The sequence below is a fragment of the Epinephelus lanceolatus genome, chromosome 24 (genome assembly GCF_041903045.1).
Source record: "Epinephelus lanceolatus isolate andai-2023 chromosome 24, ASM4190304v1, whole genome shotgun sequence".
In the NCBI taxonomy this organism is placed as follows: Eukaryota; Metazoa; Chordata; class Actinopteri; order Perciformes; family Serranidae; genus Epinephelus; species Epinephelus lanceolatus.
Window position 1 is genome coordinate 16,002,365 of NC_135757.1, and position 219,027 is coordinate 16,221,391.

General features: G+C 41.1%; 5 protein-coding genes across 7 annotated transcripts; 3 read left to right on the top strand and 2 right to left on the bottom strand.

The window, feature by feature from the left end:
* Nucleotides 1-25,331: 25,331 nt before the first annotated feature.
* On the top strand, nt 25,332-33,814 carry pln2 (phospholamban 2). The gene is made up of 2 exons (XM_033623386.2): nt 25,332-25,689; nt 31,726-33,814. The coding sequence occupies exon 2, from the start codon at nt 31,976-31,978 to the stop codon at nt 32,135-32,137; it is 162 nt and encodes a 53-aa protein (XP_033479277.1). The 5' UTR covers nt 25,332-25,689; nt 31,726-31,975; the 3' UTR covers nt 32,138-33,814.
* Nucleotides 33,815-40,814: 7,000 nt separating this feature from the next.
* fam184aa (family with sequence similarity 184 member Aa) lies at nt 40,815-108,649 on the bottom strand. Of its 3 annotated transcripts, XM_078165997.1 has the most exons (24): nt 108,285-108,649; nt 93,317-93,394; nt 89,843-89,977; nt 89,406-89,504; nt 86,546-86,752; nt 85,933-86,106; nt 85,621-85,782; nt 84,446-84,581; nt 81,534-81,715; nt 81,259-81,444; nt 75,020-75,142; nt 73,824-73,985; nt 68,818-68,939; nt 68,347-68,497; nt 60,471-60,585; nt 60,050-60,147; nt 55,611-55,764; nt 54,645-54,772; nt 54,315-54,499; nt 51,245-51,391; nt 50,902-51,019; nt 49,317-49,451; nt 48,040-48,144; nt 40,815-40,873 (listed from the first exon to the last, which is right to left on the bottom strand). In XM_078165997.1, the coding sequence occupies exons 1-24, from the start codon at nt 108,447-108,449 to the stop codon at nt 40,865-40,867; spliced, it is 3,276 nt and encodes a 1,091-aa protein (XP_078022123.1). In that variant the 5' UTR covers nt 108,450-108,649; the 3' UTR covers nt 40,815-40,864. The 3 variants fall into 3 exon arrangements, with proteins under 3 accessions (XP_078022123.1, XP_033480277.1, XP_078022124.1); XM_033624386.2 differs by lacking the exon at nt 49,317-49,451; XM_078165998.1 differs by lacking the exon at nt 86,546-86,752 and having other exon boundaries at nt 108,285-108,641.
* A 7,084-nt stretch (nt 108,650-115,733) lies between these two features.
* On the top strand, nt 115,734-151,293 carry LOC117254755 (voltage-gated delayed rectifier potassium channel KCNH8-like). The gene is made up of 15 exons (XM_033623152.2): nt 115,734-116,168; nt 128,359-128,592; nt 128,744-128,875; nt 129,193-129,338; nt 130,457-130,715; nt 132,333-132,490; nt 134,891-135,098; nt 136,326-136,694; nt 136,914-137,113; nt 137,850-138,099; nt 144,241-144,455; nt 148,418-148,692; nt 149,228-149,337; nt 149,481-149,533; nt 150,408-151,293. Exons 1-15 carry the CDS (start codon nt 116,093-116,095, stop codon nt 151,101-151,103), a joined length of 3,381 nt encoding a protein of 1,126 aa, XP_033479043.2. The 5' UTR covers nt 115,734-116,092; the 3' UTR covers nt 151,104-151,293.
* A 442-nt stretch (nt 151,294-151,735) lies between these two features.
* On the bottom strand, nt 151,736-152,899 carry LOC117255947 (gamma-crystallin S-like). The gene is made up of 3 exons (XM_078165522.1): nt 152,891-152,899; nt 152,368-152,622; nt 151,736-152,008 (listed from the first exon to the last, which is right to left on the bottom strand). The coding sequence occupies exons 1-3, from the start codon at nt 152,897-152,899 to the stop codon at nt 151,736-151,738; spliced, it is 537 nt and encodes a 178-aa protein (XP_078021648.1).
* A 4,172-nt stretch (nt 152,900-157,071) lies between these two features.
* On the top strand, nt 157,072-191,177 carry LOC117254994 (DNA-binding protein SATB2-like). Its single transcript, XM_033623523.2, has 12 exons — nt 157,072-157,247; nt 168,237-168,473; nt 171,099-171,284; nt 176,814-176,940; nt 177,217-177,340; nt 179,090-179,192; nt 182,234-182,284; nt 182,592-183,124; nt 183,221-183,433; nt 184,014-184,166; nt 185,706-185,897; nt 187,464-191,177. Exons 2-12 carry the CDS (start codon nt 168,281-168,283, stop codon nt 188,097-188,099), a joined length of 2,511 nt encoding a protein of 836 aa, XP_033479414.1. The 5' UTR covers nt 157,072-157,247; nt 168,237-168,280; the 3' UTR covers nt 188,100-191,177.
* The last annotated feature ends 27,850 nt before the right edge of the window (nt 191,178-219,027 follow it).

A 219,027-nucleotide genomic window follows, 5' to 3' on the forward strand; every position in this document is an offset into this window, starting at 1 on the left:
TTCTGAGCAGAATGTGGCTGAGCTTCCTGGATCCAAAAAGGCTTAGGTTTTTATGATGTGATTTCCCTTTGCACTTTTAACCTTCACAGGGAGGATGGATAACACACACTGGTCCTGACTGGCCCCTGTATGTCCACATGTTTTGGGAGAAGTTGGCTGGTTAGATGTTTCCAATGGTTCCAGTGCTGGTTGCCTTTTAATATGAAGCACAGTGGGATGGGTCTGATTACATGTTTCACATGTCAAGCGCCTCTCACACTCACGGCTCATGTGTCCAACACATAAGCATGCAAAGCAAACCCCCTTTCCTCTCAGAAACTGATTTTTTTCCTTGTGCTTCTTTCCCTTGAACTGTCTGCACTCCTCCAAAGAGTGGCTACTAGCACAGCAAAGGCATTCAGCTCTCTCAGCCTTCCCTGAGTCTGATGTTGGTGGCTCTTTAACTCCTTCAGACACTTCCATAGATGTTACTGTGGTGGCAACAACATTTCCCTTTATTCTGTTCCCGGGTTGTGATTTAAACCCCGGTGATGGTCTTTATCCCAGCAACACCAGATATTGGATCCTGTATCTCACCAAACAGAGGGTCAGAAAGAATGCTGACACGACGCTCGATAAACATGACCAGATCAGTGAAGCGAGCTCTTTTGTTGGTGTTCTCCATTATGTCATGAGCTATGGTTCTCCATTGCTCCCTCATTTTGAATGACAGCTTTGACATAATGGCTCTCATATTTACTGGCATATCCAGTTCCTGCATGTACTGGAGCTCCTCCATTGCATTGCAGCATCCACGCAAGAACAAGGAGTAGGCTTGGAGTGCTTTGATGTCCTCAGATTGTATTGTTTGCCAGGCTAAAGCCTTTTCCATATAAGCACTTGCGATTTTATATTGATTTCCAAAGTGTTTCTGAATAAGTTCCTTTGCCACTGTGTAGCCATGCTCAGGAGCCATATGCTGGCAGCTACGCACCAATTCACATGGCTGTCCTCTGGTGAACTGTTCTAGATAATACAGACAATCAGCTTTACCTGCCTTTTCCTCCACTCCTTCCTCAAAGGCTCTAATGAATGCCCTGTATTGGAGAGGGTCGCCTTCAAATGTGGGAATATCTCGTGGTGGCAGTGACATCAGATGCTGCTGCTGCACCAGAGCTGTTGTTATTTCATTCTGCCTGTGCATGATGATAAGTATGTCTCCAGGCGGATTGAGACTGCTTTGATGATGGTAAGTAGGTTGAACAGTTGTTGATTGTTGTTAAAAATGCTGTGATGTTTCCAAATTGTTGTTTTCTTGTTGCTGTTCATTGGGGCTGCATTGATGCCTTGAAGCAGCTTTAACCCACTGCTCAGTTTCCTTGGGTCGCACATCCTTTGATATGGTTCTGTTGGGTGGTAATGACCATTTTGTCAAATCATCTTGTGTTGATTTCCATGTTTCAGGCTTGTACTCCTCCGCCATAGGATTTAATACAGTGACAGTTTCCCGTTTTTTTGTCTTCTTTTCCAAATAGTAATTCATGCCATTGTTGGATCCACGAGAAGCACTTCTGCAATTTGAAGCCTGTAATACTGCCAACTTAGCAGTGGACGCAGCTATTTCAGCTTCCAGATCAAACTGCTCTCTTTTCCTCCTCAGCTGCTCTTCCTGCTCCTCCAAAGCATGCCTTTGCTTTAAAGCTGCAGCACGCGCAACAGTGCGGCCCTTTCTGCCGCAGCCTTTATGGCTGCAGAGGATGTGGTACTTGACCTACCACTGTTATGGCTCCTATGACTTGAGCGTTTATCATCATTTGAAACACTGTCATTAGGATCAATGTCATCCACAACATTACCATTTTCATTTCTTTCATCACATGAAATCCACATTTTTGCATCTGCAATACACTCATTAGGCAACATTTTTGCTTCAAACCATGTTTCATGTTTTTCCTTCAATCAATTCTCCAAAGGCATCCTGTACCAGTGTTTTCTCATGCTTTAACATTAAACCTTGTATTGATTTCCTTATGTTAGCTGCTTTGTTTAACTTAGCTTTTCTATCAGACTGCAACCTGTCCAATTCATTGGCAAGCGCTTTTGCAGTGAGTTTGACCACTTGTTTTTGAGTCTTTGTTTCAACACCGCTAGTCACACTACTAGGTTTACTAGCAGTTCGCACATTAGTCCCGCTAACGCTAATTAAGTCCGACACCGCATCGCGCGTCTCCATGGTGAATAGTCAGTCAATGAGCAGTTCACAGTAATGAATAATCAACGCAAAGTCAATTGTCCCCCCGCTTCGGCAACCAATGCATTGGGTTTATGCCCAGTTATGTGTGCACACAATTAAATGGCCATGGGTGTAGCGCTACACATACCTCCATGCGTTGGGTGCCGTACGGTGATCAGATGATACGTGGTCCCGTGGTGCGGCGATCCGGAGATCCGGGGTTCGGTGGTCCGATGCTCCACAGCCGGCTCAGCATTAGCACCGTAGCTCCAGCGTCGACATCCACCTCTGATGCAGACGTTTCTACTACCGCTTCTAGCAGCTACACTTGTCCACAGCGATCACTCCGCTGCGTTCCAAACGTGCCGAAATGTCCACAACGAAGTTCAAACTGATGCAAGGTTTTTGACTATTATTAAAGGAGCTAAGTCTTACACTAGCTACTGAGATGCTTGACCCAGAGTAACCTGGTTGACGCGCCCCGCTAACTTACTGGTTTCTCACCCTAACGTTAGTGTTCTTGATGCTCAGTAAAAGAGTCCGGACGCTGGTCTTCTGGTGCATTATAATTCGGATTTATTGACAACCCAAACAAAGAAAACGCCGGCAGTTAGCACAGCGGTCAAAAACCTTTTGCCCTTCCGGGTCAAACACCTGGTGATCATAGTGAGGTCACATCCTAAAATACCTGAACTCACCAGGTGACGGTACAGTGCCCCCCAATGCCCACACAGTGAGTTACACAGTTAAACGCAAAACCTCCCAATCACATATTTGGCTCCTATAGCAGGGTAACTCGTGGTCCCTAAAGTCTCCAAAAGTAGATCGGGAGCCAGAGCCTTCAGCTATCAGGCTCCTCTCCTGTGGAATCATCTTCCTGTTGCGGTCTGGGAGGCAGACACCGTCTCCACATTTAAGACTAGACTTAAGACTTTCCTCTTTGATAAAGCTTATAGTTAGGGCTGGCTCAGGCTTGCCTTGTACCAGCCCCTAGTTAGGCTGACTTAGGCCTAGTCTGCCTGAGAACCCCCTATAATACACCGGGCACCTTCTCTCCTTCTCTGTCTCTCTCTGTCTCTCTCTCTCTCTCTCACTCTCGTGTCCTATTACTGCATCTTGCTAACTCGGCCATTCTGGATGTCACTAACTCGGCTTCTTCTCCGGAGCCTTTGTGCTCCACTGTCTCTCAGGTTAACTCGTATTGCAGCGGTGCCTGGATAGTGTGACGTGTGTGGTTGTGCTGCTGCCGTGGTCCTGCCAGATGCCTCCTGCTGCTGCTATCATTAGTCATACTTTTACTGTTATTATACACATATGATTATTGTCACACATGCATACTATCAGATATTAATATATTATTATTAATTATAATATTATTACTTTCATTAATATTGTTGTAAGCTACTGTCATTACCGTCTGTCCTGCATCTCTCTCTGTCTCTGTCTCTCTCTCTTTCTGTCTCATTGTGTCATACGGATTACTGTTAATTTATTATGTTGATCTGTTCTGTACGACATCTATTGCACGTCTGTCCGTCCTGGAAGAGGATCCCTCCTCAGTTGCTGAGGTTTCTACCGGATTTTTTCCCCCGTTAAAGGGTTTTTTTTGGGTGAGTTTTTCCTGATCAGCTGTGAGGGTCATAAGGACAGAGGGATGTCGTATGCTGTAAAGCCCTGTGAGGCAAATTGTGATTTGTGATATTGGGCTTTATAAATAAAATTGATTGATTGACTGATTGATTGATCAGGATGATGGTATGTGGGGACTGTACAACAGTGTGGCTCACTGATGTGTTTTTAATTCTATGGCAGAGGAATGAGATATATGAGGCTCTAGATAAACGCAATACTTGCTAATAGGATCAATTCATTGTTGGTTTTAATGGTTTAATGGGATTCATTATTAAATATATAAAGATATAACCAGATTTATCCTTTAATTTAAGTGTTTCTTTGCTGATAAGCAATCACTCAAAGCTCAAGTGCCCATCACAGATGAGAAATATCATAAACCCCTTTAACTACCTCTTCAAGGCGGGGATTTCACGTGGATATGATGCAGCCTTGTCTTTCTAAATCAATCAATCAATCAATCAATCAATTTTATAAGCCCAATATCACAAATCACAATTTGCCTCACAGGGCTTTACAGCATACGACATCCCTCTGTCCTTATGACCCTCGCAACGGATAAGGAAAAACTCCCCCAAAAAAACCTTTAACGGGGGGGAAAAAAACGGTAGAAACCTCAGGAAGAGCAACTGAGGAGGGATCCCTCTTCCAGGATGGACAGACATGCAATAGATGTCGTACAGAACAGATCAGCATAATAAATTAACAGTAATCCGCATGACACAATGAGAGAGAGGGAGAGAGAGAGAGAGAGAGAGAGAGAGAGAGATGCAGGAAATGACAGTAGCTTACAACAACATTATTTAAAGTAATAATATTATAGTTATAGTTCTGGCTACTGTGGTACAATATGTTGAAAGTATGTATTAATATCTGGCAGTATACATGTGTGACAATAGTCATAAGTGTATAATAACAGTAGAAGTATGACTAATGACTAATGATGGCAGCAGCAGCAGGAGGCATCTGGCAGGACCACGGCAGCAGCACAACCACACACGTCACGCTGTCCAGGCACCGCTGCGATATGAGTTAATTTGAGAGACAGTGGAGCACAAAGGCTCCGGAGAAGAAGCCGAGTTAGTGACATCCAGAATAGTTAGCAAGATGCAGAAATAGAATACGAGAGAGAGAGAGAGAGAGAGAGAGAGAGAGAGAAGGAGAGAAGGTGCCCGGTGTATTATAGGTGGGTCCTCCGGCAGACTAGGCCTAAGTCAGCCTAAATAGATAGAAGAAAGATAGATAATAGAAGGTACAATAGCTAAAAGGAGGGACAGAGCCGTCTCGCGTCTGAGCTGGAAGCGGAGGTAGTAACAGTGCTGAAAAGATGTCTGTATAAACAGGACAGCCAGCAGGAGGGGATCATGGGTAGCACAGTTGGACAACATTTTGTGTACGACCCACCGCGAGAGATATAACAAGCAGCTACTAGCAGTTAGCAGCTAACTCAAAGAAGAACATTGGCTGAAAATGTCTGCAACTGGGTAAAACAATGAGCTCCAGGAGCTCCTTACCCTCTAAGCAGAGGATGAGATCAGCTACCACATATCAGGGACAGTAAATGATTCTTACTGCCATGTTAATGCCATTGTTAATGTTTAGAAAGCACTGCCTATGTCTTTGCTTTATGTGACACTAGAGGTCAACACTATGGTGTTACATGTCACGCCTGTCACAACTCTTGATTCCGCGATGCTGACATGCCATGTAAAATCACACATGGGAGCGGCATGATGCCACTGTTGGCAGCATAAAGAAGAGACTTCATTGCAGCGCTATGGTGCAATTTCTGTGTTTATATATGTACATGACAATATTTACACAAAATATTTCATTTATCATGATAAGCTAAGCTTTACATTGCTTGCTTCTAGATGTTAGGTCTACAAAATTTTAAATGAAATATAAATTACAATTAAAGGGTCCTACCAAGTCAAATTATAGTCACACTCGCCGAAGGCTGTCCTCACTTTCCGTTTCTCAGGTGTGTCTCAAATTACACGAAAAGCCCAGGTGGGCTGTGGATCCATTTAACCGCTAGTGCTAGACTACTTCAAGACAGCATCTTCTTGTCTTCCTTATTTTGTAAGCATATCACAAGCTGCGTTCTTGATTTTATAAAAGCTTTCAATGCATCTCCAACTATTTCAGCACATTCGTATTCATTGACAACAAAACTATTACAAGAGCAGCGATCAGGCTGAAATGTGGGTCAGGATTTGAGCTTGTGTAGGAACAGAACTGTACATGAGTTTTAGGTGTGATAAAAGACTTTGGAGGGTTCTCAAGAGACATTAAATGTAGAGTGGTGCAATATACAAACAGTAAAATGGCCACTGAAATATCACTTCTCTTTTTGTGAGAGAAACTAAGTGAAGCTGCTGTCACTCAGACCAAAAGTGATATCTGTTACACATCAGTGTGTCAGACAATTTCTTTAAATGTTTCACATCCTCCTGCAGCTTTATTCTTTTGGTTTCGGATTTGAACCTTGAACTTACATTTGCATGCCTGTGTACATGCATCTGTACAGTATATGTGCATGTATGTCAATCAATCAATCAATCAATCAATCAATCAATCAAATCTTTATTGTCATTTTGCTTGTAAAAACAAAACGAAAGGGCATTTGTCCAGGATCACTTAATTTGGCAACACACGCTGGATAAAACAGAATTAAAAAAAGACTGAATAAAAACTAAAACAGTGAATAAATATGAAAGACAGAATAAATATAAAGTGCAAATTAGCCACTGAGAGGGTAGCAGCTGGAAGAGGGCGTTTAGAGGGTGGGAAGAGTCGGGGCAATGGTGGCTTGGTGGGTAAAGCGGGCACCCCATGTGCGGGGCTGGTGCTGCAGCGGCCCGGGTTCAATTCCAGCCTGTGGCCCTTTGCTGCATGTCACCCACCCTCTCTTTCTCCCCCCTCACACTTACCTGTCCTGTCTATTACAGGCAAAATGCCCAAAAACAATATCTTTAGAGGGTGGGAAGAGTCTCTCACAATGTTCCGAGCCCTGTTCCTGCAATGCTTCAGGAATATCTCCCATACTGAGGGGAGTGACGCTCCAATCACCCTCTCTGCAGATCTTACAACCCTCTGCAGGACTTTTTTGTCAGCCTCACTGCAGCCTGCAAACCATGTGGAGATGCCATAGGTCAGCACACTCTCTACTGCACCTCTGTAAAATGTGGTCTTTTCCTTGGTTTTGTCCACATTTAGCACCAAGTTGCTGTCATTGCACCAGCGTTCCAACAGCTCAACCTCCTCCCTGTACCTGGCTTCATCATTCTTACTGATGAGACCCACAACTGTCGTGTCATCGGCAAACTTCACGATCAGATCACTGATGGGTTCTGCCATTGGCCGACTATTAGGAATAACACACAGGAGACATCATTTTCCAAATTGGGCCCCTTGTCCACATACCTGGACTTTCTTGACACATTTTTTGGGCCAGAAATTTCTCTCTCTGCTCCTTTAATTGCCTTGTTGTGTCTGCACCCAGGCTTTTCTTGCTTGAGCCCCTAATTTTTGGTGATGCATTGGTGTCAGACTGCAGTTTGCTATACATCTTTACATTAGCAGTACATGTGCATTCTGCACATCTGACCCCAAGACTGGACCACACCATTTTCACAATAGTGGGGGGGTGGGGTATCAGATGTGTTTTAATGCTAACAATAAATTTATTTATCACGTAAATACAAATAACTTGCATTGTTTGTAACATAAGTCGGTAAATTGTTGTATTTGAACATTACATACATTTAGGGATCAACCATTCCCTTCCTTAGGGCCATTTGTACTAATTGACCGCCCCTGATGGTGGGCCTGCGTCTTACTGCTGCTAATACATATGAAAGGCGTTCAACTGGTGAAACACAGTGTCTTTTATTGTGTAGCTGTGACAAGAAATGCCTTCAAAATGTGGTCATTTTGGTTTAAATACTGTAGGAATGAATGGAACAAGCAGGTGACAGCTCTTTTATGATGCCGTTTGTGGGCACACAGCATAGCATCAGATCACGGTGGAAAGAGGCCAATTACTGACTACTGTTTAATATTTATCAATTTTCCCCGTTTAATCCACGCAACATATTATGTAGAAGTGCATATTGAAACCCTACAAATAAAATTAAAGACAAAAACCTACCCTGATGGTTTTGTTCCTCCTCTGTCATTTTCTGTAGGTTTGTTTATTAGATGTTACTATCATCACTATATACGATAACACCACTGTGTTGTTATTTTATCAGCTCAGTTATTTCCCTTATTAAGATATATTCATGTGATGGGCGTTGAGCAGAGTGGGCAACTCACAGATAGGGGTGTGAATAACAACCACAACAGACCACAACACTTCCTCCGCCAATTACAAGAAATGCTGTGGGTGCTTTCTGTGCTATAAATGTGATCTTTAAAAATGTTTACAGTGTTTTATTAACACTGCATTAATAGATTTTTTTGCAACAGAATAAGCTATAAACACAGCAATCTTACTATCACTGAATAGTGAATGTGTTAGCAACAAAAAGCACCCTGAGTTGGTAAACAGTGACACTCTTAACTGCAATTGTCCACCGGGTGGCACCCTTACACAGCACTGCAAGTGAATGCAGCTCAAAATACTACTACAAACACCAACCACTCTTCAACTACTATGAATGTAATGGTGCATGAAATGTCTTAATGTCCAAATACAAATATGTCAGCTGAGTAAAATTATGTGACTTCTGTGAAAGAATAATTTCTATTTTTGTATTACATACACGATGGAAAAGTTCAACAGCACTAAAGAAGCTCTAACTGATGTGTTTAGAGACATTACGTTAACAGCATCAGGAATTAATGACCAATATTGAGCTTGTGTGTCTATTAAAAATACCTGTCGGTTACTATAGTTTCTGGTTCTTCTGTTGCTGTGTTTGGCACCATGGGGATTTCCTTTGGTCTATATTTAGGTCACAAATTATACCTTAAATACTCAAAAACTAAAGAGTTCTACAAGTAAAATAAAGTAAGTGAAGTCTAAGGTACAATAAATTGTGCCATTTATGAATCTGAGTGTTGGAGATATCCGCCGTAGAGATGTCTGCCTTCTCTCCAATATAATGGAACTAGATGGCACTTCGTCTATGGTGCTCACTGGATGTCTATAGATATAACTAAGGTGAATTAAAGACTTTTTTATACCACCTTATATGAAATTTAAGACCAAACCTGCAATGAAAATACATATTTTATATATATATTTTAAGACTTTTAAGGACCTATAGACACCAAAAGTGCCCAAAAAGTACTTCAGAAAAACTCAACAGCAATGTCTCTTACCAGAAATCACTACAAACAAACACCTGCCAACCGTATGACTGCGTTCATTGACTTATGGACAAGAGGCTCGACGTTAACATTAATGGCATCCTCCTCGGCAGAGCTGTAACGTTAGCTAGCTCAGAGGTGCCAGAGGAGCAGTCAGTAGATGGCAAAACAATCTCGACTGATAAAGTGCAATACAGGTAAAAGGAAAAGTATGAATGTTTGATTTGGGGTGAACTGTCCCTTTAACATTTGTCTTGTCAGCTTCTCTACATTTTTTTTTCACTTTTATACATCATTCCATTATTATTTAACACAGTTACAAATATTATCAAGATTGAAATTCTTGTAAACTGTTATTTTTTTTATGATACAAAGTCATACTTATTAAATATGAATTTAATCTCTGCGATGTGCATCTGTAGAAACTGCATATTAAAGGACGATGATCTTTAAAAACATATGAAGGAATTTAAAAGCATGACTTTAAGATCAGCCTCACAACCCATGATTGTCAAGTGGAATATTCTTGTATTTTTCATTTCTTAGTTAGGAGAACAGACAAAGCTGCTTTATTTATAAATCAGACAAACGGGGGTTCAGATGAAAGCAGCTTCTGGTTGGATTTGGTCCCAGCTCAGTTTGAGAACACTGCCTCTATAAACTTAATAGACCAGGATGTGAAACTTTTAAAACGTGATTTATGGCATCTGCGCTTTATATGACAACATGTAAAAAGGGGGAAACAAGAAGTAATGGGTCCAGATCAGATGCTGTGATGGAGCGAGTTCATGGTGGGACAGGCTGACTGCTTGTGTTCCTGTGAGGGACACAGATGACCCTCTTCTGTTAAATGGGCCTTTATAAATAGAGCAGTTATTTTTCCACTGCTCTGATCCAACTTGTCTGTACATCAGACGCAAACCATTTAGATACCTCCTCCATGTTAACCTCAACAACCAATCACAGCCATTCAGATGACTTCATCATTATATCAGAATGCTTTAAATAACTGAAGTCAATCAGATATTTGAGCTGGACTGCGTCAAGCCAAATGTTTCTCACTCTTGAGAAGTGTTGTGATGAGCAGAGTGGCTGTCCTTCAACTAGATAACATTTAAACTGTTGCTCAAAGACTCTTCAGACAGATACTGAACTGTCCAGGCTCCAGAGGTTCTGTCATGCAGATGAAGCTGACATGTGATCTGACATTGTTTTAATGTAACGTAAGACTAGGAATACAAATTGGTCATCAACGGAAAACAAGAGCAATTTGAAATTCTTTTATTCAACAAACAGGCTTCAATTTACTTGTTAAACCATGACTTCAAAGTTAACATAAAAAACAGGAAACTGACAGTGTGGTAAGACGCAGCACTCACACGCAATCACAGCAGCAGCTAACCTCCAACACCAAGCTATCAACAGTCCCAACACACTCGCATCTAGGGGTGGGAATCTTTGGGCACCTCACGATTCAATAACAATTACGATTCAGGGGCTACGATTCGATTATAAAACGATTATTGATGCATCTTCAATTTATGTATATTAATGCACTTTTTCACAACACACATTTCGTTTTTGTCTCACTGAATAAGCATTCAACACTTGCAATTTTTAAAAACAGTGCATTTGTAATAAGAAACAGTTGAATTCATTTCCATTATATTTTATTAAACATATAAATGGAAATGCGTGCAAACTGGAAAGTTACAACTTCGTTGTACAGTACCAAAGGTAACAACAGGTATCTTAAATCACAAGATAAAATGCGCAGTTAACTTAGAGTAACAAATGATTCGGTGGCGACAGACGTCCACGCATCACATGTAACTGCGTTCCTACCTGCCTTCAACAGCGAGGCCATGACTTCTGTTTTGGTTTGATGGTAGAGTGTCGGGATGGCCGTGTCGGTGAAATAGCATCGGGATGGGATGGTGTAGCTGGGCTCCAATGTATGCAGCAGTGCTTGAAATCCCTGATTTTCCACGACGGAATAAGGACGCAAATCCTTGGCAATAAATGCCGCGATGGCCTTCGTAATTCGCTTGGCCTTTTCCAATGAGGGTGGCAGCTTTCTAATTGCTTCCTCGATTGTTCTCTGGTCGGTAGCGCCACTAGTTGCCGCAGCAACAGCCTGCCGTCTCCCTGACTCCTCCGTCAGGTGGAATCGAGTTACATGGCTTCTCATGTTTGTTGTGTTGCCAAAGTATTTCATTTTAGCACGACACAGCTTACATATAACGTGGCTCTTGTCCAGTTCGCTTCCACTGCCAACATTGTAGAAGCCGAAGTATTTCCACATGTCTGCTTTTAAATTAGAAGGAGCTGTTCGGATCTCAAGGTGAGGTGGGTGGCGGTCAGCCATGTTTGTTTTCCTCTGTGCGCGCGTTGGCGTGTCCGCTCCAGGTGCGCATCCCAAAGTGTCCCGGAGATGACGCGTACCGCGCTTCTTAGTTCCGCATCATTTAGAACCTTCTGTATTACTCTAATTAATCGAAATTTGGACGTTTGTGAATCGATTCATATTCGTCCACATCCGAATCGCGATGCATCTAAGAATCGGAAATTTCCCCCACCCCTACCCGCATCTACTCGACTCTGTGGTTAAAACCTTTAATAACTATAAGGTAACGTCAGCCATGTGATGTTAAAACTTAACCCTGTCACTGTATATGTGTGTGTGTGTGTGTGTGTGTGTGTGTGTGTGTGTGCAGGCGGACTCTTACAGACTGTTCAATTTCCACTTTTCTTTTTTTACAGTGTAAAGTTAACTATGAGATCACTTGTAGGAAGGCGTGACCCTAAGACATACCTTCTAATAATGAAACCACATACCAAATATCTAATACACTTTTTAGTCAAATGTTAAACAGTGCTTAAAAGTAAACGCTTTGAGATCTCTTTGACACATTTTCCCTAAACTAGTCTTTCTGAATTCACATCCCATCCGGTGTGGGAATTTTATATCACAGGTTCAGCTCAGGGGCCTATTGAAAGAAGCATTAGCAAGCTAGCACGCTAACTATGGGTTGGGGAGAAATTCCATATGGCTGCAATTGCATGAAAACACTAAAGAACTCATTTTAATCCACAACAGTAGTAAAAGAAAGTGTGATGTAGTGTGGTGTTTGTACATATGTAAAAACAATTCATTTTACTCTCCACATTAATTCATTATATCAGATTTGGCACTGAAAAAAAGTTTCAGGTGGTTTCTAACAAAATGCAGGTAGCTGTTGTTGACCTGCACTGTTGCATTTTATTTACACTGACATGTTTTCACAGGAGTCCCAGCGGAGAACAGTTCAGGCCAGCCTGTTGTACTCTCAAAGCCGCCTTTGTGAATCTTTTTATAGACTGGATGTGATGACACAATATTGATGACACAATGGAAAGAATGCCCACTGTGCTCTAATGACGGACAGTGATAAGAACATTTAGTTATGCATTTAGTAGCCTGCACTATCTACATTGTACCTCCTGTAATCCTCTGTGGACGTCACAGCACAAACAGGGTTACTGTTCACTGACGCTCTGTTCAGTCATACTCCATTTTATTTATTATAGATTATTTGGGTTCAGAGCAGTGTTGATAGAACATGTTAAGTTACAGCCGGACATATTTTATATAGTTTGTTGGCGTCTTATTGATACTCAGGTGAGAAGATCAACATTAATTTTGTATCTGTGTCCAGTACAGCTAGTTCCTCAGGCATCTTAGGAGCAGGGAGAAAAATTATATTCAAAGCCTTTAGTCTGGCACATTAATGGTTAAAAATACCGACCTCACACAGGGTCTTCCATCAGAGGGACGATTATATAAATAAACTGATATCTCATGCTGCACAATATAAATAATCCACTAGAGTTGAACAGTATTCAATCACATGAAGAAGACATCTTATCATTTAGGCATTTTTTATCATTTGGACTGCATTTTGGCATATCCACATTATATCCTAATGGTGGACGAATTTTAGAAAGTCTTGACTTCAAGAATACCCAGCCTAATGGCCAGAAAAAAATGTTGGCAATGTATGTTTCTTAAAACAACACATACATGTACCTTATTATGTAGCAGATACATTGAAACTTAATATTTGAAAAATGCTGTGGTTTATGTGTGGTTAGGTTTAGGCAGGAAAAGACCCACGTATGTGGGCTAAAAAGCCGCAGGAAACACATTGACGGGCCCTTAAAAAACACCCAGCTAAAAAGTCACAGGCAAAACTGTGACTGATCCTTGTAAAATGAAATGAGAGTCATTCAAATCGGATCCAAACCACATTTGGAGGTGCTTTGAAATGCAAATCCAATTGGATCTCTACAGATATGTCTCAGTCCAGACACTCTGGCCACTGAAATCAGATTTCAAAGTGTTTTTTATGACATAAAACAACATCAAATCAATAGTCACAGATATGCTGATCCGAATCCATGCTGCTGTCAGCAGAGCACTATGGAGGACAACATGGAGAACAACAGTCCATGGACAGACGCTTGTTTGGAATTCAAAATGATGGACCTCTTCCATGTAGCGCTACGTAGCTACTAACGGCTACGGTGTGACCACAGCAACCTATGCAGATAGGCTGGTGATGTCTGTGCATGCTAATACGACCTGATCACTTGCAAATAACAACGCAGACAGACTGTCTTCAAGATCTGATTTGAGAAAAATTTGATTTGCCTCCAGTCTGAATTGGGGGCTAAAACATGAAGCAAATACTAAAGTGCCAAAAACTGCAGTTCCTCTAATGGCCACTTGAGGCTGGATCCAAAAGCAAGTCGATCCCCATAGACCCCAATGTTTAAAAGCCCAACTTTGCCGCAGAAATAAACATGTTACATCCCACCTGAGGCTTAAAGTCACATATAATCAATGGCGGGACCGCTTTGAGTGACAGGTTGTCTGTGTGGGGTCACTACAGTCTTTGAGTCAGATCCACCCCTCACTCCTCCACAGCTCCACCCTCTCATCCAAATTCAAAAAAATCCAAGAAGGTGACAGCCAGAATGCCGAACATGAGGCTTCAGAACAGGAGTTCACAAACCAATGGGTGATGTCAAAGCAACAGCCATTATTTTATACAGTCTAAGGAGGGCACACAGTATGACGTCAGGTCATGGCTGCTCACCACACAATGGACAAAGGCTTTGATTTCTTCAGTATCTCAAGACTTCAAAATGGGAGTCCACGACCCAATGGGAGATGTCACAGTGGTTTTGTCCAACATTTTATAAAGTAAAAAAGATACAAATAAGATATCAAAATGATAAAAACTGCAGCTTCTTCATTCGGTAGTCATGACGAGAAATATTTATAAATATAAAATAAAAATAGCCAGTAGATAATTACTTTTTTAAAAATCATTTCCAATCCCTATAAAGCCAAATGGATTTTTGTTTTTTACAAATGTCAGTGTGATTTGACATGTCTTCTTGTTTTTGGCAGTGACTCTATAAGTTAGGCTTTCATTTGCTTGGCAGGAGACAGACAGTAACGCTAATGGAAAGCTAATATTAGGAGATGAGTTTTGAGATGCAGTAAAACACTCATCAGTGTTTGTTGAAGGATAAATGGAGCAGAGACTGACAACTAAGACAGGAAGTCTGGAATGTCCCACTGCTGCTTTTAATTTTTGTTTACATGCAATCTAGTCCAAAAAACAGTTCTCATCCATCACTACTGGACTACTGGATATTTTTCTGCTTGCAGCAAGTAAAAACAATTTTGCGTCACTTCTCTTCAGCTCATATAGACTAGAGAATCATGATGCAGTTTAAGTATATTGTCCAAAACCAAAATTGATACAGTAACTGTAGCTCTTATCTGACAGTAGATAGGCTCCAGTTGATTTGGGTTTCTATTTTTGGAGGACTGGTAAGTGTGTCCAAAAATCCAGTGCACTGCATTTGTGTTATTTTTAGGGCCTGAGTGTCCCAAGGCATTCCAAATTTGAGTGATTGTTGTCGGGTATCTCTGGGGAATGCCGTTGTTTGGAGGCGCTGGATTTGAGTGATTATTTCGGAGGCGTGACAGGGGAGGACGGCGATCAGGTGCTGCGGATTTGCAAGGCTTTATTTCGGGAGGCACGGGTGCATTTGCTTTATGTGGTTTTATTGAAGAAGTATGATGCACATGCTTGGATTAGCGTTACAACAGTAGCCTTCTGTGGTTACTTGCAGCTATTGTGCTACATAAGTAGACTGGGTTTGAAGTCACTTGAAATTCATCAGGTGTGTTGGATTTGAAATGGCCGGAGGATGCCAACTATTGTGTCTGTTGGATTTGTGGTGTTTAATTTTTAGTAGGTTGGGTGTGTTTGATTTATTTTGATTGAGCAGATGAGGTGCTCTAGCTTTGTGGTTTATTTCAGGAGATGTGAAAGGTGGATGCTTCAGACTGGGTGTGCTGCATTTTTGATGTTAGATCAGAATGACAGAGGATGGCTGGATTTGAAGTGTTTATTTTGGTGGACTGGGAGCATTAGATTTGTGTTCTCTTATATTGGGAGCACTGGCAGCTGGGGAAGTGCTCAGTTACTGGGGAGACTTGCTTTGGTTTTCTGTGGGACTCTTGATCCCTGAGGAGAAAACGCTTTATCGCTTTCTTTGCAGAGCAGCATCCCAGCAGCTGGGAGGGATGCAGTGTCTTGCTCGTAGACACCTCAGCAGGCTGGATGCATGAGTTATGGGATTAAGTCTGGATATCTGCAGGATGTGAACTATGACTTCTCAAACTAACATGCTAGCTTGCCTAAAAAAGGGTCTATTAAGGTTTGACCTGAGAAAACCTATTTATTAAATATGAAATCCTCCAAAGAACTGTATAATAAATGTAACAAATAAACATAATTGACATGAATTATTCTTTAATGCAATTCATATGAATGTGAATGATCACAACAAGATAAAAATGCCCATTCTGTGTGCAACATAGGACTCTGAAAAGTGATCACTATATTCTGTAGTTGCCCCCACTGAGTCAGCGCACAGAATGACATGCCACTGTTTTAATGGCCCAAAATTCCAAAGCTACATAAGTCCTTAAAATGTCCTGAGAGTATGTTATCCCAAATCAAATGCCTATTGCTCAAACTACCTATTCCAGTTCTCCAAAATACACACTCCCTGCACTGTTTGAGCCACTGATTCTGGTTGTTTTTACCAACCATCTACAGAGTTTCTTAGGGGCGTTTGAGCCACCAATCCCAGTTGTATTTATCAACCGTTTGAAATCGCAAGCGCCACTGATGTAAACGTGAGGCGGACTGCAGCCTGATTGGCTACGTCAGAATGCCTTACCAAAAATCTGGAGCTCCTAAAGGAAAATTCAGGGTATAGAAAGAACAAGAAAATGAAAACCTGCTGAATCGGGCTCTTTTAAAGCTACAGGTATCATATTTAACTACAGGGCCTAAGATATCCATTGGTACTAAAAATGTTATGCTAGCTTGACAAAAAGGTGGACATATAACACCACAAAGTTAGACTAAATTTTGGCAAGGGAAAAAGGAATATTGCCATTTTTGTATTAAATATTTGTGCATACTGGGGTCCCTCAACAGTCTTGCAATAAACTGGGTATGACTGTAAACTGAGAGTTGACAGCCATATACTCTTTACACTATTTCAATTCAGCACACATATGCCGAATATTCGGTTAGAAAATTAAACATTTGCCCAAATAAACACAACTTCCAGTCTGAAAACTTCCAATCTTATATCGGAATACAGACACAGAGACAAATAATTTTGCTGGTTGAAGAGATACAGACACAGATAATGACATCTCTGTACACATCTAATCAATACTGGACAGTTCTGCAAATCCCTGTCTCTCCACAGAGAACATCACCACTGACCAAAGACATGCAAAAAACCGTCCCTGCCCTGTGTGTGTCATTTGTTGATCAGTCAGACTGACATACTCCCCCAGAGGCTGTAAACACTGTCAGTCACTTCCTTCATTCCTTCAAATCCTATCAGGTCACTCATGTTGTATTTATTTTCCTGCAGTGGAACCTCCTGGTCTCTACTGAAATTTAAATAATCTACTGGATGTAAATAAAATGTCTGTGAAAACATGATGTATCCTCCACATACACAAACCTGCAGCTGATTGAATTCTCTGCACGTCTCAATTGCCGGCATTAACAATCCAAATAACTCATTAAAATGAGATCATCAGATTAAGGTGTATGTGGTCTGTGTTTCAATTGCAGTCGTCTTGTAATCACATTAGGTTCAGTGCATTAGTGTGCATGCTGATGCAGCCATCGCTGTGATAGAAACATCAGGGGATTTTATTGTAACCTGTTCGGTGACAGATTAATTATCCTTTTTTTAACAAAACCTGAGCTTGGTTTATCATTTTAAGATTTTAAAGATCTATCTACTACTCTACTACTCATCTATCTACAGATCTAATTCCTATCTACTTCCACTGTCTTTGAAAGAAGGCAAACATCTCTATGGCCGGTATCTTCAACACTCCACAACTCACACCAAAACAATCTAAACAGCACTACAGGTAAGAGGAAAAATATGTATTTGTGGTTTGTGGATGAACTGCCCCTTTAAGGTTAACTGGGTTATCCTGATTAAAAATTCAACACTGTACATCACACAGTACTTCTCAGACTACAGTTTGTCATATTTAAGGCTCTACAATTTCTATAATCTTTAATAAAACCTGTCCTTCGCTGCCTGAAGGAGCCTTTAACCCACCTGCGCTTCCAAATTAGATTTTTCTAAATTTAATCTTTGTGAAATTCTATTCACAAACACTTTAATGCCATTAGAGTGAGTTTCAGAGGAGATTTTTTGTGTCTTGGGTTGGTGCTTTGCTTCAAACGCCTGTATCAGATAAACCCTGCTCTTAGACAGAGGCCTCTGGGGAAAAGCTAGTTGTAGGCTTCTCCACATAGCTGGCTATATCTGGAGAACAGAGAGAGGAAAAGGGGGAAGAGAGAATGTGTGTGAAGCTGCCAACAGCAGCAGTAAGTCCTCCAGAGTAAACACAGCTGATGGGGTAAACCCTCCCTCCATCCCTCTTCACCCCTAAAATGCCCTTTCCTTCCCTCTCTCTCTCATCATCTATCTCTTATCCTCTACCTCTTCCTCATGTGTTACAAGCAATATATGACTACTACATCAACAAAACGACAGGGAGGGTTTAAAAGCATAATGAATGCCAGTGTTATTAGCTATAATGCCATCAGTTAATTTCTAATATTAGTTTCAGTAACAGCTCTGTGCAGGATTAAAGGAGAGGAAGCACAGGGCCTTTGTAAGCGAATATTTCCTTCACACTTCCTCCTGTAAAGTCACAGCTGACGCAGTGCCAAACATTCCTGATTTATTTACAATATACCGTGGAGTTATGTCTAGCCAAGTGTGACACAAGTAGGCATTGTTTATTTGCTCGCCTGCATAATTTGTGTGTACTCAGAGGGAATAAGACCACGTTCAGACAGATAGCAGCACTGCATTGACACAGCAGGGGTGCCAATGCAAATGCATGCAAGCGCAAAATTCCTGGTGGTTTACTTTGTTGTAAAACTCAGTATCACAGTATTTAAAAATGCTGTGTAGTTATCTGGCATCTGACAAGCCTTCAAACTCATAGATCTGTTACTCAAGTTGTCTGAATACCCAGTTAGAAAGCAGTTCTGGACCCAGCAGAGTCAGTGCCCTAGGCAAGAGCACCCCACCCCCAAAAATGTATTATTTTCTTTATTGTATTTTTCATGAACAAGAACAAGAGCTAACAAGAAATCATCACAAATAAGCAACTAAGCTAACAAACGGTATCAATAAATAACAAATACTTAAAGAATACAATATGCGCAAATTTGCCGTCTTTCGTTTTCTTTTCATACCGCAGCCATGCATGGCTTTTGCTTGTTCATCTGGTCTTACTAACACTCTCCACATACACTCCACCTTATCTGTCAATGCTCTAGCATCCTCTTACTGTGATGATCTTACTAAGGAACAAATTAAGGCCCCAATCACACAGAAAGTGTTTTCTCCTCACCTCCTTATTTCAACCTTCCTGTGTAATCAGTCTACCGTTTATTTATTTTAGTTATTTGACAGTAATTAGTAGCTAGTTCCTAAAATGTTCAGGCAGAGGGTACTTGCTGTAGCTGTGGTTGAGGGTGAGAGGCTGTCAGCAGATTGTTTGTTGGACTCAGGGAGACAGAGATCTGTGTGGGTACATGAGACACTAAAAAAGAGGGACCGCGGGGAGTACCACCAGTTGGTTCAGGAGCTTCGCCTCACGGTGGCCATTTACAGGTATCGCATATTTTAAGATGATCTGGAGCGCTGAAACGCGAAGCACGTCACAACACAAAAACAAAGAGCAAAAGGCTTCATTCTCATTAAAAACAATTACAAAAATCCGCCTCCAGCTGCTAAAATGTTCGGGGCCTTAAGTGAACTGCACTGCAAGGACCAGACGTGGTAACCCTAACAACAGCCCAACCATTAGCATTAGATCTTTAGATAATTTATTCTTAGTGTTTCATTTTTCAAAAACTGCCTCGCAGTTGTATGCCTACGCACACCCGTCAAGTTGCAGTTATAGTGCACATCCTTGTCAATGAAAACATACATGCTTCACACATATCTTCCCCACCAGCAGCACAGAAGATCTATACAATCAGCACAGTCTCAAGATGGACATCAAAGATGTCACCAATTCAATATCTAACCAAATATCTCCTCTCCTGTTCCTGATATATAATGTTAAATAATGGCCAAAAAAGTGTTAAGAATATTGTGATGTCACAGTAAAGATGACCTTTGACCTTTGGAAATAAAATGTCATATACTACTAGACTTTTTTTGTGAAATTTTGTCATGATTAGCAAGCATGAATTCTTGAGCACTGGCCAAAAACATGTTTTGTAAGGTCACAATGACCTTGACCTTTGACCTTCACCCATCAAATTCTGATCAGATAATTGTTGAGTTCTTGCGGACGTTTGTGCCAAATTTGAGGAAATCCTCAAGGCAGTCTCGAGATATCATGATTATGAGAATGAAACAAACAGGGGGGCGCTGGGTGATGCCCTTGGCGGCCGCCTATGACGTCTATAGGAAAATCTGCCAGTCAACCACAACCACAGGCCAAATCATGTCCTATAAATAACAGAATATCTTCCTTTGAGTACACTTGATTTTGCACAGTGTAAACATACCTAAACATGGCAACACTAAGGGAGGTGACTCCATTGTTAATCTTAAGATTAGAGCAGTAGAAGCTGTCATGGCGACAAGTTATTTTTATTTTATTACATTCAAATGTATCTTGTGCGTGAGTTGAATTTTGGCATGTGTGTGTGCTGCTGGAAAAAAGGTCACGCGGTCCCCAAAGTCATCAACAATAATCCTCTGGTGTCTGTGTACATCCATTACAAGTTTCATGAGAATGTGGCCAGCACAGTCAAAAATGTCACATGTGAAAAAGCCACAGCCAGTTCAAAGTAGATGTTTCTGGTTTTCATGTATGTATGTATTTCATGTATTATGTTTCATGTGTTCTGTACTAGCCTCTTTAGTAAGGAGAAAACATATTTCCTTCTCTTCTGACTGGCAGTAGAGGGATCGTCTGTTTTCTCTGGCCTACCGTGGCTTTCTGTATCAGTCAAGTTGTTTCTCTCACTCTGCATCTTCCACTCTTTCTAGTCTTAGGTCAGAGCAGTCTGGCATTTCACCATGTAAGGCTGTGGAGCTGAACCGCTCCTGGGACGAAAGAAGAAAAAAAGAAAACTGTTTTCTTGTGGAGCTTTTTTTTTATATAATTATTTTTCAGCTGGAATGAAAGCAGCGTGTTTTTGAAGACAGAGATCAAGATGATGATGATAAAAATGAATGATTATAGTCCATCAGATATACACACATAGCTCACCAATTAAGACTGACATGCCAGTGTATTTTTTTTTTTATTTATCAGGGAAGTTTGAGTCAGAGCAGTGCTCTCATTTTCAGGTTTCCCTGTACTCTAAAACATCATCTCTTACAACAGTTTGCCCCTTCAAAAACAACTACCTCCAGCAGTTCAATTAAATATAAGGTTACAGTTAAACATCTAGTATTTCTTTCCATTGGGTCTCCATCACTGGACATGTGTTGCTGCATTAGTTCATATACTTTTATGAAATGACCTCATCAGTTTGCTGAATAATCAATAACCCCTTTTATAGCATCAAAACACTAGCTTGACCCAAATTGTAAATGGTGAAAGATTTTTATTTTTTAAACAAGATCAATAGTCTACAGCCGTGCTGGTGGCTCTGTGAGGCTGAGAGTACTCAGGCACAGTGATGCTCTAAGGTGAATCCTAATGTCAGCATACTAACATGCTCACAGACCAACCCAGGCTGCCATCCGTAGAGGCCACTGGCATGGCTAAAAAGCAACCAAAGAAGCCTAAAATGTCATCCCTTTGGAGACAGTTGACCTTTCCAATCCTCTTTTTTAAAGCAGAAGCATGTCTGATGTCATTACATCAATGTTTAGTTTTAAAGCACCAACTTTAACCCTCTGGGACAATACCTTTTTCATTCTAAAGGCCAAAGTTAGGTCTGTGTGCTGATACAGAGACCTGGAAAACAGCAACTTTTAGACTAAAACTTTAAAAAGACATCTTCAGCTGATTGCTTTCCCTGTAAATAACAGGAAATATAACTGCAGGCTCCTAGCAATAATGACCTCCAGAGGGATGAATCCTAAGGGACTAAAATGTCATAAATAGAGCATTTCTATCCATCCATCCATTTTCAACTACTTGGACAAAGCCAGGACGCGGGGGCAACAGGTCAAGCAAAGCATTCCAGACGTCACTCTCCCCAGCAACGCTTTCCAGCTCCTCCTGCGGGACCCCGTGGCGTTCCCAGGCCAAATGAGATATGTAATTCCTTCAGCATGTTCTGGGTCTACCCCAGGGCCTCTCACCAGTGGGATGTGCCCCGAACACCTCCAATGAGAGACACCTAGAAGGCATCCTGATCAGGTGCCTGAACCACCTCAACTTACTCCTTACGATGTGAAGGAGCAGTGGCTCTACTCCGAGCTGACTCCGGATACCCGAGCTCCTTACCCTATCTCTACGGCTGAGCCCAGCATCCCCACGGAGAAAACTCATTTTGGTTGCTCGTATCCGTGACTTTCTTTCAGTCATCACCCATAGCCCATGACCATAGATGAGGGTTGGGACTTAGATGGACTCGTATTTTTTTTAAAAATTTTTATATACTTTATTAATCCCCGAGGGGAAATTAAATTTTTTCACTCTGTTGTCAATTACACACAGGTCCGAACACACACATGCACAAACAGGACCTATATATGCACTAAGTGAAGAGATGTCAGAGTGGGGCTGCCCATGACAGGCGATCCGAGCAGTTGAGGGGTTTGGTGCCTTGCTCAAGGGCACCTTGGCAGTGTCCAGGAGGTGAACTTGCACCTCTCCAGCTACCAGTCCACGCTCCATGTATTGGTCCGGACGGGGACTTGACAGGCAACCCTCCGGTTCTCAACCCAAGTCCCTATGGACTGAGCTACTGCTGATCACTGCAGATGCCACACCAAACAGCCCATCCATCTCACGCTCCATCACGCATTTCTATTTGTTAATGCAATTTTATTCAGTTTGGGAGATTTTTAACAGATCTTTCATTTTTTACTGTGTTTTTATATTCTATATGTAGCATAAGTTTTCTCCGTCTCAGTAGATGAGAACACATTTTCATTATTCTTAATTCACACCTCATTTGTTTATGTAACAGAGGTCTGTTTTGTTTAATACATTTCTATCTCCTCCCCCAGCTGGCCCAAAGGGAGGATCACTGTTTCATCTCATCTTTGTAAAAATACAGTTGTCATAAAAGAGGGTGATGGACATACAGTATCTGCTCACACTGAGACAATCTGACGTGTGTACCCTACAGTAGAGCAGTGCATATCAGTAACAACAAAGCTGACTGCCCAGTACATGACACACAGCCTGTTTACATGCAGATTCTCCTTTTAAGGCAGATGCAAAGCTATGTGGGCCACGGCAGGGGGGTTATTTTTACTTTTTCCGGACTTTTTTTGAAGCGCCTGTCTCTTTTGATTTCTCCAAAGTGGAGGATGCTGTCCAGTACTTCTCACACACACTTTACCAAGACCCAGAATTAGTTGTTTCGCCTCAAAATATGTTTTAACCAGTGATATCAGTTGGTGATGCAGCTTTGGAGTATGTCACAAATCATATTTCAGATGTTACTACATTCATGTTGAAGGCTGGCAGGATAACTTGCTGTACTCACATCACGTCCACTTGAATCTTGGATCATAAAAATGAGCAGATGGGAGAAGCAGGCTAGTTTTATGAAGGTCACTGTGACACAATAAACTCTCTGGTCTATTTGATCCATTTATTCTCCAACAGCAGCAGGAAACAGATTTCAGGATGTTGTTACATGAGGGGCATTAATACCAGTTTAAATAATACAAGACAAATTTAGGTAATAAGGCTATTTGGGATATAATTTTGTCAATGCTGCTTCAACAATATCAGGATCCCAAAGGATCAATTCCCAGGCTCTTTACGGGTGTGGTCATGGCCAAACTGTATATTTAGAGGCGCCATCAGCTGTTCATCAGCACCACACTGGTGCCAAGTGTCTATCAGGTTGCCAGGATAATGAAGACAATAGAGTAGTCCTGCCATGATGTTTGATTGAAGGCCAAACTGCAAGCTAGCTCTGGAATCCAAACATAGTGACCCATCCATCACATAGAGGATACTCACCGACAGAAGCAAAGGAAGTGAAGGGAAGTGGAGGAACACAAGGAGAGAAATCACTCAATTTCTCCCTGGCTGGTCACAATAATGCAGAAGTATTAGTGTCTTACTCTGGCTGTCCAAATCTGATTTGCCTGAATGCTTAGTGAGTGTGAAAATGCAACAAAAAAGATAATCTGTAAACTTTTTTTCTCCTAATGTTACACCCTTTTTAATAATAAAGAGCAAAAATGTTTTTAAATTATGTCATTAAAAAGAATACACAAGTCACAAATGTGACATTGTACCTTCCTCTGAGGCTATGATACTTGTGTGTTTCACATCCGTGTGTACTCAGTCATGCAACAGGTCTTGCTAGTTCTTTCACTTCTTGGCTGATAAAAAGACTAGGATCGCTGGACTGAAGACATCAGGTAAGATACATACTTTACATTACCCAGCTAGCTAGCCGGTGTCAGTCATGGAAGACGTGAGATGTAGTTTATTGAGAGGTTTCACACAACTAAATGATATTGCAACAAACCTACAGCAAACTGTGACTTTCTTTACTTAAAAAAATATGTTTTGTATAGACAAACATCATATGTTGTATCATATTTTTTCCAAAATAAGGTCCCATGGGGGACCCTGCAAACAGAGGGACTTCCGCTCTATGTAATCTGTCATTTAGGGTTTCTTTGTCTGGTCTCTGAAAAATAACGTGTTGTTTTATAAGTGACGTGCAACTTTAATATAAATGAGTGTCTGCCATAACACTTGGTATTAAAATCCTTCATATTTTTAACAAAGTTGAAGAGAGGAATAATTTGTAGGTGTACAAAAAAACAACACAACTAAACACTATCCAGCAAAGCTCTGATCTAATGTCATCTGAAATATGTCTATAGTCAATGTCTTGGGGTTTAGGTAAATGGCTGCAGGCTGCTGACATAAAAATTTCAAACAAACAACAATATTAGATCAGCTCAACTGTTTTCAACATGGCAGCCAGGTCACAAGCTTCCACATTTTACAGCTTAACAATACCCTAAAATATATTTCTGAAAACATTTGAGGCAAGAAATCAGCAACGCAGTGAAAGAATCTTGATTCATATTAGATCAGCGCTACCTAGTTTGGCCGCAGTTCACGAGCAGTGATTCACATGATTGACAGCTGCGTTAGAAACTCCTCTGCTTTGATTGGTTATTTTCGTTCATTCAAGCAAATGGCGTTAGAAGCAACAGGAAGAGGCAGAGTAACATGAATGTTTTTCCAGACGATCCGCTTCATGTACTACTGTTAGGATGTAGTGACAGTTTTAGAAAATGGGACAGAAAGTTTTTTTTTTTTTGTTTGTTTTTTTACAGACATATATACCAGATTAAAATAATTAGATTGTCAAAATGTAACTTTTATAATTCCAGGTTCATTTTTTAATTAGTCATGGGAACCAGGAATAACAACTTTCAGGTTTTAGGACTCAAACCCAAATTCCTGAACAAACTAAACTGGGCTGGTAGATGCTGGTTGCTGCATGTATAATTCAATAGACATGGTACGACCTTGGTTTCCCCACTCTCCTCTCCTAAAATCTTTTATAGGATGTCCTGCCTCCCTCTCTCCCTCCCTCCCACTCCCTCTCTCTCACATTGTGTTTACAGCCTTGGAGAGCGTTGCATATCTGACATTTCTCTCTCAAACTCCAACCGGCTCTGTTCTCATCTGAAAGGTAAGAACCATCATCCTCTACAGACACAGCTGCGGTTTAATTCTGATTTATTCTTATAACAGTAGATGTGGAGCTAATGATGATAATAGATTATGTGTACGAGATAATAATGCTTGTAAATGATCATAAGACGAGATTAGTCACTAAAATACATTCGGTATTGTTGTTCCTAGTGCATTAAGTAACCATGAAACAGTTTCTAACGCGACCCTAAAGGCTTCCTGAAGTTTAAGTTAGTCATTTACTTAACTAGCTGTTAGATACGCACAGTGAGACACCACTGAACTTACTGTAAGAGTAACAGCAGGTTATGTTTTGCATTAAGATACAGAGGAAACTGTATGATTCACTGCTTCTTATAAAAAGTCATTGTTCACATAGAGTAAACACAGCTCTGAACAGAGGGGCAGGAGGGGGGGATGGAAACTGGACTGAACCTCCCAGAGGGATAAACACTCATCTCCACTTCTTACATTCCCATCTAAAGCACATGATTTGATTTTAGAGCACTGAGGAGCCAAATCTGCTCCAACACCCATTTCGAAGTTTAGGGTTACAGTAGCATACGCTAACAAATGATTCTGCCCTCATAAAATCAATCTGTTCTGACAGGACAGATCAAATTGGCTCCACTGGAAGCTACACTGGGACCATGGTATTACTAGAAGCATCATTCTGGTTTAAATGTTTGAGTGTCTTGATGAGTTGCAGAGACTTTTCCATCCTAGCAACAGATTATCTGTTAACCTTTATACTTTTCTTTACTCCATATTGACCTCTGATGGAGTTATGTGCATTTTTTAACCAAAAAGCAAAATAAACCAAAGTAAAGCAAAAGCACAGTGACACTTGTTGCCCAGTAACCGGCAAATGCAGTCTAGGGCTGCAACTAGAGTAATCAATTAGTTGTTTGTAGGGGTGGGAATCACCAGAGGCTCCAAAATATGATATCATTGCAATACTTCAGTCATGATACAATATTATTCTAAAAGGTTGCGATATGCTGAGTACTGCAATAAAACATATTGCCTTTTTTTTAATCTTTTTTTCCAAACTGTCCCCAAAGGAAAACTTTGTCAACATCTATATTACATAATTAGACAAAGCTGTCAGTCTGTTCATCTCACTTTAATCATTTTATTTGCAGCAAAATGTATGTAGTGGACTGAAAAAGCAACTGACTTTATTATCCATGTAGGCTACCTAAAGTTTAATTTCTATTTGTAATATTAGGACGATACGATATTGCCACACAAGAATATCGCGACTCCCAGTTGTTTGGTCTATGAAATGGTCGAAAATGGTGAAAAAAGTCAATCAGTGATTCAAATAGCCCTCGACAGAATTTTGACTTTTTTCTGGCATTTAATTTCATAGTTGACAACTAACTGATTAATTGTTGCAGCATTAATACAGTTCAGAGAAAAAAATAAGTTAATCAATATACAAATATACAAATGAGCAAACAGTCTAGTCAGTGTTCAATAGTTACTTAAAAGTACCCATTTTTATTTCAATAAACTTTGCTGGATTTATTAACAGATGATCTAGTTGGTGAATACTTTTTCAAATACAAAGTGTTTTAATCAATCCTACAGTATCATCTTAGACCAGTCACATAAATATCTCTTATTTGGAAATGGCTGATTATGACTACCCACCAGAGCTGGGCGATACATGGAGAAAATCAAATATCAATATTTTTGACCAAATACCTTGATCTCGACATCCGATCTTGTAAAGTTGACTATTTACACAAAATTTACACAGTGGTAATCATCAGTAATGTTTATATAATGACTAAGTGGGCAAAGGCAAATCATAGAACAGCAAGAACAGTCTGGTAAGTTCAGAAAATTACATCACTTTACTGTAATGCAGCCTTTAAAACCAGGACAGACAACACTTATAATATGACAATATCCAAAATCTAAGACAATATCTATGTCAGGGTATTGACATATTATCAATAAATGACCAAGCTCTACAACATACACCTAAATTTAGACATTTATCAGCAGGTGGGCAACACTGACCATGCCCCACTTGAGTTAATAGGTCAGCATCAGCATCCATCTGTCTGACCCACATTTTTCTTCTCCATAGCTGTCGATAATTTTCTCAGATGTTGTGCCACAAGTTGCAAAAATACTGCAGCTGTTTTGTTTAAATTAAAAAAGTAAAAATACTGATTTTGATCAAATCAAACTGTCCTTAGTGTCTGTACACATGGATCTACTCACATATGAAAGTAGGGGAATGTGTATGTATGTTTGCCTTTTGCCTCAAGACAGCAGCTCCCAGTGCTGAGACACACTGATAAAACTCACACCCATGGAATGACTGGCATCTATAAGGCCACACACACACAGTTTTCCAAATGCAACCGTTTAGTTTTAGTTCACTTTAAAGATGACAACAGGAACTTTCATATCTCACTACTTGTTGACACGTCACGCCCCCTGTGTTGGTCACACTTGAGGTATTTAACTCTTGGCAATGACAGCCAACAACAGCTGATTGTGTTTATAAAAGTACAACATGGTCCTTTCAACAGAACAAGAGTCCTCTGTGCAGTAATAACCGTCTAAAAATAAAGATCACAAGAAAGACACAGAGATAGGGGAAAAAACTCCCAGTTTCAACCTAATAAAGTGTTTAGGGAGGGTTATTTGTTAAGTCAAACCCACTTTTTACCAGCCTGCCCAACTCCCCCAGTTGCTGTGACTTGTCAAGTTGCATGCTTTCATGTAAATGAAATAACGAAGATCAACCAGTCAGTGCGAGCCTGTAACAGAGCAACAGCAGTGGGTGTATTTACTGTCAACATTTCACATTCACACTCCTTTCTCTTTTGTGGAAATCAGGATTACTTGCACACTAGTCACAGAGAAAACGACAGCCCGCCATTTCACATGAAATGTTTGACAGCCGGCACTCAGCACATAATGATGTGGGCTGATGTGTACAGACGAGTGGAGAATAGCGAGGAGCACCAGTCACTCACGCAGTAATGAGCTGTAGAGGCCTGCGCACAAGATGATCACGATTTAACCCAAGGTATCAAAGGCCGTACCATAATTTCTCTCACTGAGTGGGAGCTGTTGATGAAAGCTCCATTTATGACCTGTTGTGTTGAATGATTCATGGGCCGAGAGCTTGACAGGGGCCTCGCAGTATGCCAGCGATTTGAAGATCTTACTGTTTGAGGTCCATTATGAGCTGCTGTTAGGGAATTTAAAGGCTCATCTCATATGACACTAGGGAATTGAAGATTTTTTTCATTTGTAAAGCCATCACCGCTGAGTGAGGAAATCACTGCTGAGGTTCCCTAAAGGGAAAGTTCACTCCAAAATCCTCTTACGTGTAGTGCTATTTATCAACCTATAGTTTTGGTGTGAGTTGCAGAGTGTTGGCGATATCAGATGTAGAGGTGTCTGCCTTCTTTCCAATATAATGAAACTTGTGGTGTTCATAGCACCAAAAAAATTGTTTGAAAAACTCAACAGCAATGTCTCATGACCTGGTTACTCAAGATAATCCGCAGACTTTGTTGTGAGCAGGTTCATGTAAGAACTATTTTCTTTCTACTGAACTGCTTCAGCCAAACATATCACCAGGCAGAAGCAAGAGTGCATCTACTGCTAGCTCAACTAGCACCACTGAGCTAGCTAACATTACAGCTCGGCCAAGGAGGACGCCATTAATATTTACATCTTGCACTGTCTCTAGCACAAGCCTCGTTTCCATGAGTAGATGCACTCTTCCTTCTGCATGGTGATTCGGTTGGCGGGTGTATCACTTGGCAGCTCACACAAAAACAATCAAGACTGATAAATCGCACTTTAGGTAAGAGGAGATACATGTATTTTTGATTTTGGGATGAACTGTCCCTTTAAGATGCGGTTCCTCTAATGGCCACTGGATGGTGGCAACAAAAACATGTCTTTATCTTTTGATCTGTTGTCAAAACATTGATTAGTCCAGCTCAAAAAGTTAGTGTATCATACTCAGCCACTTGTACATCTTAGCTCCAACTTTTTAGTTTTTGTTTCGTAAGCTACTTTCCCATCAAAGTTTACTTCTTTGTAACTTTTTGCTCATTGAATGAAAAAAGTTGCTACGTGTTCATGCCTTGAAGGTCTCTGACCAAAAGCTTGCTAATTAAGTAAGATTTTTGCACAGATATGAGTGTTTGGATGCTTTTTCATTTATAATTTATAGCTCCAGCACCTCAGCCAAGTCTGATACAACGTGAGCAGAACTTTCCCCCCTATCTTTTAAACTATTTGCTCATTAAAATGTAAAGTAAAGCAGAGTTTTTTCTTCCACCTGGATCATATCATAGCCCATGAATGTGTCACTTGTTTCTGCTTAAATCAATTTAATGGAAAGTCTGCTTTATATATTTAATTCAAACTTAACTGAGCTGTATTTTACCATACATGTACAGAGGCTGTGAATTCTTCAGGGCTTAGAAATCAAACCCCGAAAACCTGCTGCTGCTGCTGTTGGAGCAGACACTTCAGTCAGGTCAGAAGTTGGAGGTCTCAAAGCAGACTGACGCTCTTATGCAGTTATCCCATGGGAGATGAGGAATTGTGTGTGTGTGTTAAGGTGCTAACATGTCAAGTGATAATGGGTGACTCAGAAGCAGATTAAGGGTGGAAGAAACAAAAGTGAGATGATAAAAATAGATGTGTTGAAAAGTCTGTAGAAGGCATCAAATAGCTAAAATGGCTCCTGTTATCTGTACTGATGCAACACAGCAGCAAAGTAACAGGAAATAACAATGGAAGTGAATGGATGAAAGTGTATTACAGGCAGAGTGACAGAATAAATAGCAATCTAAAATGGACACTTAACTTTAGTGCCACCCTCAGGACAAACGGGATATCTAATGCACAGATTACCACCCTAACATCAGACATCTCCTCATAACAAGGCTCCAAGAATCCAGAGCTGTCTGCATGTTGTTCTCCCCTCCTGTATTTACTATAATAAAACAATGCACTCAGCAGGGGCCGCTAGCAGGACTTTTAATCTCGTTAAACATAGCAAAAACCTTGGCAGATCTGATGTCCACGTGGTAAGATGTCCACTGTGTGTGGGAGCCACTAATGCAAAAGCACGGTCACCTTGTCACGGTGACTTTGATCTCAGAAAAGTCCCAGATCAGATGACAAAAGGGATTTAGCAGCTTGTGGAGAGCCTGCAGCTGCACGGTGACACTCATTATTTCTGCTCACATGCTTTTTTAACGGTACTTAGTACTTTGTACTTTCATTCATTCGACATAGAGAGGAGCACATGAGACTGTTGTGACAGGAAAAAGTCTGAAAGGGTGACAATGCAACTTTTTAAAAAGAAGAAATCGCAATGTTCCAGTTAAAAATTACAAGTTTAATTCACAAGCAATAAAACACACTTGGTCTGGTGTTACTGTTAGCTTATGGTGGCTAATGTTAGCAAACTGTTGGTAGGTATAGCTACCAACACTGAACACTGAAGGAATATTAACCAGGAGAAACTGACTGCAGTGGCTGCATTGCTCTGTCTTTTGTTATTGTTTGGCAGAAAATTAGTGGGAGAAAATTACATAGTACCTTGTGAAATTTAGGCATGTAATAATCACCATTGTTGCCTTTGGATGGTAGAGCTACTTTAAAGAAAATTAATAGGTAAAAATGTCATTAGTCTAAAAGGTAAACATCCCTGATAAAAGTCTTACATCATGTGATATAGTTCCTAGTATTCTTATTGTACGATATGAATGCACTCCTTGTCAGCTACATTGTGTTGCTGCCACTCCTACTAGAGTCTGGCTTAACACATCATCAGACCTCAGCTGGCGCCTCTGAGCAGCTCTCTTATCATCACACCATGTGCTGCGATACAGAAAGGTCACACCGGATCTCAACCAGGAGAGATCACCCAGAGGAGGGTGCTATACGCAGTACTGAGGCAGAGTGAGACTCAACAGTGAACTACTGCATGTCTTCAACAACCTTTTTTTTCTGTGTGTTTCTTTTCCAGTAGCAGAAAGAAGACGAGAAGAGAAGAGGTATCTGATCTTGTTGTGTAACCAGAACTGAAGCACTTCATGCTGGACTGCTTCAAACAGCTGACCTGAGCTCATCTCCAGACAACCAGCAGCAGTCCGATTCCCTGATTCCACCTCTTCAAAGCAGCCTGACCAGCTCAGTCCGGCTCTACTCAGGCCCAGCAGCCTGATCGAACTCTCTTCTCTCATAATCCAGCCAAGATCAAGATCTAACCAGTCCCCATGGAGCGTGTTCAGCACATGACCAAGTCGGCCATCCGCCGAGCGTCTCAGATCGAGGTGAATCCACAAGCTAAGAGGAACCTGCAGGAGCTGTTCGTCAACTTCACCCTCATCCTCATCTGCCTGCTCCTCATTTACATCATCGTCTTGCTGAGCAGCTGAGGACGGCAGAGACGTCCACAGAGAGAGTCTGGCATGGCTGTGCTGTGGACGAGGGTTTGGCTGAGATATGGGCTTTACTCATACAGATCAGATTTCTAATAAAGCAATAATACCATCCCCATATATCAGCCTAACCCTGTTTGACAACAGCTGTGAAGGATCATGGCGGTCAAACAAATCCATGTGAAAACAATAATGGCCAAACACTCTCAAATTGTTCCTGTCAGAGCTGATCAGGGATCAGCTTCCCTGCCTCTGTGTCTCAAGGGAATGATCATAAGTGACCCGACTTCAACAGTTTAAACTTCACTGATACACTGTATGTATGTATATGTGCCTCCTGCTCATTCAGACCCTGCTTACATCACAATGTGATTTACAGAGGAAGCTGACTTCCTCCTTTAAAGACACACTCTTAAAAAATGTCTCTTGCTTGATTAATAACAGGTGCAATGTGTATAATACTGAGATATCAATACACCACTACTGTTCATTTTCAAATTCCCATGAGTCCTATTGCTTCCTGCAGCCCCCCAAACACCACCATCCCCAGGAGAAAAATAAACATGCTGGAAATTATTCTTTTCCCATTTGCATTTTAATTTCCTCCTCCACCTGCCACTGCCAGAGACCAAAGGCAGTAAAAACATGGCTGTAGTGTCTGTGACATCAGGTTTCTGTATTTTGAAACCTCAATGCAGCAATTGTGGCAGCCTAAAAATCCAAATTTGGCAAAAAGAAACTGGGACAGGACAGCAGCAAACACTGTGGCTGAGTGTGACAGGCTGAGGCACCTGTCAATTAAGTAAACACACTGAGCGTGAAGTCCCTTTTATTATCAGTATGACAGATGGCCAAGTGTGTTAGAATCTAGTATGACGGTAGCAGGTCTGATATGACACTCAGTGTGACCGATTATTATGTAACATATAACACTTGACATCATACTTAGAGATTATTCTAAGTACTGTGAGCCTGTAAAGTATGTTAATAAGACTGAGAGCATCTTCAACCTTCTTAGCATTTTGCTCTGAGGGGCAACATTTCACTCCTACAATCCACTATGTTAAGTATGGACTACTTTACTTGGGCCTAGAGGTCAATGTACATTTGAGTTTTAAACACACACACACACACACACACACACGCACGCACACGCGCACATGCACACACAGCTTCTGGTATACTGCAAGCCTGATATATACATATACAGTACATGCAGTTTATCAGTTGTGAAGAAGACTTCACTTTGCATGGTGTGATTTCACTTAATGACTTTTTTTGTTTATGTCATTCAGTTTTGAATTATTCCTGACTAATATGGAAATTTTTGGTGTATTACAGCACGTGCCCTGATTGTAGCAGCAAGAGTGTATAAAAACAAACTGTAAAGTCAGATTCCTAAATCTGAAGTGCATAATAAGAATGTATTATATGATCACACATATCAGGAATTTTACAACTTACCAGCCACATTTACATATAATGTATCTTCATGATATTTGCCAGGACTGAGAATGTGTTAATATAAATCACAATTACATTTGGGATTAGAAATTATTGAAAATAAATTGCACTTTTGTTCTTCTGTGTATGTTTGGAAGATTGTACCATGCACCTGACTTTTAAACTATGTAAGAAATCGCATGTCAATAAAATTAAAGTGGCTTCTCCTGCTGCAAGTGTGGGGAAATGTTTTATTAATTGCAAATCCTAATTTTATGCATTGAGATGTAAAAAAACAACAATCCAAATACAGATTACGTCGTCAAAAACAGCTTCAAAAGATAATTTGACCAGTCCTAAACTCATAGATGGTGTAGATAACTGATGGTTTGTACAATTTATATGCGATTCAAATTTGAAAATAGGAGAAAAAAATGATAATTTGAAAATAAGACAACATTCATCCTTGCGTTTAAAGACTCAGTTTTGGAGTCATACATGCTGGACATCCTTAAAGCTATTATATTCACCGTATCTGTACACAAAAGACTCACACAGTATCAGATTAAAAGTGTTCAAACATGTCCATTATCGCTTCAAATAATACAATTTTAAAGACAAATTTTGCATTGAAAATGTTCTTGAAATCTAATCTGGTTTAAGGTCAGTGACCAGCGTTGGATTATCTATGTAGCTTTTGTTTGAGGGAAGCTAGCATTATTATTGTTGTTGCATGACTGCCATCTAGTGGAGCTTTCTCTACTCTGTTCCTATTTAGATGTTACCTCTTTTAATGCGTTTCCAGACTGATAATTGGTAATTAGTGAACAATTTTCCATTTTAAAGGCTAAATTAATCACCTCTATAACATGTTTTACTAAGCTGCTATCTTTAAATTAGTAAACAACACTTAACCACACCACCATAACTACTACTACTGGCTTGACACATACTAAAAATAATTAGAAATAACCATTAGCATTGGTAACTTAGCATTAAGCTAGCTGCTAATAAATTACTGACTTACCTGGTTGCCTCAGTGGAAGAGGAGATGACAAAAAGTCCACAAAGGCTCTCCAAAACTTCTCCAGCCGTCCAAAAATGTTTAGTTTAGACATAAAAAGGGTGTTACCAAAAAAGCTAGCAACAAAAACGCCATGTTTCTTGCTTTTAACGGCGTTATGTTAGCTGCCACGCAACTTTTAGCTAGCAGCTGATTCATCAATAAACAGTTGATTTCAAGGAGACATGTGATTGGTTGATTTAATGTCAGCGTTCAAGGAATTTTTTTCACATAGCGACTGGCCAAGGTGAAATGCGATTGGTTAATTTAATACCAACTTCGACAAAAGGGAGCGCCAATCACAAAACTCTTTGGTATGTTATCTGTCTTTTTACCTAGCAACTAGCCAAGGTAGGATCCTGATAGGGCAGACACTTGTCTCATATTTGCTTAGGTTTTCTAATTTAAGACACGTTGAAATGTGTATGGAGGGTATTTGGCATTTTACATGTCGTGGTAAATTGGTTTTATCATTTAAATAAAATTATATTAAGAGGTTCTACCCTTTTCTCTTAAACTGACAACTGTAACACAGAACTTGTGAACAACTGTATTTTTATGTGGAAAAATCAATAAACAGATTGTTAAAAAAAAAAGGTTCTACCCTTTGCAATTAGATTTGTATTTAGCTAGAGGACTGATGACAAACATCAGCGTCCTCATTAATAACAGCAAACAGAGGCACAAATGTCATGCATGTGGCTGTCTGAATACACAAAAAATGCAAATTAAATTATTTAACTTTTTTGTAATGATATAAAAGTTAAACATATTTCTTGCCTTATTAATGAAGCTGTCAGTCGACCCTTTACTGTATATTGTGTCTGCAATACACAGCTGCATATAGGATGTTGTGGTTGTTCCTCACACAGACATACACACTAAAATGAACACAACAAAAAGCTTTATCTCACAATCATAATTTTACTGTTCCATAACACACAACAGAAATGATATAAATATAAATAAATATTGTTGCTATAATTGTTATATATTTTTACTTCAAAAATGGCAAGACAGACATTATCAAATGATAAGTCACAAGGGTGACATCAAATCACTTCCAACTCAAATACAAACTGCAACACATTTACTATTTCAGTTTATTTCTTGAAGTGTAAAGATGTCACAATCTTCTCTTCCAGATTTTTTGCAATTTTGGAAACACTGAGTTGAAAGTGAAATGAACAAAGCCCTGATCAGTATATCATCACATAAAAAAAACTAAACAGACAATTCATGTTTTAATAAGTTGCAGTTTCTATGGTTCACTAATGGTTGGCTGATGCCAGTGTTAAAAATAATAATAAAAAAAAATCTTCAGAAGTTTCCTCTGCCAGGTGTTGAGAAACAGTTCATTTTGAAAGATTACAACATTTCAAAAAGACTTTCATGAACCTTGGGGTAATGATGGACAAAGGTCATGTGATGGCAATGCCTGCAGTTCTTCTAATGACCACAAGAGGCTCCAAGAAATGTCTTTATGTCCTTTAAAACAACAGTACAGTCAGGTGTGGGACAGATAAACAAATGCATCAAAATCAACCAATAGTGTCTGAGCAAATACATACATTACAAACCAAATAGTGCAGAAAGAAAAAAAACATGTGAATGGGAACAATTGCATAAAAACATAAACCTAAACAGATAAAAAAAAATCATTTTTGCTATTTAATAACAGTGTTTTCACACATTTATTCATTCATAATAAACCATCTCACTTCAAGTCCCATTTAGTAGCTGTTCTGGAGCTTTCTAATCACAGGGGTTGTCACTTTTAACTTAGCAGTCAACATGGACCAGAAGTCCTTAAAGTGCTAGGAATGTGTGTAAATTTAAGCACCTGGGATTCAACAGCAACAGGGCCAAGTCCTTCTGCTGATGAAGATCATGTGATAGAATGAAAAGCTCCAGAACAGCCACTCAATGGACCTTGTGGTGAGATTGTTCTGTCACCTGCTGTTTCCAAGCAAAAGAATGAGTGTGTTTTACAATCCTGCGAACTGATTAACAGAGACATTAAAGTTTCTTGAGGTTGGCAATCGTCACAGGAAATACCTCGTCTGCTTTAATTGTTTTCAAAGTTAAAGGGTAAGTCTGGTATTTTTTAACCTGCACCCTATTTTCCAATGTTTTTGTGTCTCGGTGAGTTATGGGGGAACATTTTTGACACAATGTCAAGCATAATGAGTGGGCTGCATACTGTGTAAGTAAAGCTAGTAGTAAAGCCAGAAACTTTTTTGGTGTATACCCCAGACGAGCAACTCCATTGGAATGAATAGGCACCATTTTTTGCAGCCGGTTGCCTGGAAGGTAAAACACATTCAACACTCTCTCATTGTTAGACAGCAAAGTCCCCCACAATGTGCTTCTTGATTTAGTTTTTAGAGTACAAATATGTGAAATTACCAACAGGGAAATAAAAGGAGTAGCAGTAAAATTGGAGGTGATTGTGAGAAATTGTATTAATAAGAAAAAACTAAGAAGAACCTAAAGACTTCTGCATCGTCTGATGCAGATGTCTGAGCATAAATGTCAATATATTAACATAGTAATTTGAATAAATCTAATCTTCACAGTGAGCATGGAGGAATGAACCAACTGTGGTTCAGCGTCGGGACTACGATCCCAGAGACGACACCGTCATCTGTATTTGTCACAGGTCAGTATTTACAATTAAACAGTTTAATATGCTGTAGCAGCTTTGATGACATTTAGCCTAACTAAAGCTTCAATGTCATTACGCTGCATTCTGTCATGAGGGGACAGTCGGATATTAGGATGCCATGATAGAAGTTCAGTGTAGATCAGACTCTACAAGGGTATTAACTAATAGATTTTTTCATCTGATTGCTCATTTTCAGTTTTTCCATGACACAAAAACAGACATGTCTGCTGGAGGTTCTGTCTCAACTCTGTTTCAGGAAGTGTTTCATTTCTTTTAGTTTGACAAAACTTAAATTATACTTAATAAGTTCATCTGGAGAAATATGATGGAATGTTGCATTACTCCCAGTCAGATGAGAAGATTGGTATATAATATATATCATGTGGCTCTGGGCAAGAGGGCAATTCCAAAAATGTGGCACTGATGGTTTAAAGGGGACCTGTTATGCTTTCTTTTATTTTCTGTCATTTATATAATGCTATGAATGATCTAATTGTTTTTTCTACCTTTTGAGACAAGCCGATGTCAGCTAGTAACAGATTTCTTTATATGGTTGTCTGGTCCAGGGACACTACTGCAAGTGTTTACATTACATACACTGCTACATGTAAAGTAAGCAAGTGGGTATTTTTAGTTTGAATACTTCTTCAAAGTTGTTTTTGTGACCTATCTATGTACAGGGGCTGAATGGAAAAAACCTAACAGTCCAAAGCTGTCCAAGGGTTTAATATGTGTTGAGACTTTATCAGAGATTCAATTCTATGTAGTGGGATTTTATTGGATTGTATTATTTAGGTGCGTCTGATATTGTGTGTGATCCATACATAAAAACAATGACAGCACAAACACTTCCTGAACCACTGAGGCCTTGGTTGATTCTGTTATGGAAGACGAGCATCGATCGATGCTGTGATGTAACTGAACTGTTTGTGTTGCTGTTGAATGGACCCCGCGGGTGTCAGTTTGAGAGGAAGTAAACTCTCAAACCTCACGTCTCTCTATCCACGTATCAAGAAGTAAGAAACACAGCCTCTTACAGGCTGATGATGACCATGCAGTTTGGAAACTGTACAGGTTACTGAATGGACTTTGTGGACCTTCAGGTCATGAAAATTACGCAGCACGAGAACTATGTAAACTTTCAAGTCAAGTTAAAAAACAGACAGTACACCAAAAAACGGAGATATGAGGAATTCAAGTGAGTGACAGCAGCATTATGATAGTGTTTCTGTTTTCACATGCTCTATGGCCTGCCCCACAGGCAGAGACATGTAGCCAAAGACTTCCGTCACCGACATGAACTCCGAGCTCGTAATGAAAATAAAGCGTTTAACTAAACACTCCTTGGCATTAAGAAAAAAGTTGCAAGGAGTCAATCAACTTCTGCATGTCGCTGACAGAACTCTCCCTCTGTATGTCTCCGACTCCACTGGCATCACAAACAGACCGTAGAAAAACAGTAGCTTGTTACATTATAAATACTGGAATAATAAAAATATGAGGGGTGCTTGATTCACTTTCTCGTGGTGTTTCCCCTCCTGAGACTTCTGAGGTGTCTGGAACGGTAAATCAAGCGCCCCTCAGCTAGCTCGGAGATTTGAAAATGACTTTCAAACATATACTGTATGTACACAGTCAAAGCTCTGGGACAGCAAGCTAAAGTTAGTCTTTGTTCCTATTTTTTTGAATTTTTTTTTTGCTGGTGTCGTTATTGTGGTATACTGTAGTTCATCCTACTGTAGAGGCCAAAAAAACAACCAGAATCAACAGCTAGGTCGTTCTGTTTCCTCAATACACGTTCGAGTGTGTGTATTTACACATGGGGACACAGCATGAACGACTAAAGGCAAGTATCAAGGCAAAAATCACTTTATCCTGGCTGAACTTTCAAAGCACTTCCAGTCTGATTACAGCTTGTAAGACACATGTTAAAGTACAAAAAAGAGACAAACTCATCCTATATGTGCTGAGAACGCTTCCTCTTAATCTAAAGTATGTTAGTAGTGCCACACCTTGTACTCACTGCAACACTGTTTGTGACATCTTTGTATGAGCTGAAGAGTCCAGCTGTGGTTTCAGCCGCGGAGAGAAAAGGGGACATTATTTCAAAGAGGTGAGAAAATGTTTCTGAGCGTTTCATGCTACTGACAGAAGGCTGCGAAATCTGAGGGCAGAACTGTTGTCTCCCCCTCTGGCAGTGAGAGTAATTACACAAACACTACTGACGCATGCTTATGACATATTTCTGCAGGTGAGCTCACCGCATCTCACCCACCACCAGGAGTGCTCTGCAAGACTTTTTTCGACTTTAATCCTCTGAATGCAAAGTTCCTTTTTTTTTTATCTTGTATAGTATGCAATCCAAAAACGTTTCAGCTCAGTTCAGTACAGAGAGCTTTCCCTGGTGGTGGGGGCTTGAATGTAACATACGTTAATTTAGACGTCAAAGTCCCGCACTTCAGTTTTAAAGGATAATTCAGCTTTCCTACAACTTGGATATTATTTTAGAGGTTTTGGCCATTATTTCTCTGACTTATGACGAGACATTTTATACACAAAATTGTCAACACAAACCAAGAACTTAGCCAGATTATATAAAACCACTGTATTAAAAGTGACTCCGTTAAAAGTGACCCTGCAGTGGACAGCGGGGAAATAAAATTATTGAATCAATACCTATAAACATGATTTCTTCCCATGGCGCTGACATGAAAACTATTTTGTTTTTGTCTGCTGTCAGATACCCTGGTGAAGGCAGGTTAACCAGCTGCTGTCCATTCTGCTGCTGACAGACCGTTGAGTTGTTTATACACCTCGCTTACATCTCGTTTCCAGGGAGGATTCCCAGTAGCAGCCAAGTTGTAATACACCAGAATTATCCTTTAATACTAAAATACTTCTGCTGTCTTTTGTTATAACTATTAATGCAGCCCTCATCTTGACTGAATGACTTTAAAGGTAACAAGAGCTGCAAGTCTCTTCAGTACCTCCACACCTCCTAAATTCTACATCTAGAGTTGTGGGTCTTAGTTTATTAAAATTAATGGGTGATGAAGTCTTGTAAACCTTTAAGATTATATTTATCTCTCACCACTCTGAAGCTCATACAGATGTCATGTTTTGCACAATGCCAATGGTATAAACGTGTTTTTATCACCTCACCTCCTGCTGCCATGCACACTTTCATGATGATGCACTAACAAGCCACACTACTCACCATTCTCACCATGTATGGAAGCCCTAAGGTTTCAATCACACTGGAGTCTCAGTCCTGCACATGATTGATAGGAGCGCTGTGATTACATTTAGCGGTGGACGTTTGATATTGATGTCGCCCAAATGACTCTCAAAACCTACAGTTTGATTGCTGTCCAACTTTAGCTCGCTGTCCCATTGCCTCATTTTTAGACACTTTTTTTTTTCTTTTTTTTTTTTTTTTGCCGGTCAGAAAGAGAAGTGCTGGGCGCATAGCTCCTCTTCTCTTAGAACGTGTTCTTTGCTTTTTCCTGCTTCCGCCGCCCTCAGATCGGATGGTGTCGCGGCGTTGGCCTCAGGAAGGCTGAGGGAAGGAAGAGAAACAGGTGTGTTAGAATGATGAGAAGTAAGAGACAGAGAGATGCTCACACTGAACATACAGACGTGTACAATTAGATATACACACATTTTTAGTGGGCAAGCTTGGGAGCATGGTAGCTTGTCAGGCACCAACAGAAAATAGCAGAGGGAGATTCTCATGGGTGAAGTTATTGTGAGCAGTTCCAGTCAGGGAGATCCAGTGGAGGCTTGTTTAAGATGCCAAACAAGTGAAGGCTGGTGTGACGTCCACAATACATGACCTCAAAGGAACTTAGGCCCCATTTAAACCTGGTATTAACATGCATCTTGGGTGATTAAATCACAAATGGACAGCTCCAAGTCTGTCTGTTCACAACTGGCATTAGAATGCGTCCACATCCATCTTAAGTGACCACTTGGGATCAAATCTCACTTTCCCACTCTGTATGCAAATAAACATGCACATAATTTCCCTTTGAAAAGATAAAATGCATTATTGTTTTTAACTCGCAGGAGGCAGCAATGCCTCTTTGACCTTGGCATGTTGGCAAAATCAAAACAATACAGATGGGGTCTACTTTTGACATATTCCAGTCAAATGGGTCTCGGTAAGCTCAGGTTTCAGTGTAAAAACTGTGAAAAAAGCCAAGTTTTGTGTTCGCTGCACAGAAGAAATAAAGAATCTTGATGACTTCATGATCACAGCGTCCCACTATCATTCTTCACTGCAGAGTTGCTGGACGATTAAAGCTAGTTACCAGCTACTTTCCAGGCTAAGATAACTGAGTTAGCCTAAAGAAACCAGAGGAAACCCGAGGTCGGAAAGGTAATGTTCACACTCATGCTGGATTCCCACTACACAACATTTTTGTCTGTTCCAACAGTCACTATGTCATATTAGGCAATTGTGGAGTCATAAAATCGTGCCGTGACTTGGCAGACAGACATGACAGACTACACGTCGGTCCATGACCAATCATCCCTGGTTGTCTTTCACAATGTGTGTGATGTCATTGGATTATTCTTGTACAATTTTTGTTATTATTACTATTATGTCAGTCACTGTGTCTGTTCATGTGCCAGCCAAAATGTTGTTGTAGTAACGTAAAAAGTGCCACCAGATGGCAGGAGCTACATTTGAAGTACTGTACGCAAATATACAAGTCACTGAATCCTGTTTCACAATAAAACCTGTTTAGAAAATTGAGGGATTCTCTCCACCGAAGTTATAATGGGCTTTTAATTTTAAACAGATACAGGAAGTGTTGAGATGACGAAAATGTTCGAAATGACTGTGGTATTATATATTATATAAATACAATGGTGCCATGTTAAGTCAACCAGTGTATTAAACTAATTAAACTAATTTCCCCCGCTCTCCTTCGGACTAAAAAGTTAGCTTTTATCATTATTATTTTTCTATGCAGATGCACTTCACAACAAAATCCCACTAGTAATTTTAAATTTAGGTTAGGTTAATTATTTCTAAATAGAGCAATTCAAGTAATGTACTGTGAATACGTGTATATATATATTCATATATTGCAATATGTATTGCAAAAAAGTAAAGATCCCAATGTCAGTTTTTTCCAATATTGTGCAGCCATAGTGTACACACATTGCACATCAAGACGCATTGAGGACACATTGGGTGAATTCACACCTGTACTTCGAGCCAACGCATGTTAACACCAGGTGTAAACAGGGCCTTCGACTGTTTTACCCCGACATACAAGGACACTTCAACACATGCACAGCAGGAGCTCGGGATCAAACCACAACCAGCAAATTTTCATCCATTCATTTTCTAAACCCAGCACACATGCGGCTCTGCTTTCCAGATAGAAACAGAGGAAAAAGCGGAGCAGACGAAAACTTACAGATTAATGACCACTTGAACTATAAATGCCCATCAGGGGACTGGTGTTGGAAATTAGCTTCAGCTTTTTACACATGTACAGTATATCAACACTGCGACTGCAGCTGTTTTTCTCTGTTCTTCTATCTTACAAATTAACAAGTGAGAAAAACTTGTGCTCTCATTTCACAATAACACTAAAACTGTAAAACAAAAGACAAAAAGCAGCACTAACAAAGTGTTTTCTCCCTTTAAAAACAGCTTTTCAGAACAAACATCCAGATTTCAAACTAACTCTTTGCTTCAGCTGGTGTGTAGTTTTTCAGCAGCAGACCTCCCGGTGTTTTCTAATCGGTGCTTGCAGCACGCAGCACTCCTTCATCTCCTCTTACACTGTGTGTCCACTGCCTTTTTACTGGGAGAACAAAAGCACAAAAGCCTTATCTTAATGGCTTCACATTTGCGTCTTGCACTTTTAAGTTACTGCAGCGCTTTTAAATCACTCATTCCTTCTTGGCGTCACTCAGAGTTTGAGTTCCCATAGAGACTGATTTGTCAGTGCAAAGTTTCAGGGTTGGCTTCTTTTTATAAGCCGCTGAGGATTGAGAATATGTTTCAAAGAAGATTCTGTGTAAGATTGTGTGATAGTTCAATGATACGAAAAGGGAAAATGAGATGTTAAAGCATAATGGATCAAAAGGAGATTTTATCTTCATTATATTCCTCTGTTGACCCTGAACTAATGAAGGAAGACTGCAGCAGTCTGTGGAATGAAGAGCTTCCCATGCAACTCTATGCACATAACAGACACAGCACTTCAACCTGGAGCTTTTTGAATTTTGAATTTTTGAAAATGGTCCAGCATTGAGTGAGACCACTTTAGCCAGCAGCTGGAAACAAGTTGCAACATAACCACTCGGGGGGTGTCATTTTACATCCACTGAAAGCCACTGACAGGCTCAGATTGTCATAATAAGCCTCTGACAACAAGTCATGAAGAATGAACCCAAGCTGATATGTAAACTCATCTTCATTCATCGACTACAAACATGACGTATCATCTGAAACATGTAAGTACCTTCATGCCCATTAGCCACCACACAATCATTACTGCTTTGCTGACAGCGTCATTAACAGGCGGCTCGCTCAGTGTGTGACATACACCAGGCCTATATTAATGAAGGTTAATTGGGGGCCTCCCACCGCCCATAGAAACGGGATCAGATTCCTTAAGGAGGCTCCAGGATAAGAGAGTAACTCAAGAATCTGAGCCAAGTCCTCAATGAGTGCACGTCTCAAGCCTGTTGTAGACGGGAGGTTCCAGACGTAAGAGCCGATTTTATTAATGAAGGTTCATTAGTATGGTTTTGTATTTCTCTGTAATGTAGCACAGTGTTAACAATGTTACTGATACTATTCTTTCTCACACCTTCAACTCAAACCATTGTGTTGCCCTGCCCAAAATATATAATTTAATAACTACATTAATATCATAAACATGCAGGCGACTATTCGACTAATGGTCCTGAATGATGACTATTGGTTGACTAGGAAAATTCTTAGTCAGGGGCAGCCCTAGTTTTGTGGGGGTTGCTTTGGTTGATTTTGAATGGTGTGTGTTTTGGATGATAAAACTACTGTTTATTTAAATGGAGTCTGGAGGGTTTGGCAATGGCAAATTCAGGCTGGTTCTGGGTACATAAAAAGGATCTTAGTCTTTAACAAAAAGGTCTATCTCTGTAGGATTCTTTCCATAAGACACTTGGAAGAACAACCTGAACCTTTCAGTGGCAAAAACAAGCACTTTTAGTATACGAGCATTAACTGTGTGAACATGCCCCAAGTGGTAACACTTCAGCCTGCCAGTTGCAGCTCCCTTGCTCAATACTGGACAAGTCTCAAAAACTGTTCCCATTCGTCATTCAGACACAAAACATTGGAAAATAGAGTCCAGGTTGAAAAAAACCAAAGTTAGCCTTGAATTACAAACGTTAATTGCCTTATTATGTGTTAGCAACGAGAAAAAATACTTGAATCATTCACATGAATTTGAGGAGACACATTTAACAGTATGCTCATAAAAAGCCTCGTTTTTGTAATATATGCACTGAACTGCCAAGGTATCATCCTCGTGGTGGCAAGTGTCTGGTGAGGAAAAGAAGATGACAAAAAGTCATGTCAAAATAATTATGTCTACTCATGTCTGTCTATGTAATGGAGAACTGGCTCTGCAAGTGGCTGCCACACTTCACAGATTATCATTCCTGAAGAGCCAAACAAGATGAACGTCACATCAGAGGTGGATAACAAGCATCTGATTTTTGATAGAAGGCCAACGTCTGCCTTTTAAGAAAATAAGCTCCTTCAGGTTCTGGGGAGAGGGGTGAGGATAGGAGGGAGGGAGACTAAGAAGTGAGGTGAGAGAAACATGCAGTGGGGGCAGCAAATATCACGTAACTCCCCTCCCTGAATCAGGTGAAGTGAAAGTGAACTGAGGGGCAGCAGTGACAGTAAGACAGAGTAGTTCTCACCTCCTAAAGCTTTGTAGGCCCTGATGCTGCACCAGGGCTTCCTGAGGATGAGGAGCATGAGGAAGAGCAAGGCTTGGCATGGGATGATGTGGAGGATGAGGAGAAGGAGGAGGAAGAGGAGGATGCTGAGGAAGAGGAGAGAGAGGAAGAGGGCTGAACAGTGGCAGGGGAGGGACCTCAGGAGGGGGGGGGGGGGGGGGGGTGAGGAGGCTCAAAGTGGCCGCCTGGTTCTACCTCCTCCCCCTCCAGTCCCTCCTCTTCCTGTCCTTCATGATGCATGGTGGGACAGCTGACAGTTCTGAGGGCTGACTGGCTGCCTGTTTTTATCTATGAAAACACTTTGACCATTTTTTTCCACCAAAATTAGGGTGTATATGCAGGTGTTTTAAACGCAGGAGAACACACGTCCTTGGAATAAATGCGGAGTGTAACCTTTCCCACTAAAGACAAAAGCCAGATTTAAGTAGGTGTCAGTGTTTTTTTGTCCAGTAGGAAAGAGGCGATAGAAAGGCAGGGTTGGGGAAGATGATGCTGTGTAAGAGGAATGAATTTAGTTTGTAGCAAATGTGTTCGGTAAATGAAATGCTGTCTCTGGGAAGGAGTTTGGCTGCGGCTCCTGGAATATAAACTGTCCCCAATCCAATGAAGAAATGGAGAGAATTGCTAAAGTTAATCTGAATTCTGGTAAGAGGGCGTCTACGACCTGGCTTCCACACAGTGGGGGAATACAACACTGTAGGTGCCAGACCAATCCTGAATGGCTTTTTTAACCCTTTGAAACCTGGATTGATATCAGTTTTCTTGTGCTGCATTCAGGTGCCTTTCACAAGTATTTAAACCTTTGAAACCGGAACAAATAGGTTTGATTTTTTTTCGAAAACATAGGAAAAAATGACAATGAGCAAGACATTGGTAAAAGCTAGAAGAAATTGATTTAAAAAAAAAAAATAGGAAAAAGAACAAATGAATGTCCAGAAAACTATATATATGGTTATTATAATTATATTTCAATTTTTACCCCTTTTTCCCAGGTCATTTCCTTTCTTCTTTTATTGCTTATCTTCAGGTCATTTTCGTGGAACTTTTTCCTTTTTTTTTTTGCTCTTTTTGGGTAATTTCTAGTTAAGGTGCTCACTGCCTTCTTCCCATATTTTTGAAAGAAATCAAGCCAGTTTGCTCAAGCTTTAAAGGGTTAATGCAACCTGCAACCACACAAGGGCTGTCATTTCTTTTGACATTTGAAGCTTCCATCCCTTGAAACAAATTCCTCAGTGATTCATCAGATTAAACGAGTTTGTCTTTTTCTTTATGAAATCAGCTTACTTTAATGATGAAATGTAATTATGATGCTGTTAGACTGCTGCACGGCTTCCCTTTGTGTGCAGCAAGCAGGAGCGCAAACTGTACATCTATGGCCACAGATTATGTTTCCCTGGCATAAAAGGTCACTTTGACAAATGGACAGCAGAGTCAAACTATAACTGGCAACTATCAAACTTTCATCCATCTGTTCAACAGACCTGACGTGCCCAGTAACAGTCGCTAAACTATAACTGGACAATTGCTGTTCGGGGTCATCATGAGGTCAGTTACACAACGTGATATGAACTTCAATATATTACAGAAAACAAACAGCAGTTTTGCAATGATAGAACATTAAAAGTAGCAATAAATTCAAAATGGTAAAAAACCTGTCGCCATAAATGGGCTTAAAAAAGAGGCTCTGCTGGCGAAGGGAGGTGTGTCGCTGCCGACCACAGACACTTTCTTAATACTACCGCTAGGAGTTGCCAAACTCAGAGATGATCCTGCACATGGGGGCTTAGAAGTGTAAAGGAGGGAACCAGGGATGTGTGTGTTATCTCCCCACAGTGAGCAGCGTGAGGAGGAGGAGGAGGAGGAGGAGGAGGAGGAGGAAAGCGAGGAAGGAGAGGAGTGATGTTATGATGCTGAAATCAAGCATTATTGTTTCTGAATGACTCCCGAGATCAGACAGCAGGTATGACAGCTGTGTGCACGTAAGAAGGATGATGAGCAGCTTTGTGTGCAGAGATCAGTCTTTCATGACAAACGTCATGCGAGGCGGTGTGTAATGTTCACATGAGCAGCAGAATGGGATGATTTTGGTGCTTTGGGGGCTCGCAGTGCTCAAACAAAAAGATCAGTGCAAGGTAAGATTACATAGAGTGAAAATAATTAAACGTACCAGAAAACACAGAATAAAATCAAGCACGAGGATTACAAATATTCCTCTCTTCTCACAGTGTGTGAGCACAGCAGCTGTCCTTGTCCGTCACTGCATGGTTCTAGCTTTGCTGCGGATCAATTCCAATATAATACAGACAAATATACAATCATGACAGCGACCTTTATTACCTTCAATAATGATCAATAACCTGATTTGGCAACTGTAAACAAAGGTGGATACCAGCCAAACTGCATGCAGCAGCTGCCTGTGTGCATGTACTATTTTTATTCATGTCAAATTCTGATAAAATAATCTAAAAAAATCTAGTGCATGCATCGTGAAACACAAGTGTGGTGTTTAAGGTAGAGCAATGAGGAGCATTCAAAATAAAAACGTTACAAACCAGTGGTCACACGCAGTAGTATTTATGACACTGAGAACACAGTCCTCCCACATATTTTGTCATTTCACCTGTCTGAGAGGTTGCTGCATGAAGGCCACTCAGCTCAAAGGGGCTGATGATGTCATAAGCACCCACGTGCTCCTCTACAGCCATGCCACTCACACTGACAAGGCCGTATGAGAGCTCTCACCTTGATAAGAGGGTTGATTACTCCAACATTGGCACTGGAATTGAAGACCTTGTTGAACCCCGTCTCCCTGTTGACCAACTCCAGCTGGTAGAACTTCTTGTCGTCCTATAAAACAAGATGACGTGTTAACGTGATAATCCACCCAAGTCTTTCAAGAATCAAATTCTCATCTTCTGTACGCTTAAAATGTGGCTGCCAAATGTTTTCCGCAGTGGAAGAAAGTATCAAAATGTCCACGGGAACTTATCAAACCACTCCTGCAGCACAACCCACTACTCTCAATGTTTACAGTCATTATGTTGTAAAAAGAAAACCTAATTACATGTTTTCTTTTCCTCGTCATCACTGTTGTGATGTGAGGCATTGTGGGTTATTTCCTTGAGCAAAGTCTAAAGCGTTGAAGGGGAGGAGGGAGCACAAAAAGACAGATAGACAGCTCTTACACACGTCACATGTTATTTCTGCTGCTTGGGGTCTCTCAATGAAAACAATAGCAAAAGCAAGACAATCCCCAAAAAGGGAATGGGTTTACATGTGGTGGCCACAGACAGACTCTCTCCTTATCCTTCCTGGCTGTTTCTTCTCTAGTTTTGTGTTCTGCTAGTGTCCTTGTCACTACTGGTAGCATGAGGTGGCACCTGCAGCCCAATCAGGCTGCACAGGTAGTCCAGCTACTCCAGGATAGCACATCCATACGTGTGGTCGCAAGAAGGTTTGCTGTGTCCCCCTGCACAGGCTCAAGAGCATGGAGGAGACACCAGGAGACCAGCTGTTACACCAGGAGAGCTGGACAGGGCCGTAGAAGGGCATCAACCCAGCAGCAGGACCGATATCTGCTCCTTTTTGTGAGGAGGAACAGGAGGAGCACTGCCAGAGCCCTACAAAATGAGCTCCAGCAGGCTACTGGTGTGCATGTTTCTGACCAAACTGTCAGAAACAGACTCCATGAGGGTGACATGAGGGCCCGACGTCCTCTAGCGGGACCTGTGCTCACAGCACAGCACCATGCAGCTTCATTGGCATTCACCAGAGAACACCAGAACTGGCAGTTACACAGATGAGAGCAGGTTCACACTGAGCACATGTGACAGGTGTGAAAGAGTCTGGAGAACGTTATGCTGCCTGTGACATCATCCAGCATGACCGGTTTGGCTGTGGACCAGTGATGGTCTGGGGAGGCATATCCTGGGAGGGTCTCACAGACCTCCATGTCATAGCCAGTGGTACCTTGACTGCTGTTAGATACCAGGATGAAATCCACAGAGCGATTGTCAGACCTTACGCTGATGCAGTGGGCCCTGGGTTCCTCCTGGTGCAGCGGGCCCTGGGTTCCTCCTGGTGCAGTGGACCCTGGGTTCCTCCTGGTGCAGGACAATGCCTGGCCCCATGTGGCCATAGTGTGTAGGCAGTTCCTGGATGACAAAGGCATTGATGTCATTGACTGGCCCTCTCGTTCCCCTGACCTCAATCCAACTGAGCACCTATGGGACGTTATGTATCGGTGCATCCAACGCCGCCAAGTACCACCACAGACTGTCCAGGAGCTCACTGATGCCCTGATCCAGGTCTGGGAGGAGATCCCTCGAGATACCATCCGCTGACTCATCAGGAGCATGCCCAGACGTTGTCAGTAGTGCATAGAGGCACGTGGGGTCCATATACACTACTGAGCCACATTATGAGTTGCCGTGATAAAATTCAATTAAATTTTTTTTTCTTGATTTTTGGTGTGATTTTGAATCCAGCCCTCTGTGGGTTGATGATTTTGGTTTCTAATGACAGTTGTTTCGGCATTTTGTTCTCAACAAATGATAACACTTTACTTGAAGGTATCTACATTAAGGTGACATAACACTGTCATAACTATGACATGACACTGTCATGAACTTGTCATGAATATTATGTACATGTCATAAACGTTTATGACTGCTGTCATTAAGTGTCATTCGGTTTTGTTTGGGTTGTCAACCCACAAAGACATCTTCTGGTAATGTCACTTTGATTAATGTCAAGTTGTCATAATCAAGACAACCCAAACAATGTCAACCTGTCATTACATAAACCGCATGACAATTTATGACAGCAGTCATAAACATTTATGACATGTACATAATGTTAATGACAAGTTCATGACTATGTCACGTCATAGTTATGACAGTGTTATGTCACCCTTACGTAGATACCTTCAAGTAAAGTGTTAACCAACAAATTATATGATGTATATCAGTAAATGTTTTCAACTGGAATAAGGTGTAAGGGCGAGCATTGGAACAAGGCTTTTAACTTAAACAAATACCTGGGAAAACCTTGACAGTTTTGTGCATGAAAACTGAGACTGGAACAGTGTATTTAGTCATCGTTTTACAAAATGGTTTTAACCCTTTTAACTGGATCTCAGTGTCTTCATCATTTACACACAGACTGATAGAGACCCTGAGATGCAGTTTGCTCAGTTGCTTCACTCACTGTGCACACTGCCTCTGCTTATGAAAACAATGAGATGTGGAGGAATCTGTCAAACTGCTTTTCCCAAGTTAAAAAATGAACTTTTAAACTTAAACATTCTGCCATATTGTGGTGAAATCCTGCAGTCAACTGGAGACATTATTCACTCTGTACATAGCAGAGGGTTTCCTCTATCTTTACAGAGTGGTGAGTGTTTCCCCGCAAAAACATCTTTGATGACACTGATACTGCAGTGCACATTTACCGGAATTACTTTGTCTGCTCCGGATGATAAAATCCAGCAACAGCTGTGATGTCGGCCAGCGATATCTGTGACTGCAGTTTAAAAACATTTACCTGATTTGAGTGTTTTCGGAAATGACTTTAAGTACATCAGAGACCACCCAGTCTACTCACCACAAGCTTTTTCACCAGAGCTTCTCTCTCGGTGACCATCTCTCTGAGCTCTGCTATGACGTGCAGGTCCTCTGGCCGGCTTTCTCTGTTTCTTAACTTCTCCTCTGTCCCCTCCAACCTGGACACACAGACACGACAGACATTTTTTTAAAAAACTGTAATAGTAATAACATATTACATGTAAAATTATTTTTATAAAATAGACAAAGAAAGAAAGAAACAGACATTTGAAAGCAATGACTTTGACAAAAGAGACAACTGTGAGTCTCTGTTAACACTGTTAAACAGTGGCAGCCCAAAGCAGCAACACAACAGACTTTCATCACACATTTCTGCAACTTACAGTATTTGTAGCGCAGTGATCTTGTCTTTGAGGACCTCCTGGGCCTTGTTGAAGTCAGCCAGCATGATTTGTGTTTCTCTGTGATGGACTATACTTATCTCCCCCAGATCCCTCTCATGTCTCTTTGAAAGGTCCTGTTCGTGGGCCCTGCAGCACAGACAGGCATACATAAACCATGAGGCAACATTAGGTCATGTTATCTGTGTGGGATCCTTAAGTGCTGGGGAATATCACAACTTCACATATTAATAGTAATCACTGGTGTGTGTATTTTCACTGCACATCCTGGATAATGCTCACAAACACACTTAATTCCCTGGTACAGAGTGATGAGATTGACGCCTAATTCTTAATAAATTATAGAGGAAGACGACAAGATGTGCAGCTGCACACGTACTCAGCTGGGACCCAGAGAGCAGAGCTGGAACAAGGAATGTGGGGTGTCTTGTCATGATTAAATGAAATGGTATCCATGGCTACTGTGGGAGGAAGTAATGGAGAGGGTGCTGCTGTCACATATGGGAACTGAGTAGAATCAAGTTTCATCTAAGAAAACAATGCTGATCTGAGTAGCACAGGCTGCTATAATTTTAGTTGACTAAAAGTCTGGGTATTTTCGGCGTACTTTCGTCAAATAAAACCAAAGCTATTTTAGTTGTAGTCAGTGTAACCTGTTACCTGTAATCTTTTTTTCTTGTCATTAGATTATCTTGGAAATTTCAGTCAATCTAGTTGAGCCAAAACCAATAATTTTGTCATTTTCGTCAAACTTATTTCAGATAAGATTTATCTTGTCATTATCTGATGAGACACACAAGTTGAATCATTAAGAATGCAGCTTTGCAGAAAGTGTCTCGTCTCATTGTTTGATGGTATCAATTATAGGAATACATGCAGACAGGGAACATGTTCTGATTTGCATTTTTATTTTGAGCGAACATAATTCAACAACTGGACTGGGACCCAAAACTGTCTTTAAAACTACTGGAAGTCTACTGGAACTCCTGGAAATAAGACTCAACAATCAACTGTCTTTCTCCAGAACTGAACCTTCATGTAAGGAAGTTACTTGGAGTCCATCTGACTGTTGTTATTGTGTGCTGCAGGTATGTTGCATATTTCATCTTGTCTTTTTTCATCAACAATATTGCTTGTTGATAGTACAGTTAGTGTTGAGTGTTTAATCTGCCCCACCGGCTTGTATTATAGATATTGGCCTTCTTAATTACCAGAGAGCAGAGGGTTTCTGTAGATGGCTGACCCTCAGACTCTAGTTTTATCCAACGGCTCACCACAGGGATGTGTTCTTTCACCATTATTTTTTATAATGAATGCAGGAGCACCCAGCAGGGCAGCTGATAGATACCGCATTGCTGTCTCTTGTCCAGGGATCAGAATCAGACCATGGGAATGCTCTTTTGGGTTTTATTTCTTGGTGTGATAATACTTTCTTGGACTTAAACGTATCTAAAACTAAGGAGTGGATTATTGATTTTAGACGTAACAGAGACACAGCCAAAGAAAGCATTATTCACATTGAAACTGTGAAAAGGGTGATCTCTTACAAATATTTAGGTTCCTTTTTTGATAAACATCTTAAATTTGATGCAGATACTGTGAAGCGAAGGCAACAGAGAATTCACCTTCTCATCCTCTGCCTTTTTTTGATCAGTCCTGTGTTTTTCATTTATCTGCTGGTTTCATAGCCTCACACTGAAAGACAGAGTCTAAACAGCATTGTTAAAATCTGCTCTAAGATCACAGGAGTGACACACTAGGACTTTTTTTTTTTTTCATTTTTATTTTCTGATTTAGCTTCTAAAACTAACAAGTATTCAATATCTTTTATTCCCTCTGCTATTCGTCTTTTAAATTCTCTGTAAAAAAAAATGTCTGTTTGTTTTTTAATCTCTTTTATGGATAATCAGTCTATTAACTTTTTTTCATTTATTGATTCCTTTAAACCACTTAACTCTGTACTGTATGTTAACTTATAGTATGTGTGCAAGGTAAGCTGTTCAAACACATTGCCCCTGGTGGGACTAATGACATTTTTTGGATTCTGGATTCTGGACGTCCCTGCCATCTCATCTTAGTCATGGAAAAAAAGGTCACTGACAAACACATTTGTTAAAAGTCTGTTCTGTTAAAACACTGTTACCAAGTGACCAAAATACAGACCAAGTGGGATGCTTTACAGTGTAAAAATTAACTTGTCAGTGCTCTCTGGTTGACAAACCATGTAACAGTGACACTCGTTATTGTTGAATTACATCATAAGAAGTGCAGCATTGAGTGTTTTGGGGGCTTGACCCATACAAGGGAGCAGAGGTCAGGATATCTGTGTTGATATCTGTTTCTTGCAAGTCCCCCAGCTCTGTGGAAGTGCATTTATATCACTGGAGAACCACTGGAAAAGCATGAAATCTAAGTACAAAACTTTCACTGTGTGTTATTGGAACACATATGCATGTTGTGGTCAAATTAAAGTGGGAGAAAGAAAGACAACGTTTTAACTCCCCCTGAACTTGTATTGACACTCTTTGGTAACTGGGGATAGCTCTCGATAGCTACCAAGGGAAAACAAATGCGCTATCCTCTTCTTGTTTTGGTTGTGCAGTAGTGAATAGTGAAAATGAGGCTTATAGGGAACCAATCTAGATGCAAATGGTGTCATTATTCGATAGCTATTACATTGTGCAATCAAAATTCACTCCTTAATGAAAAGTTAGAACAAAAGTTTTGTCTATTTTCACTTCAAATGGTCACAACTCAGCTCCCAAAATGACCACTCAGAGGTGCTGTACCTACTGTGTCTTGTTTGTTCAAAGTCACAAAGTCTAAACTCATCATCACATCAGAAACATGTCATGACATAGATGAGTTTCAAAGCAAGAACACTTCCCAAGATGATGCTTTTGATTATAAACTGTTTAGATGGATATTCCCAAATGACAAGAGTGCAGGATTAATCGTCTGAAAACTGGGTCAGTCACAGTTTAGTTCTGCTCCCTTCGATAAAATACAACACATATTGACTTCCAACTATCTGCTGAATGGTGTTATGTACCTTATCTGATGGTTAGCTTCACTGCGGACCCGCAGCACCTCTTTACCCTTTATCTCCAGCTCTCTGGTCAGAGTGTCGATGGTCTCGTTCAGAGAGTGGATCTCATGGTCCAGATCAGTGATGCGGTTGTTACGAGAGCACAGCTCCGCTTGCAGGTCTGAAATACGACCCAGGAGCTCTTGTTCCTAGACAAAATACATGAGCATTGTTCAAATTAACAGAGAAAAGTAAAGAGAATAAGTTGGGAGATCTTAACTAGGTCACACATAAACACAAGAAAAGAACAAAGAAGAAAGCAGACGATACAAAGTAAAGTAGAGACACAGTTACCTGCTGGTGGCTGTGCTCCATCGCTTTCTCTAACTCTCGTTTGGCGTTAGTGTTTTCTTTGAGGTGGATCTGCTTTAGATGCTCTATGGAGGCAGCGTGGAGGTGGTTCAGCTCTGCACGGAGAGACGCTGCCAGACAGAGACACCAGAGTTTAAGAGAGATATTTAAACATGGGGTAAAAACGTCAAGCAACATCTCAGCATCATGGGTAGAAACATTAACAGGGCTCACAGCTATTGGTCAACTGGTCGATTAGTTGGGCGAAATGCTGTTGTCCGACCAAATTTTCTTTGGTCGAGACAGATGAGAGTAAGATGAAATATGACAGTTTGTGCAAGTGTTACCACTGAGAGCAGATCATAGATGTACTGTATATTTTCTTGTGAATCCTTTTCCAACAAAAGTAGAGCTTTTCATCATCTCCTTTTAAACTTACTTTTTCTTTTATTTAATCTCAAGGTCACCTTAATAAGAGAGGCAATTATTTTCTATTGCAGACTGTCTCTTTATGTCAGATATTTTAACATGACATTCAGTTTTGATTACTTGTATCCTCAGTGCAATTAAATGCAGGGAAGCCTTTTAACGACGTGACACAAAAAGTAGCGGGTAAAAGTTTTGTCTTATACCTAGTGTCATTATCCTGTCACTGATTATTATTCTTATTCTTAAATGCAATTTGCTGATTTAGTCCCATTATCACACAGTTTCTCTCACAGTCTTTTAGAATCTAAACATCTTGCAGAGGTTTGCATCGCCGCTTTGATCACGGATGGTTGTGTTTCCTTCTATTCTTTTAATAGTCAAGAGATGCAGAATGAGGTGGAATTTTTGTCATCATGACAGGAATAAGCATCAACACAGCAGGTAGCAACATCATCACCATGGGTAGAGACATCTTCTCTGGGGGTAGAGAAGTCATTGCTGTAGTTTAAAACCATGCCGTTTATATGTATTATCATTTACCCAGCTTTGCTTTCCCCTCGTCTTCCAGCTCAAATCGCAGCGTCTGCAGCTCCTGGTCCGACTGCTGTCTCAGGATGTCTAAGGTCCTCCTGTGGGCCTCCTTCAGAGCATGGACCTCCTCCCTCTGCTCCTGCTTCAGACGCTCTTCCAGAGCCTGGCAGGGGGCAGGGAAGAGAAGGAGGAGGGAGAAAGGGAGGAGAGGATTTAACCAGTTACATCAAAAATACATTTTTCCATGTGGTGACACAGTTATGAGAACCCAAAGGATGCTCTGACATATAATATTTGAGGAATAAGCGCTCGCTGAAAGAAAGAGCTGCATTTATGAAGACATGTTGTTTTAGAAAATTAAACCCAGAAGACAAAACAGGGAGAAAGAATGAACACTGCAGCTGTGTCCCAATTCCATACTAATTCCCATCAGGTTTTGAGTATGTAGTGTTTCATTAATGAAAAAAATTAATCACACTCAAAACAGTCAGTATGAAGACTTAATCCGCTTCATTATGGAGTGTGCTGTTGGACACTGTTTGTCCCACAATGCACTGCGTAACAGAGACAGAGCTCACAGCTACAAAACATTGGAGCAAATGGTGGAGTGTGGAGAGACAGCTCCGCCAAGTAATACTGAGAAGAATAAGCCATTGTCATCACAATATTCTGCTTTCTCTTTGTAAAGTTTAATTGGCAGTGTCATTCAAATGTAGCGTTTTACCTTGGCTCACCATTTTCATTCGGATGAGGCTATAATTATGATTATTCATGGAATATTCAGGTCCATGTGAAAACACTTATTGGTAATGTGCATTGATTTCCTGCAGGAAATTGATATAAAAATCGATATGAAGAACTGAGTTGGGTTTGTGAAAAGGATAAGGTAATTGTAGCCACTTCTTCTATGGAAAACAATTGTTTGGTTGCTAACTCTCTGGTGACAGAGAATCTTTAAATTTCTAAAAGTTCTTCAGTAAAAAGGGTCATTAGTCGTATAAATTATATGCAAAATATATGTAAATTATATATGCTAAAGCCTACTCCCACTGTGCACCCTTCATGAACCATATCATCAGTGGTGTAATGTTGAGGAAAAAGAGAAGCATCATTAATGCTTTTTGTCTGTGAAAAGGGAGCCTAGTCTCACTCCCACGGCATCAAAATATGCCACTTAGGCAGTGTCATCTACGACACTAGTCTGTGTGAAATGCACCAGGCTTTCCACCAACTCCAGTAAACCTATCTGTGTCATTATTAGACGCACAGAGCGACGGACGTAGTTTAAAGAGTGTGAAAGTTTACTCAAGGTGGGTGGGTTCACGAACACCGGACTTTGACCCGAGGAGACCAGCGTTTGAGACCAAGCAACAACATCTGTGATCATTTCCTAAGCATAACCAAGTAGTTTTGTTGCCTAAACCTAACTGCCAACCTCTTCCAGGGATGAGATCACATTGGGAAAGAATGCACAAATAGTTTTTGGGAGATCAGCCTAAATTAGGGCTGCAACTAATTAATATTTTCATTGTCATTTAGTCTGACAATTAGTTCCTCCAATAATGAATTTTGGACAATGTTTCCCAAAGCCCAAAATGACGCTCGAAAAATGTCCTGTTTTGTTTACTGTCACAGAGGAGCAAAGAAACCAGAAAATATTTACATTTAAGAAGCTGGAATCAACAAATTTGGATTGTTTTATCTTCTAAAAATACTCAAACTGATTAATTTATTATTGAATTAGTTGCAGGTTATTTAAACAGTTGACAACTAATCGATTAATTGTTGCAGCTTTAGCGTCGTTCTGCAAAAACCTGCCTTACTTTGTTTAGCAGGCATAAAATGACACCTACTAAACATCCTCCTTTATTTCCATAAGGGTGCATTATGGGATCCATGACCTTAAGCAGGAGGAACTGAAACAACATTAAAAGGTACCTGACACTTCCCCTCATAGACAGAGTGCTACAATCATTTTGTTCAATGGGGCAGTACAAAAAATCATCCAATGTTTCTGCCTGCAGTGTAATTATATGGGAGCTTCAACCATAAAGTCAACAATAAGCTATTACCACCCTGGCTCATTTTCAATATCACTGAGGAAGGAAATGAGTGAAATTAAAGTAGATGAACCTAATGAATAGTTTCACAGAGTCGGAGCTTTCTCAGCTTATTTAATTGCTTTATGAATCTTTAACCTCCAATTTACTCTGCAGCAGGAGGAGAAGGATCGTTAAATTAAAACTAATGCTAACAGAACAACTGAAACACGTCTGTGTATTGTGTTGGTAGTTTGTAGAGCATCACTCACAGAGTCTTACAACCGATACTTCTCTCCTACACACACACATAAAGTAATAATCAGTGTGCTACAGACTAAATTGAAAAAGGAGTCCAAATTGCAACACTGACTACTGCACTTTCCAAACTGTAAGAGGCGATCACTTCCTCTCAGGAGGGAACGACTTCAGGATAATGCTGTGGGTGGAGAGTCCCAGGACAACAAATCAAGTTACATGTCAGAGAGAATCTTCAGTGCTCATACTGAGGATCTCAGCTCGCACCAGAAACACTATTTTGGGGGCTTTTGCTGATCACAGACGGCAGGTGAAAACAGTGAAAAAATAGGTACAGCAGCAGCAGCAGCAGCAGCAGCACATTTTTGTTCTGAAAAGCACATTTTCACAGGTGTACAGGCACATATATATATATATATATATATATATATATATATATATATATATGTACACACATACATGTGAGTGCATTCTGAGCTAATTCTGCCTGAACTTTAAGGAATACTTCACCCCATGAATGACAACATATATGTATATTTATTACTTATCCCTTGTTATGTTGATTTCCTGAAATTAAAAATGTTTTTCTCGCATGCTTCCACACTAAATGAAGAATCCAAAAACTGAGAAAATTCTTGATAAATTGAGTAATTCCATTGACTCCACTGACAAAAACAGTAATTTACCTCGCTGAACACCGGAGGTGCTGGTCCACTACTGCTTTAATCATTTAGTTTGTTTGTGTTATTTTGTGACTTTGGTGTTTTAAAGGGTTAGTTTGGATTCAGCAAAGTCACACAATAACACAAACAAACTAACTGATAAGGCAGAAGTAGACCAGCAGCTCCTGTGTTGTGTGTTGAGGCAGAATTACTGTTTTTGTCAATGGAGTCTGGCTTTGAAGAGAAGTTTCACTTTCCGTTCTGTTCCTGTCAGAAAAAGCTGTCTCTCTGTTTGGGAGGTACTGAGCATATGAGGATAAAGAAGACTAAAGCCCAGTTCAGATCAAAGATTCGCTACGAGACGACAAGTACGACAAAACAGGCAACTACTTGAGATGTCCCATTCTGCAACTTTCTAAAAACCTGCAGGTTCACAGCGATGAGACTAGATGAGACGGTGTATCATCTCTCTGCCACTACTTCTGTTCTGATTTCCAGCTTTTCAGGTTTATTCTGTGGCTGAATATAATTTGTAGCTTCTTAAAATATGAATGAGGACAGTGATAGTGAGATACTGGCTACAGTTACATTTGTAGTAGTGATGAAATGGCGAAAAACAGAAACAAAACAAGTATCAGATGGACTGTATTCATGTTAATGTGCCAATTAATCAGTCAATGAGGATGTGTGTGTGAGGGGCACAAGCATATACAGTGAGCAGTAGCAGCGACCCACCGTCTGACACCGGCTCACCCTGAGGACGGAAATAGAGGGCTTGGCGGGGATGGAATGCCTGCCGCAGCAAGCAAACACGGTGTCTATTGTCATTTAGACATGACCAGAGGACTTCAGTATAGGGGGATTGGCTGTTGAAACAGGTGATGTGCTTTACATGCTAAAACCAGACGCTGGCGATTTGACTAGCAGAGTTGCAGGTGACACCATCAGCCGGCTTGAGTCGAGCTCTGACCGATCAGTTCACACCTGCAACTTTTCTCTGCAATGTTCTAAAATGGATTTGTCTCATTGCGAATCATTGGTCTGAAGTAGGCTTTAGATTATGCTGCATGAGTTGTGTGAGAGTTTGTTAACAGATATTTTAATGTAGTTTCACTGTTGTTAAACGGGGACCCTTATGACTTCAGCTTTTGACGAATGAATGTTGAATGTTTTTGGATTCACCGTGGAGGCATGCGTGCAAAGCAAAGTTTTTGTCACAAATTCAACATAACAAGGGGTGAGTAACTGATATACAAATGTTTATTTGGGGGGTATTCCTTTAAGGTGCCAGAACTTCAGCCAGTAGCGATGGTGGTTCCACCGTGCTGGGTCAAACGCGTATTTTGATTGTGGCATCTGATTTTGATTCAGTTTTATTCAAGGACTGTAGTAAACATGCCCAATCCCAAGTAAAAGATTGCACATATATTTACATTCATGCATGATGTGTGTGTGTGTGTGTGTGTGTGTGTGTGTGTGTGACTCCTACCCTTATCTGGTGTTGTCTGGCCTCCTCCATGGTGCTCAGGGCACAGCAGTGAGCCTCCTGTAATCGATGCTCTCTCCTCTGATGTTCTCTCTGCATCTCTGCAAACACGCACACAAGCATCGACATGAAATCCTCAGTCTTGTACAAACACAAAAATGCTGAAACTTGAGTGATGCATTTTTATTCCAACCCATCCTTAATTTTCTATTTAATTGCAAGACATCATCGTTTTCCATCATGCTGGAGCAACCATGACCTGATCTCGTGCCGCGTGCACGTTGCAGCTGTGGGAGAATAATCAGTGATCAGGGAGTCTTTTATCGTTCATATTAAACTGCTAACAGTAGCGATAAATATTATCAAATGTGCAGTGTGAAAAATGAAAATTTCATGGAGGAAAGCGTCATATAGACCAGCTCACCTTTCAGCTGTTGGCTCAGCAGTTCCCTCTCCTGGTTGAACTGAGACTGCAGCTGCTGGAGTGACGCCTGGGACTGAGACAACTGCAGCTCCAGGGACTGTTTCAACAGAGAGATCTGGACAGAGAAGACAAATACCAAGAGAAGCAGATATAATTAGTGGCCGTTTATACTGAAGGGCAAAGCAGTCATTGACCGTATGTAAAGAAATGGACGGAGGGACTGTAAAAGAAAATGTGGACAGGTCAGTTTGGCCCTGCACTGAGGATAAAAACAGTAATTACTGGCTTTCTTTCTGTGCAGCAATGTCACATTAAATGTCTTCTTTAGAGCAAAAATCCTTGGACATTTGAGAAACATATATCTCCAGGAAATGAACATCTTGCTCAACTTACTGCAAACATTTAATTAGGTCAACATTAAAACTATCTTTGCTTTTTCTTTGTGTTTCCTCCTGAGTCGTGTCGTCTTTAATCCTTGTATAAAGTTTTGACTTTAGTCGAGATCTTTTTGACAAGTACTTACTGGTGGTGGTATCGACACATGGATATAAGCCAAACACAGAGCTGTGGTTGGAGATTAGGCCGACAGCTTGTCAGACATCGAGCGACAGCACACACAACCAAAGGACATAAAGCCAACTAGCATAAGCCCCATCACAGCACACAAAAAACCGTTTTGTTTTGAGGAGATATTGGAACTATTAGGGGCCAGACTGACGACTCTGGCCCCTCCGCACGCCACTCTTACTCAAGCTCCGGCTGTTAAATCCCCGGCGGGATTTAGTGCTGTAGAAGTACTACATTAGTGGCTGCAAGGTAAGATGGATTTAAAATGAGAGGATGAGGAGCAGGGCTGGAATGAAGTTTATGGGGTTCAACAGTGGATATGGATTTAAAAAGACTGAGGGATGACCTCTACGGTATATCCTCACATCCTGTGTCCGCTACATGTCTGTTTAAATGGATCATTTTTACACCGACAGAAAAATAACTGGACACACAGGACTAACAAAGTGGGAATACCTTAAACAACCTGCGGTGCCTGTCTCTAACCTTGATGTTTTAATTAAACACACTCTTGTGTCGACACATGCACACAAAGCAGCCTGGGGCTACAACCCGGTAATGAAAACATCTTAATGAAAGAGTAGTCATTATAGATAAGGATTGCACACACACACTCACCCACACACACATATACAACACACTTCTTAGTGGGGCTTTAATATATTCAGTAAATAATTTCCCTTCCTCTGAAACTGTATGTGAGGTTGTCTATCAAATGCAAGAGGCTGATGTGTGGTTTGATCCGGTAATGACAGACACAGGAGTCCTAATTGTAAATGGTCTCCTGTGTGTGTGATCCCGATAGTGAAACAAGTAATTTGGTCAAAAAAAGTATCCACTGATTCACAGACGTCTCTTTTACAATGTCAGTTTGTGAGAAAAAGTCTTTTTGGGCCCAGTGGCATCAAGTGACAAACCCGGTCCATGGTATGAGCCTGGCTCTGTTCCTGGGGGCCTGGTATTTTCTTAATTTCCTCTTATTTTGCTGTGTTTGGGATGTTAGTGGGTGTATAGCCTCCAGCCAATGCCAGCGCAAAAGTGTGGTCAGGACTCATAAGTGCTATATCGTAGGCAGCTGGACTTGCTTGCGTTTCTTGAAGATGTTTCGCCTCTCATCCAAGTCTTCAAGACACGCAAGCAAATCCAGTTGCCTACGATATAGCACTTATGATTGCCATGACCTGGATGACTGAGAGTCTTCACCGACATGTGGTCAGGACTTAACAAAAACGTAGCCACCAGGTAGCAGCACGTTTAGTTTGCAGTGTAAGTACAAGCAGTGTAGGGAGGAGAGGCAGACGTGAGGAATGTATAATAACAGACAACAGGTAAAAAGAAAAAAATCTGCTGTACAAAAATGCCTCTAAAAATGATTATATTACAGCTGATAACTCGTCCATCACAGCAGAAACTTCCTGTTGTCACTTTGGCAGCTGTTAGTCTCAATCATGGATCGTATGTGAACAGAAACAGAGCTGCTCAACGCTTTAAATGTGAAGTGTCGGAGCGTATCTGAGGGGAGTGTGAGTCTCTGAGCCTCCAGTGCTGCTGGTGTTTCGCTGGAGCTGAAAGTAGGTCAATACATGGCAGAACACTTCAGTTCTACCTGAGTCCATTTGTCTTCACAACAGCCTTTTCCTGGACAGTCTCATCTATGGGAACATTTATATCATGCACATGGATGCATGCCAGTATTGAGGTATGCATGAGGTATATGCATAAGGTATGATGTGGCTATACCTGAGAAAGACTCTTTTATTATCTACTGTCCTTCGAGTTTGAGATAAAACCATGAAAAATGTTTTCCCAGCTGATGTCTCATGTTAATGTTGCCTTCACAGGAATAGTTTAACATTTTGGAGAACATGTTTTTTCTCTTTCTTGTCGAGACTTTGATGAAAATGATGTGTGTGGTATCAAACCAAGTATACACAGTGATTCTCTCTATAGCACACACTAATACACACAGGACTCAGAGGGCTGTGTCTTCATGCAGCGAAAATTACAAAAGGAGTAAAAATTTAAAAAGCACAATTCACCGAAGCCCTTTGATGAGAGGAAACACACACGCAGAGATCACAGACGCAGACAAACACACAGACATGTATGCACACACAGTGTAAGCTCCTTAGGTATTTGGTCTGTGACATTGTTTGATGTTTATTTTCAGCCACTCTGCGTGATCAGTTTAAAACGCAGCATGTTTAGTTACCAAAACTGATATAAGAAATTCAGATAGCGCTCACTACACAAGCCTTTATGAAATTATTTTTTAGTGCCACCTCCTCCTCCTCCTCCTCCTCCTCCTCCCTGTCCTGGCTAAAGCTTAAATAACCTTCTGAATTTCCTTTTTTAATGTGATAGTAAATCTATAATGTGGGGGTTTTGAACTGTTGGCACTGGGAAACTACAGGGGGAATTATTTTTTTAATTTCTGACATTTTGCAGACCAAATGATTAATCAGCTAATTAAGCCATTAATCTGCAGATAAACTGCTGTCCAACACTGCGGCCAGATCGGTGGTCCATCACAGAGCAGCACAGATACATGGACTTTGCCTCAAAACCAAAGAGGCAAGTAATTTTAGGGATGCACAGAGTGATAAATTCTGGGCCAGTAACAATATTTACAGTCAGGTCCATAATTATTTGGACAATGATACAGTTGTCATCATTTTGGCTCTGTACACCACCACAATGGGTTTTAAATGAAACAATGAATACCTGCTTAAAGTGCAGACTCTCAGCTTTCATTTAAGGCTTTTTTCAAAAATGTAGTATGAACCGTGTAGGAATGACAAGCATTTCTTCACACAGTTCCCCGACTTTAAGGGCTCATAAGTATTTGGACAAACTAACATAACCATCAATTAAACAGTCAGTTTTAATACTTGGTTGCAAATCCTTTACAGTCAATGACTGCCTCAAGTGTTGGACACATAGGCATCATCAGATGCTGGGTTTCTTCCCTGGTGATGCTCTGCCAGCCCTTTACTGCAGCCGTCTGCACTTCCTGCTTGTGTTTTGGGTGTTTTGCCCTCAGTTTTGGCTTCAGCAAGAGAAACGCATGCTCAATCGGATTCAGGTCAGATGATATGATTTGGCCATTGCACAACATTCCACTTCTTTGCCTTAAAAATGTCTTTGGTTGCTTTTGCAGTATGCTTCAGGTCATTGTCCAACTGCACTGTGAAGCATCGTCTAATGAGTTTTGAAGCATTTGGTTGAATCTGAGCAGATAATGGTGCCCCAAACACTTCAGCTTTCATCCTGCTGCTCTTCTCAGCAGTCACATCATCAATAAATACAAGAGAACCAGTTCCACTGGCAGCCATACATGGCCATGACATAACAGTACCTCCACCATGCTTCACTGATGAGGTGGTGTGCTTTGGATCATGAGCAGTTCCTTGCCTTCTGCCTTCTCTTGTCTTCCCATCATTCTGGTAGTTGATCTTTGTTTTATCTGTCCATAGTATGCTGTTCCACAACTGTACAGGCTTTTTAGATGGTTTTTGACAAACTCTAATCTGGCCTTCCATTTTTAAGGCTAACCATTGGTTTGCATCTTGTGATAAACCCTCTGTATTTATTCTAGTGAAGTCTTGTCTTGCTGACAAGAGCAGCAGGATGAAAGCTGAAGTGTTTGGGGCACCATTATCTGCTCAGATTCAACCAAATGCTTCAAAACTCATTGGACGATGTTTCACAGTACAGATGGACAATGACCTGAAGCATATTGCAAAAGCAACCAAAGACATTTTTAAGGCAAAGAAGTGGAATGTTGTGCAATGGCCAAGTCATATCATCTGACCTGAATCCAATTGAGCATGCGTTTCTCTTGCTGAAGCCAAAACTGAGGGCAAAACACCCAAAACACAAGCAGGAAGTGCAGACGGCTGCAGTAAAGGGCTGGCAGAGCATCACCAGGGAAGAAACCCAGCATCTGATGATGCCTATGTGTCCAACACTTGAGGCAGTCATTGACTGTAAAGGATTTGCAACCAAGTATTAAAACTGACTGTTTAATTGATGATTATGTTAGTTTGTCCAAATACTTATGAGCCCTTAAAGTCGGGGGACTGTGTGAAGAAATGCTTGTCATTCCTACACGGTTCATACCACATTTTTGAAAAAAGCCTTAAATGAAAGCTGAGAGTCTGCACTTTAAGCAGGTATTCACTGTTTCATTTAAAACCCACTGTGGTGGTGTACAGAGCCAAAATGATGACAACTGTATCATTGTCCAAATAATTATGGACCTGACTGTATGTTTAAAATAAAAAAAATTGGACAATTTTGATACTGATTGACATTAATTTTTTTTACTTGCCGATAGGTAAACGTACTTATGGAAAAGTATACGTCAAATAAATTTTTCCCAAAGATGGTTTCTTTCATTTAAGGTAGTTTTTATCACGCTACTACACTACTGCACCTACTGCACAGACTCTGGCTCCAAATGACATCACCTAAGCAAGATGGCAGCAAAAATATCCCGGATAATTTGGCTCCACTTCTGTAGAGTCGGGGTAAGTGGAGACATGTCCTCCATCTTTATATACATTCTGTGGCTGTATATGACATTGTCGACATCAGAGTTAACGTCTATAGTGTCCAGTATGTCAGATGTTTCTGTCAGTTTGCTGATAGGCAGGGTAGTCAACAAGGCAAATATCAGCCAACACCGATAATCTTCCTTAAATAATAATTTTCAACTTGGCCAAAACCAATAATGTTTCTCTTGTCTGACTTTGTGTCAAACAACAAACATGATGATTTCCTTCAAAGTTTCCTTTAGTTTCGTGGCGTTTTGCTTTGAGCTTCGTCTCTTACGTATCTGGGCGTTGAGGGTGTCTGAAAAGTTGTCAAGCTGGCATTGGTGGTTGCTGCCTCCAGCCTGTCAGAAACTGTTTATCTGAGGCCACTGGCGTCTTGGCAAAATGAGGACGAGCCTCTTTCAGGTTTCAGCTGTGACTCAGCTGAGCTCTGAATTACCCAGAGGCAGTATGCTCAGCGCGGACGGGTCCATGAGTATAAGTAGACAAGCGTCTGAGCTTTAAACCCAAACTCAAATGGCTCTCTGTTGCGACTGAGCTTTAATTCTAATTTCCACTTTCACTCCCATCAGAAAAATTCTCCAGTGTTTGTAGCTATGAGGAGAACTTGACTCCTTACTTCAAACACATGTTGCGCATACACACTCTTCAGATCTGCGTCTTCAGTGTGTGTATGCATGAAGTGCCTATGTACGTGTATGTACAGCTGTGTGTACGAGGAGAGACACAGGCTTTGGGGAAAAACTCATTAAAAAAACAAAAGCTGTGTTTTGCATTCTGCATCACTCTGCGGGCGAAGAAGAGAGAAATTGGACCAAAATAGCACAGGAAGCGAAGTTAAATCCTTTAGTCTTTTCAGGTCGATTTATTGTTGTTGTGGGAATTATGTGAATTGTAAAGCAGGTGAAGTGGTTGTTTATGGCATTGCTGTAAATCACGTTCACAGACACAGTCAGAAGCAGCAAAGCCTGTGAGAGCGTGTGTGTGTGTGTGTGTGTGTGTGTGTGAGATGGAGTTGTATCTCTCCTCGGACAGAGACATTTTGTGCTCCAGGCCGTCTCCAGGCCTTAACGAGCGGAGCTGTCCATCAAAGTGACTCCCAAAGTGGGTGCAGGGGGAAAGGTCAGGGTTGTGGATGTCCCCGTTTCGATCAAAGCAAGGGGCGAATCAGATTTAAACTGAATGTTTTGTGGCCCAAAATATATTTTCTTATTAGTGTTGGTATGAGCCACACTTTGCCACAGAGCAGTGGGTTACATCCCTTACAGTATGTAGTTCATTTTTGTGTATTCGTTGACACTTATGATCCAGTTGTCCTTTGATGCCTGCAGCCACTTCTGTGTGATGGCTTTCTCTACCCAAAAGTACTTTATAAAGATATTCATCCTGGGCCGTGAGCCCGTCTGGATTATGCCCAGGTATAATGTCACAAAAGAGCAATCAAATTCTATTGTAAAATTGATTTTTATTTCTTTCTTTGGCGATCTCATGCCAATATGAATGGATCTGAGGGCAGCCTCAAAATGTATGAAAGTGGGCTGCTATTGATTTACCACACTGCCTCCAGCTTTCATCCTGTCCCTGAGAACCCTGCTGTATAAATTTCAATTTCAGAGTCGCAAAATATCGCATTATGTTGGCAGTCCGAGCCTGACCCTCCCAAATATCATCCGGGTGTGTATATATGTTCTCAGGGTCATGCTGTACGTCCCCAAGTTCAATATTCTGTTAGCTCACATTAACCCTCCTATAAAACCCCAACATCACAAATATTAAAAGGCCCACATACAACAACCAGTTTTAGTGATAATATTCTTTACAGTTTTACCTTTCCATTAGACAGCCTTCTCCAACAGGGAGCTGAAGCCGTTATCTCAAAGCCACCAGAGTCCACTGACAGAAACAGCCATTTGCTGGTCTACGGCTGCCTCGATCAGTTAGTGTGTGAGGTAAAGCAGTGAAAGTGTTCCACACATAGCGTACACTTAAACTGATATTGTTTAGGTTTCGTGGGTTGTTTTGGCTGAGGCGCCTGTCCATAGCAGTATGCCGCTGAGCTTCTGTGCTGGCAGATTTGGTTTTTCAAAGATGTTCGCATGAAATAAGCACAGCAGAAATGTCAGATAGGTCAGCCCACCATGTTTATACATCTTTAAACTAGGGGTGTGCCATATCATCTCATTTCTTTTCCTGTCCTTTTCCATATGTTTTGTTTTGTAGCTGCAAGACCTGAAGATGCGTGTGGAATGACAGTGTTTTGTATGACACCTAAATAAAAATGAATGAATGAATGAATATAGTGCAGAAAGGTGTTACACCTTTATGTGTCCACTGCATAAACTGCACATGTAGCCCGGAAGGTTTAAATTCTTGATTGTATGCCATCCGCTTCAGCATTCCTGCATGCTTTTCAAGGTGAAACCCTTTTGCAGGTCTTAATTAAACCATATCCTTGGTCCATTGATTAGGTGTTAAAAATGTTTTTCAAAAGCTTTTCCTCAATAGAAGACAGAAATTCTTAAGTAAAAGCTAAATAATTACAATTGCTGTAAAAACCCAAATAAAGATATGTATACATCGCCCTCTAATACCAAATACTGTGTGTGCTCGTAACAGACTGTACACCTGCTCAGTGCCAGGTGTGTGTGATGCTACTAATTTAGCACGCACATCAAGCTGTGCTGGTCGCAGCATGACATGCGTGTGCTCCTTATGTTGTGGCTTCTGCAGTGTGGGCACGTGTGCTTTACCTGTTCCAGCAGGTCTTCCACCTTCCTCTGCCAGCCCTCTCTTGCCGCCATCATCTCCAGTTCTTTCTGCTGGGAGAGCTGAGTCAGCGCCGCCTGTTTGTCCGCTTCATACTCCTCGGTCAACTCCTCCTTTAACAGGCGCACCTCCTCCCTACGGAGAGTTTGGTCAAATTAAACCTCATTGCATTTGTGCCCGTTCTGCTTCATTTTGTCCTGCTACAGCATGTCTGTAAATATTGTATGCCTCCATAAACTTGCTTCCGCTGGTGTTCATTTCCAATTCGCTCTTATTAATATCCATGAGTGCTCTGGCAACTTGTTATGATAATAACAAGTGTGATTGTGAAGCAGAGGGGGCGAGAGATGACAGAGATGGATGAGGAAACAAATGGGTAGAGCAAAACACGAGAATGTGACACTGACAGGCTGACAGGGAGTGAAACACATATGAGGGTTGTTTTTTTTATTTACCGCAGTGCGTCTCTCCATTTCTGGTCCAAGTCGTCTGCCATCTTGTCCATCTTCTGTTTCTCTTCTGTTCTGATGGACATCACTCTGGCTTCATGCTGCTGTCTCTGCGTCTCGATCTCCTCCTGCAGACACAAACAGGTGCACAAATTTTTCATTTATTATGTCATCCAAGCAAATGTGTTCCAGTCGAGATTTTATTCTTACGTTATCTCAAAATTTCACACATTTTTTGCGTGATCAGGACTTAAGTGTGTCATTAACTCAGAATAAAATGTGTGTGCTGTATGTATTTAGAGTGCTGACTCATTAACAATAACAATGTGAAGCTACTAAAAGTACCGAAATCTTCTCAAAGTGCCGTCCCTGACCAGATGCAGCATTTCAATAGCTGAACGGTGGATGACTCATAATGCCCACCTCCACATCTATTTATAATGCCACGGCTACAGGGCTACAGGGCATTTATAATGTGCTGGTTCCGAGGCAGAAACTAACTTCACCAGGTCAGCCGTTTCCTGCTGCCGAGGAGGCTCCAGGGTTTATCTGCTGATGACTTCATTAAAGGACCTAAAAGCTCTTTTGTTCAGCTTCCTGGTAAAGTGCTCGAGTGGTTAAATCCAGACTCAAATGTTCAGGAAGTTGTATTCGAGACAACAGCTTCCATTTAAATGCATCTGAATCTGTTGGGAAAATATCCCTGATATTGTTCTCTGGCAGGGCTGCTGCACAAGTTATCTGGGGGTTTGGATATTTGGGGCCCAGTTTGGTCCATGCTGGGCTGGATCTCTCAGATAAAGTGACTAATGGTCTCATCAGTATTAAAGACAAAAAAAACCACTCAGTGGAGATGAGTCACATTTCACTGTAACTGAGCCCTGCAATTTCATCATAGTAGTATTGATTATTTCAATTTACTGTGACATGCATCTAGATTGAATCATATGAACATATCTTATATCTGAAGGCAGAAAACCTGCAGAGTGTCACACAGTATGACAGACTATAAAACAGCCTGTGGCACCTGTGAGTGATATATAATTAAATATGGCATTATTAGATTATAAGTATATTTTTTTAGTATGTGTAAGCAGCATTTTATTGTTGCAGCTGGTCAGGGTGGAGCTACTTTTAACTTTATATATAGCTAGGTAGTTTAGTCCAGTAGTTCCCAACCTGTGGGTCGGGGTCCATCCAAAGGGTCACCAGATAAATCTGAGGGGTCCCGAGAAAACAAAATTTTGCCGTACAAATTTGTATTCATATTTTGGAAATTCTTGCTCTTTATTAAGATTAACAATAATAATAATGGTAAAAAAAGTACAGTATTTCCCTCTAACTTGTTGTAGAGTGAAAGTATAGTAGCACAAAATGGAAAAACTCAAGTAAAGTACAAGTATCACTTAAGTACAACAACTGAGCTACTTTACACTGCTGCGTAATAGTGAGTGCAATAAAAAATACTGTAATTAAATGTGATATTAGGATAGTGTAATATTTTAACACAGCATGTAGTGTCATTTATTGTACTTATTTGTATCTATTGTATTCAATTAAATAACCAAATACTATTTTTTTAAACAATTAGTGCTCTTAACAGCAAAAAATAGACACCATAATATTGCTTTGTGAGGAAATAATCTGTTAAAGTTCCTCTCCAGACATTGATTAAACCCTAAAAACTCATTTCTGTTAATGCACATAAAATAAAACTACATATTTACAGGTTTTTTTCTATGAAAAAAAGTCTCTTCATGGCTTGAAAAGGCTTAGATGTAACTCTACACCTTAAACTCATATAGTACGCGCGGATATAATGAGTGTACCTGCTGAACAGACAAACCTTTGCTTGTGAACAGTAATGGATATCCTGGTTTTGGCATGACTACGTTACCAAACAGGTAATAATGTGTTGCTAATGATATGGAAAGCCCCACCCTGCAAAGATAGTTCCTTTGACGTAACGAACCATGGCTGTCTGAGGCCATACCAACACTAAGACATTTTCATTTTAAAATGGTGTTTTAAAATGAAAAGGATCTCCGTACACATGAGCATTTTAGTACCGTTTCAGGAATAATCTCTGTCCATACTAACACGCCTAAAAATGCATATCACATGGCCACTTACATATACTGGCCATGTGCGTCGCAATGTAAACAGGAAGTAAATTGCGTACTCTGTGGTTGCTTAGTTACATAAAATACAGCAGATGCCAAAAAATAAGAGCAGAGATTTCTTTCCTTGGACCAATGACAAAGTAAAACTGCTACTGAAAATAACACGAGTATAAGGTGGTCAAGGCAGCAGAAAACAGATCATTACAAAGCAAATACAGCAGCATTACAGGAACATTATCCCTCTCTGGAGGAAGCCAAGCTGAAGTTAACCACACAAGAAAGTTATGTAAGTTAGTTGGAGGGATAATGTTTTGGCTTGACACGTCATGACAAAATGGGTGTCTGCATTATTGTTTTTTAAAAGTCTCAGTTTCTGTCCATTCACACTGAAATGGAACCCCAGAGTTTTCAAACTGAAACGGGGTCAGCAGCGTTTTCAAAGGTCCATTTTAGGGGTTCGGAAGCACCAGAGTATTGTAGATGCCGGGCATATATGTGGCAAAGTTTTAAATGTAAACATATTTAGTGAGGATCTAGCCTGAATCTGCATTCGGGAGACTGCCATTGTCGATGCTTGGCCATGGCACTGAGTGCTTGGGTTGATTGTCACTGGAGGGGGCCTTTAATTTTTTATAATTTCATACTATAAACTGACAAACCTTTAGCTGAACTTTCCGAGGGTCTTTTTCTGTCTTTTTATGATGTAATAAGCGACTGAGCTATAATGGTTCCTACGCTGCTAAACAATAGCTGGTCTCAATTCAGTGTGAAGCAGGGATCAGCTGGCTCCCTGCTTGTATCTCTCCTGCAATGAGCTCAGTGAGAACACAAGTTACAATCCTGTGTTAGGCCTTTGCACACAAACCAAATCTCCTCTTTTTATAGAAGCCGGGCTCTGGTGGGAAAGCAAAGAGCACCGCTCTGCAATTTCATCTAATTATCACTCCTCATTCACTCTCTCTGTCCTCTGTCTCTTTTATTACTCATCTCTCTTTCTCTCTTTTATTAGGCATTTTGTATTCACTGATTTTATGTGCCAGTTTCCACCAGCTGTGACTTTTTCCACTCATTCATATATGAACTTCATCTTTGTGCATGTTGTTGTTGACTGAGTTACATTCAATTCATTTCAATCATTTTATTTACATTTCAACCACTTTTGCTTTTTTCTTTTATTATTTTGCATTGATTTAATTTCCCGACAACAATTAATTACATGACTAATAATAACATTAAAAGAATAGTCTCCCTTCCTGTCTCTCTCTAGACTCTTCCTTACCAGCGGGGCTCTTTTCAAACACAGGACCACTCAACTCAAAATAGCCTCATCATCATTATCTCACAGCTGGCCTTCAGTACGCACTTATTTCCCAGTTAAATCTCATTTCCTGTGTACAAAATGTTCTTCCTCTCCCCCATCTCTCCATCCTTTCTTCCCGTCTTTCTTTCTAAAGCGTCAGTTATGCTTTCCGCTCGGACGTGAGCTGACAAAGGATTGTGACGAGGAGACATTTGGATCTTTTATACTCTGAGCGGTTTCTCCTTTGCTTCAAACCAGCATTCTCTCAAACTGTAGGCGGCAGTGTATCTAAAACTGACCTCTACAGCGTGGTTCTCTGCCCATCAATGTTCACGTTGCAGGGACAGGTGAAAACCAGCTGCACGAGTGGCTGACTTGGCTACACAAACATTAAGGCCACTGAAGTTAGCGTTTACAATTTCATGTATAAGTTGATGAGCAGAGAAAGCCAATAAAACTTGAGCAGATTGTAATGAGGAGGAGGAGGAGGAGAAAGGCTTTTTGTAGAACAATGGCTGCTACAACTGTACTATATGGAGATGTGTGTGGATACAGAGTCACAGCCAGGAGTGGTGGGATTGTGACGTGATGCTTCACTGAAACAGATTTCACACAAGGACTATTTTTAAAGGTCCAGTTTGTAGGATTAAGTGGCTGAGGTTGCAGACTGCGACCAACTGGAACTTCTCCCATGTGCAAAGCATGTGGGAGAACTAAGGTGGCTGACGCAAAAACACAAAAATTTAAATGACCCTATCAGGAGCCAGTGTTTGGTTTGTCTGACTGTACTTGACACAGCAGGTTACAGACTCTCATTATATGTAGGGCCTGACCTTGATTCTTTATACAATAAAACAGGAGTGAATAAGCAGCAAAACAAAAACACAGTCTCACAAACAGGCACATCTTCAAAAGCACTGCAATGATTCATAGCCAAGGTCAGCACCGACCAGCTGGACCCCTGCAGGAACACTTTGCTCTTCCCACCGGCAGGGAACAAAAAGATTATACATATCTGAGAAATTACAGTAACACCTCCAGTTTTCTAAGCTGTGACTGAACTTTTTTGCTGATTTTTCTCGATCTAAACGTCTGAGAAGATACTCCCTCCTTTGGTTTATCAGTGTCATGAGTGACTGTCTGTAATAGTAGAGTCATTTGTAAAAGACAAGCACAATAATCTTTGTGTTTTTTGACAGAGATAAAAGTATCTTGTCTGTGTTTGTTTCCTAGAAAGAGCTGTATGATTCACAACTAATAGTAGGTAAAGTAGAGTTCAGCTGGTATGTTTCTAATTAAATAATTCCAATAAAGCTTTCGCGCTAATTGAGACATTGTTTCAGTTGAATATGCAAAAATGTGAAATTTGTCTAGAGACAAGTGTACAAATCAACCTATATGGAGATTACAGTATCCTAATATAAATAAATAATAGATGAGTCTTCCCTTGGGGTAAAAGGACGTTGATATTTTCTCGTTAATTACCGTCAAATGACGGAGTTTTATAGAATTTATGAAGCTGCAAAATAAAGCAATTCCTGTATTGACGCTCTAAATCCTCTTGGTTTCATCCTCATTATTTTCCTCACCTGTAGGTCAGTTAGCAGGTTGCTAGTCTCTCGGACCCGGGCTCTCGTAGCGTCAAGCTCTATCTTGAGCTTCTCCTGAGTTTCCCTCAGACAGCTGATCTGTGTCTTAGCTGAACTCATGTTCTGCTCCCCCTCCCTCACCAGCTCCTGGAGGTGGGACACCTGAAGAGATCAACAGAGGGGGTTATCACATCGTCATTCAAAGATTCGTTAGTTACGTCAGTCCATAGCTTCCCAATAGTTTTCCTCATGCATTCAAATCCAAACATACAAATATCAGTCGCAGTATTTAGTGTCAAAACGCTACTTTTCAAAGACCTTCAAAAATCATTTACCACGTGTCATGCTACATATAAACCCACTAGACCACCTGACGTGCTTCTTTGTGACTGAGCCAAGCCTCTGTTGGGAACTGTGTTTTATAGATTATCCAAATTAGTTATATTCCTCTAACCCAATCCCAAGCTTTTTCCTCAACGGATCCATTTTCGATCAGTGAACTGACAACCCCTGACTAAGCGACATGTTTTATGGATATTTCATATTGTCTTAAAGGCATAACAATAACAGCACAGAACATGTGAATGCAATAACTGCATGAAGTTTGTGTAAAATATATGATATTTTTAATCTAATCTAATTTTTTATACAAATCTGTATTGTGTATTTTTTATTTATTCTAAGAATCATACATTGCTAATGAGCCTCTTTACTCAACAAACTCAGTGTTTTCTTCTCTCTGATGCTTGGCCATTGCTCTAATAACTGTTTAGTTGTTTTACTTTTGTAGTGCCAGATGAGGCTGTTTCACAGAGAGTGAAGGCTCTGTGAATACAGTTTGTGTTCAGGTCTTCACTGTGCCCTTATTCTGTGAGATTTTTTTGAGTTTATATCTTAATTAATCATCAAAATCTTAAAAAAAATAATCCACAGCAGTACATTGCTTAGCTTCTGTGGTTGTACAACTGTCTGCTTCTCTAAACTCAGAGGGTGCTGATCGCCATCTACTGTTGGTAATACACTGACTATGGATAAGTACCTCATACAACCCCACTTCAAAAAATCTGAACTATCCCTTTAAGTTATAATCAATATAAGTAGCCCTACATCACTGCTTTTGTTACCAAATAATTGGCTGTTTCCCTTTGTAAAACCCAGAAAAGAAAGCAGATGGAGTCGTCCTTTAGCGACCGTACCTCCTGATTGGCCATATTGAGCTTGGCTGAGAGCTCCTCTTTCAAGTTGTCAAGCTGCTGCTGAAGACGGTCGCGCTGCTCCTCCAATGACAGACGCTTAATCTCAAACTCCTGACTCATTTTCTGGAGAGAAGGAGGAGAAAGAGAAAGAGGATGAAAGGAAAGACAAAAAGAAACTCACTCATTAGTGAGATATACTCTATAAACTTTATATTCAAATATTAAATTATTTTAATGCCTGAAAAGACAAATTACTGGTGCATGTTTACTATGACGGCCTGGCAGCTCTGTCTTTTGGTTTCTGCAGTATTTCCTAGTGAAAGTATAATCTCTAAAAAAGGAGGGGAGTTAAGAAGCCACTGTAAATCCCATTTGTGCCGTAATATGGAGTCGTGACAGTTGTTGAGTGTGAAGCATGACTACTGAATGGAGGAAGGACACGTGAGTTGTCATTTAAACTTAAAAGGCCATCTCATCCGACCAACCGGTTTCTATAATCCTTCAAACCACAGCACCAAATCCTTTCTGGGCCACTCTGAATTTCTCTCATGAAACGCTCTTTCTACTTCTTGGTTTGCTATTAATTCCCAGCACTGGTATCAACAGTGGAAAGGTTTTATGGAACACAACCATTGCTCTGTTGTGTGTGTTTAACTTGAAGCAGTTGTTTAGTACAGTACTGCTGGATGAACGGCATCCTCAGAGGCAGATTCCTGGTGGTCAGACTGAGTTCAAACTCTTTAAATTTCACTGTGATTTCCCTTTATATGCTGAACATCTGCTTAAGTAATGCTAATTTAGTAAACGCACAACATTTCTTACCCCCACATGAACAGTTCTGATCATCATGCAACCTTAAATAAATGCTAGTAGAGCTGCTTAATATGAAAATATATATACAGCACGGATAGGCCATAAAGTGTCTGCAGCAGCTGTCTCTTTAATGTGCTTATATATGATCACTGCAAATGAAGGACTGATTATAAATACTGGAATTACAAGATTTTGGCACCAACGTACTTTGATTTTTCAGATTTTTATTCACTAAATGAGCCACAAAGTGATTCCCATCCGTATTTTCTGTACAGTGTAAATTACTGACGGTGTGAAACACGGAACAATGAGAATCTTTCCGAGCTTCACCTCCCATCCTAATATGACGTGAGGAAACTATAAACAACCACCCATCTTATGTTATCCACATGGGAGCCAACTAGTAATCCTCTTTCTTTAACCCAATTACAGTAGATGTGCCTGTTACCATGCTGCCTCGAGCCTTCCAAAAGGTTCAAGGTTTAATCTATTCACCCATAAGAACATGGAGATTGCTAATCAGCCAATGCTGAAATAAAAAACACTGACAATAAAGACCCACCGATAAAAAACATAGATACAGACTTAAAGCTTTAAACTGTACTACATGATAAAAACTGCTTTGTGAGTCCTTCTCCAAGTTGTGCTTGACACGTTAAGCACTTTGAACTTACTGTATTTGTGTGATGTTTTTTTTCATGCCTTCTGCTTTGGCTTTGGCACTTGGTTGTGACCTTTTTACGAAGTCCCAACCTCCATCTGGGCACTGTGGGGGTGCACGCTCATAAACATCCGGAGTACAGAAATATAAAAAGAAAAAAGGCAGGCAGAGGGCAGAGTCTCTGCAGGTAAGTACACCACACACTTCTAGCGGGACATGTTAAGCATATTTTCGCTGTTAGACATTCTTTTCCGACGGGAAACTGAAGTTCTTAAATTGCTCTCTTCAAAGCCACCAGACTCCATTGAGAAAAACAGTGATTCAACATCGCTGAACACAGGAGTTGCTGGTTTAGTGCTGCATCAATCAGTTAATTTGGTTGTCTTATTGTGTAACTTTGGTGATTCAGTGTTTGGTGTTTAGTGTAAGGTTCATTTAGATTCAACACAGTCACACAAACAAATTATCCAATCGAGGCAGTGGTAAAGCAGCAGCTCCTGTGTCTAGCAAGCTAAAATTACTGTTTTTGTCGGTGGAGTCTGGTGGCTTTAAAGAGAGCCTAGATATGGCTTTAGTTCCCTATTGGAAAGGGCCACCTGACAGCAAGGCGAAGCGATGAAAATACTCCAAATATAGTGCACACTATAACTGATATTGATCTTTATAAGTGGTTAGAATACGTTTTGCTGCTGCTCCATCCACAGCATCATATTGCTTAGCTTCTGTCTTGGTACTCCTGCCTGCTTCTTTAACGCTAACCCTGGCTACGTACGATACTGATGTCAGAGAGTGAAGACAACAGTTAAAGACAAAGATTCCTGTGTCATAGTTTCCTCCATCTGGAAAGCAAACCCACCAGATGAATTAATTAATTAATGTACATCGACAGAAGAGCAGTCATCAGACGGGAGATTAGGAATATGACTGCAAAGCCTCTATCCTGCTGCTGTCTCATTTGGCCTTAGGTAGACTGTGGTGAATTATGAATTAATACAGCACGAGCAATTTGTAGAATTTGTCATTTTGTTGCCTCCGATTAGAAACTCGTTAATATCTTGCTGACAGACGTAAAAGTAAAAACAGATTTTAAAAACGACCAGCTCTGTCTGCATCATTGTCTCACCGTCTCTGTCTTCCTGCATCCTCTTTAATTCCTCTTTAAATGAAAACAGACATTAATCTAAAGATGACGAGGCGCAGCACCGCTCCGGCTTACATAATATTTCCTTTTTCATCATTCCCCTCTCGCGCCTCACTCCATCCGTTCTCTCCATCGCTCTTTCTTTCTTTCAATCTATAAACACACACCCACATGCTCACACACCGCTCTCACTTGGCTTGGAGGCAGGATTTAATGTCAATGAAAATCAACCAATTAGCAGTCGGCTTCAAACAGCATTGGAAGCATGAGCTCAAGGGGGGGGGGAAGAGAGAAGCGTTATGAAAGAGGAGAGATATCGGAGGAGACAGAGGGAGAACACTGAGTTCAAAATTATTTAAAACTCAAAAAGTGTGTAATCATTTCAGAGGCAGAAAATAAGCTGGAATGTTAAAGGAATGGTCTTTTGGAAACACAGTGTTGTGAGTTGCTCTGTATCATGCTGCCGTCATGCCTCTGAGCTGATTCACTCTGACTGGATGTCAACAAGCTCCAGAATGAATAGGATTCTTAATGTTCGCTGAATGCAGGTGGAGCCATGTGAGCGTGAATAAATTGGGTGTAATGTGCTGTAAGGGCTGCAAGCAGCAGAAAAACAAGCGCTCCTCCTCTTCTAGAATTGCAGGAGAAAAATAATATTGTGGCTGACCAATCGGATAATAACAGCCGCTCTTTAGTGCCGTCACCATGTGATTGGACAATGCTGGTGACGTCATCCTGCATGGACACGGACCCACGTGGGGAAATGTTGACTGACAGCAGGTGATGCAGCACTTAAATGTTCCTTATGTGTTTATTCATTTACATGTTTACATGCTTTAATGTTCAAAAAGCACTATTTTTTTCATACTATCTTTGCTGGTTGTGTATAGTCTCAGTCTTGTCTCAAGCAAACTCTGGACACGTCGCTCTCAGTCCGCAGGTTTAGTCCGCACCAGAGTTTGATTGACAGCTTTCACACCGGCCTAAACACACCGTACCAGATGGGTGAGTGCAGCAGTTCATTCAACCAAAACAGATTAGGTGTGAAAGCTGCCTCAGATGAAGTCATCAGCTGATCAAAGAAATGGTCAGCATGCTCTAATAGCTGTTCAGAATGCACACAGAGAACCACATTTTACAGAGGATATTGAATTAAGCCCCACTTTGACAGGATTACCATTACAGGGGGAGATCAGGAGTACTGTGCTCCTCTGTAATTTAACTCGTCGTTCCTAGCAGCATTAGGACATTACAGGATGCAGTCTGTAGACAGGGACATTTTGCAGGACTATCCAAAAGAGAGAACCAATATCCAACCTGTAGCTGACATCACAACAGCACCTAAAACCCATCATTTTGGTAGTTTTGTGTTGCTTTGAAGTAATTTTGTATTTCCTTGTTTTGTGTCTTTTGTATTTGTTTTGGGCTCTCTCAGGTAATTTTGTTTCTCTTTGGGGTAATTTTATATCTTTTTAGGTAGCTTTGTGCCACTGTAAAGTCATTTTGTGTCTTCTTGTTATTTTGTGTCTCTTTGTAGTTGTTTTGTGTTTCTTTGTGGTCATTTTGTGTCTCCTTGTGGTTATTTTGTGTCTCTTTGTAGTCATTTTGTGTCTCCTTATGGTCGTTTTGTGTCTTTTGGTAGTCATTTGAGTCTCTTTGAAGTTATTTTGTTTCTCTATTGGGTAATTTTGTACCTCTTTAGGTATTTTTTTAGGTAATTAGCTAATTTGTTTTTAGGTGAGTTTCTCTTCGGGGTAATTTTGTATCTTTTTAGGTAGCTTTGTGTCTCTGTGGTCAATTTGTGTCTCCTTAAGGTTGCTTTGTGTCTTTTTGTAGTCATTTGGGTCTCTTTGGGGTAATTTTGTATCTTTTTAGGTAGCTTTGTGTCATTATGGTCATTTTGTGTCTCCTTGTTATTATTTTGTGTCTCTTTGTAATTGTTTTGTGTCTCTTTGGGATTATTTTGTGCCTCCTTGTGGTTGTTTAGTGTCTTTTTTTGTCTGTTTTTTAGCCTTTTTAGTCTGGGGTAATTTTGGTTGTCTTTTTTGTTATTTTGTGTCTCTTTGTGGTTGTTTTTTGAGTGTTTCTGTAGTTGTTTAGGACTGAGATAATTTTATGGGTTTTTTTGGTCATTTTGGGTCACTTTGAAGTAATTTCTGTATCTCCTTGTGATTATTTTGTGTTTCTTTGAAGTCATTTTGTGTCTCTTTAGGGTAATTTTGTGTCTTTTTTTCTAGTTATTCAGTGCCTCCTTACAATTCCTTAGCATCTTTTTATTGTCTTTCTGTGTCTCTTTGTGGTCATTTTGAATCTCTTCCTGGTCGGTACATGTTAATTTGACATTTGACATTTTGCAAGTGAATGTTGGGGGGCCCCTGACACTTTGGGTCCTTGAGACTGGTAGGCCCATTCAGTAATTCATCCATGATTGAAGAATCAATAGCTTGATGTGAGTAAGCCCATGGCAGTATACAGAGGCTTCAAAATAAATAGACGCTAGAGACACAACAGTCCTTTCTGCTTACATCCATTTGTTGCTGGTAATGTAATGCTGTTGGGGTAAATGAATCCGGCTAAATTAATTTAAACAGTGTAATTTGATCTGATGTTGGAAAATTGGAAGGAGAGAGAAAGGAAGAAAAAGACGTGACAGAATTAAAGGCGCAAAGGAAAACACAGGGAGAGAGCGATGTTGTTTTCACGTCTTCGTCTTAATGTTGACCTAATTAAATGAGTGCAGTCAGTTGAGGGAGCTGCTCATTTCTCAGGGATACATATTTCTTAAACGACTGAGGAGAAAATTTAATTGCTGATGGTGCTGTGCTGAAAAGAGAGATACAAAACCCTGAGAGCAACACTCTGTATGTAATCACTGTTTTTATATGAAAATTGGGAATTTCAATTGTGGCCTTTTTCATGTTTTATCACCATAGGGTCTACGTTAAAGGTTAATACACGTCCGCCTTCATGAGAGGGTAAACAAACAACACAAACAATCTCCAAAACTGTTTTCCTTGCTTCATGTTAAATTGTGTCCACATATCTTAAAATAGTCAAACCACAAGAGAGCAACTCTCGCTGAGCTTGTGATTTCTTTTGCAGCGACACTGACAGGGGGTTTGACAGAAGTGTGTAAATATACGATTCAGCCATATGGTAACAAAGAGAAACAAAGCAGTCACAGTGTTTCATTCTTCGGGAATAAATTACTCTGTCACTTCTACAGCGTTTCTTCAAACCAATCTGTGGATCTGATATATGTCATCTCGAACTGCAGAAAAATCTGAACAGGGAAAAACCTTTTTCACCAATATTCTTGTCATATTGTGTAGATTAAAAATAAAAATGAATGCTTAATGAAGAGTGCATCCCATAATGCATTTAGTAATCCCCACATGGATTTCAGTAAATCATGATGTATTAATCGGTCATGTCTTGAAAGCGATGACATTGCTCACGTTGCAGACTCTGATTGGCTATTAGTTATGTCAAAGCAAAGTACGTGTCGGATTACAAAACTCTTGTATCATAAAACTGGAAAAACTCAAATTGGATCTTTTTTTCAGAATCGAAAAAGAACACAAGCACAAAAAGCTAAACACCAAATCCTGATATTGGATTTACCGCCATGAGGAGCTGCTTCTCCTCCTCTTTCTCCTGCTGTGCCTCCTCCCTCATGGACTGGTGCTTCTCCTCCAGCTCCTCCAGCGCTCTGACCTGCGCCTCCTTAAAGCGAAGCATCTCCTCCTCAGAGTGTGCTCTCAGCCTGCACAGCTCCTTCTCATACCCCTGGTGCTCCTCACGCAGAGACTGGAGAAGCAAAGGAGAATAAAAAACATTGGCTTTCTATGATTAACGATCTCAGGCTACACCTGGATTACAGGAAGGGTTCACAGTACCTGTTCTAGTTTCAGCACTTGCTGTTTGTGCTGTTCATTGGAGGTCTGACTCTGGTTGAGCAGTGCTTCTCTCTCCTCCTCCAGCCGGCTGATCTTCTCCTTCAGCCGGTTCTGCTCCTGGTCCAGGTTCCTAATGGTCGCCTCATGGGCCATCTGGGTGGCCTGCAACGAGCCAATCTGACCTGGGAACAGCCAAATCCCAAGAGGCAACACAGTCAGCAATCAGAACAACGCTGATCCATCCAACACACTGAGTCAAACCTCTAAAATTGATCTGAGCAGTTGGCTTTATTATTGCTTTACTGCTGAGGCAACAGTTTCATCAACATTTACTCCAATTGGAGCTGCCGAACAGAAGGCGAGCTTTCTGTTAATCTCCACAAATGTATCAGCTATTCAAAAGTTCCTGTGAGAAACACAGGCTGCTCATAAAACTGGTCGAGAACTGGTCCATGGGAAAAGACAGTAGTGTAGGGTGCATTCTGACTGAAACTGAGTGGGCAGACAGAGAGCAGATGTTCCAGAAAAGAAAAAGTAGGCACCAGAGAGTTTACATGATTATCATGATTAGAAAATGTTTAATCCAGAGCTTTCAAAAGCAGTCACACTTCTTTCTAAACAAACCAGTTTATATGAGGCTTTTTTCTCCAGGGGGTTCTCGTTTTGAGAACCATAAAGAACGGAGCCACTAAAAGCACCATAACCACTATCTTTGCCATTTGAAGGTCTGATTCCCATAACATATTGCACTAATTATATTTCAGCACAAACACAAACAGAAAGATTTGTAGGCCTTTTTCTGCATCTGTTACAATTAACCATATGGCAAAGTATAGATGTTGCCTTTGCACTAAGAATACAGTAGGCAGAACGATGGCAGAGAGAAAAAGAAAACAGAAATTTTCAGATGCTGAGCCACAGGTCCTGTCTGAGGAGGTGCAGAGGCAGAGTCTGGAATTTGATCATTGGAAAGTCTGGACGTGACAACACTCATAAATGCGCCTCAGTTACCAACCACTCTGAAGACTGAGATCAGGCCGATGGACGATGGCATCAATTCTGACTTATCTAACAGATGAACAATAGGCTACTGTATGGGTGAAGTGGCACACTTCTTAGCAACAAGTTTGTCCATATTTGCCACCGTTACTAATCAATACCTGTTCTTTTGTTTTGTTATAATTCATTGGTAACATTATATATATATATCACAGGTTTCAGCTGGCCGTTTTTTTTTTTGTTTTGTTCTTCTTTTACTTGAACTTGATTTTCTCAAAAATGTAAAAGGAAACAATATATAAAAGCACAGAGACCTACACAAGGTAAAAAAGACATGCCTTACCCTTGAAAAGATACGCTACTCATTTTTTTTTTTAATTCCAAAAGGTTTAGGGCTCCTTTCTGAAAAACTTCCAAAGCTGTCAGTTAAACTTAAGATTTTGTGTTTGTTTCTTGTTTTTGTTGCTTTCTGTCAGTGTGTACATAGGCATCTTTCCCCCTCTCTTTTAATATTAAGCCTGACTTTCAACTCTGTCATTTTTTGTACTATTCAGGAGATGGAGAACTGTCCTAGTGACGATATTCTGGCTGTTATCTGGATGTCATGCTCGTCATGTACATGCTTTACGTTTGATACCTGTTGTGAATATGCAGTGTGTATACCTGTTAAAATTAAATACACATATTCTTGATTGAAAAAAGACAGTAAAAAAGTAACAACTGAAATAAGCATCTGGAGGATAAACTAAAAAATATACATAGTTCAAGCCTTCTGTCCAGTAGAGAAATAAACAAAGTAAAAAATGGACCATTCATGTTTCTTCGAGAGTACACCTCAAGATTTTGGGGAGGGTGGGTATTTTATGAACACTGTCCAGTATGATCTTCCACAATTGTTCCTTTTTTATAAACTTCAGAAAGTCTCTTCTTTCATGGAGATCGACTCTTGGAATGTTTAAAGTTACAATCCCTCTTTCAGGTGATCTACGTCCTTCGAATTCGTTGCTACCAGTCTTTTAGCTGTCATGCATCTGGCTGTTAAGTTTGTCATGTTTTGACCAGATACACACACAGATCTTTGTGAATTTGACTGTGCCAGATGTATCAATATTACCTGACTTAAAGACGTGCAAATAGCACAGCAGCACCAAGCAGCTATTTGCTCGGCAGCACAGTTGCTTTGCTGGTGCTTTAAGAATTCCACAATGGTTTTTTTTTTTGTCTTATTTGTGCAAGGCACAAAAGCTGCACAGTCCTTTTGTGAACTCGCACCAGACAATGTGCACAGCTCACACATACTTCAGACCAGCATACACAAGGAGAGTGATCAGGGAGTGATCTGATAAAGTTGAGATGAAAAATATGATGAGAGATGGAATGTAATAATGAAGCATAATGAGTTGTCTGGCCCTGTCTGGCAACACGATCCATGAAATTGCACTTCCACTAAAGACTGGTGGAGCAGACAGTAGCATTGATATGCAATTAGGTAATTAACTGTGTGTCTGCAACTATTTTCTGACTGACTGCTGGAGTGGAAATCAGGCTCTTGCATGTGCTCCAAGTTTCACAATGAAACAGAATCATGTGTATGTGCAGTCTGACTTTTAGTGGTGAATCTGGGCAGTTTTAAGGTATGTGGTCTCAAGTGTTCTGTAGGTAGTCGGCTCTTTCAGAACTGTCGCAACATACAAAGAGTGAGGTGAGTCGGATGAGAGATATTTACAAAGGACTCTCTCTACAATGAGGTGGTGACTAAAATTATACCATGACATCAATAGTCATAATAGATAAAAATAAAATAAGCCCTAGGCTGATAAATAGCTGAATTCCCCTTTAACAGATGTGTAAACATCTGTACACAGCACTGTATACTATAGCAGTGAATGGCAGTTGGTAGAGGAACGTCTTACTGGCTTTGTGGAGGATTTCAGTTGCCTGCTGTTGAACTCGTTCCCTGCTGCCCTCTAGTTCATACTCAGTGTCCTTCAGCTGCATCACCCAGATCTCTCCATCCTGGATGGCCTCTTCCAGCTGCTTGTGCAGGTTCTGCAGCAAACACAGGAGCACACAGATACAGTGCTCACAATACACCACAGCAATCCAACATTCTGTATTCTAAAACCCTGTCATATCTCTCCCACTGCAGTCACATGAACCTACCCAGCTATTCAGACTCTGCAGATTTGCCTGCAGGACCATCAGTGCACACCACATTAGATTTCCCACCACACTGAGATTCTTGAAAAACCATTTTCACCCTGAGGCTTTTACTTTTGTCTTTGTTTCCTGCAACTGTTTTTCATCCGATTTAACCGACTTTCCTGCCCACATTTAACCATAGGATGACTCTCATACAGGAAAACTGTAAATTCTGACGTTGATTATTTTTATTTGGATCTTATGCTTTAAAATCTAAAGAGACCTATTATGCTTTTCCTTATTTTCTGCCATATATATAATGTCACAAATTCAGATGTTCATATAAAATGTAGCCAATATTTCAAATAAAGATGTAAAAATATGTATAAGTAATTCCAGTGAGGGAAAACCTCAGGCTCCAAACCGTTCTGAATTGTGTTTCCAACATTTTTTCTGCTCTGGCTACAAGCTGATGTCGGCTCATGCCAGATTTCTTTATATGGTCATCTGCTTCAGGCACGCTACTGCAAGTGTTTACATTACACACACCGCTAAATGTGGCTACATGCTAACATCAGTGAAGTATGTCATCTTGGTTGCAGATGTTTTTAATTTCTCCCCAGTTATGGATAATATTCCTGCTGGAACACGTTGCTTGTGAGGATTCTGGATTGATTTTGAAGATTTTGAATGCTGGTGCTATACTCGGTTCGTCATTCCCCGGCTGCAATGATCGCGAACAGACATCCATGGACGTACAGTATGAAGAGAAATGGATACAGCTCTGGAGTCGGGGCCCCGTTCATTTCTATGAAAGTTTCTTGGCCAAAAAAGTTAGACTTCTCTGGTGCAAATTACCTGGATCTTTTGCATCATTGGGCCCAAAGAGTTTGCATAGTTGTGCATTCACTCACTCATTTATTTGTCAATTAGTACACACACACACCTTGATAGTTCCCTCAGCGTTGGCCAGCGATGTCTGCAGTCTGTTGGTCCTGTCTCGGTTCTCTCTGGCCTCCTCTTGTGCTTTCTGAAGCTCACTCCGCAGCTTGGACAGAGAGCGTTGCAGCGCAGCTTCCTGAGCCTGGAACTCCTTACGAAGCTCAACCTTCACAAGAGCAGAGGATGACATAATTCGCTTTAGGACATAAAGACACCCCCGCCCCCAGGCTCTGAAACAGCTTTGATAAACCCCCTTAACACCACCTGTCCTGCACCAAACGGCAGACACAGACAGTGTTTTGTTTCTGTGTTTTACCTCAGTCCTTTTCCAGGCCAGCAGGTTCTCAGTGGTGAGCTGGTGCGTTCTCCTCATGGCCTCCAGCTCTCTCTCATAATACTCCTGAGCCTTTGCCAGCTTGGCCTCGTACTCCTCCACCAGACGGACCTTGTCCTTCGTTATCTCCTCCACCCTCTCCATCAATGCCTCCACCTACACATGGAGACAGATAAATAAAGAGCAAGTCTTTGTTTTTTGATTCAAAGCTTACACAATAAATTCAGAGAGCTTTGGGTACTGCAAATATTGTGCACATTTATCAACTTATCTGTTTGTTTTTAAAGATTCGTCTTTGGTAAATCTTTTATATTAGATACAGTTGAGAGGACAGGAAAAATGGGAATAAAACAAGGGGATGACATGCAACAAAGGTCCAGAATGTGACCACTGCAGGTTTATATTATACTCATGAGCCAACTGCACCAACAAAACAACCCTATTTTTTTCAATTTTAATGCGAAAATCACTTAATAAGCTTCCAAAACAGCAATTACCCCATCAAGTAACTTGCTGTTAAAACTCCACAAAAGCCCAGAATATCATGCTTCAATCCAAAGCACACCTATCTTCCTTCCTCTCACTCTTAGCCCACCTCTTGTCTATGCAGCTCAGCCAGTTTCTCCTGGTCTTCGGTGGAGGAGGCGCTCTGGTTCTGCTGGTTGTTGAGGAGTTCCTCCACCTCCTGGCGGTGGGTGGTCCTCAGATCTTCCAGCGCTCGCCGTTTTTCCGCCTCAAACTGGGCCTGAGCTTGGCTGAACGCCCGCAGCTTCTCCTCAAAATCCCGACGCATCTCCTCCACCTATTGAGACCACGAGACATATTCTATTCTGTTTGAGTCGTTGATGTGTTAATGCCAACTCAGGCTCAACCTGTGCCAAGCTAAATGCTCACAGCATCTCCTGAAAAATCTCTCTGAAATGATTGAGAAAGGGAAAAATGTTTAATTCTATTACTGTTTGCTATCTGTGTACTCATTTGTTATTTCTCTGAGAGCCAAACAGAATGCTTGCAGCTTCTCTAACGTGTTGAAACAACAGCAGCAATGTCCGTGTTTGCGGTTGCGTCGAAAGATCTGACAGACATGAGGTGGAAAAAATATATAAAAATGTAACATGGGATGTGATGTCATGTGATGGCTACAGACTGGTTCAGGTTTGTCAAGCTGGCGGCAGACAGTGTGAAGGTAGTGGCAGAGAGGAAGACAACACCAACGCTAACACACACCAATCCCGACATAGATGAACTGATGATGAACTGAGCTCAATCAGCCACCAGCTCATCACATCTAAACACACTTCAGGAGTTCATTTATGCGCACTGCCATCAGACTCTACAGAAGCAGGCAGAGATGACACTGGCGTATGATGGCATGATATGATACATGACATGATGTATGAAATCATATTGGACTGAGATATAGTTATCTTTTTACATTCTATATGATTTTACTTTACATTATTTTTGCAATCAATGATTGTTGCATTACTGTATAGTTATAACATCTAAAAGATGCTGATGCTTAACAGAGAACAGATCTCACAGCACTCCCAAGGTCGAACATTTTACTACATTTATGTCACAAAATCTACATTTTTAATTTAAAAGTTAATATATTTAGTGAAACAGCTGCGATTTGCCATGCATTAGGCGTAACGCTACCACAGCAGCACCATATACCAAGTTAAAGGTCCAGTGTGTAGGATTTAGGGGGACATATGGGCAGAAAGTTACTAAAGTTACACTAAAGTTTCCTTCAGTGTATAATCACCTGAAAATTAGAATAGTTTTGTTTTTGTTGCCATAGAATGAGCCTTACTGCACTGCCATATATCTACAGAAGCCCCTGAACGGACAAACAAAACACTGGCCCTAGATGGGGCCATTCCAACTTTCATATCAGCTACTTAAGTTAGCATTTCCTCCATTACAAACAACATTGGGAAAACATTATTTTTTTGATATGAAACTGCTTTACTCAGTGTGTAAACCAGTTTAAATCACTGGGTCTGTTTGTTTTAGAGAGGAAGAGACCTCTGCGGATAATATGGCTCCCTGTAAAAACAATTGCTGACCTCCAGAACATGAACACTTAGGAATTCCAACTAGGAGAAGTTTCAGCTGATTGCAATCTACAATCCTCACCACTAGATGCCACTAAATCCCCTTGAATGTTACACACTGTTCCTTTAAGAATCGCCATAAAGCCAGTGGGAACAAGTGGCATGCCATTTCTACTTTGCATTAACTTGTCTTACTTAAAGGACTTCACCCACAAAATCATCATTTGCATATCAATTACCCTGTTATGTTATATTAATAAAGACAGCTTTGTTTAGCTCTCATGCCTCCACTGTGAACGAAGAATCCAAAATGGCAAATATTACTGATGAATTGGAGTAAAAAGGGGATGTGTTAAACAACAGCAAACTTTCACACAACTTGTGCAGTATAATCCAAGTCTCATTTATCCAGTCGTATGCTCATTACCTCCCAAACACGTGCATTTTTAGTGAATCATCAACAATTAAAAACCTTTCCAATGTGAGCATGGCACCTGGGCAAGCATGTGGGTTTGAACTCTGCTCGTGCATTCAGCTGAGTTGCCAAAGCATACTTCTAATAAGTGTTTCAAACAGTAAGCTTTCCGCAAAATGCATGAGTTTGGGAAGTACTGAGCATACCACTGGATAAATGAGACTTGGATTATACTGCAGGAGTTGTGTGAGAGTCTGTAAACTGATATTTTGATATAGTTTTGCTGTTGTAAGTGTCCAAAGTTAACACCCCTCAAGAACCAAGTGTGGGTAGATTTTCCATTTGGTCAGACGGACAAATATTTGAACTAAAATACTCATGTAATATGCTGAATCTCAACCGTGTTTTGGTGTCATTTATGGGCACGCTGCTCTGCTGCTCCTCTGCTTTCAGTGTCACAGTCTGACACACAAACACACACAACAAACAAATGTATGTGACACAAAAAAGCAATGATTGATTTGGCCAGTAAAAAACATGATTGGCCAGGGGATTTTTTATCAAACATTCCCTCTGGCCTGTGAGTCAAAATTTAATTTTGGATACTTGGCTGTTAAATGTGGTCCCCTTTTACTCGAATTCATCAAGAATTGGGCAAACATTCATCATTCATCGAGCCATTTCTGGATTCTTCTTTTACTGTGGATGCATGTGAGAAAAGCAAATGATCATTTTGTGAGTGATATATTCCTTTAACTCGCAAGTGTTACACACTAGCAGTGATAAGCACAATGCATCATGACTTATACAAACTAAAGATAACAGTCTAGATAATACTTGCGTTTTATCAGCATTTAACGGGGTAACTGAATCATGATGCATCTCCATTGACCCGGTGTGTGTGTGTGTGTGTGTGTGTGTGTGTGTGTGTGTGTGTGTGTGTGCGTGTGTGTGTGTGTATCTGAGTAAACCCTTACCTCTCTGCTCATAGAAACCACTCTCTGTGTGTGCTGGGCCTCTGTGCAGAGCTGCGAATCCTCCATTCTCTGTCTGTACATCTCAAACTCTGCTAAAGCCTGGCAGTGAGAAAACATTAAAACAGCTGCATTATTTTACATCAAATTACAGCAACTGCAATAAATCACACAAATGTACAAGTGCGATTTCACGCAATCATTGCTATATTACATCACAAGATTATTAGATGCCATGCAGATGAATTCAGATTTAATTACTTCAGTTCATTAAAGGCAGCTGCAGAACTATGACATAACCCGGCATGAAGATTATGACATGTGAAGTAAACTGTCCTTATAATTTGCATGTGTGAAGCTCTGCAAACATCCACTCTGAGCAAACAGAAACACAGCCAAACTAAATGGAGCCCCTGTGGTGCCCAGCAGCCGTGAGTGACCTGTCTCTTCATGTGTTCGTGGAGTTCGACAGATTCTTCCAGACTGGCCAGCCGCCGCCTCAGGTCTGCCTCGTCTGCCATTTTGCTCTTGTACTGCATGATCTTGTCCCTGGTTTCAGTCACGATGTGTTGGACCTGAGTGGGAAGGAAAAAAAGTTAAAACAGTCGTCACGTTGAGAGCTGCAGAAATAATTTAGCACAAGAATTTGGTCTCATAAAGCTGAATGTATAGAGCCAGTTTGACAATATGACACCGAACTATTTTGTTCCGTTACAACATGTCGAGGATTTCCAAAGCCCACGTACAGAGTGGGAGGAAAATGTAGAAATAAATAAAAATAGGAGGCAGCACAACAACTGCTGTGTCCAAATGTTTTTTGGCAGGGAGAAAAAACCCACTTTAAAAATTTAACACTTGAAAGCAACACAAATTAGACTAACAACTTAGACTATGGTGCACTAAAGCCTCGCCCTGGAAGCAATACGAATGAAATTAACAAAATTTAAACCAGTTTCATATCCACTTAGGGTTTGTCCTTGAATAAACTGTCATTGGAGATCTTGGTTTTTGATCCAGCGCCAAATTTATTTTATTTCTGTAAAGCCAGTCCAAAAAAATCGACTGTATTGAATAAAACTTTTTTGGCAGCTGCGGTAGATGCAGCCTGGTGGAGGTTGAACAAGACTTACTCAAGGTAACAAACAGCACATCACATGGCTTATCACACTTCCATAATGTGTGTCACTTAAATTATAGACCGCAGATGGAGCACATACTACCAGTGACAAATTATTAATTAAAGGCTGAATGAATGACTTGTGAAGCATAATGAATGCAGATGCTTCTAATAGGGGCATAAGGAGTATGGTGATGATGTGAATCACATTCCACATAAAGTCTGGAAAAAATATTGTGAATTTCAATGGAGGATGTCAAGCTTAACCTCATGGAGAACATTTGTCAAGAGGAGTCTTAGTAGATATTTCATCACACATTGTGGCTCCAAGGAAGCCAACAACCACCACTTATCTTAGGTCAGTCCAAGAGTTAAGATTTTTGCTCCAGATTTATACAAAATTGCTTTTAATTGGGAAAAACTCAGCCTGTCTGTGCAGAATTGCATGTTCTCCCCGTGTCAGCGTGCGTTTTCTTTGGGTACTCCGGCTTCCTCCCAAAATGTTTCTGCCCCTTTTAAACTAAGTCAATAAGGCTAATACAGGCATCACAAATTGAATCAATGTGTCAGGTTGTTTCAAGTATGAGGACATAATTTTTTTTCTACAAATACTAAGAATTTCTCTACATTTACAAACTTGCATTTCTCTGGCAGAGTTTTTGACGGATGTAAAGGATGATTTACGAGCACAGGCTTACTGATAATCATTTAAAAAGCTCATAAATTGGAAAAGCTCAGAAAATAACTAATTTCAGACAAGTGGACAACTATTAGTAGCCAGGTTAACTGTAAACCGGTGCTAATGGGTGATGCTGCTCTGGTGTTTTGCAGGCTAGCAAGACTTGCAAGTTTACGGCCCATCGGCTCTCAGATCTCATGCCGTTCATATGGCATTGAAAAATTATGTCAAGCATGGACATTCTCGGCTTACTAGTTTAAAACATTCATCTCAACTCATTCTGAGCGTCTAATGACTCACCACTAACATTTTACTCCTGTCTCGTCTTGTCAACAAAAACAAAACGTTCATTGTGTCATAGTTTTTAATTATCAAAGCTCTATTTCTAGCTATCATATCTCATTTTTGTCATGGTAAAAAAGGTCTTGACTTCATTAATGAAATTAACACTGCTAGTAAAGTAACTACTATTTTGTGTTCTTTAATTACAGTGTAAAAAGCTGAAAAGATGGATCACTCTGTAAATGTATCTCATTACAGATGACTGTGTGACCTGCTGCTGCTAAGTAATCCCAAATAAAGGGGAAAAAATGTCCAAAAAAAAGGAAAGAAAGAAAGAAATGATATGAATCACATCCTCTTGTGTTTGCATTCACCAGATGTCAGATGTACACCTACAGGAGATTTAGGAGCAATGTGTTAGGCACCACCATCATCAAAACACCAAATAAGGGTTCATCTTTATCTTTTAGATGATGGTGTTCATCCATCCAGCAAAGGGTCTAAAATCCCGGAGAATCCATCTCAAGGAGCACTGGAGCTGTTCTGAAGGCTTACGGTGTGAAAACACCTCACTAACACACTTCACGGTGGTTTTTCCTTTCATTTGGCCGCCATCTGCACCCACAGTTTTAAAGTGAGTAAATCAGCTGAAAGGACAAAGCGTCACATCTGTAAACTGTGGATAACAGATGCTGGTGAGACATTAACTAATCTTTACTCTACCTTAATGGCATCACTGCCTTTACTCAAATGACACTGTATTTGTTCTGAGCAATTAAGATGAACGCTCGAAAATGAAGGTGAAGCAGACAAGTAGCATGAATAAAATGGGTCTGGGCCATCAGAGTTTGAAAATAGTACTTTAACAGAAAGTTCCACATCAGCTGCAGCCATCTTGGTTGTTTTAAAAAGCCTCAACAGCGCTCCTCTTTACTAGATAGGTTAATGATCACCGTAATGTTCCCATATTCCTGTATGTATTCATCACGCATTTTGCGTAACGCTTGAAGGCTCTACAAGTTGTTAGTCATCATCTGAAGCACGCCCCATATTAGATAAAGGGGCGACTAGATGACTGAATGTTGCTCCCCTCCCAGGTCAATACTAGGATTACTAGTCGGTTAAACCTATTATTAAGACAGCCAGAGGAAAACAGGAGGAGTAAGGATCAGTATGTGAGACTGACCAGCTGCTCTGATCATCAACGTCTCTCCCTCTGTCCCTCTTTCACGCAGATAATATGGACAGAACAACGTGCATGCGACTGTTACAAGTCCGCAGCAAATTAGTCGTTAGGAACATCCCTAGCTGTGATTGGCTCTACCCAGGCAAGGGCGGCTGGAAATCTGTCTGAAGAGGACACGGACCAGACGTTATCTGCCAGAGCAAATAAAACATGAGCCAGCAGATTCTTCTGGTTCCCAGGCTATGTGTGAGCACCTTCCCCTGAAATGTGACAAAAACAAGGGTGCATCATCCACAGTGCAGCACTGACCTGCTCCCTGCAGACAGCTAAAATACAGTCAGTCTTGACGCCAAAATTGCAGTGTGACAGCAGCGCCTCCTGTTCCTCTACTCCCACTGCAGCACACTGCCAGTCACTAAAATACTGAATGGGCCAAGAAAAATCCTCACTCATGAGAGTGTCACAAATTTCTCCACTGAAACTAATGAAAAAACAGCATTTAAAGATAAATCTCTATCTCATGACAGCCTGGCTCATTCCTGAAAGAGTGATGCTGTTTGTGTTGGGCACTAGGATGATGGAGAACGACTTTATCCCAATGTTACTGTGCTGTATATAATCATGGGTGTTGTGCTCTGCTATGTCCATACCTCATCCTCGTGGGCTTCTTTCAGAGACTCGATTTCCTCCTCGTGCTCGTCGTTCTTGGTGTTGAGAGCATAAATTACCTGGAGACAGGAAGAGAATTAGACGACAGAATGAGGATGGGATATAAAGCTCTTATTAACTGTTTCAATATCAGATCAATAGTTCCACAGTGAGGAGTAAATCTCAGTTCTGCATTCAGAGTGCAGCAAAATCAATACCAATAACATCAGGAAAGGAGAGAAATGGGTTTCGCACACTGATTAAAGACAGAAGTATCCAGAGACAGAGCTGTGTATTCACAGCAGCTGCTGTAAAATACAGTCACCTCTTTTTTCAGAAGTGTTTTGTATCTAAACTTTTCTTGAGCAATGAGTGTTTTGTAAAGAAAGCCAAGAAAAGCCTGACTTAGGTAAACCTCACAAACTGAGTCACACAAAACAAGTCACAGCAAAGAAGCCATGACGAAGGTCTTTGTATCCAAAAGCTGACAAAACAAATCTGATGCAAAGGAGATGACTGATCAGATGTTTTGACCTTTTTTATTCCCAGAAATCCCACATGGCTCTCAGATGTTGTCACCTGATACTCTGCTGGCTGCAGCACCCTCCACAAACAAGCCTAAGTGAAAACCATCTTGTCAGTCATGCTTGCTCTCTCTCTCCCTCAGATGTATAAGAAGGTTTTAAATGTGCTGCAGGTAAATGATATGCAGGAGCTTTAAAATACGCTTAAGCTTCAGCAAATTGAAGCCCCTGGTGAGCAGCTAATATTCAGTCATGGTCAGCTGAATTACAGCCCCGCTGGCATGAGAACTAGAAGCTCCACATTTTGTTCCACTTGCAGGTGATGTGAAAGGTTACGTACAGCATGTAATGGACACATACATGGTAATTATCCTCCATAAGGCTTTAGCATGTAATTACTGTTCGCCTGGAGGGGATCAAGCATCCAGTCATGTGTGGGAATAAGTGTGTGAATTAGGGCTGGGTGATATATCCTGAAAATTATATCATGATATTTTTAGGCTATATCTCAATACACGATATATATCTCGATATACTTAAATCTCCTCCGAAGGATTTTAATTAACGCTAGGACAGGGAGACAAAATCGAAAATAACAAAAAACCCTCTATGATCCAGAAAATATTAACATCATGCAATTTTTGATCAATAATCATCCATACAGTGGACATAACAATCGAGTGGATGAAAGAAACTGTAAGTTGCTAAATTTCCATCACTTTATTGTAATCCAGCCTTTAAAATGAGGGAAAAACAACATTCATGCCATATCATGATACAACGACATCCAAAATCTAAGACAATATATAGTCTCATATCTCAATAACGATATACTGTCTTCATATTGCCAAGCCCTAGTGTGAATCTATCTGTCCACTGCTATTTTTGCACAAACTACTGGACTAATCAGCCTAATACTTTTATGCCCATTTATGACTTTATGCTCAATAACCTCTTTTGATTGCGATGATTCATAATTGTTGAAAAAATCCTGTTTTATTTACTGTTTTATACCATCATAGGGATCAACAAGCTCACATAACAAAAGGCATTCACAGCAATTGGCTTGGCTAAAAACAAGAAGCCTTACTGTCTGTTACAGGCCATATTTTGCTCCTTCTTGTGGCTAAAAAACCAAGATCCATAAAAAAGTTTGGTGCCGTTTTCAACTGGAGCATCTGCAGATTAATTCCAAACCTGATAAGTTATAATCCACTGCAGTTAAGCACAATAGGAGATGAATAAACCCCCGAATTTGTTGTCTTCAGCATCATCTTGACTGTAAGGGAGCCAACAGGGACAACTGAGTGAGATTCCTGGGACCGTAAAGGGAGGTAGGGAGGGGTTTTATTGGACATTGTGTCCGAGGTGTGTCTCCATAAAGCCCGTCTACTTTAGTTACACCTTGATAATGTAACCTGCATATTGTCTCCTCTTCTTTCCACTGCTGTTATTTATACATGCTGGACACACAGCCTACCCTGCACTCCCTGTTCCCTACAAATGCCCCCAGGCACACCTGCTGCAGATCCTCGCTCTACTGAGAGCACTTTTCTGACATTTAAACACCACTAGGATCAACATCCAAGTAATAATCACAGCTGGGAACTTTTTATTATTGAAAGCTCCACTGAAAAACTAAAAGCACTGCTGTAATACATCTGTACGTCAACCACAGATAACAATTATTTACATCCTGTACATATTCATGCACTGACGTCCATTTGCCTGACTTAAGAAATGCCCTCAAAGGCAGCATGGTCACACCATGTTCACCCTGGCCATGGAGGCGCCCTGATATATCAATTGTTTCGCAAGCAGCTGACTGGCCATTCACACCAGCAGCACATTTCTCCACACCAGTCAGCAAGTGATTCTGCGCGCCTGCTCTTTTCTAATCACACGTAGAGCTCTGTCTCCATCTGCTAGTGTGAGTATGTGCTTGTGTGTGTGTGTGTGTGTGTGTGTGCATCTGCTCGATTCGCTCTCTGTTTAGACACAACTGACAAATATGTGGATGAGTAAGCATTAGATGCATATTTTAACATTTACAGGAATCAGATCATCATATATAACATATCGTTTGTAACAGATTATCAATCTTGCCAGATTCGCTCGCAGCTCACAGAAAAAACAGACCAGATGCCAGAACTATCACTGCAGATCGCAAGCCAGCCCCGGAGCTCGGGGCCATAGCAGATCCAGAGTGGACTGGCCAATTTGTCAACGTAGGTGGCGAGAGAAAGCAGGCAGCGCTCCATAGAAAATTGATGCACTTCCCGGCACTTCTGCATCCCATATGACCCTGGTGTTGTTCTCATGATATCCATGTATGTACATTAGTGTTTCTGACATACATGTCATGTCATGGTTTCGTGTAGGGCTGGCTCATAATTCAATATCATCTATCACGGGTTATTTTGGTCAATACCTTGAAGGTATAAAGTACTGATACCCAGCCCTGATGACATGTTGTCCAACTGCATCTGAAGACAAAAGCATTTAAGAGTGTCAGTCTCTCCCTCAAGAGATTCATGGTGGTCGCAGACAAAGTGACAGGACTAGTTATGTGACAGAGAAGAAAGAGAAGATTAAAACATGCCTCCGCACACCTGGCCAAGTGGGAGTGATTGTCAGACTGTCGGCTTCTGAGAAGTCACAAAAATGTGTCGCCGTCACCCCAATTCGGTTGTCAGACAGAGAGTTTCCAGCTGATAGATGACAAGCACGTTGTTTGAAGCACACTGAGGCCCTGAAGCGACCCTAATGATCACAAATGAGACCTGGTTACTGAAATTACACCCATTTTGGTTTGTGCACTTTTGCAGCTAACTGTTGCAAGACTGGAGAAAAGCTCTGCAGCACAAACACTCAATCTGAGGTCAAAAAGCGTACACGGACGATATTTGTAAAAAGGACTTGGTTTTTGTCTCCTGAAGAAGTCGTTCTGAATAAAAGATGTATCAGTGATATAATTTAAACTTTTAAAGTTTTTTTCATTTTAAAGTGCAACGACATGACTGATTTCTGCTCATTTTGCCGCCTGCTGATAATCACTACCTGCATGTTTTTATTTACCGGTACATCACCGGTGCAACCTCGACAGTATGTTTCAGCTGGCAGTGAAAGGAGCCGAGTAAGGTAGGTGTTAGCCTTCTGTTCTCCTCAAGTGTGAGCCTTTGATTCCCAGCAGTAAGCCGGCCATGGAAACGTTCCTTCAATTATACATGATTATTTTAATGACGCTGGTGTGCCTGCTGCTTTCATCTCGCTCTCCTCTCCCTCTGCTCTCATCCTTTTATCTCTCCCGCTTTTTGTTCTGTATCTGCTTCTCTCTCCGCTCTCTTTCTCTCCCCATCTCCCAGGAATAAGGAGACCTCGCATTACTGTTTGTGTCTCCATCTTAACACTAAAGCTTTCCATAAATAATCATTCACGATGCAATTTCTCTGTGTTTTAAAGTGATTCTGTTGCAAATCAGCTATAACCAGCAGTGAAAACATATTTGTTGACTGAATTATGTAGCATGATGAACAGTTCTAACATGGTTTTGTAGATTAATCAATGATGAAAATGGCAGCAGTCCAAGTGCCAACACAGTGCTTTATAATGCATCATATATATCTAAGGTGGAGACTGGGGTTGAAGTGAGGACAGAAAGGAGATAAAAATAAGATGGAATATATTTTTCTATGTGTGTTTATATGAAATTCCCACTGCCACTGTGGGAATATCAACAATATCTGTGCATAGCAACCATGGTAAGGTTAAGGAAAACAAATCCAAGACAAATTTTTGCCCAAGGACACCAAAATTAAACTTCCTACCACAGCTTTATTCTCAAAAATCAAAGCTCATAGTTGGTGCATGCTTGAATAAAACTCCTTGTTCTTAGTTTCAACCACTAATTGAAAAACTTTCACACACGATCAATGACTAAAAAGTGTTGCCTACATCTGATATGACAGATATGTTACTATTTGATTGATGATATCGTATATTTATTATACGATTGATTAACTTCAAAGCCCTTAAGCTCAGCTAATTTTGATTTTATTCCTGGGATTTGATGGAAGTTTTAATATCCCATGGTTTACTGTAATTCTTTTTCAGAGTCTTATCCACCCTGACAGCAATGATGTTCTAGAAGAAGTCCTCAGTAATTTGGATTTTCTTGGCATGAAAATGGTCAACTGGAAAACTCTGATCTGAACTTCAAGCACATTGTTATCCTTTGCATGACTGAAACCTTCACAGCAGAGATACAGGAGCTGTTGCGGATTGCAACACTACTAATTTTACATCTGATTTCAATGTGTTAAGATGCAAACATGCTGTAAAATGTGTTGCTTCCACTGCGCTGGAGCCGAATCTGTTTTAACAGACTTAATTGGCATCTGTCAACCAGACTGGTGTAACGTGACAAGCTATAAAAAGCTGATCAACATTCTCAGTAGCAGAGAAGCATCCAGCCATCATAAATATTGCAGTTTTTTTAAACAATTCTCCACCACATAGGAGAGAACATTAACAATATACAGCAGATTTTCCTCCCATTTTCATCATCCAGCTGAGCACCTGCTGAGTTAGCTACCACATGAAAGTAAGGCAGAGCATGCATGTGTCCATCCCTCGGTATGGGAACTTTTACAATAAAAGAATATGAAGGGAGTGACAGCAAATAGTTTCTTCCTCTCTTCTCTGCCGGGGGTTTCACAGGAAAGTTTTCCAGCCTGAGGCTCCAATCACACCGAGCCAGGAGGCAACACAACAGCCTGCAGCTGCTACAGCTACAGTCAATCACTCACTGAGCAGTGAGACATTTATCATGGATCTCCTTTGTGTACCACCGTCCTTCCTGCTGCTGACCTCTCTATTGGCGAGAGGAAGATGAAAACTACAGCGTGGTTCCTCTGCATCCTATGATTTCCCCCGAGCTGCTTCTTTTCACTTGGCTGATGTCAGAAAGAATTGTTAACTCATTACGGTCTGTTTCCATCTTCAGTTTGACATTGCGTCCACTCTTACTGATTTATGTGTGGGCAGGGGGATTCGATTTTCCCTAACCAATCACTAGAGACCAATGTATTCGCCTGGATCTAATGTAATTTTAAGTCCGCACTGATCCATAGCCATGTCATCATACTGATTTTGCTGAGGTTTTAAAAGTGAAGTGGAGCAAAGTAAAACAAGTCCAAATGTTGAGCCATATAAGGAAGACATGTCTGTTTAGAACTGCCTTGATAGCAGCATGTATTAGGGTTGGATACCAAACCTTTTAAGGGTGCGGACAAAATTATGTCCATACTACCGAGTATCGATTCACGATAAATCCATCGGTGCCAAATTTTGGTCCCTGGGAGTGCATCTGGATTTAGAAAAGAGGCAAAAGTGCCGCAAAGTGCCCCCAAGCCATGAAGCCAGCCACGGAGCTCTAAGATCGGCAACGAAACTTCGCTGAGCTGCAGGGTTTAACTTCAGACATGAACTAAAAACCACTGTTTTATGTCACCATGCCACATGAATCCGTCAACCTGATCTCGGTGGAGTGGGTGAATTCAAAGACCTGGACCCAGATGATCTTTTCACATGATCTAAAAGCACTTCACTGGCAGAGTGAGCTTAACAGAATAGATGTAGGGTTTGCACGCAGATCTGCAATCACATATATTTAGAAAGAAAAGGCCATTATTGGGCAGAGGTATAATTATTCAAAGTCTTTAAAATAATGATGATTCTCTCGCTGGGAATAATAAAAAAGATAAGAAAGATTAACTTTCTCACTGCATCCTTTTTATTCCTGTCAGAAAGACAGAACATTGAAACCATTGTGGCACACTAAAACATCCCACAGGAATCTCATTAAAATGTATCATTACAGTCCATTCAGCTTGAGCGCTTCCCAAGCGGTGGAGCATTGATCCAGTCCATAATCAATCAAACTGCACTGTATCTACTGTATGATGGAGGTGGACAAATGACTGGCTGCTTGCAAATTTTCATCCAAAGGCCAGTTATGAGCTGGATTTACAGTCCCAGTCCTTTTATCACCAAGATGTCAAAAACAGAGCAGCTCTGCGCAGAATAAGAGCGGAAATGACAATAGGGGGCCCAGGAGGGATGTTTCTGAGGCTAAAGGACATTTTGTTCAGTTGATCACTATTGACTCAACTACAGAATAAAGGTCATTGAAGTCTGGAGTAGAACAACTGCAGCATTTGGCTCCAACAAAGCCCTGTTGCTCTGCTCTCATCATTTTCAGAGGATTACCATCATATTCACTAATTAAAGGATTAATGGAAGTCTTATTCTCAGAGGTGCTGTAGTCTTAACGGGATCCCACGGCATTTGAGCTTTTAGTCCAGTTTTCCTTCACCACACACTCCATGAAGTGGCAACAGAGTCTCTGTTACCAATTAGCTGAAGCACACAGTGCATTTACTTTGTCCTCCCAGTCGTGATGTAAAAGCACTTTGCATCTGCTCCTTCTTTTCGTTGTTGTGCTGCTCCGATGCTCCAAGGACACTTGGCGCGCACGCTTTCCTCCCTGAGCATCACTACACCACATCACAACCTCAGTCACAAACACAGCGGGCAAGAAGAACAAGGGCACACTGAGTCTCTGTGATAGAGAAAGCACAAGTAGTGTTTTCTGTGATATTGAGAAAAGAGCAGGGTACAAACTAAGATATGGTGTAGAAAACATCTTTTGATCCAGTTAGCTCTTTAAAAACAGTATAAAAACTGTATTCCCAAACCTTCTCGCTATCAACTCATATTGACAACATTAGTCCTTCAATGTACGAAAGCCTACAGATATGAGCATTAAATGGACCAATACCGACACAACAGCGGACTGCAGGCTTCAATCTGGGTTCTTATTTTTGGAGGTTAACTGTGTGAAACTCTTGAGGGACTGCTGTGACCTCCTAGCAAGTATCCAAGCATTCATTTCAAAACAACAAGTTGACATGGCCGGAGCTTTGAGCAGAACGCCGGCTGTTATAATTTCCTCGCTACAAATGTTAGTGTCACTAAATTTAAGCTACAACTTAAACTTTTTAATATCCACTATGTGGCAATCTGCGCCAATTTCTCTGTAGCTGTGAGGACCTACTTGCTTGACAAAAATGAACTATGTGATCTCTAAGTGATCTTTGCCTTCAAATACATTGGGCTGTGACGGTTCATGCATTCGTACCAAACATCATGGTATGGAGGTCATAATCCAATGCATGCAGCCACGCTCAGAATATGTAGACTAATGCATGTAATGCAAAACCAAAGTTCACAAGTGCGACTTTTGGCAGATATTTTTAGCCATAAGCTGTTAGCAACATGCCCCGAGGTTAGCATAACAAGCAAATTGGCAACAAGTCAGTCACACCATGACATGCACAAATGAGGTGGCTGTGGCTCAGGAGGTAAAGCAGATCGTCCACTAATTGGAAGATCAGCAATTCAATCCCCAGCTCCACCAGTCTGCAAGTATCCTTAGGCAAGATAATGAAACTCTATTGGTGTGTGAGTTTATTTAACTGAGTAGAAAGTGGTGTGTGTGTGTGTGTGTGTGTGTGTGTGTGTGTGTGTGTGTGTGAATGGGTAAATGTCACAGAGAGTGTTAAGGCGCTTTGAGTGGTGAAACATTAGAAAGGCACTGTACAATGTAAGTCCATTTAACAAATGAAACAGGACTGGAGGACATGCCTGAAGGTTTCAACCCTGCTTCCCTTTGCTCCTAATTTTTTCCAGTCGCCAGAAAAAAATCTCCTACGGCCCTGATAGCATTTTCCCCACAGACCACCACTATTATAGAAAGAGACATCTGCAAAACTGCTGACAGGACACCTTGAACTGCAAACAACATCAATTATGACTCTGTCTATTACATTTTTTGATCCATGGTGGTTTAATATCTGTATAAAACTTGACTACTCATTACATTTTGGACTAAAAAGTTGTAATTTCTGGATCCAGTATCTAGATCTAATAATACATCCATGGTTCCTGGTCAGCTACAAGAGCAAAAGAGAAATAGTTGTGTCAAAGATGGGGACGATGTGCCGGCATTGCTTCACCGTTGTAGGAGATGTGAATGGAAACACATTGGACATGCCGACACACTTTTGATAGCATCACCCAGACGTGCCAATCACCAACATGATAAATGCTTGGGTGCTTTCAATGTTTTAATATGGCCAATATGGAATACATTGAAAAATCCTATTTATCAGTCTATGTATTTTAGTATTTTTAGTTTTATGGCAAAAGGTGTTTTCAGTTTTAAAGACCTGTTGTTGCCTTTTAGGTAAGTGTTCAGTGTTTTATTCCTTGGCACTCCAAGTCTGTATTCTTGAATCCATCATCCAATAAAGCCTTGCACACCTGTTCATTTCGCATTTTATTGCACTATTTGTTGCAGAAATTCACAATACGAGACAAAAATGGAAAGACACATCTGTTCCTTTCTCTCAACTGGAGTTACCTCCTATTTGGCACCACGGCTACCTGAAGGAGCTGAGCTGTCCTCCCTCACTGTCTCCACACTGTCGCTCTGTTTGTGTCTGTGTGCGCTCATCATCCCCTATCACATCCTCCTTGTCACCATCATCCACCTGTACATTACTATCTAACCTGCTGAAAGTGAGCTATCAGAGTTATGAAATGATGCTGTGCGCCCTGTACCTATCTCTTGTTGCAGATGAATGTGTCCCACAGGTTACGCCACATTTTCCTCACTGCTTCTTGGTGAAATGTTCCTTACTGTTATAATAGAAATAGTTCACCAAAGTTGCCAGTGGGCAAATGTTACCTCACTCCCCAGCAGGAGGATTTTGTCTGTCTTTGACACTGTCTGTTCAAACTAAATGAAAAGAAACATACTATTCTTTTATATTTGTTTTGTTTCTGCTGTACCAAACTCACACTGAACCTTGGCTCCTAAAGCAGGGTATGAACTTGACTTCAGTGTACCTTGACATCTCTATTCTGGCTTAGTAGACTGGGGCTTGTCAGCGCTCCCCCACAGCAAGAAAACCATTCTATGGCTTCACTGAGCTGAATTTCCTTCATAAACGCAGAGAGGTTCAGTCCAGCTGTGCAGCCACTATTATTACTAATCACTGCATTCTGTATTTTAACCGTAACCATGCATTTACAGCATAAGCTGCAAATGAAAATGACCTGGAAAATCAGTGTAGCACAACAGATTTCAGCCCTTTGTCTTCTATCAGATGGGCTAAAACAGCTGCGTAGTTGATTAAAGCTATTCAAGGCGCCCAGCAGGTGCATGCAGTAAAGGTGTCTAAAATGCCAAGATGAGGAATCTGTCCTTAGAGGTGATGGTAGCTCTGACGTCAGAAGGTTTTAGATATGTTCAGTGCTGTCGATGTGGCACTGTTCTTACCCTTCAAGATGATGTAACGGCATGAAAGGCAAAATCCAGGATGTCTTGTTTAAATCTCTGCAGCTGCAGAACGCTACACAGGCTGCATGTTATCAGAGTCTCGATCAGAACAGAGCACATCATCTACTGTACCACAGTAACAATAACTGTCTGATCCTGGAGCGCACATTTACTCTCCTCATCAGGTGTCTTTGTTGTTCGCAGGCAGGAGAGAAATAAAAGCTTCAGGGTATCAATATCAGACAGCTAGTACTCTGTTACTAGTTTGGGTTAAACCACTTTGCTACAGTTGGTTGTAAAGCTGAAACGATTAGTTGATTAACTAATTAGTTAATTACAACTGTGTTCATAATCGTAATAAAATCATGAGTTTTGCTACAGTTGTGGTGTGCTACTGTGATCGTGATCATTTGGTGTCATAAAGGAGGTCATAAAACTCAGTCAGTGCCGTCTCAGTCTGTTTCTCATCTTGATCCAATAAAATCAAACATTTTTAATATTATGGTAAGTTTTTAGTCCTGGTTCACGCAAATAGTGAAGTTCAATGATGCGAACATCGTCAACAACCAATAGCTGAGCTCTCTCTAGCACCAAACAGGAAGCAGCAAAGTGGGTAGACAGTTAACATGGAGGGGAGGCACAAGAACAAGCCTCTGTTACACAAATACAAGTTATTATTATGGATTATATTGATGCCAAATTGACAAGAGTACTGTCAACATATGACGCCTTTTATCTTGGGTTTCTAGAGATATGCATTTTTGCGGACATGTAAGTAATTTTCAATACGTCTTTTCAAAGTCTTCTGGTGTTCATGAAGCATTAAGTGATAGTAAACTGAACATCTTTGTAGTTTTAATTGTTCTGACATGACAATCAATTATTTCTTAATCAATTATGTATGGATCAAATGATTTATCAATAAATTGAGAGACTACTCTGAAAATTGATGATCAAAAAAGTTGGAGTAATGCCGGCTGGCTTTGTGCACCGTTGTTTGTTTGCAATAAAATATGAAGCCATGAGACAGAAAATCAAAGTCAGTCTTGAATAAGCTCTGCTGCAGCAGATAAACATGTTAGATGTGTTGTTTTTCTAAACATTCTGTTTAAAAAGGAGCTCCTTTTCATCATAGATTTTATTTTTTGAGTTTAATTTGTCTCTTTGTTGATGTTACAACGTAACGTGGGATGTTTTTTTGTGTGCAAGAAGGTTCTCACATGTTCTACAACTAGAAAATGTCCTATTTTCTACCTGCTCTGCCTCAAAGCACTGCTGCATGACAATTATTAAAGAAAACAATGCAGTCCTACTTCACTCTAAACAAAGCTTTCAACAACACTGAAAGTGGAATGAATTAAATACAACACAGCTTCATGGAGAGCAAGGATTTAGTTTATGAAAGAATTACCACCCCTAAAACAAACACATGGAACACATGAGCAGCGGCGCAGTGACATCTTAAAGTGTTTCCACAGAAGAGCAACACATGCGCCACATTGAGCAGGACGAGCGAGCAGAAAGGGTTAGCCTGCAGATCCCCCCACACAAGCAAAACACGGAGGCAGAAATCTGCCATAACACCTTCAATTTTTAAAAAGCAAAGACATCTGGATACACCACACAGAGAAATGCTCTTAGCTTTTCAGCAGAGCTAAAGAAAAGCTGCAGTAAAATACAGTCCAATTCCTGAAAGGACCTGAGGACTCCATTATTTAATATAGTTTCTTGACCAGGGATTTCTTTAACTTCTTCAGCCAGGGACCTAAACTTGACCACCACTGCACCACATAAGATCCTACAACAGTTGCTTTTCTTATCGATTGATGTGCAAATTATTCACACTAAGGATAGACCGATACATCGGCCGGCCGATATATCGGGCCGATATTTGAGTTTTTTACTTGTATCGGCATCGGCCGATACGCGCGTGGGTTCACGGATTTATTTTTCCTTGGCACTTTTTTTATTTGAAAATATGTGGTTAAGTTGAACAAAGCTGTTGAATCCTACTGTGTACAGTAGTTGTTGTTTTATTTATGCTTCAGCTTAAATATTTGTTTATTTTATAAAGACATTACTGGAAGATTTAAGAGCACTGAACTCTTTTTTTTATTTGAATGTATAATAATAATAATAATATTCTACCTGTTCTACCTCAACTTTCCATCTTGTTTTAGTATTTTTTACTGTTCAATAAATGTTTCTCATTTTAAACTTGAGACCTGTAATATTTTTTATAATTGTGTCATTTTTTTTTATGTAAATTGAGGGAGCAAAAGCAGTATCGGCCCCAAATATCGGCTCAAGAAAATCGGCAGTCCATAATCGGTCATTGGCTAAGGGTGATGGAAAAAAATCGGTATTGGCATCGGCCCTAAAAAATCCATACCGGTCTATCCCTAATTCACACAGTACAATTCAAAACTCATTCGCAACTGAGAAACAGCTCACATTAAAGATGATTGTACACTCTTAGAAATAAGGGTTCCATTAAAAAACATTTTCTTCCAAAGAAACCTTTTTCGAAGATGGAGTTCCTCAAGGACTACTGAAAGCATGAGTGACACAAGATTCTTGCCCTTAAATATTCAAATGTTTACTCGTGTTTCCAATAGTATTTTCAAATATAGATGCATCTGGAATCCCTTTAATTCATTTTACTTGTGTTACAAGTAAAATTACATTGCTACCTGCCTTGCGTCTCTGAGCTCTAGGCACCTGGCAAGCAGAAACCTCCCCACATCATTCACACTTTTTTCCCATTGTCCAATCCGATGATTTGAGAGACAGGCCTTCGGTGGTGGTCATGACAACAAGTTTACAGTTGGTAAACACTGAAGGAGAAACTGGTGGTAAAGGTTGCTGGATACCCAGAGCTATAAAACTTTACCCTCTGCCTGTCCATTTTAGTAACTAGTTCCTAAAGAATAAAAAAATAAAAAATAGGTAGGTAGTTTTAGCTAGCCATAATAAACAGTACGGAATGGTTAGGGTAAGGCAGGGACGGGATGGTTGCCTGGCAACAATAAAAAGGTGCAACATATTCAATTTTCTAAAAAAAAAAAAAAAAAAAAAAAAGGCAGTGCAGTGCGCCTCGCGTTTGCAACCTGCTTCTGGATATAACCCCTTACGTTGAGTTCTAGGTAGAACCCTCTGAAAGGGTTAACAATGGAAACTTAGAAACCAAAAAGGGGTCTCCTATGGACACAAGCTGAAGAACCCTGTATGATTCAGGTTGTCACTTTTATTTCTATGAGTGTACAGAGAATATTTACCTTTTTTTCCACTACTAATCACCAAAAATGTGATCAGTATGCTTGGATTACCTCGCTGTTGATTCACTAATTGATTCATCAACTACTTGTATAAGCTCATGAACCCACTGCGAACCTGTACCACACGCTACAACACCATATCCACCTATTCTGGATATTATAGAGCAACTTTTGCAGAAAAATAGCCGCTGACATTTAGGTGAGTGGCAGCTGCCCTCTCTTTCCTTTGCCTCTGACCTCAGGGCCATGTTTACACTGATTATTATCATTAATAGACTGAGCTGTATGCGGAGGAAAGATATGAGTCCAGCCACAAGCTACTTTACAATCAGTAAGGTTTTGACAATATAAAACCAAATATTAAATAATGAGTTTGACTAGTATGTGTGTGGTAAAAGGTCAGTTAATTTGTGGCTGGTAGCAGGTCCCAATCCTGTCTTCATAAATTTAAGTGATGTGGTGAATCTCTTGTTTTCATTTGGATCAATATCCGTGGTTTCCAACCATCCATTCATCCAGTTTCTACATGTGCTCATTCTGTTCAGGCTCCTGGGTACAGTGGTGATGGAGAACCTGGAGCGTTTCCCAGCATGCACTGGGCAAGAAACACCCTGAACAGATTGCCAGGTCTATCACAGTCAACCTAACCTGCATTTCTTGGTTTTAAAGGAGGACATCCATGTAAAAACAAGGAGAACACACTAACTAAACACTGAACACATTCTTGGACTGCCTTCAGAGTTTAAAATCTGTCATTCATGGACCTTAATTCTACCGCCATTGTCTTGCCAATCTCCCCACCACTACAAACAATTTAATCAACCGCTGCATTATAATCCTGGATATCCACAGTTTCAATCTATTTGCAGTGTTGTGTGTACAGCTTATCCTACTGTACACAGTGTCTAATTCTATACTGGGATACTACGATCACCATGCCTGTTATGTAAAATCCTCTCTACTTTTGTCTCCCCCTGTGCAGCATGATCATATAATCTGTTTTATTAACATTTTATCTGCCCTTTTACTGAGTCACCTATAGTGGCTGTAAACTGTAGCTGCCACCTTAAATCTCCTACTCCAGCGCTACATAGTGTCCCCTCAATCCTACACTGGTTTCAGGTGGAGTACAAAGAAGCATCTCTGCCAAACCTCTGCATCCCTCCAAGATTACATAACTTCCCTTGGCCCTTGAGCGGCGATGGCAGCGCTGTGATGGCACAGAGACATGCCCAGGTTGAACAGTGGTGTGTAAAATTGATGGCAGCACATCTGGAAATCTCTCAGCTATCAGTGTAAATACAGTGTGGTCACAGTTTTGTGTTTTTGCAGGCAGAGTACAGGCAGAGTACAGTGTACTACCAGCCTGCACAGTAGTAGTAAGACCACAGGAGGATACAAACTCTTTCTAGGTAAGTCTTGCATAAAATTCACACTCTCAAACCTGCTGATTATACCCACCACTACATATTAGCGTCCAAAACAAACCTCCCCTGGGTATTTAATGGTGACCTATGAACCCTGCAGCGATGCAGAGCAGTGACATACCAACACATCCCACACCAGTATCCAACCTCCTGACCTGCACCAAAGTGCATTCATAAATACCAGCACATCCTCCCTCCTCAGCATGTTTACAAATGCCATCCCACAGCAGCAGCACCAGCAACACAGCCTCTACAGTACTACTCCATCTACACCCCCAACCTGCCCTAAATGACTTGACCACTACACCCCACGTCACCCATTCACATCCACAGACCTTGGTCAGTTGTGCTATCTTCTTGCTCATCTTCAAATGCAGGTCTTGAGTGTATTCCAGCGTCAAACTCCCGTCGTAAAACATGCTGGACGTTGGAGAGGGGGTATATTTGGTGCTGCTAGTCGAGGTGTTGTACGGAGGCTGCCAGCCTGCCCCCGTCGCCATTTTCACGGGGAATAAGCCCAAGCGCGACGCTTTCAATTGCAATAAAATGGAGCAGCGGCTGCTACGCGTTAAATCCTCCCATTGTTGTGTTTGTGGTTAATCTTCCGTTTCAGCGACACGGAGAGAGAAAGATGGGGAGCAGGGACAGCGGGGCGCGAGACCGTGCCGTCGCACGCATCCGCAGACGGGCGCGAGCGCTCGGAAGGATGAGAGAGGCGGAGACGCGCGCCAGATGCTCAGCCAATGGCAGGTTCAATGGGCTGTAATGCAGCCCTCTATGACTTGTTCTTCTTATGTGGATGCTCAACTGTTTAATTACAGTCAGATAACAGCCGACATGCTGATGAACACGAGTGTGTCATGTTTTCAGCCTCAGCAGTATGGAGACAGATTTGTCTCAATATTATTTGTGTGAGGAGATCGACAGTCCCTGTGTCAATATGTGATCTGTTATAACAATAATAATGAAAAAAAAACTTCCACAATTATAAAATTAGTTTTGAAAAGTCAGAAATTGTTTTGCAAGTATAAAGTGGATCTGCAAATTCCCAAATACCACAAATAAAAAATATCTGTGAATTCATTTATTTAAAATTATTTAATATTTAATTCAAAATACTGTGAGTATCTTTTAGGAATTCATTTTTTATGCTTGTGAATTTGCACACTGAATCTATTTTTTTTTTCTTTTGATGGGATTTTTCAAATTTGCGTATTTGCAGATGTGTTTTATATTTGCAATATTTGCAATATTTTTGTGCATTTACATTTTTTTCATTTTTGTAAAAGTTTTTTTTTATATTTACAGATTACACATTCAACACAGATTGTCATCTCTTCGCACAATTAATATTTAGACAAATCTATCTCCATACACAAACCTTACAGCAATACCTTCGGATGTGAAGTTTAAAAAAAAAATCTTCTGTATAAATTTGTAGATATTACAGTTATTTTTGTGAATTATTGTGATAAAAATTGAGCCTTTTATAAAAGCAAGAACACTGTTTTATTTCAGTTTTATTATCAGTATTATCATATTTCATGTTATTGTCAGGTAATTTATTTGATTTGTTTTTAATTGTCTGATTTTATTTGCCTCCTTGCAGTCCTAAAATATTTGGATTGTGCTTCAACCTTGTAAATTTGCTTTGTATTTTTTTTTTTTTTTTTTAAAAAGTTCCGCATAAATAAGGTTTATTGTCGCTGTTGCTTTTATAAGAAGATAATGTTTGAACTGGAAAAAGGTTACAACATTTTGTGTACGTGTGGTATTACACAAGAAAATTAGCAAAAATTTTGCTAAACACTAACTAAACACTACACTGATTCTGAATGTCTGTAATTGATTTATTGTTTAAAATATAAAGTTATTTTCTCCTTTATTTAATTAACCAAGCAATATAACTGACAGTTATTTCAAAACTTACAAATAAACACGTTGCAATAAAAAATGAATATGTAGTTCAGGTAACAGCTATTAACGTAAAGGGGACTGCTGCTGGTCTCCATTCATACCTTACTGCATTACGTCACTCTGTGGATGCTGAAGCTGTGATTAATCCTGCACTGACATCTGCTGGTGATATTTATGAACTGCAAAATAATTATTAAAGGATCAGTTCACCCAATCAGCAAAAGACATAAAAAATAAAGAAAGGCCTTGCTGCATATTAAACATTGACATCAAACATGTTCGTACTTCTAGTGGTGTCTGGGCATGTTTTTGGTTTATAAGCAATATTTTTGATATCAGTCTCGGTTATTCGTGCCTCCACTGCAACATGATGGAGGTGAGTGGAGTTTGTGGTGCTCACAGTTATTTTTCCAAATGGGTTTTATCATATATATGATTTTTTCATATATTGTTTAGACCCAAATATCCTATTTCTGTGTGTCAATAAAGTAATAAACTAACTGTGTAATCCTCAAACACTGACAACCATTTTCTTTGGAACACTCTTTAAAGATAGGTTCTGTGTTTTTCAACCTGGCCCCTATTGTCCCAGGTTTTTCTGTCTAAGTGATAATGGGATAATGTTTTTTGAAACTGGTGAGTGAGTCAATGTTAATTTAAATGGAGTCTGGTGAGTTTGATGATGGTGATTGTTTCTGGTGAAACAGAAAGCATCTTACATTTTAACAAAAAGGTTTATCTGTAAGCATTTTTACATGATGTTTCCAGATACAACAATCATAGCCTGTCAGTGGTTAAAATAAGCACTTTTAGTGACAGAAATTGATAGTGCATATGCGTTGAGTGGTTACATTGCAGCCCCCGAGCCACTGCCAACTGCAGCATTCTCACTTTATACTGGACCAATTTCAAAAATTGTTATTCCCATTACTCACTTGGACACATAAACAGAGGAAAATGTAGAATATCACACTTACCTTTGACTCCAAAGAACTAGTCCCTATGGAAACTAAATGACTGCACAGGTGTACATGAGTCTTTATGTACATGTGTATCAAAGATAAGGTCATATACCCCCTCCTCAAAAGATACATTATAGCATTGCTACAAACTTGAGCCTCCAGGTTTGACAATTTTGCTTTATCAGTAGAAACTCCAGTTAGCTCCACAGACCAATCTATGACTTGTGTAACAGTTACAACTAATTTTACATCCCTTTGTGCCAAATTTGGGTCTAGACACTATTTAAAGTGCAGCACTGATGTCTCTGCTGAGTCCTGTTGAGTGCTTTGATCAAACAGCAGAATGCTTTCAGATGTGTTCACAGGATACAGCCTGCGATGTGACTTTCCATCCATTTGGCTTGATGCTAAATCAAATACATGTACTTCTGATGCCGCCAAATAACTCAAGATACCAGAACTTATATATCATCATAGATCCCTATGGTGAAAGGGTTAAAGTGTTAGTCCACCCAAATCACAAAAATGATACACTTTTTTTATTTATTGATAGTGTGCTATCCACCATTTCGGTTTTATGCGTTGAGGGTTTGAGACATAGGATCCTATTGTCCTGAAGACAGAAGCTTTTCCTGAGCATGTAAGTGCTGGCATGGTATAATTGGTGCCTTCTTCCTGACATTAACAGTGAGAAAAGGCCATTACCTGGGTGGTTGGGGTTCTTAATGCCTCTCCTGGCCTTATTTTGCTGTACCTGGTGCATTCATCTTTCAGGTAGAGCAGCGCCTACAGTGTGTTCAGCTGAATGAGCCACTCTTTGCAGGGTCTTGCGGTCTGATGCTTCCTTCCCTGCTCCTTCCCCAAGCCCACTATCATCTCCTAGTACAAGAGTAGGTTGTTGTCCTGACACCAGCGGGTCAGGTCCTCAACTTCCTTCATAACTGTGTCATCAGCGATCTTCATGATGGTGTAGACCTCAAAAGTAGCTTCACAGTCGTGCATAGGTGAAGATTTCAGTGGGGGCGCAGAGGTAATGTCCTCCTAAATATTAAGAATGTGTGCATTTGTATGCCCCAGTAGATAGAAGACATTTAAGCCAGAAATTGATTCAGAAAAGGCACATATCGGTGCAAGAAAATCCACCAAAATGCAGGATATTAAGTGTTTGAAACAAAGTTGAAACATAACCTATGCCTATGCAGTCGTGTGTGAACAGGGAGTATAGCAGGGGGCTCAAAATGCAGCCCTGGGGTGCTCCAGGGGTAAAGGATGAGGGTGGAAGAAGTATGTCTACCCACTCTCACCACTTGGAGTCTGCCTGTCAGGAAGTCAAGGGACCAAGTGCGCAGTCAGGTGTTTAATCCCAGCTCCTTGAGCTTTTTGACAAGCCTGGAGGGAACTATGGTGTGAAACGCTGAACTGCAGTCAATAAACAACAATCTGATATGGCTCCTCTTTCTTGTCTAGATGAGGTAGGGTGGTGTGGAGGAGGTGTGCTAAGGCGTCTGTGGTGCAGCACTGGATGAAGCTTGACAACAAATCAATGAATCAATCCACCCACGGGCTGACAAATGCTGCTTTTCTCAGACTAAATGGGGTCTCCTTTTTATTGTATCGCCATATTTTAGCTTAAAGTTGCACTTTTTTATGCCTAAGATTCTCTTTTATGTCTTTTTTTACATATTTAATGCACATTGTTGAAGGTGTTGATATCTACATTACCAAAAACTGCTTCTCTGTGACTGTTATGCACATAACAATAAAGAGTTTAAACTTTTGGGTGCAGCTGGAGGTGCAAATAAAGTCAATGACCAGGCAGAGTTTTCAAAAAGTGACATTTTGCATCACTGGAATTCTTTAATTTCCCTTCACTTCAGCTGTATGTCCTGTAGAGGGCGCTATTTCCTCACTAATACAACCCATGGCCTCCACTTGACATTAAAATATGATCACTGTTCATTCTTTCAACATCATGGCCACAGTGCAAGAATCCAGTTTTGTTATATCACGCTAGTAGTCATTATTTTCCCCAGCTACTGCACCCTGACCAACACCACTCCAGACCCCTTTCCTCCACCTTGCATCTCCTCACTTGATCGAGACTGTTCTGTTGCAATGCTTTAGTGAAGAGCTCACCACTTCCCAGGCGATGGCACTGCCAGGTGTGGACAGCTTAATTTAGCTTAGTTTTATCTGCAGACAGTAGCTCTGGGCTTTTCTTGCTCTCAGCATTGAGCCCGCTCAGCTAAAAGCAGTGATGTGCAGACACAAGCTTCAGTTCCTTGTTGACTCAACTGCTTTGTTTTCTTTCTTACTGACTCATAAATAAACAATAAACAACCAACTTTGCTCTTGGGTAGTTTACTGTATAACAGTGCACCAAACTATACGATGGTTATGTTTTGTGTGCAAAGGCTCAACAGCTGTAGTTTACATGCAGTAGAGGATGAAATAAACTGTTTCCCTTTGAGATGTTGTGAAGTTGAGGTCTACTTAACTTTCCACTGCTGGGAATAACAAGCCCATCAGGAATCCTGAGGCAGCCATAGTGCAGCTGAGTGTGAAAACATCTCCACCTTCAGAAAAAGCACCTCAGGATTTTCAGTTTGGATACAAATAAAGTGTTTTTCTAACCAATTTCTGTGCTTGAATGACTCCTGAAGGCTTGAAGCGACAGAGGTCTGCCTGTGTGAGATTAGTGTTCCCCTCCAGTTCACTTCACAGTGACAGCCTCAGCCTGTCCAGGCCACACCCAAAGGGCACATCTGTGGCATGAGGACATTTAATATGGACTTTACTAAGCTGTAAGCCACAACCAACACTGTTCCAGTTTGTCTGGATTCTGAGTGGGTTTAAGTATAGCATTGTTGGTTTTGTCTGTGGTTAGTGTTGTGGAGGAGCTAGGATGATATAACATAAGCCCTGTGTTTCCTTAGTTTCAGAGACCCAGCATAAGACACTAAACAACAAAACCATTTGTTTTTACCAGGTAGTTGCTGTGTTTCAAGCAGCTTTTTAGGCATACCAGTCACTGTTTTTCCTATGTCTGTTAAGCCCCCAAACATCTGTGTTTTTTAAGAGCCATCACTGTTTTCCCTGCAGCATTCTAGCCCCCAAACTTTGGGTGTTCTTTACAGACTCATTGCTCTTTTCCCAGCGGCTTTTCAGCCCCCAAACATGGGTGTTTTTTAGAGAGCAGTCGCTGTTTTTCTTACAGCCATTCAACCCCCAGATATCTGTGTTTTTTTAAGGACCATCACTGTTTTCCCTGCATCATTTTAGCCCCCAAACTTGGGTGTTTATACAGACCCATTGCTCTTTTTCCGGCAGCTTTTCAGCCCCCAAACATGGGTGTTTTTTAGAGAGCAGTCCCTGTTTTTCTTACAGCTGTTCAACCCCCAGATATCTGTGTTTTTTAAGGACCATCACTGTTTTCCCTGCATCATTTTAGCCCCCAAACTTGGGTGTTTTTACAGACCCATTGCTCTTTTCCCGGCAGCTTTTCAGCCTCCAAACACAGTTGATTTTTAGAAACCAGTCATTGTTTTTCCTACGGCTGTTCAGCCACCAAACATCTGTGTTTTTTAGGGACCATCACTGTTTTCCCTACAGGATTTTAGCCCCCAAACTTGGGTGTTTTTACAGACCCATTGCTTTTTTTCCCAGTGGCTTTTCAGCCCCTAAACATGGGTGATTTTCAGGGACCAGTTGTTGTTTTTCCTGTGGCTTTTCAGCCCTCAAAAGTGGGTGTTTGTTGGCGATCTGTCACTGTTTTTCTAGCAGGGATAGTGCCACAAAAAGCACCTGTTTTTTACCAGGACATTGCTGCTTTTCCATTGGGGACTGTGCCCCTTAAGTTGGGTATTTTAAACCAAGACGTGATCTTTTTCTAACCCTAAGCAAGTGGTTCTTATGCTTAAACTTTACGCAAAAGTGTCTTTGCTGTAGGAACAAGTCAGTTCACCGTTTCCATATACTTTAATACCACTTAAATTTAAACTGACAGAAAGAAGTCTCAAAGAAAAACACAAATTAATAAACTTTTTCCCTATAGCAAAGAGTTAACGAACAGATCCAGTTGCTGAGTTCACACAGAGCTTTTATAGGTTACAACAGGATGAAACAGCTTGTGTTAAATGAAGTGACAGTGGGAAACAGAGTCGAGCCACAAAACACATAACCTGTAACAAACAGAACAGCTGGGATCCTTGGAGATGAGATGGGATGACATATACTTAATTGTCTCCTTGGGGAAACTTATCTTGGGCTCAGCATCGCTGCATCACAGAGCAGTCATCTCCAGCAGCATCCTTACAGTTGTTCAATCAGTCATTCATATTTTTACAACTGTGGTTTCTACTGTAGGGGGTGTATTATCTTTATTAAAGGACATCCATCCATTTGTTATCTGTAGCTGTCTTTCTAGCTCATATTGGTAGAGAGGTGGGGTGCAACCTGGATAAGTCTCCAGTCTATCAGAGGGCATGTGAATTCCTCCCATGGAGATCACATTTATCACATGAGATCACGTGGGAAAACTCACATATGGACAGGAACATGGTGTTTTTGGATATTTCACATGTGTAATGAATGAATCAGTCCATCACAATATTTATTACAGCTCCACAGAGGAGATTTTTTTTGTCTTGGTGACACATTTTACAGCTTCAGGTGTGAAACATTGCAGACTGCTGGAGGTGTTAATTTGTAAGAAACACCCAAAATCAAGACAATATACCACTTTATTGAAATATGCATTCATCAGTACATCAAAGCATGAGAGGTGAGGAGAGACTGCTGGAATTTCAAATAGAGACACACAGAGGTGGATGCGCCGGTGGAGGAGACAGAAAAAAAGGAGAGAGCTAATGGAAAGAAAAGGAGAGAGAAAAGTGTCTGTGCACGAGAGGACGAGAGAAAGAGAGAGGGAAGGGGAGGAGGAGGAGGAGGAGAGGGGGATTGCATTGCAGTACACCCGTGCGTAAATGTGACCATCCTCACCGCGGTCCCTCCATCCATCCATCCATCCCTCCATCCCTTCCGTCCTCCCTCCTCCAGCCTCCAGCGGCTCCTCTCTCCTACTCTTCTGCGCGGTGGTCGGTGGTCAGATTCCGACCGTGGAGTCCCGGGTGTCTCGGCTCGGCGCCCTCCTCCAGGGGTTAGGAGGAGGGCCAGCCACCTCGTCCAGGTTCCTGCCGGGCTTCGTGAGCACCGACAGCCAAGGCTCCGAGCGGCGGGAGAGACGCGGCTCGACCCGCTCTCGGATGCCGGTGATGCGGGGTCTGATTGCGCCACAGAACACCTTCTTGGATACCATCGCCACTCGTTTCGATGGGACCCGTGAGTACATGTGAATTATCCCTAATCCCTTAATTTCATGGTGCGCAATGGAGGTTTCACGCAGTTTATATTTCACACATTAGTTTATAAACAATATTTAAACTCTGAAAATGCAAAGTCCTCCAAAAACCTGCAAAGTGCATAAAGAGGACTGTCGACTGTTGGAATCATGAACTGATAGTTTGATGAATGGATTATGATGAATGAAGCACAGACTAATGTTTAACATATTAAGAATTCATGAAGTGCCCACTTGGTCACCCAGAAGAATTAACCATTGTCTTCTGGTCCTACAGAGCCAGATGCAGAAAGGAATGACATAGGCTAGTTTGTCACTGAGTGCACAAAAATGTAAATGACTTTTTAAAATTTTCTTTTTCCTTTTTTACATTAGTGATAATTTACCCTTGACCAAAATATGCAACTGCAACTGAGAAGTGTCAGTCATTTCAAAAAGTTGTAGTTCATGTGGATTCAGTATGCTGTTAATTCAGTTACACTTCATTTATCATGGCTGGATTACCTGTTATGGGGTCCCAAATTAGCTGCCAGGCCCATAATAACCCCCCCAGCGACGTCTCCCACATGATGTGCAGTGTTTTTTGTGCTGGGTCAACTAAATTGCCCAATAAATCTTGGCATTGTGCATTTTTCCAAACCATACATTGGATGTGTTAAAACTTGATGGTTAACTTTTGGTTAGGCTGGGGCACATAAACAACCTGGTTATGGTTGGGAAAAGATCATGTTTCAGCGTAAAATACACTGTTGTTGGAACGCAATCCCCGCTGAAAACGTATTGATGTCTCTGTAAAACACAACTGTTTTTAATGACACTATCCCTGCAGGAAATGCAGTGCTGTCTCTGTAAAAACAACTGCTTTTTGTAGCTCCGTCACATCAGGAAATGCAACGTTGTCTTGGTAACAAACAGCCACTTTTGACAACACTATCCCAGCAGGAAATGCACCGTTGTCTCGGTAAAAAAAACAACCGCTTTTCGTGGCGCTATCTCAGCAGAAAATGCAGCGTTGTCTCAGTAAAAAACAACTGTTTTTCATGACCATATCCAAGCAGGAAATGCAACATTGTCTCGAAAAAAACCCAAATGCTTTCCGTGGCACTATCCTGGTAGGAAATGCAGCGTTGTCTCGGTAAAAAACAGCCGCTTTTCATAACACTATCCTGGCTGGAAACGCAGCAACATCTCAGCAAAAAAACAACTACTTTTCATGGCACTATCCCAGCAGGAAATGCAGGGGTGTCTCAGTAAAAACAATCGCTTTGTAGGACACTATCCTGGCAGGAAACACAGTGACATCTCAGCAAAAAACACAACTGCTTTTCGTGGCACTATCCCAGCAGAAAATGCTGCAACATCTCTGTAAAAAACAATTGCTTTTCATGGGATTCTTCTGGTGTCTTGGCTGGCTGGGTACGTTAAGCTGCTGTGTGGAAATGTGATTAAACACATTCCTTTGGGAATCTGCCAATATAAGCACAAAACTTTGCAATGAAAGTCCTGAAATTAGACTTTGATGCATGGGCCCTTTTAAAAAACAGACCCCAACATCAGGTAATGAAGCAGGACCCACCTAAGAGGCCCAGGGGTCAGCTGACACACTGTAGTGGCTTCCCAAACAAAGTTTAAATTGAATTCGCTCAAATCAGGTGAAACACCAAAGCAGTTACCCGGTTTGCCTGGCTGAAAATCCAGCCTTGCATACAGTACTGTGGATTGAAATTTATTGTTTTGTATTTAACACTGGGACGATATGAAGGAAACATTTCAAACTGTTACATCAGCTACCAAAGACAACATGGATCCATTCATCAAGTAAAGGTGGCACTATTTTAAAAACCTCAGAGGTTTAGTTTTTTAACTAAAATCATCACCATGACACATAATCCAACCTGTACTGTAATTATTATTCACCTGTTTTCATACACAACAACACAACCCCACACATCAGTCTACCCTACATATACAAAGCCCATGTAAATGGACACAGAAATCACTGTCAATCAATATGCAAACTGCAGTTATCATGTTTAACACTGTTACATAACACAGTCCTGAAGGCGCAAACTAACAGGCAGGACCGAGCAGCAGACAGACTGTGTGGATGAAGGATATACTGTACCAGGAATCAGAGTGGGATCTGTCTATTTTCTGAGCAGCAAATTAGATTACCGAGGCATTCCTGCTGCAAGGTGCTACATGATTACAGCGTGCTGTGTGGAAATCAGTCATTTTCAGTGGCATAGGTATTTGATGTGTCCTATGTGTCCCCTGAAGGCAATGTTTCACAAGATTGCATTTATTCAATTAGAATATTTCACTGGGTGTCAACAGTGATCGGCTTTTCTCTGATCTGACAGGGGAATAGATTTCACTCCTCTGTGTCTGATCAGTTCTTGCAGCTTCCACGTGCAGGGGATCTTCTCTTTTTGCTACACAAAATAACATTAACCTAATATTACCCATGAACTCAACAAATTAACTGACTTAATACAGTCCAACCCGACTGGTGGGCTTGTCTTGACTTTCTAGTGGTTACACAAGGATCAGATGGCACTGAGTAGCAACCCCCCACACTTTATATTCCAGGAGCGCCCCCCACAAGATTCTCCAAGGGACACAGCCCACAAAGCCCATCCTCAACGGGCAAACTCCCACGAGCCCTCCGCTATGTATCATCACAAGTTCAAAGAGCTGGTCCACTAGATCGCAACCAGGACTGAGTACACATTTTGAATCTGCTTTTTTTCAGTAATATTTGATTGTGTTCCCCTCCACCCACACCCACCCAACCAGCCATAGGAGAAAAAATACATCCCAAATACACAGCATCCAATAAATATTAAAACGTATGATACAAATAGAACAAGTGCTCTTAAAGGGACAGTTCACTCCAAAATCAAAATAACATATTTTCTTCTTAACTGTAGTGCTATTTATCAGTCTAGATTGTTTCATAACACTGTTAGTAAGTCAATGTAAGATAAGAGAATCTGCCACAGGGGCCTCTTAATGATTCCCAATGCCCTCTCACTGCACGCTTGGGTTTACCAAGCTTGTTTATAAATGTTTTATCAGATTATTTTCCCTATACATCTAAAAGTTGTATTTCTTGCTCCAAGGGGACACAGATAACAGCGAGTTAGAGTTAAAGAAGCATCTTATTGAACCCTGATTAAACATTAAAAATCCCTCACGCCCGTTTGTTTACTTGTATAACTCATGATCTGAACAAACTGCAGTGAATGAATGAATGAAAGCACCTCCTCATGCTTGGTGTGAGAAAATGAACACTGGATTCATGCTCATGTCGAGCTCTTCATTCATGATCACATTCTTGCTCCAAACCTCTGGCAGGCCCGTGCTACAAAACACAGTAGGGGGATTTTAATGAGGAGCTTCTCCAACCAAATAACTTTACAACTGTACATAGCTGTCTACGGGGCGCTGCCAAGGAAGTGTGTGAGGGGTGGAAGGGTTGAGAAAAACTCTTTGCTTTTAGTTAAGATAAAAAAAGACTCAAACACAGCCGCAAATGGGCAGGGAAAGATTAGAGATGCCACATTAAATCATCACACTAATGACTCAAAGCTGTAACAGTGCAGGTTGAGAAATGCCAAGTCTGAAGCATCGAGGGCGGCACTTTAAGTCCCACTGTGACCAAACCTTTGTTTTATTTGTCACTCTGCACACTTAATAACAGAATACTGAGCATGTCCGTCGTGACAGATAGCGACTAGAAAGCAGCTGAGCAGAAAAGTATTTTCAGGTCTGAAGGCTGGGATCTTCCATCTTTGCCATACAACATTAATGCAGCACAATAACCAGCAGCACTCCAGGGAAATCTCTCCAGATTTCTTTTTCTTATATTGCAGTAGAAAGCCTCAGAATGAACCCTTTCACTCAGAGATATCTCAATACATGACATACATATTAATAAGAGCAAAGGTTACAGATTTTAATTAAACACTTAGGGATGGCAATGTTGGTTGGTCAACACTGTCTAGACTGAAATTGAGAGGATGTTGTACAGACATTAACGGTGCCCAGAAGATGAAGCTTAACCATGTCTGCAACTGAGGTTTATTTATTGTTAGGATCATTTTTGCCTTGTTAATTGATTGCTGAGCCTGTAAATGTCAAAAAATAATGACATATACCCAGAGCCCACAGGGATGTCCTTCATTCATTTTGTCGAACCATCTAAAACCCCAAAGGGAGTCAGTGTACATGAGAAACTGAGGAAAGCAACACATATTAGCACTGGACGTGGCAATTTCCAGGCAAATCAGTAGAATAAATGTTGGCTTTGTATGTTTCTGCAAACCACAGATACGTTACATTAGGCCCACATCACTTTGGGAATGTTGATGCACTACATATAAAATGTACAAATGTAATGTAATGTAACCTTGGTTTGGAAAAATGTCCAATGCCAACATGTCCTCCCGGCAACTGGGCTGCAATCGTCATACTTTATAGATGAGTTATACCAATAATCAGTGTCACCTCAGTCAGTTCAAACTCTTTAAATTAAAACAAATGAATGCCTTTATCAAGATATGTAAGTCTATTATTCACTGGTCATACAGTAGTTTTGATTGGGTGTGGACACAAAAAAAATGTCTGTAAAAGTGAGCATACAAGACTGAAGAGTGACTTCTGAGTGACAGATTCTTGTGTTTCTGTCAGGGGAGTTCTGGCACAAAGCTGTGGGCTGTAAAGTTTTGAAGCTGATGCAGAGTGAAAATGTGTTTTCGGTTCAGGTTTAGGTAACACATCAGAGAGCTGGTTTAACAAATAATCCTGCACGCAGGAATCACCGGGCTGTCAGTGTTCAGCTCCCTCATTGTTTGCCAGATTTCTTTCTTATTGTACAGACTCTTACTTTGAAAATGTTATGTTTTTTTTCTCAACCATCTATGATCTATTAATGTGATACTGTAAATAGATGATAGATGATTGGTATTGAATAAATACATTATATATACTCCAGATTCATTTTTGAAGCACTATAAGTGTATTCAGTGTACATTTTTTGATACATTGATCAGGCATGCATCAGGTGTGGTCCAATTAAAGGGACAGTCCACCCAGTATCAAAAATACATATATTTCTTCTTAGTGTTCTTTGTCAGTCTAGACTGTTTTGATGTGAGTTGCAGAGTGTTGGAGATATCAGCTGTAGAGGTGTCTGCCTTCTCTTGAACAGATGGCACTCGGCTTGTGGTGCTCAAAGCGCCAAAAAAATACATTTGAAAAACTCAACAGCAATGTCTCTTTCCAGAAGCTATGACCTGGTTACTCAAGATAATCCACAGACCTTGTTGTGAGCAGTTTTGTGTGGGAACTATTTTCTTTCTTTTGAATTATACCCGCCAACCATATCACTGAACAGAAGGAGGTGTGCATCTACTGCAGGCATGTCCAAAGTCCAGCCTGGGGGCCAATTGAGGACCATGGACTGATTTTAAATAGCCCTCGACTTGTCTTTACGTACTTTAAGTGGACCACCACACAATATTTTGGTAATCAAGCAAGTTCACTTTTCATTTTTTTCCATTCACTTCATAATACAGTTTGTTGACAAGCACCAATTAGGAACTATGCAGGTGGAACTAATGTGTTTTCATAGGCAAAGACAGTAAACTTGCAAATCAGTGCTTACCTAGCAGCAAACATTTCCTCATAGGTAGTTGATATGGCTCAGCTAGCACCACTGAGCTAGCTAACCTTACAGCTTAGCCGTTAGCATTTACATCTCGTGCTGTCACAAACGTGAGCCTCTGGTCCATGAGTAGATGCACTCTTCCTTCAGCACGGTGATCCGTTCGGTGGGTGTACTTCAATAGAAAGAAAATAGTTCCTACATGAAACTGCTCACAACAAGGTCTGTGGATTATCTTGAGTAACCAGGTCATGATTTCTGGAAAGAGACATTGCTGATGAGTTTTTCAAATGGATTTTTTTGGCACTTTGAGCACCACAAGCCAAGTGCCATCGAGTAACATTATATTCGAGAGAAGGCAGACATCTGATTTTGGGGGTGAACTGTCCCTTTAAGTGTCCATGGAATGAATGCAAGTCAACATAGTGTCCTTAAAAAGTGCTCTAAACAACCATGTGTGGCCTTTGTGAGTGTGTTTGGCTTACATTGTGCACAGTAGTGAATGTATTGTGGCGGGCTGTCGCTGTCAGCTTATCAGCACCAGGGTTTATCGGGGTTCCCTAAGCTGCTCGGGGCCTGAGTCTGAGTGGTTTTGTAGTTTCAGCTCGCACATTATTACACCTGGATCGTAGTGTGGAAGTGACAGGCGTGCCTCGCGCCTGCTGGGGAATGTGCAGAAAATGAGTACAATAAAGGAAAATAGGAACACGGCAGAAAGCCAGAGTGGAGGGGAAATAATGGAGCACAGGAGCTGTTTCTCTGAAACCAGATCATGTCTTTGGGGGAAATGGCCACTATGTACGCATAATAAGCAGGGTAACCTTGCACAGCGTTGAGGCAGGGGACATCCAGGTGCTAAGATATAACTCTTGGTGCTGTGTCCCTCCTATTTTAATGATATTCATGTGAAACACTGCTCCTGTGCTGCCTGTATATGAACACACTCAATTTTTATATTCAGTGTTTTCTCTACTCAAAAAATCCACACGCTTGAATATTAGTAATGGAAAAAGAATGACAGATGATGAGACTGACACAGCGGTGCAGGTTGTTGTTGTTCGACTTACTGTAAATAAGTAAATCAGAATATGATTTTGTTCTGCAGCTTCTGTGTCAACTGAAAATGACAAACAGATGAGTCACTCGCTACTGACTGGTTAGGGCAAAACAAAACAAAACAAGCCCCCTACAAGAGAGAAATCAGTAACACGGAGCACAATGTCAGGCTGAAGAATGAAGTGAAACGAGCTAGTCATTTCCTGTTTTGACATGATAATGCCTGCACAGAGACCTGACCTCAACTCTGTAAAATACAATCTTGTAGCTGAACGGGAGAAAATACTTGCAAATAATGCCCATGGCTTCACCTGCAACACTGACATATGAGCTTGGTTGCTCTTCTTTAACATTCTCCTGAAAGCTCTAGTGTAAGAAGGCCAGTAAAAGCTCGCCTTATATAAAAGCACTACCCTTCTTTTTATGCAAATCGTGCACACTGCTCTTAAATATTAATATATTCCTCTTTCTACCAGTTAATCATCTCAAAAGTACAGGCCTATTTTTTTTTTCCTGGGAGAAGTGATTCATGAAATCCTATTATATTCTGTCACACTCTTCAAAATCGACCGGCTGCGTCACTCTTATGTTCAGAATCTCGGACCGCCTCCCTCCCCTGCTGCCTCGCAGTTGACGCCACCGCTGCTGTTGTCACTACAAATCCATCTGGCTGTATATGTGAGTAACACGGCCTCACACTTGTTGCATCTCGAGTCCCACGGTGGTCCGTTGTTGTTAGGGTGAGGAAGCAGAGCAGGCAAAAAGCAGCTGCACAGTGTGTGGCCTTCATCGTGGACATACAGTACAGGCCAAGTTTGGACACACCTTCTCATTCAATGCGTTTTCTTTATTTTCATGACTATTTACATTGTAGATTCTCACTGAAGGCATCAAAACTATGAATGAGCACATGTGGAGTTATGTACTTAACAAAAAAAGGTGAAATAACTGAAAACATGTTTTATATTCTAGTTTCTTCAAAATAGCCACCCTTTGCTCTGATTACTGCTTTGCACACTCTTGGCATTCTCTCGATGAGTATGAGATGATAGACTCACAACATGATCCTCCATCCATTATTGTGGTTGTTGGTGAGGTATATTTGCTTTGTGGAGCAAAACCTACAACTTGACATTTTTACTATGAATGGGGTGCAGAGAGCAGCAGAGAGGAGAGCAGATTTGAAATTTGACAGTAGCATCCTGATTGGCTGAGAGGGATTGTGGCAACGTTTGATTGGATAGCTAGAAGAGCTAACACCCATATTGTTGCTTTGTATCTTTTCATCATGCAGGGATGCCGTCAAATTTGATTGCAACACTTATTCACGTATATTTTTAGGACTTTTCTGGTTTATTACCCAGTTTGAAACATCTGTTACAAAAGCAATCAATCATAATCAAACATAATACATTGTATTGCTTTGATGTAGTAATTAAAATAGTTACATTATTTATTACATATTCAACAAGGTAAGGGGCACCATCTTGTGAGGTACTTGTTCTGTTATCCCTATTATTACCAAGTACCATAAACGCACTCAGTCCAAAAAGGAGATTTACAATGTCCTGATATGCGAGTGGAGTTAGTGCATTGGACTGTAGTTGAGCCTTGGGCTGTTGCTTCATATAAATCTGTGCACTGTATATTGATTAGTTTGTTCAAATAACCCAATCACTACAGAAAATGTTGGCATTTCTGCAAACCACTGGATAGAAGATATGTTGAAACTTAGCATTTCCTTACATTTCAACAGCACTGTGGTTGTTGTGTGGTGATGTTTAGGCACAAAAGATCATGTTTGAGCTTTAAAAAAAACTTGTTTAGATGCCACAGTCACAGCTGCAAATGCAGAGGTGTCTTGGTAGGAAAACAGCTGCTTTTCCTGGCACTGGAAAAACAGACAGGTTACAAAAAACACCTAGGTTTGGAGCCTAAAACGTCATGGAAACATAGAAATGACTCACTAAAAAACAACCGGTTTTGTCTGTTGCTGGTCTTGAACAGTGGTGTCTTGCCCAGGTGTCATCCACAATTCCCTCCACTGAAGTTGCTCCCCAGCTTCAAACCCAGCAGATGTTGCAGGAACATCATTCTGTCAGTTGTATTATTGTGATTCATAACTTGTTGTGCTGAGAAAATGTGTGACTTCCCATGAGCCCGCTGCACCGAGCGGCAGTTTGTAGCTACTCCTTGTCTGAGTGGTGCTTCGATGAGGTTCGGCAAGAGCGCTTACACTGGACGTGCTTTATTAATGCATGAATTATTAAATTTGATTGTTCCCGCTTCATCCCAGTGCAATTCCACTTTCTCTGTGTCTCGGTGAATTTGTCTCTCACTCTGTCTCCCCCTTTCATCCAATCACTGGCTCGCCTGCTCTCTCCTTCTATATTGCTCACATTCTTCAAAGTGAGCGCTCCAGTCCTCCAGATTCATTTATGTATGGACTTTAATGATCTCAGCGGATTGAATGCCTTGGCTGTGTGAGTCACCTATCATACTGAATTTAGTTTCATAATGAATTATTCAAGATTGTCCCCATAACTCAGGCTGTCAAACCATTTGTCAGAGCTCCTGCTCATATCATTCTGGCAATCTACTAACAGACAGTATGCTTACATGCATGCTTTTACTTCTGCTGCACACACCAACCTCTCCACAGGAATCATTACACAGCATTGTGAAATATAGGTTTTGGAACATCATTGAGCTGTTATGAGAAAGAATATCATTTTTTACACTTATTTATGCCTGATTATGAGTTACATGTTTCTGTTCTGCAAAGTAAACTCCCTATTTAATGTTGCTGAGGCTGCAAAAATTACTCTCGCAATCTAAACCTGGGATGTTTGAGCTCCACAGAACAGTGTAGTTTATTTGTGCAGCCTGTAATCGCAGAAGATGGAAATATTGTAGAGGGCACAGAGGCAGAGAGAGGTGGGGAATACGCATGGGAGGAACAAAGAAAAAAGAAGAGATTATTTGAAGAGAACAATAGCGGGAAGTGAAAAAAAAAGAAAAGAAGATGCAGTGAATATCATTGGAAAGCAGCAAGCATGTTAAATTCTCCCCGAGGAGGAGCTCTTCAAAGTGAGCAGAATTACACTGAAGCTTTTCGGAGTGCAGATGCAAACATAAAGTGAGGAGGAACACCGAGGAAAAAAAACGCTGTGCATGAAATTTTAATTGTGTTTTCTTTGAGTTGGGATGACATGTTAGTGAACTTGTAGGTGATGACCTCATGGTTGAGGAAAGTATGTGATTGGATGTCTAACAAGACTGGCACACGTCACAACTGCAACATGTTCATCCTGCTGGATTAATAATACTAATAATGATAATGATCATTTGTTTTAATTCAACTACACCTCCATAGAGGTTTGAGGGATGACAGGTGAGGTTAAATGGTACAGTCATACTGTTTGTTTTTTAAATAGTTAAATCCATTCATCAGTTCAGTCATTAATTAAATTAATCATTAATGTATCCAGAAGCTATTGATTTAAAAACATTTGTCTTACTTTTCTGCCATGCTTTCCCTGTCCTTTTGCCACCTGTTTCCATGGTGCCATAATTGTCTATATGCCTGCGTGTGCTGAAGGCTACTTCTGGACTGTTGTGGCTGACTTGGGCTCACTGCGTCATCTTTAATATTTTTAAGTGACAAAAATACTAAAAAAAAAAGAAAATGCTGTGGCACGTAGCATACATCATGCTGGTTCAATCTGGAAAAAAATGTCCCAATTTTGCTAATTTTTGTCCCATTTTACCTGAATGCATTAAGTAGTACTCAAATCCATTCCCATAAAAAGTAAGTAGAAGAAGATATACTTTATAAATCCCTGCGGGGAAATTCAATTTGTTTTCACTCTGTTGTCATATACACACAGGCCCGAAATACACACACATACACAAACAGGACCTTTACATGCATTAAAGGGAAAGATGTTAGAGCAAGGGTGGGCCTTGGACAGGCGCCCTGAGCAGTTGGGGGCTCAGTGCCTTGCTCACCTTAGGTGCCCAGGAGGCAAACTGGCACCTCTTCAGCTACCAGATCACCTAGTGGACACTGTCCCACCTGCATGACTTGTAGAAACTATTCAACCAGCGCCATCATCAGGTCAAACTTTATATTCATCTAATATAACGGCAAATGACCGTCAAACTAGCTAATTTACCATCATGGCTAATTAGAAAATGTTAGCATGCTAACACGCTAATTTAAAGCTGTGAACAGCGAAAGAGGTAGCTACAACATTTTACCTGCTGTATGTTATGTCAAAATTGTCATTATGACCATGGTAGCATGCCGTCAGACGCAAATGTACCTGTCTAATTCGGAAATGTCTGCTAGCTACCATGTTAACATAAGCTGGTGAACCGACAAAGAGGTAGCCATATTATACCTGCTAAATTTCGCATTAGCATTTAGCGAACAAGCACAGCTACAGCAAGCCAACGTGCTAAAATGAGCTGATGAACCGAGAAAGAGGGAGCCATACCAATTTACCCCTGCCAAATATAGCATGGTGATATTAGCGTTTAGCGAACAAAAACAGCTACAGGAAGCTAGCAAACTAAAAAATAATACGGTGAACATGGAAAGAGGTAGCCATATTTTAACGTTACGTTACCTGCTAAACATAGCATGGTGACATTAGCATGTAGTGTAGCAACTAGCACAGCTACAGTAAGCTAACTAGATGCTAGCATGGCTGTAGACTCTAATTTTCAACTCAAGCATTTAAATTTATTTGAAACTGTAAAAACTGAGACAAGAATAAGTTTCTGAAAAGTGACATTTTTTTTAAGCTTTGGGTGAATAACAATAATAATAATAATAATAATAATAATACTAACATCACATTTATCACATCTACTTTTGTTTTTCAGGTGACACAAATACACTTTCCATTAAAAGTTGAGACTAAAAATATATAACACACAACATTAATTACAAATTAGAAGCTAGGGATGCACAATAATATCAGCATGTCCTCTGTATTGGCTGATTTTGGCTTTAAAATGACCTATCAGTATCTGCTGACGTTATTTTTCACTATGATATATATCAATATCAGTGTTGGTTATCAGTCAAACAAGTTGTTATATATCAGGATATCAGATATCGGCAAAAAAATCCTATATTGTGCATCCCTATTAACAGCAGTTCTGAAAAGTTGATTTTTGCTAAGTGTTTGAACAGGGACAGATTTGTGCAGTCTCAGATGTGTTTAGGGGGAGGGCTCTAGAAGGAGTAAATAAAACTACACTTATGTGTTCATGTTTCTGGAGACCCTCTGACACACCATCAAACATCTCTTGAGCTGGATGTTTGTGGTCCTCTTACTGTTTACCATCTTTTTTTAGTTATGCTTCATGCCTACTCTGTTTCCCTGTCCTGTGTCTTGTCCCTATTACCTCCCTGTCTTTCCTTCAAACAGACAGTAACTTTGTCCTGGGGAACGCTCAGGTCCAGTCCCTCTATCCCATAGTCTACTGCTCCGATGGCTTCTGTGAACTCACCGGCTTCGCCCGTGGCGAGCTGATGCAAAAGAGCTGCATGTGTCACTTCCTGTATGGCAGCGAGACCAGCGACCGCCTCACCTCTCAGATGCAGAAAGCTCTGGATGAACGTCGGGAGTTTAAGTCTGAAATCATTCTGTACAAGAAGAGTGGTAAGTTGGGATAGCTGCAGGATATTGTCAAGATAATCATGTTTAATACTGGCAGTGTCAGAGATGTCTTTTTGTCAGACCTGACATGTTTGGAGATTGCAGGGTAATTTCTTTTAAGGCTGGAAAATTCAAATCTCTTTTATTTGATCAGGCTCCAAGTTCTGGTGTCTGCTGGACATAGTGCCCATCAAGAATGAGAAGAGCGAGGTGGTTCTGTTCCTGGTCTCACAAAAGGACATTACAGAAAATAAGGACCTGGACCATGGCAATGAATCTGAAACTGGTGAGAGAAAGCATGAAAAATATAGTGAGGCATTTTCCAATTCCACTGTAATTCACATGAAATGATCCAACAGAGGGTTTGCAGCTGGGGCAAAAATCTATCAGCAGACATGACTGGTGTTGTTATGGAGGGGGTGTGGGAGCAGTCACCAAGCAATTTACCTGTTTTCCTCTCTCAGCAAAACAGCCCATCAATTCTTTTGTTCAGATTAATGGTTAATAATAAATTACAGTTTCTAGATCAAAGCTTAAAAGCCACAGATTTATACACAGGCAGTTTCTTTCACTATTTATTTCTAGTTTTGTGTCTTTTTTCAGATGAGGAAACTGGCCTGGAGATCCGCCAGATCAGCCGCCCTCCAGGCTTCAACATGGAGCGCCGCCGCAGTCGCGCCGTCCTCTACCAGCTGTCTGGACACCTACAGAAACAGGACAAAACCAAGACCAAGCTGAAGATCAACAATGTGAGACATATTGTCCTACATTCCTTCTGTCCTAGTTAAGACTTGACCTGCTGTATTTCGTAAAGCATAACACTGAAAGTGATATTTTTAGAGGATAAATCATTTGAGTACAGTGACCCCATGGCTAATAAGGATTACACAGTGTCAGCAGATTAATTTTGAAGACTTGCATTTGCTAAAATGGGCGATTTGCATGTCCAAAAGTGTTTTCAAGGGCATCAATTTGCACTAGTTTCTCTGTCAGTAAGATGAAAACTTGTAAATTCAAGCAACAGAGATGAGACAAAATGTGCACTTGCAGTGTTATCTTAATGACCTGGGAATTAAGAGGGAAGAAATTAGCATAAAAGCTTTCATTAGTCATTTAAATTAATCATGAGGCTCGCTCATCAGGTGCTGTATCATGTTTAACAAGTTTCATCCTCTTGCATCAGCTAACCGATAACTTGATGCTCAGTTAAAACACCAGAGACACATATGTTTTTTGTCATGACATAATGTGTTCGTACATGGCGTGCATAGGCATAGATTTTGGGGGGACGCTCCTCTTGATATTTATAACATATGGATTTTTCTCCCTGAGTAAAAACATGAAAATAGCAGAAGAGTTTTATCTTGACAAAATTACAGCGCCCATAAATTGATGCATAAAAATTCACCAGAATGCAGGAAATTAAGTGTTGACCCACAAAATGTTTGTTTCTTTTACTAAAGCTAGCGTACGTAACTTTACCTACCTAAACTTAACGACACCCAACCACGCTTCTTTTCTTAAACCTAACTAAAGTAACTTTACTTGCACCTAACCTATCTATCTCTGGGAGACGTTGTTTAGATATACTGTGAAGGCAACTTATTTTTGAATACTTTCTGTTTATGTTTCCAAGTTTAACTAATTTATTTAATTTAATATTAAACTACTAGGAGTAGCAGTGCTGCTAATGATGTTAAAATATTTATGCTGGCCTGGCTGGTGGAGCTTCTCTTAAGCTACAGGGCTCCCAGTAGATAATAAGACAATCTATTATTAATCAATTTACACAGAAAATATACCCTCATATAGCTAATATGTCTTTTTCATCAATGTTTGTGCATGTGCTTCCATACATCACATTAAGAGTGTTCTTGGAGCCAATGCGAATCCAGTCCCAGAGTACAAGGTGGCAGATGTCCAGAAGTCCCGTTTCATCCTCCTTCACTATGGTGCATTTAAGGCCGGCTGGGATTGGCTCATCTTGCTGGCCACTTTCTATGTTGCTGTCACCGTTCCTTATAACGTCTGCTTCACTGCAGTGGAGGTACGAGAGGACGGCGCCTCAGCAGCACGTAACCCTCCAAGTGTCAGCGATATCTTGGTAGAGATACTTTTTATCATCGGTAAGGCTGCCTTAATTTTTTTTTTTTTCCTTGTTATCCTGAGGATGAAACTTTATTAAGCTTAAGCTACACAGGTAATACTGGAATCAGTTTATTCTTGGTTTTGGTCTTTTCATGGAATTAATCAACAATAAGAAAGAATATCACCAGACTCATCCTTTCACCTCTCGGCGTCTGTCCATTTATATATTTTTCCACTTTCTCCTAATATCACTTTAAGGGGCACCTCCTTCCTGGTTTACAATAATAATCCAAACAAGCAGCTCTGAAACCACCACTCCTTCTCTCCTAATTGGCCCAGTTAGCCACACCATAGCCTGCACTGCCTCCAACTCCTCGTCTTGACGCACAAGAGCTGTATGCTAATTGGCCCTCCTTAACAATCTCCACATCCTTTCCGCTGTATCTCACCCCGCTGTGTCCCCTCCGGCAACTGAGTCCACTAATCCCGCTTGAGGAAGGCTTGTTAAAGCAGCGACAAGGGTCTAACTGGTTATAAAATAGTCTCACTTTAATACTGATGCTTCTATATGACCTGCATAAGCAAACAAGACTGTCAGCAAGAGATTGGATGTTCCCATATAGTTGTTCTTGTTGATTGTTGTATGTATGTATGTATGTATGTGAATATTGCAGCTGTTTGCACTATACTGCCCAAGACGAATTTCCCCTGAGGGACAATAAAGTTTATCTTATCTTATCTTCTTCATTCATCTTCTAACCGCTTCATCCTCTTGAGGGTCGTGGGGGGGCTGGAGCCTATCCCAGCTGACATTGGGCAAGAGGCGGGGTACACTCTGGACAGGTCGCCAGACTATCGCAGGGCTGACACATAGAGACAAACAACCATTCACGCTCACATTCACACCTACGGACAATTTAGAGTTATCAGTTAACCTAGTCCCCAATCTGCATGTCTTTGGACTGTGGGAGGAAGCCGGAGTGCCCGGAGAGAACCCACGCTGACACGGGGAGAACATGCAAACTCCGCACAGAAGGGCTCCCACACCCGGGATCGAGCCGGCAACCCTCTTGCTGTGAGGCGACAGTGCTAACCACCACACCACCGTGCCGCCCCTTATCTTATCTTATCTTATCTTATCTTATCTTATCTTAACTTAATGCCTGCCCCCTGGTTGGATTCCCCTCAGAATCACATGGGCAAGCAGGCTGTAGAATATTGTATTTTTGACATGTTTTGTGGTTATGGATGACATTCCTCCTCCATTTAACGGAGGGCTCAACCAGAATTTAGCTGCTTGGTTGGCAAAGTTCCTAGTGCGCTTGCTCTGTGAAGATCTGGGTAATATTTTTACTTGGGAAGTCAAAATGTTTTGGCTTCATGCGCCACCGAGCAACTTTCGTAGGAATTGATTGGGCCCCGTCTCCAGTACTGTATCTTCTTTTCTTACATACATGATGGAATTACTACCTCTTTTGTCCAGAGAGGGCGCCAAAGGCAACACAAAATGAAAGGTCCTTGTTGATTCAAAGTCATGTCTGTGGGGTAAAGTTACATACAGCCAGCAGCATGTTAGCTTAGCTCAGCATAAAAGTTGGAAAACTTGTTGTTTTGTGTGAACAAATGAGATATAACTGATAAGCTTTGTGTTCCAGATATCGTGCTCAACTTCCGCACCACCTTCGTGAGCACGTCTGGCCAGGTCGTGTACGACGCCCGCTCCATCTGCATTCACTACGTCACATCCTGGCTGTTTGTGGATCTGATTGCCGCGTTGCCCTTTGACCTTCTCTACGCCTTCAATATCAGTGTGGTGGGTCTCACACACACGCACACTGTTCACACAAACAGCTATACAGGTCTGCTTGTTATATAATGTGTGCACATTTGGGAGAGTGCATATAAATCCTACATGTTTGACTGCTTGCACTTCTGCTTGCCTTTAGGTTTGATTTATGTGTATGTGATGTATAGGCAGAGGCTCTGTGGGCGCTCAGAGTGGTAATAGACATCATTCTTTTATCAGCTGCACTCTCCTGCTGTTTGACGCATGCTCAACATTAATTTAATAAGACCATGAAAGAGCCTGCATATGCAAATGTTATGCTACAAAGACGAGGCAAAGAAAACTGAGAGCTAATAAAACATTGTTTTTATGTTCAACTTTTTGTTCATAATTTCTTGAAATCCTGCTCTCACTATTTGCTGTCTTGGCTGCAAGGGAAGAAAACTGAGAGTGTGAGCTTCAACAAGAAACTCATTATTAAGCAGCCAGTAATTAAGCTGATAAATGAGTACGCTGAGGACAAATTACAGGTAGAGGCGAGTAGATTAGCCAGATGATGCTGAGTGCAGAGCCTGCTAGCTGTTGTAAAGGATACAGTTTGATAGATAATGGATCACTGAATCTGAAGGGTCACAAGATGATTATATTGTAATGAGAACAAGGAAAATTCTCCTGAAAGCAAAACTATGTTAATTTTTCAGACTTTTGACTTTACTTTTGGCTTGACAGCAGGTCATGTGATAAGCTTGCAGTTTTTTGCTGCTGAATGGGCTTCAGGTAGAGCTGGATGTTGGTGTAATGGGTTTAAAGAGACTACTGGGTGTGCTCAGAAACAGAGGGTGTTTTTGTCTGTGATTAATGCTGGAGTAGAGAAGAGATTTTACACAACTGTGCACAGAATTAAATTCTCTGAATGGATTCATGACCAAATATCCAGAGAATTAAATCCTTTCGGAGAGTAATCCATCTTTGTTGAAACCAGAGCTATTCAGTTAACAGAGCACCTATTGAGCACCAAAACATGCAGGGCATTGCAGCCAGTTTATACGGAGGTGAGGGAGGAAATCAATAAAGGGACAATGTTTGATGAGGACATTTTTACTGCAAGACCACAGGAATTCTTTCAGTAGGAGATGATAATGGCAGCAATGTTCTCTGAATGTTTTCTGTGGCTTAAGCTGCAACTGAAATTAAAATAACTCTAAATTCATCTTGCGCTAAATTTGGTGTCCTGGTCTTAGATGGATTATTGAACGGGCCTACCAGGCACAAGCCCAAGGGCTCGACCCCCTGGCCCTCACCTGCGAAATGTTGCTTGAAGAGACATGTACTGATGTAGGAGACACTCAAAAGGACCACAAAGAGACACAAAACAACTACAAAGAGATGCAAAACAGCTGAAGAGACTTTAGTGACTGCTAAGAGATACAAAACAACTACAAAAAGATTCAAAATGATTACAAAGACTGCAAAGAGACTCAAAATGGCCACCAAGAGTAAAGAAACAACTACAGAGAGACACAAATTAATGATGAAGAGACACAAAACAACCACAAAGAGACTCAAAATGATGATGACTCAAAATGACTGCTAAGAGACACAAAAGTATTACAAGAAGACTCAAAATTTCTACAAAGAGACACAGAGCAACTACAAAGAGACTCAAAATGGTTGCAAAGAGACACAAAACTACAACGAAGAGACTCAAAACAACTACAAAGTGACACAATATGACCACTAAGAGACGCAAAACAACAAAAAAGAGATGCCAAATGACTATGATGCGACACAATACATCTACAAAGAGATTTAAAATGACTACAAAGCAACACAGAGAGACTCAAAATAACCACTAAGAGACACAAAACTACTACAAAGGGACACAAAATGACTGCAAAGAGACACAAAGCAACTACAGAGACAAAACATGACCACTAAGAGACACAAAACTACTACTAAGAAACACAAAATGACTACAAAGAGACACAGAACAACAGCTGAGATGTGTTATAACTGCAAAGAGATGCATATGTCTTGCTCCAATGTAGGATGGATGGTGGGCCCTCTGCATGTCTGTGCTCAGGTGCCCATTGTCTCATCATCCATCCATGGTCCTGGAATATTTCTGATCCCATCTGAGTGACAAGGTTTTGACTGTTTTTCTGCACCATGAACGAGAGGGTGGGGCTTGTTCCCCAGTGATACAGCGCACTGTCAAGATGTCTGATTAAAATTCTCAGTGTGCATGAGTAATTTCTGATGGGCTCCGGATGGGTAACTCTTAAAATTAATCATGAAATATGGTTGTGATTTATAGTCCGCAGTACCTATCCAGGAGTAACTAATCTCATTCCACTGAGCTCCATTTTGTGTATCATGTGTTAGATGTGTTCATACCTTCAAATCCATGACTCCTTTCTCTCCCAGAACTTCGGGGTTCACCTGCTGAAGACGGTGCGCCTCCTCCGCCTCTTGCGCCTCCTGCAGAAGCTGGATCGTTACTCTCAGTACAGCGCCGTGGTCCTCACTCTGCTCATGTCCACGTTCGCCTTACTGGGCCACTGGATGGCCTGCATCTGGTATTTCATCGGACGCAGCGAGATTGAAAATAATAGCCCCGCCTCCTGGGATATAGGTTTGTGTCTGACCCTAATCATTGGAAAGATGGAGACCAAAACGAAGATCATCTGTGTCATTTTTACAGATTCAAAGCAGATTATGAAGACATGCTTGTATACACTCAGCATGTGGTGTGTGTGTCCTTTTACTGAGAAAACACTTCTAATTATGGAGATCTGTTTCCTCTCCTACTGTGCTCACAACAATACTGCGAGGTGCATGAGGTGATGGAGGCTGTTTAAATCAGCAATGTGGAATGAGACAGGAGGAGAAACTATACAGAGAAGGCCTCCACTGATTCACAGATGTAGATGTGCACAGATGTGCTCATGGGGCGGCTATGGCTCAGGTGGAAGAGCGGGTCATCCATTAATTGTAGGGTTGGTAATTGAGCGAAACACTGAACCCTAAATTGCTTCCGATGAGCAGGGCAGCGCTCCATTATTCTTGCTTAATGAGTGTGTATGCATGGGTGAATGAGAGGCTTTTAAAGACGCTTTGTCCTCCCCGGCTTGAAAAGCAGGGTATAAACACTATCCATTTACCATTACACATCACAATCAAACTCCAGTGCTTTTAGTCCTCAGAGGAAAAATTCATGACCGCAGCATTCACATTAAAAAAAAACAGACATTCCTGGAGGTTGTAATATATGAAAATGTTGTCAGTTATACAAAATGATATTTAAAAATGAAACATTTTCCTGACTCTTTTGACTCTTCTTATGCCTTAAGGCTTTTGTACACCAAGTCCTTACTTTTCATCTGAACAGGAGGCACGGTATCATTTTATAACTTAAATTTGAACAGGTCCTCCATGACTCTCACTCTCACTCAAAGATTGACACCCATAAACATCCCGAACAACCCAAAATAAGAAGAAAATAAGAAAATACAGGCAGAAGGCAGAGTATGTGCAGAGACAGACACTGCAACACACTGCTTGCGGTCATCATAAGTGATGATTGGAAGGGATTACTTTTGTGTGAGTCTTTACTGTATGAGACAAGCAGACAAATTTAGAAAGTAGTCAAAAACTTTGCAGCAGGCATACATGCAAATTAAAGCTGACATTATCAGAAAAACTAGCGTACAGTGTGGCCTGTACTCCCAAATACAAAAACACTGATATAATTACTTTGCCCTTCCAGCCTCACTGCTAATGAAGTCTTCTAGTAACAGTAATCTAACAATAGATCTCATTAAACTGACAAACTCTTGTTGCCTGCTCCTCTTCCCACCAGGCTGGCTCCATGAACTGGCCAAACGCTTGGGAACACCATACTTCCTGTCACCGCTGACCTCCCTGTTGGGAGCCTCTGATTTGCCTCAAGGTACCATGACAGCAGGACTGACCAATTACAGCCAGTGGAACGGCTCAGGGTTGAACGGGGTGGGTTTGCTGGGTTCAGGCCAGTGGAACGGCAGCAGGACGAGAGTGAGGACGCCCAGCGGCTCTGGGACGACACTGAGCGGCGGCCCGTCGGTCAGGAGCTCCTATGTGACATCGCTGTACTTTGCCCTGAGCAGTCTGACCAGTGTGGGCTTCGGCAACGTTTCGGCCAACACAGACTCTGAGAAGATCTTCTCCATCTGCACCATGCTGATTGGAGGTGGGCTCAACACCTTTTTTGCCCTTTTTATATCAATTACTTACCCCATGTTACGTGGAATTTTAGAAGAAAGCATCTGTTTACAAACTCTCGCACAAATCATGCAGTATTATCCAAGTCTCATTTATCCAGTTGTATGTTCAATACTTCCAAGGCGGACAGCCCTTTCTGATGGGGAGCTAAAAATGTTTTCTGGTGCTTTTGTCTCTCTGTCCATAGCATTAATGCACGCTGTGGTGTTTGGTAATGTGACCGCCATCATCCAGAGGATGTACTCACGCCGCTCCCTCTACCACACCCGCACCAAGGACCTGAAGGACTTTATCCGGGTGCACCGGCTGCCCAAGGCCCTTGAGCAACGCATGATGGAATGTTTCCAGACGACCTGGTCTGTCAACAACGGCATCGACGTCAGCGAGGTAGGAGGGACTCCCTGTACATTTAGTGATTAAATGTAACAGGCACATTTCTGAAAATATTCTATTAATGTTAGAGATGGGTAAATGACCTCTGGGAGTTGGATTGACCTTGCCAGTTAAAATGGGATTGGCTTCTGAAATTGAAAGTGCAAATCCAGCGACTTGCCCTCCTACCAGACAAAGTCACTGAGAGGATTTGGGTTTTGTTTTGGGTTTCTATCACGCTGGGCCAGCTATCTTAATTTCATGGATTAATGACCTCATAGACACTAAACTCACTCTTGATGTGTTTTACCGTGGCTTTAAATCTAGATAATCCTTTTTAAAGAGATAACATGATGGGGGACGCTAATACTTTAAGGTAATAACCCACAACTTTCCCTTGCAACGATTTTTGATTCGCTGCTGTTTCTCATACAGTGGAAATTCATTCTATAGTATAGTATAGTATGGTATAGTATATAGAGGTGATATTTGAGTAAATGTACATAATGGAAAAACCTCATCCAGAAACTGTCATGCACGTGTCAGCTGGTTGTGACTACGTGGGAAAGTGAAAAGGTTCTGTTACCTCCACCTTCCCACACATTCACATTCAAATGATGACACACAAAGGAGAGAAGCCGCCAAAGCTAAAAGAGAGACAAGGATTCTCCATAGTTTGCTGTCACATTGTGCTTTGTGTATCTTTGTTTCACTGCAGAGGGAAAATGTGTTTTTCTAATTCCCTTCACAGCTGCTGAAGGACTTCCCCGATGAGCTGAGGGCTGACATCGCCATGCATCTGAACAACGAGCTGCTGCAGCTGCCGCTCTTTGAGTCGGCCAGCAGGGGGTGTCTGCGCTCCCTCTCTCTCATCATCAAGACCTCCTTTTGCGCTCCTGGAGAGTTCCTCATACGCCAGGGCGACGCCCTCCAGGCGATCTACTTCGTATGCTCGGGCTCTATGGAAGTATTGAAGGACAACACTGTGCTGGCCATTCTGGGTAAACAACAAAAAACAGCTGATATTTTGTGTTAGAGGTGCAGTCAGTGATTCTAATTCAGCAAAAATCTCCTCATGGTCTGCTAGCTGTCCGTTCTGTTTGTGTGTGCTAAAAAAAAAAATCTGCTGTTCACACACAGCCCTGGCTTGATAAATGGGAAACAAACTATTCCAGCCAATCAGTGACAGGGGCTGTTCAGACATGTGTACCAGACAGGGGAAAGGCCATGGATGTATAGACAGAGAGGCAGTGGGAGGGAGAGGACGCACTGACTGGAGGGTGTATTTGTTTGGGTGCTGAGTTCAAGTATCAGAAATCTTTCCCCAAAATCGCTGACTCCACCTTTTAAGTATATTTTTTTATAGTATTAAATATGAGTTTAATTTTGATTATAACAAACCAAACTTTTCAAAGATTTTGAACAAATGCTCCAAAAACAGCAATAAGCTGATGTAGTATAATAAATAAAACTATCAATACCAGACATCAGAAGCCCAAAGTGGTTTCTTAAAATGATATAACATTATCAGAATCACTGGCCACAATATTAGGTACACCTGACTGGTTTTGGGTTGGATCCCCTTTAGCCTTCTGTCTTAATTCTTGGTGGCACAGATTCAACAAGGTTCTGGAAACATTCCTCACAGATTTTGGTCCGTATACAGTAGAGTTGATAGCATCACACAGTTGCTGCAGATTTGTCGGCTGCACATCCCTGATGTGAATCTGTTCCACCACATCCCAAAGGTGCTCTATTGGATTGAGAGCTGGTGACTGTGGAGGCCATTGGAGTACAGTGAACTCATTGTCATGTTCAAGAAACCAGCTTGAGATGATTTGAGCTTTGTGACATGGTGCGTTATCCTGCTGGAAGTAGCCATCAGAAGATGGGTACACTGTGGTCATAAAGGGATGGACACGGTCAGCAATAATACTCAGGAAGGCTGTGGCGTTTAAACGATGCTCAGTTGAACAAGTGTACCTAATGAAGTGGCAGATGACTGTATATACAGTACATGTAGTTTATGCTGACACATTGACAGTGACTAATATATTGACATCAAAGCTGTAGTTGGTAACTTTTGGAAGAATAACTTGACGTATTTGCTGAAACTGTCACTGCAGCCACACGGCACTACATGAGACAGATATGTGTAAAAAGTCATCTTCCTCTGTCCTCTCAAATTGTTTGTGTCATATTGTATGATACTGTGTATATGTAGTGACAGTTTCAGCGTATATGACCAAATGTTATTTTTATAAAAGGTACCAACTGTAGCTTTGAAAATGCTTGTATTAAATATTTCAAACATGATATAGTATACAGTACATGCCAAACACACCACTGAGGTTCAGCACCATGGACAGCTCCATTACTGCCTCTGACAGACCTGCTCAGATCCAGGTTAAATAAGTAGGTAAGTACACCAATGGCCCACGCTCCCATGGGAGGTGAGTTTTTGGGTTTGGGTCAAGCCTCCTGTTGGGCCTGCATTCTGAGTGAGTCATTTTGCTACCTGAATCTTGAAGGGCTTCTCTGTCTTGGACTCCAAACCATAGAAGCCCTCCCTAGATTCCGGCAGTAAAGTGACTCAGAAACCAGCGTCTACGAGAGGAAGCAAGAAGAAGATGTTGTAGCAGCCAACCTACACCAGCCCCAAGTAATGTGGGGTCAGCAACCTTCAGAAAATAAGAACCACGACTGCAGTGCCTTTACAAGTATCCCTGCTGTTTGCTAAGTGAGAGTGAAATGAATTTTGTTTTCCCTGGGAGAGGTTCATGTTTCATATCAAGATGATGAAAGAGATGTAAGAGACCCAGGTGATGCAGCTTTGGTTGATAAGCTATCACCACTGGACTGATGGTTTGGTGGAGAGATAACAGCACCTTAATTAAAAGCTACACAACACTGCAGAGATCTGCTTCAAAAGTTTTGTTGCAGACTGTAAGACTGAGTTTGTGTGTATGGGCGTAAAATTCACAAAATATGCTGGAGCAAGACCATGAAGTACTTTTAAAGTAATATCCTCCTCTTTGGTCTATTTTGGAGTCTATTTTAGAGTCTGTTTGCAGCATTATGAGCCGAAGATGAGAAAGGGCTTTTACGTCTGAGGAAGTTATTAGACATCCAGCATTTAATCGCCAGGCAGACAGCTTTTATGAAGAGGAACATGATGAAGGGGAGCAGCCTAGTGCTACAATATGATAAAACTGCAATTATTCTCATATTAAACTGCCCCTGTGGGCAAACATGTCACACCCCATCAAGTGAAAGACAGAGTGTGACCCAGAGACTGATGGAACAGTTTGGGGAGCAGCCAAAGGCCCAACAGGGAACCATAAACAGCATTAATTGTTTTTTTTTGCCACTTACAGGCAGGGGAACAAACTTTAAACACAACATTGATAAATAATCACCTATTTACACATCCAGCCATCATGTAGTAACATTGTAATTCATTCAGAGTCATATCTTGGGCCTCCTGATAAAGAAACGTCCTCTTTGTAGCTCTGATTTGGTCTCCAAAAACCCCTGAGGGAAATATCTGGCTCTTTAGCTCCTAAATGTTCCTCTGTGTTCATCAGATAGTCACTGATTTTGTCCACTCTTTGGTGCTTGGCAGGAAGTGCAATGTTGTTCATAATTGCAATGACAAAAATATAGAATACCTTAATGTAAAGTATGCAGTAAACTATCCTAGGATGGCGTCGGGCTGACATGAAACATCAGTACCTTTGCTCATAAGAGACACAAGACACAAATACATTCATATCACGTTCATTCGTCTTACACGTAACACATACACTCATCTCTCATCCCAACCCCCCGCCTCTTTGCAAACACAACACACACACCCAAGTCCAAGCTTTCTTGCTAAATCCAGCTGCCTGCTGCTGGGTGAGCTTAATGAGAGCAGAATTGTGGGCCAGAAAACCCATTTTGGCAACCACGGATATGTTACATTTGCATGTTTGATATGTAGCATATCAGTGTCGTAAAGTGACACAGTGTACGAGCTGATTTTGTCATCAGGAGGTGGAGGGGATAGTGGATGGTGTGACAACTAGGTGATGCCTGCCAGCTGCAGACCACTGTTTGAGATCAACAAACAACCAAAGTGGTTGTTTTTTCGGCTACCCTTGCAGGGCTTCCATTGATGATCATCTCCAAGCTGCCTTTTGTCTCTAAGGGCCTAGAGAAAGTTGTGGCCAACCAGCTCACTAGCTATCTGTCAAATCATATCCTCGCAGACAAATTTCAATCCAGCTTCTGTAAAAAACACTCCACTGAAACCCTCCTCAGAGTCTCAAATGACATCATGATGTCAGTTGATAATAGTCCTATTAGACCTCAGCGCGGCGTTTGATACGATCGATCATGGCATCCTGCTGGACAGACTCAGGGAGTGGGTGGGCAAATATGGAAGCGCTTTAAATTGGTGCGCCTGCTACTTTAGGGATAGAAGCTTCTCTGTAGCTGTGGGCCCTATTAAGTCTGACCCCTCTGCCCCTTCATGTGGCATGCCTCAAGGTTCTGTCCTTGTGCCCTTTTTCTTTGCCCTATATATGCTCCCTTTGGCCTCCCTCATCAGTAAATTCACAGGAATTTCTTACCACTGCTACGCGGATGACATCCAGCTGTACTGTTCTTTCAAGCCCGATGAGTTGGAGAAACTTAGAGTCCTACAGGAGTGTCTCTCGGCAATTGAAATCTGGATGGGCTATAATTTTCTCCAACTAAATGCTGCTAAGTCAGAGGTCTTAATCATAGCCACAGACAATATTGCCCCTCGTGTGTCCACACAATTGGGGTACTATAAAGAAAATGTTCGCACCCACTTGAGAAATCTGGGCGTGTTATTTTGCCAGTCTATGCATCCTGATAAGCATGTCAGATCTCTCAACCGCACCTGTTTCTTTCATCTCAGAAATATTGCAAAACTCCAGTCCATCATAACCCACTCTGAATTAGAAATGTCTGTACATGCCTTTATCTCATCAAGGCTTGATTACTGTAATTCTCTGTTCACCTGACTCAACAAATCACCTGTCACCCAACTCCAACTAGTTCAAAACGCCGCTGCTAGACTGCTCACCAGGGCCAAGAAATCATGCCACATCACCCCCGTCCTTGCTGCTCTGCCCTGGCTCCCAGTCCAATTCAGAATTCATTTCAAGGTTGTTATTTACCCACAGAGCCCTCCACAGTCACGCCCCCTCCTATCTGATCTCATCCTCCCATATTCCTCCAGCCGATCACTACGATCAGCCAACCAGGAGCTTCTGGTGTTCCCCAGGACACCAGACTAAAGACCAAAGGGGACCGAGCCTTTGGGGTAGTGGCCCCAAGGCTCTGGAATGCCCCTTCTTATTCAGTGCTTTTACCTTGTTAATTTCTAGGTCCTCATTTTATTTTATTTTATTATCTTGTATTTTATTGTATTGTTTATTTATGTAAAGCACTCTGTCCATTCGTGCTGGGAAGGGCGCTATATAAATAAAGTTTTACTTACTTACTTGCTTACTTAACCTGGGTGTTTTTAGGGGCCCATTGCGGCATTCCCAGTGGCATCTGAACCACCAAACCTGGGTGTTTTTTACCAGCCCTGCTTTTCCAGCAGCTTTTGTGCTACTGAATGTGAGTAATTTAGGCCACACCATCTTTTGTGTCTAATCCTGACAATGCATTAATCACAGCACTGTTGAGATACGTAAAGTTTAAATGCATCCGCTGCAAAATAATGTATAAATGTAACGCATCCGTTGTTTGCATAAACACACTGTGAACAGTTTTTTGCAGTTAGGTTGGAAAACCAAAACAAGGGGCTAAAAAGGCTTAAAAACTAAAGTAATCCACCTGCCCCACACAGCCAAAACAACTGAAAAAGTCCAGAAAACTGCTTTTCAAATATTGCAAAATTAACAAACTACAACCATAAACCTGCCTCCAAAAGCAAAGCCTCTCTGGAGCCTTGTCTTACAACACGTACACTCCTTCCATTCTGCATAACACAGATGAAACAGAAAAGAGACACTCAAACAGACTCACAAACAGCTCTGGAATCAGTTCAGGTCCGTATACAGCAGTGGGAGCAAATTGGCAACACTGTTTTTCATATTAATGATCTAACTGCTGTAAATAATAAAGTTACTGCTGCCTATGGAGGAAACTTATTAACATGTTGGACCTGCTGTGTGTGCACATGCACATATGTGAGGGTGTTGCACAAACACACGCACACACACACCACCTTTTCCTCTCGTGCAGCTGTAGATACACAAACATATTTCCCAAACAGACATCCAAACACTCTAGCTCTCTTTCTCGTGCTGTAGAAACACTCCTTCAATTTTCCCTGCTTCTCTCGCTCTCTCCCTCCTTCTCTCTCTTACACACACACACACACGCACAAATTGTTTTGGCGCTGCCACTTTGGATTTACAGCTGCTAAGAAGGCAGTGAGGTAGAGAGAGAAAGCAGAGGAACGGGATAATACAGACCTCCTGTTATACTACACAACGGTCCATCTGTATCCCATGGTGAACACTACAACACAAATATAGAATAGGCAAGCCATATATTCAACCTCTCTGCTTCAGAGAGTTTTGTTTTTATTTATTTTATTTTACGATCGGCAAAGAAGTGACATCAGGTTAGATCTCTGTGTCTGATGTAGAGTGTGTGTAGTGTTTTGCAGAGTGTGAGGCTGAGAATGTGCTTACAGTTGTGCAGATCTGAGCTCAGCTTTTGCTCCTTGAGTTTCAGGTTTTACTAACAATGTGTTGTTTTTAATTTCAGTGTGTAACCAATCGTAAAAAAGATTGGGTTAAGTGTGTATTCCTGCTTATACCTTGGCCACTTGCCAATGATAAAACCACAGAAATGAGTGCCTTAAATATTTTGGGGAATTGTGCTCTTTAAATGGGTCATTGTATTTAATACTCTCTGTGTTCTCTTGGTGAGGATTATTTATTTTACTGGGGCAACTCATGCTTTGTAGTCTTCCCATATACTGCAGCTATTGGTATAAGAAGTATTAAGATCCCTTACGACAGTAAAAGTACTAATACTGTATTATGGCTCTTATATCAGGTGCCAGGTTAAGGATCTGACACAAAGTATGTATCTCTACTGTCCAGGTCGGGGCGACCTGATAGGCTCCGACTGTCTGACCCAGGAGGAAGTGATAAAGACCAATGCCTGTGTGAAGGCCCTCACCTACTGCGACCTGCAGTACATCAGCCTCAAAGGCCTCCGCGAGGTACTCTGTCTCTATCCTGACTACGCTCAGAAGTTCATCACTGAGATCCAGCATGACCTGACGTACAACCTCAGAGAGGGACACAATGCTGAGGTAAGAGGATGGCTGATGCTTTTCTGATCTCTCTAAACGTGATATCTGCTGCTGACCACTTTACACTTTTGCTTTTAGGAATTTAAAGGGGATTTAATGATTTAATTTAATGTTTTTTGAACATTAAAGCATGTAAACTTGTTCTAGTATAATCCCAAAATACAAGTAAATGAGCATAACAGGTCGCCTGCAGTGAAATTCTTAGTTTTGATGGTTAAGCCGAATTTCTGAAACCAAGTGAGCTCCTCCAGCTCCAGCTCCAGCTCCTCCTGGGTGATATGAAGATGTTTCCAGGTGGCCATATGGGGTATGTGCTCCCTCCAGCATGTTCTGGAGGATCTCCTCCCAGTTCAACATGCTCTAAAGCATCCTGATCAGATGTCCAAACAACCTCTCTTCCTCACATATAAACCCTGAGACACTTGAACTTCTTCTGCCTTGGGCAAAAACTGAATTCCAACCCAGTATCTGTGCAGTTTAACAGCTAGTCTCTGTGAACTGTTTCGGTGTGAGACCTGTGTCCAGCTTTTTGGGTTTTTCCCTCTGTTCATTTTTTACTATCACTGCATTATCACAGCATAGACTCATCTCATGTTCTAAATGCCTTAAAAACATTTTGGGTAAGATCCACAAGAAGGGTCCTTCTGTTTTTTAGATTAGACTCAGCCATGCAGTGACCTCCTCTACCCAACATTTTACGCAATGCCGGAGTGATGGCTTTGCACTTGGAACGGATTAGCCATCTGGACTGGTTAGTGAGGAGGAAGCCACGGCTTCTGCTTGAGATGCAGCCAACAGATAAAGACATGAGCTAAACATGGACGACTCAGATGCCAGGGATTTACAGATGGATCTCAGCTGTGGCGTACACATGAATAACCAGCATATATATAGTGGAAATAACAGTCATATCTTTGCTGTGAGTAAGCTTGCTAATTAGAGCAGACGTCCAAGAGAAATATCAGGGGACTAGACGGTATAGCAGCACGAAAAATATTTAAATAATACTTAATTAACATCCTGGATGGAGTATATGGACCGATGGGATTCATGAGATTGTGAAATCCTTCGCTTTTTACACCTTGACAGTTTTGTGTCAGATTCTGAAAACATATTGACTCCCGCTTGATTATAACTACCAATCCACCCTGATTGGCTGAGTCCACTCAATTTTTAGTGATAAACGGCTTATCTCTATAAAAAGATCGAAGAACAGGGAGCAGATGCGAGTAAATTAAAGGATGCAGTTCATTTATGGATACAGGAATAAAGCACGACGCTTGCAGCTATTATTTTAGCCCAGCTGTCAAGCTTCACTGTTTCCATCCAATTTTCAAGCAGGTCAAACAAACTGTTTCAAATTCTATTTAAACTAGGTTTTCTTCCAGCTGGATGTACGCATCAAAATAAGATTCCTGAACGTACAGAAGCAAAAGGAAATGTAACACAACAAAGTAAAATTAAGCCTTCACTGTCAATATTGCTTTGTATTGCCGTATCATAAATTCAGCTGTGTAGCTACTCCATTGCTGTAGCTCACTGTGCAACTTAAAGGACATTTTGGGAAACACATTATGTACTTTCTTGTAGCTGAGATGGTCGATATCACAGTCATGTGTGTTTGACATATAAAGCTGGAACCAGGAGACGGCTAGCCAGGGAAGAAATACAGGGCAGGGGAGAACAAAATTTAGTTGAAGGCGCTATGGGTGACTCAAAACAGTCGACTATTTGATGATTCGGTCTGAGGAGCCTCGTTCGACTGCCAGTCTTACAGTTGAAACGTCACACATGCAGGAAAACATGGATATGGATCAAAGGATCATTCCTTTGGGGCTGTATGGGGGTTCTGATTGTCTGATGTGACATAGAATTGCTTGGTTTCCCCCAGTAAATCATGATATACAACCTATCTTGGTATAAACGCAGTGTCAGCTCTTTGTGGCTCGCATCTCTCTCCAAGAGAAAGTTGAAACTTCTGTTTACAACCAGAGAGAGCAAGCAGAATTCAACTAAGTGAAGTGTTCTGTCTGTTTATTGATTTCCTCCACTCCCTTTTAGGCCTATGGACAGCGCTATACATACACACACATCCCCGACACACCACAAGCAGCTCTGGATGGAACACGTTCTATAATGAAATAAGTTCTTAAGTCAAGAAGACGGATTGTTTAATTGGGAGTTTCAGCTCATTTGTCTGGGGTGGTTAAATTGAAACTAATTTAGCAAATGAGAATATGAGTCTTTTTACTTTATACTTGCACTTAGCTGATGTAGATTAACCAAACTCTCTTTAATAAGAAAAGCATGATTTGCCAAAAAAAATTCTGTCTTTGATTTGGTGTAAAAATATCTTGTAAAGGTTTTAAAAAGCAATACAGTGAAGTGTCTCATACCTGTAGCCACCCTGAGATAAGGTTGGGGTGCGTTAAGGATCATCAGGAGTTTAGTTCTGTTTCTGTGCAGCATCGTAACTAAGTGACGCTTCAGTGGTTTTGACTCCAAACACAACTAACTCACAGAAAGTTTGGATTTTTGTCTGTAATTGTTGTGATTGTGTTAAAAAAGCATATATGTAAAACTCAAATTTACCCTTAGTGTGCGCAAAAAACTCCACATTCCTGGCCGCACCTTACAAACACAAATAGTTTGTATGTATTTGCACTGTAGTACAGCGACAGTAGTAGTGCACCCTCCGCAGAGCACGGCGTGGGACTAAAAATAGCGCTGTCAGAGGGGTGGGGGAGGGGCGGGTCATCCCTGCCTGGATAAATATAGAAAAACAACCAGATGGAGACGAGACAGGAAAACATCAGGATGAAAGCAAGCCGCAGGAAGGAAGAGAAAAAAACTATTTGCATTCACGTGCCGACACACATACAACACACACACACACACACACACACACACACTGCAAACATTCACACATGCCACTCCCACACACCAACATACCAATACACAGTACATTTGTCCTTGCTGATACAGAATGACTCACACGCCCAAACAAATACATGTAACATCTTGCATGCTGTGCTGTTTATATGCTGTCCATTGCTACATGTCATGTGCATACACATGTACAGTGACCATTATTCAACACGCAACACACACACACACATACACACACACACACACACACACACATTTCTCTTTCCTTACAGCCACAGAGACACACACATAACTGGCTGATGACCTTATAGTGGCATGCTGTATATTAGCGGTGGCACGTGCTGCTCACACACACACACACACACACACACACACAAATTCCAAACAGTCGCTTAGTTCCCTTCAGGCAAACCACTGCTAAAATTAAACCTCTGTGATCTTAAAATACCAGCCAGGCACGTGAGCCAAAGACAGGATGGTGAAGACAACAAACAGAGGGGAGGAAGGGTGGTGGTGACAGGGGAATAAGAGGAGGAGGGGAGAAAAGAGGTGGAAGGGAAAATTAAATCTGTTTGCCAGTTTTTTAATCAGCTTTTAGTTACAGTCCAGAGAGGATGCAAGAATATAAGTCCAATAACCTTCCACCAGCCACAAGTAACAACATGCTGACTGCAGGAATTTGACTCTGAGAGGATGATCTGTTTGACATGTAAGGAGTTATATACGTCCACAAAGGTCATTTGTATTCTTTCAGCTGAGATTATAGAACTCCGTCAGAAGAGCTGAAAGTCTTTGAATGGTGTCGATGCTTGCTTGGTTTTGAATGAGAGCTTTTCTGTACAGTGCTGCTCACAAACTGAATGGATATCATCGCCATTGCAGCTGTTGTGAATGGCAACTGCTCGCACTCAGTGAGGCTTTTTGTGGCTCAGCAGCTCCCCCATCTGGGGAAAGAGTGACCTCAACATTGTTGACCTATTAATTCTGCTTAAAGCTGTGTCCCGATTCAGAAATACAAGCTAATTCTAAGCAGGCTTTAAAGGGATAGTTTGGATTTTTTTTGGACCCCTCAGGGAGACTGTGAGAGCAACGGCGGGATCATGAAGAAGCTTCCATCCATCAAGGAGGATGAGGAGGGATCAGGGTCCGAGGGTGAGCGCTCCCCGCTCCCCAAGATACCTGCTTTAGGCAGACTGGGCCGAGGCCTATGCTCCCCACTACGCTCCCCTCTACGCTCCCCACTACTGCCGGCAAGAACCTTCAGACCCGTGAGCGATCACACCCGACCCGCCAGCCTGCAGATCCCCGTGGTGAGCTTCAGCTGCCTGCAGCCAGACCTTAGCCCTCGGTAAGGAAACCACGCATTGATTTACTGACTGGTTGCTCAGTGTTAGCTTGTTGATTCAGCGGCAGGAACCCACTGCTGGAATTTGACTTGGTCTCTTTGTGACTTGTGGCATTATTCATGAACACTAACCATGTACAGGCTAATTTGCATGGAGTCCCTGGAGAGGTGGCAGCAGACGCTTGGCCGGAGGAAGTCATTTATTTTGGTACAGCTGTGTGAGGAGGCACAGGAGCATAAATAGTGTCACTGTGTCTGATTTCCAAAAAGATATTTTGGGGAAAAATTAGAGTTACATTACAAATTACTACTACAGAAAAACACACCGTTAGGGTGCCTACGTCAGATAATGCTCTTTGATTCAGTAAATTTGGCCATTAAACTACGTCTAGTTTGTGTTTATGAATAATGTAAAGCCACAAGAGACATTTGGGATTTTGTATGTTGTCAAGGAAAAGCCATAGGGAAGAAAAATGACTGTACACTGTGACTATAAGCTTATTTTCCAGATCACTCCCCTCTTCCTGTCTGTCCTCAGGTTTGTGGACGGGATCGAGACAGAACACCAGAGCGGTTCCGCTCATAAGTTTGATTTCTCTCCCAGTGCAACTCAGAGTTTCCTACCCAGCCCTGATTCAGCTGCCTCAGGTTAACACACACACACACACACACTCACACACAAAGGAGCATACACGGACTGGATGATCTGTGGAGCTGCAGTCCTTTCTTACATGTACTGTATTTTTATACATATATGCATGTGTGCATTAGTTTATTTATTTTTTCCACAGGAGCCCATGATGAAAGTAACACCATGGAGACTATCGCTAAACTTAAACATGAGGTAAGATGGCTCATACTGAGGAGAAAAACTGTAACTGCCATGTAAAGATATAGCAGAGTTATGGCATCCTGAGCAGAGAATGAAGTCACTCTACCTCTGTGTGTGTTGTAATCTGAGCTTCTCTGTGGTTGTGGTAAGCGGTGCAGCCACATGTGCATGTTACTGCATGTGTGTATCCCACTGGTTAGCTCACTGCGGCTACTTTGTACTGTGCTCACAAAGCTGTTACTGCTGATATTGACACAGTGCTGTCACTGAAGCATAGCGCCCACCCTCCAGTTCATCCCTGGTCAGCTCTGTTAGCTCTGTTAGCACTTTTTCCGTTGTTTAGAGCTGTCTATGAAGCTAGCATTGTTAGCCGTTAGCCTCTAGCTCAGCCACCTCTATGTTGAGAACCATTTGCATTTGTATTTCGCAGTGGGAGAAGCTTTAAAGAGCTCATTATTATGAATTGTTGCTTATCTTTTTTATGAGCTATGATGAATTTAAAAGTTTGTTGTTGCACTTTTGCTCATACTTTCCATCAGCTGTCACCAAAGACCTCACAGATTTAAATGAATTCTGAATTCTGCATGTATATAATGAATCATAAATCTTGAGCTGTTCATGTCAAATGTTTCTTCTTTTTCTAACAGCTCTGGTTATTTATTTAAAAAAGAATACATCCATATTTTATGCTAATAAAAGACTTAAGGAGGCAGTTTAATGGAAGTGGTACAAAAATGCAATTTGTTTAAGGAATATTTTAGCTCTAAGTGCAGTAAATGCAGGGCTATAAGCCAACTTTTGACTTTGTTGTATATCATTAACTTGAAAACAAGAGTCTTGTGTGACCAGCATCATTGCCTCCCTCATCTGACTCTGCCCTCTGCAGATGAGCGTCCTTTCCCATCAGGTGACCGCTGTCAGTCAGGAGCTGCAGGAAATGACGCGTCTCCTCAAACCTCTCTTCCATAACCCCTCCACGCTGCTGATAGCCAGTGCAGTGACTCCGCCTCCAAGCGTGTCATCACACAGCTGCTCCCCAGCCCCACCTCTTCTCACCCAACACGCACCTGTGGACTGTTCGGACAATCAAAATCCTCCTTCCCTCCTGGTACCTGAGCCGTCCTCTCCTCAGCCCAGCATGACGAAGGCGTTACAAGGAGAGTTTGATCCACTTCACTGTCCACCCATCACCTCCCATAATCCTCTGTTTCCTCATCACGCCAGCACCGCTCCCCTAGTCTCTCATCGCTCAGCTCCCCCTTCACTCAACAGCTCTCCCCATGAGCACACACTTGTTCCACATCCCTCCTCCTTCATCCCCTCTCTTTCTTCATCAAGCCACCCGTCATTCATCACTCCCCTTTTGGTAGACTTATCAGGACCTGATAGTGGGCAGCCTCAGTCCCATCCTCCACTCCAGTTTCACTCCCAGTTCACATCCCCGTCTTATCCCCAGCCCGACCTCCAGTCCTCCAGCATGGCCTCACATACCCGAGAATCCCTCTCGAACCTGCAGGAGGTGGAGTGGGGGGAGCACACAGCCCAGCTCAGCTTCATCAACGAAGGGCAGCCGTCGGTGTGAGCGGAGAAGATGAGGACACTGGCTCAGGACGGGACCAACCAGCATGCCGCACAACTAACTGCATGACAAACATTTGTCCAAAGTTTGGCATGTGAGTTCAGATGTAAATACATCGATTTGAAACTGTTCTAAACTATGATCTTTAGCACCAGCTGTATGCAGATCTGATAATAAAATAGTTTGTTTTACAGTTTCATTTTGCTTTGATTTGGACGGGATGCTCTCAGTTAAACGCAGTTAGCCCAGTTCCCCCCAAACTTCCTCAGAACCGCTCTGACACTGCTTTTGAGAGACATCCCACAAATGCTGGAAGAAGCTAAAAGGACAAAACCAGTGAGTTTTAGCTTAATGAGAAAGGTATGCATACCTTCTGTAAATCACTGTAAATTATTATTATAGGTAAGAGGGAAAAATATGTATTGTTGATTTTGGGATGAACTGTCTCTTTATCACCCCCTCAAAGTCAGACTGGAGATCACTCGTACTCTCAGACACCCAGACACAGTGATGACACAGTCATTTCTTATCATTCGCTTTTATTGTCGCCATGGCTGCTGCTCCGTCTGACGTCTCTCAGCTGTCAATCATGAGCCAATCAACAGCCAATAAGAGGGTGAGAAAAGGCACAGTAGCTACTCTGTTAGCTTTCTGAAAGACTGTACAGTGGGACAGACAGCGCCCCAGTCCACTGGTTTGCGGTACTCGCCTTTCTCCAGCAGGTACTGGCGTCCCTTGTAGTGCGGGTGCTCGTAGAAGACCCACCAGCCTCCCAGGACCCTGCAGGAGTGGATCTCCCTCCAGTGGAAGTTCTCCAGCACAGAGGGACAGTCTTCAGTCGCCTCAAACACCCGACCGGCAAAGTCTCCTTTGACATAGAGCTGGATCTTGTAAGGATCTCCACTGGTCTGGGGAGGATAAAAAAAAAAAAGAGGAAACGGAGAGAGGGAGAAGGGTTTGGAGAGATGTGGTGCAAACATGGATGGGAGGATACAGGTTTACTGAGATGGAGGCAGGTTTGGGCTGTGATGAAGAGGATGTGTGGAAGAGTGAAGGACTGGAAAGTGGATGGCACAGCACAAGTGCAGTGTCAGGGTAGGTCTTAACTAATGTCACTGCAAAAATAAGTGTTTTAACAAGTCATTCAATGAAATGAGCATCAGAATCTTTAAGAAAATTATCTTTAAAGGCTCAGTGATGGACAAAATAATATGAGATATGGTGCTGTATTGTTCTTTTAAATAAGTTTTGTTCAGTTTTTAAAGACTGGGAGGCTTACGAAGTGAATCATCTTGCAGGAGCAGACTCTGTCGTTGAGGCCTAACCAGCTCTGGTAGTCGGGGTAGTCGCCTCTGCTCAGGACGTACTGGTAGCCCATGTAGTTCGGCCTCTCGTAGATCACCCAGGTCCCGCTCTCCACTTGGGCCGAGTTGCAGCAACTCAGGTAGGAGTGGAAGTCAGTGCAGTCGCTGTCACACTCATACCTGCGACCCTGGTAGTTCTTGTCCTCATAGAAGATGATCTGGGGGAAGGTAATCATCAGGAAATACTTAATTATTTAAAAAGGTTTGTGTGTATAACATTCGTTTTTTTAAGGTTTTTTTGACTAATACTAATACATGAAAAGCACAAACTTGACTAGGAAAAAGGTATTGTGGTCACTGTTCACGAGTGGCTGATATCCTGTTTAATAAAAGGTCAAAAGGTCAGCTGATTCACATTATGTAACATCTCACTCATGCACATCACACTAAACTATAACCAACTTTTTATCTTTCGCTCCTACTCACCCTGCCCATCCTGGGACCAGCTGTGCTCCGCTGTGTCTCCCTTGAATGTGTGTGTGTTATGTAATGTACTGTAAATACTATGTGCGCGTGTGTGTGCTCGTACATGCCCCCCATTCTCTTTTATACCTGCAGAGCCCTCTATGATGGAGACAACTGCTTTGTCATGAGAACGAGATCCAAAATTTGACTCAGTGGTTCCATTGCCGGTCATGTTTTCCAGAAAGAGGCTGTGGGATTACTCAGCATAAAGACCTCAGCCATTGACCGCACTGTCAACACACACACACAGACGTACACAAACGCACTGTGACATAAATACAAATATTATGGACCTCTGTTTGGTGATTGTATAAATGTTGAACTGTCCTCATGCACTGAGGGAACAAAACGATCAATCAATGCATCTCAAGATGCAGTTCATCAAATGGCCACAAGATGTCAATGTTGGCTCACATTTTAATCCCCTTTAATCCCCTGATTTTAACCTGAATCCATAGTGTCTGCCATACAACTACCAGACAGACAACACCAGACAAAAAATTCTTCTTACGTTAAGTTACTAGATTTTTATCAACTTTACTAAAGGTCACAAAATGTCAATATGTGTGTGTAATTTTTAGTTATTTGTAAATTTTACCCCCAAATCCAGCAGATTAACACAGCTATGAGAACGCTACTGGTAAATAAGGATTTCTTGTTTTCATTACTCTGTTTCTGGCTTCCTCCCCACTTCACTTAGTAATTAAAAGTCCCTTGAAATGTCAGAAAGACACATTTCTGAGTGTCTTGGACAGAATACATGAAGATGATTATAAACAGGATTAAGGAATACCTGTAAAATGTCAATTAAAAGCCTTGTCCCAATGAAACGCCCAGTCCCTTTTACTGGCCCAGTGTAGCTACACATTTTGACAAATAAATACATGTCTCAATTAGGGGCCTGGTCTGATTGTAAAGCAGTTCTTTTTTTGTAGAAGTTCTTTGGATGTATAAAACCAGGTTATTGGCTACCTCAAATTATGTGTCCATTCCTCGATTACCCTGCAAGTTATTCATATTCCTTTTGTCTGCAAGGGTCCTCAGATCAGAAAGATTAATCTAAGTTGTGAGTATTGTTTTAACAGGATAAAGTGGTGTTGTGTCGGTATGCTGAGTGCTGTGATCCTTGAGTGCCATAACTCTCTCTGATGCTCTGTCTGTCGGAGTTCGATCAAATGAATGATTCAGAATTGATACATTATCTGAAGCCTAATATTTATACAAGTAATATTCATACAGGTGAGGAAGACATTAAGACATTAAAAGCCTGTCCCATATAGATGCCTGTCCCAAATATAGGCCTGTTGATTTCAGTGATTTAGGCAAATAATAGCCTGGGCTATTAGTTGATGTTTTATGGTAACTGCAGAGCTAAGTGTTAATTAATTGTGAATGAACGGGCCTATGTTTAGACATAGACATGTCCCATTCAATGTTGAGAACATGTGCATTGACAAAAAAATATATAACATAACCTAAAAAAACATGAAAAATGAAATTAGAACAAAATAAATTGATGCAGAAAAAGCAAAAATTGATGCATGAAACAAAACCTACTCCCTCAGGTGCCACACGGGGGCAGCATTTCCTCAGTGAAAAGACAGCAAACCTTCTTCATCAGAGGTTTTTTTGCTGTTTTTCATTGATAGTTTTTTTTGCCAACATTGCTGTCAAAAAATAAAAATAAAAAGTAAAAATCACCTTGCCTCTCAGGACTTTTGTAATCTGGAAAATAATCAGCAGATTCATTAATTGATCATGAAAACAGTCCATTATTTGAAGCCCTAGAGGATAGCAGCCAAGTTAAATCTGCTAAGTGCAACACATAAAAATCCATTCTACTAATGAAATTACACATATAGCAAAAGAAAAACAAAACATTTTAACCCCAAAAAGAAGTCAGATTAGTATCAGTGTGACTCATTTAACAGTAATTTCTCCAGACACAGTCCAGATTCTCTATAAAAATAATCACTTCCTCTGCTTTCACACAGCTTTTGGTCACCAGTATCCATCACCTGAAACTCAGCACACACGTTTGCTATCTAAGTAAATCAGAAATGCTTTAGTTGGTACATAAGAAGCTCTGCATGGTGGTTTTACACCATAAACACACGCAGAACATAAATATTTGCTGTTACAGGTAATAAGAGCTGGCTTGTTTTCATTGGAGCCTTGTGAAAGCACTCTTTAATTGCCACGCATACCGTCTCACACACACACTTCTTGTTCATGTTGAGCAACTTGTGGTGAGCTGTCAAAGATACTTAGGATGATGAAGGACAGACAAGTGTTGGCAGTTTGCATGCATGCACACACACATACACATATACACACACGTACACTCACAAACCACAGAGGAGGAGCAACAGGAAGGCAGACAGGCGGAGTAGTAATGATAGGTGACTATTCTACCATCTAAAATAAATCAAGGAAAGCTGACCACCAGCTCTGCTGTTTGGACAGACACACTTATACACACTTAAGTGTTGGATGGTGGGAATATGTGGGATACATTCTCAGAGTACTACAGACTTTTGTCTTGCTTTTAAAAGAGTTTTAAAATAACTTTTACTCCATGTGTCTGCTCGTGAAAACAATCAAAAGTCTTTAATGCAGCATTACGATCATAAAAGCGTCTTTTAGAATCAGATCAAAATAAAATTTGGGTTTATTGCCAAATAGATTTTCATATACAAGACATTTGCTTTGGTGTATCAGTGAATAAAATCAACGTAACAAGAAAAAATAAAATAAAAACAAGCACTGCAAAAATTAAGAAACATAATGGAACACAAGAAAATGATAATTAAAATATGAAAAAAAAAACACTATAAAAATATGTTCAATTTCTGAATTAAAATGAAAGCTCACTATAGTTTTTAGAAGTGCTGTTTGCGGTTAGAATCAAACCAAACTTGAGGATTAAAGTGAGCTTAGTCTGAGAACTTTAAGGGTAAAAGTCAGAATTTAGAAATATGAGATTAAGTTAGATTGAATTCAGAATTGTAAAAGAAATAAAATAAAATAAAATAAAATAAAAATTAGGCTTTAAGTGAATATTCCAAGTGTGGGCATAAATCTTTTGCTAAAAACTTCACTAACTTACTTTTTTTTTGCTGACCATTTATGAATAATGAAGTCATCTCTGTAACTAAAACAGCTTCAAACAAAAATGCTGTTATTAATACATTTTATTAATCAATTCATTCAGCCATTATTTGTCTTTATCTACAGATTGCAAAGCTCCCCTGAGGCAAATTTGTGGTCTTGGGCGACATAAATAAAACTGACCGGACTAATTTATACGGGGTGCCTAAATGAGCGCAGTAAAAGCAAGCAAAACTGCAAATAATAGATAAGGAAAGCAAAATACAAAAGAATAAAGAGAGAAAAATATGTACATGCAAGAATATGAGGCTATAATCTTGTATACTGAAGCTCTAAAAGTCAGTGGTGGCCTCAGACTCATCATATAGGCTGAAAGGGTGGATGTTAGAGTTTCAGCCAAAGTAACAAACTGTAGTGAAGGAGGATGGATTTACAAGAAATGATAGGTTTGCCTTGAATGTCCAGCTCAGGTCAAAACATTTCCCACAGCATATTTTTGTCCTTTCAGTCCTGTAGTTTGAGTTCTTTCCTACCAGTAGGGGGCAGACAATCAGCTCCTCTATAATCCATCCTGATCATTTGTAACTTTTAAATTCCGTGTGTATCTCTTCACTGTCTATTTAAGAATTGTGACATTGTTAGCGTGATTAACTTCTGACATAAATCTCCTTTTCCCCTCTTCTTCTCCTCCTCCTGTTCTCTACTATCATGACATCTGGGAAATAAATTATCCTTTCTAAATCTGTGATCACATTAGTCATTCACGCCTTTCTAGACTAAAGACGTAGCTCTTTTTTTGCCCGTGTTTTTCATATTTCTATTGATTTGACACTATGTTTTCTGCTGGAGAGCTTTAATGGTACAGATTATTTTATAAGACAGTAATAAATGTGACATTTTCTTTTCATTTTTATGCATGTCAGTCAGTTTCCCTCCCAAACCCCATCTCCTCCCTCCCTTCCTCCCCTCCTCCCTCACTCCCTTGCTCCCTCTACATGTGTCATTTTACTGCTCTTTACTCAGCAGGCAGCAGCAGTCTGTCCTCATCACTCCTTGTCTTTATATCTCCTTGCTCCTTCTCCCGGTGCGCTGTTTTTGTTACCAAGGGGAAACGTTGGGGAACATTCACATTCTCTCAGGCTGGATTCACTCGTTTTCACCAATGGATGGAGTTTATTTCCCAGAGAGCACGGTGACTTCTTAAAAAGTGAGTAAGCGTTTACTGAAAACTTAAAAAGTTTTTTACCTCACAACTGACTGAAAACTACAGATAGAAAACTAAACTAACTGTGATGAAATGTCCTTTTCAAATAGTTAAAATGATGTAGAGAAGTTTCATGGGAGTATAGACTGATACATGAAATAATTTTGACAATGTAGGACAAATTTAATGTCAAGTTGCATATACAGTATATTTGTATGGAAGTAAATGTCATACTTTTAACACTGTAAAGTTACAGTTGACCTTAAACAGGTTGGTTTTATGACAGTAAAGTAAGGAAAATACAACCAAATGCAACTAACACACTTTCTGACCAAAAAAAAAGAAATTGTAGAAAAATGGCACTGTCACTTTTTATGGGACATTACTGAAACAAAATGTGTTTTCTTGTTGAAAATCCCGTTAACGATTGTGAAAATGCCTCACAAGTTGTTGCATTATCCAATATTTGATACACTCACACTTGATGTAGATGGTAAATTGATGTTACAGGTTGGCTTTGGATAGTTTTGATTTATTTTTGTCAAATTTTACTCTAAAATAAATATTGGAAATGTAGATAATTCCTTACAAAATTCAGTTTTTCTAATATTTATGTATTGACACTTCCTCCTCCTTTCACAGCCTTTACATTGCAAATCTTACAGTGTTTTGCTTTAATAAAAATACCAAAAATTTGTGTGGTTTTCACATAACTTGATTACCACTTTGGAATATAGCTGTAAAACATTTTTTCAATGCATGGTGAAAGCTTAATTTTAACCTCCTCTTTACACAGCACTTGGATTGGCACAAGGAATCACTAATAATTTGAAATTAATGACATTTTCCAATTAGTGTTTAAAATATGCGGTGGAAATGTTGTTCATGTTGTCACGGAGGAAAATGGAAATGTTTGCAAAGAAATTACTCAATATGGTACTGTATACAACCTAGGATGTAGAAAATACAAAAAAGTTTTAAATAGGAAGAGCTGATATAAGGTAAAAATAGAATAAAATATAATTTTTATTGCCTTAATGTTTTGGAGTTGAAGCAAAATACTTTTACAGTCAATTTAAATGATTTGCTACGGCTAATATTTGTGTATTTAATTCAAAAACACATTTAATAACTATATACAATGGCATTAAGAACAAAAAGACGTGTCCTAATTCTTAATTAAGTGTCACTGGTCATAATTTAATAGTTGAAAAGTTGTTTTAAAGTTGACAAAAACTGACTTGATTAATTCCAGCTTCAATTAGCTGTTAGCTTAAAGGTTTGTTGTCCTAGCTCCACACCACACACCAAACTCTGTTCAAAATTCATAGTAATTAATAAAGCCTTATTTAAAATATATAATAAGTGATTGTTCAGGCTGGCACACAACCAGGCAAGTATTTTATTAATATCCTTTAGTTTAGCTGACCCTTTCCACAGAGGTGTAACTGATTAAACACAGCTGCAGCTAATACAATTAGCTGTTAATAATGACTAACACAGCTAGCTAACGTTACACAGTCTTATTTAGTGTGCCACTGAGCCTTAACAATAGGACACTGTTTTGTCAGCGCCGTTTTGTCAGCACTCGCTGCCATATATTTTTCAATAGCGGTTCATTTGGCACACCTGAATCAAACGGAGCCATTATTAGCTTAATTTTATTAGCAGCAGCTGTGTTTGTCCTGCTGTGACACGTCAGGTGAGAAGCTTCTACTCCTACAGCTGCTAATGTCCGTCATGCTGTCGTGCGGAGCGGAGGACAGTAGGGACCTCAGCAGCACTAAAAGTTCAGACTTAACGACAATTAAGTAAGTTATAACTTTTAAATATATGCCGAATTTACCACTATGTCCTGAAGTTTTAGTCAGTAGTCACAGTATGTGTATGGTTTCTAATAATGCGTAATAAACAATGAACAAATTATTATTTGAGTAGTATTTGAATGGGATGCGTGTATTCATGCGAGCCCAAGAAATCTGTTGAAACTAAACTAGCTGCGTCAGCAATGACACCATTTCATAATAAAGATAATACAATTTTGAATTTTGAAACATTTTGAATATTTTATACTGTTTTACACTTTTGAATATATACTGTTGTAATATTGTTGTAGCCTGTTAACTATAAAAATAATGGTAATAATGACGAATACAGTTCTCACAGTCTCCTATGTAGGTGACTGAAATGTGCTTCTTTTAATGCACACAAGCAGTAAGAACAAAAAGGAAAGTCTAAAAATTGACTTAAATAAAAGATAGTTCCCTGTCACAGTGTAAAATGTGAATTTATAATTACTAAATGTAGAGCATCTGAACCAAACCTAAATGTGCCTAAATATTTAAAGCCTGAATAAGCGTGATGAAACTCAACATTTGACCCAAATGCAGTAGAAATAAGTGCTATTTGTTGTCAGTAATAACAGTAAGCATATTATGAGAATATTCACCTGTTAAGAGTTCATCAGCTCGTAATCGAAGCAATTTAGCACAAGTGTTTGGAATTTTTACGGTGTCAGAAGAGGCTGATTGAGCAGTTTTGAAGGTGCACTGTGCAGTTTTCTTGTAAACAAACCAAAGTTATGTTTACGTCCAGCGTTAGTCACCAGAATTCACTGAGTGTGTACCCTTAAGATCTACAAAATGTGATGAATGATTTTTCCTCCTCATAAAAACCCTCGCTTTTTTTCGCACATGAGGCAGACAAAACAAAGACACACAGATTTGACCTCTTGTGTGTATGCATGCTTGGGTGGTGTCCTTGAATCCTCTCAATGACCCCTTGAGCCCCCTTAAAAGCCACTGGAAACTCCTCAAGGGCCCCTGGAACCCTTTCAGGGTCATTTGGATCCTGCCCACACACTTACAGTATGTGTCACCAGACTCTAATAATTTCCACTGAACTAAACTATAGTAAAATTCAGCCAGTCCTACTGTAAGTGCAACCTACTCAAGGACCCTGTGAACCCTCTCAAGGGCTCTTAGGTGTCACCAGACTCCACTTTAGTATCCCTACTTAGAGAATTCACAGTTAATTTGATTACAGTGAACACCTTAAATGCTGTTAAAGGCCCTTGAAGCTCTTTTAAAGACACTCAGGAGACCCTTTAAATTGGACCCTGCCTAAATTAATCTACTACAGTATTTTTGCAGCCAGCGGAGGTTTTCTGTGTGTTTCTCCATTATTTGACAGTCAGAGGCTACCGAGTGTGACTGTACATTTGGCCTCCATGTGTGCTAGTAAAGTGTGTGCTGGGAGTGTGTGGTCTCTTGGCTATACACCCTCTGAATGTGTCGCTTGAAGTGGTTTTATGTGTGTGAACGCGCAAGTGAAAGACACTTTTCAAGTGTAACAAGGTCTTACCCCTTTTTTTTTTTTTTTACTGTATTAATCACATAAAGGTATTTATATTAGCCTAGTAAATTACTATTTTCAGTTTGGCATGAAAATAATTTGAATCTAATAGAAAATACATTTTTAACTTTGATACATAAGGCGCAAATGGAAGTGTAAAGTTAATGTATGATGTTGAAATTAAACAGAATAAGGATAAAAGACAGATTATTAATTATAAAATAACAAATCAATTCAACTTGAAGTCAAAAGACGCAACCATACAGTGTGCACAAGTGCATTTACTAAGCCCTTTATGACACACAAGCCTCAGTATGTTTAAGAGAAGGATATGTATTATATTTGTACAGACTTGCCTTGATGAAGTTGTAGACGTACTGGAACGAAACATTAAAGTGGAAATAGACAAGTTTTTTTACTTTAACTCATCGTGACGTAAATTTTGTTTGCACAGTGTAACCCTGTATGAATAATGACACAACCAGCATTTATATTGGTTGCTAAAAGTCAAGTAAAAAAGCCATTAGGTATGATCTCCTATAAAAAATAAAGACGCCATTTACGGCATAAAGGAAATGTGTCAACCATTGTGTAACCAAAACAGGAAGAAGATAGCACTTTATTTGCCCAGTAGCTATCGGCTGTTATCCCCAGTTACCAAAAAGTGTCAGTGTGATTTTTTCCAAAGTAACTGTGGAAACTAGTAGTTGCTAGGCTCTGACAAAAACGGAAGTAATCTGGTTGTTTTTGTGACAGCGGCGCCAACAATAATACCACTCGGATACCTCTTGTGGGGATACAGCCACAAGCAGCAATTTCAAGGTTTAAGCCAACATGGACCATTAAAGGAACAGTGTGTAAGACTTCAGGGGATTTAGTGTCATCTAGTGGTGAGAATTGTGGATTACAACCAGCTGAAACTTCTCCTAGTTAGAATTTTTTCCGTGTTTTTTGTTCAGGGGTTTTTAACTGTGAGACAAATTATCTGCAAAGGTCTCTTCGTCTCCAAAGCAAACGGACCCCGTGATTAAAAGCAGTAAAAACACAGAATAAAGCAGTTTCATGTTTATAAATCAGTGTTTCTTTGACGCTGTTTGGCATGTAGAGACAAGTAGCTTAGCTACACATGCCAATGTGTGCTCACCTTTTTATGTGATAACTTAATGATCCAGATCATCCAGGAGGTTTTTACCGTAAGCTGAATTATTCACCAAGGTCTCCTCCTCTCCAGAGCAAACAGACCTGATAACTTAAACTGGTAAAAACACTGAATGAAGCAGTTTCATGTTACAAATCAGTGTTTTTCTACATGGCGATGAAACATGGCAATCTCCATAAACAAAGACCCACTCCCTATGTAGATATAAATGGCTCAAACACGAGGATTCTTACTCTCAGGTGATCATACACTAAGAAAATACTCTTGTAGTATTATATTGTATTCATTTTCTGCCAGTTTATCCCCCTAAATCGCACACTTGATGTTTAATGGTTGAAAGCTGCGAAGGATCAAGACCTTGACAGTTTACAACACCTGCATTAAAGACAATGGGACAGACACTCATTCATTTGAGTGCAAAAACATTTTTGGGACGTGCCTCAACAGCTTGAAATAAAAATATTCACCAAGTTTGATGATGTTGGACAAACTGTTATTAATTTATGGCCAAATTTTGCGCCACGCCAGTGCACTTGTTTTATATTAATTATTGTGCTAAGTGATTTTAAAAAGTTTATACATGAGATGCAACATTTTTGTGTGCATTTTTGGCCCTAAAAACTCCTTGCTTTCTTTGTCTATATGTTTAGTATAATTGTGCTGCTGTACTGTGCTGAAATGAGGAAAGTAAACACATTATATAAAGTTAAAAATGGTAAAGCTCGAAACCCAATGTGCTGCAACAGAAAGACAAACTGTCCCAATACTGAAGAGCCTCACAAAGTGAAGTCACACCATGTTGTTCTCTTACAGTATGTGCTGTTTGTGTGCCTGGTTTCACTGACTGTACATTCTCTGTGCTCTGTGAGTTTCTTTCAAACACCACAACCATCTTTTTTCTCCTCCGCATTTTATGTCTACTCATTAATGACTTAAACTGGTTAGAGGAGAAAATATGAAGACGGGAAGGGGGCTGATTATCATCAATTGCCTCAAATATTTGAAAAATGTGTTTATTAAAAGCAGGCCAAGCACAAACTGGAGGAGAGAGAGCAGCTTATGTTTTAAAAGTTGACGTGCAGTCTAAAATTCATATGCTTTGCTTGCATTCCTGTTTCGGTTGCTTGTGATGTGATACAGTAACCTGTGTCGTGTTAAAATAATTATGAAAAAGTGTATTTTAATTGACATTGTGTCATTGTTAGGTGTGTGTCCATTTGAGAAAATTACTGAGATTGAAATAAAGCCCTTAATTATTTAACTCCCTGGAGTGAAAATGAATCCCACCAGGGGAAAACAGATTTCCTAGGGGGGTAATATTCAGATGTTTTTTGGTTTTGGTGGCCTGGAGAATGCTTAGCGATCATTAAATGTGATTTATGATAATAGAATTGATGGGTAAATTAGCAGAGGCAGCGTGGGAGGGACAGCTGCACCCAGAGGGACAGGGATCAGCAGCAGGATCAACAGTGGTGGTCTTTTCGTAATAAAGACTGCTTTTAATTGTATATTGTTGCAAAGCATTAGACGTGGTGTCTGTAAAGCCGCCATGTCTGAAGGAATGTTTTGAATTTGATTGTTGTCAGTGAGCAAACCAGGTCAGAGGTGAATTTCTGCCTTAACACTGCTGGTGTAGCACAGTGAACCATGAAGAGTGAGGAAAACAGTAAGCTCTTAATTCAAGTGATGGCATTTCTTTTCAGTAGTAGGTGTTCATCAATATGTTCTTGATGTGAGCAATACGTGACATTTCTTTGTCAAAACCTTTTAAGTGACAGCATGTACAGCACACGTGTTGTCTACTGGCTTCCTTGTTCTTCTCATCTTTCTTTATCTGATTTACGGTGTGGTGTGGAAGGAGATGGAAGAGGAAGTAACTGGGTCAGGGTACTCCTGTGGTGCCCCCAAGGAGGGGCAGGCAGGGGGCCCTGGCCACCCTGACACAATTGCAGGCTCCCCCTCCAGCCCTGCTTGGTGGAAATAATTAGAGGCATATAATACTCCTTAAGAAGCTGAGGCATGCTCATTTTTTAAACAAAGGTAGTGTATTAAACTAGACACCCTAAGGCATCCATTGGTACCAACCATGTTGTTTTACCTTGTTGGGAAAGGGGGTTAAATAATGCTTTAAGTTTAGGCTAAATTTTCGCAAAGGAACAACTGACATGGCCATTTTCAAAGGGGTCCCTTGAAATCTCACCTCAATATATCTGAATGAAAATGGGTTCTATGGGTACCCATGAGTCTCCCTAAACTTGAGAGGGCTTGCTCCCAGTAAATGTTTCGTTCCTTACAATCCATTTACTCCTAAAAATTAAAGCTGTATATTTGTCTTTTGAGTCAGAATTGGAAATTGTTCTTTTGGTTCAGTGGGTGTGTTTTATGCCACTGAAACCAGAGTCTGTCGCTGAGCAGCGGCTCTCACTCGTGCTTCAGCTCAAGGGGTGTGAGGTCATGAACGACTTGTTCCTTGGCTCAGGGGGTGCACGCTGAATTTAAAATACGCTAATAGAGCGTCTTGAGCAGCAGCTTTTGGAAGATAACCTGGCTCTTATGCACAACTGGATACAGTTGCAGGATTTTGGACTCACTTCCACTTGTGAATCAAGTTAACTTGTTTCTCTTCAAGAGCTGTTCAAAACAAACAATTCATTCACAAATCTAACATCACTAGCAGCTTCCTCATGCTCCCAGTGTTTGTGCTAAGCTAGGCCGAACACATCCCAACCCCCTGTGCAAATGAGCAACCTATCCTCAAACAACGTTTTGTATGACAACTCAGTGCACCACAAATGACGTTAGGTCCTTAATGTTAAGGTACATAATTAACAAAGTTATGGAGGTGAGGTATGGGCAGGTAAAGTTACTCTTCTTAGGTTTAGGGAAAAGAAACATGCTGACGATGTACCTTAACTCAGAGTTCACACAGTTCCAAACACTGGTCTCGTGGTGAAAGTCCTGTGTTTTATGACCCAGCCACCACTCCAGTCTTTCTCCTATCTGGACTGCTCTGGACCACTTCCAGCCTTTCACGGCCTTCTAAAATACATGGGTCTTGCAAGAATAACTGGCTCATGATTCATTCGTACATATCCCATTACTTGGGATATGTACAGACACATTGAGAAAAAGAGATAAAGAGAATATATGAACTCAAAATCTGTCAACTCGTGAGTTTTTAAGAGGTTGTCTGAAAAATTATGACAGATATATCAGACACAGATACCAGATACCAGTTGATTTTAATGAATCAATGAGTCTGGAGCACATTTTGAAATGCATTTATTTCAATCACATAATGCCTCAGCTAAATGCAGTAAAGAGAAACAGATTGCAATGGGTGTTCTGGGGGAGGGCGCTTGAGCTCCATACTGTGTGATTTTAATTTTATTTTTTTTGTCTTGTTTGTGTTGGACGGGCTTTTTTAACAGCAGCTATTAATTTTGCATGTGCATTTTATTATAATCATGTGTCGCTTTCGGGTTCAGATTCATGTGTCGCTGCTGGCTTTACAGTCATACCAGTGGAAAACCACACAGTGTGAGGAAAAACACAAAGCAGAGAGAGCAGGCAGCTCTCCTAAAGACACTGTGCAGAGATTGTGTAGCTAGGCATGATGCTGCAGGTTTGGGTATGCTGACATGTTCTGAGGCTTTGCTGACTATTAAATGTTTTTAAATTAGACAGTGAACTGATGCATAGATACCTTTTTCTTCGTTTTAATATCACATGGAGACCTGAGATAACATTTGAGTTGATAGTGTTCACTTTTTAAGTATTGGGCTTATGAGCTTTAACAGATTACAATATATGTGTGCTGTGTGTAGAATAAGAAACTGATTAGGTATATTTTTTTACATTTAAGCATCTATAAATCCATATCTTGATGTGTCTTTGTGTCTTCTTGCGTTGTAAGCCAAGTGATCTCATGTAACAACATCACCTTTGAGAGAAATAGTTAATGGGAAATGTATTTATTTGCTCTCTTGCAAAGACTCAAGAGAAGATAAGTACCACTCTCATATCCATGTGTTAAATATGAAGCCAGGAGGTGTTTGACTTAGCATAAACACTGGACACAAGGGAAAACAAAATCCTTGTGCCTTGTGTCCAGACAGACCCCAAGAAAGATCCATTCAGTCTGATTACATTTCGGAAGTCTGGAACTTTATGCCCGCTGAGTTGAACTTTTCGGCCTCATGCAACTTTCACAGGAAAAGGGTCCTGCGACCAACACTGTATCCAGTTCTCTTTATACATCTATGTGTCAGAATGCCAGGTGTAATAAGTCCAACACATTCTTAGGCTGCGTTCTGAGGGCTCGGAGGTTTCCGAGGACCTGGCGTGAAAAGCCCAGAAAAGCCCCTACTTCCGGAAAAAGTCGGACGTTGGACATAAACAACCACAGCTGTACAAGGCTATCTTAACTCTAGCCCAGTGGAGCTGGGCTGATGTTGTTAACCTTTTTGGCTAAATGAAGAGGTCAAAGACGTTTTGCTAATGTATGGTGTTGGCAATGTTACTAATTCTGCGTATGGAATGTTCAAATTAAGTGTAGCAGTGGATAATTTGGTTGAAGACGTCTTTGAGATGCATTTTTTTTACCTAAGAAAAAATATTTGACTTGCCGGTTGCGAAGGGGGCCGCCATTGCTGTAATGTCATGCCACGTCAACTCGGGGTCCTCAGGTTGCTACACTTCCGCACGACGTTCCAAGCGAAAATTCCGCTCCGACCACGTTCAAAGCACTTTTCCCCCGAGTTAATGGTCAGGACCTCGGAAACCCTGACCGTATGAACGCTGCTTTACCCCGACCTCGTCACATATTGACGTTTGGTCAAGGACTTGCCACGCCCACATATGATGTGCAAGGTACCCTGGGTGTGTTGGTTGTTGATGTTCTGGGACGCCATGTCGAGTTCTGCCTGTTACATGCATTGTCCGTTTTCACAGGAAATTTAACGTTTGCATACGGTCTCTTTCAAAATAAAGGCACTACGTCGGTACAACACTGCAAATTGACCTTTTTTTTTTTCTTCAACATGTCACACTGTCATGTCCTTTGTCATATCCTGTCATGTCATCTTATACAGCAGAAAACACAAGGTTTAATTCATATCTATTGTACTTCAAGGTAATCTACTCACCTTAAGTCATCATGGTCGCTCCAGATTATTTCATTGCTGTATATATTGAAGCCACATAGATAAACATGTTCATGAAAGAAAAAGACTCTTAAAACTACAATAATATATACAGGATTTAAAGCTATAGTGCGTAACTTCTGTCGCCTCCCAGCGGATAATGCGTTATTACAACTAATAAGCCAGCGGCACTTCCATGTACACAGAGTAACACTCGCCAGTTGCAACACACCGTACACAGAGTAACACTTGCCTTTGTGGTAGGATCCACTTCTGAACTGTGTCTCGGCCACTTCTCCACCATGTTGCTTTCTCTTTCTACCTGCGCTCTACCCCTCCGCTCTTCCTCCCCCTCCCTTCTTGTTGTGAGGAAGCATTTCCTGTGTGCCAGCGCGGGAATGCCGCCGGTCGACATGCATACTAAAAATGATATATATTGAAAAATACCGCGAGATGTTAGAGGAGCCAATCGGCTTAATCAGCATTGTGTCATCTCCTCTAGTAGTGGCTTGGGTGAAACGGACATTTACGGACCTGTAGAAGTTACGCACTATAGCTTTAACTTACATAGTAAATATAGAGGCAACTTGCTAAAAATGATGTTAACACCACCTATATGTTTAAAAAAAGAAGAAAAATAAAAATTGTAGCACCCAATTCTATGTGTGCTTTATGGTTGTATCCTTACCAGAAGTATACAGGCTGCATTGTCATAGTTGTCTTTCATTATAACATGTCGTTTACTTCAAAGTGTCTGAACAGAGAATAATATACTCGTCTGTATTTAGTCTGAGTGAATGCCACTTGTTGACCTGTGATTTGTCCCAGATGCCTCTGACTCCGTGTCTGTTGTGGTCGTTGCTGCCTCTCTTGTATATGAATAACAAAGAAATGTGTTCGCTGTTTTGCCCGGGGAGGAACTGAACAAAACGACCACTTGTTGATGAAACAGTCTGTAATGACTCTCCACTGTCAACACTGGCAGAATATGAAAGATGATATACTTGATATACAGTGTGTAGGTGCACGAGGACCATTTCAGCCTGCTTTGGTTTTCTGTTGGGAGAGAGTCACTGATAAAATAACTGCATAGTCATCATCCTTTCTAACGAAAACCTTAAAAAATATGATCATCTGTTTTCAGTGATATACAAGGCACTGTTTCCTTTTATGTAGGCTCAGTCAAACGATCATATCCATGCTTTAATGAGGATGTGACATCAAAAACATAACTGTGGAGTGAAGCCAAAGCTTTTGAAATATGACATATGATTGTTTTCACATCAAAAGTGTCCATAGCTTGATGTATTTCTTCTTTCTTGTGTTTCCTCCCAGCTTCACACTCTGTGCTGGGTGCTCCTGCTGCAGTTCTCAGGGGCATGGAGCAGCGTGGAGGTGCAGGCGGGGGAACGGAGAGCCCCAGCCTTCGAGACAGCACCAGCCCAGAGGAGAGAGGGGAGAGCCCCGCTTCTAGTGGCCCCCCGCCGTGCAAGTCGAACCGCCTGGAGGTCAACGGCACGCCAGCAGCTCCAAGGATCAGACAGAACGGCACGCCGCTGAGACCATTAGGAGGTGGGGTGTTAACGCACATGCTTACTTGAAGGTTACGTTAGGTATTTTTCGACCTTATGATTTTGTGTCTAAGTTACTAATGGGAACATACATTTCTGAAGTTGGTCCAGTACTGAGCGAGACTGCTGCGGCAAAACAGGCAGCTAAACATACCGTTACCCTTACACTTACCCTTAAAATGCAAGATACTTTTAGTATTAGAAGTATTAGTCTATTTGAAGTGAAGCTGCTAACAGCATGTGTTTGTCTATATTAATGAGTACATTACACGTGCAATTGTCGGTGGTCTAACTCACACAATGGTACATGAAGAAAATAATGTAAGTATCAAACAAACTTTAGCTCAACACCTAAAAAAATGCACTGCATTCACCTTACACATGCTTCAAGTAACTTATCATGTACTGCAAAAACACCAGTAGTAAAGAGAGCAAAAGAAATGTGCACATCTCTTAGAAAAAGAAATGGTAAAGTTAGCAAAAGTGCACAAAAAACATTGCCTTACATTGAAAAGTGTGTAAAATCGACATGGAAATACATTAACAGCACTTCAGGAATTATGGTAAAAATAGGAGTGTCAGCCACTTCTAAATACGTCTCCCCTTTTTACGTGGTTTTACAGTAATAAAGCACTGTTCTGAATTTAGCACAACACAATTACAAGCAATCTACCAGAGATACAGGCTGAATGTAGGTTTCACCAGTGTGTGAGAGGAACCTGAATGCGTCAAGGCCTTCCTTTCACACTTTGTCGTAGAAGCCTCTTCAGTCTGCTTTTCATTCATTTGTTTCTGTCCCACTTGATCATAAAGTAAAGGCACGTGGCCAATTGTTTATAAGCACAATAGAAAAAAATGCAAAAAAGAAGAAATCCATGCAGTTAGGAAACTGACGTGCTGTCATATAAACTTAAACAAGATAAACACAGTTTTCTACAGCCTCAGCACTGTTGTAAATGTCTGAGTGGCCACAACATCTAAGGTCAGTATGTAAGCAATTCATAAACTGATCACATGCAACATCATCCAAAGGTTTTTATAATCTTAATTGAAATCAGTGGACCAACAGTATTTCCTTATCCCACAAATTCAATATTCCAATCATTCTAATCACAATAAAACATATAATTATCTAAATTCAATTATATGATATTCATGTGTTTGTTTGTTTTTATGTTCCTCACATTAAAGATGTACTATTCAGGATTTTCTTAAAATCTAGTGTATCTAGGGTTGGCTTTTACTTTCATTTTTGCTGGTTAATATGTTTGCAAAAGCTATAAACAATTTTGCCCTCTTCTGCGTGGTTGTGACATGCTGAAGTGTTAGCTTGAGGATGCTAAAAGTGTGAGCACAGGGCACCAAAGTAAAGTTTGTTAAGGACATGTGAATGATGGTGGTTTCTATTGTCTGTGGGTGGGTTGGCCACACACACACACACACACACACACTTTCTCTGTTGGTATTGCAGGGCAGCATGTACATTCTAAAATACCGAACACAGAAAACACTCACGCACAAATGCCCATTATTCTCTCATGCAGTTGAAAACATCATCATGCATCATCACACAAACATTGTAAAAGTACACACACACACACACATACACACACAGATATTCGGCTGGGTTGCCTCCCTCCACCCTTCCACTGAGTGGCTGGCTTATTGGCGGATAGCGTGCCTGGTGCTGCTGTGGTTTGGCTCCAGCTGATGTGTCGCTGCCTCGTCAGGAGGAGGATTGATAGCTTGTTAATTAGCAGTTCCTGTGGGACCGAGCAGTGGACTGGATGGGTGTGAATAGTTCCAGGAGGAGCTCTCGGGACTTGCCCAATAACGCGTCCAGACCAACGCACAGGAATCGGTTTCACTGCTGGAGTTATGGCATCGCTAAATGATATAGATGTTCCGTCCAGCAGCGCTTTAAGAGTGGTTCTGGAAACAAGTCTTATTCCTTGTGGCTGTTAATGTGTGGTGCAAACACAAATACAGTTGTACAGTATTACACTGACTTATATTCACACTGGCAGCTGCCCAGTTTAACCAGAGTCTTCCAATGAAACCACCAAGCTGCTATACAGCTACACTGACACACTACGTCACCGAACAGAAAGAAATTTGTTGCTGTCAGCTTTGGTTAATGTCGGAATCCTTTCACACAGGAACTACGCCCATTTTCAAAATTTATACATGTTATTCCTATGTTCTAAGACAGCCCAAAAATATTAGTAAACATGGAACAAATGTGTCCCAAATCCAAAAGCTAGAGTGCTAAAACTCCAAATTTGTTTGTCATTAAGTATATGTCACATCGATGATGACGCAAGTGTACTCAGTGATGGAACAACATTAGTAATCTGAAAATCTGAAAGCAGAAGCCATGTTGAACTTTGAGGGTTTTTCTGTGGCACATGAACTTTGCACCTAGGAACGCTGTCTTCAGTTTATCTAAAACTGTGCGAAGTTTGGTTTGGAGGAGAAAAAAAGAAAAAAAGCAGAAACAAATGTATGGAGAATATGGATCTGTAAAAACATCCACTTCCTGGAAAGAGGAGAGACTACACATATTCACAAGAAGCTGGTCTCATTAGGGTTTAACCCTCTCCTCCTATAACTCTTTCTCTGCCAGGTCTGATGATCCCAGTCTACTGTGTGGTGGAGCACGCAGACGTAGGCGTAGCCGGTGACTATGAGGGGCACGGCGACCGTCACGCTGAATTTGTGTTGGTTCATAAGGATGTCCTCTTCACGCAGCTGGTGGAGACGGCACTGGTCGCCCTGGGATACTCACACAGCTCAGCTGTACAGGCAAGTGGTAAGTAGAGTCTGAGTGTGTGTGTGCAGGTGCATGTTCATATCAAAACCACCTCTGATAACTTTCTCACTAAATAAAAGTGGATAAATATTAATATGAATCATTGATATAATCAGATGTCAGATTAACTAGTCAAGTTGATCAGAGATTCCTCTGCTTTTCTGATTTTAACCATTGCATCTGAGGGAACTGTCCCCAAAGCTCAGCCAAATTCTGTCACACACATAAATGAGACTGTGTGTAAGGCATCCTGTGATCACCACACCCCACATGACTGAAGGGGTCATCTGATCTGAGAAAACAGAACGCTTCAGTCCTAAAATTATGCATCTTTTACTGTGTATTTCCAGAAATTCCTTCTTCTGGATTCAGAGGTTTAAATACAGCGTATCCCTGCACGATAAAGGCTCATGTTTCAGCCATACAGCAAAAGAATGCACTGTACTTATGTTGACGCGCACTATAATTTCACCTCATATTCTAGAAATCCTATTTGGAAATGACAGACGTCCTGTGACAATGAATATCAGTCAAACTACAACCCCGTCTGACAGTTTAAATGTGACAATTATGTATTTTTAAAACATCAAAACAGCTAGCGAACATGTTTCTTTTCATTATTATACAGGACAGGAATACAAGTAACATTAAATGTGTTCAAGTTAAAGTGATCTGGCTCAGTTCTGTAGCACGTAACAAACAAAAATCACATTATAATACAAAATAAAAACAGAAACAAGACAACGAAACATAAACAGCTACACAGACATTTACTTTAACCAATATATAGATATCATGACATCCACCCATAATCATATTCAGATTCGTCAGTTAGGACTTGGTGTTACAATCCCTGGAGTTTCAGCGTGCTTCAGGCCAGAGCATTGGTGTTTCAGCCGTGACCACCCAGCAGAGCCATCCCTCGAGTCTTGAAGTCGTCGCACTACGTGACTGACCAGCGACGGGGTCACACACTACAAGATCTTTCACCAGGAGGAATCCCTGATGAGTATGTCGTGATGCGTGGGTCCAAACGCAACCCAGGTTGGGGGGTGCTTACCAGAAAAATATCAAAGTGACAAAGCATCCTTTCTGTTAGTTATTAAGCTAATAACTTGCAGAAACATTGCGTGCAATAGTTCCCCTTCTCTTCCCTCTCTCTGTCAGTTTTTCTCCCTTCTTCACAAACATACGCACATACATTGGAAAGCACTGCAGCACCACTTGTCTCTGATGTCAACGTGTGTCTTGTGCTGTCATTTGCTGTAGCTCACCAACAAGCTTCCCAACAGATCCAGATTGTTAGCATGCCAAATATCTTGGAAACATCATGCATTGGCGAGCCTCTGTCGTGTAGTGTGAACAAGCTAGCTAGCAACAGCACGGTGCTTCAGTGTATCTTTGGGTGGTCGCCACCTCAAACCTCATGTTCTGTTTCCTCAAACCCCGTGGTTACAAGCACGCACATGACATTTTAACAGTGGAGTACCTCAGTATCTACATGGATCTTACAATGAGCTTCATCTTTCCCTGACAGATACAGCTATCCCGTCAGGCTGTAATTCTCCATGTTTGTTAGGGCACGCCAAGTTTTCAAAGATCAAATCAAATCTCGGTGTTTTACCCGCCTGCCTTTCCTGTTTCACTCATAAATACGTCACGATACTGAAGCTAAGTACTCTCAAATGCTATTTCATATCGACTTTAAGGCCATCTTTGAAGGCTTATTAGCTTGATTGACAGCCAGGGTGGTTCCCACTTCTGCTCAGCTCCACCCAGGCCTCCTCGGCTTTGACAAAATTTGGATTTCTTGGCACCCAGACTAGGGCGAGCAGTTAACCCAAATCCAAGCGTCAGTGATGTCACGTCGCTGTTTTCCTGCAGATCATCACTATTGACCCTACAAATTAAAAAATATTTTCACCCTCATCTGTTGACAAAATTTCATCAGCCTCTGCCTCTTGACGTCACATCTGGGAAACGCAGGGATCAGAACTTTTCCATTATTGCATGTTAATGGGAAACATCTCATGGTGCAGTCTTTCTGTGGTAATTGATGAGAAATTAATTATTTCCAGCGGCGGTTTAATAGCTGGAGTCCAGATGGGTGGGGTTTGCCACATGGGTACAATGAGTTCTGAGATGTTTAGACGATCACAGTGAAGGTATTTTCCATGCAGGTATTTTCAAGATAAATCTGTCTGCTTTCTCTGACACTTTATCTCCTCGCCCACCTGGCAGCACAAAGGTTAAACCAAACACTAAATCTGTATCTGCGCGCCTCAGACCAGCACCAAAACTTTTTCTCATCATTCTGAGATCAAAACAAGAAGGCAGACAACATCCAGTCAACCATAAAACAACAGCTCACACACAGACACAGAGCGGGGCAGTTTGACATTCCTGGTGTGTCCCGTAAACACAGGGCACTCTAACCAAGTGGCCGACGCCCTGCGACCCCCCTCGCCTCTCCCACATGGCTACGTTTTGTTCTGAGAAATAAGCCTTTTCTTTTCAAATAAATAATTTTTGGCTGGAGTCATGCATTTTTCCCCCAGTGTGGTCACAACCAAAATTATACAGAGTCTCTTCTATTTTCTTCTGCCATTGAAATGCATCTTGCATAACTTTGGCTGGATGAGTATTTTTAAACTCTTAACTGGCACAGGGTTTTTTTCTTTAATTAACTTGCACGTTATGGCTAATTAAAAAGAGGCTATTTCTTATTTAGGGTATATGGTTACTGCTCTGGATTTAACATGGGCTTAGGTGAATTGCTGAGCAAAGAAATCAAACTAAATTTAACCTAAGGGAAAGTTTTGGAAAGCATTCACTGATATTACTCACTTAGAAATAAGCGTTTACAGTATTTTAAGGCTTGTAAACCACAAGAGGTTCCCGGAAACAACGCAAACCTATTTTTAAGAGGCAAACAACACAATATATCTCAACCAAATGATTTTAAAGAAGTTTAAAATAGAGTTTTATAGTATCTGAAGTTTATCAATAGTTTCAGTCATTACTTGCTCATGTCTGTAACTCTCACGAGGGCAGGTTGCACAGTACAAGGCAGAGTGAAGTTGTTTTATTCATGCTCAGCCACAATGTTCTTAAAACTTTTGTTTTAATTCATTTTTAAAGATATAAAATCTAATTTCTCCACATCAAACATCTAAAAACACCTTTTTTCATAGATTTAAGTTAAAGATCTCAGACTTTTTTATGCACATAAAAGACTTATTCCTCTCAAATTCTGGTCGCAAATTTGTTAAAATCTGTGTTAGTGAGCACTTTTCCTTTTCCAAGATAATCCATCCACAGACAGGTGTGACATATCAAGATGCTAAATAAACAGCAACATGACTACACAGTCTCACAGCCGCAGGCCACGTCTTCAGCAGCATTATCTGAGAACAGCCATCTGAACAGCTGATGCAATAATTGGTTTGCACAACCAAAGAGTTTCTGCACAATCCATCAGACACCGTCTCAAGGAAGCTCATCTGCTTGTTGTCTTCACCAGGGTGTTGACCTGACAGCAGTTTGTCCTCATAACCAACTTGTGTGTGCAAATGCTCATCATCGATGGTGTCTGGCACTCTGGAGAAGTGTGCCCTTCACAGATGAATCCTAGTTTACACTGTGTCGGGCAGATGGCAGTCGGGGTGTATGGCATCGTGTGGGCGAGCGGTTTGCTCATGCCAACATTGTGAACAGAGTGGCGGTGGGGTTATGATATGGATTGTCCAAAGCTACAGACAACAAACACAGGGGCTTTTTATTGACCCAAACTAAATTTCTGTGGCGCTAAGCATGTGAAATCCTAATGAATGTCTTTTTTTAAGATAAAACTGCATGTCAGAACTGCCTTTGTGACCAGCTGATGCTGATGCACAGCATCTTGATATACCACACCTGTCAAATGGATGGATTAATTTGGAAAAGGTGCTCACTAATACAGATTTTAGCAAATTTGTGACCAAATTTAAAGAGAAAAAAGTCTTTGGGTGATTAACAAAAAGTCTAAACCTGTGAAAAATGGGAGCAAATGTTTCGAATAATAGAGAAATCTGTAACTTTAATCAAGGACACAGTCCGTGTCATTTGGTTGCTGTTGCCTATCAGTAGCGTCATCCTTTTTGAGTATACGTCAGGGTTGTGGTTATCTGCCAGAAGCTGTCGTAAATTGACTTATCATCCAATTTTGAGCCACATTTTTAAAATATGATTTTTAAAACTTTGTTGTTTTCAACTATATATTTTAATCTAATGAAGGATTTTAGTCATCTGACATCAGGATCTGAAGAAAAAAGCTGAGCAAACATTAGCAGCAGCTCTGCTCCAGTCTCTGCCGTGACAAACAGTGTTGAAGAAACACTGATTTTTCATGTGAAACTGTTTTATTCAGTGTTTAAATCACCTTGTCCATTTTTCCTGGAGACCTCTGCAGATAATTCAGTTCCTGGTAAAAACCTCTTGAACAATGAACACTGAAGGAATCCTAACAGAAAACTGACTGCAATCATGCATTGCTCCATCTTTTGTTGTGGTTTGAACTGAGAGAAAAAAATACACGTATCTTTAATTTCATACATTACTTGAGTAGTATTATCTGGCATTTGACCATCATATCAGCAGATACTGATATATTTGTGATAAACTAAAATCAGCTGTGTAATATTGGCTATTTCGGTGTATCGTTTGGACTCTAGAGATAAGTGTGGGTTGATTGGTAAAATGAGATTTACCTGTTTGATCCTAAAGTATTTATCTGCAATGATAACATCACTTTTAGTTCTGTCATCTGACATATTTTTGGGCCAGGAAGAGATTTAAAATGTTAAAGCAGGTCTGCAGATTCATATCAGTAACCCACTGATGACATGTCAAAGTATTCATCATGTCTAAAGCAAAGTCAGCTGCAGGCCACGTAATAACTGCCAGTTATGAGAGGAAATACTGTGCTGTCAGACAGGAGAACAGTGACCTCACAGTGTTTATTCAGTGCATCAACATCTCATTCACAGCCTGCTGCAGTCTTTAATGTTGAGCTGATTTTACTCTTCTCCTCTGATTAATCAACTGTGGAGTCCCAAGAGAACAGCCTTTGTTCTTATGCCCCTATCACCACCATCCTCATGCAATGAAGACCCACACACACACACACACACACACACACACACTCGATTGAGGCTGGCAGGCCAAGGCCAGGCAGGGTCTGTGTTTGATTTAGCAGATCCTAACGCGATTAAGCCTGTTTAGATTTGCACTTCCAGTCACGGTTGTTGGAAGGCCAGGAGAATGTTCAACCCAGGATGATGCTCCACGTCTCACACACACACACACACACACACACACACACACAACACAAGCAGGTTAGGTTTACACTGATAAAAAACAAAGGAACATGAAAACTAGATTTCAAACAGCTGGGAGAAGATTCTTGTTTTAAATCCAGACTTTCAAACAGACAATGAACACATGCTTTAATTATGTATTTGTTGTCCTTTGTGTGCTCGTGTCCTCCAGGTATCATCAAAGTGGGTCGGTGGAAGCCGATGCCCATCCACTACCTGACAGACGCTCCGGAGGCAACAGTGGCCGACATGCTGCTGGACGTTTACCACATGGTCACGCTTCGGATCCTTCTGCACAGGTCAGCATGTGATGGGTGTTTATTAGGTTTATTTAAAATTTATTAGGTTCAAATTATACAAGATTGTGAAATAATGTATGTTAAAGGAGTAAAAGACAAAAAAAAATAAGAGCAGCAAACAATGGTGAAAACTGTTAACTGTTTTGAGATGAAAAAAGCTAAATATACAGTATTTTAATGATTATCACAGGTTGATTTGACCTATGTGACAGCATCTGGTTTAAGTGAATGCAAGTTCCATTCAGTGTATAATAAAAAGGCATTTCACACGTGCAGCTTTGCACGGCTTGAGGAGCTGCCGTCAGAGCAGTGGACCCACGCCACAGTGAGGAATGCCCTCAAAGAGCTGCTCAGAGAGACCAACCAGAGCGCGCTGGCCAAGGAGTGTCCTCTCTCGCAGGTACGTTTTTAATTGCACCACAGCTACAGTAAATAAAAGCTCCACTTCATACATGCTAATAATAAGTCCTTAGTATCAAATGGTCATGATGTTTTTCCCAAACTGGTATTATTCTTCTCTAGGCTAAAATAGAGAAGGTGTTGTTCAGAGATGTTTGCGTTTGTGTTTGTTTTATACTTGGACAAACATGCTTGTCCAATAGAAAGCAGTCTCACTTTGAGCAAACAAAGAAGAAATCAGGATATCAATTTGACAAACCAACACACTCCACTACATCCATGAAACAAATGTAAAAGAATTTGGATGGGACAACGGGGAGATGAGCAATGATATGAAGTGCTTTGAGGTGGAATTAATTTTCTTACATTCTTCCAGATGATCACTTATGGAAGTACTGAGGTGAATTGTACAGCCAAATTTCCACACAGGTTGTTTGGTCGACCCATCAGCTTGCTGGTTACTGTTCTCTGTGTAGGTTTGTAAAGATGCTTGTGTGTAATCTGCAGGGGAGCAAAATTCCAGCTGTGGTCTCAACAGCATTCAGAAAGCACTCCTGAAACAAACTAGCACAAAAAAGTCTGCTCTGATTGGTCAGCCTTTCCAGGTCTTCCACATCCTGGCATCTTCCACAATCTTTTTTTAATCCGAGTGCTCATTGACTTATTGAGGGTTAGTTAGAGTAGATGACCGTATAAAGAATTCTGTCACGAGCTGATGTCAGTGTGTCTGAAAAGTAGAAAAAAAACAAACAGTTGGAGACAGAGTGTTCAGAACGGTCTGAAGTGTTTGCTTACAGGGATTATTTTTACATACGTTTACCTCATTCTTTTAAACTTTTACTATAAACATCAGACATTGTAACATATGACAGAAAATAAAAAGCCCAATAGATCTCCTTTAAAATGTATTTTGTCGACTGTTTAGTCCAGTAGAATAAAATGGCGAGATATTAGTTAAAATTATTTTCCTAGAAATAAACGTTTATCTGGATTTGATTCTGTTTCTGTCACACACACATGCGCACACATGTACACAGATAGCCAAGATGCTGCTAAGTATTTTCTCTAAACACATGTGGTTTCATCATCAGTTCACCACACACTTAGTGCACTGTGTAATAATCTCTTGCTCACACACACACACACACACACACACACACACTAGTATTGATACCGTCCCATGGGAAAGGATGCAAACACGCACACCTCAATTATCCTGCTCACACACACCCTGCAGTCATTAGACTTGAGAGTGTGTCATTTCGACTTGTGATTTATACACAGGACTTAGTCATGATATAATTAGTGATTAGGGGAAGTGTGTGGGTGGTGTGTGTTTGCAGCCTGACTCATGTGAGTTTTAATCCTCAGGGTTTCCCATGTTGAGCTTTCACTTCTCATGTAGTCTCCTGTGCCGTAGAAGTGGCCACAGTGCGTGCTGGGAAAGGGAGGGTGGGTGAAGAGTTTTAATAAATCAGCGGTGAGCTGGTCAGCTGCTGAGATTTCCCATTTTCTGTAACAAAAACTCATCAGCCGGTCTCAAGGCGCTGCCACTCCCAAGACTACACACAGGCTTTTCATGGACTGACTGTTGAATCATTTCAAAGAGGAGGTTTAATCCCATCCAGAGAACAATATTCAGTAATAAAACGATGAGAAGTGTGACAAATATTTATGTTAGCTGCAACATTGTGTTTATTTTTCCCAAAGTTACTGTATTCTTGTCCATCTCTTTTTGTCTCTGTGTCAGAGTATGATCTCAGCGATAGTGAACAGTTCCTACTATGTCAACGTCTCCACCTCTAAATGCCAGGAGTTTGGACGCTGGTACAAGAGGTACAAACGCATGAAAGGTAACTCTCACACCTCATTCACATCCAGTCCTGAAGTAGCTGAGCACACATAAAGACAGCAATACTTTCTGTTATATTTCTCAACTAGTGGATTTTACTCAGATGACTTTATGGCACAAAATGAATCACTAATACTTTGCCTTTGAGCCAAAAACTGCCCTGGTGCAAGGCACTGGGAGGTCATGTAACAGCAGACAAATATACAAGCACTTAGTCTGTGCATGGTTGTGGTGTAATTTGGGCAATCTGATTCCTTAAAGGGATCATTTGGAATTTTTGAAGTTGGGTTGTATGACGTAGTCAGTATATTACCTACAAGAGATGTCAGTCCCAGTCAGTCACTCCAAGTTTGGAGAAGCAGACAGGAGGACCCCTACAGAGGCCAAGCAATGTACTGCTGTGGATGGGGGCAGCAACAAAACATGTTTTAGCCACCTAAAAAAAATCAGTTCAATCAGTTTAAGGCCCTATCTACACTTATAAACTCTACAAATATTTTTTTAAAACATAACTTCCCACACCGTAAAAAAAATTCTGTCCACACGACCATTGCTTATCTCTTTCCATACTACAATGCAAAAATTATTCCAAACGCTCGCTGGTGTTAGCATTCTTCTGCAGTCTCCTCTTGTTGCGAAGATGGTTAAGTGTACAGGCTAACATTACCTTTTTCAAAATGATGACTGGATATCTCATCACCGTTGATTCTCTTGTAATATAAGGACCGAGGAACCTACTCAATGATACCAGTGATTCTCTGGACACACGAAAGTTTTCCTTCCACTCCTCATCGACAACAGTCCCACTGTTGGCCTGATCCAAAACCATCATTTCTGGTGGACCAAATAACACTGGGCGCAGCAGACAGGTCTGTTTGTCTGAAGTGGTGCAGCAGTACTAAGTTTTAAGTGTAAAAGTAGTCATTAGACCAAGCAGTGTTGACAAAACATAAACAAACCGGTAGTCTGTCGTTATTGTTTCTGTAACATGCTCATTACACAAAGCAACAACTAACGTGCCTGAATTGAGGAGTTTACGTCATTGTTTCTAAAACTCTCTGCTTTACTATGTCCAATCCAAAAACACTGTAATCAAAGAGAAAATTCGGCACCTTAGACAGCTGTTTCTAAAAAAATGTCTATTTTTAATTAACTAAAATGCAGTTTGCATGTGGACAACAGGCTAAAAGTTAAGGAAATTTTTTTTTTTTTTAAATATCTGCATACGTGTAGATGGGGCCTAATTGTACACTATATTTACAGGGTTTTTACTGCTTCACCTTGCCGTCAAACAGCCCTTTCTGATGAGGAACTGAACTAAAAGTGAAACTTATCTATGCTCTCTTCAAAGCCAGACTTAATTGAAAAAAAAAGGAATTCCACCTCACAATACAGGACTGGCTGGTCTAAAGCTCCTTTTGTCAAAGGAGTCTGGTGAATAGATAACGGCTTTAGTTCCCTGACAATGAAGGCTGTATGCAGCAAGGTAAGGCAGGGAAAATACCTTAAATACAGCATACACTTAAACGGATACTGATTATTTTAGGTGGCTAAAATGCGTTTTTCTGCTGCCTCCGTCCATAGCGGCACATTGCTTAGCCTTTGTGGCAATATTCCTCTCTGTGTCTTCAAACTGGGAGTGTACCGACCAACATCTACTGTGGGTAATACACTGACTATGGATGAGTACCTCCTACAGACCCACTTCAAAAAATCTGAACTATCACTTTAAATCAAATCTTAGCTTGATCTCTCTGGCATGAAGTGAAAATATTATGAATTTGGTGACCACAGCTGAACAGAAATCCGTATTGTAAAATTCAAACACACACACACACGGATGTAAAACTCAGTCCTGTTGTAATCAGGCTAGTGTGGCCCACGTAAACACAATTTTTCATAGTAATCTGGCTCCTTGTTTGCATGCAAGCTCAGCCTGTCGCAGGTGTTGCTTCACTTCAGTGGCAGCTTTACGGTGTTTAGTAATCACCCCTGTAAAGTGTCGATCCATCAGTGAGCCGTTGCAGTTTATTGGGACGCATTTCCTCATTAAATTCTCCCACCTTGTTAAAAACTTTTACAGTTTTAGTGACCAACTCTCCCGCACCTCAACTGTTCAGCTGTTTATACTTTATTTGCCTCATGTTGCTTTGAAATCTCACAAAGGTGGAGACTGTCAGAGCTCTTTTTAAAGCTGACACTCACTGCTAATCACAACTCGACTTAATATGACTCACCTGTCTGGCTGCCTTTGTTTTTGCGATTTAGTTTCTTTAAATGTGATGCTTTTTAATGAAGTTTTTCCATTCTTCTGTCCGCCCCCTGTACGTGTGTGTCAGCCTGTATGTGTCTAATCTGCTGCATGAGACGTCTGTCACTGACAGCTCTCAGTAGGAAGGAACTGTCACACATGGTTTACATTAATGTCACCCTTAATACACATGACAAAACTAAATGCTCTTAACTCCTAATGGAAAACAGCAGCAACCCCTCAACACACACGCACAGCCACACACACGCCACCAAAACCCAGGAATAAGAGTTCTTCTTACACACACACACACACACACACGCTGGGAAGGTAAAAATCTGAAGCCCTGCCAAACCTCACTCCAACTTTTATTCCCCTAATAACCTAAAATGTGACTCTGAACCAAACCCAGCAGCAGCATAATAAGAAGCAGACGAGCAGAGAGGCCGTTAAAATCCAGGAGAGCAGAAACGTTGAGTGCAGTGATAAGGAGGAAACATTCTTCACTTATTTGATCTTATGTGGACTGTAAGTGAAAATAGGATGTCAGTGACCTAAACTAAAGACTTTGTGGTTTAAAGATCATCCTCTGAACCACAAGACAGACCTGTACTTTAAACAGTATATCCTAGAAAGGTTTTCTACACATCTTTTATTATACTAACTTCTGTGCTGGTAGATTTGGTTCATCAAAGATATTTATGTTGGTTGTTTCACCTTGAAATAAATCGGTGTATCTGTGTCAGTGTATGTAACTAAATGTACTTACTGCTCTGATATTTCCCCCTCAGGTGAATACATTGAGAAGATGTGGTCAGTACAAGACAAATCTGATATTAAAGGTAAATTTGTCTTTTATTGGTGACTCAGTGGCACCTTACTGGGGCCACTGAGGCTTCAGTGACCAAGTGAATGGAATTCAAATTAGGGTTTAGAGGTTAAAGGCACCAATCACAGACCAAGGCTTTAATTTTAAAGCGCAATTTCACCCCAACCCCCCAAATTTTTTCCTCTTACCTGTAGTGCTTAAAGTTAAATTAAGTTTGGTGCATGTTGAGGTTCAGGATTCAGATTTGGGTGAGGAAATAAATGTAATCAGTGAACAATCTTCTCAAGTATATTGACACAAACCTGTATGTTTTTACACAGTGGAGAGGGATCTGGACCTGAGCATCCTCAGCCAGCGTCCTCCCTCTCTCTTACCCTCCCCCACCCAAGTGGGCGCCCTGGGTAGCCCTGGAGCTCTGTCCATCAAGAGTGGCCTTGGGGACACTCAGACCTCCACCCAGCCTCATTGTCTGCCTCACCCCGCCAGCCAGCACCACACCAGTACACCACTGCGTCCCCAGGGTCCACCTCTCCTGGGCCACAGTGGGCTCCTGTCCCCCCAGCTCTCCCCTCAGCTCGTCCGTCAGCAGCTCGCCATGGCCCACCTCATCAACCAGCAGCTCGCCGTCAGCCGCCTGCTCGCACATCAGCACCCACAGGGAGTCAACCAGCAGTTCCTCCACCACCCGCCTATCTCACGGACCTGCAAGGGCCCCGGAGGCGCTGCTGAGCCCGGCCTCAACTGCTCAGGGGCCGAAGTCTCCTCCAGCATTTACCAGCAAGTCAGAAACGAGCTGAAGAGGGCCAGCATTTCTCAGGCTGTGTTTGCACGTGTGGCTTTTAACCGTACACAGGTAAACACAATTTAACATTCTGACTGAGAGAGGTGATGCCATAGGTTTCACGTTAATGCTGACCCTTTGTGTGTGTGTGTGTGGGTGTGGGTGCAGGGTCTGCTGTCAGAGATCCTTCGTAAGGAGGAGGATCCACGCTCGGCCTCACAGTCACTGCTGGTCAACCTGAAGGCCATGCAGAATTTCCTCAACCTGCCAGAGGGCGAGCGGGACCGCATCTACCAGGAGGAGAGAGAGCGGAGCACCAACTCCAACCACAACCTCTCCAGCAACCACATCTCCAGCAGCAACACACACAGACACCCACAGGTACACACACGCTCACAGGACTGATCCCAGATCTGCACTCTGGGATACCTTGAATACCTTGTTTGGGGGGGCAGGAGAAGCAGCGACGTCTCAGTAAATAAACAGCTTTTCATGGCACAGCTGACAGGTCTCTACAAAACACCCATTTTGGTAACAAAAGAGCCAGTGGAAACACAGCAGTGACTCACTAAAACACAACTGGTTTTGTTGTGTGTTGGTTACGAACAGTGGTCTGCAGCTTGGTAGGCGTCATACCAAGGTGACACATTGTCCACCATCCCCTCCACATCCTGATAACAAAGCCAGCTCATACTGTATACTGCGTCATTTCAGAAACACTGATATGTATCAAACGTAGCAGTTCATATTTGAATTTATTTGAATTTAAATATTAAAGTCACAAAGGCAGAGATTGACCAAACCTCTTAAAAATAAATCTAATTCTTGTGTATTTGTGATAAACAGAGAAATTGTCCACTTGTGAAAATGTGGAATGTTATCGTCTTTCTATATCTCAACTTTTATGTAACCATGTAAATCTACAAACCTCATCTCAGTTACTGTGTCCTGCTCTGTGCAGACAAAGTGCAACATGTCTGCTGCGGAGCTGCCGCTGAAGCTGGACTCGCTGGTGAACATCTCGTCAGGGATCTATGACGAGATCCAGCAGGAGATGAAGAGGGCGAAGGTCTCCCAGGCGCTGTTTGCCAAGGTGGCTGCCAATAAAAGTCAGGTAAGTCCCAAAAAAACAACCATTTTAGTGGTTAAAGATGCATTCCTTGATTTTATTTTATCACCCTTGAATGGGTGGCAAAACAACAACAAGCCTGAACTTGAATTCAGAAAGAAGGTAAGTTCCATTTTCTAACTGTGCAGGGTCTTGTCAACATGCTTGATAATGTTTTTAAGAATGACACGTGAACACCCTGTAAAACATCCGCATACACATGATGTACACAGTTGATAATGTTTGAAGGAGCTGATGAGGGTGTAACATGCAGGTGTGTGAGTGTGTGTGTGGGCGTGTGGGGGGATCTGATTACCCGCTGTGGCATACCATCATGTCTCCATCCTCAGATAAACAATGCGGGTGATGGAAGGCGAGATCAAAGCAGAGTCTGCTGGAGGGAGAGAGGATAAGGGGGGGCAAAGAGAGGAGGGCGATGGTTTCAAAACCAGTCTAAATGCCTTTCCCCCCCACAAACCTCATGTGACGATTTATTACCAACACAGGCAGAAAGGGTTTAAGAGCACGTGTGTATTAATGTATGAGCGACACTGAGAGATAAAGCTTAAAAGTCTAAATGATAAAGCAGTAAATGTAAATAAACACAGAGGAGGAGGAGGAGGAACAGAAGGATGCAAGACAGAGGAAAAGATAGACAAGATGACGGAGGGATGATCACATTATTACCATTAATTTCCAGGCTGAAGGCTGCGCGTAAACAACAGCTGGTGGCAGATCCTGGGTCAGCCTAGCAAAGATAATCCAATCTTCACACACACACACACACACACACACACACACTTGCAGACACTCACTGCTCCCCTCAGACTTTTTCCTTCTGCTTTTTTCTTTCTCCTCTCAGGGAGCATTTTCTACTCTAACCCAATAAATACAGTATTTATTTTAGAATTTGAATACAAATATATATATACTCAATTAACCCTGGGAACAACTCTGAGGAGCATCAGTGTTTCAAGTCCATTTTTAAACCAAACATAGTGGCTATAGAAGGAGTGATGTAGTCATGTAGGAACTATTTTCTTTCCACTGAACTACACCCGCCAACCGTATTACCGCACAGAAGGAAGCGTGCAACTATTGCTATCTCACCTAGCACCACCGAGCTAACTAATGTTACAGCTTATCCAAGGAGGATCCAAGGGGGTGACCTGTCCCTTGTCTGTGAAATACAGCTTTTGGTCCAACAAAAAGACATTGTCAGCAAACACAGCAGAGAGACCAGCAGTGATGTAAACCACAGCCACACACAGCCTGGCAGTCTGCTCCAAACACACACAGAACAAACAGACAATCGCATGCATTAAGTCAAGCCGAAGCCTTTTAAAATACCCACTGCTTACAGGACAACAAAACAAACAAAATCTGCCACACAAAGCTTTTTAAAACAAAACTTTTTATAGTCATCTATCCAGACAAGCTCATCAGAAACAAAGGACTCTAAAGTGCAGTCATTTAATCATCATATAGTGAGTAATAAAACATGACATGAGCTTCATCTTTTAATTTCACCTAATTCTCCTGCAGGGCTGGCTGTGTGAGCTGCTCAGGTGGAAAGAGAGCCCGAGCCCGGAGAACCGCACACTGTGGGAGAACCTGTGCACCATCAGGAGGTTCCTGGCTTTATCGCAGGCCGACAGAGATCAGGTCTACGAGGAGGAGTCAAGGCAACAGCACAGCGAAAGGCACCACACCGTCCTGCATGTCCCAGACCAGCAGGTACAATCATGCAGATAGTATGTGTTTATTCTGAAGATTAAAGCTGACTGTAGAGGAAAAAAAAATAAGTGTGAAGATCAGATTTTTAAAGATACACACCCACTCTAAAACACACTACAGCCATGTGCAAGCAAAAGACACAAATCAAAGTGTTTTACGAGTGAGAAAATGTGAGCATAGTGCTGTTAAGAAAAGTTTCCTCTGTCTGTCTCGCTCCGTCTGTCTGATCCCACCACCTGCTCCTCCAGCAGCCCTCCTCTTTGTCATATTTGTGTCCCATAAGTCATTGAAAATAGAAGTGGTAAATGACCAGCCCACACACTTCCTGCTAAACACTCCTCCATCCCACCCTCTCCCCAAAACCAAAATGCTCTCCCGTCTAGCCCTAACCTCAATATTATTCAGAACATTCCCTGTAATTATTGAAGTAGAGAAAAAGGAATTGCCATTATCTTTATTTAGGTCCTTTAATTTTGATGGACCACAGATTTATGGTGCTGGATTCCTGTGTTTGGGTGTGTTGGCCGACCCGCCCTGTTAATAAGCTCTAGTAGTGTGGTTGTTTGTGTGATGAATTTGGGACGTCAGCGTGCATGTTGGCGGGTGATGGAAGCTGGTCAGTCACACTTCCGCTTGTACTACATTTCCCTTAATGATTGTGCAGAGGGGCAGAGTGGTTCACTTATTACTGTGGGCTGTATTGTAATTACACATCATGAGGCATGTTCACATGGACTGTGGTGCCGGATCAAACTGTAGTGTCTCTACATCCACATGTTGAGTTAAACCCTTAAAGTGTATTGAATCAGCAGCAATGGTTGTGTTTATGTGGTCATAAAACAGCACATCCCTGACATAAATACACTGTTAATGTTACCACAATGATACAGACAAATAACTTGGTTGCACTAGGCAGGTGGTGCACAATATCTCAACGAAGCCTGCCTGTCACTCCGCCTCTCTCCTAATAAAGCGCTGTTGTTTGCAGTTCTCCAACATGCTCCTGCTCAAACGTAAGATAGCTTTTTTTTACTTTGACATGTGGTAAAAGAATTGAGGCATGTCATATGACAAAGGAGCACAACATGAAGTTGTATCTATTTTAAATGTGTGACAATTTCAGACGGAAAACACAGACTTGTGTCCAAAGGCCTTAACTGGCGTTAAAAACAGACGCACATGCCCCCCAAGAACACCTCAGCACCCTCCTTCAAACATATTGCCTCCAGCTCCACCCAACGTTCTCTAAACACCCCTGTTGAGAAATGCTAAATAAGTGCAACAAGTGCAAAATACCAACGTTTTTATACTCATTTGAGGTCCCTGTGGTGGCCCCAAGTGATCATTTAGTTTGTTATGCATCAAGTCAGCCATGCCACATGCCACATGCCACGTGTGTTGAAACATCACTATAAACGTCTGACAAACAGGGCCGTTACCTAGGAGACTGTCAATTTCCGCCAACATCTACATTGCATCTGACAAAGTATACAAAAAAAGCCAAAGACACCAGGGAGAGGGCAAACAAAGTTGAATTATCTAAATGTAATTTTCTTTTCTTAACAGGTGATCCACAGACAGCCCCTGCCACCTCTGACCACTCCATCTCCGGTTCATGAAGACCCTCAGCCCATCCCATTGCTGGTCTTGCATGGCTCAGAAGACACGCCCCAGCGTGGGATGAGCCCCGGCCTTGGAGGGGGAGGAGCAAAGAAGGCCCGCTCACGGACACGGATTTCCCTCGAGGCTCTGGGAATCCTGCAGAGCTTCATCGGCGATGTGGGGCTCTACCCCGACCAGGAGGCCATCCACACCCTGTCGGCCCAGCTGGATCTACCCAAACACACCATCGTGAAGTTCTTCCAGAACCAGCGCTACAACGTCAAGCACCACAACCAGGTCAGAGAGCCCGTTCCCGGGGAGGACGACAGGGAGAGCTCGAGTCCCAGCGAGGGCGGCGTCTGCACAGTGGAGAGTCGAGGGGAGGAGGGCCTCTCTGCGTCTGAGGAGTCGAGCGAAGATGGGAGAGGATCAGTGGAGGCGTTCAGAACAGAGGGAGGAGACAGAGGAGAAGAAAGAGATGTGGAAATGGAGACAGAGAAGGAAGAAGGGGATGATGGGAAAGCCTCAGGGCCAGCGACTTCCTCCCTGTCCCCCTACAGCAGCCTGGACAGCCCCCACTCTGCAGAGCAGCAGAGATAACAGCAGAGAAACAAGAACTGGATGGAAGCAAAGGACAGCGTCAAACTGTGAAGCCCACACACAGACAGCCTGTGAATAAACACACTCTATCACCTTTACTAGAGCTGATCATCAGAGCTCATTAATATCTGAAGAACTGTGGAAACATATTTAAGTAAGTTTGACTGAAAAGGGATCCAAAGGTATGACCACTACCTACAGATGCAGACAAAAACACATTTCCTCCTGAGTTTTCTTTTCTTTAGTGAGGATGGGAACACATTTCAAACTGCTTTAAATCATCATGACAGCATACTGGAAAAACAACAAATTCCCTAAATTATATTAGTTCCTTCAAAGTGGCACCCTAAGAAAATGTCCAGAACACCTCTGTTAGCTTTACAGGTGACTATAAGAAGACTCCTGCAGCACAATCCACGTCTTTCACAGTTCTGTCTGTTACTGATGCTGCATTTCCACTGAATGGTTTGGCTTGACTCGACTCACTTTTGGTACCAGATTCTTTTCTCTGTTTCGTTTTCCACTTGTTGCCCCCTCAGTGGAGGCAGGATTCAGCATAGCGACACCATGTGAAACCACATGACACCATTTTTAAAGTGTCAGTCACTGGATTCTTTCATCAGTGACCTAACAGAGACATGTTTGTCAATTGTACAATGTAGTGTCTGCAGTGTAAGGCGTAGTTTTGCGGGCTGCCGCTGTTTAAAATATGGGTCAAAAAAGTTGCGACTGATATTGACAGTAGCTTGGCAAGGATGTTTTTCTTTGGCTGTAAAGTAGTTCCAGCACTTTTTTAATGACACAATACCCATGGTGTTTGTTCCAATGACAACAATATCTTGACGCTAGCTAGATAGCTAACCTAACACTACGTTATAAGGTTTGACTACACAGTTAACATCCAGTTTACAACATGTACGGTGATAAAAGCAAGACTCACCAGCAACATCCAGTGTCCGGCCGATCTGCTCCCAAAAATAGGCTTTTCTGTCTTTATTGTGATAGTTTCTGACATATCAAACAGCTCGATTTAGTATGTAGCTAAAGGAGCAGCAGTGACGACACCAACGCCTTTCTGAAAAGTTCAGAGGTTCACTGAAAAAAAACACGCTGGGTGTGGTGCTTTTTCTCTAGATAGCCGCACAGTCTCTCATCATTAAACAATTGAAAAAAGACACTGGCATTCAGACAAAAATGGTATGTGGACACAACCAAACTCAGTTTTTCAGCTGGGCTCGCTTGGGACCTTTGTCGAGGTGGTACCAAAAAAGTACCAGGTACTATGCACAACTTTTGCAAGTGGAAAACAGAATAAGAGCGAGTCGAGTTGTACCGTGTGCTGGAAATACGACATATGTACACAGCATCCTTTACAGTCACCATATAAATGCAATGGTGTAACATGGACGCTGTGTATTTTGATGAATGGATACAGATTAAAAGCAAGGACAGAGGAGAAGTGGATTATACTGCAGGAGTGGTTTGAGAAGTTTCTAATCATTAGCCACCTTTTAAGCTAACAAGGAGTTTTTGTTTATTTATGTATGTTTTTGTTTATTGTATTTTCAGGTTAAGTTTTCAATACTCATAAGAGTTTGGTGACTTTTTCTCTTAAAGCAGGAGGTTTCACAGTGGGTGTTAAAGGGTAACTTTGGTATTTTTAAAACTTGGATTTTCCCATGTTTTTGTGTCTAAGTGACTAATTGAAACAACAATTTTTGAAACTGGTTCAGTATTAAGCGAGAGCAGTGCAGCTGGCAGTTGTGAAGCAGGCTGCAGTGTAACTATTCAGAGCATGTTCACACTGTCAATATACATCCAGTGAAAGTTTTTTTGCCACTGACAGGCTCAGATTGTGATTATAAATGTCTGACAACATCATGGAAAGGATCCTTACAGAAACAGACATTTTGTTAGATAGTGTTTAACCAGAAAAAGACCCAAAATCACCATCACCAAACACACCAGGCTCCATTTAAATAAACAGTAATTTTAGTGTGTGTAGAGCCAGCATATTTTCACATCAGCTTTGTGAATTTAGGGTTTATTTCAACCAGACCAGAGCTGGTGATTGTTGGAGCAGTGGAAAGACGAGCCAAGACAGCTTTTGTGAGTTTTTCATTTTCGTAAAATGAACAAACCTGAAATTGGCCACATGATATACCGAATGCTTACCTGTTTGGAGTCCACTGCCAAATGTAGAATTTCACCTCACTGAAGCTTTTGAGTAAAATCCTCCCAAACCTCACACAAGTTTTTTCTTTTGTCAGATCATAGAAATAAATACAAATGAATGAATAAATAAAAATACTTTGAGAAGCTGCAGTCGGAGAGCTTCTGTCTGAGCAGAGGTGGGAACACTGATAATGGTTTTCGTGTTAGATGTAATCATATGGGGACCAAAAATAAACTGACACTGGGCAGTATACCCCATGAGACGGGCATTCACCTGTAACACTAGAACCTCCACCCAGACTGAAGGCCATTTTAAATCCTATGAAATATATATGCTTTAGGAGGTCCCTTCATCAACTACGTGAATCTGACAGTAAATCAGTTCTACGCTTCCCTCCCATCGATATTTATTACTACCTTTATATTTACTGCAATCTGAGTATTATTGTTGTAATTATAGTTTTGTTATTATTTTCTTTGATATGACGACATATGTCTTTGTAAATGTGACCAAAAAAAGAGGATGAGCAAGTCAGTGTTACACAGTTTGAGTTTTAAAAGTATGATTCTTTATTTACAGTTTCTAAAACAAGACTCAAAGAGAAATGATCCGACAAACAGTTTTGCATTTATGTACATTATGATGTAAATGTTGACAATCCACCTGCAAAACTCATCACATGTGGGATGCAACCACTGTCACTGACACTGTTTTGTGTGATTTGTGCCACACAGGAACAGGGCATGAAAACACAGCATTAACATTTCAGTTTGACAATCATCTCTGTCCTGGATGGAGCACGCAATGTTCCTGATCTGTTCCACTTTGACGTTTTACCATTGTTCTTTGATTCTGTTGTGGGCAGGACATGAGAGTCTGATAAAACTTTTTCCAAAGTATAATCCGTGTGGAAAGTTTGCCCTGTTTGTCTTTTGAAAACCTCTGTTAGCTGGTCCCACTCTTCAACAGCTCAGTGATGACGCAAACACCTGTAAACAAACTTCAGTGTCTCAAACTGCACCCTGCTGCCATTGACCTCCAGAGAGAAAAACGAAAACACATTTAAAACAGAGGGACACTGACACCAACTAAAATGTCAAGATAAAAGATATAATACAAGAAAGCCAAAAAATAAATAAATTAAAAACCAGTGGCTCAAAGAAAATCAAGATATGCTTTTCCGAGAAAAGTACATTTTATCAGAACAATCAAAACAATTTTCGTCTGTAAAATAATCATACAATTAATAAACAAAAATGTATAAAAAATTATAAATAAATAAATAATTAAAATATATAAAACATTTAATGAAAACAAATACATACATAAAATAAAAAATATAAATAAAATTAAAATAAAAAATAAGATGCACAGATATAAAAGAGAAGCTCAGTACTGTTGTGTAAAAGTAGGCAAGAAAACTGTCATTCCACTCCCGTAATTCACCCTCACTTACCACAACTCTACCCACAAACTTTATAAAAAGAGCAGCAGTCAAATGCACACACAAAGTGCACAGTCCTCTCCAACCTAACCACAGACACATGAATGTAAAAACAGCAACTGTAAAATGCAAAACACAAAGTGCACAATGCAATTAGATGGGTGGGGGGGCACAGACATGTCTTTTTAAATCTCCCATATACAACACAAAGTGTAACTCCTGGGCTCTGTGAGATAAAAGACAGTGAAGCAGCCTATAAAGGCTTTTAAATACAAAGTCTTCATACACTGAAAGTTCACAGACACTTTTGAAAGAAAGTAACTTTTACTTTATGATATAATTAATTAATATATGATAGTATGCTGGCACAGTTCAGGTCAACAATAAAGCAAAATGTGTAAAGTGAGGAGTAAAATGCATTTTTTCCACGCTTTTTTCTTTAGTATATTTGGAGCTAAAATTCTAACTCCATTAAACCCTATGGAGCTCAAGATTTCAACAATTAAGATTAAAAAGGAGCCCATTTTTAAAGATTTAAGGTCAGATTTCTGGCTGTAAACGGTGGCGGGGTCCACCACTCTGCAGGGGACATTCCCCCTGTGTCCCCCCAATAAATTACAATAGACACCCAGTGTAGCTATGATCTATTTAATATGCAACAAACTACAGTATCTCATATACATATCATCATGTGATGGGTATCTGCTGTGTGCACATTCATCTTCTTCGCTCTGTGAATCATTAGCAATGGATTAATTTACGTCGTAGCTAACTCTCTGCAGCTTCATGTCTGCTTTATTGTGCCAGGGTGCCTGATAACAATTTGAGACAATTTAGCAACTGCCACGCTCACAGATGTCTGTAACTCCATCTGTCAACCTTTGCTCGATTGAGTGTTTGGCTTTAAGAGAATACTGTGTGAATGTTAGTTGTGTGTGAGATGACTGTGTATCGGGCTTTACAGACCAGCTGTGGGACGAACTGCTCCCAGTGCTGCATATTATGGAGCTTTATCCCTGCTTTATTCAAGAGAGTGGTCTATCAGTTTGAGAGCATTATTTATTGATTTCACGTTCAAAAACCCTGCCCTCGCACTCAAATAGCTTCTGCTTGCGCTTGGATCTACTCTGTTTCCGCTCAGACTGTGTGCTCGCACTCAGATACCATGTTGCTTGCACTCAGATACCATGTTGCTCACACTCAGATACAATGTTGCTCGCACAGATTTCCTGCTCGAGCTTCGGCTTTTCTCCTCATGCTCAAACTGTTTCTGTGCGCTCGCGGAATTTCTGCTCTCAGATTTCTGCCCTGCGCTTGGATTTTTTTGTGTAACAACCCTGACAAAATCCCCCAACCAATAGAATGCCAGATTTACTGTTGGCCAATGAAATGATCCCTGCCTCCTTGTGGGCGCGCTCGCTTTGGTATTAGAGCATCCCGTCCAGGCAGGTACTCTTTAATCGGGTTCATCCACTCCCACCCTCTTCCCCTGTCGGGAGTTATTTTTCCAACAGTCACCGGCTCACTATACTCACTATATGTATATATATTTAAGCAATATCTCATGAGAGGGAGTGACGTTGTACTGTATATTGTCACGGCCGTAGGCACGAGGCCGCAGGCCGAGTACCGAAGACAATTACAATTACAGTGTCAGTGTGTATATATATATATATATATATATATATATATATATATATATATATATATATATATATATACATATATGTATGTGTATGTATATATATATATATATATATATATATATATATATATATATATATGTATATGTGTATATATATATATATATGTATATGTATATATAGTACAGGCCAAAAGTTTGGACACACCTTCTCATTCAATGCGTTTTCTTTATTTTCATAACTATTTACATTGTAGATTCTCACTGAAGGCATCAAAACTATGAATGAACACATGTGGAGTTATGTACTTAACAAAAAAAGGTGAAATAACTGAAAACATGTTTTATATTCTAGTTTCTTCAAAATAGCCACCCTTTGCTCTGATTACTGCTTTGCACACTCTTGGCATTCTCTCCATGAGCTTCAAGAGGTAGTCACCTGAAATGGTTTCCACTTCACAGGTGTGCCTTATCAGGGTTAATTAGTGGAATTTCTTGCTTTATCAATGGGGTTGGGACCATCAGTTGTGTTGTGCAGAAGTCAGGTTAATACACAGCCGACAGCCCTATTGGACAACTGTTAAAATTCATATTATGGCAAGAACCAATCAGCTAACTAAAGAAAAACCAGTGGCCATCATTACTTTAAGAAATGAAGGTCAGTCAGTCCGGAAAATTGCAAAAACTTTAAATGTGTCCCCAAGTGGAGTCGCAAAAACCATCAAGCGCTATAACGAAACTGGCACACATGAGGACCGACCCAGGAAAGGAAGACCAAGAGTCACCTCTGCTTCTGAGGATAAGTTCATCCGAGTCACCAGCCTCAGAAATCGCAAGTTAACAGCAGCTCAGATCAGAGACCAGATGAATGCCACACAGAGTTCTGGCAGCAGACCCATCTCTAGAACAACTGTTAAGAGGAGACTGCGCGAATCAGGCCTTCATGGTCAAATAGCTGCTAGGAAACCACTGCTAAGGAGAGGCAACAAGCAGAAGAGATTTGTTTGGGCCAAGAAACACAAGGAATGGACATTAGACCAGTGGAAATCTGTGCTTTGGTCTGATGAGTCCAAATTTGAGATCTTTGGTTCCAACCGCCGTGTCTTTGTGAGACGCAGAAAAGGTGAACGGATGGATTCCACATGCCTGGTTCCCACTGTGAAGCATGGAGGAGGAGGTGTGATGGTGTGGGGGTGTTTTGCTGGTGACACTGTTGGGGATTTATTCAAAATTGAAGGCACACTGAACCAGCATGGCTACCACAGCATCCTGCAGCGACATGCCATCCCATCCGCTTTGCGTTTAGTTGGACCATCATTTATTTTTCAACAGGACAATGACCCCAAACACACCTCCAGGCTGTGTAAGGGCTATTTGACCAAGAAGGAGAGTGATGGAGTGCTGCGGCAGATGACCTGGCCTCCACAGTCACCGGACCTGAACCCAATCGAGATGGTTTGGGGTGAGCTGGACCGCAGAGTGAAGGCAAAGGGGCCAACAAGTGCTAAACACCTCTGGGAACTCCTTCAAGACTGTTGGAAAACCATTTCAGGTGACTACCTCTTGAAGCTCATGGAGAGAATGCCAAGAGTGTGCAAAGCAGTAATCAGAGCAAAGGGTGGCTATTTTGAAGAAACTAGAATATAAAACATGTTTTCAGTTATTTCACCTTTTTTTGTTAAGTACATAACTCCACATGTGTTCATTCATAGTTTTGATGCCTTCAGTGAGAATCTACAATGTAAATAGTCATGAAAATAAAGAAAACGCATTGAATGAGAAGGTGTGTCCAAACTTTTGGCCTGTACTGTATATATATATATATATATGGCGCACGTGTGTAAATTAACAGTCCCTTTATTCCAAAAGTGGTAAAGAAAGCAAGGGAAGAACATTTAATAAAGCCCTGGAGGGTCGGAGTGGATGAACCCGATTAAAGAGTAGCCTACCCGCCCGGATGGGACGCTCTAATACTAAAGCGAGCGCGCCCACAAGGAGGCAAGGATCATTTCATTGGTCAACAGTAAATCTGGCATTCTATTGGTTGGGGGATTTTGACATGGTTGTTACACAAAAAAATCCAAGTGCAGGGCAGTAATCTGAGAGCAGAAATTCCACGAGCGCACAGAAACAGTTTGAGCGCAAGGAGAAAAGCCAAAGCTCAAGCAGGAAATCTGTGCGAGCAACATTGTATCTGGAAAGATAAAGATAGGGATAAAGCTCCATACATTTGAATTCTGCCTCATTCACTGGGATTAAACCTAACTTTAACTATGTCTCTAACCTTTACATTTACCATCTGTAACCCCAAGCATTTGACTAGTAGATCTTGTTTGGACTGGACAAGGAGCTGTCTGGGAACCAACCCAATCTCCAGAGTGAATGTTGGCATTCTGTGTTTCAGCAAACCTTGGATAAGTTACATTTGTATATTGTGGATATGCTGAAACTTTATGAATCAACAACATTTTTACATGTGGTCAGGTTTATGCACAAAAAACACCTCACTGTTGTTAGAAAAAGATCATGTTTTGGCTTTAAATACTGGGTTTTGGTCGCGAGAGAGCTGCTGGAAATGCAAGCAGAAAAAAAAAGTGTTTCTTGGCACTATCCCCAGTGGAAACGCAGAGGTGGTCATGAAAAACGCCATGTTTGGTAACTAAAACACCACTGAAAACACAGCAATATCTTAGTAAAAAACAATCAACAGTTTTTCATAGCACTGGTGGAAACACAGCAATGTCTTGGCAAAAAACAACCACTTTTTTTGGCACTATCCCTTGTGAAAATGCAGCAACAGGTATCTCTCCACCCACATTTATTGGCTAAAAGTCTACTGGAAAGGCAGTGATAAACTAGGTAAAAAAAAAATTTGGTTTAGTTGTTTTCTTAGTCTTGAACAGTTGTCTGCTGCTTGGCAGATGTCTCATCTAGTTGTCATACCGTCCACCATTCCCTCCACCTCCAGATGACAAAGACAGCTCATATACTGTACATGTAATCAGAACTATGTCACTTTAGAAATGTTGATATGCATGAAATGTACAAATGTATCTGTGGTTTGCAGAAATATAATGCCAACATTGTGGGCTAGGAAACCTGGTGCAGGTGTTGACCTAACGTGCATCACATGCTAATAGTTGCGTTGCTTTAAGACTGTCTCACTCATTTCTGTACTAACACTCCTCATACATGCTGAGCTGAAAGGCGTTTTGCTCCCAATAACAAAAGCAGAGAGTTCACTTTTTTGTGTCCTGTTTCACATTACATTAGATGATTTTCAGCCCAACTGGAGTGGAAACAGTTGCCTTAGTTATAGAAAGTCATGGAAGAGTAAGTGGGAACTCTGACACAGACTCTTCATCTTCAGAAGATAAATGTACAAGAGCCCTGTGTCATTAAAAACCAGTGCAGTTACAGAAAATCACAGCTAAAGCATGAAATGTCCTTTTTGCGTGTGTTCATCATATTTAACTCACATCTAATATTACAACTGCATCAGTGAGTGTTGGTACGGTCCACTGAATTTCTGCTCACACAGCTGGCTATTAGAGCCGTATGGCAGGCTGATACAGAGCCATTAGAGGTGTGTGTGTGTGTGTGCGCGCTAGCAGGGGATCACAGGTGTGTTTGCAAGCTCCACAGAGAGCTTGCTTCCCCCCCATAACCCCTACGCCCCCACCCTGAGCATCCTGGGTAATATCAGCACACCGAGCACCTGCGTCCCTATCCCACAACACACACACACACACACACACACACACACACGGTCCCCCCAGCCCCTGCGCTGCAGCACGTTAATACACACTCTGATAAACAGGCTAATACTCGCAGCGGCAGCACTTTACACACCATTGAACACAGCACACGGTGATCAGTGAAGCCAACACGTGGCAATGTGTGTGATGTTTTGGAGACTTCTGTGTGTGTGCGTGTGTGTATTGCAATGCCATGTATGCAATGAGAAGGGTACAGTGAGGCATTACAACCTCATTAGGGAAAGTTGTGTGCGTGTGTGTGTGTGTGTGTGTGTGTAACAGAAAAGGCAACCCCTCAGCATTTTTAATATCATAAAGATAAAGATAAAAAAGAAAAGAAAACTAAATTATTTTTGCAGTCTGGGTTTTCTTTTTGTAGTTTTTGCCAACATTTGAGTCCCCAGCTTCACTGCTGATATCTGGGGATGCAGACCACACGAGCCATCTGACACATTTTTGCCCATATTTTCTGAATCACTGATTTAGAAGTGACAACAAAGGGGAGTTTTAAAGTTATAATCTAAAGTTAAATTTATGACCCTGTCAGTTGCAAGCATTTGATGAATGTTACGTAGCCACTGTAGCATGACTTCCTGGTTTATCTTTGACCTACTGGTTCTATAATGTATGCAAGATTAGAATAAACGTGCATACATACTATGCATGGAAGGAGTACTGAACAGAACAGACAAAAAGGGCAACAACAATCACAAAGAGCCAAAAAACTACCAAAAAACACACTAAATTACCTCAAAGAGACCCAATTTTACTTCGAAAAGACAAAAATTACCACAAAAAGGGCAGAGGCCCATTGTCTGATGATCCGCCTCTGGTATTATAATGTGGTTTACTTTAGGCTGAACCTAAGCAACTATACAACCTGTCTGGTTTTCTGATTGCTTAGCTTATCCGTTTCTAATGAAAGTAGTGAATATAATGTAACTGATTGGGATAAAGGCTAAACCTAATGAAATACTCTGCATCTTGCTGTTATTAAAAATAATGAAAAAACACTCAATACACAACTTTTGGTTCATCACACACACACACACACACACACACACACACACACACACCCATACACACACAGATGGTGAAAACACCCCTAAAACACCCAAAGATGAAACGAGTCGGAAAACAACCACATCACATCTCCTTCAAAAACAAACATTTAATTATGGCGGCTCTGGTGCATTAGTGGCTGACCGGCAGGTTTTGATGTGCGCCTCTAAATCGCGTTACATTAATCCAGAACGCCCACAAAACAACATTTCAAAGCAAATCCCTTTAAGAAGAAAATGAAAAAACAATTAGAGACTAATAGGGCTTCTTAAAGTCTGGAATCTGATAATTTAGTGTTCCATTTATTTCACGTCATAAAAAGCTATATTTGTTTTTGATATATAAAAAAAAACTTCCAGGGAGTAAGTTTAAAGCTGAATTAGAGTGTTCAGTCTGTGTTTTGGAATAACTTTAAGAATTGGTAAATTATTTTTGGGCTTGTCATTGATGCATGTAGTTTGTTTTTTTTATCCTTAACTTCTCTTTAAAAATCGTCAGGTGGAGTCCCACAGGGCAGGGTCTTGGGCCCCCCTGTTGACAGCCTGGGAAAGATCTTTGTTTCAGCTCTTTATGACCATAGGTGAGGCTGAGAATGTCGTGCAGCGTTCAGTATCAGTGCAGGGAGCAGTATGAGATTCTCACAGAGCAGTAAAACTTGTTTTTTTGGTATGGCAGAAGGCAAGCAGGAAACAGTGATTGGAACTGATTTTCATGCAACACAGTGGGTTGTATGAAATTGGAAGGTGCAACCCAGTTTTGCAGAATTTAAAACTTCTGTTTGGCAACTTAGTAGATCAATCAGGTAAGCAGGGAGTCCGTCTCTCTCTTCGCCACCAAGAAAAATCCCTTATCTTATGTATGAAATGGAGGTGAAACCGTAACGCTATACCTTTTAATGCATCCCTGAGCCTTGACCCCAGCACCGGCCTACTGACAAGCAACAGTGAAAGCCAATGAGCTATTAATTCTGTGGTTACATAAGGCAGCAGTGGCTTAATTCACGCCCTGTAAATAATTGTGTCATTGCACAGTGAGTTCACTTCACCACCCTGGATTTCACACCATATCCACCACTACCTCCACCTTTCAATAGAAATCCAACACAAAGTCAATCATGAAACCATGTTATTGAAAAGGTCCAGTTAGGTAACAATTTTTAACACTTTCAAACTTGTGGAGCATCAAGGTTACACCACCAAGCTTTGTTATTTTTACCTTTAATTTAATTTCATTGGTTTGAAATTTTATATTGTAAAAAGAAAGTTAACATTTTAAGGCTGCCCAGACACTAACTTCTTAAAGTTAAAACAAATGGTATTGTTTTTCAGTATATGCAGTATGCTTTAGATTAACAAACTGGTTGGTGAAACTGAAGCAATCTCAAATCTTTTCTCTACTTCCAAACCTATTTCTTTTCTGTGGCCAACAGCTAAAACTTCTTTTGCATTTAACAGTGATGTTAGCTTACTTACAAGCTAGTAGCACGCTATGCTAAATATAAGCTGTGTCTCAATACAGAGGCTGCAGCCTTTGAAGGACGCGGCCCTCGCAGTTGACGTTGGCTGTGTCCTTTGAAGACCTCATCAGCCGAACCAAACGGTCCTCGAAATGGGACGGTCTGGTCTACGGAGGATTTCCTGGTTGCATCACCAGTTGTTCTCGCCCCGACCCGCTGGCATTCCTGTTACCTAGCATCCAGCTGTGCGGGAGTAAGCTAGTAAGTTAGTTCGCCCTAAATCATGCACCTAGAGATTATTATATATATTTTTTTTAATTTAATACTTGAGGAGATGATTCACCACCAGAAACATTGCATATATTTCAGTATGACGAAGGACTGTTTTCAGGTAAACTTATTAAATTAAGATTGTTTAGGTTGTGTGCTTTTAGCTAATAGTAATGTTAACAACAGTTAACTGTTAGCTAGTTAACAACTGTAAGTTAACTTAATATATAATCATCACTGGCGAGCAGTGCATCTTGGGATAGGCTGGGCCACGAAGGATTCATCCGTTGCATCCTCCAAATTCTGGGAAAGAAGGCTGCATTTCTTTGAAGGAGCCTTCAAATGGGACAGTCTTGGTCACACTAATGCAGCCTTTGAAGGCTGCTACCCCTGAATTGAAACACAGCTATAGAGCAAGAGAGGCAAAGCAGTGCTTAAGCTTTAGGAAACAAAAACTCCCTAAAAACCATACAACTATAATTATTTGATAAAGAAGAGTTGCTCAATACAAGAATTATTTGATTCCTTAATAACTTTATTTTGTCCATAACCATATCCATAACATAAGAAGTGTTGTAGAAGGTGTTTCTAAGTGCCTGGACCACAGGTGAACTCTTTAGACAGGCCAGTATCAGTCCCTGTAACCTCAGCGTTAAGCCAGTGAAGCCGTTGAGGAGGCACAGCTGGCCGGGTGGCTGTGGGCTTTCGACACCAGCTGCAGACTCTTGTGCAGAAAGAGCCACCAGGTGTCGGGGATTTCACGCTCCTTCCCTCCTCTGCTGGTTCCCACTGCAGCCTGCTGAACCGTTACTGGGTTGGATTAACACCGGCTGTTCCTCCACGGTGCCGCCACGGACCCGCAGCACAGCGCTCTTGTCGACTGGTGCTCCATGTCCCTCGCACCAGACAGAGAAAAGTGTGTTTGGATTTGTTTTCAAGTTTACTTTGAGTCACTGTTTTGTAACCTTTCTTCGGTGAAGGTTGCAGGCTGTTTGCAGATCAGTTGATCACAGTTGTTTCCACTCTGTGGGCACAGGTCATGGAAAATTCTTCTGAGACCATTAAGTGGAACAGTAGAAAGTGAAGGTATGAAATGATACTGTTTTTCTCATTTGTCTTATTTTTATTGTAGAATTATAGACTGTGGGCTTTAAGAGTTAGTTCGGAGAACAGTGACTTCCTGGAGTCTCTGTTGGTTTACTGGCAACCTCATGGTGATGACAAGACTTTCACCACATTGTCACTCCAACCTCATCACAAATCGACAGTTATGGACTTTCCACGTTGAGATATGACGTGCAAGGTACCCTTGGGACGCTGGTTGTTGATGTTCTGGGACGACGTCTCAAGTTCTGCCAGTTACTGTACATGCATTGTCTTTTGCCAAGATACACTGTAGTTTTCACAGGAAATGTATCATTTAACATACAGTCCTTTTTCCTTCAACAACAAAAGCATGTGGTTGGGTTTAGGAAAACAAAACACGGTTTGGCTTAACATTCTTGCAGGAAGCGAACACTGGCCTCCTGGGTGAAAATGGGTGGTTGTTGGGCCCATCCACCACCACTACCACCTGCCTTACTCAGATTTCCGCTACCTTAACTTTTGTTGTTGTCTCGCTGCATTTCCCCCGGATGCTGCCAGGTGCTGTTAAACAATAATATCGACTGACCGCATATCATGCTGACGTGAAAAGGCACTTTATTTCATCAGTGTCTGATACTAGCATGGGACTTTCACCCAGGAGACCAGTGTTTGTGCCCCAAAGTCAATGTTAGCTTCTTTCAATAACAACATAGCATAGTATGCTAGTATGTGAAGCACCCTATGCCAGCGACGTATGTGACATCTGTAATGTGACATTCATGACCGTTTGCCACAAAAGTACTTACTTAAAGCCAAACCATGTTTTTTTTCTTCTAAATCTAACCACCTAGTTTTGTTTCCTAAACCTCACCATGAAGTTTTTTTTAGCATAACTGTGAACATCTCATATGTTGTTTTGGAAATCAATAGAACTCGGCCTATACTGTCATTAAACTATGAGACATTGTTAGTTTCTCCCCATTTCCAGTCATAACGCTAAGTAAAGCTAAGCTAAGCTAACTGTCTCCTGGCTGTAACTTTTTACTTAACATACGAACATGGGAGTGGTATTGTTCTTTTCATCCAACACTCACCAACAAAGCAAATAAGCATATTTCCCAAAAATGTTAAACTGTTCCTTTAAATGTAGTTGCATGTATGTTTCAACATGAGTTGTGTCAAAGAGATGGAGCATTCTGGCCTTTTCTACTTGTCCTTACTCTTTCCTTCCCCCCTCCTCCTTTCATTATTTCCTTCTTCCTTCCTTCCTCTCCTGCGTCTATCTGATATCCAACCATGAGTGTTTGAAGCTTAACTGGGATGTAAACAGAGAGAGGAGGTCATCAGAGACGTACTCACACACACACAAATCAATACATACACACACATGCATGCAAACATCATGGAGGTGTATATTATATTCAAAGAAGCACAAATACACACACACACACACACACACACACACACACACACACACACACAACATACACACACGTCAGACCAGGCAGCCCATGCTCGCAGCCTGCTAACAATTACAACAATTAGTGGTTGTGCATTGCCAGCCAGCCACACTGCCTGTTTATAATGTGATCGAACACAAATGTCATAACAGTGAAGTTTTGAGACAAACAAGCTGCATTATCAACATGATGCCTGAGACTCAGGTCTGCACTAAACTTTAGAAAAGAAAGAGTTGGTGCAGCGGGTGTGCAAACGAACCAGGGAGCAGAGGAATTATGCACATTTACTGAGTCCTCTTTGTCTGCACTGTTACAGCTGCTCACTTTCGAGATGTTTATCAGTGGCAGCACAGACTGGTTAAGTTTGACATGCAGAGGTGGACTCTGAACAGCTGGTACTTACAAACCAAAAAGGTGACACTAAATGAAAATAATGATGTGTGGAGAGGTGTCCCTGCATCTGCTATAGGATATAAACATCTGATCTACTGCACCACAGGACTTTTTAGCACAAAACATGTTGACATGTCAGAGTGGGAAAAGCACAGGGGTGTGAATAATAATGTATGATGATTATTACATGGCACGGATTCAAATTAACCCACCAAGAATATTCACAGCAACTTTCATGGAGATTTAACTTTATGTTAAAGGTCAAACAAATGAGCTTGGAGTATGTAATGTGGCCGCAATATTATGTCACATCCAGGTGGACTGAAGGTTTGGCTGCATCAGGGCACAGCAGGAGAGCATTAACAGCTGCTGTGGGATTGAGCAGCTCTAACTAGATTAACTCGGGAAGGAGAACTTGCAAGTGACCAAAATAAGGTTAGCGGGCATGAATATGAGTGTGTGTGTGTGTGTGTGATGACCACCGTCATTATTGCCTTATCATCCACAGCCCAAAACTGGCTTTACGTTATTCTTTCAGAAACACTGAAACACACACCTCTAAAATTCAATAACAAACCGTTTTCACAGTGGACATTTTGACATGTCACAGTAGAAAGCACAGGCGTAAATACTGCTGTGAAATAGGCCTATAGCTGAGCCGTGACTACACTCTTTCATTAGACTGCTTATTAGTTTTCTCACATCTTCTCTGCTCAGGCCATTATTTTTACAGCAGGGTCTGGTGTAGGACTTTCGCTGACAAATGTCAAGTAATCTGCACACAACAATGTTAAATATTTCATTCAAAAACGTACCAAATTATTAATCGATCTATCAATATTTAATATGCATCTATATTTGCATAGCATGACAATTTTATTTTATTCAGCAGTCCACGGGGCATCTGTGCGTTCCCTAACTACTTGGTATTACTTATTTAGTATTAAGAGCTAAAGGATTATTTGTTGTTTTTCAAGCGTGGATGGAATATTTTCTGGTTTTCATGTGGTCAAGCAGAGTCTTGAAGTTTGGTCAGTCCCTATCCCATGTCCAGCAAGTATTTTTCCATGTCCAGCAAGGTTAAAGGGGGTCTCCTCATCTCCAGAGGCATGGATACTGTAGTAATGAAGTGGATAGCATTAACTGGTTGTGAGTTCTCATCATAGACTATAAATAATGGACGCTGGCATTCAGCGGCTAACAAGCAGAGCTAAATACTAACAGCCACCGCTGTAACTGACAAACTTCACAAATCCTCAACAGCTCCACTATCCACAGTCACACATGGCTGATTATTTACTACTAAATTACAGCTCATAACTCGCACCAATGGCTGACGCTGTTCTGGTGTGCGTGAACGAAAAGTCTTGGCGCAGACTATTTGCTAGAGTACAACAGCCTGCCGCTCATGTGGCATTTGAAGATAATTGACCTATGGCTAAGCCCCGCCCTCAAACGCGATGAGCCAATCACAGTACAGGGCTGTACGTTAACTTTTTTAGCCCATAGCACTGGTGCTACAGAGGGTGATAATTTTGTAGCACAGGCCAGAAAGTTTGTAGCACCTGTCACGATAACATATTTTGCTGGGCGATTAATTGCGTCAGAAATTATTGCGATAAGCGATAATATTGCGTAATATTGTGCTTTTAAGACCATTTTTATTATTGTTGTAATCTTGCTGTTTTTAGACCATTTTCTTAAACTTATATAATGATAATACAGGCATAATGATGCAAGTACACCCTTTTAAAGAGAAATAAACATTTATTTAACAAGAATATTTACGAATGCAAAAAAAGAAAATTTAAATATTAATATTAATAAATCAATCTATCATAATTAAAACAACTGGAGACTGAAAACAAACTGATATATGGGTCGGATCACTTTTTTAATGAATTGACATCATTCCAGACAGGATGTAAGTGTCTGTGACTTCCTGTACGGACTGAAGGCTGCTGGAAACTGTCGGGAAACTGTCAGATTTCACCGCGGCTTTTTGTCACCGCCCCCCGCTGTGGCCGCGTGCTCTCGTGTACTTTCCAGGCGAGGCGCAGTTCATCTCCAGCGAGCCTGTTGGTACATCAGTCAGTTGAGGGGTTTCCTATCTGTGCAGCGGAGCACTGCAGCACCTCCATGGACTATTACATCCAGACGGTCCCGGTGTTTCCTCCGCAGGCTCCACTTCACTCAGCTGCCCGACACACCCGCTGCTTCTTCCCACTTTAACCTGAATAACAAACCAGGGCTCGGTGCTCTGGTTGGATCCAAACGGAGAGCCGGGGCTAGCTGGGAAGCTAGCGGAAGCTAACTGGCTGTGCTTCCCTCTGGTCATCCTGCGGCTAACGTTCCCCTAGCCTCAAGCCTGATTTATGGTCCTGCGTTAAATCAACAACGTTCCTACGTTGTAGGGTACGTGGCTACGCAGGAGGCTCGCCGTAGCCCCTGGCGTAGCCTGACGTGCACCTCCCAAAAAATGTAACTACACATTGAGGCGACGCAGACCCAGCGCAGACCGAGAGGGCTGCGATTGGTTTGCTTGGTAGCAACGCATTTCCGGTTCCCTATTTCCAGATTGCACCATCCCTGCAATCTTTAAACATCTTATGTTGCGATGTAGATGTTGCAGTATTAACATACTTACTTTGACATCCAACAACTCCAACTCCAGCAAGATTCTCTCTCCCTTGGTTGCCATTGTTCACTGTGACCGGAAAAGCCAGAAGCTAAACAAAGAATCAACTAGAGACGACGATAACCATTCAGGAAAGGAACGCAGCCCCCTACCGCTCTGGCGGTGAATTGCACCGCGACGAAATGGAGTGACGGAGAAGTTCGAAGGGTTCACGACGGCATCACGGCAATGACGCAGGTACGTCGTTGATTTAATGCAGGACCATAAATCAGACATCACAGCTAGCCCCGGGTTGGTTATTCAGGTTAGGCTCAACTATCTGTTTTTTCTCCGCCTCGTCTCCCCCTCACGAAGATCAGACTCTGTGTGTGTGTGTGTGTGTGTGTGTGTGTGTGTGTGTGTGTGTGTGTAGCCCATAGCCCCGTCTCCCCCACAGAGACATAGACACTTGAGGACAAGAGCTTTCCCTCAGTTCATTACACTAATGAACCAACTCACCTGGCTGCAAGACGATGCACAGCAGTGAACGCTCTTGTCATCTATTGAAAAAACGAAAAAAAAACAGACCACACACACTCACAAGCAGCTCTCAAGCAGTCTGTTGCACGCGTGCTACTAGGCAAATAAATTCATCGCACAAACGTTTTTTTCCATCGCACGTGCCCTGCAGTACGTATAGCCATTCCCATATACTCGGACATACTCTGCCTGGACGTTCATTGAAATGCATTACAGAAAGTGTTTTGTTCAGTTTTATGAGCTTTTTCTGAGATTTGAAGTTTAAAAATGGTCAAACGGTGTGCATGGGGTACATGCAACTCCGACACAAGGTATCCTGAGAGGCTGGGCGACGGAGTGTATTTTTTACCCTTTCCTAAACCACATCTCAACCGTGAAGTGTCTCCTTAGACCACAACATCAACTCAACGTGAATAAGATTAATAAGGATGTCTACATCCGTTCTAAGGTAAGTCAACATTGTGTTTGAGGCAACATATTGTCACTTTGCTGGAAAGAAATACAAAGTTATCTTTAACATCTCTAGCTAACATTGGCTAAAGTTAGCCTAATGTTAGCTCCTAGCTGCGCTGTTTATCGTGTCACCTTGTTTGCTGGGAGTTCATTGGCCTATTTTGTTCTAGTTTTTGTACTTTGGTGATCGTACATCATTGTTAGCTGTTGTCCAAAGGGCTCTAGTTAAACTAACGTTAACTTCTGGAGCTTAGCTTCATTAACTTACCTGTAATCGCAGAGGTTGGCAAACGTTATGCTGACTGATTCAATGTAAATACTGTAGCACCAAACTACCAGAGAGAGACACTCTTGGTAAAGATGGTAAAAAGGCCGTTATCCTTTTCTTATATTATGAGCCAAAAACCTTAATTTCAGTGGCACTTTGATGCATCAAAATTTTGGCAACGTGATGCGGTTTATAACGCTTACACTGGGACCTGTAAATTTTGGCATGTAATTTAAGCTTTTCATCGACCCTCTCAACAAAAGAATGATTAGTATTTCCCTCCGATGTGTAGTTTAGGCCCTTTTGGTTACTTCTCAATTACATCTGATCGTTATGTCTCCAGAAATCATCAATTGCCTCCTCCAAAATGCCACATACTGTGACACCTGCCATAGCGCTGGCCGGTCACTGAATGTTGATATTTTGTCCGAGTGAATGGAGGGGGGCGTGGCTTAGCCATAGGTCAATTGCGAGCACAGCCATTCTTGGCTTTCAGTGTCTGATAGTCCACCACTGACAATTTCGTCACATCACGTCTCGTCTCGTCTCATCAACAAAAATAAACCATAGAGTTCTTCTTAGTTTTCATCATCAAGAACTATTTTTAGTTTGTCATCGTCCCATTTTCGTCATGGAAAAATGGTTGTTGCAGAAATTTTTCATCATAGTTTTTGTCAACGAAATTAACACTGTTGTGATGCCACCTAAATGTTTGTGGACTTCTATTTTGAAGTCACGAAAAGGCATTTTGGCCGACGTCTTATTGGATTCTTGGACCCAGAGGTATGGATGTATATTGGCAGCGGGGCCCCATTCATTCCTCTGAAAACCAAAATGGTTCAATTGCCGCGTATGAAATCACCCAGATGATTGGCGCTGCTTCCCTACTGTACAGCCCATAGACCAAGCGCACTAGAGACTTCTGCCAGCCAAGCCAGCTGCTACCAGTTTAGTGCTCCACTAACTTGAATGGAGAAAAATAATTCAATCCTGTAACTTTTCTAGACTTTACAAATGTTATCGGACCAATAGATCAAATCTTGATAGTGAAACAAGTCATCTCATTGGGGTTGTGAAGCTCAAAAACATTCAACCACCGAATGTTCAAGTCTATGGGAAAAAAGTCTTTTGGACTGCAGGGCATCATGTGATAGACCTCAATGTTGCAATTGCAAAATGCTTAATGTACTTACCAGGAAAACTGAACATCTGACTCCTTACAGGGTCTTTTAGTACAACAAGACTTTTTTAGGTCACCAAAATGTTAATTAACAATTAACTTTGATGAATTGAAAACACACTGAAATAGTGACAGCTCAGGCTACGCCCACACTTTGTAAATCTGGGGTTACACCATGACTACGTCACCTAACCAGTGTTGTCACCATGGTAGCTGCTTGTCAACAAATGACACCCACCTGTCACACCCTTAATTATGCATAACTTAAAGCCTTAATAATATAACAATGGGTGTGCTATATAAAAATTCATCCTCGTACAGTTCTCATGAATGTTGAATATAGCTACGGAGACCAAACCGTGTTTTGTAACAGGCTGTAAACATGTTTCTTTCTGCTGTAAAGTTGGGCATTTTAACATGTCCACTTTTCACGTCCCGTCCGGGGCGTCCAGGGGGTTTTTATAAACTGATGATACTGTCCGTTTTTCCGTGTGTTTGTGTGTGTGTGTGTTAGAGTGCGGCACGGGCAGCATATTTCTGTCCGAACCCGAACCGAGCCCGGCATTATTTAATGACCAAAGCACTGAGTTTGTGTCACACAGTGGTTACAGGCTATTTAACAGGCCGGGCGTGCGCCGTGGGTGCTCAGCTGCGGAGAGGGAGACCTCCGTGTTTGAGACGGGAGCGGGAGGCGGGAGGTCCGGCGCTTCTAGCCAGAGGAGAGGGAGAAATAAAACAAAATAAGATAAAATAGGAAAAACCTGTCTCCCTCTTTTATTTTATTTTCAGCGTTTAATCAAGGCGGAGGCGGGCGGCTGGAGGTCCGAGACTTCCAGAGAGGAGAAACAAACAGCCAATGTGTGTCTGTGTGTGTGATGTTCAGGTGTTGTCACGTAAATAACACTGCCAAAGCAATAAACAGGACAGACAATAGGATTTTATTTATTTTTACACTGTATTTTCACTGAAAGCTGACCGAATCCGACCCGAGCCCGAATACAATTAGATACATTTTTGACCAAACCCGGCCCGACCTGTCGGGTACCATCGGGCTGGGATCGCCACACTCTAGTAAGTGAATGTGTCCCCTATCTATAGGGGGCCTATCTGAATTTCTGTCTTTGAGAGATATTATTTTGTAATATAACTGAATTTTCTATCCATACATATAAATTTTAAATATATTAAAATTATAAGGCATCTTTGAGTAAACTGCGAGTATCATTTAAGTAGGCTATGTCGTGGCCGGCCGAGTGTCCTCTTTTTTGGAAATCAAAATATGGTCACCCTAAGTTAGATGAACTGCAGGTTTTGACACTTCCATGTTGGCTTCATTTTTAATAAGCCCTGGAGGATGCTTGTTGGTGCTCATCTTGGTTATTTCCATTTCCTCCAAGAGGTGACCTTTTGTTGACTTTTCCATTTCAGATAGCCAGTCACAAACATTGTGATTTTTATGAAAGTCCTCCATGTTGAACTCTCTGGCTCTCCACTCCCTCAGAGGTCAGCACTGTCAGAACAGAATCCACCGGAGCCAGTTCATTTTGAGCATATTTGTGGTTTTGATGAAAATGAGGTAGTTTATCTTTAAGTATATAGAAAGCTGCCAGAGTCACCGACTAGATCAAAGCCCCAATTTGAAGAGGAGACAAACTGATAAAGAAGATGAAGATCCGTAAAGTGTTGAGTAAACCTCCATGGCCTCACAGTGGATCGACAAAGATCCAACTACATCTGTCTCTCTCTGTCTGTCCTCTTCGATCTCTCCAGTCGTCTGTCTTCCTGGCAGGCAGCAGTCTACCCTACACTGGGACCGAAGCCTCCTCGGCAGACAGCAGCCCTAATTTCATTAATTATAAACCAATATGCTGCTGGCAGCCCCTCTGGAGAGGACTTTACCCAGCGCTGGCATCTGTTCAGCACAAACACAGCGAGGGATGAAGGGATGGAGGGAGGAGAAAACAAGGACATCTCTGACTCCCGCCATGGGTGAAGCATGGTGCTGTGCGGAGGAACGGATGGGGTGATTAAAGAGGTGGTTGGTGGGGTTTTTAAAGTTCATGTTTCCAACAAGGATGCAGTCTTTCCAACCCAGAAAAAAATGCTCACATTGTACATTTCTGCAAACACTTAGGTTTAGTGCCACATACATTGGTGGAAATGCTGCAAAGGGTCACCAAGAAACAACCGGTCTTGTTGTTCATTGGTCTCAAACAGCTGTCTGCAGCTTGGCAGCCATCTTGCCTAGGTGTTGCACCATCAACCATCCCCTCCACCTCCTGATGACAAAATCAGCTCATACTGTGTGCAAGAATGTAATGTATCGGAGGTTTGGAGAAATGTACAATATGAACATTTTCTACTGATGACTGAGCTTAGTTTAAAAAACAGGAAACCTCTTTGATTTAAAATTTACTTAAACGCAAAAACCAGAGGGGACTTCTACAGAGAAGGAACTTATAGGCAGAAGAAGTCAAATGATAGATTACCATTTTGGGAAGCTAACAACCCTTGACCTGAGACTTTCCTTAAACTTTTTCTTTGGATTTCCATTGTCTTCAGATAAACTAGCCACTCAGTGACCTAAAATTGCATCCAGGGCCCTAGAACCAAATTGTTGTTTTGTGGTATGCTCCGCTGCAAGAATTGTAATCCTTACGTTTTCTTGTTTCTAGTTCTAGCTTTGTATAACCTTGCATCTTCAATTCTTCAAAACTCTACAAGATCCTCCGCTACACCTTTTTGTTTTTCACTGCTCATTCCACCTCCATCTGTATTAAATCTTCTCCCTAAATGCTTATCAGGGCTTACAGTATGCCTGTGGGACGCCACAGGCACTTTCCATTGTTTTCCTTTGTTAAAATAGCAGCCGTTGACATTGCAGATGGGTAGTAAAATGGCGGATATTGTTTTGTGTTTGTTGTAATCGTTCTATATAATGTTTCGAGCTCCATACTCCTGGTGGGGATGCAACATATTACAACAAACTCAATATATTATAATGTTGGTGAACGCTGACTTTTCCTCTGATGCCACCAACAGACCAACCAAAGAGAAAGAAAGAAGGAAACAAAGAAAAAGAATACATATAAACAGGCTGTTAATTCATCCACACCAGAGCTGCTCACAAACCAACACATACACACATATACACGCATGCATTCAAAGTGCAAAAGCATGTCACCAAAGTGGAAGCTGTTTACTCCCTCATCATTCATAAATTATACACACAAACACACACATTCAAACACACAGAAAAGTACGATGGTCTTGTTTAATTATGATGTTGCATGGTTGTCAAATAATAGGACAAAAACTGATTAATGATTGTCAGTGTTATAGCTGAGAATTAACATTAGGCAGAAACAGTGGAATTTTATTAAAAAGAAAAATATCAGTCATGCATACGTGTAGATTTTGGGTGGGGATGCAGGGGATTAGCCCCCCTCAAAATTAAGAACATGAACATGAATTTGCAGAGGACTTTTATTATACTATTATTATGATGAAATTACAGACATTTTCCACCATAAATTGATGCAGAAAAGGCACAAATTGGTGCATTAAAACTGACCAGAATACAGGAAAGTAAGTGTTTGGCGCTCAAAATTTCATGGGGGAACACCCAAACCCCCTATTTCAGTTTTTTATTTGACAGTTATTTAGAGGAAAAAAATAAGATTTGAAAACACATTGACAAAAACTAAAGCTAGCAATCAGTCATTCTTGAGAACTGAGACAAAACCTTATGTTCCGGGGACAGAGAGTTCATTTTGACACTTAAGCTGGGAAAATATATTTTAAAAGATTAAAGTCTTGACTGTTAAACCTTGTAATGAGCATACATGATCAATGTCAGAGGTGAGATCCAACAGAGTTGCCTTACGCAGCTGAAATAAAGTTATATACAGTACAGGCCAAAAGTTTGGACACACCTTCTCATTCAATGCGTGTTCTTTATTTTCATGACTATTTACATTGTAGATTCTCACTGAAGGCATCAAAACTATGAATGAACACATGTGGAGTTATGTACTTAACAAAAAAAGGTGAAATAACTGAAAACATGTTTTATATTCTAGTTTCTTCAAAATAGCCACCCTTTGCTCTGATTACTGCTTTGCACACTCTTGGCATTCTCTCCATGAGCTTCAAGAGGTAGTCACCTGAAATGGTTTTCCAACAGTCTTGAAGGAGTTCCCAGAGGTGTTTAGCACTTGTTGGCCCCTTTGCCTTCACTCTGCGGTCCAGCTCACCCCAAACCATCTCGATTGGGTTCAGGTCCGGTGACTGTGGAGGCCAGGTCATCTGCCACAGCACTCCATCACTCTCCTTCTTGGTCAAATAGCCCTTACACAGCCTGGAGGTGTGTTTGGGGTCATTGTCCTGTTGAAAAATAAATGATGGTCCAACTAAACGCAAAGCGGATGGGATGGCATGTCGCTGCAGGATGCTGTGGTAGCCATGCTGGTTCAGTGTGCCTTCAATTTTGAATAAATCCCCAACAGTGTCACCAGCAAAACACCCCCACACCATCACACCTCCTCCTCCATGCTTCACAGTGGGAACCAGGCATGTGGAATCCATCCGTTCACCTTTTCTGCGTCTCACAAAGACACGGCGGTTGGAACCAAAGATCTCAAATTTGGACTCATCAGACCAAAGCACAGATTTCCACTGGTCTAATGTCCATTCCTTGTGTTTCTTGGCCCAAACAAATCTCTTCTGCTTGTTGCCTCTCCTTAGCAGTGGTTTCCTAGCAGCTATTTGACCATGAAGGCCTGATTCGCGCAGTCTCCTCTTAACAGTTGTTCTAGAGATGGGTCTGCTGCTAGAACTCTGTGTGGCATTCATCTGGTCTCTGATCTGAGCTGCTGTTAACTTGCGATTTCTGAGGCTGGTGACTCGGATGAACTTATCCTCAGAAGCAGAGGTGACTCTTGGTCTTCCTTTCCTGGGTCGGTCCTCATGTGTGCCAGTTTCGTTGTAACGCTTGATGGTTTTTGCGACTCCACTTGGGGACACATTTAAAGTTTTTGCAATTTTCCGGACTGACTGACCTTCATTTCTTAAAGTAATGATGGCCACTGGTTTTTCTTTAGTTAGCTGATTGGTTCTTGCCATAATATGAATTTTAACAGTTGTCCAATAGGGCTGTCGGCTGTGTATTAACCTGACTTCTGCACAACACAACTGATGGTCCCAACCCCATTGATAAAGCAAGAAATTCCACTAATTAACCCTGATAAGGCACACCTGTGAAGTGGAAACCATTTCAGGTGACTACCTCTTGAAGCTCATGGAGAGAATGCCAAGAGTGTGCAAAGCAGTAATCAGAGCAAAGGGTGGCTATTTTGAAGAAACTAGAATATAAAACATGTTTTCAGTTATTTCACCTTTTTTTGTTAAGTACATAACTCCACATGTGTTCATTCATAGTTTTGATGCCTTCAGTGAGAATCTACAATGTAAATAGTCATGAAAATAAAGAACACGCATTGAATGAGAAGGTGTGTCCAAACTTTTGGCCTGTACTGTATTTATTTTTCACAACAGTCGTAGTGAGTCGCCATTTCATTTTCCAAAGTTGACAAAAGGTCTTAAGAGTAACTGATAATCAAAATAGCTACTCATTTTTAAACCATTAATCTTGGGTACCTTTGATTTAGGAGGGCTATAGAGTTGACCTGTTATGGTTGGGACACACCCGATAGCAATATTATTTCATGAATTTATCATAGAATAGACAGCTTACCAGTACTTATGCAGCATCCCCACCTTTTTGGAAACCAGGAATTAAGACAAGAGTCCTTGGAATAGAGCTAACCCCTTTTATGCCTCATTGAAGTATGTTTCCTTAGTAATCTGTTGGAGTTGACAAAAATCTGGGACAAATTTTTAAAGGGCCAGCATTTTTACAAAAAAAGAAAATTTAAATAAAATCATTATAGCAGTACATTTTTACACTGATGCAATCAGTACATAATGTTAGTTTTAGATTTTGAAGGCTGTTAATGCATTTTTTTGTTTAAGAGGAGGGTGCTTTTTCGAACAGGGCAAATTCAGAAGATTAAAAAAAACAAGAGCAGATCAAAATATTTTATGAATCATATTTCATACATATAAATCCTTTAAAAAATAATGTTTCACCCCAAAAATGTAATTCATCTGTTTGTAAGTCATAATTTTAAAGTTTTTTGTGTAGGACATTGATTTGTCCCAATTCTCAAGAAAGGGTGTGATAATAATTGTAGCATGATAAAATACAAAATAAGGTGATACCCATGTTTGATTTGCCCAACACTACCCATACCATTTGCTGTGCTATTTATTTGTCATACACAATCTGTTTACTGACACTTGATTATTATAGGTACCTGTTTAATACTGTTGCTGCAGAGGCCCCATGCATTTCCAAAAGAAACCTAAAGCAGTGATGGGAAAAGGTGAGCTACTTCCTGTATCACGGAGCAGCTTTAATGTGATTTTCAGCTCTAATTAGAGTTAAGTCACTTAGTGTGTTGTAATGATGTTTGGCTCACAGAGCAGCAGACGCCGTCCATCAGCCAAATGAAATATTAAACTGACCTACCGCTGGATTACGTGTGTGTGTGTGTGTGTGTGTGTAGCTTCATATTTGTACTTGTGTCAGGAGACCTCCATAGCACACTGTGTGTCCATGGCTGCCACATACAGTAAACACACACATACATACACAAATTTATGACCTACATTCACAATACACAAACAACAGGGTGTCAGGAGGGGCAGAGTAACAAATGTAAGTGTGTGTGTGTGTATGATGGGGGTGAAAATCTGCAGGTGCACTGGGCCGTGAATCTAATGCAAAATTAGTGTTATCTTCCTGCCAAATAATTCATGATCCCGCATCCGAAATGATAGCAGAATGACTCGACTTGTCATCCCCTCGGTCTTTGTCACTCTCCCCCATGAACCATGTTTTATTCAAAATGTCACATAAAGCAGAAACTAGTAAATAAGTACAGCTACAATTGGCAATTCCCTGCGTTTGATCCCAAATGACTTTTAGGCCTGATTCGAGCTGTTCACAGAATAGGGGACTTGACTTATATGTAACCTTTCCTGCAGTTTTACAGTACAAAAAGCTTCATGTAATGCCACACAGCTGAAAGTAACCATTACCAGTCAGACTCCCAGATGAAATATTCCAATGAGCATTATAGTGGGAGCTCACAGACACTATAAAATGAGCTCCAGCTGCTTTGACTTCATGTCACAGAGCCTGACTCAATGGGTGGGTTCCTCTCCCAGAATCGTGATAATCACAATTTTGTACCTGCTACATCCAATAAAGGAATTAAGGGAGGTAAAAAGAAACAGCAAAGAGACTTGGCTTCACTTTTACTTGACTGGCTGGAGCCCAGTTGAGTGTGTTTACTTTATTGTAGGTCAGTGTGTGCACACCCACTAACTATAGCCAGGGCCCCAGCATATAAAACCCTAAATAATATGTCTACATTTAGAGAAATCATCGGGTGTCGCTGTGGAATGCAACACCATTGTGGTGAGGCATTTTCACAAAAGAGCAAACAACCTCTGGAGAAAGCCAGAGAAGGGACAATATACTGTAGCTGATATGTTACAATGAGATCAATGCGTATCTTTAATGGCGTTAATCAGTTAGTCAGTCAGTCAGTGTCAGTTATTTTAGCACTAGCTGTTGGTCTAAATGTTGTTTTAGAAGCCATCATTACTTTTCTTAGTAACACCTATGTCTACTTTCTTCTGTGAAAAAGGCCTGTCTCTCACACCTGTAAAGTGAAACCTGTAGTGCAGTTGTTTTGCCTTGTTCCATGGAGACATAAACCCTCTACATTCACCATATCTCAGCCATACTACACTGCCATCTATCAGGGGCAGAGAACATAGCACATACATACAGACATACATGCAAAATAATAAAGATACAGAGAATGTGCCACTAAAGGAAACAGAAGTAGTATGAAATGCGAGAGAAATGCACCAACTAAACTGGACTCCTTTTATAAAAGGACCTCAGACTGGTTGCTCTTTCTATTAGCACTATATCTACATTGACAAGGAAAATGTACAGTTTTCATACAGTTTCTTTCAAAATAAATATATTACGTCAGTATAACATTGCAAATTGACTTTTTTCCCCTCTACAACAGTAGCACGTGGTTAGGTTTAGAAAAAAATAATAGGGTTTATATGCATGCAGGAAGCAAACACCAGCCTCCTGGGTGAAAGTTGACGATTACTTGACCCACCCACCCTACTTGGACTTTTCACCCCTGAGTGGTGTCTGACCGCATTTCCCCCTGCCACCATCAGGCACTGTTACATGACGGAATGGGATGCCTTTTTCTGCTAATTTAACGTATACACAGTGGGAACAGCTGACCTGGCCCTGGACATCTAAGGGCATCACAGACCTGTTATTGCTCAATCTCGTGTGGCTGAACGGCACTTGTCCCTCTAAGAAGTTGGACGCCGACCGCATCCAGTTAGCATGCCAGAGTCCTGTTCATTATCGGAATTAACCAGACAAATCGCTCCACCAACTAAGAATGGCCATGCACCACCACCCACAGAATCGAGAAAGAGCTATCAATCTGTCAATCCTTTCCGTGTCCGGGCCGGGTGAAGTTTCCCGTGTTGAGTCAAATTAAGCCGCAGGCTCCACTCCTGGTGGTGCCCTTCCATCAATTCCTTTGAGTTTTAGCTTTGCAACCATACTCCCCCCAGAACCCAAAGACTTTGGTTTCCCGGACGCTGCCCGGCGGGTCATGGGAATAACGCAGCCGGATCGCTAGTTGGCATTGTTTATGGTCGGAACTACGACGTATCTGATTGTCTTCGAACCACCAGCTTTCGTTCTTGATTCATGAAAACATTCTTTCGCTTTCATCTGTCTTGTGCCGGTCCAAGAATTTCACCTCTAGCGGCACAATACGATCCCAATCATGGCCTCAGTTCAGAGAGAAAACCCACAAAATAGAACTGGAGTCCTATTCCATTATTCCAGAGAGGCAGCATAAAAGGACAGCTTTTTTCATCTGCGTCATTGCCCAAGAGCTGGTATTCAACAACTTTGGAATGAGACCAGGTTGCAGTATTAGGAATTCTGCTCAAATACCAGTTTTCACTATCTGTATGGGAAGTTGTAATTAACATACAAGAAAGAAGAATAAAATCCAAGCAGCAAACTCCAGACTTGAAAATGAAGCCAACACAGAAGTGGCAGACAGTTTCTCTAATGGCCACTTGAGGCTGTCTCCCAATGCCCAGCTTTACAGCATAAATAAACATATCTACAGCCTGGTTCAAAAAACAGTTTTGGTCTCTATAGATAATTTCCCCATTCATGTCAATTGTACAGGGGTGAATTTTTATATAACTCACCTAGTTAAATTTCATTATGGCTTAAAGTTATGCATAATTAAGGGCATGGCCACTTGGAGTGGGAGATGGTGACAGACAAAGTGCCAAACTCGAGGCTTCAAAACCAGAGTCCACAAACCAATATTTTCATATGGTCTGGGAGTAAAGTATGTTAGGTAGCTCAGTAGTAAGTTATCACTTACATGGAGTGTAAACACAAAAAATAGCAAGTTAGCCTCAGGCAGTTAGCATAATGGCTAGTTTAGTTGGCAGTAAAGTGATCACGTAAAAAAATTTCTGACAAACAGAGTTACCACTCACAGTGACCTACCAACATGATGTGTGCATTCACAGTGCATTTAAGAGGCTAAAAATAAGCACACGGTGTGAAGGTACTGTGAAGGTAGTAGCACATTCTGATAGATATTTCCTATTTGACAGAATGAGCTACAATGCTTTTAACTAGGCCTACATTTATAGAAGTTATAGTGCATTCAGATTTACTGCTACTGGTCGGTCATTCTGAGCAGGTCCCACTGTTTGTCAGGGCATCAATCTTTTAATCTAACTCTCATCAACAACGTCAATAAACTTTTTTTTTTTAATTAAAATATCAAACTATTAAGAAAGAGGAAGTGTGAGAGTTTAATTTGATTAACAGCAGCAAGAATTCCACTCAGAACTGTCTTTAACCCCTTAACATTTGAGTGTAACATTTTTATCAGTGAGTTCGACAGTTTAAGATATTCATAAATAAAAAACACAATGTAGCAGGCTATAATTGAAAAAATATTTCCAAACTCAGATATGGATGGACAAAACTCCGAAGATTCCATATACTATAACACTGACAAAAGGTTTGGTCTCACTTTTCAAAAAAACGTGAAGTTTTGTGTGAATACTGGTGGGAATAGGTTGGATATGAAGTCTGCATGCTACACAGGCTACATATGATCTTTGTTTTGTCTTGATAAACAAAAGTTGACAAGAAACACAGTCTATAGGAAAACCCTCGTTCTCTGATAACCTAAACACACACACACACACACACACACGATTGCATATTCACACTCAAAGCCACATGTCTAAGTTGATCATATTTGCCGGTGAAGTCCTATGATTGTAACATAAACAAAACGGAGCGCAGAGAGGGAGGTCTGAGCCCTGTAGTCACCTGAGTACTCGCAGACATGAAGGTGTATGTCTATGAGTGTGTGTTTTCTTTTGCTCACTCCCTAAAGTAAGAAAATGGCCGATCGGTGCCGTGCTCTGCCAGACTACAAAGTGATTTCATCTCAGTTCATACAAGCTCTTTTGTTGAACCATCACATCCTAGCCGCCACCTCCCCCAGCTAACCCACTGCCATTTAGAATAACAGATGAATAAATGGACGAGGGGGAAAAACAGTAGACTGAAACCACAGTGGAACTCAGTAATGGTCAGCCAGGCCCACCACGCCTCAGCAAATGTTTGTCCAAACCTGTTATTTCTGGCATTGTACTGTCTCAAAGAGATCATTTTATTCTCCGAGAGGAATGCAGCAGCTATAAATAGTCTGGAGATGAAGGAGGGGAAATCAGAGATTTGTAGAGTAATTACAGAGCCCGAGTCAAACCCTTCTGTTATGGCTCATTTTTCATCAACCTCTGTCTCCACGACTGTCTGACTGACTGTCCGACTGAGGTAAAATGGCTGTTTTCTCGATGGGAAATGCATGTCTGACCTGATATTTGAC

What these genes read in the sequence shown, in the direction of transcription:
- pln2 (XM_033623386.2), top strand. Translation starts at nt 31,976, where the DNA reads ATGGAGCGTGTTCAGCACATGACCAAGTCGGCCATCCGCCGAGCGTCT.
- fam184aa (XM_078165997.1), bottom strand. Translation starts at nt 108,449, where the DNA reads ATGGCGACGGGGGCAGGCTGGCAGCCTCCGTACAACACCTCGACTAGC. An exon ending in TGGTTTCTATGAGCAGAGAG is followed by an intron (nt 86,753 to 89,405) that starts GTAAGGGTTTAC and finishes TGGTCTCAATAG; the next exon opens with GTGGAGGAGATGCGTCGGGA. An exon ending in TCAATATGGCCAATCAGGAG is followed by an intron (nt 73,986 to 75,019) that starts GTACGGTCGCTA and finishes TGATCTCTTCAG; the next exon opens with GTGTCCCACCTCCAGGAGCT.
- LOC117254755 (XM_033623152.2), top strand. Translation starts at nt 116,093, where the DNA reads ATGCCGGTGATGCGGGGTCTGATTGCGCCACAGAACACCTTCTTGGAT. An exon ending in CCAAGCTGAAGATCAACAAT is followed by an intron (nt 129,339 to 130,456) that starts GTGAGACATATT and finishes CATCACATTAAG; the next exon opens with AGTGTTCTTGGAGCCAATGC. An exon ending in CCCTGATTCAGCTGCCTCAG is followed by an intron (nt 149,338 to 149,480) that starts GTTAACACACAC and finishes TTTTTTCCACAG; the next exon opens with GAGCCCATGATGAAAGTAAC.
- LOC117255947 (XM_078165522.1), bottom strand. An exon ending in TTCACTTCGTAAGCCTCCCA is followed by an intron (nt 152,009 to 152,367) that starts GTCTTTAAAAAC and finishes TATCCTCCCCAG; the next exon opens with ACCAGTGGAGATCCTTACAA.
- LOC117254994 (XM_033623523.2), top strand. Translation starts at nt 168,281, where the DNA reads ATGGAGCAGCGTGGAGGTGCAGGCGGGGGAACGGAGAGCCCCAGCCTT. An exon ending in CTTCGGATCCTTCTGCACAG is followed by an intron (nt 176,941 to 177,216) that starts GTCAGCATGTGA and finishes TCACACGTGCAG; the next exon opens with CTTTGCACGGCTTGAGGAGC. An exon ending in TGGCTTTTAACCGTACACAG is followed by an intron (nt 183,125 to 183,220) that starts GTAAACACAATT and finishes GTGTGGGTGCAG; the next exon opens with GGTCTGCTGTCAGAGATCCT.